The sequence below is a fragment of the Rhipicephalus sanguineus genome, chromosome 1 (genome assembly GCF_013339695.2).
Source record: "Rhipicephalus sanguineus isolate Rsan-2018 chromosome 1, BIME_Rsan_1.4, whole genome shotgun sequence".
NCBI classification, from domain to species: domain Eukaryota; kingdom Metazoa; phylum Arthropoda; class Arachnida; order Ixodida; family Ixodidae; genus Rhipicephalus; species Rhipicephalus sanguineus.
Window position 1 is genome coordinate 299,876,668 of NC_051176.1, and position 255,462 is coordinate 300,132,129.

Consider the following 255,462-nt stretch of genomic DNA (forward strand, 5'->3'; position numbering starts at 1 on the left):
GATAGATAAAAATAATTTACACGTGATGATAGACCCCAACCTACCATTTATTAATATTTCCACGTATGCTTATTTCTTTATCTTTATATGATCGGGCTTAACCCACAAAAAAAAAAAAACTGTTACCAGCACTCGGCGCAGGCTGCGCCGCAGTGCTTGGGACACTTCTCGATTGTACTGGACTATTCTGATAAATTAGCGCGCATTACGCGAGTAGTCGAGTTTATTGTAGAACTAACGCGAGCACCAGCGATAACGCTGGAATATTGCACGCGTTCCGTCGACGATCAGATTATCGACCACCGACGTCCATGCTCGCAGTTGTTATTGTACAGCGAGTGTTGCTTGTACTTTGAGTATCTCTTTTCCTGGGCAAACGTTCGCCCAATAAAAAAGTTTCATTCTCACCTTCTTGAGTTTTGTGTCCTTCGCCGTCAGAACCACGCGGCAATATTGAAAGCGGACTTCTCGCTCCGACGTTGTCATATTCATTGAGCGGCCGTGGTACGCCCGAGGGACAACGAGACGCCCGGAGCAGCGAGAAAGAACGCGCCCGAGACGCCAAACGCAAGCGACGAGATGACGGCGACGACGCTGCCGGCCGTGTCGCCGGTACCAGCTCGAGGTTTCGGAGAGGCTTCTTTTTCTGAAAAAACAGGGGGAGGGTAGGAGGAGGAGAGCGCTGAAAATGACGGCGCGATGCTTCTTGTATGTGACCAAAAAATCCGTAAACAGGTGGTGGGTGCTCGAGCCGACGTTTCGACAAGTGGACTTGTCTTCTTCAAGGCTGGAACTGTTCCAGCTTTGAAGAAGACAAGTCCACTTGTCGAAACGTCGGCTCGAGCACCCACCACCTGTTTACGGATTTTTTTCATCGCAGCTTCCATCTTCCACTTCCTGCCATTTTTTGTAAGTGACGCTGTGACACTTCCAGCGATGACGCCGTGCCGCGCCACACAGCTTCTCTGGTCGCCCAGCTTCACGGAGTGGAATGGCTCTGAATTAAAGAAAGAAACAAACAACACCGTAGTTTGAACCATGTGTTTTCGGAATTTTCGCAGGATTTTTCGCTGTTTTCTATCTTCTTGTAATGAATCCGATTCTGCTAGAACAATTGTATAGTCTTGGTTACACGGAATGAACCATATTTTACTGGTTTTCGATAAAAGTGGCATAGAAAATTCAAAAAGAGCTCCCTCACCAGTGCTGTCGCGGTACACGCGACTGCTGATTCGTTCACCACTCGCGAGATTACATACACCATCACGCGATGAAGGCGCCCGCGCCTCTTGCTTGTTGACGACAACCTTCGCTGAAGCTCGTCGCCGCTTGTAATATCGTCCAGGTACACGAAACAATTTCCTTTTATTGAGATAGCAAATATAAACATTCCAGGCGCATTTATGCCGTCGGCGTCAAGCTCCATACATAGCCCCAATCGGTAACACTGTCCCGCGCGTCGTATGTTCTATGTGTGAGTATGCTCTATGCGCGACTGACTCTCCTTATTATGCCTAAATGTGTGATGAGTGGCGAGCGCCTCAACAGTGGTCCATAAGAAATGGCACTCATACGAAAGTTTTGTGCCACTGGTTTAACCATTTTGTTTATTTCGAAAGCCCGCCCTTAAAGGCCAACTCCGGCGATTTTTCGAGGTCAACGGATCTCAACGAAATTCGCTGGGTTCGTTCCTTTGCACGTTTCCGTCATTTATGCCAAATTACAGGCTTGAGACATGCGCAGGTAGTTTGCAAATGAATTTTACAGATTGTCTGCAAACGCCCTCCTGGCTTCCCACAATTATTGGCAACATTGCGTCTGTGACGTCAGTATTGGGAAGGCGGCGGAAGTGACGCAGCCGAGGGCACCGCTAACTTCGGCGCTTCGGTCACTACAGCGAGCGTCTGCTGTGCACAACGCGACAGACAGCGTTGGTTTGGTCGGCGCTTCGCTGGTCGTCCCGGCTGTCACAGTTTTCATACTCCGCGCCGGCGTGACCGGCATGCCTTGCACGACTTCCGGTTCGTTCGTAACAACGTTTACGTCATACGTAGACAGTACATTCGGTTGGGTTTCGGTTTCGGTGTTGCGCTTTTTTGCTTATTTAAAATTATTCTCCAATTTGCCGAGTATTTCTGCTATCGGACCCGTAACAGGAGCGTCTCAGGAACATAAAAGCACCATTACTTTGACATGGCCAAAAAATCGCCGGAGTTGGCCTTTAAGCATAGTAATTCGTGGTATAAAAAATACACGAATTTGCTCCGTGTGTGAAGTCTAACAGTGAATGGTGGAACAGTCCGTGAATCCAGCGCTCAAGATCGGATGGTCGTGGCCAGGCGTAAGGCCTTTTGCATGGAGATGGCGAAGACGGCTTAAATGTAGGCAAGTCCACAGTCACAACCATTCTGTCTATTTGTCATGCTTGAAATCCATGCATAGAATGGATTGATGCGTCGAGCAAGGCATGTTATGTTACAAGCGTGGGCGCTTCAATAGGTGCAGTGAATGCTCTGCGATTTTACAGGCTCTTCAGGAGGCCATGAGGGGGGGGGGGGTATACGTTTCGCTGAATAATGATTGTCAGTGGAAGCACGTGGCACTTAACAATAGTTGGTTCGAAATTCCTAGAAGAAGGGCTTAAAGGGGTACTGACACCTTTTTTCGAAGGCGAGTTCACTCTGACATACAGAGACGGCTCTAAGCAAGTGTGAAGCTCAACAAATGCTAATGATATATTTTATTTTGATATTAAATTTTTCCGTGGCGCACCTACCGACATCGACACTAGCTTGACGTCAGGCTACAGTGCTAATGCTGGTGACTTCACGCAGCAGTCTGGCTATAGTTGTGATGACGTCGGGTTAGGGTGGCTAGGCTAGGCTAGGGTGACGTCGGTTAGGGTGGCTAGGCTAGGAATTAGGGTGACGTCGGGTTAGGGTGGCTAGGCTATAGGTTAGGGTGGCTAGCCACCCTAGTCGGGTACCAAGACTTTCAAGATGGCTGCTTGTGCGTCACCAAAACATTTAAAATGGCCGCTTGTGCGTCATCAACGGAGCCACGGTGCGCAGCGCCCGTGGAACCTTCACTATGCGAGCACGTGACGAGAAGCTCATACCGTGTTGTGACGTCAGGGTACAGTAGGAACCGAAACTAGCTTTCAAAAACATAACTGTAATTACTTTTTCAGGGAGTACTCGCCTTTAGCACTACCTTTTCTAGGCTCTTGAGGGCTTGGCTTTTCATTTTAGCAAAAAAAAAAACGACAACTGAAAATTTCCGTGTCAGTAGCCCTGTAACTCTCGGTGGTTTTCGTTGCGTATGTACCATACCGAATGGATTCAAGAGCCCCCTTAGAAACATTAATACCTGCTGGCTGGAGTGTATTGAACTTGTGAATAAGGTATGACTCTCTATATTTTCTGCCTCTTGGAGACCGGAAGTTTGACTGAAGTATGTAAAGTCTGAGATCGTCGAAGTTGTGACCTGCTACATTAAAATGTTGTGCTACTGCTTTGGGTAACGTCTTCGCCGTGTCCGCGTGATGCCCGTTTAATCTAACATTAACAGGGCTGTCCCGTTTCTCCAATGTACCGTTTTCGACAACATGAAAATTCGATCATGTAGATTACGTTTGAACTAGTGCAAGTAAAACTAGATTTTATATGATGGACGGAATCACTTCCGGTGCTTTTAACTATAACGTCATCGTGAAAGTGTTTACAAGTCTTACATCTTGGACTAGAACAAGGTGTTTATGTGGGCAGTAGAATGAGGGTTTACTTTTGCATGCACTAACACGTCCTTAATATTCTTAATGCGGCGATATACAACCTTTGGTATTTCGGGAAACGCTTTTGTAAGGCGCTCGTTGCTTGCCAGTATTGGATAATACTTATGGAGGATAATATTTATGTTTGGGAGCGCATTTGAGTATTTAGTTATAAATTCTGGCGGGTGGTTGGGCTGTGCTGCGGGGGCCCTTTGAGCTGGTGATGATTTCCTGTCTAGTTGACATGCTTCGTTGTAGACCTTGTTTAGGGCATCTTGCGGGTAATTTCTTTTGACTAATGTTTGCTTTAGGTTGCTTAAGTGGTGAACGTAGTCACCGTTGTCGCTACAGATCTTTGTTATACGTCTCGCCTTAACCTTACAAAAAATGTATTTAGGCAGTCTATAGACTGTCTAAAAATGGGTTTAGACAGTCTATAGACTGTCCAAACACATTTTTACAAGGACTGTCCTACAGACATCCCTTGTTTGCAGCGTCGCGGGTGATGACTAGTGTAATCTAGGTATTGCAGTCTGTCTGTTGGTTTTCTTTAAAGCGTCGTCTTTAATTTTCCTGTTTCAATAGATACCGCCGTGTCTAGGAAGTTAATTTCACTGAGAGAATGGTGCATGGCAAATTTGAGTGAAACTTGTTACAGTGGTCAATGACTGCGTTTTGTGCGCTTATGCCCTGTTCCCATATAATAAATATGTCGTCTATGTAGCGGAGATAGGTGGAAGGCTTTACTGGACGTGATTTCAACAGCTCTGATTCTAACTGTCCCATAAAAATGTTGGCGTATGATGGTGCAAAAGGGGTTCTCATACTAGTGCCGAATGTTTGCAGGTAGTAGGACGAATCAAATTCAAAATAATTTAGCGTCAGGACTAATTTCAGTAACGAGAGGTAAACTTGAGCATTATGTGTATGCTTGCTTTCTGTGAGTGATTTTGAGACCGCTTCAATCCCTTCAGTTCCAGCCTTGCAGAAGACAGGTCCACTTGTCGAAACGTCGGCTCAAGCACCCGCCCCCTGTTCACGGATTTTTTTCATCGCAACCTTCCATCTTCCCCTTCCTGCCGTTTTTTTGGATTTCCTCTTTGAAGAGAGTCATACGTGGCAAGGACTCTGCGAATGGAGTCACACATACTGTTTTTTTTCTTAGAGTGTACGGACAGGTTCGTATTTGATTCCAAAGCCACAAAAAAGCGACTGTATCATGCGCAACACATTTAGCTCTAAAGAATTTTTATTTAATTTTTCTCTCTCTGTTTTTCTTGTCTTTCCATCCCCAATGTCCCCCCGCAGAGTAGCAAGTCAGCGACTTGTTTACGCCGGCTAAATTATCTGCCTTTCGATGAAGAGTTCTCTCTCTCCTAATAACTGGGGTTTTGACGTCCCAAAACCACGATATAATTATCAGGGACGCCGTAGTGGAGGGCTCCGGAAATTTCGACCACCTGGGGTTGTTTAATGTGCACCTAAATGTGAGTACACGGGCCTCAAACATTCTCGCCTCCATCGAAAATGCAGCAGCCGCGGCCGGGATTCGATCCCGCGACCTTCGGGTCAGCAGTCGAGCGCCATAACCATAGACCGTGGCGGGGCTGGCGCGAAAAGCCATGTATAACTGCAAGTCGGAATCAACAATTGTCAATGGTTCACTATATATCTTTTCAGGAGACGTCTATATGGGTCAAATAGAATATTTTTGACCCGTTGAAAGTGAGGAAGTATACCTTCCTCTTCATTCTGCACAAGTTGCCTTAAACGATTACATGCGTCAAAGGTCAGCAAATAGAAAAGCTAAATCAATGTATACTTGCAGATAACTCCTTAAAATTCGTAAGTGCTTATCTGTGGCTAAAATATGTTGAGCCTAACGCGGGAAATGAAAGCCCCGAATTTTCACTTTGATGTCGTGCAAAAATAGCGGCGCGAAGGCCGTAAGGGGGTGTCTTGGATTTCGTGGTAACGTGTGACTGCAGTATTGAGAAACTCCGCAAAGGTTGCCAGATCGGGCCTTTCGATATAATTGTATGTGACGTGATCTTTGCTTATGAGGAATTAACTAGCCATGATGACATGCACCAAATATAATACGGCGTATCGCGTAGCGGTAGTGTAGGGAACGTTAAGGCGGTGGCATAACACATCTTTAGCGTCATTTCTGGCTTACCAACAGACAAAGAGTGACTGGGCCTGGATAATTCCAATCCTTGTAATGTTTAGCAATATTTAGTGATGTGGCAGTAGCTCGAGATTGAAATGAGCGATGGATTATAAGAATTGAATTGAACTAAAGGAGCCGCTTTAGCGGCGTTGCGCAAGTGTAAGCTGTCAAACTAGGTGACATCTAGAGTGTGGCTTTTAGGATAGCCGTATCCGTAGGTCCAATTCCGTATTTGTATGGATAACAATATCCGCAGCAAAAGAAAAAGTCGTTGGCCTCGCGTCATTTCAACACACTCGACTTCGCGCTATGAGAGAACGCGTAGGCGTATAGCGGACGATGTGGCACGCAGCTTCGTCGGAGGTGGCTTATGAGGCGAGGCTAGCTTTAGAAAGCTGAAATCATTTTTTTAGACATGCTATAATGCCACTAATTCTCTCTTCTCACCTCTCCTATAGCCTAGATACGGGATGATAAGGGTTCCTGTTTTAATTTATGCCTTTCTGCCACCGGTGACAGAACATATTCGCTGTGATGCGAAAGGTGGAGAGGGATTGCAACCGAGTGAAAATAAATGCGGGCCTCGAAACGCGCGCACCTCGACTCTCCTAAACATCCGTCGAGACTTGTGTGCAGTGCCTCCAAGACTTAGTCTTATGAAATACGGTTGTTGCTTTTCTTTCTTTTTTATCCGAGCATGGTCGTTTGCCGTCCCTCTGTGTATATTAGAATGCGAAATTGCCAAACGTGCGTTTCAGGCAAAGGAAGGTGTGCATGTAAGTCCTGCCAAATGGATAACAGGCGTCAAAATGCGGCAACGTGCAAACGCGCCACACACACACACACACGCGCACACACACACACACACACACACACACACACACACACACACACACACACACACACACACGCACGCACGCACACACACACACACACACACGCACGCACGCACGCACGCACGCACGCACGCAGGCACGCACACACACACACACACACACACACACACACACACACACACACCACACACACACACACACACACACACACACACACACACACATACACACACAGAAAAAAGGAAAGGGGAAAGAAAGGTTTCACAACACTAGAAACATCGAAGAGAGGCACTTCGCAAGATGCGTGTGTATCAGGCGAGCCATGAGGTTTCTCGAACGCACACGCTTTTGCCCGCACCAACGTTGCCTTCTCTCCTTGTTGCAACTTGCTAGGCAAAGTCTTGTTCGTGCCATCCTCAGCCACCGCCCTATAGCGGATGAGCCCAGCGCACGGCACAAGAGTCGCGCCGTCAAGTGCGAGCGAGTGCGATCGACGGCTGTCACAAGGCACGACGCAGCTCGCTCGCACGGTTAGGACAAATCACTGGGGAGCGGCGGGCTTCCGAGAAGGCCAATGTCTGCAAGTCGTGCGAATGTGTGATAACACTATACTGGTCAAAACATTCGGACGCAGTAAAGGGGAAAGGGCACACTTTAGTAGGCGCTGGAGATGCTCAGCTTGGTACATGAAGAGGTCGAAGGCCGATTTACGGCACATACATGCCGCGGCGAGAGGTCCTGAGCAAGGTCACCCCGTTCGCTGACCACTATGGAAGCCGTGTTTGCGCAAGTCCGCGCTTGCGTCCACAATGTCGCTGTACACCTGTATAGATGCAAGGGCAACGGGGCGTGTTGAAGTGGCAGCTATTAGCGCGCAAATTTCTCACTGGGCGACTACAATAAGTGCGCCTCGAGCGATATGCAAGTGGTCACCACCTCTGCGGGACGGATCCATGCGTATAGCCCTCTTCGTAAAGCCCGGGCGCGCATCGTACTGCTTCGGGCAATGTCGCGGGGCAGGGCCGTCATTTCGACAGGCACGACCGACGGCTGTCGGGCCTTCAGGGGCAGTAAAACTGATAGCTGGGCGAGTTGGTATGAATTCATGTTCGAAACTTTTTTTGCACGCACAAAAGACGAGGGCACAAAAAGAAGGTAAAAACGAGCGCTCGTTTGTACTTTCTTTCTGTGTCCTCGTCTTTTGTGCGCGCTAAAAAAGTTTCAAACATGCCTTCAGGGGCACTTCGCAATGCTGGCCGTTGACAAAAAATGAATGACTTCGGAGCCTGGTGCGAACGGCCGAAGCAGCCTTTTGCAAGCGTGCAGCTACATGAGTCGCCTCACCCATGAACCAACTCTCAGGATATGCAGTCTTAAAAAATAGTGGTATTTACTAACTTTGAGGCAGTAATGCTTGTCACTCCCTATGTAGGAACTGCAGGTAATAACTGCCAAGTTAGTAACTTTACTACCATGACACTTACTACTTTCAGATACCACCTACAAGGAAGTCGTAGCACAATGTTAGTATATTTACTACCGTGGCCGTCACCACCTTGTTACCTTGTTCATACGGTTACGAATACTAGTGAACTACAATTACCCGACAATAGGTTCACACCGATTTGTTTTATGTGGGCCGATGACATTTTCATATCAAGACGAAATTACTACAAAAGCAAAAGCTCAAATAAAAATAGTGAAACGCTACGGTAGGTTGGTTTACGGGGTTTAGCGTACCACAGCGACTCAAGCTATGAGAGACGCCGTAGTAGAAGCTGCATTGTCTTGTTACACTAATAAATAATCGCTTATTATTTCACGTGATTAGCCTCGTAAGTGCACACTACAAATACATCTTCACATAACTATACACAGTTGGATGAACGAGCTATGGACGAGCACACGCACGCAGGACATCAAGGCTTCTACTTGACATATACTAGAACGTGGACATGCTACATAGGCATAAGCTACATACATAGGCATAGCTACATAGGCTACATGTACTACAAAGCTACATAGGCATAGTCTTACTTTGTGGTAGCGCACGTTGTGCCGGTGAACAGTCATGAACTTAGACATATAATCGATGTTTTGGGCCCATATTCTCATATCTTACTACTCGCTCATACGTATGTCGTGACATGAAGAAGCACAAAACTGTTATCCCAACATAATCAAGAAAACTGTAGTTTGCCTAAAGTTTTTGTAATACTGTCACAATTACAGCATAACATACTACGGCCAGTAGAGGTAGCAGCGTTTACTAATAGCGCTCGTACTGTGTCCTTCTATTCTTGTGTTCCGTCTTGTTTGCGCTGATTTTTTGCAATATGCATCAATTCCAACTCGCCCACCTCTCTACCTTACTAATCCGTCACGTATGCAAGTGGTACTTTGCTAACCCTGCCACGTTGAGTAGTAATGACAACGTTTACTACCTCTCGTATATTTTTATAGTGGTAAAACGTTACTGACACGTAGTAAAGACGGGGGCAGTAAATGCTGCAGTTATTAACTATTCACTACCTTTATTTTAAGAGTATAGTACAATCAATCGACAAATCGAAAGAATTGCTGTCCTCCTGATGCCGGAATGGCTTGGGAAAGCCCCCCTAAGTATTTCAGTAGAACGACTTTCCTCGTCTCTTTTGCTGCCTGTTCGGGCACAAGGCCTCTCGAGCCACCGAAAGACGCGGGTTCGATACCGGTGCGATGTCAGTGCACGTTAAAGAACACCAGACGGTCGAAATTTCCCGAGCCCTCCCCTACGGCGTCTCTCTCACACACACAGACACAAACGTCTTACACAAAAATTGTTCGTAAGAGACAATTAGAGCCTATCTTGGTGCATGCTATCGTCATCGGTGAGGATCACTCATGAAAGATAAGCTTAGGAACTCGCGGCTCCTGCGTCTCAGCGGTATTGCGTTAGATAGGTAAGACGCCGTTCGAGTTGTGTTTGACGAACGAAGTGCTGTATGTTCGATATCGCTGCTCAGGTCCAGCCAGTGGATTAGCCGGGGGGTGGCACACCGGGCCCGTGCTCCCCCCCCCCCCCGAAATTTTTTTTGCCATGCGCACTGACCACAAATTGACAGTCTACCCCATCTGCCGGCCCGGCCCCTACTTCAAATCAAGGTGGTGCCCCCCCCCCCTCCGCCCCCCCCCCCAAAAAAAAATTCTGCCTGCGCCCCTGGGTCCAGCATCAATGGGCAGCATTTGCACCCCAAAACTTCAGGCACTGATGCGGCTCACTTTCATCGGCCACCAAACCAGAGAAGGCCTCGAGTTGTTACTGTCATCGCCGAGTGACCACGATTAACGCGGCGAGATACCAGGAAACCGTACAGTGTCAATGTTATTCGCACGAGGGCGACGCTCCGCACTTTCCCGCAGGCCGGCTTCCTGTAGTGACGTACGTTCGTGCATCAATGCAGCTGCGTCCATCCGCGGTAAGTGTGCTGAAACACTATAGCTCTGCGGAACGCATCAAAAGGAGTAGTTGCATCTAATGAAAATGGCTCATTGCAGTTATTTTTATATTTGCTATATATATATGTAAATGTCATGTTCAGCAAACCAAGTTTCGAATTTCCAATTGCGTGTTTCACACGTTGATAAGTAATCGCGAAGTTCGGCGCAACGTTCAACCTTGTCTTGCACGTGTCAACCTTTTCGAGCATTCGCTTGGCATAGCTGTGCCGAAACTTTCATCAAAATTTGACCAATTATGCTGAGCCGTTAAAGTGAAGCACGTTTTTTTTATCTTAGTTTTTATTTTTACCCGCGTAGAAATGTGTTTTGCCTGCGTTTCCAATAGGGAAATATGACAGGTACTCTGAACTGTATGCTTGCCGAGAGCAAGAGATAAACGAACATATTGCTGGGGATGCCTGCGAAAAAAAAAATTAAAACAAACGTGCCTTGATTTATTCGCTTAATAATTTGAAGTCTTGTTGCGCGTGCCGACGTATATAGCTACATAAACCGAAATACGTTCTGTCATTACCTAAAAAAAAACAATCACAAGGGATGTATCGTCCTGCTCGAGTTCGACTCACAGTGTCTGCAGCAGTACTTCAGCACTTCCACCTATTGCCATCGGTGGCATAATGCAAGTTTTAATGCTCTGCGTATTCACAAAGCTTTTCTTTCGAAAGTTCTCTTTGGCTGGTCACCTTCGGTAATGTCATGCCCAGTGTCTGGACTGGCTGAAATTTTCTCTTACGAACAATTCTATTATAAGAGAAAGGTGTTTTGAACGCTTAATTTGCAACGCACTTTATTCGTAAATGTTCGTAATTCGCCGAATGGTTGGCATTAAAACCACTGTATTCGACGGGCTTTAGATTTGTTCTCATGAACATCTTTTTTTTTATTTTATACATATACCTCGCAAGTTTCAGTGAAAAAAAAAAGAAGTATTTGTGAACACGGACCCTGGCCCGTATTTACAAAAACGTCTTACGCTAAAAATGTTCGTGAGAGAATAATGCAGCCAACCGTGAGAAGCCAGCCAGTCAGTGGAGAAGAGCATTGACGAAAGTGAAGTTTTGTGAATTCAGCCACCTCTTCTCTGCTAAGAATTGTCTTGACACGCGAAAGATTAGTACTGATATGCGTCGAATAGCAAACCAGTAATTAATTGAGTCAGGCAATATTTTCACAGAAATGTAATCGGACATGCGAGGTTGGCTAGGTTGCCATTATTACAGTTGCCATCCTCGTGTGTTTTTGTTGCCTTGATAAATCAATCAATCAATCAATCAATCAATCAATCAATCAATCAATCAATCAATCAATCAATCAATCAATCAATCAATCAATCAATCAATCAATCAATCAATCAATCAATCAATTAACGTGTCCGGGAACAAACGCAAGGTCTCTGTGCTGGCGCACGCACAAAAATTATTACTAAAATATGAAAAAAGAGCAAAAAAAGAAAAATGTTAAAACTAAAGGTCCTGACAACATGGCAGAGAATATTATAACAAAAGACGAGAACTATACAAGAACAATGATAAATACAAATCAAACACAACAAGGCCGGTAGGCTGAAAGACAAAGGAAACCAGGATTTGTACAAAGTGCGGCACTATGTGAAAAGAGCGCACAGTGTTTGGTGGAAAGGAATGACTGCGAGCTATGAAAAACATCCACATCAAACAAGTAGGCTTTATAAAGACTTCGTATTCAGTGGACGGAAGATGAAACGGTCTATGCTCTTAGGCTACCTTACGCGGAATTGGAACACTAATACAAGTGAGCAGTTCAGGGCAGGTTATGATACCACGAACAGCTTAAAAAGAAATATCAGATCAGTGCGGTTTCGTTGGCAATGAAGTGATGGCAATGACAATATTCCAACAGCGCGCGAACATTATCCAGAGTAATTTTTAGCGAAGCGATGGTTGCATATGCTGGCAATTCCGATGGTTGTATATGCAGACGCATATTCAAGGTGGGGGAGACATATTGCGGTGGACGATTTGTGGAAGGGCATAGGAAAACTGAATTCTCTCGATATTCTGCAAACAGAGCTGACAGACCCCGCACAGCAACACGTTTAGCATGAGTAGACAAATGTAAGGTGCTATCAAAGAAAACACCGAGATTGTTGATCTCACAAACCGTGCATAATGAGACAGAATTAACAGAATATGAAAATTACACGCTAGAACTTCTGCGAATGAAATTCGGGACTTTGGTCTTAGCAATATTCAGGGAGAGGTTATTGCTCTCGCACAATGCAGAAAAAAAAGAAAACAAATCTGACTGCGGCAAGCAACAATATCGAAGGAAAGGAGAATTCCTAATGGCGGAACAAACTTAAACAACAAAAATTAAAAAGAGGAGTGGGCCTAACACTGACCGCTTAGGGACCTAACTAGTTGCCTTGTACAAAGCAGACGTTTGGTCATATACTGCAACATAACATGATCTATCAAGAAGATAGCTTGCAGGAAATTCACAACTGAAGAGTCAACCGCAAAGTGAATAAGTTTAACCATAAGCAGTGAGTGGCTGTGGCTGACTACGTCAAAAGCCTTGCTAAGGTCACAGTAAATGGTGTCAACCTGCTCTCTCTGAAATACAGGCGAGGGAGATGTGCGTCATGAAACTAGCAAGCGTTCTAATAATTGACCGACCAGTGGGAAATCCGTGTTGATTAGGAATCAGTGAGCTTTTCACACCAAAAGAAAGTATGCTGTCAAGAGTCATCTCAAAGATCTTCGATGTGGCACAGAGAATAGAAATTGGGTGATAATATGAGGCATTATTTCACAGCCACACGAGGAGTTTTCACATGCTATGAAATGTGGAAGTGTTCAGACAGTTATTAAATGTCGTTGTCTAAATTGGGACAAATATACTGCCATAAGCTTTTAGTATAGTGGAGGGGATGCCTTCTGGGCCGCATGATAAGGAGTCAAGGACAGCTTCAAGCGCTTAACGCATTCGGGTTTTTCATCTAACGACACAGCACACGTAGGAACTGTCTTGAGGTGACTGATACATGTGCTTTAACCTGAGCACTTATAAGCGGTGAGAAATGGGTAGCGAAAGTGAAACTGACAGCGACAGCTTGAACTTCTATCCCACTTAAGTGCAATAGCGAAATGACTCTCCTTTTTTTTTTTTGCTAGAGCGTTTATAATAATAATAATAATAATAATAATAATAATAATAATAATAATAATAATAATAATAATAATAATAATAATAATAATAATAATAATAATATGGTTCGCTACTTGATTGATAGTCATCGCGCGAGAGAGACAAAGCTCGTCATTGTTGACGGAGTGGCCAGCAGGCGGTGCGTGGCCCTCTGCTCCCGGAGCTGGACCTCCAGGCTCAGTGTTTCCTCGCACGCCGAAAGTGAGGGAGTGGAGTCCCACAGGATGTCATTCAGGGTGACTCCACAGAGATGACAGTTGTGAGCAGATGTGCGGGTTGTTGTGGAATGAATGTGTTTCGTCGAGCCGCTTCGTCGAGCGAAGCGGCTTTCGTGCTGTCTGTCGCTTCAACGCGTAAAAATTACGGGCCGTCTCAGCACGCACAAAGTATCAGCACGTGCGAAGTATGGGCCGACAAAGTATGAGCCGTCTGCTGATCCCCTAGAGAGATATGGCCGCAGGCGACCACGCCCTGTAAGTTAATAAAGTTCGCCTTCCCTGGCGGAGGCACGCAGCCCCGTTATCTGGCTCCTTTCTCGAACATGCGCATTTTGCGCGACAAAAGACGCGCAGGGTCATTTACTTTCTGCTTGAGGAGCCATCGACGGCAGCCCTCGCACAGGGGACGATGTTATCGCGCGATGGAGATGGCCGGCGCGTTTCATCTCTGCTTCAGTCGCGTTCGTCCGTAGCGCTCGCGCTCTTCTACGCACGGGGCGATGTTATCGATTTGGACTTCATACGGAACATGACGGCGGCGGCATAAACCCGCTGTCCATATAATTGCTATCGCAATCAGAAGCAATTGGAACAACAGTGTATTTTTACCGCAACTACCGCTCTACTCTCAAATGGTGAGTTTTGCGAGATCGGCCCCTGCAGCCCAATTTAAGTTCAAGTTTATTCATTAACGATTACGGTTTTACATTTTTATTTTATTTATTTTTATATACTGCAGCTTCAATGAGGCTATTGCAGGAGTGGGAAAAGAAAAAAACAACAATAACAGCAAGTGAACATTCATGAACAGGCTTCCAGAATTCTTTGAGTGGTAAGCAACGCACACTTCCGGGAAACAAATTCCAGGCTTCTATACTGAAGGAAAAAAGCTATATTTGAACATGTCAGTGCGGGTGAAAAAAGTTGCAATGTTAAGGGCGTGGTCGCTCCGCGTAGATAAAGGTCTGGCGAACTTAAGATTACTGTCTAGAGTGTCGAGGCGGGGAGAATCGATTAGACTGTAAAGAAATTTCTGACATTCAACATGGCGACGCTTCGCAAGTGTAGTGAGACCTAGATGAGGAAGAAAATTCGACGGAGAAAACTCCCTGTGATATCTTTTGCATACACAACGCACAGCTCTTTCTTGAACGGATTCTAGTTTTTTAATATCACATTTCTTATGTGGGTTCCACACCACGCAACCGTATTCGAGAATGGGACGAATGAGAGCTTTGTAGGTAAGCAGTTTGGTTTTTTGAGGAGCAAGACGGTGCGTACGATATAAATAACCTAATCGCTTAAGGGCCTTGTTGCATGCGAGATCAATGTGTTTAGACCACGAGAAATTGTGTGTCATAAGGATACCTAGGTACTTGAATTCGAACACCCTGCACAAACTAACATTGTTAAAACCATAGTCAAAAGGCAAGGGGCATGAACGCCAGATAAATGACACAATGATGGTCTTGGAGAAGTTAATATTCATTTGCCAAGTGTTGGACCAGCTACAAAGGTGAGAGAAGGAATTGTTGAGAGTGGCATGATCCAGCGGAGATTTAACAGTATGATATAGGACGCAGTATTTTCACCGGGGTGTGCAAAGGGAGGTCATTAATATAAAGCATGAATAAGAGGGGGCCTAGCACAGAACAACCCTGGGGAACTCGTTATGAAACAGGCATCGAAGGCGAGTTAGTAGAGCTGAAGCACACATACTGTGAACGCTGCGAAAGAAAGTCGGATATCCAGCCAACCAAGGATACGTTCTTTAGTATAGCAAACAACTCGTGCAATAGTTTAGGATGTGAGACAGTGTCGAATGCCTTGGCGAAATCAATGAAAATGGTGTCAACCTGGTCACCTATGTCGAACGAGCTGCTGATGTCATGAACGAATTCTGTCAGTTGAGTAATAGTGCTAAGACCGCGTCTGAAACCGCGCTGGGAAGTGCTTAAGATTTTGTTCGTTTCAAGGAATTCCATGATATGTTTAAAGATAAAATGCTCTAGCATTTTACATGAATGCGCTGTTGAAGAGATTGGTCTATAATTGCTTAGTAATTGAGAATTACCCGATTTAAATAAGAGTTTAAATAATAGTGAATACAAAATTAGTACAACACAGGTAGCCCCAATGTGAAGAACTGTCACGGGGTGGGGCTCCCATACATGATCCGAATAGAAAATGCTATATACACATGAATCACTGGTTACGGTAACTACACAGACAATTTGAAAAAGTAAGTAACGGGGCGAAAACCCAGAAAATATAAAGCTGTTTAGTAAGACAAAAATGGCGAAGAAGACTTCTGCAATATACAAGCAATGTCAGGTAAAAAGCGTGCAAGCAATGTAAGATGTACTATAGTATACTGCGACATCAATTATTATTATCACAAAGCGGTGTTTCCTCGCTGTTTCTTCGTGAAGAGGAACGAACGCTATAGTGGGTCACCCTCTCCAGTGACATCTAATGGGTCTGTCTCTACTGCGCATGGCTCGTGGACGCCGCTCGCTCTCGGGGTCCGTGAATGATGTCCTCCATGCTTTCCTCACCCACCACGGTGGTCTCGTGGTTATGGTGCTTGACTGCGGGATCGAACCCCGGCCGCATTTTCGATGGAGGCGAAAACGTTTGAGGCCCGTGTGCTTAGATTTAGGGGCACGTTAAAGAACCCCAGGTGGTCGAAATTTCCGGAGCCCTCCACTACGGAGTCTCTCATAATCATATCGTGGTTTTGGGACGTTAAACCCCAACAATTATTATTATTATTATTATTATTATTATTATTATTATTATTATTATTATTATTATTATTATTATTATTATTATTATTATTATTATTATTATTATTATTATTATTGTTGCTTTCCTTGGCTTAACTGTCTGTTGGTTGCATAGGTCGTGTGCAACAAACATATCTGTGTGTGTGTGAAGGAGGGGGGGGGGGAAAGTGCTGTAGTAAGACTTTCGGGGAAGGGTATATCCTACATTCTTGACTTGTCCGTGAGTGCGAGCACATACATTATATTCGACTAGCCGCGCATTACACATGCGCCATGCAACACCAGTATTGCTGCCGAATTTTCGGTCCATACGCTTGCGAACATTTGCCACGGTAGCTCACGAAATCAAATTTGGCGAAACAAAGAGCAATACTTCGTGTAACCACCGCGTGAAGTAGGTTTCAGCTAAGTACTCCAGAGACTTTGCTTTAAGTTTTTTTTCAGACAAAGTACACATCAGCAGTTACAGAACTGCACTTCAGGGAAAACAGCGCACAGCGACTGGATACAGTAACGGGACATACAACGGCAGTGACTAGTAATTTAAAACACAGGACACAGTGAGAAGAAAACGACGCGACAGGCTGTCCTGCCGTTTTCTTATCATTGTGTCCTGTGTTCCCCGCTGGTTTTTTAACCATTTTGACCATGTACCAACTAGTCCAGTCCAACGCCTTGGTATCACTAGTAATTAGTTGTTATTGTAGTTGCATTGTTAACGTGATAGCGTTAAAGAGCTCGTTTCGCAAAAGTTCCGGCGTTGGTGTCAGCGTCGGCGTCGTTGTTAGTGAGCGCAAAATCAGCGTTGCCCGTGGCCGCAAAGTCGAGAAAGACGCAAATGAAATAAATAACAAAGATTATCGGTTCGCGTGAGAATCGAACCCAGGCTTTCTGCGTAGCAAGAAGTTGTTCAACCTCAGAGCCACGCCACTGCTTGAAACTGCTTCGGAAAAAAAAAAAACACTATATGAATACCATTTAGTGGGAGGAGTCTCGTTAACGCATGTAATATTGTGCGGGAGACCCGTATACAATCACGCTAGGCGTCAAAACGTGAATTGCGCAATGAGCGGGTGTTTTAAAGGCCCACCCATTACAACGCGCTCAGATATATTTAATCATCATCATCCCCAGCAAAAGCATCAACAAAGTGAGCAGCTGCGTAGGTTCGCGTGTTGCCTTGCGGGCGCGTAGTGGGCCCTTCTCTGATTCGCAAAAGGAAGAATTATGGCGTAGTGGCCACTGCGCAACAGTAATTGCAGTAGGCATTCTAGGATAGTTTGGAACGGCCAATGTTACGCGTACAGACGTTCGTTTCCTCGCGGCACGGCTGAGGCATCCACGGAGAGCTGGAGCTAGGCTATAGCACGCAGTTGAGAAGGCGATGCGCACGAGGCCCGATTACGCTATCGCGTTCTACTTTTGAGAAAACTGCTGTAGAGCCTTATGGTTTACCGCCGCCTTTACATATAAGAGGCGATTAACTTATCAATTGACCGACTGATTGAATAATTCTGAATTTTCGGCTTCGAATAGGATGCTGACAAATTGAACAACGCGAAAACAATTCCATTTGACAAGGGCACGCGAGTTCGGTTTAAGCACCCGTGTGTCATTCTTTCACCGCGTCAGGTGGACGATGAGGGCGATGATCACTACTGGTGGTATCCCCTTTACAACGGGGCGGTGACATACAGTCGCCTACCTTTCAATTAATTATGTCTTTTACTCGTATCGCCCTTCTACTCATAATAATAAATTCGAGAATAAACGAACTTTTAATGACAGTCAGTGCATATTCCCTCGCCGAGCGTTTGTGAGAGAGACTGGCAGTTCTACAAATCGAAGAAGCCGGTGGATCTAGTTGGATACATGATGTTCAGAACGATTGGGCTTGTTGGCTGCGTATGCCTGATAGACAGCACCACGAAAACAGAGGGGTCAGGGAAGGGAAGAAATCTAGTCTCCTCTCTTTCTTCTCCTTTTTTGTTCCGTTATCCTGCTAAAGCTTGTCTCGTATGGTGCACTTTATTTTGAGCCTTAAAGTGTAGTTGTTAGATTATCACGATAGAACTACAATAAATTGATATCTGAGCTTAATGCGAACTACCTCAACATTATTGACCAATAAACTTGTAGTTTCTTCCGAAGGCGAAGCATTGAAAGGGACTGCACGGTTTAGCGTGTCACCCGAAGGTCTCTCGGGGCTTGCGTAACAAGCAGCACTGCTAGGAGATTTGGGGGCGTCTCAAGTCGGTGATGCACAGCATGAGGCCGAGGAAAAACGGTCTACGTTTTGTCAGTGGCCAAAAGACTTGACATTTGGTGTCCATTCCCGTCGTGTATGCCCAGTGATGTGTTACGCACACGGCTTCTCAGCAAGAATGTGTTTGCGCACAACGGTAATGTCAGCAGCTGAAGCCAGAACACCGCCTTAGCTGTGGTGAGCCACTTGAGCACAGCTTACCAATTAGTCATCTCCTGATTTCGTCAGTCAAAATCACTTCAGTTCTACGTTAGCCTTCCAAACGCGTGCCACACATGCGCGTCGATACCCTGGCTGCGTCACAGCTACGGCTACAACGGCAACAACACAAACATGCGTTGCTATCAGAATATGCGGCCGAGTTTCTGGGGAATTACCGTGGGGCATATTCGCCGGTATGTCGTGTCGTGGCACGAGACATCGACGCGTGTCGCGTCGATGTCTCGTGCTACAGGTATACACAGCAACATTGCTGGTGGGGGTCATGCGTCCATTGTCTAGTGGGTAGTAAAATAAGTTTCCGGGGGTCATAGTATAGCAGTAGTTTGAAGCCCGGAAATACTCTTATTTCTGCAACCCATAAGGGATCGTGGCACAGCGTCGTTGGGGAGGGGAGGGGGAAAGAGAAGAGTGGAAAGGACACCTCGAGATACGAGCACCCACAACACCGATCGCCAGGTCGGGGTATCTTTTCCCATTAGAAAAAGCGGTAGGTGCCCGGCGGCACTGGAAATCGAACCCAGTGCCTCCCGCATTAGAGGCAAATGTTCTAAACACTTGACCATCGCTGCGGTTTTCCGGGGACAGTAGTAGATGGTGTGAGGATAGGAAAGACGCTTATTTCCACAACTCAAAAGGGAGCCCGGCGCAGCGTCGTTGGGGGTAGGGGAAAGGGGGATTTAAGACCTATAATATATATGACATGGTCTATAGTTAAAGATGGCACAGTTTGCCGAATATATAAGCGGCAATGGCTTTTTATAGGCAGACCGCAAGACATATGCGAGACTTTGAGAGACCTTGTGTAGAGGTTCCCGTATAATGCTTCGCTTTAAAACTTATGAGCCTTCTGAAGTTCCTCTGATACAGAATCCTTGCAGCCTTGAGTGATGAGACCTCCTTCTGCATGTTCAAAGTCGTGTGTATCGCCTTGCAAACAATCAATATTCTTTGATTTATTGACTGTGGTCTCATCGTAACCGTGTATTCGCGTTCAAATTTAGTTGAAACCAAGCAAAGGTTTGATTTTTGCACCAGAGTGTATTTTTGTGCCCCTGATTAGGCTTTTCACACATCAACTCACATAAGCAGCATTGGCGTCTATATATGTGTCGAAGAATGGCTGCATGCGTTTTCTGAGATTATTTTGTTGTATACAAGAGTCTTGGGAAACTTGCAGTAATAGTGAACGCGGCCGACGTATAGGGCGTCCTAGCTTACGTTAGCCAAGCTGCTATTTGTTGGATTATTTATTTAGTTTTAATTATGTCTTTTCTATTATCACAAGGAATTGGTACACGAAGAGTTGTTACGGAAGAGGAAAGATAACTGAACACCGTAGAGGTCTCATAACAGTTTATTGTATAGCAGTTTCTTCTCTTTGTTCCTTAAAAGTTGGCTAACGTGAGCACCACCTGGCTAATGTGCTCCCCACCGGACATACGTATCAACGTATAAGAAACAAACAAACAAAAGAACACACATGTAGTTTCCTTTCGCGGTAAGCACACCAGGGATAGATTTCAATAATCCGATGCATTGGGGTTGGACATCCCCGAAACAAAGAGCGCCGCTGGGCAAAACCATTGAATTTATCAGAAGCAACTCTCAACCTCAACCTTTCTTTTGTCCCCGGGGGATCGTCGGCGTGTCGCGTCGTCATTTTTACGTCATTGCCGGCGCCGTCGAGGCACCATGAAACAAAAAAAAAAAGAACGACGATCCATGGTGAATTGTGACGCATGGTAGTGGACGAAGTCCTTATGGAAAATAGATTTCTTTCCCATGGCAGCGGAAATTCATGACAACGGCATTCGCTGGCTCAAGGACTCCCGAAGAAAATAAGCAGTTGAAGACGGAATGAGTGAACGGAACCGCTTCTATGTAGAATTTACTTGCGCTCGCGTCGCGTAAGTGCGTGCTTACACGCTGCTGCTGTCCGACGGAATGAGTCGAATGTATAAAGAAAACGAAATAACAGAGAACGTGATTCGTGCAGTTGGAAGATAACCGTCACAAAAACAACAGAATCCGGTGGTATAGGGGAATCCGTCAACGGTGCACCACGAAGGCCGTCCGCGGAGCTGGCTCACTCACGACCTCTGCCACGCCTCGTCATTACAGTACGGCTGCATCCATTCATTCAGCCAAATGACACTTGTTTTGCTACCTTGCCTAAATGCGCTCTTGCAAGTGGAACCTACATCCGTTCGCACAGGCCAGCCGCGTGGAGGACTAGCCAAGCACCCACTGCCGAGTGTTAATGCTCGTTCCCTTCAAAAGCACATATCGTAATAAGCTGCGTTCGTCATTCGCGCTAAACGAGACTACTCGCCATTGAAAGTGAATGTGGCACGTTCGCTTACTTGCCAGTGTGCCGGGATGAGAACGGATGCGGGTGCCACAGATACGCAGTTTTGTGTGCATTTGGCGTGGCAATTATACCCCAAGTGACACTTATCGAAAGGAGCGCTGCTGTAGATATATTGAGCTGCAGAAAAAAAGCTTGTCGAGAGCATGGACTGGACATATGGAACTCAATCGAACAGTGAGCGTACTTCATGTGTACTAGGCCATCCGGCGCTCAAGGCGGAGCTAAGACTGGCATATAAAAGTAATTCGACGTTAGGTGTTTAATCCCAAGCACTACGCAGATACGTAAGTAATTTCAATAGCGTGGGTGGGAAGGAACAAAAGTGGAAAATTAGTGGACAATTGTTAGCTAGCCTTTTCAAGTCTTGAATGATTGCGTAGCGTGAAGAAGAGCAAAAGGATTAGGGATGCGCCAATATTCAGAAATTTTGAATCGTATAATGCTGTAGTGCGTAAGCTCTCATGTTTTATACCAATATTACGCCCGCAGCGAGCGAAAGGGAGAGAGAAATAGCATTTATTCTGGTAGCCGGCAGACTGGACTGAAGGAAAGGAAGGGGTGGGGGGGGCAACCTCGCCTAGATGGCGGCCAGGAGCCCTTGGGCTCGGGCGGCATCCTCGGGCTGCTGGACAACCAGGGGTTGGTCCTAAGGGGCCGTATACTGAGCAGCGCGCTGCTCCCGCTGCTTCCCATTCTGAATTTTTCGGCCCTGTCGGGACGCCTTTGGGCAGGCGCAAATAATGTGATCTAGGTCAGCCCTTCCTTCACAAAATTTACATTTGGCCGAATATTGTTCTGGATTATAGCGATTATACATCAGCAGCAGGCGTTGACATGAAGCCTCCTCCAAACCAATACGTATCCAACGCCCGCAAGGATTAATTTTTAACAGCAAAGCTGTTTATGCTGGCCATAGTTCGTCTGTTGGAAACAGAAATGGGCATCATCACTAACCGGCACACGCTCTCTACATCCTCTCCTTCATATTCGTCCTATTCTGCTTCGCTCCCGGAACACGTGCGCCGATTTCTACGGCGTGGCCTGCATTAACCCTGACGATGAGAGAACGAGTACAGAGAAAGAAAGAAAGAAAGAAAGAAAGAAAGGAAGAAAGAAAGAAAGAAAGAAAGAAAGAAAGAAAGAAAGAAAGAAAGAAAGAAAGAAAGAAAGAAAGAAATTCTTGGCGAAAAAAAAAATTCGTCACGAGGCGGGATTCGAACGCGCGTATATTTTGATCCGAAGGCGAGCGTCCCAACCGTTCGGCTATCCAGGCACGATAGAAAAGCATAGCATAAGTCTTTCGTTGATTCACATGGTTTTTACAAAATAAGAATGGTTTGTGGTGACGTGCATTCGTGTGATGCACATGTAAGAACGGTATTTCCTAAATAAAAATTTTCACTTGCTAGTAAGCGCTCCTTCCTGTGTTCTTCCTGAGTCTTCGTGCAAGTTGCGTTTTCATCATGAACCTTTACCAACACGTCCAACAGGCAGTTATCCTAAATAGCATAGCCTTGTATAATATATTGTAGCAAGGGGGTGGGAAAGGGAAGTGAGCGTGAGGATGGAGAGATGCGATGTTGAGAAGGAGGAGGGGAGAGAGTAAAGTGTAGCCCAGAAAGAATGAGAGAAGAAAATAGAGTGAGAGATGATATATATATATATATATATATATATATATATATATATATATATATATATATATATATATATATAAACGGAGAAGAACAAAACGGAAAGAAGAGAGAAAACGAAAGAAATAGAGGGCGAAATGCATAGAAAATTTGCAGTACTTAGCAAAACAGCAAAAGCCAGGACTGCACAGGTGCCCATCAGGTCCGCTGTCTTGTTAGCATTGCGCCTCCAGTGAAAGCTACGCTAATCTTTTTAAACATTTTTTTGCTGTTGAACCAATTTTATGTTTATTTGGGTGCAGTTGACATTTTGGCATATGCGATAGCTATTCGGCGAATATTCGTACATACGAGCAGCGGCTATTCGATTCGAGTAGCCGCTTTGTTCAATGCTATAATAGTACTTCCTTTGAAAATTCAGAAGATATAAGGATCACCGTAGCGAAACAACCTGTGCCAAATTCTCTCCTATTATATCCAACGACTCCAAGAGAAGTTGTAAGGGTGATCAGTAGTTTTAAGTGCAATGAATCTGCAGGATTTGACGGTATACTGGCATCTCCCATAAAATATGTATCGGACAACATATTTACAGTCCTAGCCCACATTATCAGTAGAATGTTCGAACTAGCCCGAGTCTGCCCAAATCACAAAGGTGGTGAAGACCATACTGTAAACAATTTCCGGCCTATATCAATACTACCGCCCTTTTCAAAACTTTTTGAGGTTGTTATAGGCTCATGATTGGAAGGATTTTTAAATAAGTATGCCATAATTAGTACGTCACAATATGGATTTCAAAAAAATAAATCATGTGAGGATGCACTCCTCAAAATGAAACATCTAATACTGCAAAATATTGAAAATCGTTTATACATCGTAGGTTTATTCCTGGACCTGCGTAAAGCGTATGCCAGTGTGAATCATGAAATACTGTTATCTAAACGTTGTAACAATGGGATACGCGGTACAACATTAGATCTCATGCGAAGCTACTTAACAGATCGTTTTAAGTATGTTTCATTTAATCAGGCGACTTCTCCACAACGTCCGTGTTATTTGTTTTTTTTTCTTTCCTATTTCTTTCCCCCCCTTTCTTCATTTCCTCTGTTTCCCCCTTCCCGAAGGAGCAGGCAGGCGTTGTGTCCCTTTAGGTGGCAGTTGTCAGCCTCTTCTACGTATTCAAACCAAATAATAATAATAATAATAATAATAATAATAATAATAATAATAATAATAATAATAATAATAATAATAATAATAATAATAATAATAATAATAGTAATAATAATAATAATAATAATAATAATAATAATAATAATAATAATAATAATAATAATGACCTCCCAAATAGTTCACCTTCACCGAACATAGTCATGCATGCAGATGACACTAATCTGTTCTTTTCAAATGCATCCCTACAACAAATTGAACAATAAATTAATGATTATTTGCATTTATTATATGACTGACTGAACTTAATAGACTTCCATTAAATGTTACCAAAACTAAGTATATAATATTTAAACCGATAAATAAGTGAGTGCCTAATAATATTACTGTTTTATTTCAAGGAAAGCAGATAGGACAAGTAACAACGCAAAAGTTTTTTGGGGGTATGGTTTCAAGAAAACCTCTCTTGGGACAACCATGTCAATAAATTCAGCAGTGGCCTTAGTCAAGTAGTAGGCTCTATGTATAAAATTAGTAGTCTTGTACCATTAACACTAAAGAAAGCAATGTACTACGCCACTCTTTACTCAAAACTTACTTATTGCACATTAATTTGGAGAACAACGACTGTAAAAAACTACGAGAAATTAACGAAATTACAAAAAAGCGTAATACGAATTTTCGAGAACTATCACGGTAGACAGCGAGACTTGCCCACACACAATCTTTCTGATAAACACTCATTAATCCGAGCAAATCAAGTTTACTATTATAGATTACTTTTGCACATAAAAAAAAGCACAACCTCCATGTTGTTAGCCCACCCACTTCTTCCCCTCGATATCAATTACGCCACCAAATGAGAATGCCACATCTCATGCGTACAGACTACGGACGTCATGGCCTCGAGTATCAAACAGCCTGGCTACTAAACATTGTTGAGCATGACGTTGATTTTTATGAACCCCGCTTTAAACTAAATATAAATATCATTCTGTTGAATTCTAGGATAACTTATCAATAAAATACATCTCACTAACTTTTTATGTACACCGTATATACATGTTTTTTTTTCTTTCTGGTTTGTGCTGCAATTTGAACGTTCATTATGTATGTAAGTTTATATTCATGAAGTATCTGTACGATATTCTACCTGCATTGCTTTATTTGCTTTGAAAATTATGTACATGCATGTCGAATTGTTTGGTTGCTCTATTGCTTTACTTACATCGAAAATCATGTAGTACATGCATGCCGAATGCGCATCGGAGTAAGAGCCTGTGTCAGGCAACATGGCCTTTTTAGCTCTTGCTCCTCTTTCTGTATCAGAAAGAAATACAGTAAACTTCAAACCTCAATAGCCGCTTCGATTGGGCGATTCAAACACCTCGAAAGAAGTGCAAAATTCATGCAACAGTACGGAAAACTCTTGCCGGGCAAGACATGTCAGAATATCTCTCTCACTTTCTGTCCCTACGGGCAATGTATAGGCATAAAACATGAGAACTTGCGTAATGCAGAAAATCGAACAATGTTGGTATGTGTTCATATTGATGTAAAAAAGCGCACTGACAGTCACGGAAAAGAAGGAGCGCTACTGTCATCTTTCCGTGTCTTTCAGTGCACCTTTCCAACACGAAGATTGGGTAGTGCAGCAGTCTACATCACTCGAGGAGACTGACTGAAACCGGCTATAAAACAATCGTTCGCACACTCTGAAGATTTCTATGGATGCGAATATTGTACGTATCAGTCCCTGGCGCTCTATTTGTGATTTTAATGCTCATATTATGAACATCAGTACTTTAACACCGTTTTATATTAAGTGCAATAATGAAGTTCAGTAAAGTTGAAAGTTGGGCGAGTTGGTGACAGTTCGCGTGAAGCAGCGCACGGAGACCAGACACAAAAACCAGGCCACCGTTGCAAGAATGACTGTTCAATATTCGCAACCTGTTTTCGATTTAGTCTCAAAGATCACTATTTGCCCACTCTTAAAAAGTACACACGTATACGCATAGAAAGACATCCAAGACAAGCGTGGCAGTACGTTCATCCGCACCAAGTACTAGCCCCGGAGGCATCATAAGAATTAGACTTCAGGGCGAATAAAAAAGGGTTGGAGCGCGCATGACAGATGTTTTCCTTATTACGTCTAGGCGGCGGCTTTCCGATATTCATAGCATGAAAACTATGCTGTCGCTGCATTCTACACGGACTAACTCGTGAGGTTAACGCGAGGAGGATAAGGTTAACACTAGGAGGATAAGAAAGAAATTTGAGAGGACTGAATGGATCGTGAAACAAGCGAGGAGAATGATAGATGTAAAAGACAGCCATCCCGTGATGTGGAGTGCACGGGTTGCCATTAAGAGAAATAAAAAAAATGAAGCTGGGTGGCTCATGACACGGATATTCCCAGCTAACTCTAGCTGAGTTTCAAATCAGCCGAGATTGCTGAATGCACTTGAAAATGCTGGATTTCTAACCTCAAACATAACACGGTCTCAACTAGTATCGATGATGCAGTCACTTTCATAGATTTCTTTTTTTTTTGTTGGACATTTTTTGTTGAACGCTTGTTGAACATGTTTGTTGAGCACTTCTGTTGAAATGTCGGACATTTTTTGTAGAACATTTTTCCTGTTGTTCAAAGTTACCGCAAACTGTAAGAAGTGTATACTGTAAGAATTGTGTTACTATGTTGTCAAATCACATTGTACGATAATCTATTCCTTCCTTACCTGTACTAATGACTGCGTACTTTACATTGTTTTGTAATTTTCTGCTTGATTGTGTAATTGATGTCGTTCACTGTAGATGCAATCCTGGTTTAAATACTGAATCACGTCACATATGTCATTTCCGCCACCTGCTGCCACCATATAGCACCAGGGGCTAAGGGCTTCTCAAGCTGCCTATAGCAGCTTTTATCTTAGCCCCTGCCATTGTGTAACGATGTTTACAATGGAAACAAATAAAGAAAGAAAGAAAGAAAGAAAATATGCCGATGCACTCTATGACGACGCGACCAAATGCCGACAATTGCATGGAGTAAGTCACACTATTTTTTGTGTTCTCCTTAATATATATATATATGAAGATCGGCCTGCGATCGAAACGTCGACAAATAAATAGTTCTTTAGAAGCGTATACCTTTTTCCCATTTGTTTTACGGCAACCGAAGACAGACTCTTCATAAGCTATATATATATATATATATATATATATATATATATATATATATATATATATATATATATATATATATATATATATAGGACTTTCGCAACGTTATATGCGCAACTTCGAGGGATGCCTGGATCTTCCTCGATCGGAGAATAGTGACGGACGAAAATTAGTAAACGATTCAGCTTCATGATTTCCTCGAATCGCCTACCATTCGCCAGTGAGCTTCTCTGCACTGCAGTTTCGAACCTAAGAAAAAATGCTATCTCTGCCAATAGAACCGCGGCGCGCCATCCCTTCACCAGTGAAATACAGCAGCGCTAGCTGGTTTCAGCTCGAACCGTAAGCACTTTTTTTCGGCTAATGTAAATATTACGCATATTAAGAGTTAAAGGTTCCTCATTACTACCTAGAACATTATGTTTGGCTGAGCAACGAGTCAGAATCCCTGACGAAACTTACCAGGACGTTCAAGTTTCTGACCTAAAACCAGTGACACCAACGTGTGTCTGAATGGGAAAGTCGACTATCTGAAACACTCGATAAGTGTTTGACGTCACGAAAATGATTAGGTGGTATTGGATGGAGCATTTATGCAAATTATCTGTGGGAGATACGGCTGAGGATGGAGCTGGCATTGTTTTCGTAGGTTGTAACCGACTATAGTGGCAGCACCTGTCACGGTTCAAGTGAAGACAATGTTTTAGCTGCATATGCAGCCTGGGCTTGTATTTTATCGCGATAGCAGAGTCGACACTCTTCACGTCATAAACGAAGAAAAATGCGCTTGTACACGCCGTTCGCTGGAACGTCACTACGCCGCCATTAGTAGGAAAAACTGTATTGCAGGAAAGCTAGCTTTACACTCGTGAAAAGTCTCACAGTACACGTCCTTCCACTTGGCAAAATTTACTGCACACGAATCATTCTCTGACTGAGAACCGGCGCGCAAGCGAGAGGTATCGAACTTTCGAGTGAAATGACATAGTACGAACTGTAAAATTTGTAACCCGTTTGTAATGCGAAACTACAAGGAAATCTACTGATTTCTCAGAAAGAAAACTTAACAGTCGACGACAATTTTGTCCGGATCGAGGGTTCGAATACGGGACCAATGCCTTTCCGGGCAGTCGCACCGGAAAGGTGTTTCCGCAATTGAAATTTCCGCGCTTGCCGCACATAATGAAGCGCGACATATGATGTTAAAAAGGATAAACATCGGAACAACAGATACAATGTCCGCACATGTACGCAGAAAAATAACGAATTTAAATGAGTCGGTATAGCGAGAACCACCAAAAAAAGAAAAAAAGTTTTGCGGAACAAAAGAAAAAAAAAAACCTGTATCTCGCAAGGCGACTTTGTCATTAGCGCTGAGGGTCAAGCGCCTGCTTCATTCCCAGCTCGTCTTGATGGTATAGACGCGGTACACGAGTATAATGAATGTAATTAAGCAAACCTTCTTTTTAATTTTTTATTATACCTTGTGGACGTGTCCTTTAGTATATGAAGACGGCATTCATCGAGTTAGACGAAAGCTTTTCTTGCGTAGATTTGGCGAATCAAAATTCAAAAACTTCCTCGGTGGCGTTCGACCCATAAAACCCCAGCATAGTACGCACCTCGTGTACGCGGGTACTGATTAAGACAGCTGTTCAGTGCTACCTGTTAATTTGAGGCATGCACCGCGAATTTGATGAAGAACGCAGTTCATGAATCATTTCCCACCCTTCTATGCTGGAGTAAAAATGTTTTCGACCGTCAAGCCGATCTCACTTCGTATTGGAGAATGTGTAAACGGGATATTTCTTATCGTAAAATCACACGCGATGATTCTAAAAGAACGGTCAAGGTCAGCATAGAAACCCGCCAAGTTTCCGCATTGGCGGCAACTTTGATCAAAACAGGAGACAGCCAGCCTTTGACACGATTTCTAGAGATTGTGCGACTATATATCGAGGCAAAGCTTTTATATCTGCAGTGCGTTCAGCTAAAGCACTAGTGCCGTTTCCAACCCCCGAGCCTGGCGTCGGAGAGCGGTTTGACCTCGTTCGCGCTCGACCGCCGAGAAAGTGTTTCAAGCGCCGCAGCACTGATTTGATCTGGGTGACACGACCCTTGTGGAGACCCCTTTTTCGCCGCGAGCTACGCGGAATGCCCCGTTTAGGAGGCGCCCCTTTAGACACCAGCGACAAACGCTGCCGTTTGTCGCGAGTGTCAGCGCGAAAAAAAAAAAAAAACAGTCAACTCAGCCAGCTATTCTCCCCAGGTGGCTAGTCAGAGAGTCACAACGTTTTTGGTGCAGCTAGCCAAGATAAAGGACTCTATGGATGACTTGGGTATTCCCCTGGAATGACCAAGGGGCGGGTTGGACGGCACGCGCAGGTCGTCTCATGGAATGGGGGGGACGGACAGACAACCGCGCATTACGAGTGGCGCTGTTCCGGTGGTTGCGGACTTTCGCAGCTGCGTCGTGCTCGCCAGAGTCCGTCGTCGTTGGCGCAGCGTCGGTGCACCAGATAACCTGCCGCAGCACGACTGCGGCAGCGCATCTGCGGAGAGGCCTAACGAGCCCCTCCTCCCCGACCGCTGTCGTCATTTGGAAGCGCATCTGTTCCCCTTCCTGCCTATGCCTGGCCGCGAGCCGTGCAGCAGCCAGTCGGCCGCAGACGGTCCGCCGACGACGCGAGCCCATGCCACGACCTGCCGCCGCCCTCGCGGGCGCCTTCTCGGGACTCCTGGTCCTGCTGCTGATGCACGCCCTCGCGGACACCGCGACCGGAGCGATCTCCTTGTCCAAGGCCGAGGTCGACGAGGTGAGCACTGCTCTCGCTGTGGCGTCACACGCTCGCTCCGTTTTCTCACTCCTCGCTTTCCATCACACCGGTACGCGAAGACCACGTGCCGCGATCTTGCCGTTGGAAAGGAGGAGGGTGACCGCCACAAAACCGGTACCGCTGCCAGATACCAACCTAACACTTAACGCAGTTTTTGCGAACGTTCGACTGACTCTTGTACGCAAAAGTGTTTGGTGTTCGGTGTTCAGTATAAACACCTCTGTTCGCTTGCAGTCCGGATATTTGCGATTCCCATTTTCTATAGTTGTATACGCGCGCCCGCTGAGCTGTTTTACCGAAGAACCTTGCGGTTCAGCGTACAGATTGCAAACGTTTTTGCTCAGAATGAACTGATGATATATGTTGTTTATTGGCGCAAGGGCCATTTGATGGCCAAAGAGCGCCAGAACATGATAACGAAATGATCATAATGAACTCACAAAGGTCAACGAAAGCATTTCTACATGCTCAAAATAAGTTCGAAGTAGATCCTACGTATGTCTCGAATCAAACAACGTTCAAATCATTCAGAAGTGATCCTGCTTGACTAGTAAGATTTACTTCTATGAACTTCTCGCAGCATATGGCGTTCAACACGCGTTAAATTTTTTCCGCGAAACAGAAACCCGGCGCCACAAATTATTACGGGGCCAAAACTTGCATAATCCTATCATCCCCGTTATCCTATCCCCGTTAAGGAAAGGAGCCGGTGAAGGTAAATATATTGATAATACAGCAAGGTAACGCATGGTTGCAGTGTGAGTGGTAACAATCAGTGCATAGAGGACGACTCGGCCGCTGTCACTGCAGTGACAGCTGACAAGTCGTTTTTTTCTGAACTGTGCTGGCTGATGTCTCTGCAAAACATGTTGCAATTGGCACAGCTAAATTGAGTTGACCGTAGTTGTTCGCGAGACCTTCGGATAGTGCCTGCAGCTCTCTTCTACAGAGAAAACAGCTTCAGGTGCAACAACCCAAAGTACCAATTTTTTGTATAACTGTCTTCTTTATCTTGTTAACTATGAATAATGGTTCCATTCCATTGCCTATCACTTCCTTTTAAGAAGAGAGTGAAATCCAATTGTAATGATAAAAACATTACTGGCCCCTTCACGACATGACATTGATTGATGTAGCCAAATGAACATTCCTGATGCGATAAGTACGTTGCATAGCAGGCATAGCTACGTATTTATGCAGCAATGAAGAGCCCACACGGACAAACAGCTGTCTGTTGACGTGCGTTGTCCTGCAAGTGACACTGTTTAAAGCGCACGTGGATCGTAACACACGAACTCACTCGAAGACGCAAGTTTTGAGAAGGGAGCATTGAACTTCATTTCGACAGAGTATAGGACGTCGGTAGAAGGAGCAGCAGACCTTGCCGACGTTGCTGCCGTCCTTTCCAGGCAGCGAATGCGCTACACTGCAGGAGTAGCACATCGTATACACGGTCTCCCATACGATGTCCACTGCTGGTGTAATATTAAGCAGCGCAGCTAACCCGACGCTGTTCTGCACTTGAAGTAACTGTAATCTAAGAGTCCCTAATAAATAAAACTGGCGTTAAAGCTGGCTTTCTTTTTTCTGAATATGAAATAGCCGCCTGTTAAAGAACGCAGTGACATCCTCTGCTAGCTTCACGCAAGACCATTCTACTACGGTACTCTGCCCCTTTGTCAGCAAGAATGTGTCAGTGTTCGGGGGACGCAGTGAGAAAATCACAAATGCAGTTTTGTGTACAAAAAAAAAAAAAACACCTAGAGGCAGCGGCCAGAGTAACGTGTCAGGGTAATACTTTCTCTGGAGCGCATTTGCCCAGACAAACCGTTTCTTCTACTGCTATTATAACGCCTTTTCCTGTGACAAATTAAGCGACACGACACTTCTGAAAGATGTCCCATGCAGTCTAAGGAGCTCGCGCCTTTCGTATAGACACAAGGTGCGCTCATAACACCACCACCGACGTGAGCGAACACTGCTCGTTGGACAAAGCCCAACACGGACGAGATTAGGACCGCGGCTTTCGCTTCCACATTGATGCAGCTGTGCGGGCAGAACAGCTGCCACGCCGAGCGGCGAAATCGCTCTATCCGAGGAATTTACGGCGACGCACACATACCAGAGCATCACGACAACGGCCAGCGGCACGCGGATCGAGCTCGGGGTCAGAGAGCAAGTGACGTCACAATTAGAGTTTGCCACCTTGCTTGAGGAGAGGTGCAGGGCCGCTGGGCACGTCGCGATGTCTCTCCCATAGCTGGAAAAGGTATTCACTATTCGCTCTGATCATTATGACGATCTTTGCTTATCTCGACCAGATAATGCTTTCATCTACGCGGCGCTTCGGAATGGCGGAAGTTCTCTACTGTTCTTGTTGAACGAATATATTGGCATTTCGTTATGATGGGCTAAGACGATCGTCTCCGGATGTTCGCTGCATCGTGCCTCATCCTGTTACGAATATTTCCTCAGGCATATTTTTGTCTAGCAGGCAGCTTGCAATAACCTCGTGTTATCGTGCACATTTTCGCTTCTTTTTTTGTTGTGTTTCTCATTCTTTTTTTCTTCACTTCTTCCCCCATTCCGTGATCATATTTTGAGGACTTTAGTAGCGCACCACCCAATGTCGATATATGAGGGCACGGAATGAATTAGGCAGGAAATAAGGACGATTTGAGGAGCACACGGAAACAACTTGAAAGAGGGCAATCATTTATTCTGTAAATGTGGACCTGGACGCATCGCAGGCTTACGGGCAGGAGCATGTTCGCAGCTGTCATAATTGGGCCGTCTACGGTGGACTCAAATGGGAAAGCGAATTCTGGGTCATGCCTATTGCAGCAGTCATGTAATATCTATGGCGTAATAAAGCGTGCATGGAATACAGATGATTCATTTGTTTACGGACACAATGGGCAAGTAGTCATTAGCGACGAGCAGAGTTGAATTAACAAGATGATCTCAGAGGAGCAGCACCATAACAAAAAACGAATATCTCAGCTAGTTAGTGGCTTAGAGATGCTTTTGTGCAATTTCTGTGTTGTAAAGTGGAACTAAGCATACCTCAACTTGCGAAGCAAAAGTGACTCCGCGTGCCTACTCTAATGCTGTCAACGTAATGCATGCAGGTTGGTTTTTCCGTTCTGGCTCACATGTGCGCCGCGACGTCACGCAGCAAAGCACAAAATAGTATGAGAGGAAGAGGGCGATGGTGGAACAAGCAGTGTTCAATTCTCGTATGGCGCGCTCGTATTGGTGTTGTGTAACATTGTCGTCACTGACTCACAGTGTGTCCCTCGCTTACTTGTGTCTCACGGTGGTGAATAATCAATCAATCAATCAATCAATCAATCAATCAATCAATCAATCAATCAATCAATCAATCAATCAATCAATCAATCAATCAATCAATCAATCAATCAATCAATTTGTCATTTTTGCATTTGTCAATAAGAAATAAATATCCTGATTTTGATATTCAGCGCTTGTTATTCGATTAGACAGTTGGTAGAACACTAGAATTTTCGAAGAGCTTCGGAAACTCGAAACAGAATACAGTGGAAATGCACAATGTCTTAGCACAGTACACGCTGTACAAAACCGGATTTGCGTGTTGTTAACCTTCATATTTTTCTCTCCCCTCCTCTCATCAAGAGATGTCTCATTACACAAAACGTTGAGTGACTACCTTTTGCGGTCATAGTTGTTTTGCCGCTGTAATTTACCATTACAATAAATTAGTTCTGTATATGTTTTACGTTTGCCGCAACTTCTAAGAAACGCAAAGTTCAGCGGTATTGGAAGGCCGCATTTGCTGTACCACGAACGGCTGAAAACTGTCCGGCTGTTATAGCGAATACGGATCCTGTAACTCAACTCATTTGCCATCGTGAAAGTCATTAGCCATTGGCTAGCCTCCTTCGCTAATAATATGTCCATCACTAGACGACTGGCTTGCTCTTTCGAATAGTTTAATGTCATAGCATTCGTGCCAACTACGGGCCATGATGCTATTACATTAGGAGGACAAACAGAGTGCGTATACATCAACTTGTGCCCTCGATAGTCACCTCTTGACATCTGTCAGTGGAACAGACGAAAAAAAGTTGGATTCAAGCAGAATTAATTACACGGGCCCGTAATAATAACAGTAACCAAAGAGCAAAAAGTAAATCCCCCCTGTGCAGTTGTTGAGACTATACTTTCCAAAGCAGAAAAATGGGCCATAATTCTTTCGGAGGTTGTACGACTACACATAAATATATAAAAAATGCTTGCAGTCAGAGGGCGAACACGTGAATCTTCTCTAACTGATTTTCGCTATAAAAGAGCACGTCTGGCACTGACTGGCATTTTCGAACAATTCTAGAATTGCTCCTACAACATGGAGAAATTTAGCTGAGCACTGTTCAAAATGCCTACATTTTTTTATAGGACAAAAGAAAGCAAGAGAAGCATTATTTTTTCATGATTGAGAAGTTTGGTCGCACGTGTGTTCTGCTCTGTTCTGTTTTAACTTGCTTGCTGTGGAGAGCTTGATGTTTCTGTCACCTCGGCTACTCCATTTCTACAAGTTCTGCAGCGAAAAAAGAAAAAAAAGTGGTCACGCAAAATAAAAAAATGAACGAGTAAAGTAGAAAAAAAACATATAGCAAACTGAAACGAGTTAAAAAAATAACATGCAGGAGTTCACATTGCAAAAAACGCGTTCACACGCCCATATTTCTAGTTCTGTCCACAGTATATGGACTAACACACCTTTCCGTATACCATCAGCACATAGCTGTTCACCACAAGCGCCTATTTAGTTCACTATTAGTTTGGACCGATGAGCTGTAAAGTTCCAAAAAGAAAGGTTTCGCACAGTCTTGGGCCACGTCTTTAGGTTCCACGAATCATGCAATTGCAGCGTTTTGATGCCTATTGTTTTACCTTCACACTATGAGCTTCGTTACTTCCATGTGCAAGACGACATCCGTGTTCGTCAGTTTTCATCTGCACAAGCGCCATCTTGGCAGCGCAACCTGACAAACAGGCAAAAATTCCTTACGCTAGATTATTCCTTTATTACCAAACACAATTTACTGCCAACTGACAAAACGCGAAATAATAGTATCTGAAGTTCTCCGTCCCAAAACCACGACATGATTATGAAAGACGCCGTAGTGGAGGGCTCCGGAAATTTCGACCAGCTGGGGTTGCACCTAAATCTAAGTACATGGGCCTCAGTTATTTTCGCCTTCATCGAAATGCGACCGCCGCGGCCGGGATCGAACCCGTGGCTTTCAGTTCAGCAGCCGAGCACCGCGCAACCATTGAGCCACCGCGGCGAAATAGAACAGCATTGAAGCATAAGCGCTTCATTATTTCGGCCCTGATTATTGTTTTGTTTAATTATTTTACTTTCTCTAGTTTATTTCTCAAGACTTTATTTTCTCCATAACTTCAACCGTGTGCAGGAATAAGCACTTGTACAAATAGAGACTGGTCTTTAGCAGGAGACCCATGAGAAACGCACCTTAGCATTAAAAATAAGAAGAAATAATGGCGTGCTCTCCCCGTATATCAACAAAAAATAATTTATATAAATAAAGGTGAAAACACCAAGTCCGTAAAGAACAATGTCTAACAGTGTCGAGCCAGGCACAAGACTATATTTTAGGGGATCTACAGTGGCTGAAAAGACATGACAGTAGCCGCACGTCCATTTGCTTCGCCTATTTAGCGCCAATCGAATTTCGGGCTTTTATTTTGCGATTTAATATGTTTCAGAGCAATCATTTCATCAGCAAAGGTTATCCGTCCAGTCGGTTTCATAGAGTCTTTTCCACTGCTCTATCCCTCCCTCCTGCGGGTTGCGCAGAACCGAAAAAAAAAACGACTAATTTTACGAGTAATTTATTAGAGAATTTTTTCTTAACGCACTGCGGTACGCCCTGTCTGCTTTGTCAGTCACGGTTTTATATTTGCGGAGCTCACTATGAATGTCCATTAGCGCCTACGGCCTATATATTCGCCAGAACCTAGACAATATTCGTTAACACTGTCTGGGATTGTACGCGATAATAAACTTTAATTCAAGTACGTTTTATTAGATTGTCGTGCACTGGTATGGACAAGTAAACCCTTCTGCAGCGCCTCTCGATGACGTCCTCGGTGCCACCAACCGAGCGAAAGCGCATTGGCCCATCGCGGCAGGTGTGGCAACCATGATGCGCACTCATGCGATGCATTTTTCCTTTCATTCGACGCGCCGGTGAACGTGCTCTGCTCTGACGCTTAGAAAACCTAAAACACACACGAGCGCCACATTCGCTTTAGTGCTGTTTGCCCGATATGAAAGTTTTTTCCCTGCTACCACAGTTCTCGTACGTGTAGCTTTTTTTTTTTTTGTGCGCTGTAGTCCTCCCGCCTCCCCGCTTAAAAAAAAAAAAAAGAAACGGTTGTCGTGTGTGTCGTGCTCGTTAGCTTTGTGTTACGAATTTGTCCATTACGAATAACGCATTACATTGCATAAGCAAGACCTTTGGAACCTTCGCTAACATTTATGTGTACAGTGGAGAGTAGTTTAGTTGAGCTCACGCGCACTGAGCGTATTTCCAAACTTCCTTTTTTTCTTTTTTCAGTTTCAGCGTGACGTATGGCCGCGTTCAGAGCCAAATCCAAATGATTCAGCTAAAATCGGTGATCTAATCAATAGTATGATTGCATTTTGAGGTTTCCGTCATTGGCACCCCGAATAAATGTACCCGCGAACCATTGCAGGGGAGAACAGGAGTCTGGTTACGTCGAGCAGACCAAGCGAGTGAACGAAAGCCTATGCAACTCTAGAAACAATGTACAACCTCAGGGGCTAATTCACAAAACATAATGCCATTGAAGCAGCCTTCTATTCCAACTGAAATATTACATTTCGCTTCTAAATTGTATAGTCACAGACAGGGTGTTCCTAGATAGCACGCTTGCTGACAAGAAACTTGTCAATTTTGTTCGCCAGCAGGTCACCTTGAACATTAGTTACACTGCGCTCAATTATGCTCCGCAATCGGCATGCACGCTTTGTATAAATTTATTGGAAATAAATTTCATTACTACTTTTGCATACGAAAGCTTTATGTATATTTGCGCTAGAATCGTTACTTGATTTCTGTTTCGCACATACACAGGTTCCAAAATAACTCGGAAAATATCAGTTTATAATAATAATAATAATAATAATAATAATAATAATAATAATAATAATAATAATAATAATAATAATAATAATAATAATAATAATAATAATAATAATAATAATAACAATAATAATAATAATAATAATAATAATAATAATAATAATAATAATAATAATATTATTATTATTATTATTATTATTATTATTATTATTATTATTATTATTATTATTATTATTATTATTATTATTATTATTATTAGCGAGTCCAGAAAAAATTCCTAAGCATTTACAACCATCGTTTCGCTAGAAATGACTCTGGATCTCGTTCTAACGCTGCTGGATTATTATCATTGCCATCACTTTGCTGCCGACGAAATCGCGCTGATCTGTTATTTCTTTACAAGCTTGTGCATGGTATCATATCCTGCCCTGCACTGCTCAACTGTCTTAATTTCCGAATTCCACGTAAGCTGACCAGAGAGAATAGACCTTTTCATGTAACCGCCTGCCTCTGTGAACATTCGACCATTGGCAGGATACAACGTCTTTACAATGCTTACTTTTTGGAGCTCGATGTTTTTCACAGCTCCCAGTCGTTGTTCTGCTCCGAGCTTTGCACTGTACTTACATAGCCTTGTACACTGTTGATATTTTTTTTTCTGCCTGCGCATAGTTGTATATGTGCAATTTTGTAACGTTTTTTATCCCTGATATTTTATTATGAATGTTTCCTTTGTTTCTCTTGTTTTTTTTTGTTTTTGTTTTTTCGTGCGCCAGTACAAAGACCTTACGGTTGTTCCTGGGCACATTAAATAAACGTTTGATTGGTTGATTATTATTATTATTATTATTGTTTACATCACGCATATACAGATTATGGAGGCTTGAAGAAAAAGCTGTCATCACGACAGCTTGACAAGGCCGCAGGCCCCCGCATTGGCAACATCACATAGCGGCCAGGAAATCATAAAGATTAACATGTAAATGCACACACATTAAGTATTATACAAAAAAATAATCAAAATTTAGGTCATCGCGTTACAACAGCCAGAAACACAAACTGCAAGCATTGAAATTCCAAGACACCACAGAAAGTTTAAAGTGACAGTTTCCAAGCGGAAAGTATAACACATTAACATTAAGTCACAGAAAGCTTCGACTCCAAACAGAAAGCACGCATAGAAAGAGCACTGCAATTGAAATAAGCAAATTAAAAGTTAGTGAAACAATTTCTTAGTTTTTAACAACGAAAAAAGTCACGAAGTTTCTGTAATGAAATGTTCTCGGGCTCAATGTTTTCCTTGTGCAATGTATTTAACAGTGTTGGTAGCCGATTTTTTAACATTTGTAAACACCATACGTAGTTCTCCGTGTGTCAATCTCTCCACAGTTCGTGCATTATATGTGGTAGAGCTTTGCCTTAGGTTTGCTAATTGGTGCAAGAAACAAATGTTACTCTTGATCTCTTGCTCACATTGCTTGCACAGGCAATAATCATGAATTTTTGTAGCAGGTAATACATTATACGCTTGAAATAAAGGTTCAGAGGGGCAGCACATGGGGACATTAGCAATAGCATGTAGAAACCTTTTTACAGCAGAGCTGTTATGGTCGAGGTTTGCCGTGTGTCGTAGACAGAAAATTATCATCATCATGAACTGGCACGCGCTCAATCACTGCCCAATGACAGATGGTGTTTGCCGCCCGTGTTTGGTGCTTCCGCAACCAATGCTCCGCCAATTGAGCTACGGCGGACTAACACTCCCAGGTTTAAATGCACATATATACCGAATAAAGTGGACGGGACGATGACCACCGCCGTATAGCTCAATTGGTAGAGCATCGGACGCGTTATACGAAGGTTGCAGGTTCGGTTCCTGCCGGCGCCAAGTTACTTTCTTCACATTTACAGCATAATTACTACAAATAACATCCGCTATACCTTTCTTGGTTTTATTTCCTGTTAATTCTCATTAATGTTGAGCCTGATAAAGAACGAGCCCTTAACATTCCCCTTCTTTCGATCATTGTAATAAACGCTATTTAAATCCTTACTTATCGTCGCTTGGCCAGCGTTATTCAAAATATGGTTATTAAAAGTATTGGCTAAGGCTTTACCTGACAGCTCGGTGCCACTGTATCTTATTTCACGTACCGACTCATTCTTAACGTTATAGTTTAACAGCAAGTGTAGGTTCCTGCATAGAGTATTTCTGCACTGAGGAGATGCGGTAAATAAATGATTAAAGTACTGTTTTCGAGCTCGTTTCAGTTCTTTGTCTAAGCGATTATGATAAGTTATAAATTTCTTCAATGCATCTAGACCTTTGTTTTTGACGAACTTACCGAACGTCGTATTTTTCTCCTGTATTTTTGCTGCTAGATCGGGGGTTATCGATGACTTACGAATTTTTGTGTGCTTTTTCCTCAATACAAAAGGAAAACAGTCGGCATGTATGCGTTTAAGGAAATCATGTATTTCTTGGTATGCTGCGCAGGCATCTGCCTTTTTATACACACTGTCCCATGAAGCTACAGAATTTTTTTCTTGAAACGAAGAAAGGTTTTGCGTCGTCACACGCTGCATTAAATTTACAGACGAATTTTTATTTGTGTTCACCTTCTTGCTACTGCACACGAATATTGGCAATTGACCACTCAGCTGGGCCATAATAACTCTTGCTTTGAGTCTCTCCCGCGTTATATTTGTCACAGAAATATCGATCGACGTTGAGGTATCTAGTCTCACCATTGTTGGAACATCAATGACATTTTCAAGGCCATTTGTCCTCAACAGAAGATACAGTTTAAATTTTGAGGATTCATTATTTCACATGTTTTCGTTTACATCACCACCGAAAGTGACATGAAAATTATAAACCCTTACAAATACAAACAAATGACACAAATTATCCAAAAAGGGCATCACCATTCCACATGGCGGTCGATGATCAACCGCAAGTACTCTAAATATAAATATATAATAATGCAATACAACGAAGGAAGTTTAAATGTTTTTATTGTGTTCTATTGTCTCTCCTCATTTTAACTGTGTTTAGTGCTACACTTATACACTCGATCGGTCGAGTAAAATCCACTTCAACCGTCATAGTTTCCTTAGTTTCACATATGGATGACGCAGTAAACTGTGTTGAAAATGGTGATATAACCAAATGTACACCGTGTGTGCACCCTTTTTGGTGCGTGCTATCACTCGGAAAGCTCCGCAGGCGAAATTTGGTCGCGCTTACATTGCAGAAGTATAAATACAACTGAGTCGGGTTACGTCTAACAGACTTGTACGAAAATAGGAGTGGTTTCACAAATGAAGCAAGATCATTATTCTATGGTGGTGAACGCTGCAGCACAAGACTGCGTAGTTTTCGCTGATACCAGCAAATTTTTTTTTGCCCTTCCACCAGACGTTCTATATATTTTACCTAACAGCCATATGCTTGTGCAGGGGCGGTTGGCGGTATACAATAAAATGGAGACGTAAGTCATTCGATGTGACTTCGGTGATCCTTCTAACGTTGAGAGCGAGCCGCTTGGTTCTATGAATTGGTAAGCCGCTCTTTGCGTAGATCACTTTCTTTTCTTTTTGTTTACGAAAAGCTTGGCACAGCGAAGCACGGGCCCGTCGCTGCTCGCTGCATGGGCAACCTATTTCTCTATATTTCTCTATAGAGCTGGGCGGCCTTCTTTGTTTCTCTGTAGTTTTCTCCCTCTCATTCTTTTTCTCTCTGTTTTTCTGGCTCTTTTGTCTCTGTTTATTTCTATTTCTTTCTTTCTCTTTCTTTGTCTCACTCTCTCTCTCTATTTATCGCTTGCTTCCTCTTTCTTTATATCTTTTTTTCTCTCCCTCTGTTTCTCTCTCTCTCTCATTCTTTCTATGCTACGCTTTACTCTCTCCTCCTTTTCCTCCTCCTCGCCCTCACTTCCCTATACAAGGCTTACTCCGTGTTCTGTTAGCGCGCCTGGATAGCCGAGTGGTTAAGACGCTCGCCTTCGGATCGTGGGTATGCGGGTTCGAATCCCGCCACCTCATGAGGAATTTCTTTTCAAGATTTTCTCTATCTTTATACCTCTCTCCCTCTCGCCCTCACATCTCTCCTTCGCTTTGTGCTTCCCCCTTGCTACACGCCGGACAAATCCGCCTACGTGTTCTGGCAGCGAAGAAGAGGACGAAGAGAGCGCGTGCCGGTTCATGATGATGATGGTGATTTTGGGTCACGACACATTTACGCCGAGCTAGAACAGCTTCGCTGATAAAACGTAGAAACGCCCTGTTGAAAGTAAATTATGCAGGAACTGTCAGGGAGACCTTGTATCTGACACTGCAACACAGTTTTTGTTGTCACAATTCCCTCATGCTTTCTGAGAAGGTTTAGCCGGGGAGCGTCATGCCGGGCCAACTAAAGCTCACTTAATTATGCCACAGTTTGTACCTACACCGTTATAGCAGCCCATAAATGAACGTACTGCAGCCGCAACTTAATCTTTATGGAACAATTGCATCCGGTGTCATTCGAGATATGCTTAAAGCACTAGGCAATAATAAAACTGAAATGTCTGGAGCCATGAGAACGGGGCGGCCGGACACACATCAGCCAACCCGAGTTTGCAATGTTCGCGCTGAAGTATCTCTTCGAGCGTGAAAAGGCATTCTAGGCAAAATCCAGGATGATTTCGAGCGTAGATGGTTGCTTTGTCCAACGGTCCATGACAGCATGAAAAAAGTTCTGGGGGGAGGGGGGTTGAAGCCCCTTAAGCCAACCCCCCCCTCCCCCCCCCCCCGGTCTGCACTCCTGCACAAAAGATATCCCACGCTAAGCGAAATTGCAGTGTAATTAAGGCGAAAGCCTTATATGTCTCATGAGTCGACAAAGTTGGCGTCGACAGGAATGGTCAAAGAAAAAAAAAACAGCTGAGTAATAAAAGTGTGGCTCGAGGCGCGCGAGCTGCGCGCTTACTTCGTGTTTGCGAAAGCGTGAAGTCTCGGCAATAAAGAAACGCCAGGAGGTCTTCAAGAAAAACAGTTGAAAAATTGATTCATCTGCGAACTTGCGCATGTGTCTTAGGTTGAAGACTTGACACATTCATTCTAACGTGTCATCGTAGCGTGCAGATCAAGTGGCGATGTCACAAATATACTTTGAAAATACTCCCAACCAATACACTTTCATGAATGCTCAAGCTTTCGCCTTAAGTCGCGTTAGTTAAGGGACCCCAGAGATTTTCTTGCTCATATACAACCAAGCTTCTAGGAACCTTCGCAATCACATACGTTCGGTGACATACCGACAACGTCGGAACACCGACAGGTAACCAGCCATTTGAAGCTTTCGTGGTCTTTCACGTAATGTGTGTGCTTTCTGAAAAGGTCAGTCAACCGTGATCAACCACGTGAGAGTGAAATACGGTAACGAGCCACCAGTGCCGCCACGAGCAACTATGCGAGGGGCCCGGACGGTCACGGTCAAGAGAGCATCGTGACGTCATAAAAAGGCAGTGCTTGCACCACTGATTAGCCCGCATCTGGTGCATCAGCTCAATGAGGTTACTCCCACGAACTGATTGAAAAAGGCGTCAAATATGAACACGGGTTTCAATTTATGTATCTTTTCAGCTCCTCGAAATCGTGCAGAGCGCTTAAGTTTTGGTAATTGCCGCTCAGCGGAAGGTAACCGCCATTCATAAGTGCAATCATATTCATAACCACAATCACCGTTACGTCAGTTTGCTGCATAATCGCGGAAGACGTATTCCGAGGAAACCTTGCACATTGAGCGCCTTATATTCTTTTCACCGTGGTTGGCTCTAATTCTGATATACAAAAAGGGCTGTTTGCTGTAGAAATACATCCTAAGTGTGCTTCATTCTGAAGCTTAACTTGACGGCACAATACCGTGCGCGCAAGACTTGCACCAAGCACAACGGACGGGACGTGATACGTAAAACACTATACTCACAACGCGTCGAGTCTTAAAGACACGGGCAGTAATTCGATTCATCTACGGCATGCCACTGGACATAAGCATGCCGCGCACGAAACTGGACTGCTCCACTGTTCGATGCCAATGAAAAATGGGCGGCCGGAAGCCTACGCGACCAGCGAAAGCAGGCATGAATCGAAACAACGAACGCACACAAAAGAACTTACGCGACCAGCATGCAAAGCAAGGCTAGTCGTTTCTGGACTGGTTCGTTACAGGGAAGACCGACAATAACTCCGAAATCAAGGACGCACCACACTGGATTGCATACATCACATTACACCGCAATTCAACGCCTCCTAGCCATCTGCAGTTGCCAAGAAATGTGCCATTAGGTAGTTTTGTTAATTTGTGCTCGCCGACATTACAAGGTGCCAGCTGCTTCGCTCTCTCTCTCTCCACATGACCCGCTGGACTTGCCGCACTCCGCTGTTGGCGGTGGCGGGTAACAACGCCTGTAATTTCATTGAGAGTTAGCAGCCACGGCCGTACTGGTGGTCTACGGGGCTAATAATAGGAGATGCGCTTCAGGCCCTCGTTAACGCTTCTCGTCTTCGTCCAGTTTTAAGTCTGAACGCTCTGTCAGAACGCCGTGAGCAAAGATGCACCAACAAAGCCTGTATTTACACAAATATTGTTAATGCTTGTTGGCGGGCTAGTTGGTTTTGAAGCTATGTAACGAAAAACAGCGCGTGAAGACGGAGGGGGGCACACACACAAGTGCTCACTCACAACTCATTTTATTTCCAGCAGTGCATGAAATATATTACACAAGAAAGTAAATAAGTGTTCGACAACCAGTGCACTTATCGTCCGCTCGTTACAAGTGCTAGCTCATCTAGCTGTATACATTCAGCGCTCGTGTGTGTGTGCTCCCCTCCATCCCTGTCTTCTCCCGCTGTTTTTCGTTGCACTGCTACGAAAAGGTTCTTACGTCACACATTCGCAGGAGCTGATTCCATCTGGTCGTGCTGCTGGGTAGATCATTAAAGGAGGTCGTCAACGAATGACAAACAACACAAGTGAAATGCCTTGTGTACTTGGCCGCAATAGTTTGCAAGCTTTCTAGTCGGCCCGCACGCTTTTTACAATTTTGATATCTCGGCGAGCCATTTGTTATGCATATCGTTGGCTCTGTATAGGTAAGTCCCATAAAAAAGTTGGCGAAGCTTGCACTAAGCCGCGCAAGGCTTGAAAAAGCGAAACTGGACGATTCTGAAGTCTACTCTGGTTGCTTCTAGGTTGTTTCTAGGCCTTAGCTAGGTGATGCAGGTTGTTTCTAGGTTGCTTCTAGGTCGTTGCTAGGCTTTAGCTAGGTGATGCTAGGTTAATTCTCCGTTGATTCTCAGCGAAGAGAGGTTGGAGTTAAACCACAGGCAGTCCCAGACACGACACGGATGTCCAAACTCCAGAGACAGAACCTCGTGCTGAAACCAAGTGTTCGGAGCTCTCATAGATCTGCGGTTGTTGGCGTAGGCCTTTCATCTCTTCGGGGTCTTCTCACAGCCGCCGTTGCCTTCCTCGTTCCCTAGAATTCTCACGTTGTACGTACTCGAGGTCTTCGGCTCACCACCGTCGCTTCGCAGCCATTTGTTGGGCTAACTGTTGCCTTCTTCATTTTTAGTGGGACCAGTGGTGAGTAATGGGACTTACCCAATTTCTGTGGCACATACCAGTTTATGATGAGGATAGTTTCGTGGTACACGATGATACGAAACTATTTGCTAAAGAGCTTCGCTCTTAAAAGTATTTTCACAAAGGTCGGCTCGGTGTAGATCCGTTACGAGGCGTTTGCATGCAACTGTAACTGAGTATGCATTCACCTGCTTTTATATACCACATGACCGCAATTTCACGGCCAAATATTGGTTCATTTGCTTCCTGCCCAGGTAACATACAAACATAAAATCAGAAAGTTTGCTGCAACTGCAGCATGAGTGGTGGGGCAATCCGGAATAATTTCAACCACTTGAGGTTCTTTAACGTGCGCCTACCTAAATCTAATTACACGTATGTTTCTGCATTTCGCCCCCACATATAATAATAACATCTGGGGTTTAACGTCCCACAACCACGGTATGATTATGAGGGACGCCGTAGTGGAGGGCTCCGGAAATTTCGACCACATGGGGTTCTTTAACGTGCACCTAAATCTAAGTACACGGACCTCAAGCGTTTTCGCCTCCATTGGAAATGCGGCCGCCGCGGCCGGGATTCGATCCCGCCACTTTCGGGTCAGCAGTCGAGCGCCATAACCCCTAGACCACCATGACGGGGCCATTTCGCCCCCATCAAAATGTGACCACTGTGGCCTGGAATAATAATAATTGTTGGGATTTTACGTCTCAAAAACAGGATATGATTATAAAACACGCCGTAGTCAAGATCTCCTGAATTTTCGACCGCATGATGTTCTTTAACGTGCACTTAAATCTAAGCACACGGGCCTCTAGCATTTTGACTCCATCGAAGTGCGGCCACCGCCGCCGGGATTCGATCCCGCTATCTGTGGGTCAGCGATCGAGCTCCACAACCACTAGACCTGTGTCGGAATCGAACGTATGTTTCTTCTTTAGCATAGTAGCAAAGCCACCGTGGCAGGTGAGGCGAATATATTGAAGTATGCTTTCCAAAAAATTCTTGAATAAATTACGAATTGACTAACAAGAATATGCGATGCTTACATGAAGTAACTGATACAAGTATGCGCAGGTCCCATATATTTGGATAATTGTCGGTACTTACAAAGTAAAAGTATCTGTAGATTTTTGGCCAATGAAAGCAACATATCGATGTGATACAGTGTATGCATATGTATACAGTAAGGTTTGCTCCCTTTAACGCAGATGCGCTCTTCTTTGTCTCATTCGCTTTTGTTTTACACTGCACGGGAGCACCCGATGTATAGGTTGTTTCTTTGAGACGGCGCCACACAAACACAAGCGCCGTTCATCAATAAACCCAATTCATGCGTTATTCTGTGGCACCACTTGAAAGAAATGAGCACTGACGCCCAAATGCCGGCTCGACTATCGACTGAGTGTGCGTTTGGCTCGGCCATCATGCAGTCAAGAAAAAAGACAGCGCGATCGCTGGAGCGCCGCAAAGACTGTTGCGCAAAAAGGGCGCGGTAGACCAGAACGCAGTTTCACCCTCGAATATGATCAGCTGACAATATGGACCGTGGTGAAAAGAAAAGGCGGGGGTGGCCAAGCCCTCTTGATCGACGGTCCACGTGACCATCCAAGCGAGTTAGCCGCTTCTCTCCCCGCAAGGTCAGACCGTCTAACGTATAGAGGAAATTACGAAGATGTTCTATGGTGCGATAATACGACCGCACTCTGCCTGAAGCTTTTATCGCGATGCCATGAGTGCCGCGTTTTACCTTCGACAGCTCCACGCGTCGGGACGGGAACTAAAATCTTTGGAGCAGAGCCCAAGTGGAAACTGGTTAACGCGTTGCCGGTGACATTTCGAACGGTCTCCATTTTTCTTTGCAACACACTATTGTGGCAGAGTGTCATGCTGTGCTCTGTTGGACTCTGATCCTCGGGTGCGCAAGGGCTTAGTTTCTGCCACCAATTTCTACTGCCTACTCACTTTAGATCATGCCGAAAAAAGAAGAAGGAGAAAAAAAAGGCAGCACTGTGGAGCACCTAGTTTTAAGCGAGCCTGCCTTTATAATAAAAACGTTACAGCGCAAAGACTTACGCCCCCCCCCCCCCCCCCCCCCCCACGCTCCCTCTCAAAGCTATAATCTTGAATAAATAGCGTTCCTTGGCTAAATAACGTTCTTATTTACAAAATCTTTGCGTATATACTATGGCTGGGTGGCAAAACAGAGAAGGCACTGTTGTTACGCTGGTGACTTGTAGAGTTGGAAGAACAAAACACAGCTGGCATAATATCCATCACGGCTTGCGGCACAAAGGCGCGTTAAGCACTTGATGTGACAGGGTCAACTACAACAAAGCGCCTACCTGAACTTCCAAAGAAAGGTCAGCGTTGTTGCCACGCTCCGGAGCGAAAAAAAAATACAGGCTTAAAACATCGCCAGGAGTGTCACACCAGCTGCCTCATTCACTCGCTCGTATATCCCTAGTGAGCGATCGTTCGCCGGCGAAAATCCTTCCCTGTCGCTCACCCTACAAGCAGGAACGGAGTCGCCAATCCTATCAAGAACATTTTGCAAGAGGCACGCATAAATGTTGGCTAGCTCAAGTTACGGTTATTATGTGCAGGTGCCAAACTACTGCAAAAATAAATGTGAAAATAAGGTTGCCATGAACAAATATTTAGGAAACTAACGCAAACTTAGCTGAACTTAAGGCTTCTTCTTTGCTTGCAATTTTAAGCAGAGCTTCTGGAAGTTCCTGTGTGACAAAAAAAGAGAGATAAAATACTTAGCCGGAGGTAGTTCCGGTCCATCCCCCACTCATGGAAGGAGCAAATACGCTACATTCGTTGGGATACTGAAACGCCGCTGTATTGGAAACAAATTGGAACAAAACCGACCCGGCCTCGCGTTTATAGACATTTTTCCGTGCTAGCTACTGCTTATTTTTGTCCCTGTATGCGTTATCTGTTAACTTTCCAATTTTCTTTCCTCTTTCTTTTCTCTTATCTTCCTTTCCTCTATTCCCCTTCCCGAAGGAGTAGACAGGCGTTGTGCCCCTCGAGGCGGCAGTTGCCAGCTTGCTCCCTCCCTATTTCCTCTGTGCATATAAAGAAATAATAATAATAATAATAGTAGTGGTAGTAGTAGCAGCAGTATAGTAGTTCTCGTTACGGTTATATGAACTAAGTCTGCTCCCTAACGGTACTTTGACAGTAGCTTTGTCAGCGATTACAACTTGCGTTTCGATCGGAGGGACTAATGCTAGCGTCACTGAAATGCGCACAAGTACGGCAGTCTAGCAATAAAGAGTGTCATTAATGCGAAGCTCTGAATTTCTATTCTACTCAAGCCACTATAGCCATCGCCGGCATCGTAGAAATCCTCTACAGAGACTCGCAGCCGAGAACCCTAACAGGCGTGCTTCAATTGCCGGCGTTTTGGTGCCAGAGACCGTGGCGACGACGCTGTTCTCGTGACTTTCATCGGAAGCTTTCCCAAAAAGACCCTTCGATATTTGCAAGCAAGTTGAAGCAACCGAAGCATCCAGAAGGCCTCAGCTAATTGCCAATTCCCAAAAGGGCCAGACGATGTCCTTTGTTCAACGCGCCATGCGGCACTTATTTGTAGAGGTGCCGTTTCCTTTGGAGCGTCTCATCGCTGGGACAATGCGTCTTCTCTTCCATGTTCCTGCTGAGGGCGACTCGCGTTCTGTTGCGCGTACCTTCCCCCTCGAAGGCAAACATGTTCGCCGACGGTTTAAGTGTTTTGCTATGACATAACAGGTAACTATGTGAGATACCCGTATTCGCTCACCTTTGAGCACTCTTTAATTCAATAGCCATATATGCTCTAATACATCGCGTGAAATAAAAATAAACCCTTTGTTGTTGCTTCTGTCTCACATCTATGAACTAATTGAAACGCAATATACAAAAATACCCTAACGAGCGCCGCATAACGGTAAACCATATGTCGTGGGGTTTAATTCAGTTGAGGTCAACCACTTTTTTTTTTCAGATCTTTGATACTAGTCACGTGAAACACCTGTTATAACACAAAGCTACCGGCAGCATAGCCGCTCAATCGACGCAGCCGTCCTGCTCAGCGTAAAATAAAAATATGGGGTGAATGCCCGACACGTGTGACAGAACAACTGCAACGTCTCCAAGGCGCCAAGCGCAGCTATATTATACCCACTCGTTTACGTGCGGAACATGAAAAATATTGGGGGACGCTTAAGCTTCGCCTTCAAGAGTTGAACGCGATAGCGATATCCGGCCCCATCCTCATCGTGCTCTGTTTCGCTTGTCATGACGTTCAGTCGCCCGGTCTCACACACACACTCGACATACCTATAGTAAAGGTAAAGGTTTCCGCCCTCTTCAACAGCACTTTTATGGCAACAGTGTACCCACTACGTGTGTGTAAGAGAATGCGCGCACTAATGTGTGTGCCCTTTGTAATGGGTGGCATGCTTTAAACCAGCAGCAATTACGCCCGCGATACTTTTTCGAAGTTGTCATGTACCCACTACGTTTTCGTAAGGGAATACGCGCAGTAATGTGTGTGCCTCTTGTAATGGGTGGCGGGCTTTAAACCACCAACTCGTTATGCAGTTCGCATGGTGTGACGCCCGATGGCAATATACGCTTGTACCCCGTTTTACTGCGATATTACATCTCGCACTGTGACACCTGTACACAGGACGCGTATGTCTGTGAAGCATTAAAGTTAATTTCAGTGCAATTCCAAGCAAGGGAGTGGCTCTGTGGTAGAACACCTGCTTGCCATGCAGACGGCCTGGGTTCACTCGAACCTAAGATTTTTTTATTATTTCTTTTATACAAGATGATTTTTCGCTCACAACCAACGACGCCGACACCGACACCGGAATTTCCGCGGAACGAGCTCTTTAACGCTATCGCGTTAAAACAGCGAAAACGGTGGTTGCCGGACTGAAGAAAAGTGGTCAAAGTGGCCTATGCTCCTGTATACTGAATGATTGGCGAGGAATTGAAGCATCAGATTGGAACAGCTGATTGCTGTAATGAGTAATGTAATGAATTTCTTCAATCGAGTAATTTGAAGAAAATTACTTATCATTTTCTCAATTACTATGGCTAAAAGTTAGCCCGTCCGTTTCTGTTATGGCACAAGAAATCGACCAAACAAGGAACGAAAAAGAACAAAGACAAGTTAATCGGAGTGTGGGAACAAAGGTCTCTGAGATTTCAGTGTGCATGTGCTGTATGTACTACCCATTAGTGCACGACTGATCTAGCCCAGTTTGTTAAATTTGAAAAGTATAATAGTAACGTAATGTCATTACTTGCGGCCAGCTGTAATTTGTAATGTAATTTATTTACATTCTTAAAAATAGAAAAGTAACTAATAACGTAACTTAATTACTTTTTAGGAGTAATTATGCAATCTCTCGCTCAAACTGAACACCGGGTTACCGAAACACAGGCAAAGAAAGCCACCGAGTTCATTCAAAACATGAAAACTGCGCTCGTCGTTAAGCCTGTGACAGCGGCTGACGCACAAAGTGGCTATGGCAATGACGTCATAGACTCGTTGGCACCAGCTGTTTCCCGCACTGCAGTTTCCGGCATCGCAGTCGGCAGAGCCCGAATGACAACTGCAGCAACTTCCGCTGCACTCTTTCACGCCTGTTGTGGACATGCAGCTGCAGCTTTTCGGGGCGTTATGTTTGCTGCGCGACTGCACCACTCTAAACCGAGCGCAATGCCCCCTACCCTCGAACGCATTCTGTATACCGCCAGGTCCTCTGCTTGAGCTCTGCCTTGTCTTGTCCGGAAATTAAGATTCTCGCATAAGCGACAGAAGTGCGAGGCTCAATTCACGAAGCTCATTCTTCGTAACAGCTGTTTGGCTGTTACGAAGGAACACCCTCTAGATAACTGATTTTACTTCTCATAAGCGAAATATACGGACGGTGCACTTACTGATACTAAATCATCTCGCTGCCTTTCGGAAACCCCTGCTATCATTCGGGGAGATTTCTCTGTGTTACGATAAACAATACAATTGTTATCAAAATACGGCGCGCAATCAAATTCATGACAGTGAATTGCCAAGTATCCATTTGCACGTTTCGGCAGCGATTATCATGATAGGAGATATTGATCGATAGTAGATTGATAGTAGCAAGCAAGGAAGAAAACAAAAAGGGGCGGAAGGCAGGGAGGTTCACCAGAAAAGCGTCCGGTTAGCGACCCTACCCTGGGGGAGTGGGAAATGGGTAGTAGAAGCCCCAGAAATGCAACGAGATGATTTAGTATGTGTGAGCACACCTTCTATTTCGCTTACGTGAAAGGAAATTAGTTATTGTGAAATTCGCTAGATAGCAGGGGACGTGAAGAATACTCACGAAGGTAATTTCAAACAGAATAAGAGACACACTTGACTTTAATCAACCCAGAGAGCAAGCGCTAGCGAGAGGAAGGGGTACTCTACGATGGATCGACTTCATGCGATCGATCAAATAAATGAGAAATCTGCTGAATACAACAAACACCTTTACATGGCTCGCATAGACTACGAATTTCGGTTCCGCAGATATACAAGCAGTTTTGGAGGCAGTGCGTCGTCAAGGAGTACTTGAAACATACGTGAATACCGGATCTCACACCTATATCCTACTTCTCCTTAAAAAAAGCAGAAAAATCCCTATCGAAAAAAGGGGGTCAGGCAAGGGGATACGATCGCTCCGTTGTTATTCACTGCATGTTAAGAAGAGGTACATTAACGACTAGATTAAGAAGAAATAGTAAAAAGATTAACGGAAATTATTTCAGCAACTGGCATGGTGCTCTTCAGCAATTATGGCGACTAGTTGCAAAAAATAATTGAAGGTCTAAACCGAGAAGTCGTTAGAGTTAAGGGTGAATATGCACAAGACAAACATAATGCTCGATAGCTTGGCGAAATAAAAAGAATTCGCGATTAGCAACCAGCCCCTAGAAACTGAACAAAAATATGTATATCTAGGTCGATTACTGGCAGGGGAGCCTATACTCAAGAAGAGGAAATTCACCGAGCAATAAGGATGCGCTGGACGGTAGGTGTTCTCATGACCGCCAATTTACCGCTGTCGCTAAACTGGAAAGCGTACAATCATTGCATTTTGTCAGTATTAACATGCGGGGCTTAAATTTGTAGAAAAATAAACTCGCGAAGAGGTTAAGAACTAGAAAGCGGGCGATGGAACAAAAAATGATATGCGTAACGTTACGAGATAGACAGTCAATAGAGTGGGTTAGAGAACGGACGGGGTAGCCGTCATCCTAGTTGGCGTTAGGAGAAAAAGATGGATACGTGCAGGTCACGTAATGAGCACAGATAAAAATGGGATAAAACAATAGTCAGAGCGACGGAATGGGTACCAAGAGACGTGGTCGAGGTCGGCAGAGGATGGAATTTAAAAATTTGCAGGCATAACATAGAATAGGCTGACAACGATGATGAGCAAGATAGAAAAGGTCGAGTAGTGATACCGGCTTGGCACGAGGCGCCCTTTCTTTTTAAATGTTCCTTCTTTCCTTCATGTTATCTATGTGTGCAAACGCTTTCTGCAATAACTTTTCGATTGAAATAATCGCTCAACTCGCAATGTCCACTGCCTAGAGCTGTGACTTTAGGCTAGCTGTCGCTCTGCTGAGCCCACCACCCCCGCGCTGAGCAGCATACACTGGAGATTGCACGGCGGTTTCAGGAGGAGAACGTCCCATTGTGGTAATTTCACCCAGACAAGAGGGAGCAGCCTGAAGTTGTCGTCCCTTATACACTTCGTAATCTCAAAAGCAACATTCCCTCCAGCATGATGGGCTTCAGTAACACTGAAACATGTGGCTGAGGATGTACAGTACGGTCCATTGTTAAAGGGAACACTCCAATGAGCACCTTTCATTTTGCTGGCCCTCCAACAGCAAGTGGACAGGGAAACATTGTTCATGCACTGCACGAGTCTGTCAAAAAGAGGCAGAACTGTCAACCACCAGTAGTTTTATGCAAATCTAAGCCACTATGTTTTTGCAAGGGAGCGAAATCCAAACATGCCCTGCACGCAAGTGTTCCCTTTAACAGTGGACCCGTTTGTACTCAAGGATTCAAACTAGACATCAACTTTTTTAGTATAGCGACTGGTATTCGCAATTGCTCGAGATAACCACGTCATACCCCGACGAATGTAGCCTCTAAAGGTAGTGCTGGCTCTGATCTACGCGTTCGAGTCGAAATTACGCCAGTATGACCCGAAATGAAGACAGTGGAGACGAAAGTATGTGCGTTACTTAGCCCTAAATTGTCTTGTTTGAATCCGTGAGTACTGTACGTAGGATAAAATCAGTGTCACCGATTTTGGCGCGGTACCGTGTCGCCGTGGGTTATTCTGTGATCAGCTCAGCAATGCCATCAATCGTGCGCTCCTTCATGTTTCGCGTTACGCGCAGTGGATTCATGTGACCATGTGACAACTCAGTAAGACTACGTCACTTATAGGCAATCGTAGCCTTTCGACAAGCTTACTGCATGCTTATAATAATAATAATAATAATAATAATAATAATAATAATAATAATAATAATAATAATAATAATAATAATAATAATAATAATAATAATAATAATAATAATATCTGGGGTTTAACGTCCCAAAACCAAGATATGATTATCAGAGACGCCGTAGTGAATGAAGGGCTCCGGAAATTTTGACCATTACTGCATGCTTGCCAGGTACGCATGTTTTTGTTTTGTTTGTTTGAAAATAAGCGCTCAGACGAAAAAAGCTACAGCTATTTTTAAATTCGTGTCATTGCGGAAGCAACCGCAGGGACAGCACAACTGCTCCAACGTCAAACACTTCAATGCATGTACCCGTCATTACCGATACGTACGGAAACGTAAACACGGTTCACTGCTCGCATGTTGAGAGGCCAGGCCGATAACCGGCCAACGTGACAAACAGTGCGCTTCTTCGAAATGGCCGTGCGACGCAGCAGTCCCACTTTGTTATGCAACAGGTGTCTGACACGGCACGGCCGGCTAAGCTGATTTCCCCGCTTCAAGAAAGGAATTGCTGCTGCTAAGCACGTTCAGAGATACCTTCGTACTCTCTCTCTCTCTCTCTCTCTCAGTTCTTCTACTCGTTTTAACAGCACAATATTACAACACTGCGAACTATCATTCTGATGCGTAACAACGAGTACGTGCACGAATTCCGGCTCTCACTATAAAGTGCGTCTCTGTGAAAGCATTCCTTCAGCGCAAAAGGCCATCGCTGTGCACTTGTCAAACGCCTATGCGTCACTACTCTACCATCTACCTATAGTGGCTACCTGTGCATGCGTACTCTAGGTAAAGCGCGCACGCGCTTTTCGACAAGTCGATTTTCTATGTGTGTAGTTGTGCAGGCATAGCGTCGGACTTATTCCCGAAAACAAGGTGATCGAGGTGGTTAAGTCTTTCGGGACCGTGTAAAAAAAGAGGCAATCCGGAAGGGTGTCAAACGTTTTTTTATTATTATTAAATCACGTCATAGCGCTATATCTCTGTTACGTACATCAAAATGAAGCTAATGAAATGGTCTTTCACACAGATTGAAATATTACACATAAAGATTATAAATAGTAGTAATAAAAAATGTCCTTTTGAGCACTTGCTGAAAGGACAACATAAAAAAGTTGGAATGAACATAGATACTTAAGCAAAAATACTACATTAAAATAAAACTGGAATATATACAAAACATGGCTCATTACCTCTTTTCTTAATGTGAAAAGTTTGGTACACATATCTACAACACTTTTTTGGTGTGCCTCAAAACAAGTGCAATGCTCATGCCCAATGGCGCTTGTGCCACTCGACGAGACCGTTCCGCGCAGTAGTAAAACACAAATGCACTTTACAGGTACTGCAAAAAACATTTGTTTTCAGCTCGGTTTTCTTTTGCTCATAATGCAGCTTGCAATTCTTGCGCCTGTCTACACTTTCTGGCTTGTGGAGCGCGTGACTCGCGGATGGGGGTGGAGCTTTGCGTCGTCAAGATTGAGAAGCTAATAAATGAGCTCTTCTCTAAAAGCTTGTCGAGACTCTGTCAAACATAAATAAAACAATGTAAACAAATAGCAAGCCTCTTTGGCTACTCGCGAGAAAAGCGAATGTGAAACTACGCTCACCTATGAGTACTAGCTGAAGTCCCAGGTCGGTCCTCGTCCGAATCGCTCTTCGAAATAAAATCCGAGCTGTCAAAGTTATCTCTGGACTCTTTGCTGCTCGACTGATAATCTGCAGTCGAAGCAGCGGAATAACGTGATTCACGTCGGTTTCTTTGGGCGGCCTGACGCGAGCCCGACGCCATGGTCTGCTACGTTCGCTGCCACTGCTACACTCATATCTATTTCTCATGTATCGCCGCTTTCCGGAAAAACGTCAAACTATGCCGAAACCGAAAGTCAAGTGGTAAAACTACACGCTAGATAGCAATACATGTAAAAAAGCGCGAAAATTTGAGCTTGGCAGCGCACGGAAAGCCGTCGACCATTATATATGATCGATGATCCAATGGGACGGTCCCGAAAGAGTTAAAATACCATAACTATTTACATATGGTAATCGCAAATCTAAAGTAACTGTCAGCATGGAAAAAAATGATAAAATAGCGCTTTTCAAATAACATTATATCACCTTTTCTTTCTCTCTTTTAATGGATATTTGCAATAAAGCATGTTCAGCATGTTCTATATCAAGGCCTGCGTTGTGCATCAATTCAACGTCAGCTCAAGGTATTTTTTTATCCCAGGAATTTGGTTTCCAAATCATTGCAAACGTAGTTCACTTATTGGGGCTGTTTTGAGACCTATATACCCCAACGACGACATTCGACTGTGCAGTCATAACAGTGTTTACATTACACAGTGAGCATGAAGCTCAATTAACACGCCCGGGTAGAGGACGCTGTGGAACGCAACACAGCGGCACTGTGTGTTCCGGAAGCCAGCCCCCCCACCTCCCCCTTCACCTCCCTAACGATCGAAAGAAAAATATGGAGGATGAAGCTGTTCAATCACAAAAGCTTAACACACGTATATATATATATATATATATATATATATATATATATATATATATATATATATATATATATATATATATATATATATTCCGTCCGTGCAGGACGGAAATGTAACACAGGAATGAATGTACAGGAAGATCAGAATCGGGAGAGGAGTGGTGACACAATGGGATAGTGAACTGCTCTCCGACATCGCACTCGATCGCGGCTCCTGACAAGTGCGCAAGCAAACACACATACATAAACGCACACAATACTGTGAGTTTGCTACGACACTACATAAAAGCGTGCTTTACGTTAACTGTGCATTGTGTTTCGTGAAGGACATGCATGCGAGCGAGGGCTAGACATGCGTAGCAAATTCGTTGGCCGCGCCAACTGTGCTACAGGTCTTCATATCAAACTTTGAGCGCAAATAGACGACGCAGGACGAAGGGAAACACACGGCGCAAGCGCTCACTCACAACTGAAACTTTACTAGACGAAAGAAAATACATACATACATACATACATACATACATACATACATACATACATACAAACATACATGCATGCATGCATACATACATACATACGTACATACATACATACATACATACATACATACATACATACATGCATACATACATACATACATACATACATACATACATACATACATACATACATACATACATACATGCATACGTACGTACGTACATACATACATACATACATACATACATACATACATACATACATACATACATACATGCATGCATACATACATACATACATACATACATGCATGCATACATACATACATACATACATACATACATACATACATGCATGCATGCATACATACATACATACATACATACATACATACATACATACATACATACATACATACATACATGCATACATACATACATACATACATACATACATACATACATACATACATACATACATACATACATACATACATACATACATACATACATGCATGCATACGTACGTACGTACATACATACATACATACATACATACATACATGCATGCATACATACATACATACATACATACATACATACATACATACATACATACATACATACATGCATGCATGCATACATACATACGTACATACATACATACATACATACATACATACATACATGCATGCATACATACATACATACATACATACATACATACATATAAAAATGCGATACCAAATAGCCCACCTAGCTATCATGTTTTCTGCTACAGGTCTTATTGAATTTGCTGTCCAGCGCATAGCGGGGAACTTCGAACGCCATTCTGGTTTTCTGCAATGGGATAGACTTCTCATGCTCGCACGCTTGCACGACGAAAAAGCCAAAGCGGAAACGGTGACGGACCTTGACCGTTAGAACTACAACTATTTTGATTATTACGTCATTCCAAATTGCATCAAAACAAAATGCGCAACAAAGAGAATTAAAGATGAACATTTCTAATAATAATACTAATAGTAATAATTGGGGTTTCACGTCCCAAAACCACGAGAGACGCCGTAGTGGGGCTCTCCGGAAATGGCGACCACCTGTTCTCTATCGTGCACCTAAATCAAGGCACACGGGTGCTCTTTGAATTTCGCCCCCATCGAAATGCGGCCACCGTAGCCGGGAATCGAACCCGCGCTATTGAGCTTAGAAAAAGATTAACATTTGGTAGTCTGGTTGGGAAATGATCTAAAAGTAAACGTGGTTAGACGCTAACCAAAGATTCATTTTAAAGAACCAGCGTTTCGGACGAATAAACTCAACTCTGACGCATTCTGTCATGCGCTTAGGTGAGTTTGTTCAGTCACCGTTCCCTGACATCTCAGCCTCGGCTCACGAAACGTGACTGCATGCTTGATGCACGTGTGTCCAGACGGCCTTAGGTGAGTCGCACAGCTCGTTACGAAGGTGTAAATCACACGTGGAAAACAAATACCTACCCATATTTGCGCAGTACGTATTCCTTTAAATACATTAGTGACTGATTGAATGAAAGCTGCTGCACTCGACAGGTGCAGTTGCTAATAAGTATGGCTAAGCTGTAAACAAGGCACCGCAGTGCCCGAGTTCAGAAGAGAAATCAATGCAATAAACGCCGTAGTGAATTTAGTACCTTCAGCTCGGTTGTGTACACGCGAACACAAGGCATAACGGCACGCAGCAGCAAGTCAGATGTTGTGTTTTGAGATAACAAGCGCTGGAGAAATAGCAGAAGACATACAAGAAAGCGGTGGGGCAGAGAGCGGGCTAACTTGCCCTATCTCTCACAATGGCGGCTCGCGTCACTTTTCTACCAGCAAAGCCCCTAATATAGAATGCAGGTCGCTTCTTCAGACGGGATTCACATAAAAAGACAGTTTTTGATACGCCGACAATATTCCCAGGCTCCTACAGGACATTGCCCGGAGCCTGCAGACGAGTAGCTTGGGATTCAAAAGGTGCGCGTACACAGTGCACATGGTGAACAGTCGTAACAGACAACTACGCGCAATAATCAGGGCTTTTTTCTTTTTTCGTGTATCCCCATGCGTGTGCCACACCCATTTTCAATTGACAAATAAATGTCGTCAGGGCTCATGAAATCTTCATGGGAAGCCGAGACATTAAAAGAAAGAAAACACGACACACACGAATGGACAGGCAGGCGCTAAGCTTCCAACCGTGTATCGAAATACTAAACCTGCGTCCAGTCTGTGCAGAGAGTGTTCTTTCTTGTCTGTTCTCAGTGAAATAAAAGCCGTAAAGCCACTTCATGATAATGGCATTATAGTGCCTATTTCGCTTCATCATCTGTTTTTTTTCATTGCCTACTAGCCCATAATTACTTGAAACTCACTGCAGCATGACTGTGTGTCCTTTATGAGACGCTTCACTCCATATAAAATCATAATGCGAATGAACAGACGTCCATGCGCCCTTGTAGCTCGGTTTCATATAATTATGAAGTAGCTGCACAACGCCGGCCGAAAATAGTCTGTGGGCTTTTTAACCAACTTGCGTGTCGCTTCTCATGTTTACACTCGTTCTGATGCAGTGTGCAAGGTCTGCTGTGTAATCCCACAGCGCTGGCTAACGCCGCTATTAAGTGTTACATTAGCTGCAGCAGAAAATATGACCGACCCAGCTACCAACTGATGTCCTCTGTACGGACAATAAACGTAAAACAAGGTGGGTTATCTAGAGCTGAATGTTAGTACTTCAGATCTACTTAATAAGCCAGGAACAAAAAAAAATGCCTTGAATGCACAGTGAGTGCTACGATGCGGCGCGTACAGTTAGATGGGCCTTTGCGACATGACTGTCTTCGAGTATCGATGCATTCCCGTCGTGAAACGCAGATGTTTGCCGAGAGGCGGCGCTCGTGGCGAGTTCCATGTCTACAGTTCCATGTCGTACAGTCGCGCTCAATATGACTTGCAACACGGGAGCGCGTGGCCTCACGAGTTTAATGAGTGCGCATTCCTTCCGCTAGCCCTTATTTGTACAACTGAACGCTCTTCTCTCACTGGAGGATGTCCCCAAATAAGAAAAAAAAAACATTTAGTTACAGAAATGAAGCAAGTCGAAGCCATGCGCAATCTTTGAACTCGTGAGGCCACGCGCTCCCTTGTTGCAAGTCATATTGAGCGCGACTGTACATTCGAAGTGGTCTTTTTGTAAGCACTCGCCTGCGCAGAGGTGTAGCAAGATAGCCATTAATGCTCGAACAGTCCCAACCATAGCGGTTTCTACAGCACACGTACAGCGGAGGTTTAGCTAACGAAAACTGCTATTGCTTGCCACTTCTCCCATGCGTCGGGTGTTGAAGGTTCAAGACAGAATTATCGGCAAACAACTGGCGAGGTATTTTTCCTCAGTAACGCACAACCTCATTTTATTCATCTACTAAATGGCTAACGGGACACGCAGTCTTGGCAGAAATGTAGCATCGCGCTCATTTATTGACTGCTTACGGAGTGATTTAGTAGGGTTCCCTTAATTATTGACGATTCCATTCATTTACACGACGTATAACAATTGTGGTCTCATTCCTGCTGTCCTAAGAGAGCGAGCGACATTAGAATCATTGCCACTTACAAAGTTGGCCGCTGTACTTACCTACTGCATACGGGTACGTCCGCGGTCGTCGTGGCACGGAGCCAAATAGCGCGCATTCCGTGTCGTGAGGACCACGGACACCCCCGCTCTTGATTGCGATTCCGTCCGCGCAGCGGGTGCCCTAGGCGTTTAAGGTTTCCTTAGAACCGTTATCGGGGTGACGTTAATTAACTGTACTTGTTGTACGTATGCCGAGTACCGTACGCATGCATTAAGGGCAGTCTCTGATCTTGAGCAGACTCGATGCAATCTCGACGCTTCCGTTTCGCGCAAAGAACGTCGACGTAGCGACGTGAGACGCATACAAATCGGGCCAGGCGAGATTTCTCACTACGATCGGTGTACTTCCTGCATTCGGATTTTTCAGCACGCTAACCGAACGGCGGCGGCCAAATGGTGTTGCTGTAACACTCGTCGCAATCAAATACTGATTTGCTTACACGAACGGATAAAACTACTAAGCTAAGCTATGGAGCGCTAATTCCAAGAAAAAATGGAGAGGAACATGACGTCCACATTCAGCATTAAGCACTATTTTCGGGAGTAGATCGTGGTGCCCGCTGATGTGGTATGTATACCTTTATAGCAAGCGGCCACGAATTCGCTCGAACTCATATTTGTTGCGCTGCCTCGTGTTGCTTCGTCTCCTTTTTTTGTTTTGTTTTTTTTTTAGTAATGCTGCAAGGACTATTCTACGAATAAAATCAGCGTATGTGACACACACAAACACGCGCGCGCGCGTGTGAACAAACCGAGCTGGAAAGTGAACGGTCAGCAGCGTAGCAAACGACGAAGATGGGGGAAAAAAAAGGAAGAGATTAATATGCAACGCATATCTTAAAATCTATATGCGAAGCGAAGATTTAGTGAAGTGCGTGATTGAAGCAATGCGACCACGGTGTGAGAATAATTTTTCTTACACCGTGAATGCGAGTGGTACGATTGCGCTTATTTTCACCCTATATAACGTGTGACCTCATGGAGTCCGTATGTGCATTCGCACAGCACCCGTGGCAAGTTTGTCATGCATCGTCTATGGTTATACCCACTCCATTCGCACTCTACAGGCAAAATGAGAACGTCAAACCAAGCTGACGCGCACTCGTCCGCGCAGCGATGTCACGAGGGCGAATGAGATGCTTGTCGAGCCAAGAATGGCGAGGAGAATGCAGCACGACGCATACATCTAAATACACTGCCGTATACCTGGACTAACTAGGCCGCTGATAGAGACGTTTCGGCCCTATATAGGCGAAAAGCTAAACGTCGTCGTGCACGGAGTCTTCTCTTTCTCCGGACCCACTAAACTGTGTATATATATATATATATATATATATATATATATATATATATATATATATATATATATATATATATATATATATATATATATATATATATATAGATAGATAGATAGATAGATAGATAGATAGATAGATAGATAGATAGATAGATAGATAGATAGATAGATAGATAGATAGATAGATAGATAGATAGATAGATAGATAGATAGATAGATACCGCAGACAGTTCGGCTTGTTTTTCAGCCTGTCGGAATTGTTTGAGGTAGTGAGCAAAAAATAGCGCCTCCGTGTGGAAGAAGACTGCTATTTTTCGATCAATAATCTAATCGAATAGTGTGATGGATGGATGGATGAAAAACTTTATTATGGTCCTTTAGGGAGATGTCTCGCAAAATTAATGCTAGCCTCTGCATGTAACCGAACTGCGAATGTGAAGTCGCCATATCTACCGCAGGCGATTTCACGTCCAAATAAAAAGTTAACATTTACACCGTTTAGCGAAAGGAAACCGCAGGCGATTCTTGGAACTACATGATAACTCAATGGTTCACACCTGCTCGAAGCTGCAACAGTGCTTCCTAATTATGACTTTTTTGTTTTGTTTTCTGTTTTGCAGTTCTTGAAGCAATACAAAGACGACGAACGTAAGTGATACGTTACTCGGCATTCCTTCATATCGTGTGAACATTTACAGAAGCTTGCAAGTCCCTGCAAGCAGTTGCTGTTGTTCTTAAGTCGCTGAAGGCACCTGGCGACACCATGAGTGTTCCCGCCAGTGAGACCTTTTTAAAGCAAGTGGCTTTAAAGCTCCATTTCGTTCTTGCCTCAAGAATACGATATAACCGATCGATATTACAATAATAGACCTCCAGACGTTTTTTGGGTAGATTGCCAGAAGATTTTATTCCAAGGCTTTATTCCAAGGAAACAAGCTGGCGCCGAAGAAGAGTGTGCCAAGCAATCAATGACTTTGATGGTTTTATATGGATGAGTAAGATTATGTCCGAATGAACGTGTTTTTTGATGAGAGATCAATTCTAAGTCCCCGTCAGACTGGGTTCAGGGCTGGCTGCTCAACCTGGAATTCCCAGATTGATTTAGAAAACTGCAATTAGCATGACGCCATAACCAATGTGCGGCTCTGGTGACTTTAGATGTCCTTAAAGAATACGATACTGTAGAACACTGTATTTTGATGCATGGTCGGATTCCCTCGGTTTCACGGGATACATAGTATCGTAGGTTCGCAAATTCCTGGTGTACAGAAAGTTTTATCGTTTTAAAGGTGGCGTTTCTTCTGCTTACACTCAAACGGGAGGAGTACCTCAAGGCTCATTTCTTTCCCCGGTGCTATTTAATGTAGTAATGATCACTATTCCCCGTCACCAAGGAATAGCCTACGCTTATGTGGACGATATCGCGCTTTTTTTTTTTTTTACAACTGCAGACAATATTCTACCCGTGTACGGACGGCTGCATGTTTACCAAAATACGTCGGAGAACTGGCTCAATAAGCATGATCTTTTTTTACTTAATCCAAGTAAATGTGCCCTCCTCCTTTTCTCGTTACAACAGCCAGTGCACATCTCATTGTGTTGTCATCTCGGAGACATACCGCATGTGCTATGTCTTACAGATATTCATGTAACAGCGTGAAAAAGTGGAAAGGACGACAGAGTGTAAAGGGCGCTCTTTACATACACTCTGTCTCTGTCGTGGTCCTTTCCATTTTTTTTCGCGCTGTTACATGAGTTACAATGAACGAAATAGCCTAGCAGGCAATCGCATTAGATACCACAGTTTATGATGCATGGCGACCACACATCGATTTCATAGCCGAAAAGGTGCACGTGCCATCGGCATTTTGCCTCAGCTAAGCAATCAGCGTATAGCTATGCGAAGAGAAATATTCGTAATGGTATATCGCAAGTCCGTTAGTCCTGTTTCAGAATTTGGCTGTAGACTTTTTTTCTAATGTTCCAGCAACTGTCACTCAAATGACAAATCTCGCTAGTTTCATGACGTAGATCTCCACGTCTGTAGAGGGCAGGTTGGCACCGCTGCTGCCACGTGAGGGCCTTCGGGCACATTCAAATTGCATGTTGCTGCCTTTCGCCCGGAGGACCTCCAGAAAATATGTTGAAAAAAAAAATAAAAACACCCTGATACTGATTCAATGTGACCTTAACAACGCTTTTGACGTAGTCGGTCACATGGTTAAACTTATGCACTTTGGCGTTGACTCTTCACTTCTCAATCTCTTCCACATGCAGCTATGTTTTTGATCGATCATGTTATGTTACCGTATATGAAGAAACGTCATTTTTGTACAAGGCAACTAGTGGGCTATCTCATGGGTCAGTAAGAGGTCCACTCTTCTTTTTAATTTTTGTTAACGATGCTTCTTGTGCCATTCCGAATTCTGTTGGGAGCTCGGTTTAACAGAGGCGAGAAGTGCGCATGTTGACGGCTAGACAGACGAGAGCGGAGTGGCGCTCATTCGCAAGTAAAAACAGGTCTTGCCGTGGTCGCTACACTTCTGTATGCCGACGACACCAAGCTTTCTAGGAAATTGATACTGTTCATGTCTGCTGCATTCTGCACTCAGATTTATGTTCTTTTTAATGGTGCAATAACAATAACCTCTGCTTGAATACCTTTAAGACCAAGGACATTACCTTCATTGGCAAAATATACAGCAACCATATCATTTTCATACTCTGTTAGTTCTGCGTCGTTATGTAAGCTTCGCCAGATCTCGGTGATAGCACCGTACTCTTTTCTGTTCACACTGAGCGCGTAATTATGGGGGGTCTTCATTACCTCGCCTATGTTTGCAGAATATCTAGAGAATTCGATTCTCCAGCACCTATATCCGCAATATGTCTTCCCCAACTCGAATATGGGTCTGGGATCTCGAATGACATTTTTAAATACTCCAGGGACACCACTGATCGGGTCCCGAAATAAATCCTAAGCATATACAATCACCGCTTCTCTGGAAACGACTCTGGATCTTGTTCGCTCCCCGTTCGATTATTTCCATTGTCATTATTTCCCTGCAGATCAAAAATCGCTGACCTGCTATTTCTTTTCAAGCATTTTCAGGGGTACAAAACCGCCCAGAACTGCTCAGTTGCATCGTTTTTCGAATTCCACGTAAGATAACCAGAGAGCATAGGCCTGATCGTGTATCTGCCTGCCTCTGTCAACACTCAACCGTCCACACAATACAGCATCCACAATGCTTATCTTCTTCATCTCTAAGCTTTCATAAGCCATAGTCGTTTTCTTTTCTCGAGCTCTGCACTCTTCGAAGATTTCAGCTCACCTTGTACTTTGTGGTATGTGAACATCCTCTACCGTCGTTGCCCTTCTCAATCTCCCGTGTTCCGTTCATGTATTATATGTCCTCTCGTTCTCACTATTATTTGTTCTTACATTTTCTTTCGTTTTTGTTCGTATTTTCTCCTGTAGATGGTCATTTTATTGTTTATTATTTAATGTTTTACTTGATCCATTATTATTATTATTATTATTATTATTATTATTATTATTATTATTATTATTATTATTATTATTATTATTATTATTATTATTATTATTATTATTATTATTATCAAAGATCTTCGAACTGGCTCTTCACAAAATATTGTCTTTTAGTGTGAAAAACTCACTGATTCCAAATCAACATGGTTTTCTTGCTGGCCGCTCAACTACCACAAATCTTGCTAGTTTCATGACGCAGATCTCCACACCTATTTCTCAGAGAGGACAGGTTGACGTAATCTACTGTGACCTGAGCAAGGCTTTTGACGTAGTCAGCCACACACTGATTATGGTTAAACTTGCGAACTTTGACGTTGACTTGTCGATTGTGAATCTCTTGCACAGCTATCTGCTCAATAGATCTTGTTATGTTGCCGTAAATGGCCAAACCTCTTCTTTGTATAAAGTGACTAGTGGGGTCCCTCAAGGGTCGGTATTAGGCCCACTCCTATTTTTAATTTACGTTAATGATGTTTCTTTTGCCATTCGTAATTCTTCTTTCCTCTTGTATGCCGATGACATCAAGATATTTAAGGAAATTCATTCAGTTAACGACTGTCGCTTGTTGCAGTCAGATTTGTGTTCTTTTTCCGAATGGTGCAACGGCAATAACCTTTCTCTAAATACCTCAAAGACAAAATTCATGTCTATCACTCGCAAAACATCTAGCGTGTCATTTCAATACTTTGTCAATTCTGTGCCGTTATGCAAGGTTTATGAAATCAGTGATCTTGGTGTTGTTGTTGACAGCGCGTTAAACTTTTCTTCTCACGTTAAGCGTGCTGCTATGCGGGGCCTTCGTTCTCTCGGATGTGTTTGTAGAATATCTCGAGAATTCAGGTCTCCCATGGCCCTACACAAATTGTACACGGCAATATGTCTTCCGCAACTTGAGTATGCGTCCGTGATATGGAATGGCATTGCTCAATCCAGCGGTAACACCATTGAACGAGTCCAGAAAAAATTCCTCAGCATATATAACCATCGCTTTGCTAAAAATGACTCTGGATCTCGTTCAAATACTGCTGAGTCATTATCACTGCCATCACTTCACTGCCGACGAAATCGTTCTGATCTCTTATTTCTCTTCAAGCTAGTCCACGGTTTCATATCCTGCCCTGTACTTCTCAATTGTGTTAATTTTCGAATTCCGCGTAAGTTAACCAGAGAGAACAGACCGTTTCATGTACCCGCCTGCTTCTTCCAACACTCTACCGTTCACAGAATACAAAGTCTTTATAATATTAATTTTCTTGATCTTGACGTTTTTCATAGTCCACAATCACTGTTTTTATCCGAGCTTTGCACTGTTTTGACATAGTATGGCACAGTGTACATAGTCTTCTCTTCTCCGTCTTTCCGCATAGTTGTGTATGTGCAATCTAATTTTTTATTCCCCTTCAATATTTCTCATATTGTCTTATTTTACTCCTCCTCTTTAGTGTTCATTTCTCTTTGTCTACGTGTTTTTGCTCTTTTTATTTCTGAAGACTGTCTGTATTGTATTGTTTATTTTTATTGATTTTATTTTTGCGTGCGCCTGCACAAAGACCTCACGGTTGTTCCTGGGCACGTTAAATAAATGATTGATTATTGATTATTATTATTATTATTATTATTATTATTATTAGTGTTGTTGAATTACGCAGTTCCTTACGTTGCCACAAAGAGCTATGTACCGCGAAAGAAATTAAATAGCACTTGCAGAGCACAACGAGAACTTGGCACTGCCGCATACAAGCGCGTATCATACACAGCCATTGCCATTGCAATGTCAAACCTTGCCAGTGTACCGCGACGTTGACTGTTGGAAATAATTGCGTCTGAAAGCTGCCACAAGAATTGCGAAAACATGGAGACAGCTCATTAAGAATTTATTGTAGCGCACGACCAACCTGTGACCTTATAAACAGTGAAAATGGCACCATCTAAATTTTCTGTAAGAATGAAATATTATGTTAGCCTGAAAAATGCGCTCGATGCTGACGTAGATCTGTGCAACACTTGCTCTTTACTAAAAGCAAAAAGACAGTCGAATATGGTGCATCGGTATTGTCACAGCTGCAGCTGCTTTGTCTACATAGCGTTGGTTGCACGCAGCGCGGTCGAGAGTGAATTATTGCCTTCGAGGAAGCCAAACAGGAAAGCAATGCCCTATCCTTCATAATTTCCATTGGAAAGGTACTTCGTCCGCTTGACATCAACAGATGTTCCTCTACATTCGTTTACAGTTAAAAATACTGTATATTCGAATCAGTAGACGTTTATCTATAGCTCCTAAGTTCAGTGTAACTTACTGATTTTTATTGCATCAGCCACCGATGAGCTGGACGTCCAAATGCTCATTTAGAGGTACTACATCATTAAATTTAATCTTACATAAAACGCTTATTAGGAGTAAAACTGAGTACGCTTCATCCATCTGTGATCCCAATTCCGAAACCCTTATCTAATCACTTGAACTAATTCAAAACTACGCCGCGCGTTTCATTTCTAGCAATTATAGCCGCACATCAAGCGCAAGGCCCATGCAAAACTTGGTCCACCCTGAGCCCGACGTAAGGGCTTCCGCCGCTTGCTTTGTATCATAAATTGCATTTCCAGAATTCCGAGATAACCTTATCACATCTCCAACCTACATTTCACCTCGCACGATCATAGCCATAAGGTCGGAAGAATTCAATGCTACACCTGTCACGAATCATTTATTTCATTTCATTTTCATATATTTACCACTTCGCAGAGCATGGGAAGAAAAGCTTCGCTCTAGGCTTCCCAACCTGTTACAGTACGGCATAACGCAGTGGCAGTACAGACATTTCGTGAAAAAAAAAAAAAAAACATTCAGCCCATGCAGTCCTCAAATGGTGAAACAAAAAAATCACTCATATTACTACAACAAGGCCACTCCGCGTTTGAAATTGCAGATATGAGCCTCACGACAAAAAAAAAAAAAAGCTCGAAGCTCAGGCCTACAACATACATCAATATTGCCGCGCGCTTCTTTTTGTCATTTTTATGTAACCAGTCCGTTGCACGCGTAGCCGCCGCCTTGCGCAAGCCGTGCCCTTATGTCAGGGAACCTTCCAGATTATCTTAGTATCTTCTTATAGGCTTGAGCGCGCAAACGCGAACAGTTGAGATTATTCGCGAACTAACGCGGCCACCAGCGATAAGGCTCGAATGTTCGATGCCGCATGTATAAATGACGACGCGCCTTACCGCAGAGCAGTTTATCGACGGCCGACGCTCTGTTCGCCGCTATCAGTGCACAGTGTGTATTGCTGTAGTTTTACTTTCCGTTTCCGAGCCACAAGTTCGGCCAAATAAAGAGTTTTATCTTCGACACGCCGACTGCTGCCTTCGTCGTCGTCCCGACCCCTTGACACTATAAACACCATTTCGTGCTAAAACATTTAAAACAGAGGGTAGAGTAATTCTTAGCATTTGGTCACCGTAATTCGTGCGTGATGCTTTTACCCTGAAATTTTCCGTAAGCCGAAAAGGGTACACGGAAACGCATTCGGCTAGTTCTGCTATTTCGTTAAGCATTGATATATTATTTTTTATGCCCCATTTACATCGAAGAACTAGGCGTAATTTATACATACTAGACCTTTGGAGTAGTAGCACTTTGGAAGAGCTGTGCAGAAGGATGATCTTTGGGTAAGTCGTAAATAAGTCGTAAAACTTTATTTTGCAGAACATAGACCTTTTTTTTTTCAATTTGTGAGCGTTATAGTGCCCAATACAAGCTGGCTATAATTCACCGGTGACATAAACAGTGGTTTGAAAAGCAACAATTTGATTTTAGTAGGAAAGGCATAATTATTACGGTATAAAAGACCAGTAAAGCGTGAGGCAGCTAAGCATACGTGATTCACATGGACATCACACAGCAACTTTTTAGTAAACCAGACGCTAATGGTTTTGAAAGCTGGCACAATTTCTACGTTTTCGGATCCATAACTGAAAGATTGAGAGCACAGTGCAGTTTTACCTTTAGGACGAAAAATCATCGCTTTTGTTTAAGTCGCATTAATTTGTAAAGAATTTGAGTTTGACCAACGCTCGAGAACGCCAAGCGTTTTGTTAGCATTCCTCAGTAATTCGTTTGCATCTTCACCGCTAAAGAAAACACAGGTGTCATCGGCGTATATAACAAAAAATGCCTCGGAGTGAATTTGGACAATATTATTAATATATAAGTTAAACGGAAACGGCCCCAGGACACTTCCCTGTGGTACTCCTGACGTAAGACGCAGTGTTTGCGATGTGTGCCCATTGACATTAACACACTGGCGTATATGAGACAAATAAGATCTTATTAGTTCAAGAGCATGCCCTCTAATTCCATAACTTTGCAGCTTGGCGTGAAATATTTCATGGTTTAGGCTATCGAAAGCTTTCTTGGAGTCGACAAAAAGGGCTCATATTAAGTGTTTTTCCTCAAGCGTTTTAAGGGCAAATTCTTCTTGGCCGAGTAGTGCCGTTTTCACAGGACCTCTCCGAAATGGGACACCTTCCTGGCGCAGTTGTTGCTATCAAAGACAAGTCAAAGTTTTGTTCAGCCATATCAGATATCATCGCTCCCGAATTCTATTAACTAATGACTTTCGCTGTGTTGTTATTTATTTATGTATTTTTTTACCCCCTCCCCTCTGCGGTACATTGGCCTTGAGGGTACAATAAAACAAACAAATAAATAAAAGTGAAACAAGAAAATCGTCACCTCAGAGTTATAGTGAATAAGGCCGGACGTACAAAAAAACGCCAGGCCTGCGCTGAAATCGCAGCACAGTCACAGCGAAAGCTGGAAGAGCGGCGTTTCTAGAGCCCGTTGTAAGCTCTCTTGGGGCTACAATAGAAGTACACTAGAATGGTACCCACTACGCCATAAATCACAATTTTTGTGAAGTTGGGAAGCACCTACTGAGACATTATTCGTCATTCTGCGGAGAAGCGAGGCACCAGCTACAAGGAATTATGTGTACTTTATTGACGCGACGACGGATGACGATGAAGAATTATGGCTGAGCCTCTGTAATGGGTTGGAAGCTTTAAAGGAACCACCAGTTATGCAGTTTGAATTGGATGACGCCCGGTCGCTATTTCCCTCTCCCGTCATGCTATATAACATATGTTGATGTGGGAGAGACGGGGGGGGGGGGGGCGAAGACCTTTACTGAGACCCCGAGGAAATGGATCATGCGCTTATGGGCTTCCTTGGCAACCAATACAAGTGCACTTGCGAGGAACCCACTACGCTATAAATCATTGTAATTTTACTGAGACCCCGAGGAAATGGATCATGCGCTTATGGGCTTCCTTGGCAACCAATACAAGTGCACTTGCGAGGAACCCACTACGCTCTAAATCATGGTAATTTTACTGAGACCCCGAGGAAATGGATCATGCGCTTATGGGCTTCCTTGGCAACCAATACAAGTGCACTTGCGAGGAACCCACTACGCTCTAAATCATGGTAATTTTACTGAGACCCCGAGGAAATGGATTATGCGCTTATGGGCTTCCTTGGCAACCAATACAAGTGCACTTGCGAGGAACCCACTTCGCTATAAATCATTGTAGTTTTTGAGAAGTAGGGCAGCAGGCACTGTGCCATTTTTCGTCATTCTACGGAGAGCCGTGGTACCTGCTAAACACATGTGAGGCATGATGCGCACTTTGTTGATGCCGTGCCTGATGACGACGAAGACTTAAGGCAGAACCCTTTGTAATGGGTTGGAAGCATTCAACAACCTACTCGTTGCGCAATTCGCATTGTGCGACGCCTGCTTAGAGAATTCGCGTTGTGCGACGCTTGGTGCTTATTTTACTCTTCTACCACGCTATATTGCATATGCTAATGTGGTTCCTTCCCGAAATGAAGCCTGTATAGGACCTTTTTGCAAAGCAGTGTCAAGCACAAGAAGAAGAAGCCGTATCGAACGGCTGTGCTCGGAAATGCTCTCTGCTGGGAACAGCGTATCGGCTTCAGGCCGAGGATCATCAACCCCGTTTCTTGACGAAGATTCAAGCTACAAAGTCGTCCTGCCTCGTCTACCAACCGGTAACGATGTTTTGAATTCCGTTTTCCTTCATGCCGACTTGAGCGGTAGACCGTATCGTGCCCCAGACTTCCGTGACGCGCTGCTCGAAGTGGTGACCACTGCAGATATCATAGGTGTGGGACAATATCAAATGAGCCACGTATGGATGGTTACGTGTGCAAGCAGCGCGGCGAAACAAACTTGTCACCCGTGGTGAGCTCCGTGTAAAAGGGCGGAAGTGCATGGTGATAGACCCGGAGACCAAGAACATTGAGCTAAAGCTTCTATGGCTTCCACCTCATCTTGAATCACGGCGTGTGGAAGAGGCGTTCCAAGCTTACGGTGTGGTGAAGTCCGTTGACAGAGAGGTGTGGAGGTGTGCTGGTATGGAGCACTGGATGACAACAAATAGGGATGTTTCCTTGGAGCTCAAGGACACCATCACTGTGAGCTCAATACCGCATATTATGTCTATCTACGGTCACCAGTGCCTAGTACTTATTCCCGGTAGGCCTCCACTGTGTCTTCGTTGCAAGCGAGTGGGGCATGTCCGTCGACAATGCAAAACACCGAGGTGCATGCAGTGCCATCGATTCGGTCATTCGTCGGATGCTTGCGTGTCGACTTACGCCAGCAAGCTTCGTTCTGGCCAATCTAGCGAAGAAGAGCCGCATCTGGACCATCTCATGGATGCTACGGAGGTAGTTGATGCGACAGGAGAAGCAACCAGAGAAGCAGTAGGGGTCCATGGAAGCCATGCCCAGCAGCCACAATAACACTGCTAAAGACATCAGCGAAGACATCAGCGATGAGATTACTGCAGGGGAACACTCCCAGGAAGAACTTAAAGAAAAGCCTCCTGATGACGAGGGAGAAGAAGAGGCAATGGATAGCAGCCAGACCAGGAAACGTCCGGTACCGCTCAGCGACGAAGCAAGAACAAGTGCGTCAGACGCAACAGAGCAAATGTCCTCTTGTGGCCCACGTGTCGTCTCGTTTGGGGACCGAGGGTCGCGCCGCCTATGCCAGCGTCCTCAAGAAAGTGCTGCTAAAAAGTGCAAAGGAGGTAAAGCCACAGGTTGCCCTGTGGCTAAAGGCGACCAACAAAAGCTTTAAGTGAGCAAAATGGCTACCGCACTTACCTTCCCTACGTGTGTAGCGACACTCAACGTACGTGGCTTGAGAAATGTTAGGCGTCAGTGGCAGTTACGCCACGTGCTTGAGCAGTATAACATTGACGTTGCTGCAGTGCAAGAGACTAAGATTTCGTCTGCTAATGATGCCGACCTTGCACTCGAAATTTTACGAGATTATTATGTATACATAAGCCAAGCACGTGGTGCTTCCGCTGGATGTTTTTTATTAGTAAGAAAGCGGTTAAATCACACTTTAATGTCGCTACATGTTGATGGGGAAGGCCGCCTTATTTGTTGTGACCTCTCTTTTCATTCCCAAAATTGGAGGTTTGTCTGTGTCTATGCTCCCTCAAAAGTAAACGAGAGGAAGGCTTTTTTCCTCTCCTTAGCTTCGCTGCTGAACACTAACAGAAATTTGATAGTGTTGGGAGACTTTAATTGTGTTTGTGACTCTAGAGATCATTCATATATAACGAATCGTTATGATGCAAGTGCGGCTTTACTGCAGCAATTACTGAATGACCACAATCTAATAGATGTGGGAGCACATGCGCCCTCCTCGGTAAAGTTCACGCACTTTCAGGGTGTCTCACACGCTAGACTAGACCGTGTGTATGTATCTATAAACCTATGGTCTCACATTCATAACTATGCTGTAAAGCCCATATTTTTTACAGACCATTGCTTAGTAGCCGTTTCATGGGGTCCCCAAAAATTTCGTAAGGTTCCTCCAAACTGGGAACTATGGAAGCTTAACGTACAGCTCTTGCGTGAGGAATGTTTCGAAAAAATAGTCAACGAATTGCTACGTGAGGTAACACAATGTCGACAGCTGCCAATTTTTGCTCAGTGGGAAATGTTCAAAGAGAAAGTTAAGTATGAGGCAATTGGTATTTCAAGCGAGTTGACCCAAAGAAAAACTGCTGAAAAACGTTATCTTTATGATTTACTTCATAAGCTCCATGCATTTGAAAGTCAAGAGCCGGGATTGTACGTTGATGAGATAAATTCGGTTCGAGCACAGATACAAAAACATGATGCAGAAGTATATAGAGGAGCAATGGTTCGTTCACGTGTTACTCGTTTCACTGATGAGGAACCCACAAAAAGCGCTCTTGGGGATGAAAAGCGGTATGCACTTTCTAAACAGATATTGCAAATTGAATCGCGTGGTTCTATTTGCACAGAGACATGTCAAATAAGAGCCGCATTCGAAGAGTATTATAAAAAACTATTTACCGCGGCTGAGCTTCGGGATGATTATGAAGAAAAAGCTGACCACTTTATTGCGCTTGTGCCACCCTTACAAGAGGACGACAGACTTAGTGTTGATGGGCCCATCACTAGGGAAGAAATAAGGTTTGCAATAAGCATGTTGCAGAAAAACAAAACTCCTGGCCCAGATGGCCTTAGTGCGGAATTTTACATAAAATTTCAAGAACTTCTGGTTCCTTTTCTTGAGCAACTTTTTAAGGAGGCTTATGAACGTGGTGAGCTTCCTCCTTCTTTCTATCAGGGCCACACAACATTAATACCAAAAAGTACTGACACTGAAGCGTTAAAGAGAGTTAACGGATATAGGCCTATATCATTATGTAACGTTGATTACAAAATATTTGCGAAATTGCTGACAAATCGCCTGCAGACAGTGATCACTAGATGCGTAGGTGACCACCAAACATGTGGAATTCGAGGCCGCTCTATACAAACAAATATCCATATAGCGCGGTCAGTCCTTGAATGTATCGATGGTAGTATGGACCAAGTAGCCCTTCTTCAAATAGACCTCGCTAAAGCCTTTGATAAGGTACAGCATGCTTTCCTGTTCAGGCTCCTAAAACATCTGCAGTTGGGTGACGTACTGTACAATGGTATTTCACTCTGTTATAAAAAGTGCACTACAAGGCTCATTGTAAACCGCACACTTTCGGATATAATAGAGTTAAATTCATCCGTACGTCAGGGGTGTCTGCTCTCGCCTTTGCTCTTTGCAATATACCTGGAACCACTATGTTTAAGTGTGCTTCTAAATTCTAGCATTAGAGGATACCGATATGAGGCTGAGGAAATTAAAGTTCTAGCTTATGCCGACGACATCGCCTTCTTTTGCATCGATAAACCTAGTGTTCAAGAAGCAGTAAACACTACGTTACGCTTCTGTGAAATCGCTGGAGCCAGTATAAATTTTGATAAAAGCAGACGGTTCTGGCTGGGAATGTGGGCTCAAACTCCCTCAGTGTTCTCAAATATCCATTGGAATGCGACTGCTATGCGGTATCTTGGTGTGCCTCTTGATAACTATCGTAACAGCGGCCCACATTGGACGTCCGCGATAACTAATATCCGTCGAAAGGTGTCAACATGGCACGGACGAGACCTTTCCATTTTTTCAAGAGCTAAAGCGTGCAATGTATTTCTTGCATCAAAGCTTGTCTATGTTTTGCAGGTATTGCACTGCTCTCGTGTGCACATTCAAGCGTTTCACAGGATATTTGCTTGTTTTATTTGGGGCTCTTCATGGGAACCTATGAGAAGAGACAACCTTTTTCTTCCACTTGAGAAGGGCGGCCTCAGTCTGGTGCATTTGTTTGTGCGACAGTTGGTGTTGCGATTTTTTTATATTAAAGACGTCTGTCACCCATTTCTGTTGGCAGTTCTTCGAAACCGTCTGAGTTATCATCTTCCTTTTCTTTATGTCACGACAAATGTTGCCAAGGAATCGCAGTTGTCGGGATTCTTAAAAGAAATTGTTGATACTGTCAACTTTTTGAAAACCAGATTTACATTAGAGTATTTATATAATATAGACAGAACAACGCTAACCGCTGCACTTGTGAATAGCCTTTTCCCAGAACCTGTATACCGACTGCCATATTTGCTTTTGCCTGGCCATGATGTATTATTCCGTGTACGTAGGATGTGCATATCGCCAGCAGCGAAAACGTTTTTCTTTAAACTGCACACATCCACTCTACCAGTGAAGAAATGGCTCAATGAAAAAGCAATATATGTGCCCTGGACTGTAAATTGTCGACTCTGTGACCAACCTGAGACGATAGAGCATTGTTTTATCCATTGTCGTGACGCATTTTATTTCTGGGACATTCTAAAGAGAACAATCAGAAAAGACCTTCCAATCACAGCTCATGGTATTCGGTTCCTTCCTTTCAAAAAAAGCCCCACCAATAATACACCGTATGATTTATTTATGTTATTAGGACTTTATGCGCTATGGAAAAGTCGCATGATCGACAGGCACGCCGAGCCACCACGATCGACGAGGTCTGTCTTCCGAGAAGAAGCTGCTCAAGTGCGCAGTGTTGTTGAGACTTTTAAGGTAATTCTAATGTGACGAAGTATGTAGTGTGTGGTTCACAGCAATAACGGGTCATATTTCCATGAATTAAAGAAAAAAAAAAAGCACCGGCATGGCTCAGAGGTTGAATACTGGGCTCCCACGCAGAGGGCCCAGGTTCGAACCTCGTTCCATCCTGGAATTTTTTTCTTATTTAGTTTTTTTTTTTCTTATTTCGAGCGATACTGGTTACGGACACCGGCGGCGGCGGCGGCTGCGGCGGCGGCGGCGGCGGACAACTACGGCGCCAAAAACGGCCGGTGAAATGATCTCATAACAGCCTTCGCTGTAAAAAACCACCAGGCCTGCACGCAACACGCAGCACAGTCACATTCATTCATTCACAAAACTTTATTGAGAGTCCTGAAGCCCGGTCTCTTCAGACCGAGGCGGGCCGCGTCCACGTCGGCACCGTTAGGCCGAGGCTTAGGGCGCCATCGTGAACACTCTGGACAGCCCGTAGTTGATCTTGATACGAACAGCTGGAGATCATCTTCTGCCAGTGAAGCCATTTTTCTTCGGGGCAATTGATACAAGTACACTTGCATGGCACCCACTACGCCATAAATCAGCATAATTTTTGCGAAGTAGGGAAGCACCCATTACGCCATTATTCGTTATTCTGCGGAGAAGCGAGGTACCCGTTACAGATCTGTAAAACATTATGTGCACTTTGTTGATACTGTGGCTGATGACGACGAAGAATTATGACTGAGCACTTTGTAGTGGGAGGGAAGCTTTAAACCACACACCCGTTATGCAATTCGCATTGTGTGACACCTGGCTGTTATTTTACTCTTCTATCACACTGTATTACGCATGTTAACGCGATTCCTTGGCCGACATGACGCCTGTATACGGTCTTTTTGCGAATGAGTTTCAAGCACCAGCGTGGCTCTGCAGTAGGATACTCGACTGCCACGCAGAGGGCCCGGGTTCACATCTCATCCGATACTGGATATTTTTTTCCCATTTCGCGCGATAGCGGTTACGGACACCGGCGGCTGCTGACAACTACGGCACCAAAAAGATGGCTGATCCCTCCGTCATAGGAATCTTTATAACACGAAAGTGAAACCTATCGTCACAGAAGTAGTTTATTGTTTATAGTGCGCTGGTATATGAGAGCTTGTACAATGTCTACTGTTGTTTGGCAGATATACCAACGCTTTATGGTGGACGCATCGCACTCACGTTGACGCCTAGTGGCACATCGTACCGACGACTAACGCCCATGATCATGATTTAACCCTTGCGGTAGCTGAAGTTCTTAACGTATGCGTGGACACCGCATATGGTGATTCCCGCGCAAAGATGGCATCAGCAAGCACATAATAAACACTGATACTCGATATGCACTCCTTCACAGCGTCGTGAAGTGCGAAGAGAAACGCTACGCACGTCGTGTCTTCCCTCTATCCTGGCCGTTAATTCTCACAGGGCGAGCGGGGAACGCGGTGCGACAGCCAGGCGAGCGTCGGAGAGCTATTTTTCGATATGGATGAATGCTATGAGCGAGGCTTGGGCTAAAGCCGCCTCCTCACGTTGTGTTCAAGCGTTGAAGAAATTAAACTTGTATTGGAAACGCGCCGAATGGGACGGTCGTAGCAAGGGCGCGTTTTTTTTTCTTCGAGCCTGGTGGCACAGCTGTCACCGCTCCGTTATAAAGGGGACGCTCATAGCATCCATCCATCCAACCATCCATCCATCCAAGAGCACTGCGAGAGGAAAGCGTGAAAGATAAAAGGCGCGGTCATGTAGCCTCTGCAATATGTTAGGCGATAGCTCAGTAGGCTAAACGCCCGCCAGCCACCGTCGAGGACCCAAGAGGTCATGGGTTCTACTCCCGTCAACGGAAGTTTTTCTTATAGTTTTTTTTTCTTTGCCATCTGATGGCATTCATTTTGCTGACGTACTTCCGTGACGGAAATACGTCATGAAAGTCTTGGTGTACCCCGGCATAAAACACTTTTGTGTTAAAACGGCTAATCATAATAACATCTGGGGTTTAACGTCCCAAAACCACGGTATGATTATGAGAGGCGCCGTAGTGGAGGGCTCCGGAAATTTCGGCCACCTGGGGTTCTTTAACGTGCCCCTAAATCTAAGTACACGTGCTTCAAGCATTTTCGCCTCCATCTAAAATGCAGCCGCCGCGGCCGGGATTCGATCCCGCGACCTTCGGGTCAGCAGTCGAGCGCCATAACCGTAGCGGGGCGCACCAAAAACGGCTGTTGTTGCGATCTCATAACAGCTTTCGCTGTAAAAGAAATGAGCAAAGGAAGACGTCGACACTAGTATTCAGGGACGTAGTCAGAAACTTTTTCGGTAAGGGGGAAGGGGTTCAACCATACTTTGTGTATGTTCGTGCGTGCGTTCGTATGTGTGGGTATATATATACACATGCAAAGTGAAAAATTTCGAGGGGGAGTTTGAACCCCCCAATTCCCTCCTCGCTGGCTACGCCAGTGTCATTCTCCATTGCGTCATGCACGCTTTGTAACGCATGTGCAGTCTACCATTCTCATCTCATCGTTTGCTCTGTTATTACAAATTTCACCATGATACGCTAAGTGAAGGAAACCAACAATGACAGCGTTACCGCAGCGCCGTGTGCTTGTGATTCCCTGAAGGCTACGCACGTACACGATCACATGGATGCGAAGGCGAGACAGTATACTGCAATACTGCATGCATCGTTTTGTTTTGTGCTGCCTCCGAATTCAACTCTAAATTCCTAATTTACACTTGATTATGTGCCTCTTTAGCGCTACTTCATTTCATCAGCACGCAATAAGTGAAAATGATAGAATATTGGGCTACTTGGGGATGCATAACTGAGTAATGTAAAGCGCAATAGACAGGACAACATGAGGCGAGACAGGTGGGACAACTGCGAATGCTGATTGGGAAATATTCGCTTCAGCAAGACAGTCGCGCATGCGCTCAAGACATTGCGAAAACCGCAACAACAAAAAAAGAAAAGGGGGGGGGGTGTCAGGCGTTCTTTCTTGGGGGGTCTTGGGCGCATGCGCGTGTTGTCTTGCCGAAACGAATCTTTTCCAATAAACATTCACAGTTGCCTCCCTTATTTTGTTCTGTCTATTGCGCTTCACATTGCTCAATTACGTAATTCGTGCGGATAGCAGCATTTTTCATGTCTAAAGGTAAAAAATATGTTATTTGGTAAATGCAAAGAGTCTAAAATCGTGGTGGAATACGCTGACCGGGCCGTATACGCACACAGCTTCGAGTCTATGCACGAGTACGCCCACAAACACAATCATGAGCCAACTAAGACCTAGAGCCACCCGTGAGTTAGGGCCTGAGTCAGTCGAAGTTAATCCCACTGTGTCTGCCCCGCATTCAGGAATGTCGCTCCACTCCATACTTCAACTCGCCCTGAGAATGTCGATGGCAGCGGTGACCCTGGCCAAAAGTGGTCTCTGCGCTTCATCGGCACTCAGCGACAATACTTGAGACAGACAGACAACGAACTTTATTGGATCCTGAGGAATTGCTGATAGGACTCCCTAATGGGAGGCCGTTGTATCCGCTGGCCGCGTCCACGAAGAGGACAGAACGCCGTGACGCTCCGCCCTTTCCTGGCCCCTCTGGATAGCCTGGGCTTGCTTTCGGAGTGCCGTGCTTCTGATGGCCTCCTCCCATTCGGCTTCGCTGGAGAGAAGATTTTTAGGCAACGCGGGACATCGCCAGAGCATGTGAGCCATGAAACAAAAGGTTTCACTGCAGTCGGGGCAACCAGGGTCAACGTCCGAGTACGTCTTACTGAGAATCCCCGCGACGGGAAAGACCCCATGTGCAACATTCTCAGAGTAGCTGACTGAGCTCTGCTCAGCTTCGAGTGAGGAAGAGGATAGACTCTCCTGCCAAGTTGGTAATGCTTAGTGACTTCATTAAATGTCAGAAGTGGCTCGTTCTGCTGAGTCCCTTCCTGTCCCTCCGGAGCCTCCAGACCGTCGAGGCGCGTGAGTTCTCGTGCACGATCGTGGACCAGCTCGTTGAGGTTTGGGAAGCCCTCTAGAACGTTCTTCACCATGTGTGCGGGGAACCAAGTGATAAAATGAGAGCCGGGACAAGCCCTCTTCTCTAGAATGGAGGCCGCCTCTCGAGCGAGGTTGCCCGATTCGAAAGCTCCGATTGCCGCCCTCGAGACGGTGTAAAGGGGTAATCAGACGGGGGAGAAATGCTCGGGGGAAAGGGGGGGATCGCGGATCACGTGACCGCGACGTCACGGATTAGCGAGTGGGCGTGACCCCCCCGCCTCCTCGGGGGAGACGGGGACCTTTTCCCCGTAAGGACAAACAATCCCCAGGCGGTGGGGGATATGGCGGAATTTCGGGCTCTTGTTTGGCCACATTGTTGCACTTGCTCCTGCAGAGAGCGGCAGCGGGTGTACAGTCTGCAGCTGCATGGTCGTCTGCAGCTCGTCGTCAGCAGTTCGTCAAACGGGTGGTGCAAGCCACCAGAGTAGTCCAGTAACACTGGTCTCCCCCTCCGTTCGCCTCGTCCGTGTGAGTGGGGGGCACTTGTGGAGACTTCTCCTCGAGAGCTGACGTCACTAGGCTCCGCCTTTATCCCCCGAGAATTGGTCCCCCGTCTGAATACCCCTTTCTCCTGTTCCCGTACTGCGCTGCATCGACAAAGACGGCGGAGTCCATTTCATCTTTAACTTCCCTCAAGATGGCTCGTGCACGGGCTTCACGTCTACAGTCGTTATACTGCGGATGTACGTTTAGCGGGAACTGCCCCACCATGTAGGTCGCCTCGTTTCCTGACTAAGTGTTGTCCGCCGTTCCTCCATGATTCTAGAAGCCATGCCAACCTCGTCAAGGATTCTCCTGCCGGCCTTTGTCAACGATAGCCTAACCACCTGGGCAGTGACCTACGCCTCTATTATCTCGTCTATGTTACTGTGCATCCCGAGTTGATCTAGCCTGTCGGAGCTCGTGAAAATCGGCAAGCCTAGCACTTTCTTGATGCTCTTGCGCATGAGCGTATTTAACTTCCTTTTCTCTGTATTGGTCCATATTAGAGCTGACGCCACATAGTTAATATGGCTCATGAGAAACGTGTGGTACATCCTAAGGAGGTTGCCCTCACTTAACCCTTTCTTTCGGTTGGGCACCCTAGCGATTAACCTGAGAAGTGCAGCGTTTTTTTGTTTTTGTTTTTTTCACTCGAGGGGCGACTCTGTGCTCATCTCGGTGAGACGGAGGAAGAATTTGGGGTCGAGGATTATTTGAGGATACGGGGGCAGTGTGAGCCTGACGATGTGGGTCCCCTCAAGTATGAACCTGAAGCGGGGCGACTCGAGGCGAGTCGCCCCGTGTGCGTGAGTTAGTGAACATCTTAAAAACAGCGCAGCAACACAAGGGCAAAGGGAGACACAACGGGACGAGCGCTGAATCCTAAGCAGCTCGCTCAATTGTCTGTTTAACTTAACTTTGAGTTAGTGAAGCTGCACTTTGGTGTGTCTAAGTGAGCCAGTCGCAACAACGTGATGTTTCAAGTCAAGGAAAGCACAAGGAATATCAGCGAGTTTAATAGAAATATCTCAGCAATAGCAGAAAGAGAGAGAGAGAGAGAGAGATTGAAGTGGATGGATGGAAGCTCAGCTTGCGCAGTTAGCCCGAAGCACATGTGAATCCCATTATTTCTTTAGTCCACCAGACTTCACACGAGGCTGAGTACCCGGAGCTGAGTCCCCGTTCTGTGAGTCAGCGCAAGTTGGTCCGAGCCCGTGAGCCCTTCAATCTGAGTGAACCAGTCTCAAACAGAATGTGAGCAGATAAATGTAAGAAGAAAGGCGAACGATTACTTTACACAGAGTACGGAGCAACCAGACAAAAGTTCTGTGAGTCACCAGACCTAAAGCGATCAGACCAGCTAGAGCCATCACGGCTTTGTGTGAGGATAAAAAGTGAAATGTTCCAGCATCTTGTTTGTAGACTAAGTCTGATTGTGAGAGTGTGTAGAAGAGCGAACATCTCTGTGCATTAAAACGCTGCCCAATAGATAAACGACTATCTCGACAGAACCGTAGACAGCGCACACCGCACCGTCAGACATTCTTTAAGAGGGCTTCCGAGTTCCGCGATTGCCGACGTCGCAACGTGAGAAATACTAAATCAGATTATCTGAGCCTAGGTGGGCTTCGAGCTGAAGATACTATTTTGTGAGCCTGAGCGAACTCCGTTAGTTTTGTCAACCTATATGCTCGACCTGTGGCTCGGGAGTGCCATGACATGGGAATTACAACCATGGACTGGTGGCGCTGTTTGCTGGTTCTCGAAGGGGATAAAAACTGAACAAGTTGGCATTGGTTCATGCTTTCAGTGGAGCTGTTGTTATTAATCATGCTATGTCATCAAGGCATGCGGCCACAGCTCGGCCTGTTTAGAAAACGTTCAAGGAAGTTCAACGCTCCATAATAAGCTACCTCTCTGACGGTCATACATGAACTATGAAGTTTGTATAGTGACAAAGGAGCTTCCGACTAACATGACAGCTAAACACAAAGCGCTACTAGGATAGTTCGACTGTTCGAGACACTCGTAGCCTTTGCGCCATAAAACCATAATAACAATAACAACAATGTTCGAGACACTCGCCCACAGCTTCGGAAACGCAATGCCTAGTTTTTTTCACCGTTCGTTGTTTGGCTTTCGCACTGACTTAGCTAGCATGTCCAACCACTACAGAGCGACAAAATTAGGGCTTAAAACTTACAGCGTCCGTGCTGCGACCGCAAGCCGATTGCCGATTATCAAACTTGGTTGCTCATTGTACACAGCGTCAATGCAAGCCACTGTTTAACAAGACGCATAAAAAAAAAGGTTTAAAAAATGGGCGGCTGTACTTGTTTTTCTTTTCTTTTGCTCATAATGATTTTTTTCTTTGCGCACGTGTCGTTTGCAATAAACCTCAGTTGAGAGTCAGCGCTCTCCGTGTGTGCTTCTTCAAGTGTTTCGTCCTGTATTCCGCGCTGTGCAATTCCATACGTTGTGAATCAAGACCTACTAGCCCGACTTTCCGCTTTGTTGTCGCTAACCAAAGACTCAGTACTTTCGAGATTTTTGTACACAGGTTGCTTGTTCAAAATGACAATACTCAAAGAAGCCCCACTATATTCACTGTTCTGAATGCAGGTAAAGTTTGCCCGAGCGCCGGCACGGAGCAGCATCGCTCCAGGAGAGTGGTCGGAGGGCGCGACGCTGGTGAGCCTATCCCATTCATGGTACGCACAGAAACCATTTTCTCTTTCAGATCTGTGTTTCGTTCATGTGCCGAACGGATTTTCCTACAAAACAGAAAGTTAGTCATAAATATTTATGCTGAATAACCTGAAAATGGTCGCTCATTTACGATAACTATTCCCGATTACTGATAATAGCTGTTTGAGAAACACAGTCGAATGCCTTCGATACATACATAAAAGCAGCAACTAGATAGTGAACGAGACGATAGCGAAGGTATTTTCTATTGACTAAATGTTCTCGTAAAAAGGTGTTGAATGCAATGACTGCATCCGTGCAAATGAAACTCTCGCGCATACACGCAGGCCAGCCTGCAGAAGAACGTGACCGGGTTGTCCAAGCCGTTCCCGTTCTGCGGCGCCAGCATGCTGACCGAGAAGCACCTCGTCACCGCAGCTCACTGCCTCAAAAAGTGAGTGCTCGACTCTCCACCAATCAGCACCACAGAAGGAGACTCCAACAACACGGCACCACTGGTACTCATTCCCCGTTCAGGGACCCTGCATGCTGGTGTGCAACTGCGGTATACCGCTGAACTGAGCTGTGCTTCCCCGATAATTATGTGCGTGCCGTGACGTCAAGTTGCATATTGTAAAGGAACACGCTGCACAAAAGGTCTGCGACGTTCTTTTGCATTGCAGTTGCTTTAGTTAGTCGCACGACGTAAAGATGCAAGGATCTGTTGCTATGCATTATGTATTCGCTTTACACGCGTCTAAAAACGCAGTACTATGACCCCTCAGCAAAACAACTGACCAAGCTATATACGAAAGTCCACACCGTCATTAGCTGTCGGCTTTTAACGCGGCTGCCTGAAGGCTGCCGGCTGCGAAGGCATACTTCTGAGGGCAAATACGAAATTCGCAACAGCATCTATTGGTCAATCACGACCTTGTTTCAGTAGCACGTGCGTTTATAAATTTTACGGCAGTGGCGGATTCATTTCGCACAGCAAGAGCAACAAGCTTTCGAACCTTTATCCGGCCTAATGTATCGAAGGAATACAGAAAATAGTGCACACTCCGCTATACGAGGCTGCTGACGACTCGCGCTGTTTCTGAAAGACTCGAACAGGGTAGGCCGACCACGCTCGCGGCGCGTCAGCGGAGTCCCTCAGCTAACGTTACACGTCACCCGCCACGGTGGTCTGGTGATTATGGTGCTCGACTGCTGATCTGAAGATCGCGGGATCGAATCCCGGCCGCAGCGGCCGCATTTTCGATGAAGGCGAAAATGCTTGAGGCCCCGTTTGCTTAGATGTAGGTGCACGTTAAAGAGCCCCAGGTGGTCCGGAGCCCTGCACTTCGGCGTCCCTCATAATTATATAGCGGCTTTGGGACGTACATTAAACCCAACAATTATTATTGAAGTTACACGTGAGAGGGCGTCATTCACAAATTCAAAATCTATTTACCATCCGCAATGAAGCCAGGCGGGAGCTATTTCCAGGCACCGACAAAAAAGAGTACGGTAAGGGTATTTTATTTTATCTATGTGACCTACCCTTTTGGCCTAATTTATGTTCTCTCGTGACTGTGCCAGCCTCAGTCGCCAGTCCGCTCACAACAGATTACTCTTCAACGACACACTTACTGGGTAAAATACGTATTCAGCTGTACGTTTGCCAGCTAAATGTGCTTGCTAGCTGAATGTGTCTATCTAAAGTTCACGAAAGTGGCAGTTTGGTTGCGGTAGTGATCCATAAAAACAGCTAAGAAAAGCGCAAACAGGACAATGACACTAAAGACGCATGCAGCCGCAACACATGAAAAACTTTTGAACGCGGGGTGTCGCTGGAGCCGACGGTGCCTATTTTCTTAGCTTCGTACCCTCTCCCCAACCAAAACAGGTGCCGAATTGGCTGAGTCCCGAAAGGGACTTTCTTCTCTCCCCCCCCCCCCCCTGCGGATTATCGCCCGGCCCGTCTGTCTTTTTATGAGCATCTGCGCATGCTTGTTTGACACACCCCTTTCTTGGGGCTACGTTCTTTCAGACAATAAACCAGTTGGTAGTTTGCGCTCGTTGCCTTATGTCCTGTACGTTTTCGTTTGTGTCTGTGTTCTTCACTAAGCGCACTTTTGAACATGAATAGAAGGGCAACCATCGCTGAATGATGGTTCGTGCAAAAGCTAAGCAGCAATCCGCGATATAGTTTTCCCAAATTTACTGAATCACGCAGCAGTAATTGAATTTGATGACATATTTCCAAAGAATGCTAAACTACTACCGATTAGATATTTAAACGTTTGTTGGAAGACCACCTTAAAAGTCTACAAATAAATTCCGATAGCCACGGATGCTTCCGTTAGTGATGAGAAGGCAGGAGTTGGCATTTATTCAACCGCAATAAAGTGGTTGTTTTCACTTTGAATGCCCGACTTTACACCAATATTCAAGGCAGAATTAATGGCAATTATTCTAGCATTGCGAAAACTCCCAACATATATTTCTTCAATAGTTATATCGAATGACTCATTGTTCGTATGCGCTGGTTTGACAGTACTAAAGTAATCGAGCTGCCTAACAGAACTTTACAGACATATGCCCAATCATGTAATTCTTGTCGGTTTGGTTTGGGTGTAGGTCACATTGAATTAAAATTAAATGAAACGGCGGGCACACTGGCGGCAGCATCAATTAAAGGCCCTGTTTTGAAAGTACTTAAGACCCTCTTCCAATAACACTATCGCACGATTTCAAAAATATTGCATTTAACAGGAGCATGCCAAACCTTCTGTTCTCAGCGACGCAGATTTTCAGCACCTTAGGTTTCCGTGGTACAGCACATGGTGTCAGGGGTGTAGGCAGATATTTTTTTCGGGGGGGGGGGGGGGGGACACCTCCTTGACCTGAATGGGGGCCGGGCAGGAAAGCGTGGTCTAGTGTGACTTTGTGCTCTGTATCATATGAGAAAAAAAATTCCGGGGGGGGGGGGGGGCACGGGCCCGGTGTCCCCCCTGGCTACGCCACTGCATGGTGTTGCGCAAGGCAATTTGAAGTTACCTCAACTAAACTGCGATGCAGAATACCATAACTAAGTTTTTATTTGCACAGACCTGACTTCGTTCCTTCCCCTCAATGTTATGTAATTAAGCAAATTGTAGAGCCCTTTTTCACATAATGTCCACAAATGTTACATAAACCCAGCGACAATGCCTTTATATCAGCATTTTCAACTCAAGAAGAGGCTTAATGAAAATAAGAACAGACAAGGACTGGTGATCGAAGAACACGCACACAGCGCTGTGCTGTGTTCTTCGCCTGTTCTTACATTCATATTATGTGCTTCCAACGTGCCCAAGTTTCCACCCTTCATTATAAGAAGAGGATGCGACGCTGACAGAAGTCCGATGTCTAAACGAAAGAGCGACCGATCTGCTCCCACTGATATCGGTCGGGATACGATTAGACTGTGCACGAGAAGTTCTCGGAAGAAACGGGACACACGCATCACAAACCATGGTTCGCACTATACGACACCTCGCCTATGCGGCGCTCCACTATGAAACAAAGGTCTCGTTCCCTTATCGTAGCCTGCGCAAAAGGTTTCATTCGGATGAACGGGCGGCCCTTAACCAGAAGCAGCCCAAAGCAACCACAGACTGAAGCAGAGGATGTGGTAGCGAATTTTAATGAGATAAAGGACTTGTGACGCTTGCGGGCATACGGCACGAAGCCAATAAAGCCTCAGGTATTTATGGCAGCCGTGTGGCTATACAGAGGCGAAAGAGAATCATGCAGAGCTCGGTATAGTTTAAGAGATGGCAAGTGTTCTTTCTTTCGTCATCTTTTTATGGAAAGGCTACGACCGTAAGGCACCAGTCGTATTTGCAATTGAACTCTACGGTGAGACGGAAACACTTTGCGGCTAATAAAGCGACCTCGAAAAAGTAATTAACTTTTTTGTTAAGTAACGTTGTTTATTGTCAACTTGAGCGCACTTGTTCATGTAGAAAAGTTGTAGGGCCTCACAATTTAAGTCATCTCCATGTTTAGAAATCCAAAAAATCGCACCTAATCTGAGATAATCATCATCGAACGTCAAAGCCCCGATTCAAGGAAAATCAAAACAGAGCGCGCCGGGCGCACTGCTACGTCAGACCGCAACTTCTTATGACGAATGAGTAACGAAATTTGAATGAAGACACCTGGAAAAACGGAAAGTCGTGCGAAGTATACAAGTAGACCGCTTAATCTTTGCGTGTGATGTGCGGTGGTTATCTGTTTTCTATTAAAGTATAAATCGCACAAAACAGTCTGTGTCCTGTCGCGCTGTCTCAAGAAAAAAGCCGGCAGATCCCACGCATTGTGGGAATCGATGTAATGCGAAGCAGCCAGCAAAGAGCTGCATACATCGTCTTGTATGTCACTAAGGAAAATGCGTGTCATGGTTTTCATGTTACCTCCTATTATTTATGTTCGTCTCACAGTCACGTCGCGCAATACCAATTCCGGGGTAGATCAAGCTAGCGAAACGGCCGCCAACGCACCATGAGCGGGGCACGTAAGTCATGCTGTACATGACATGCGTGTCATGATTTTCATGTTAACTCGTGTTTTTATGTTCGTCACACAGTCACGTCGCGCAATACCAATTCCGGGGTAGATCAAGCTAGCGAAACGGCCGCCAACGCACCATGAGCGGGGCACGTAAGTCATGCTGTACATGACATGCGTGTCATGATTTTCATGTTAACTCGTGTTTTTATGTTCGTCACACAGTCACGTCGCGCAATACCAATTTCGGGGTAGATCAAGCTAGCGAAACGGCCGCCAGCGCCCCAAGAGCGTGGCACGCAAGTCATGCTGTACATGACATGCGTGTCATGATTTTCATGTTATGACTTGTCATTTATGTTCCTCACACAGTCACGTCGCAAGATACCAATTTTGGTGTATATAAAGCTAGCGAAACGGCCGCCAGCGCCCCATGAGCGTGGCACGTATGTCATGCTGTACATGACATGCGTGTCATGATTTTCATGTTAACTCGTGTCATTTATGTTCGTTACACATTCACGTCGCAAGAGACCAATTTTGGTATATATAAAGCTAGCGAAACGGCCGCCAGCGCACCATGAGCGTGGCACGTAAGTCATGCTGTACATGACATCCGTGTCATGATTTTCATGTTATGACTTGTCATTTATGTTCGTCACACAGTCACGGCGCAAGATACAAATTTTGGTGTATATAAAGCTAGCGAAACGGCCGCCAGCGCCCCATGAGCGTGGCACGTAAGTCATGCTGTACATGACATGCGTGTCATGATTTTCATGTTAACTCGTGTCATTTATGTTCGTCACACAGTCACGTCGCAAGATACCAATTTTGGTGTATATAACGCTAGCGAAACGGCCGCCAGCGCCCCATGAGCGTGGTACGTAAGTCATGCTGTACATGACATCCGTGTCATGATTTTCATGTTATGACTTGTCATTTATGTTCATCACACAGTCACGTCGGAAGATACAAATTTTGGTGTATATAAAGCTAGCGAAACGGCCGCCAGCGCCCCATGAGCGTGGCACGTATGTCATGCTGTACATGACATGCGTGTCATGATTTTCATGTTAACTCGTGTCATTTATGTTCGTTACACATTCACGTCGCAAGAGACCAATTTTGGTGTATATAAAGCTAGCGAAACGGCCGCCAGCGCACCATGAGCGTGGCACGTAAGTCATGCTGTACATGACATCCGTGTCATGATTTTCATGTTATGACTTGTCATTTATGTTCGTCACACAGTCACGGCGCAAGATACAAATTTTGGTGTATATAAAGCTAGCGAAACGGCCGCCAGCGCCCCATGAGCGTGGCACGTAAGTCATGCTGTACATGACATGCGTGTCATGATTTTCATGTTATGACTTGTCATTTATGTTCGTCACACAGTCACGTCGCAAGATACCAATTTTGGTGTATATAAAGCTAGCGAAACGGCCGCCAGCGCCCCATGAGCGTGGCACGTAAGTCATGCTGTACATGACATGCGTGTCATGATTTTCATGTTAACTCGTGTCATTTATGTTCGTCACACAGTCACGTCGCAAGATACCAATTTTGGTGTATACAAAGCTAGCGAAACGGCCGCCAGCGCACCATGAGCGTGGCATGTAAATCATGCTGTACATGACATGCGTGTCATGATTTTCATGTTATGACTTGTCATTTATGTTCGTCATACAGTCATGTTACGCCATACCAATTTTGGTGTACATTCGGTTAATCAAGCGACCAGGAGAGCACAAAGTCGTAGGCGGCTAGATAGATAGATAGATAGATAGATAGATAGATACGCTCAAAGTCGCAGAAGTTCGCTAAGAAATGCTTTGCATTTAAAAGCACCGCAATGGCTGCCCCCGAGTTTTACACTGTATAACTGTACACAGCGGCAGAAAAGGCGGCTCTTTCGCGCCCATCGCGAAAGAAACCGACAAGCAAACATCACACGCGATCCGCTGGTTCCCGCGAGATGACTTTGTGTGACACGCCTTCACTCAAACTTTGCCACATATCGTCACGGGACATTTCACTCTGACGTAACAGAGCGGCCGCCTTTTCTGATTGATACGCAAACGTACCAATTGTTGTTTTGTTATGGCAGTAATACCATACGAAATATAACCGAATTATGCTTTCTATGTAGGCGACCTAGAAGAGCTTGCATGCGAGCTTGTTGATATATATCTATCGTGAAGCGCCCGTCCTCACGTGTTTTTATTCTCGTTCTCAAGCAGCGCTGTTTTTCTTCATGGTATATGTAGGTATTTGCTTCTCATATATATTTTACTGTGGCAAGCCTATATTATCTAGCTGCCACTGAAAGACGTCAAAATCATTGGAGTATGTGCGGCACTACTTTCCGAAGTGCCCGTTTAACGTTTAAACTACTTCTCTATGTTTCCAGGTTGCCTTTGCATTGGCAGTATTACTCACCTAATAGATGCGAACGAATTTAAAGAAGGTCACCTAGTCTTATCAAACAATAAGTACTTGAAGACAACAGAATTGAGCGACCGCCTGTGAAACGCTGCACTGTGTGTGTGTGTTGTGAAATGTGTGTGTGTGTGTGTCTCTCTCTCTCTTGCTCCCTCATTCCCCTCCGTGTAGGGTAGCAAACTGGACGTAGTCTAGTTAACCTCCCTGCCTTTCTTATATTCCTTCTCTCTCACACACGCACAATCACAATTACAACGTAAGCTAGAGCAAAAAAAATGCCCCCACCTCCCCGAAGGGAATCGTGAGGAAATGCGAATGCATTTCTTGCGCCGAGAGAGGGTACCGTTGCCGTCAGACATTCGCCTTCACCGACTTCTGCCATCGCCTTGAGAGGCGCCCAGCCAGCGAACGGTCGAGAGTGAGGCGCGAGCGGACGGGAGAGTGGGGCGCAGGGAGGAGAGAGAGCGAACGGCGAGAGAAGGAGCGGCGAAGCACTGCACCTACCCTCTCCTACACTCTCTCGCACCACATGCTCCGGTTGCTAGCGGCGAGGATAAGCGCGCGCGCCCGCAGCTGTTGCTATGGGAGAGGGCGCCGCGGACAACGCCGGATGCCTTACATAGCCCGACTAAGAAATGCATTCGCATTTAAAATTGATTTCTTTAGAACCTTCTGGTATCATCCGCACAGCTCTTTTTTTACTAGATAATCCCCACTGTTAGCAGGCCTTTTCACAGGAGAGAAAAAAGCGCCGCCATGCTGGGCTGCGCACGGGACTACAAAGGCTGACGTCACAGCCTCGGCAGTGCATTTTTGGGGGGTCACACCCATTTAGCGCAACCCAGAGACGCTTATGCCGGCCCCCAGGGAGCCGTCTGTGAAACGGTGAGCGTAGCCGGAGGGTAGGCGACGCTCCTACCCCGCAGCGCGCAAAGACGCTGTGGCCGGGTTCATCGACTCTCCTACACGAAACAGAAAAACAGAATTTCATAACTCTATGCAGAAAAGGCACCCAATGCAGATACAAACGTTGGTTTATTAACCCAGTCACGGAATGCGGGCCAAAAGATAATTCCAGCAACACCGATTGAGTTTACGCGTGTAGGCTAGCACACAAAGGGGTCAACGCATGCGCAGGGACGAGAAGTCTCCTGCAAAGGCAGGGGGAGGCTCACTCGTTGCATGGCCTGCGAGCATCTACTGCATCTGCCGCGGTAACCGAGGCCCAGCCAGCAGAGAGCTCGGGTTCGAGGGCTGTGACGAGCGGCCAGTGATGCCAACCTAGGTCAACGTTTTACCCCTAAAATTTCCCCCGAAAATACGCTAGATTCAATGAAAAATACCTAGATTGACATTTTAATGTCATCATTTAAGTGAATTCATCATTAAAAAAGTATAAAGATAGGTCGCCGTGTGGCCCAATTAATTTGCATCCTATTAGAAGTATAACGCATCATATTAACAGCCACTGAAGGTCTTTTCTGCATTTCCTGTGGAGTAATTGCACATAAAGGGCTTGCAGATGCAGCGAGTCGCTACAACGACAGACAAATTCGTCCAATTCACTGTGCCTACTCATTGAAGGCACAGACGTGATCATTTGGATCAATCGCAAGTCTGTAGCCCTCCTTTCTTGTACTTGCAGCCTGCGAGGTGGTGGTCAATTTCTAATTTTTCACATCTGCAATCAGCGTTGCGTGATGTCAGTAGATATACAGAACCTTCTCTTTCTTTCTTTCTTTCTTTCTTTCTTTCTTTCTTTCTTTCTTTCTTTCTTTCTTTCTTTCTTTCTTTCTTTCTTTCTTTCTTTCTTTCTTTCTTTCTTTCTTTCTTTCTTTCTTTCTTTCTTTCTTTTGACGGCTGATAGCCATTCTGTGTACTTTCGATCAGCTTCCCATGTGACCAAATGTTTTTGTCGCTTTTTTCGTTCTTATGAAAACGGCGCGACGGAAAGTCTGAAAAAAAAAAACATGGCTGATCCCTCTGTCACAGGAATCGGTATAACACGAAAGTGAATTGTGTCTTCACAGACGTAGTTGAGCGTTTGTTGTGCATTGTTTCGGCACAAGGGCGAAGGAATGAATGCTATAACAACAAATTGTAATGTCACTCGAAGAACGGCAAGCAGCTCAAAACTCGCAACGCGCTGCTCGAGCAGGAAGGACGCACGAAAAGAATACACACAGGATGAGCGCGAACTAACAACTGTCACAGCTCCACAGTTAAAGCGTGCTGCTCAAACACAAAGGAGGACGCACGCAACGAACGCACAAATATACATAGGATGAGCGCGAACTAACTGTCACTGTTGTAACTTATTTGTGTGTGAGCAGCGCGCTCCTTTCGCAAAAGCGGCCGCTGCAGTGAGCAAAGTGACCTTCGTGCTCTCTGTAACTTCAACGAAAACTTGCGGTGAGAGCACAAGACGTACAAACAACACCCCATCACGAGATAAGCGCGCGCGCACGAGCGACCACGCCATGTGGAAGCGCGCGCGCATCGCAACGCGCGGGGCGACGACCTTTAAAGCGCTCCCTTCTTTACTCCCTTCGAGCTCTTCGCGCCATCTCGCTAGTGTTAACGAAAACACGCTGCAGTGCCACCGATCTCGGAGTACCGCCAGTGGTAAATGGTGTATATAAATAGCTCACCGTTAGTATGCTGAAGAACGTGCCGTTTGTGGTCGAGTCGGTTCACGCCGCGCGCTGCGGAGCGAGGGATCGTAGGTTCGGCGACGGAACTTTTTCTTCTAGTTTTTTTTTCTTCGCCATCTGTTAGTGTATATTTTACAACGTCATATTCGTGACGGAACTACGTCAGTGGAGCCGTGGTGGACCCCGGCATAAAACACTTTCGTGTTTAAAAAAAAACAAACAGTTTTTTTTTTGTCTCTTTTGTCACGACCTTTTCGTAATAATGAATCCGTACCAACTGGCCTAATTTTCAGCCGCACTTCGACTTTCTTTCTCTCTCTCTCAAATTCTCGTGGTCCCGAAGTTACAGACATAGAGGCTTAGCGTGGTGAAGGCACGCGGCGATTGTGAACTTGGCACGTTTTCATGTGCCCTACAAGACAAAATTTATCTTTGGAAAGAAGGTGACTTTTAAGGGATAGTTTTTGTTTGTTAGGCACAATATTAATGCGACCTAACAGACAATAATGTCAAGGAAAGCAAAGGGGGTGTTATTTGTAGTAATTAGAACATGAATATGAAGAAAGTAAAGTGGACGAAAATATAACTTGCCGCCGGCAGGGAACGAACCTGCGACCTTCGAATAACGCGTCCGATGCTCTACCACTGAGCTACGGCAGCGGTCGGCGCTGACTAACACTCCTAGGTTTAAATCCATATATATATATATATATATATATATATATATATATATATATATATATATATATATATATATATATATATATATATATATATATATATACCCCATAAAGTGGACGGGAGGATGACCGCTGAAAATCGTGATTGAAAAATCGTGATTACGCAGTAATGCCTCTCATTAGGCCGCGTAATGCAACATTTCCAGAGTCTTGCAAAAATCCCTAGATTGAATAAAAAGACGCCAAATCCCTGAGAGATGTAGAAAATCCCTAGGGTTGGCATCACTGCGAGCGGCCGATAAGGGTTCGTCTCGATGACGTCTGCTAGCGCGGCGTGTGGCGCCCCGCCATCTCACCGCCAGGAGGAAGAAGCATGGCCGTCATGGCTTGCGCGGGAAGCGTATACATGAAACAAAGCCCGGCGCCGTGGGCATGGTCACATGCTGTTCCCGGCGATCGAGCGGCTCGGGGCCGGCACCACGCGCCAGCTGGGCGATGAGGCGCAAACGGGAGGCGCTCTCAATCGACACAGAGTATAGCATAAGGTGCTTATTCTTAGCGCTGCGACAAGGCGTCTGCGTTAAGACCGCTTGTCACAGCGCTGAGAAGCGCGCGATGTATCATAAAGCGGCCGCGTGCTTGGGCGCCTTTTATTTTCTGTGACGCGTCATTTAAATTTTCGACACGACTTGCCTGATTGGTCAGTATATTTACGGTGCGCGACTGTGACTAGCGCTGGCAAAACCGGGCGTTTTTGACGTCCTCTCACAGCGCTAAGCAACTCCAATCTATATGCACTATATATATAGGCAGCGAAGCTTGTTCGTTAAAGTGATTGCGTGCGCGCAGAGCATCGCTGTATTTTTTCGCCGGCGAGCGGCCGCCTATCCAACATTCCAATTATTCTGTCAACGCCTATACGTTATCTCTATCATCGTGATATTATGTCACTGACGATATTGCCTGCATTAAAAATCTTAGCACATTTTCCTACCGTCGTTGTCATCACCCGTCTCAGTCGCCATGTTCCGCTGTTCACAGCCACCGGTACACACTTGTTCGCGTGTGCTTTTCTGCGAAGTAAGAAAACAAAAAGCACTATACTAATTACAGTTATATAATCAATACATATTAGTCATCTGTGGCAAACAATTATGCACAGGCACGTAGTACGTCCTTTCTACATGCTTCTATTCAGAGCACCTGTATATAATTTTCATACTATGCCATCAGCAAGCGAATCATATTCTCGTCCTCAAACTGTGAATGGCTCAGTCCTAAAATTGTGTCGCTGTTGTAGATGCTACGATTACATATAGACACACACACACACTTAACTTTGATTTCTGTTCAACGCAGTAAAACGGCGTCCATGCTGTCGGTGAACGTGGGCGACTACAACCTGTCATCGAGCGACGACGCCCAAAATATAGTGCGTAACGTGCTGAGCTTCATACAGCACGAGGAATACATCATTTCTACGTACGACAACGACATAGCCCTGCTTACTCTCGTGGAGCCGATCCCGTGGGAGTCTCTCACTACGGTAGCCCTCCCTCCGGTCAACTCGGATCTGGCTCAAGACACCACGGTCTGCGTCATGGGCTGGGGAAGGCTCCAGTACGGTACGTCGCGCAAACACTGCATCGAACTTTTCTAAAGCCCGTAGTTCAATTGGAGATAACATCTCTAATCACAAGCTTACTGCACTGAGGAGATCAGACGGGGATTTCTCTCAACGGGGAGTGCCTCATACGAACGGTCAAAAGCCAGCTCAAAACCTGCTCGCTGTGCAGCCGTAGAGAGCGTGAGCCTACTGACCACTTCAGACGAGCCTGCAGTGTCTGTATCTGCGTCACTTTCTCTGAGCGCGATATATGGAGCAGATCGACGATGCGGCAAGCAATAGGCGGCGCTGACGATCCCCAATGCCTCGTGTTACTAATAGGTAAAACGAGTTTAGTAGCGAAAATAAACTTAGGCTATCCAGCACCAGCCACAGCATGACCTAGATAGTGTTACTGTATAGGCGATCTATGGGAGGAGCATACAGTATCAGTCCAGCAAAAGTGTTTGCCATGACGGTAGTGTGGGCAAACAGAAACTATGCAGCGACGTTCACACACGCTCGATAATGCTGGCGTGCAACTTTCGGTTTGGTTGCAGTTCGATCGAGACTCCACGGGTCTGAACCACAGAACGTGCGACACTTTCGCTTTTTGCCCTTACAACTTTCTATTTTAACACGAAACGCTTCTATGCCGGGGTCCACCAAGACTTCACTGACGTATTTCGGTCACGGATATGACGTTCATAAAATGCACACTAACGGATGACAAAGAAAAACTAGAAGAAAAACTTCCGTCGCGGGGAACCGAACCAAGACCTCTCGGCCCGCGACGATAGGTACCCGGCGCCCTACCCACTGCGCCATCGATGAACATGCACCAGGCTCCACAAACACGCCTTATATCTCTCACACGTTCTCTCTCGCACGGCGCTCTTGGTTGGCGGGGCGAGGCGGGGCGGTGCCGCAGTCTGGGGGCGTTGAAGTGAAGTACTGTGTCATGACACTAACGAGCGCCGAGAGGGAGTGATTCGGTGACGACGCAGTTAGGGCGCCTTGATGCCAGCGATGGACGCTGGCCGCCTAGCATCTAGGAGGCGCCCTAGACGCAGTTACGTTGTTCGCCTTTCGCTTCGGGTTAGCGTGTGACGGCTCGTTGTCGGAATAATGCAGCTTCCACATGCACCAAAGGTGTTTCTCCGCCGCCTACTGCTTCGAGTGCGATAGCACCGACAGATAAACCTGCTGTGATAAGCGCCACAGAAATGCAACGACGTCGACGGACGAATGTCGCACCTTCGTGGAGCAAGACAGACGCCAACGGGGAGCGGAACGCCATCGCGCGTTCACGGCTCAAGCTATAAACCTCTGCCTCCCGCGTTGCGGAAGCACAGTGTGGCAGTGTATGCATAAGCACAGGCGTAGGTTGCCCTATTAGTGGGGAGCGCACATATGTCGTTTCTCTCCTCAATTGAAGCCGCTTTGAAGGAGTGCATATTGAGTGCCAGTGTTTAGTATGTGCTTGTTGACGCCATCTTTACGCGGGATTCACCATATGCTGCGTTCAGGTATATGTTAACAACTTCAGCTACCACAAGAGTTAAATCATGATCATGGGCGGTAGTTGTCGGGATGGACATGTGCCACTAGGCGTCAACGTGGGTGCAGCCACATCAAACGGTGCTATGGTTGCCAAACACCAATAGACATTGTACAAGCTATCATATATCAGTGCACAATAAACAATAAACTACTTCTGTGAAGACACGTTTCACTTTCGTATTATACCGATTTCTATGACGGAGGGATCAGGCATGTTTTGTTTTGTTTTTTCAATAGAAATTTTGCAGACACTGAGCCGCCTATAGTTTGCAGAAAACATGCAGTTTGCAGACTTTCTCCCTGCTCCCTATCACTTCCCTGCGACCAATTGAAACACATATCTCTGCATATATTATGCAAAAGCCTTACCGTAATCAGAAAAGCCGCGATTAGAGTAAATCGCTTTGTTTTCCAGTTTCCTCACCTGGGAGGTCATCCTATAGCACTTTAAGCGCAATATCTACGCTTAATTAACGTGATTGCGTGTGGACGGTGTCAAACACGCAAACGTTGCATTGTAAGGTAGATTTCCTTTCCTAGCGTTTTACGGGGCAGTTAGTGTGATACGGCGCTGCGCGCACGTAAATAGTGTGGTTGCTGCATTAAACATTCAGTGTTAAGTGACGCTCGACCTTCCTGTGTTTTGTCTTTTTTTTTTGTCCCTGTCTGTTTGCGCTGCGTTCAGGTAGGGTCAACTTCGGGCCATCGAAAGAATCGAGGAGCTGACTGCAAGGCACTGTCTGGTAGCCATTCCTCACTAAGCCAAACTGACTGAACAAAGTCGTCTCCTCTTTCTCCCCAATTAGCAGAAACAAGTCACTATATTTATTAGAATTTATCGATCGCCATTTTTGCTTCAATATGCGTTTTGCTTGTTTTCACCACATATATTTCTCTTTTTTTATTTTTTATTTTTTTGCTTTTTGCTTTCAAGAGCCTTTTTATGTTCTCCGCTGCGGTGTCCCGAATGTTCGACTGAATGTCCAAGCTGTGCTACTCCTCCAAACCAAAAAGAAGTCGCTCAAGGCGGCTTGGGGTAGAAGCCAGCGTCTTGGTTCTCGCATTCTAAAACTTTCTACTGCGGAGTTGCGCAAAGGTTCGCCATATTGTGAACAGATATTATGCGGTAAAGCCGCCTCTCGTTAGCGCAGGACAGTTGAAGGCATGAAATATCGTGGCATGACCAAGGATGGCATGCATGTATGACATGAATGCCAATACATGTAAACATGAATAATACGCATGCGCATATGAATGACAAGAAATTGACAACATAACGTTAAATAACATAACGTTCAATTACCCTTTATGTACGTTCGTGGGCGGGCTTGCATGTGTGCGTGTATATATACACATGCAAAATTGAAAATTTTCGGGGGGGGGGGCCTGGCTACGCCAGTAGAATGTTTAATAAAATTAGTCAGGACGCTCACATTTATGTCTAAAACCAACGACGCAAACATGTATCCAAGGCTGGCCAACGATACTTTGCAATTGTATATATCATGATAAGATACAACTTACAAGGTATTCGGTAAACATGTATTTGAGATACAGATACAAGACGCTATCACAATTATTGTAACCGATACAATACTTTCCGTGGGTATCTTAAGATATTTCGGTACAACTGCAGTAAAAAAAAAATTGCATTACAGATCTTTATAATGTAGAAACAAACGCGTGTACACTGAAATGTTTGCTTGGAATTTTTTAGACTCCGACCAACGTTGTTTCATACGAATTAAATGTCTGTCAGTATCTGAAATGCTTGTATTTAGTACTCAGAGTACAATATTATCACTCCCAAACAATTTACTGAGGTTGCTGTAGCTGCTTACCATGAAAGCTCTTTGTAAACTCCGCCGGCAGCGGTTTTTGCTTGTCGCTGTTGTGACCGATGGGAGACGCTGCTCTGCTCGCCGACCAACTAGCGGGTCGCCATCTGATAGCAGGAACATCAACAAGAAGCCTCCGCACGATGGCTCAAATAACACTCAAATATCACCGTTCACGCCATGCCACATCCCCGGACAGGTTTACAGCAGCAACAACGCTGGTAGCGACATCTTTTTTTCTTTTTTTTTTTTGTGGCACTTCGTGAATGCAGGTAGCGCATAAAGCTGCAGTGCCCTTTGATATTCTGCTCATCCGCTGGCGTAAAAAGTCCGTTAGCGACGTATTCATTAACGTGCACTCCTTTTACGATTCTAAATCTGCAAGCATTTCTACGTCGATTCAACGAGAAAAGTGTCCGTCCCACGCAAGATGATCATCGCTATAGAGAAATAACCTATAAAAAGCCGGCAGATCCACGCATTGTGGGAATCGATGTAATGCGAAGCAGCCAGCAAAGAGCTGCATGCATCGTCTTGTATGTCATTGAGGAAAATGCGTGTCATGGTTTTCATGTTAACTCCTATTATTTATGTTCGTCACACAGTAACGTCGCGCAATACCAACTTCGGGGTAGATCAAGCTAGAGAAACGGCCGCCAGCGCACCTTGAGCGTGGCACGTAAGTCATACTGTACATGACATGTGTGTCATTACTTTCATGTTAACTCGTGTTATTTATGTTGGTCACACAGTCACGTCGCAAGATACAAATTTCGGTGTATATCAAGCTAGCGAAACGGCCGCCAGCGCACCATGAGCGTGGCACGTACGTCATGCTGTACATGACATGCGTGTCATGATTTTCATGTTAACTCGTGTTATTTATGTTCGTCACACGGCCACGTCGCAAGATACCAATTTTGATGTATATCAAGCTAGCGAAACGGCCGCCAGCGCCCCATGAGCGTGGCACGTAAGTCATGCTGTACATGATATGCGTGTCATGATTTTCATATTAACTCCTGTTATTTATGTTCGTCACACAGTCACGTCCCAAGATACCAATTTTGGTGTATATCAAGCTAGCGAAACGGCCGCCAGCGCACCATGAGCGTGGCACGTAAGTCATGCTGTGCATGACATGCGTGTCATGATTTTCATGTTAACTCGTGTTATTATGTTCATCATGCAGTCACGTCGCGCAATACCAATTTCGGGGTAGATCAAGCTAGCGAAACGGCCGCCAGCGCCCCATGAGCGTGGCCGTAAGTCATGCTGTACATGACATGCGTGTTATGATTTTCATGTTAACTCGTGTTATTTATGTTCCTTACACAGTCACGTCACAAGATACCAATTTTGGTGTATAGAAATCTAGCGAAACGGCCGCCAGCGCCCCATGAGCGTGGCACGTAAGTCATGCTGTGCATGACATGCGTGTCATGATTTTCATGTTAACTCGTGTAATTAATGTTCCTTACACAGTCACGTCACAAGATACCAATTTTGGTGTATAGAAATCTAGCGAAACGGCCGCCAGCGCCCCATGAGCGTGGCACGTAAGTCATGCTGTACATGACATGCGTGTCATGATTTTCATGTTAACTCGTGTTTTTATGTACGTCGCACAGTCACGTCGCGCAATACCAGTTTCGGGGTAGATCAAGCTAGCGAAACGGCCGCCAGCGCTCCATGAGCGTGGCACGTAAGTCATGCTGTACATGACATGCGTGTCATAATTTTCATGTTAACTCGTGTTATTTATGTTCCTTACACAGTCACGTCACAAGATACCAATTTTGGTGTATAGAAATCTAGCGAAACGGCCGCCAGCGCCCCATGAGCGTGGCACGTAAGTCATGCTGTGCATGACATGCGTGTCATGATTTTCATGTTAACTCGTGTAATTAATGTTCCTTACACAGTCACGTCACAAGATACCAATTTTGGTGTATAGAAATCTAGCGAAACGGCCGCCAACGCACCATGAGCGGGGCACGTAAGTCATGCTGTACATGACATGCGTGTCATGATTTTCATGTTAACTCGTGTAATTAATGTTCCTTACACAGTCACGTCACAAGATACCAATTTTGGTGTATAGAAATCTAGCGAAACGGCCGCCAGCGCCCCATGAGCGTGGCACGTAAGTCATGCTGTACATGACATGCGTGTCATGATTTTCATGTTAACTCGTGTTATTATGTTCATCATGCAGTCACGTCGCGCAATACCAATTTCGGGGTAGATCAAGCTAGCGAAACGGCCGCCAGCGCCCCATGAGCGTGGCCGTAAGTCATGCTGTACATGACATGCGTGTTATGATTTTCATGTTAACTCGTGTTATTTATGTTCCTTACACAGTCACGTCACAAGATACCAATTTTGGTGTATAGAAATCTAGCGAACGGCCGCCAGCGCCCCATGAGCGTGGCACGTAAGTCATGCTGTGCATGACATGCGTGTCATGATTTTCATGTTAACTCGTGTAATTAATGTTCCTTACACAGTCACGTCACAAGATACCAATTTTGGTGTATAGAAATCTAGCGAAACGGCCGCCAACGCACCATGAGCGGGGCACGTAAGTCATGCTGTACATGACATGCGTGTCATGATTTTCATGTTAACTCGTGTTTTTATGTACGTCGCACAGTCACGTCGCGCAATACCAGTTTCGGGGTAGATCAAGCTAGCGAAACGGCCGCCAGCGCTCCATGAGCGTGGCACGTAAGTCATGCTGTACATGACATGCGTGTCATAATTTTCATGTTAACTCGTGTTATTTATGTTCCTTACACAGTCACGTCACAAGATACCAATTTTGGTGTATAGAAATCTAGCGAAACGGCCGCCAGCGCCCCATGAGCGTGGCACGTAAGTCATGCTGTGCATGACATGCGTGTCATGATTTTCATGTTAACTCGTGTAATTAATGTTCCTTACACAGTCACGTCACAAGATACCAATTTTGGTGTATAGAAATCTAGCGAAACGGCCGCCAGCGCCCCATGAGCGTGGCACGTAAGTCATGCTGTGCATGACATGCGTGTCATGATTTTCATGTTAACTCGTGTAATTAATGTTCCTTACACAGTCACGTCACAAGATACCAATTTTGGTGTATAGAAATCTAGCGAAACGGCCGCCAGCGCCCCATGAGCGTGGCACGTAAGTCATGCTGTACATGACATGCGTGTCATGATTTTCATGTTAACTCGTGTTATTATGTTCATCATGCAGTCACGTCGCGCAATACCAATTTCGGGGTAGATCAAGCTAGCGAAACGGCCGCCAGCGCCCCATGAGCGTGGCCGTAAGTCATGCTGTACATGACATGCGTGTTATGATTTTCATGTTAACTCGTGTTATTTATGTTCCTTACACAGTCACGTCACAAGATACCAATTTTGGTGTATAGAAATCTAGCGAAACGGCCGCCAGCGCCCCATGAGCGTGGCACGTAAGTCATGCTGTGCATGACATGCGTGTCATGATTTTCATGTTAACTCGTGTAATTAATGTTCCTTACACAGTCACGTCACAAGATACCAATTTTGGTGTATAGAAATCTAGCGAAACGGCCGCCAACGCACCATGAGCGTGGCACGTAAGTCATGCTGTGCATGACATGCGTGTCATGATTTTCATGTTAACTCGTGTAATTAATGTTCCTTACACAGTCACGTCACAAGATACCAATTTTGGTGTATAGAAATCTAGCGAAACGGCCGCCAGCGCCCCATGAGCGTGGCACGTAAGTCATGCTGTACATGACATGCGTGTCATGATTTTCATGTTAACTCGTGTAATTGATGTTCGTTACACAGTCACGTCACAAGATACCAATTTTGGTGTATATCAAGCTTGCGAAACGGCCGGCAGCGCACCATGAGCGTGGCATGTAAATCATGCTGTACATGACATGCGTGTCATGATTTTCTTCTTATGACTTGTCATTTATGTTCGTCACACAGTCATGTTACGTCATACCAATTTTGGTGCACATTCGAATAACCAAGCGACCAGGAGAGCACAAAGTCGTAGGCGGCTAGATAGATAGATAGATAGCAGGGGCGTAGCCAAGGGGGTGGTTGGGGGGGTTCAAACCCCCACCCCCGAAATTTTTCGATTTTGCTTGCGTATATAGGCACGCACACATACAAACGCACGCACGAACATACATAAAGTATGGTTGAACCCCCCCGAAAAAAATTTCTGGCTACGCCCCTGATAGATAGATAGATAGATAGATAGATAGATAGATAGATAGATAGATAGATAGATAGATAGATAGATAGATAGATAGATAGATAGATAGATAGATAGATAGATAGATAGATAGATAGATACGCTCAAAGTCGCAGAAGTTCGCTAAGAAATGCTTCGCATTTAAAAATACACTAATTTTCTTGGCGGTGCTATGTTTCGAACCCACAGGCGCCCGCGCTCCGAAAGCGAGTGTCTCAGCCACTGCAGGGCTACACATCCGCGTTCGCAAAATGTGGATATATATGAACCACGTAGATGCCTTCTGCCCACGGTGCAAAACAAGCGTAAACGGAGAACACTTTCTATGAAACCTTCGTTAAATTTAGTGTTGGCAGAATAAAAGCCTTCTCTAGGACACCATGTACAGCCGACATTGAAGATTGTAGACACATAAAAATTTAGACTGTGCGAAAATTGAATTCCAACCTCGCGTTTATGTAGCAGCGGGATGCGCCTTTTGAGGGGCCGACGCTGACGAATGTCATAGAAACAAGATGCCGGCCGAAAACAACGTTCTACAGGCAAGGCCTACAATAAAGCCCTATACGCTTACGTATCAACTCCCAAAAGAGATTGTGCGTGGATTTCTTCTTTTCCTGCGAGAAAGATTGTGTAACCCAGAAAAGTTTCATACGTATTGTAGTGACACAAAGCGTCGCAGGATACCGTTGCTACTTACACGACTGCCACCCATAGATCCGATTACCCGGTGATTCATAACAGTAAGAAATTTTAGGCTGAGCTAAAGAAAGATTATATCGAAGTTAAATAGAAAGGCCGTTTCGTAAACACTATCGCAGTGAATGCGTAGAAACACGGTATACAGGCGGCACCACTAATAGCTGGGACATTTTAACATATTGTCCACTCGCCTGTTAAGGTCGCAAATTATAAGGTCGGATAATCGGAAATTCAGTGCATGTGCTCTTGGGGACGCTCATGAGAAAAACAGGGCATTTCGTTTGTTTCTATAGTCCCCTTACTAACATAACATATTTTGGGTGCTGGCTAGCCAGGTTCTAAAGCTGGGGCAATGTCCCGCGCCGTAAGCGTAACCTTAGTTCCAGAGGCGACCGCTACAGGCGCAGCTCGCGCGAAAGAGAAGTCTTCTTCCTCTTGTTCTTCGAGCGCCTTGATGATGACATTAACGCAGGCAAAACCACATATAGCACAGCCAACTGCCGCATGCGTACGCTCGTGCGAAAGAGAAGTCTTCTTCCTCTTGTTATAAAGCATAGCCAACTGTAGCATGCGGCGCTCGCTCCACTCCGGCAGTGCGCTTCGATACTAATAACATGAACGAAGAAGACAAGGCGGCGGAGCGGAGGGCTCGCAAGACAAGCATGCGGGCTCGCCGCCAAGACCCTGCGGTGAGAGCTCGCGAGGCCGCAGAGAGACGTCAGCGTCGTGCGGACCCCGAGATACAAGCCCGAGAAGCCAAAGCAGCGCGGAAGCGGCGGCAAGAGAACCTCGAAGAGGTACGGGAGCGGGATGCAGCGGCCAAGCGCCGAAAGCGGTCGCTACCTGAAGTTGGTGGCGCCGACGCGCGCTTCAAGCGCGATTTCCTCGACCACACGGTCGGCCACAGCTGCAAGGTCTGTGACCGCTTGTGGTTCGACAATACCCTGACCGCAATTGCTACTATAACAACGTGTGACGTCTTTATGCGACAGTAGATGAATTTTATGGAGCATTCACGGTTTACCCGATTATCTCCGAGCCAGCTCCTCAATCATCATTCACTTCGTGGATATGGCGTGATTTTTTCTCATAATTTCCATTACTATAATAAAAACTCACCATCGCTATTTTACAAAATCGTAAATTGATTTTTTACTGTATACTCCAGGCATGCCAAGATTGTTTTATTTTTGTCCGGAACGTCACCTTGACATTACAGGAAACTCAAATATGTAAATATATCAATGAGGCAGACAGTTTAAGAATAAGAATAAAACAAAATCTATTATAGCAGCATGTTACAAAAGACATATTGCAGTAAACGCACAGGTGAAAAAAAAAAACAATGAAGAGAGCTGGGAAATGTACGGGATGCAAAAATGTAGACAGCTAAGAAAGCATTTGTGCTAGCAAATAAATTATGATTTAAGAAGCTCTTCGAATAAACATGACGCAGTACACCAAAGCATACTCTGTTAGGTAAATTATTGTTCTATGATATTTAGCATCAGTGCCTGTTGGAGATAGTTGTTAGTCTTATTCGCATGTAAAGCAGTCTCATCGCATATAAGTCAAACTTACATCTACAAGATCCTTACCAATCGCTGATGTGGGAAGCAGATGCGCAGACTTGTTTCTTTGTGACGGTGGGAGCGCCGCCACGTGACTCTGTTCCGCCTGTAGGAACGCGCAGACCTCATCGTCTCCCCTCGCTCTAGGGCTCTGGCGTAAAGATAAAAGAATCTCACTGCTCTAGCTTTATTCAGGTTGCTTAGTGACAGCAGTATCAGCTTGAGAAGCGGAGTTCAGCCAAAGTTTATACTTGACAGCAGTATTACGTACCACAAGATACACGATGCATGTATCAGAAATACAGATACTGATACACGTGTTGTCGGACGCATCATGATATAAATACAAGATGCCCAAATAGTATCTAACATAGTATCTCAGATACATGTGTCTTCGATGCTGCCAAGCACTACGTGTATCTATATATGACAAAATTCGACTGTCTTAAACAATCAGAAGTGCTTGACTTCACGAAAATGAGCGAGAGCATCTATGTAAATTCTTTTTGCGTGGGAAGGCGATATGACTGTAGGTGGAGTTTATATTTATTATTAGGTTGTAAGGGATGCATAAGATATATGAATGTGACTTGCAATTTGACATGCCACTCCTTCTTGCACGCCATGACAAGCAATGCTAAGCGCTGCATACTGACGCGTGATGTATGCATGACATGCAGCCCATGCATGCATGTGCAATATACCAGTGCGTATACCACGAACATTTTGAGTGTAATAGTACGAAACGCGTAGACTCGCTTCCCTGTAGCAATTCGGACGCGACTGTGCTCGACGAATGACATTGGAGCGGCTCGTGGAAAAAAAAAAAAAAAAGATATTCGTAACTCTGGCTCCCTTTGGGATGCAGCAACTCTGATAGCGCCATGCGGCAAGAACTATCTGGAAGCGGAATGCGAAATACTTTACCACGACTAAAAATTAATCTCGCACTGTGGGGTCTACAACCCAGATGACATTTCGGTGCTGTTTCAAGAAACCGCGTATAGTCGAAATTAATCCGAAACGTTCCGCAAGGGCGTCACAGACGCTCATTCTCCTTGCGGTTGGAGCTACCACGAGTCGCTGAATGAACGCCCGAATGTTCTCTTCGCGTGCTCTGCTCGAGCGCCTGGATGACGGCTCGCCACAAAACTTCGTTCACGCTGACGAAGAGAGTCGATCGTGGTACATGGAGAAATAAAGGCAATAATTATTTCTCTTTTGTTTGCTCCTGCTCAGCGAAACAACGTAATAATAATAATAATAATAATAATAATAATAATAATAATAATAATAATAATAATAATAATAATAATAATAATAATAATAATAATAATAATGATGATGATGTCACGCCAGAGCTCAGAAGACAACATAAGGGTTGACATCGATGTGCCTGCGTCCCTCATAATCATATCGTGATTTTGGGACGTAAAACCCCAGCAATGATTATTATTGGTGCGCCGAAAATTAAGCGAATACGTTTGTTCATTGTACAGCCATCAAGCAAGATAACGTCTGTGAAAAACCTGCCGACAGTGTTGCTCTGCATTTCTTTCGTGACCATTACATTCCATCCCCGGAATGAGACTGTCGGTGCAGGTTTCACATAGTTCGGAGTGTCCCTTGCAGAGGGCGCCAAGCCGACCACCCTGCAGAAGCTGTGCATGCCCTCAGTCAACAGGACCGAGTGCCAGCGGCCACTTACGCACAAAGTGAACGAGAACATGATTTGCGCCGGCGGCCGGGAGGGCCAGGATGCATGCGTGGTGAGTGCCCAGCGATTACACATGGTAACCACGGCTTTCTGGGAAAAAAGATTGTTTCGCCCAAAGCAGGGAAATAGTTTGCACAACTCCTGTACTGCACTGCCGCTGTGAACGTCTTCACTCGAGCGTTTCATTTTGTACAACACAGTCGCCGGAGTGAACTACACGCGAAGCCTTGTGGGCTTCTTGGCATCCTTCAGTGTCAATACTAGGTTAACCCTGACCGCGGCAACTGCATTAAGATAACAACGAAATGCAAAAGCGCTATCACGACGCGCGTGAACGCAAGCGCACTTCTTTATTAACTGTTATCGCATCTAGCTTTACTCATGCATGACGTAAGAAAATCTTACCGTCATGACGCTGTGATAATGCCGGTGACGTCATATACAATATTTAAGACCAACTTAATTTTTTTTATTATCAAAATTAAAATGTTTTCCTACCTCAACATGCATAATGTAATATTCTCGCGTAAATGTGGCAGAATTGATACAACTTGTGTTGAAGCACTGTTTTAACGAGGCTATTAACTAGAAATACGTTAAAGATAGGCGCTATAATAAGGCGGACAAAACTGGTGGGAATTAAGTACATAAACTTCCCACCGTGCTGTACGTTGTATACAACGCAAGAGTCCTCCCGAGCAAGACGTTCGCGATGCCGGTGACTGTGCAGCTCCTCTATCGAACACATTATGCACCGCTCTGAATTATATCTTCCGATGCATCAACAGCTAGTATTTTTATCAAGATTCTAGCTACGATACATCGATTTTACGTCCGCTGTAAGCTACAATGCACCGCATTTGTTCGCTCTTTAGTTGATCTAAAGTTATGTTTATGAAATCGTGACATTTGCTTTTAATGCATGATTACTATAGATCTGGTCATTGTGCTGATAATAATTGTTGGTGTTTAACGTCCCAAAATCACGATATGATCTCGTCGTAGTGGAGGGCTCCGGAAATTTCGACCACTTTGGGTTCCTTAACGTGCACCTAAATCTAACTACACGGGCCTCAAGCATTTTCGCCTCCATCGAAAATGCGGCAGCCGCGGCCGGGATTCGATCCCGCGACCTTCGGGTCAGCAGTCGAGCACAGCTCACCAGACTACCGCGGCGGGTGTGAACGTTGTGCTTGAAGTCTTCAAGTTTATCGATTTCGAGCTTTGTTTGAAAATAATAACATCATAAATATATCGCTTTAAACAAAAATAGAGTTTATTTTTCCTAAATACAGCAAGTTCATTCGGTTTGGTTCGGCGGTTACCTAATGACAGCACTTCGATTCGAATATGCATAACACATTTAGGAAATTGCAGGAGACGCCTAGCTAAAACTTTAGGTATGATTGACACTTGTCACGCGCTGTCTGTGCACGAAGAATGACGCGTGTTGTGTACTATACGTGTGTGTGTTTTTTGTGCGTCTTTCTTGGTGTTCAGACAGCGCGTCACAAGTGTCAACTATGCACTACCAACTGGCCCCTACTCTGGCCCTTCTAGCTTTAAGTATCAATCAAACGCCTTTGGAGCAATCTTTCGACGCACACGTATACATTCTCCCCACGCGGTTTAAATGTACGGGAGGATTGCCATCGATACCCTCTCAGTACATTCGACATGTCAAACTACCGACGAAGTGTTCTGCGCACCCCCGTAAGGTTTGCGCTTCCCGTTAGGACTTGTCACCCTGGTTCAACGCATATGTATGTCGCGCACCGAGCCGTAGTGTTGCCGCCATTAACGAAATGTCGTTTTCAACTGCGGCTAGCGAAGCAACCATGGCGCATAACGTATTTATTCGCAAGATACCTTGCGTTATTTTCGAGCGGGCAGTGAGCGTCGTTTTGAAGCTGCTCTAAATGTGCTCTGGTAAGACGACGATGCGCCCTACCAGGAACGCCATTCTAGCCGCGAGAGGACGCCAGGAAATGGCGACTCCGCCTTGCAGTTTTCGCTTGCCGTGACGCCATACATTTTAACGGCGTCTCCTAGAGCGTACGCAATCGTCTGCCGGTAAAAATAGATTGTGCTGTGTTCCAGAGAGCGCATGACAAGTTTCGGTAACTAATTAAGGTCTCTTCGATATGGCTGCCCTTTCCGCACGAGTTTCGTTCCAGTACTGCGCAAGTGCAATATAATTCAGAGTCAGTTCGGAAGGTTCAAGTGTTGTGCCTCATGCACTGGCGCTGCAGGTTAAGGTATTTCGAAAATGAGTGGGGAAATGCAGGCCTTGTTGTCCAACACCTTTGACGCACGGTCTCCACGGTGGCTCGGTGGTTACGCGTGGTTACGCGTGGTCTCCACGGTGGCTCGGTGGTATCGCGGCTGCGGCGACCGCAGCCGCGATCCAGCCCGCGTCTTTCCCCGTGTACTGTGCGATGCTAGTGCACGATTAAGGAAAACCAGGTGGTCGAAGTTATCCGGAGCCCTGCGCTACAGCGTACCTCATATATATATATCATGTCGCTTTGGGACGTTAAACACATAAACCAACCAGCCAACCTTTTACGCATCGTGTAGTGAAACCTGCAATGGTGACAGTATGTCCTAGGGCGCGTATGTCGTCGCTATATAATAATAATAATAATAATAATAATAATAATAATAATAATAATAATAATAATAATAATAATAATAATAATAATAATAATAATAATAATAATAATAGGGTCTTCCAGGTCAAACGTCCCAGACATTGCGCTCGACCCTCTCAGATATTGTTTTAAAAAATTGTGGGCCATCATTTTAGCGCACTATTTGCTATCCTACAGTATTTTTGCAAGAACATTTTTTTTTTTCTGTCCTTACGAGTGACTAGCGTATTGCCGAGGTGGGCGTAACATAGGCTGCTGAAAATATCCCTCAAAAATACAATAATAAATGGAGTGCCTTACGTCTCTGCTGGTTACTAGAAAAGGAAGGGCGCTTTCTTATTCGCTCCCACTGGCGTCCGTTACTTTTGGCGTTTTTCACTGATCGATATGGAGGGAGTTCGCGCGTTCCGCTGGTCGTTTCAGAGCAACTCGCTCCGCGCCGGATTGCTCTCACTTGCTCCGCCGCCAAGTCGCGGATTCGGGCGGAGATAAGACGAACAGCATACTTCACTTTCGCCATTCTGCTAGCAACCTTGGTCGAGCTTTTCAGCGGCAACCGAGGTTGCCATGGAAACGTACACAGCGGAAGCATGAATAGTTTCCGGAACCGGATAACGTGACGTGTGCATAAAAACCTCCGGTGTAACCTCACGCGAAACATTCCCGTGTTCCGCTGGTAGATTTGGCTTCGTGCAATCCGAGTGCTCGCTTCAGGATTTCGGCGGCCGCTTCAAATCTCACAGTGAAAAACGCAAAAAAAAAAGCTCGCAATATGCTTTGTCGTGGAGCAATACGGCAATTATGCGCGCATTTTGACAATCTTTGAGAAATTTTTCGAAGTTTATGTACACAATATAATTGCATCAAATGACTGGATAGTTGTCAGTAAACGTGTAAAAAAAGTATCGAGGTCGATTACCGTGTAGTTTTGAAGACAAGGTGCAAACAAAGAAAAAAAATGTGTTAAATGACTGATATTGAGACACATGCAGATTGGTGATGCGTTCTAAGTAAAAATGCCTGCTTACACTCATTTGGAAGGGTAAACAAAGGAGAATCGTTTGTGAAAAGTTTATTGGGAGTGATTTTTGTTCTCAGCGAGAACAAAATTTTGACGTCGCGCATCCGCCGCGTCCCTGCAGACACTGGCCGGTAAGTGCGCTTCACTGCGCCGCTCACCTCCAACGGGAGGATGTGGCGGCCACGCGATTGGTCGCATGCTGCTTTGCGTTTTTTCACGTTCTCACACGCATTCGCCAGCTTTCCGCAGTGCTGCCGACCGCGATTTGGATGGTTCGTTTAGAGATATGCTGTTATAGTTTAATAAAAGTACCTATACACTGGGGATATAGTTCTCGTTCTTTCTTTTTAATTTGGAGCTAGCTAAAGCATGACTCTCGCTAATCGTGCCTAGGAGCTGACTGCTGCTTCTGTATATTACGCTCAGCTCTTCAGCAGAGGTGAAAATTTTCCGGGCATCGCGTTCCCGACAGATCGAGCCGCTCGTCGTCTTTCAGCCGCATCCCTTGAAAGGACATAACATATGCATTGCGTATGTTGATAATAATAATAATATCAGCAGGTTTAACGTCCCAAAACCACGATATGATTATGAGAGACGCCGTAGTGGAGGGCTCCGGAAATTTCGACCACCTGTGGTTCTTTAACGTGCACCTAAATCTAAGTACACGGGCCTCAAACATTTTCGCCTCCATCGAAAATGCAGCCGCCGCGGCCGGGATTCGATCCCGCGACCTTCGGATCAGCAGTCGAGCGCCATAACCACTAGACCACCGCGGCGGGGCATTTGGTATGTTGAGTGAACTGCTTCCTTGTCATACTTTTCACGGAGAGCGTGTACAAACGAAAGTGTAAACGGTAAATATCTAAAAGGACGGTGCCGCTTTGCGATTACTGAACTGAAGTCATCGCATGCAGCGTGGATGGCGAGAGAGCGGGAAACCACGTGGGGATAACTCTTCGACCTCTCAGGAAGCTTCTAGCTTGAAACGGGGGCCAGAGGCTTATCCGAGGATGGCCCATTTGATGGAAGAATATGTCGAAGTGGGCGCGCCTGTGCTGCTGCACCTGATGCTTCCACCTGAGGAGGTGAGCAGGCCCGTAGCCAGGGGGGGGGGGGGGCGACATTTTGGTAAAGTAGGTATTCTTACCAAAAATAAATAATGAAAATAGGTGTTTTTCTCAAATAGTCAAGGTTTTCAGCAAGTGCCCCCCCCCCCCCCCCCAAAAAAAAAGGGACCGAACCTGCGACCTTCGAATAACGCGTCCGATGCTCTAGAGCATCGGACGCGTTATTCGAAGGTCGCAGGTTCGGTCCCTGCCCGCGGCAAGCTATCTTTTCGTCCGCTTTTCTTTCTTCACAATTACCTTACATTTACTACTAAAACATCCCCTATACTTTCCTTGGCATTATTGTCTGTTAGTTCTCATTAATATTCCTAGTGTTTGTTACGTACTTTTATTATACTATAAAAGTATATTTCTAAACGAACCATCTGAAGCGCTGTTGGCAGCGCTGTGGGAAGCAGGCGAATGCGTGTCAAAACTTGAAGAAACGCAAAGCAGCATACGATCTTACTACCTGCGTGGTCGCCTCATGTTTCCATTGCCCCAAGGAAGTGCGCGGCGCAGTGAAGCGTGCATACGGGCCGGTGCCCAGGGACGCGGCGGATGCTCACCATAAAACATGTTTTTCTCGCTTAAAACAAACATCACTCCGATTAAACTTTCTCAAGTCAATCTCCTTTGTTTACCCTTCCAAATTAGTGCAAGCATACATTTTCACTTGGATCGCGTCACCAATCTGCATGAGCATGAACATCAGTCACTTGACACTGTATTCTATGTTTGCGCCTCCTTCGAAACTAATCGGTCATCGACCTCCATACTTTTTTGACACATTTAATGATAACTATTTAGCCATGTGATATAATTAGATTGTGTTTATGGACTTTGCAAATTAAAAAAAAATTCAAAAAGGGCGAAGAATTGCCGTTTTGCTTCACCACATAGCATATCGCGAGTCAAAGTAATGGACGCCAATGGGAGAGAATAAGACAGCGCCATTCCTTTTGTAGCAACCAGTCGAGATGTAAGGCACTCCGTTTAGTATATTTTGTGTTTTTGAGGGATTTCTTCAGCAGCTACGTGCTTCGCCCACCTCGGCAATATTCAGATCGCCCGTAAAGACAGAAAAAAAATATTATTGCGAAAGAGTGCAAATTGCGCTAAAATGATTGCCCGCAATTTTTTAGAACAGAAACTCAGAGGGTCGAGCGCAATGTCTAGGACGTTTGGCATGAAATTCAATAATAATGTGCACGCCAGAGCTCGAAACGCAACATACAGGTTGACATTGACGCGCCGAAAATTAAGCCAATACATTTGTTCACTGAATATACCAAATCAGCTCTGTGGAAGCCCGCCGAACTGATTTACCCTCTTTTGGAGAGTCACCGGAGAGCCTCTCCAGGAGAGAGTTAATGTGTATGTGTATCTTTAAGGGGAGTCATATCTGTGGCAAGTGAGGACTCTCCAAAAAGAGTAACAGGTAACCTTTCTTTATTAGAGTAGTGCAGGCTTGTCGGGAGAATATTATCAGCAGATGTGCATGTAGCAAAAGGAGGGCTACTTTTCGTTACCGCTAGTAGTCGATATCCGGATAGTGCCACATCGTGAGAACAGAACAATGGGCGCTGATCCTGGTTTTGCACCATTCCAAGAAAAACACTTGCGACGGAAAGCAATTTAAAGCTGTCACAAGACATTACTAACGTCTGCTCAAAGCTATTCAGAAATCGAACTTGTAAAAAAAAAATCAATTAATTACGGGGTCTTGAGCGGCAACATCACGATGCAATTATATGACATCACGTCAGGGGAATAGCCAAGGGAGGGGGGGGGGGGTCAAATCCCCCCCCCCCGAAAATTTTCAATTTTGCTTGCGTATATATACACGCACACAAAACGCACGCACGAACATACATAATGGGTGATTGAACACCCCCCCCCCCCCCCCAGCGAAAAAAATTTCTGGCTACGCCCCTGCATCACGTAGTGGGGTAATCCGGGTTAATAGGTAGTTTTAGAATAAGGTACGGGGAGATAGCGTTCGTTGGGTACGATACACTATTTTCTTCACGTAACGTGGGCACCATAGGCGTGCGCAGGGTTCTCCATTAGGGGGGGCCAAGTCTCATTAAAAAGATACAAGCTCCGCCATGGATTCAAAAATGAAAATAAAGCGAAGAAGGGCTTCTCACAACGGCCTGCCATAGGTCTCCGGCTTTCCGAGGGTAAAGGTGGGAAGTAAACAGTAGGAAAACAGTAAACATCGTGGGTCCTCGGTCACCATTATCGTCGAAAAGATAACTTGCCACCGGCAGGGACCGAACCTGCGACCTTCGAATAACGCGTCCGATGCTCTACCACTGAGCTACGGCGGCGGTAATCTCCCCGTCCACTTTATAGGGTATATATGTGGATTAAACTTAGGAGTGTTAGTCAGCGCCAATCGCAGCCATGGCGGCGAGTGTGGAACACTCTTTTTTCTGCCTCTTTGGCGTCACGTAGCACGTGACACCTAGCACGTATAAAGTGGACGGGGAGATGACCGCCGCCGTAGCTCAGTGGTAGAGCACCGGACGCGTTATTCGAAGGTCGCAGGTTCGATCCCTGCCGGCGGCAAGTTATCTTTCCGACCAGTTTACTTTCTTCACATTTATGTTCTAATTACTACAAATAACACCCCTATACTTTCCTTGGCATTGCTGTCTGTTAGTTCTCATTACTAATTTATACCGAGGTTCTTTAACATGAGTCGAACGCACGATATATTACGCGAGTTTTTGCATTTCACCCCAATCTAAATGCAGCCGCCGCGGCCGGTATTTGATAGCGTGCCCGTGCCACCGAACTTCTACGTAACGTTGTAATTACAGCTACAATATTGTTTGTAATCAAAGCGGGATCTGTAAGTTACGTGCGCACAGCCACTCGTGTTACACCATGTCGTTTGCTACCGAGACTTGCACGACGCCTGCCCTTTCAAGGTATACACAGAGTGTGCAGTAGAATCGAACTCGCACAAAAACTTCCCTTGCATGAAATGAAATAAAAGAGCCGAGCATTTGGTTAAGGCGATGCACAGAAAAAAAAAAAAAAGAGGCCAGGAATGTTGCACTTCTTGAACTAGTGCAGAAGGTGCAGACAAATCGAGGTACTTCTTGATTAAGGCAATGTGGCCGAAATGTGAAAAGATACTTCGAAATCCGTGGTGTCACACTGACGTATTGGCGTTGGCGTTTCGGCGCGAAATTAAAGAAAGAGTACTGTGCCCTTCACTTTATCTTCTAAAATGAAACAATAACAATACACTTACTGAAGAATAATACATCAGTCTAAACAACGGTGTAAGAACGTGGTCCCTATAAGAGTCCCTATTTAGGGTCCCTATAAGACTCCATTTCAACTTGAGACATATACCGACAGAGCAAGGACGCGGTACGCGAGAGAGAGAACATTGCAAATGAGATGTTGATGGGAAGCGTGTAAAGATTATTTGTATTTTTTTTTTTTTGGCTCCGCTGGCTACACCAAGCACTGGATATATTCTAGTGCATCTTATAACTCTACTAAGGAAGCTCTACATCGGATTAACCTTCAAAGATGAGTCGGGAAAGTTTGTATTCTTTCACCACACATGTTTAACTTATACACGGAATATGTACAATGTTCGGCACTTGACACACAGTACTCGCAGCGCGTGGCTGCTGGCGGTGAGGGTTACGGTGAGGGCGAGAGCGTTCGTGATGCATGGTGACTACATCCGGTAGACAGCCGTTCAGCCTGTGGTTTTTGGTGGCGCCGGCGGAGTGCTGCTTGCCATGGCTTTGAAACACTGCGCTCACGTTACAGTGTTCTAGCTCACGTGCCGCGCCCTGCGAAGCGGTCGGAGCTGGATAGGCGTGCGTTACGAGGGGTTGCAGCGCTCCGCCGGCGCCACCGTGAATAATAATAATAATAATAATAATAATAATAATAATAATAATAATAATAATAATAATAATAATATAATAATAATAATAATATCTGGGGTTTAACGTCCCAAAACCACGATATGATTATGAGGGACGCCGTAGTGAAGGGCTCCGGAAATTTCGACCACCTGGGGTCCTTTAGCGTGCACCTAAATCTAAGTACACAGGCCACAAACATTTTCGCCTCTATCGACAATACAGCCGCGAGGCCGGGATTCGATCCCGCGACCTTCGGGAACCACAGAACGAACGTCTGTTTACCGGATGCAGTCACCGTGCGTGATGGCTTCTCTCGCCCTCACCGTCACCCTCGCCGCCAGCAGCCATGCGCTCCGAGTATCGTGTTTCAGTCGCCGAGCTATGTACTCAAAAACTGCGACCTCGAAAACTGTTATATAGGAAATAAAATTGGGGGAACAAATGTAACCAACTTAGAATATGCAGGCGATAACACATTAATAGCAGGAAGCACACGAGACTTAAAAACATTATACTAAAGGCAAAACAAGAAAGCGACAAGGCTGGTCTTTTTGTAAACGCAAAAAAAAAAAATAATAACACTGAAGTTATGACAACAGGTGAAGCGTAGAGCGTCCAGCAGGGGCGTAGCCAAGGGGGGGGGGGGGTTCAACCCCCCCCCGAAATTTTTCAGTTTTGCTTGCGTATATATACACGCACACATACAAACGTACGCACGAACATACACAAAGTATGGTTTAACCCCCCCTCCCGAAAAAAATTTCTGGCTACGCCCCTGGCGTCCAGGTAAATAACGACGTATTATATGTCGTAGAACACTACGATCCAGAATATACTAGGATGGCAGCTCTACAAAACAAATACAGGCTCGAGGAATAACATTAGGAAAGAGAGAACTTTCAAAGATTATGAAAAACAAAGACTAAATGATAAACATCCTATCTATCCCGTGGGCGCGAGTCATGAACCTTGCGCAAATATGAAATGCTAGAATCTTTCGAGCTGGTGAAGAATTCGAAGAATCTCATGGCCTGCCAGACTAACACATGTACTGTTCAGAAGAGAGGTCCAACGTGTATGTTCTTTCGAAGCAAACGTAATGAAACTATGAAGCTTTATTTTCCATGGTCATGTCATGCGAGCCAATGAAGAGAAAATTAATGTTAGTGAAAGTGGAAGGTAAGAGAAAACCAGGTCGCCCATGCACAAGATGGTATTTTGGGGGCCACAGAGAAACATCTGGATGAGCTTAAAGAACTTGTATTGTGTAGTTCTTTCTAGTGTTCATATACTCATGCATGGTGTCAACGGGAATCACCAGCAACTCAATGTTACTTAACAAGCCTGGTTGCTACTGGCGTATGTGTGTGTGCGCGTGTGTGTAGATATGTGTAGATAAGGAAGGTAAACGTACGTACGGCTAAAATCAGTCAGGTTGCATCATGCGGTGAACAGCATAAGTTCGCATGCGCATACCTGACTCGTAATTACGAGTCCAGGTGGGGTGAAAACGTCTACAACCTTCGTCTTAAACGATCACTGCTTACAAGTCTAGCTAAGCCGAGGTCTGCGTGTGTGCCAATAACGTAGCCGTAATGGGCAAATATGCAATGAGCACTGCATCCAGGTATCTACATAGTTTTTTTTATGGGTATCCACAAGGGGTGTAACGTGAAAATACCTTGAAACGCTCGCAATTTGCGCCTGCTGGTCTCCAGCGGTTGTGCAACGGTCGTACACATGTAAGTAGCACTGCACTAATTCATTTGAGGAGCGTATAAACGAAAAGTGGAAAAAAAAAGGAAGTGTTTTCGCGACACTCCTGGTATATAAACTTCTGAGTGTTCGTTACATTCACAAGCCAATGCGTTGAAACTCTTGTTGGCAGGGTGACTCCGGAGGCCCCCTGATGGTGCAAGTGGAAAACTACGATGCGATCTGCGGAATCGTGTCTTTCGGAAAGAAATGTGCCCTCAAGGACGTGTACGGCGTTTATACGCGGGTCGGCCTCTTCGTTCCCTGGCTGTACGCGAATACTCGAGACGCCAAGTGCAAGCCGTACGTCAGCGACGGAGAAAACTACCCCGACCTCAACGATGGCACCACCAAGCCTGCTCTGCCGGAGCCGGTCCCTGACAACCACATCTAGACCGCGTCTCACAGCGTCTCGTATAAGCGATTTGCAGAGTTTACTTGAAAAGTGCGTTTATGGTAAGTGTCCTGGCACTCATATGTGCAGCAGCTTTTCTCTTGCACTGCACAACTACAGTACAGCTGTAGCTTGTTGCGAAAAACAAAAACAAAAAAAAAACAGTGGAGTGAGCGTAGTGGTACCCTAAAAAATGCTGTGGAATTATACCTCTGCGCGAAGTTTGAGCGCTCAAGGCACTGCATAAGACGCACTTTTCAGGATAAATACGGCAGCTTTTGCAAAGCCCGTGCACGTATGAGAAGCTGCTCTTGGGGGTTCACTCACACCTGCGGTTTAAAACGTGTGGTTCAGCCCGAGTGGCGCGGACACACCGTAACAAATGGACGTGCAGCTTGCGTGTCCTCTTTCGGCTAGTGAGAACGCCGCTTTGAGTGTCCCCCTTCCCTTTCCAAGGTAAATTCTGGTGATGTGTCTGGATATGTTTACGAACGCGGCAGCTTGATTTGTTTAGGGAGGCGATTATGACCACAGCAATGTGCACAAGCGCATGAACATTTTCTTTACCAGCGTAAACGTTATTGAGTGCACACCAAGCTTACGACAGAAGCTTATTGGTATTTCCAATACAGCCAATCAATGACGACGCGTGCCGAAACAGGAAAGAACAAAATTTTCCAGTGCGATTGCGCTAATTCACTTTTTAGTGCAGCCGGAACATGTAGCTGCGTGCCGAGAACGCAGCAGACGCCACGCACTCCGAGGTTCTCTTGCCAAAGCTTTTGCAAAGAATTGCGAGAGAAAGCAGTGAAGCTGTTGGCTTCACCATCGTTGCCAGCGTTAGAATGGCTTCGTTTTCGCCCTCAACTGGCGGCGAATGTGGCACGTTGGCGCCCCGTCCAATTGCCGAACGGTCTCTCCCGCGTTTAAAAAGTTTCAACAACGCGTCCGAATGACAAGGCAGAACCGATGTCGCTCAAAATTAATGCGTGCCAAAGATAACGGTGATAATGTGTAAGAGAAACTCGTTCTTTTAATACACATCTCACATCTAGTCAACTAAATGGCCCCGGCTGTATTCCACAGCGACCGGTACGGGGCAGTCGTTGAGGGCTGGTGCATGCTTACGCGACACCGAATGCTCCTTGCAAAATACCTATTTACTCCACTACAAATGTTCGAGTTTTCTTATATTGTTGTACCTTATAAATGCATGACGATTTACTCGAGAACCATTTGCTACTGTCGTGAAACACAAATGTATATGTCAAAATATAGTGAGCATCGAATTAAGAAAAAAATGAAACATACTTTTATTCTCTTCTCTATCCCTCTCCAGCTGAACAAAGAGTGTGCAGAATGTTTTTTTTTTTTTTTTTTAGGCGCATGACAACCTTGCGAATAGTTTAGAAGCGTGTAGGACGTGATTATTGTGAAAAGGAAATGGACAGGATTTTGTGGAACTGGCTGTGCAATGCCCGCGAAATCGCGAGCGAATTTTCAACTTGCAAAGGGCACACAAATACACCGGCTTTCTCCTCAATTGATGTGGTGCGCTTAAACTGACCGATTTTCGCCGCACGACCTCACTCCGTGCTCTGGATATCGCGGCTGTTCCTTTGCCGTGCAGCTGCAATAAAATCGGGCTGCTCCTGGCACACCCAAGATAGGCGGAAGCGCGAATGAGTGCGCCAGCATGCACCCGGCATCGTGTGCTAACAGGAGCAACTGAGGAAATGGGCCAATATAGGCGCACGCATACGCCGTGCCTTGAAATAGCAGCTTTAGGATCTAGGCTAGCACCGCGGTGACAGAGTATTTGCCGGTGTTACAGAGCAACACATACCGTTTAGATCTCAAGCACAAATATGTCAGTTGTGCCGTTCAGTAAACATAGAACTAATCGCCAACACATGGGACGAAGAAAGAATTTCCCGACGCGAAAACTGTAATGACGTAACACCGGGAATAGGGGTGCTATCTTGGAGACTTGTGCCGCCTTATTTGGTTGAGCTCCACATAACTCGGACCTCGTTTTTTTGTTTGTCGAGCCGGCAACAATGACTATAGCAGATACCCAGGTGGTAACTCGGCAGTCCGTGCTGCCTTGCTATATAACACTCGTCGAGAACCGGGGCATTACGATTATTCAGGACATTATTTTCTTGTCACGCCATTTCATATGCGACCAAATAACCCTGAGGCTAATACTGCAGTAAATTCTCAATATACCCAGTGCCCGCCTCGTCGCCGTTCACCTTGGAATAGTACTGAGGCACGAAGGACGCGAAATGTACAATAAGATTAAAAATATATCTTGAGAACTCCGTGCAGTGTAGCGAAGTCTAGGGCTCGTGTGATCCATCCAGTACCAACAGCCGGTAGCACGTTCCAAGAAAGAAAAAGAAAAAAAAAGGAAAGAAAGAGGATTATTCGTTTACTGTGCGCCACCGATCCCCCCGTGAAGCTTTCGCTCAGTAGAGAGGACAGTGGAGGCGAGCATTTGCAGACCTCTAGCCTGATTGGCGACCACAAGTGACCCGTAGATTTATTTACACTGCAGGTGATGTGGAGTGGCTGTTTGCTGCAAAGCAAGTACTGCATACCACGGCTACTCGCTCAAAATATACAATAGTAAACACTCTACAAGAACCGCTGAGCAGCTACACAAGTGCGGGACTGTTGCAATGCGAGTGTGTGGCACAGCTAAATAGTGCACGTTCTGAAGACTATGCCGAGTTGAATTGTGATCGTGTAGCGCAATACCACAACGTGGACGCGAGAAAGAACGACATGAGTGCCACGTGTCTGTCGTTCCATCTAGTGTCCCGGTCTTTTGTGCTGCAAGGAACAAAAAAAAAAAAAAAAAAAAAAACTACGAGGGAGCGTACGCGATTCCACCAGCCTCGGCAAGCCAACCTCCTCTGACGACGCCCACCCCACACTCCGGGGCCCACAGTTTAAGAAACTATAAGCCAGGGCCCATGTGTGCGGTGCCTCTTGGGAAGGTTGAAAGCCGGCCAAATCTACCGATTGCCTTTCACGTCACTAGGGCTTATTTCTGCCACAAATTTTTTGACTTGGCTTCAAGATTGCCACGTGATGCTCCCTCCTAGTCTTTTTACTTCCGCTATGGTTGTAATACTGGACACTATAGGGCTGCCACTGGAAGCGCTGGAGCCGCTGTCATTTTGATGCAGTAAGTTGGACCACGTGACACCGCCTAGCAACGCTCGCACGACTTGTGACAGAGGAGGCACTGCTTGTGAGCAGTTTTCTCGCGTGATTCAAGCGCCATACTTTTGAATTTTTGCCCAGGAGCTTTCGTCCCAAGCTCCGAAGCTCTTAGGTGTGCAGCCGATACCCGAACGCGCACTTGTTTTGACCGGTTCGTGTAGTTGTAAAAAGAAAGAAAAAAAAAAAACACTGAGATGAGCTAGAAATATAACTGCCTTAAGTTTTATTTCACCTACTTTAACACATTGTTGCAGCTCCATGGTTCCTGTTTTAATACTCGCCATCCAAAAACAGAAAACTGCACTGAATCTAATTTTCTGCGTGACTATGTGCTGAGAAACGTCAATAATGCACGATTTCCCGCCGCAATATTTTGGGAGTGATCAATTTGCGACTAAGAATTAAATAGGAAAACACTGGAAGCTTACGCAACAAATTTGACTATGCAGGTATGAAACCTATAAAATTAAGAGGCAAATATATCGTGCCCTGAGCGAAGCAAAGTAACGAATCAGCGAAGACTCTACTGGCAATATGCACTTGAATGTTGAGTGGATACTTTATCATGCTAGCTAAACGCTGAACCAAATACGTTGCGATACTGCCCGCAAGTACTTGCCACAGCGACAGTTGCGTGATTCCTTCCTGTACGGTACAAAACTAAAATAGCTCAAACAAATTCTCAAGCTTGAAATCGGCGAGGGAAATGATTACACCAAATAAAGGATGAGTGCTGTGGTATGAACAAATCACTCGTTCCGCGTCTTTCGATCTTCTCGCACTGCCGTCGTTTTCTGTGAAGATTTGAAGTATCAAGCTATTCCCGCATTTTAATTTGTCATTGTTGTAGGTGAAGTTGAGTAGAAAAGCCACCGGATCGCTCAGCGAACGCTCGCATTCTGGAGAAAAACATAGCACGTCTTCCATCAGTTCCCGCTTGCAGCAGTTTGATATGAAAGCGCAAAACGAAGATTAACCGCAAGATTCGATCACAGCGTGTAAAAGAACATAATCAAACACTTCCTCCCGTATGAACAATCTATAACAGGCCGCGATTCCGCGCCCGTACGTTGCCAAGCGATGCTGCGGACGCCGCTGTAGCAGACACTCCACACGTGATCCAACCTACTACGTCACTTGGGCGCTGACGGTAGCACCCTGTTAGAGTTACCGTACATGCTCCCATAGCATGTACAGTAACTCTCAGGGGCGTAGCCAGGGGGGGGGGGGTTGAAACCCCCCCGACATTTTTCGATTTCCCCGGAAAAAGATTTCTGGCTACGCTTCTGGTAACTCTACAAGGTGTACTCGCCCTAATTGCTAACAAGCCCACACAGTGAGCCCACGGCCAGCCTAGTCGACCGTGTCTTCAATAAACTATCTTTGGTAATCGAAAATGGCCAAAGACCTGCAACTACCATGTAGTGTCATGTGATGTTTACATCTCCTGTTACTGTTACACTGAAAGGCTCATTAATGGTCAATTATAGATTCCAAAATTGTTGCAGTTATTTGTGTTGTACATTACTAGTGTGAAGTGTGCCTAGGAATGTAGTGACATGGAGAAGTCCTCATTTAACATTGTTGACACTGTCAAATTACACCTGGTGTGACAAACTAATTTCAGAGCATGCAAAACCCATGCAGAGAGTCTATCAAGTGCTGTCACGTGCAAATTCTATGCAATGTAACCACAGAAGGGCCAGTAAAATAAGAGTTATACAGGATAAACGAACGACTAGCTCACTTTTTCGTTCAGTGCCACATGTGTGCTTACCATATTGATTTTAAGCAACCATCAATTTCTGCAGATTAACAGTTAAGTCCTTGCTATTCCCTTAAAGACAAATAATGAAACTCTTATTTTACTGGTACTAACACAGTCTTCATGTTAGATCATTTATGAATTCCACGAGAAAAAAAAGCTATGTTTTTGTCATGCCAAAGAATTTACTGTCCCAAAACAAAATGTGCTATAAGAGTTATAGACAGTACACCTGCTCCTGTACTTAAGTGTATTAGTCCCCTACAGATTAGCACCAAATGTAACTGCACTGAAGAAGTAGCTGTAAAATATGTGGACAATAAATATATTTTTGTTTGTTAAAATAGCATTGATTATTAAGCATCAAAAATACTTTGTTTTAAATACGAACAGCACTGTGAAGTAAAAAGCTCACTTGCTGCTTATTGGCAAACAAAAAAAAGATGCCCCATACATTTGGGCCAGCAGACCAAGTAAGATTAATTGTTGGGGTTTAACGTACCAAAACCACGATATGATTATGAGGGACGTCGTAGTGGAGGGCTCCAGAAATTTCGACCACCTGGGGTTCTTATTGTACACCTAAATATAAGTACACGGGCCTCAAGCATTTTCGCCTCCATCGAAAATGCGGCCAGGATTCGATCCCACGACCTTCAGCCAAGTAAGATGGACTGATTTATCAAGCACTTGTAATAATATATCGGGCTACACCACAACAGCAGACTTAATCAAACAATTGGACACATACAATAAGGGCAATAAAAATGTTGAAACACATTTCCCACAATTATCACCAATGGTTTTTAGTTATCGTCAAGTTTAAGAAGGAAAGAAATTTTAAATGTACATCATGCGGGCAAGTATAACATATTAGGGCAGAAGATTTTGCTTGTTTTCTTGATAAGAGCTTAAATTTTGCTGCCCAGAATATTTTCTTCCCTTAATTGCTAGCTCAGTGTGCCTCTGTTCAGACTGAACAGAACACGTGCCTAGTGAATGAAGAGCGTGATGAACCATTTAGTCTTTCAGTGCATCAGGCTGATGACAGCTACAGCCTTTAAGACAACAGGCACCAAAATTTTTATTTCTCATGTACCAATAATGATGTGTGATGTGTGTTCCCCATCAGGGGGGGGGGGGGGGCAAAGGTTCATTGCAGCCCCCCCCCCTACTAAGTCAGTGCATGGGGCAGATTTTGCGCACCCCCCCCCCCCCTCTTAGGTGACAAGAAGGGTCAATCAACGGGGAAGATTTTGCGACCCCCTCTCAGGTGATTAGGGGGGGCGGCTGCCACCCACTAATCCTTAGTTTAGCTGTCACCTTAGTTTAGCTGTTTAGTTTAGCACAAGAACCTTAGTTTAGCTGTCAATTTAGCATAGGGGCCTAACACGCAGAGAGATCCACAAAACACGCAGACGTCCACCGCTAAACAACCTATTCAATTTTTTTCAACAGCTTTCCTAAGGCGATGCCATGAAAATCACCCAATGGATGAGTTGTAAAAACCTGCAAGGCAGCTTTCCTGTACAACAGAAATTCATGTGCAATGGCAGTGCATCTTGTCCTCGCTACACTTGCTACGTGCAGTGTAGCGCTTCGTGTGTTTGGCCATGGCCTGGCTGGAGGGGAGACGCAACGAGCGCTCTCATTCACGTCCGTCGCGTCTCCACTCTACTCAGGCCATGGCTAAACACACGAAACACCACACTGCTCATAACAAGTGTAGCGGGGATGGGATGCACCGCCACTGTGCATGAATTTCTTTGGTGCAGGAAAGCTGCCTTGTAGGTTTTACAACTCGTCTACAGGACATGACAGCGATAGGAAGACTCTGGATACTAGTGGTATCCAGGGTGCACGGGAGAACTGTTTTGCACAACATTAACTGTGGTAGTAGACATTACTTGAAATGATGCCCAATCACATTACACACCCCAACCAATGAAAACATGCAAAAGCATTTGGCATCTGTCTGCAAGAGTGCACTGCATTGCAGCCTTTAATCACTGCAGAGTTACCTGGATTTTCGTTTGAGCCAGCACAACAGTGTGCACAGCAAGTTGGGGAAATGAAAATAATATTTTTGATGGAAAATAAAGCACTCACACAAATATTTTCACCTTGAGTGAAGAAAATATTCAAATTTCCTGTTTGCTGCACAAGATAAATGTGAGCACTACCAAACTACAAAGCCACCAAAATAGAAATATAATACATGGCTTAGAACATTGAGAAGCTTTTGGCTCCCACCACTGTCAATTAGCAAATATAATGCAACAAATGTCCAGCAAGTGATTCCATCATGTTCAATTGAAGTTCTAATCCATTAGATGCATGCGACATTCATTAAAGAACATTACAGGCAAAGGACAAGGTATTTTTTCCCCAAGTCTTCATTAGGTTGTGTGTAACAAAGAACGGGGTGGGACCCCTTGATATATTCTTCTTTTGTAAATTACTATAAGAGTAGCACATTTGCACACACACAGTTCATTTATGTTATTGATCAATGACACTGCATTCATAGTTACTGTAGGCTGTAGGTGCAATGAGAATCTGGAAAAGCTCCAATAAATGCACTGTGCACAAAATGTATGACCAGCCTTGCATCTAGTCTAGAGTCAACAAGGTTTGCAGTTGGTGCATTACGGACCCTTGTTTTTGGTATAGTGCACCAAATTACGAGCAGTTCACCTTATTTTGAAAATATATACAACTTAATCAGATGCTAATGACTTAGTGTTCCAAGGTGTACAATGGCCATCTCTAACAAGCAAAGAAATAAACTGATTCTTTTCTTCAACAACTAAAAAAGTTAACTGCTCTTTGCTTGTGCAACCTGCACCATCTACAAAGGGATCTGGCTAATGCAGTAATAAAAACTGTAGTCTTGGCTTATAACAAATATACTGTTAAAATTTTGCACAAACAAGGATTGTGGTTTGCACATGACCACTTTGTACAATGATGTCAGGTGGCATGCCAATACATAATTGGCATTTTGTACTGGTATTACATCCTATGCAAAGCAGTTCAGTATAGTGCAAAGCCTGTGACATAGTTCACAAATAGGAAGTAAAATAGCAGTCAACAGACCGAGCTTGCCATTTAGAGACCTGCAGAAAGGACAGGTATGGTTAAACCTTTGAGGTGTTGTGTTGCCTGCACCACAGCAAGTTAGCTCCAGCCGGGAAGCATACTTCATGTTAAGTGCATTCACTGAATTACACAAAATTTACTTATGCACTTGTACCACTACGTTTCATGTGGCTCTTGCAGTTAACTCTCATTTAGCTCTTCATTTGTTAACTTTATGAGGAGAGCACACTTCCCACTTGACAGCTCAGTTTACTTGGTAACAACCTGTGGTTGTTACCAAGTAAATATTGTTGCACTTTCAAGACGTGCTCATTATAAGAAACCATTTACATGCACTAAGTGGATCAGATGACAACTGCAGTGCTCAGGATAAACAAATCTCCAAAGGGTTTGAGACAACTTAGTGCTAATAAGTGCACCAATACATGAAAACACACAACAGCATCCAATCAACTGCCAGGCATGAGTAAAAGTGTGTGTGACCACAAGGGTTTAATACCAGCTATGAAAATTTTAATTCTGCACAGCCTTCATTTCTGCTGCAAGCACATAATTGAAAAAAAAAAAAACTAGCAGCAGCACACAGCACCGTTTCACAAAATGAAATGTATTTACAGCATTAAAAGAGCTGCCACTTTCAATTCTCAAAGCTCGCACAAGAACACTTCTTACAGACAATCATCATCATCATCATCATGTAATTTGTACAAACAGCAAGGCCATCACATGTTACTCAAGAGCAACTAATGTGACAAAAATTCCACATGCTACAGAAGCAATGTGCTCCATGCTCTCACCTCCAGAGAAGCACAGATGATTACAAGATCAAGCAAGCGATGAGCAAAATTAAAAAAAAAAGCATACGAAAAAAAAATACTAATCAAACTTAAGTTAGCTTCAAGCCAATCACATAGCAAAAAAATATAGCAGATTGAGTTTAGGTAGAGCAGGACGTAATTACATTTTTGTAAAATTCACAGCTATAACCATGCGTTGCTTTTTCATTGCCTACCATTAATTTATGCTTTTGTATAAGATAACAATGGTTTATAACAATGACAGTACTTCGAGATAGTTATTTACAAGATAAAAAGCCCTGTGGCTGCATGGCTTGCTTAATCGTGATTAAAGTGTTACTGCTTCACAGCTAGTTATATACAACATGCGATAAAAAATGATTCTTTCTTGCAGTATTCTACATTAACAAGCTTTGTTCATGCTCTCTGCTGCTTTCAGGAAATGCACTGCTCACTAAAACACAAGCAAATTTTCACACAAAAATCTGCTTTAAAGATAAGTAAAGCGACACTCAAATCATATGCTCGTGGTGACTTCTTTTTCTTGCATTTTTGACTTCAATAAGAAAAAAGAAAGACTGCCCGCTAAAACATTTTTAAAAAGTCACCAAATTTTTAGATATATTGCACCACATCTGTCTACATTTTTATCTCTTGGGACTTATGAACAGCTTAAGACAAATGTGTTCGTAGCTCCGAGCCATGATCTGATAATGGAAGTAACACGAGTTTCTCAGAGTTAATAGAGCTGAGATATGCTAGTAAAAAAGAAAACTTTAAACATCACTACAAGATGATAAAAGTTCAGTATAGATAACAAAAAATATGTCTGCACAATGCATAAACAATCAAATGCAGGGGTGAGAAACTAGGCTTCAATGTGAAACTGATAATCCAACAAAGCTTCACTGCATGCACTTTGCAAAAGGTCCTCTAGGCTTCCGCTTGGAGATGAACAAATGCTGTAGAGGCTAAGTTTCACTGGGACGTGACCACCCAGCTAGCAGGCACCCACTGTGGTTCAGCTTCGACCGATTTCACAGCTGCCATCAGCTGGTAGAAGGCACGAGGAAGGTCCTCGTTCACAATGGTCAAATCAAACATGTGGCCATACAGGAAGTCCATTTTGTGGCCTAAATAAACTATGTCATGGAATTCATCGTCCTGAAAAAGACAAAAGACATTTGATCCAGTCGGGCCGATCTAAACAATCCATGAAGAGGCTGCTAGAAACAGGCATACAATGACAGATTGATCTCACAAAGCTCCAGTGTTAAATTCTTTCAAGATTTTAATTATACAATGTCTCTTGCCTATAAGAAAGCAGGATACTCCCACAAGTTTGGGATGCTTGCGATGCAAATTTGTGATGCACCGGAAGTGTGCAAGCATGTCCAAAGAAAAAAATATTTAATAGAAAATGTTCAATGTCGGGATGCATGCTGACGTAGCTTCTTGCCCCTTTGTCATTATTCCCTGCGTAGCTTCCAGCACACTCACTAGTAGGGGTGTGCGAATAGTGATGACACCGAATCAAATATGAATACTAATCGAATACTCTTCGAATAGTTTTTGAATTAAGACAACCATTTTCAAAACACTCTTAAAACTCAAGAAGGGGAAACTGACAACCACCCATTTGTAGCATGAAGCAACAAGGAAATCCATATGGATTTCTCAGAAAGAAAGCTTCTTAGTTGCTGGCGGAAGGGTTCTGAACCCTTCCACAGAACTACTCTGTAATAATAAGTCTTACAATTAGAACTCCACAACATTTTGTTGGAACCAAACATTTCCAAACTTTCACCAAAGTAAGAGACTCAAAATACCACAACTACGAAAACTACGGTAAGCTCATATACACTAACAACCAGGGCCTGTGAAATATTTTTGTTCTTGTAGGTTGAAATGCAGCGGTGACTACAGTAATGAGGGTGATACTTGGTTGCCTGCTTTTAAATAAAACTGAGACGTAACGACTAAACAATTTTGAAGCAAACACCACGAAATCAGCTAAAGATGTAATGAAACGGATAAACCTGTTATCACAACATGGGCCTCGACGCCAAAAGAATGTAAACAGTGTTGAAAGCTGAAGAGCAATTTACGCGAACACAACACTTGCGTCTTTTATTCATGAAGCTGAACACAATCATAGCCTTCCCTCCCATGCTGCTGCAGCACAGTGAAAACTGAGTAAGAGTGGAGTTTTCAGAAAAATCGCCTTCATCTGGTAATAAATATAGCGTCGGTAGTCCCCTAAACGCTTGAGCTGCATGCACATTGGTAATTTAGTGATTAAAAGAACAAAAATTACCTTTTGCTTTTCCAAAGTTTCGTTCTTTTGGGGTTCTCCCGTCGGTGCTGATTATTTGAAAACTATTCAAAAAATATTTGGCATTTCGAATATGTACTATTCAAAATTTTTGAATATTTGCACACCCCTACTCACTAGGACAAAAGAGGAGAAAAAGTGCTCACAGTGCACAACAAATCCCTGTAACTCAACTCGTACTTAATGGATTCGGAAAAGTTTCGCAGAAAGCAACTTGTGAAGCAAAAACCTTTGATAGTGAGGTCACTCGATGATTATCTGCAAAAGTGTAGCAGGACCTCTTTAATTAAAAGGACCCTAAAATGGTTTTCACAATTTTGTATACATGCATTGAGCCGGTAAAGCATGTTTTAAGGATTAGTATTTGCAGAGTGATTTAAGCTCTCTATGTCAAGTGTGTAATTTATTACAAGACATTAAGCAAGTGAATCTCAACAGGTCACAGCGGTGCAGCCGAACGAATTTTCAACATTTCGCTTCCATACTACGTAGCATTGTCCTATGATAAGTAACACCGGTGACCGATCTGTTTAGATATGTCCAGTCTAGGTCACTGAACCTCCAGTGCACAGCGAGCATCATCTGCCTGTGTTACAATATGCTCAGTGTTGATGCGAGCTGCGCGACAGTGTTTACCTCGAGGCTCCTTGCTGCAAATCTAGCAATTGGTGGCTTGAAAAGCTGCGAGATCGTGTAAGGCAACCGGCGAGCAAAGTGGCTTCAGCTCATTGGCACAGTGAGCGTCGCGCTCTAACTATCCAATGAACGCCCTGATCCACGCGTCTTTGGCAGTAACTTCACCCCTGAAGACAACGTTGCCCAAGCTTATGCTTATTGTGCTTATTGGTGATCGTTCTCAACTACTTTTTGTTGTCCACATACTTCTTGGCGTTTGTAGATTGTCAGCGTACAGAGGAGAATAAAATAAGAACGGCTGGCAGTGTTGCGGCACCTGGAAGAGCAGATCTCAACCACCCTGCACACTTCGTCTCTGTTGCCCAATGACATGCTGGGCAGGGCACACGGCCAGTGTTGACTGCAGAGGACACGGAGAGGGTAGTGCAGTTCAACCCATCGAGTGTGCTACCATCACCAGTGATGGCTGCGTATTTGATTAGTTAAGGAGAAAAGGCAGTGCTGAGAAGGAAGGTGACATAATTGCCCGTAGCTGTCTTGGGCGCCACTTAATTTATGGTGCGAATGATTTGATGATGCTGTAGCCTAAACACTGACGCCAATTTCAAAAACCGTTTCAGGGTCCCTTCGAGTGCTTGCTCTTTTCATAAGCAAATATGCATGTCTGTCCCTGAGTATGTCAGTCTTCAATACCACTGCACGTGCACCCAGCATGGACCAACCATAGAACCAAACAAATTCAAAATACACTGCTTCGAGGCTTTTAAGGGTGTTTCAGGCTTAAGGGTAAAGTGGAAGCCAGCAAGTCTGCCAAGACGCTGTTGTTGGACGCCATGCCTCAGCGAAGTGTGCGACATACTCTGGTGTCCTGTGACAAGACATTACTGTTGTTGGGCCTGATTTTGCCACATTGTTCATATGCTCTTTCTTTATACTAATTTATATTACATATGCTGTGGACACAATACACATTGCATAGCAGCCAAACACATTACCAATATGTGCGATAATGATGACCATCATCCTCAGTCTACCCTGTCCACCGCAGAACAAAAGCCCCTCCCAATAATCTCCAATTTGCCCTATCCTGTGCGGGCTATATCGATTTTACTCCTGAGAACACCTTGACTTCGTCGCACCACCTAACTAGCTGCTGTCCTCAGCTGCGTTTCCCATTCCTTGGTATCGATCAGTTGTCTGTCCTACACATTACACAGCCCCCCACTTTTTTTTTTTTTTTTTGCTAAATGTGAAATAGATAATCTGCTACCCCTGCTTGTTGTCAGATCCATTCTGCTGTCTTCCGACCTCTTGATCTTACGCCCGTCGTATTATCGCACACTGCATGGTCCTTATCTTTTTTCCAGAGTTTCTTTCTTATCCTCCAAGTTTCAGACTCATATGTCAGTACGGGCAATACACAATTATTGTACAGACTTCACTTTATGGAGAGTGGTAAACTGCCTGTCAAGATTTAAAAATGTCTGCAGTATGCCACTCAAGCCTCCCTTATTCTTTGGTGAACTTCATTTGCGTGAGTAGGCTCCCCTGTAAGTAAGCGACCTATAGTCGGGTGCAACTTTAGAAGACAGGAGAGGCCCCGCCCAGATGACCGAAGCGCAGCAGCCAATTGCCTCTGCGACTAAAGAAATAGTTTTCCGTCGGCGGGGTCACTGGCCGTCCGGCTCATGTCACCTGAAGTGCACGCCTATTGGTGGAGGCTCGTGTGTGAGGGAAAAATGCTGCTGCCTTCTAAAGTTGTACCCGACTATAGATATTCATACTCTTGCACAGATTCTAAAGGCTTGTTGCTAATTTTGAACTCTTGTCCTTTCACCTGGTTGTTGAGCATTATCTTCATCTTCATCAGCATATTCATTAATAGCCCTACTTTAATAATTTCTCTGTTTATGTCTTCATTTACTTCTTGCAATTCATTGCCATTATTGCTGAAGAGCACAATGCCATCTGTAAAATGTACACTGCCGAGATATTCTCCATGAATCTTTATTCCTATTTATTCCCAATTTGGTCATTTGAATACTTTTTCTACACATGGAGTGTACAACACTTGAGAAATCTTATCTCCTTGCCTGACCCCTTTTCTGAATGCATTTCCTTTGCTTTTCTAGAGGAGAACAAGGTAGATGTTTGTAGATGTTCACTATGGTACTTACATATGTTTCAAGTACTACTCGATGATGCAATGCTTCGAAGAGTGCTGGTAACTCTACTGAGTTGAATGCCTATGAATACCTATGCATGTCTATGAAAGCTGTATAAAGCATCTTGTTATACTCTGATGATTTCTCAATTACCTGATTAACCATATGGCTGCACATTGCAGAGTACCCCTTTCTGAAGCCAACTTGCTATTTAAGTTGAATAAAGTGTTTCTCTTATAAGCACTAAGTGGAAGCCTGCGAGTCTGATGAGACACTGTTGCTGGACGGCCTCAGCAAAGTGTGCAACATATTCTGGTGTCCTGTGACAAAAGCATTAACTGGTGTTATGCCAGATTTTGTCACACTGTTCATATGTTGCTTCGTCATACTAATTTATATTACAGTGCCACATAACATATGCTGTGGACAAAATACACATTGTAGCACCTTACTAAGAATCTATGGAATAAAGTCAAGAATTTCACAGAATCTTGTCTGGTTTGGAGGAGGCATTGTAAAAAGTGGAAATGGAATGCCAACCATGAATATACATACACATACAAAGAAGTTTTGGTTCCACATGGGAACTGAAACGTCTTTGTATGTTTTCTTTAATTTGTGGTTGGCATTCATTTCAGCTTTTTACACCCACAGAATAAAGAAAAATATACTCTAGGATGGCTGTTCATTTTTTGTTAATGTCCACAAAATGTCCCAGTGTGGGTAGGACTCAAAAAAGAAGGAGCAAGGGGAGAGGAGGAGGGCACTACGAAGTAGTTTTGTCCCACCAACGAAAAGATCTCTGCACAGCTAAGCGAAGTATGCTATACAGAGTGCGGCAATTCAAGCGTTTCCAGCTAAATAACTACTGATTAAGTGCACAAATCGTAAGCACTGTTTGCTTGTTCCTAACATTCTTTGTCCTCCTAACAAAGAACTCTTCATAATGTGCAGTTGTAATCACAGAGGCTGCTGATATTGCAAACATAAAAGGATTGGCAGTGAAAAGGGCTGTTCATTATTTTAATAAACAATTTGAAATGTACTCAATATTCACTTTCAATTTGCTTCTGGCACTATAATAAATTAGCGTTCGATCTCATTTAAAAATTTGTTTAATCACTGCCACATACATTTCTTTAATGGACAAAAGTTTGCCCATTACAGTGTATCTTGAATCCATCGTCACAGTTATCCACTCAGCCATCATGGAACCAACCTTACAGCTGCAATGCACAATGTGGTAGACAAATGGAGAGGAAAAAAGCCTTATTAGCAGTAGCACTGAACAATGAAAACACCATCATCAACGAAAGAACTAAGTAAGAAAGCACAAATATCAGGATGTTGACCTCTGCATATAATCAATTGAAAGACATGATTTACTGTTAATCAGTACAAGCTTATCAAGATAAATACATATACTGACATTAAGGAGAGGTTTGTCTTAGAAAAAAATCCTTGCAAAGGCAACAAGGAAAAGTTTTAAATTTAAAAAGAAATTATAGCTGTAGCACAATGCCACAGTGCCAACAATGCATTTCACAGATGACATTTCAGAACAAAGTAAAATATTTTGTGATATCTGTGCCTATCAAATTGCTGAACTTGCACAAAAGAGGTCAACAATGAGGAAGCTTATGCCATGCTTCCAGAAGTGGCTTGGATTCTTAGATGAGTCAGCAAAGACTCGCTGACCATTCCTCAGCCACACAACCAACGAATAGCTAGCAGAGCAGACATTGTATGCGTTCTTTCTTGTCAACTTTTCAAGTAGCATGAAAGGCTTCAGTACAAGCAGCTAAAAATAAATTCCATTTCTCCCACAGACTAAAATGAAAAAAAAACTCATTAGTACTGAAATGCTACTTCTGATGAAAGAAATAAATCTCAGATACGCACCGTAAACCCTCGTGAGCAGTTTTCATCAAATGTAGAACGTGCGCAGGCCTTATTTCTTGTTTCTTTCAGAATTTCGATGCTTGGAGGCTTGATAAATATAACAAATGGCTTAAGCTCTGCTGTTCTGAGCATTTTCAGTGCCTGAAATGTAGAGCTGTTTAGTATTCTAAAAAAAAAAAAAAATCTGGCTGCATAAGTTCCACGTTAACAGGTTCTATATTATATAGCTGCATAAATGACAAAAGGCCAACACTAATATTGCTATTCATGCATTCATAGTGAGTCAAGAACTATGCAGAAAAACAGGATATTGAAAAAGCACCACTGCGCAATAGGATGTACAATACACAAGCTAATGAATCAAGTCACAAGAGTAAACAACAGAGAAAACCTAATGAACTGGCAAAGGTCGCGTTACTTGGCCACAATTTAGCACCACCTGAAGCTTCACATTTTTCCCCAATTTCTTGAGACATACAATTTCACGCATTCAAACCGTTAGGAACCACAATTTTTAGTACATGATATCTAGTCCCTTTGCTATTTTTTGTGCGCATATTTACACGTCTACAATGGCTCCAAGTTCAATACACACCACAGCTTTGAAAAGCAACTTTAAGAGCACAGCAAATGCTGCCATGTGCATAAGTGGCTTGCACTCCGCGCTTTCCAAGCTACTGTGGGCTAAGTATGCTACTTTGCTTCTTAGAGAAAAATTAAAATTTTGAATGCGGAAGTAGCGGCAATTATATATTTATCTTTTTTCTGCCTCTGAAAATGGCTTTAAATGTTGCTGCCACTGGTTATAAAGAAGGCATTTCATTACTCTGCTATTACCCTACATGTATGTTGGAACGTGGAATTGCATATCTACTGCTTGGGAACTAACAAATGCCCACTTCTGGAGAACCTCACTTACTGGAAATGGTGGTAACTTTGCTCAATCCAAAAAAAAAAACTCAATAACCAATGAAGAAATCAATGCACAAAATTTATGCAAGAATGAACTATTCTAGGCCGTCAAAAGTATTCAAGACAAACAGTTCTAAGCCAAACATTCAGGCATTCACCTACAACCTTGGCACATCAATGTCAATAAAAGCTTACAGGACAATTATACAGTTGCATTCATACCTGCGGATGTGGATTCAGCACGCATGTGTAGCCAAGGTCAACAATGGCTCGAACAGTGTCAAGGCTGGTCCCATAAAGGTTGCCCCTGTACTCCCCATGCTCAACGAAGCGGCCCTGTCGAATCTTTTCCTCCATTTCAGACCGGCTCACAAAGTAGTAATCTCGACCATCAACCTCCCAGGGCTTCACAGGACGACTTGTATCTTGCACAGCAAACAGAAGAAACTACCATTGAAGTCCATTAGCTTGTAGAACACTCTATATACAGGGCCCCCAATTCAAAGTTAAACTATTCACAATTTAAACAAAAAGGCCATGCTAGTAGCTATGCAAGTGCTGCTTCTGCACAGGTGGTTTTGGGATTTTTGGCAGATAATTTTGCACATATGTACGGTCACTAAAATACTAATTAATCCTTTTGCTACCATATACTGAGCACAGATGGGCCTGCTGTGCAGATTATTTTTGTGGCATAGGGGTGCTATGCAAACTACATTCTATTATAAGTAGTGCGTTACAGTAGTAAATGATAAAGAAACGTCAACAAATAGGGTTTTCATATCAACTGAAGCGGCACTTTTCAGTTATGAAACCAAAGTGAAAATCCAACGATTAGTTTTTGTATGAAAAACATTGAAACATTCAGGCATGCACACGGCTATCATCTGGGCCCCTTATGCCTTTACAAGACTTCTCCAAGGGAGCCAGTGTCATCACTTGAGTCCTGTGACTGATGTTGCTATCGAAAAAAATATTGAAAATCTTGTCATCCAACAGTATGCGTTAACCACCTCTTGTTCACATCCTTTCATCTTGTTCACATCCCTTCAGGAGTGAAAAGAGTATGGAGGCATGCTACAAATATCAAGCAAGAATATTGAAAAATCGAAACGCCACTGTGGTGGACAAGTACAACATATACTGCCGATTGCATCACTACAAATATGTTTTTTAACAACCGCACTTCCCACCCGGCAAACCAGCCGCTTTGGTAATACGGCCCTGTTGCACCCAGTGGTTTTCTGGCATTGGTAGCTACTGCGTTTGATATTTCTGAACATTTTTTCATTGCAATTATGGTATATGTTTATGTTAGGTACTTGAAGAAAAGCATATTCAAAGACAACTTCATCTTGTATGATACTCCTATAGCTCTTGTGATTCAAGATATTCATAATCAAATTTTACACTCCAAACACTAATTTCACATTCAGAGACAGGAGTCTCGACACAATGATAAACCCCCACCCCCCATCATGTGAGGCTGTTAGCCATTTAACAGAGCGTAGCCATATGGAGCGTAGCCATGAAACGGAAGCTGTCAGCCAATAAACGGGTCATAGCTGTTGTCAGCTATGACTGGCTTCCTATGAGGAATCTTTTATACTTTATCTGAATTAATTGTGGCATTTCACACGCCACAACTACAATATTACAGGGTTATTGACGGGGACTCAATAACCCTCAATCACCCCCCTGTCCCTTGAAATCTTGATGGAGGGGGGTGTTTTACCAAAAATAAATATAATAAAAATATGTGTTTTCTCAAATAGTTAGGGCCTTCAGCAAATTTATATTTAATATAAACTTATGCCTCATTTACAAAAAAGAAAGAAAGAAACAGAGAAAAGCAAGTCATTATTTGTTAACTGCTCTTACTTTTTCATGTAAATTATTTTCAAAGTGCATAAACCCCCTTTGCAAGTAGCATTTGCTGAGCTGCAATAGCCTTTTCCTAATATTAGTGATGAACTTTAAAGGCCCTGTATAAGCACAGAATAAAACTGTCTTCAAACAAACTAACTCTAGATAAACAAAAAACTTCCTCAAAATTTTGCTATTTAATTTGAATTGCACCCAGTGCTACATTGTCAGCTTAGCACCAGTATTCATTCTTCATTGCTGGATTTTAAATACATACTATTGGTGTGGCAATAAAATAATGCTTAGTCATGGCATCAAAAGCAAAGACTGTAGACATTCTGTTAGTCGGGCTGTTTAAAAGTTAGAGTTCACGTACAGTACAAAGATTTTATATAAAAGTTCAATCATCAGCTTGACTAATAAAGAAGAGCAAAAGAAAACATTTTTAGAACACACAGTGAAGCAATTACAAAAGCTGAAAAACATTTATCAAGTTTTGAAACTGCTAAACACAGATGCACACAATTACTTTACTCAGTGGTGAAACAGCCATTTTACCTTTTTGCACAGACCTTGTCTCAGGCAAAAAACTGAATTGGCACAGCAATAACTTTTCATACTGATTCAAACACACATCTATACACCATTTTCGGGACGCGCTCAAGCGCCGCCATTTTGGACTGATAACGTTGCAGTTTTGTATCCGTATCAAATAAACAGTGCTACGGTGAACTGGCACCCACGAAAACGTTTGGGCCGGTACATTCAACGTTTGATGACCATGATCATTTCATATTATGACGTAAAAAACCGCAAAACAATTGCTTATCAGCCCAAGATGGCGGCGCCCATGAACCGAAAATAAAATTGTGTATACACCATATAGTCTAAATATTAACTGAAATACTAATCGACAAGTATGCCAAAGCCTGCTCTTCCATATTAATTTGGCATTCCAAATAAAATTTCACTGGCTATTTTAATGAATTTTAAATACAATGCATTTACATGTGCACATATTGCAGTATAAAGCTACTTCTATGATTTAAGCTTGCAAGAGGCAATACAACACTTCCAATAAAGTGAGCAAAGTAACCTCAATAAAGATTGCACAACAATGACACACTGAATTAAAATCAAGACACCCAGAGGTTTCATAATGGGCAACAACCCTCGTACATAACTGTGCACTGGATGATGTGACAGCTGTTTAAATCACAGCCACAGATGGGAACTGCTCTGCCAATTATACACACTAACAGCAAACTGTCATGGTTCAAGGGTTACGTTTTCCAGCAATCCCCTGCCCCAATTTTGCCACTAAACCGGTGAAACAGCAAGCCTCTCTGCTGCCAGCGCAAAAAAAAAAAAAGTTTCGTGATCAACTCAAATGCGCACCTGCGGAAAAGACGTGCTTCACTGCAACACAGTGGTGACACGCGAGCAGCATGTCACCTGCTTTTCGCAGTGTCAGCAGAGAGGAGCAGGTGAGTTGTGACAGCCGCAAATTGCCAGAGCAACCGCCAATCGGAGGTTCGCATACATCGCGAATTCCATCAGGCCGTCCTTTATTATTTCTTAATTTTCCCAGAAAGAATGGGTAAATCATGGCGCACTGACGTTGCGAGAAACATGCGACATGCTGCCCGTGTGTCACTGCTGTGCTGCAGTGACACACGCAGTGCCCGCAGGCGCCCATTTCAATTGACCACAAGACTGCTTTTTTTCTTTTCTTTTTCTTTTTTTTTTTTGTGCGCTGGCAGCAGAGAGGCTGGGGTGCTTCATCTGTCACTCGTTAGTATTACTAAAGTGCATTGCCTTGTGGCTCCCAAGGGCCGTCGTTTCCGCGGATTAGCGGCGAAATCGGGATCGAGAATTAGCAGATGGCACCTAAAGTTTTTGAATTAACCGGGCTGGTACTGATCGCCGCTTCAAATTATCCACTCAAGTTTACATTGCAAAATACGGGACCGCAAAAATCCTTCAAACTAAGCGGGATTTCGAAATAATCGAGTTTGAATTAATGAGTTTTTACCATATATTGAGGTTTGGATGAAAAGAACCTCCTGCATAATAAATTTGTCTTCACTTAACTTCATTTCGTAGTGTACTGTTGCATATGACGACTTTGCGGAAAGCACTACCATATTCAACGAGTTGTTCGACGTGCTGCTTCTCGTGAGCCACATCAAAAGTATAACTTTTCTTTGCTCAACATGGCCATCACCGAAAACGAATTTGCACTATATTTCTAGCCTGAGATTTCATTCTATTTATAGAAAAACAGAGCCTGAATGGCTTCAGAATAAATACATATTTAATTACAAAGTAATTAAGAATGATTACTATAACGCACATACTGTATTCTGACGTTATTTATGTTGCAATATAATATCGAGTGCCTTGAAATAACATTGTATCAATTTGACACATCTACAGAAAGTTTTTCATAGGTGGTGTCTGAAGGGGTTAAAGGAGTGAACAGGTGGACTTGTGGCCTCAAAATCGCCCACGCCAACGCAAGTGCTCGAACACAAGCGTCTTTGCTTTCATCTTCTATGTGCAAATCTTGTAGTGAATGCTTACGCATTGGAGGTGACGTGTGCATCATAGCTGCCAGAAATGCCCGACTCGAAATGAAACGTTAATGTGTGTTGAAAACGAGAAGTTGTTTGACAATCTGAAATTTAAACTTAACATACTTGTTAACTATAACTATTAAGCAAGTGTTTACTCCAACTGGAAACTTTAGTCCATGTAGTTGTTAACGCATTGCTATCACTATCAATGTTTGACAAACTTTTTTACCCACCTGCTGCTTTTCGCTTAAGCTGGCCTGAATTCACAAATCCTCAGTTTTATGTAGTAGTTCAGGTGTGATTAGAGGAGCTAGCTGTATATGTAGCATTTCGTCTTAATTGGAGCAGCTTTCTGGCTATGCCCCTTATTCTTCCACTCTTTTTTTTTTTTGTGCCCTGCTACAATCTATGAAAAAATCCGTAAACAGGGGGTAGGTGCTCGAGCCAACGTTTCGACTTTCGACGTGTCGAAACGTTGGCTCGAGCACCCACTCCCTGTTTACGGATTTTTCCATCGTAGCTTCCATCTTCCACTTCCTGCCGTTTTTTGGATCTGCTACAATCTAGTGATAAAGTTTGCCAATGAGGCACTTTGGGCACATTGATAATCCATTTTGAAGAGAACTAAATGCGCACAGAAAACATGGATGAAAAGAGGCCTGCATATACACACACACAGGTGCTGTGTGTGTGTATATGGACACATATACCGCATTTTCTGGTGTATAAGATGCGCCTTTTTTCCTATATTTTCGCTGGTGCGTCTTATACAATGGTGCATCTTATGTACACAAAAAGTCATGTGATTCTGTGACACCAATATGCCCATATTTCAATAATAATATTTGGGGTTTAACGTCCCCAAACCTCGATATGATTATGAGAGACGTCATAGTGGAGGGCTCCGGAAATTTCGAACACCTGGGGTTCTTCAACGTGCACCTAAATCTAACTACACGAGCCTCAAATTCGCCTCCATCGAAAATGCAGCCGCCAAAGCCAGGATTCGATACCGCGACCTTCGGGTCACCAGTCGAGCACCATAACCACTAGACCACCGTGGCGGGGCTATGTCCATATTTCATTCGCCAGTACAATAACTGAGTACGAGAGCAATCGTAAAAAGACATCTAATCTTGTTATAACAATGAAGTGGGTGTGGTCTTAGATGTCAGCTACTTGCTGTTCATGCAGGGTGGCGAACACAGAGATTACGACCGCAATAAAAGCCACCACCGTCACGCGCACTATTGTACTGTTCAAATTTTTTGTTCTTAAACGAAGAATAAACCCACAAAACTGAGGCAGTAAATAAAAAAAAGGGCACCACAACGTTTCATTGTAACGTTGTAGCGCCCACAATACCAGTACAAAAATGAAAGTACCACTTTGTTATCATCATCATCATCAGTCTCCATGTGAGACGCTGCAGTCCAGAAGTAGTCACAGCTTCCAGCTTTCGATCGCCATTTACGTTTTGTATGAGTGTGTGTGTAGGTGTTAACCCCGAGGCACGATCATTGTTTATATGTTCCTGCCAAGCCTCATAATGCCGTAGAGGCCACGTCAATGATGTCTTCAAGGTGCTTACAACGCCGCTAAAAGAGTTACTAAAATAGGCCGACAACAGCAACCGAGCAATGCTGCCAACCAAGGCAGAAGAAATTTTGACAGTGTGCCAAAGGATGTGGCTTCGAATCCAGTAGAATAAATGTTGGTTTTCTGCGCCTGAGGACAGCGTTATTTAAAGGTTTTATACTGCTGCTTACAGATATTGAGTGCCATGCGTAACTACGCATTTCGCAATGAATGTACTCTGCGTGCGTCGTCGTGTTTTATCATGTTGACAAAGTGTCTATACGGAGGTGCATCTTATATATATAGACAGATGTGTCTCATACGGAGGTGCATCTTATATATATTTTTTCCCGCGAAAATCGTAAAAAGTAGGGAGTGCGTCTTATACAAAGGTTTGACCTATACACTGGAAAATACAGTATATAAAAAAAGGCACACATACACAGACACAAATGCTGTGTGTGCATATGCGTGCCTTTTTTCGTGCATGCTCTTCGTGCGCTTTTAGTTCTCTTCAAAACAAGCTAGTGGTTGAGTACATGTATTACATGGTATCTCTAAAGTGCACTGTCTATGCTAAACAATTCGTGACCTAGCATTATCCACAGCTGCTTTTTGATTCACCAACCTCCTTGAGCAAGCATGAATACAGACCTGCACTATACAAGGCACAAGCAGGACCCCGCAGTGGAAGAACATTGGGACTTCGGCAAAAAAAAAAAAAAAAAAGCAACAGAAGAACGAGAGCAAATGGCAGACATCGGCTAGACCTGTTGCTGCGACTGCTAATTCACCTCCACGACGATAATGGCAAGCATCGTATTTTGATCTCTGCTTTAGTAGCAAGGATGCAAGCGGCAGAGAATGTCACTTTGGAGCAGGAAGGTGAAAAGGACCACTTCAGATATCATTTGGCACAACTGGCACTGCTTTTCCACCACTGCTTCGCTACGACAAGCTAAAGAGAGGCTCTGTGCTCACTCACAAGGAATTGTAGTTTTAAATTTGTCAGGATCACTTGCAACAAGTCTTCGCTTCAGTTCATTGCGGCCAACACCTGGAGGACCTGGAGAAAAAAAAATCACTTGAAAAACTTCGCTGTCACATCAGCACAAAGCAGAAAGCAATTTCTTTTAAGGGAACTCGCAAATTGTGAACAGTGCATGTTTTGTGCAGTACGGTACAGTATATAACAATGTTAAGTAGAGCTGTGCGAATAGCAAAATTTTGGGTGCGAAGCGAATTCGAATATTGAAGTGTGAGTGCGAATCGAATCGAATATTTCTCGAATATTTCTAGAATACTTTTCGAATACTTTGAAGCGAAATTGCAGAAAAAGAAGTTAGAGAGGATTCCTAAGCATATTCTTATGAGATAGCAACATGAAAGTGTTTCTTTTCGCTAGGTTGATGAAGCACTGGCAGGGTGGTGTTTCATAGTTCTCTTATCAAGAATGAGGCAATGTAGAGGCCGACTTCTATTTATGTACATGATTTGGTGCAACCTAAGTGTTGCCGACAACACTTTACACGTGACAGGCAAACATGCCATTCTGTGGAACTTCTGTGGAAGCTCAACTGACGTGGCAGGCAAGGGTGAGCTCCCTTCAAGTGCGGAATTCCAAATCTGACTCGTAGACGTCGATGTATAAGAACATCTGAAATTTTGGATGCTAAAAAGCTTCGGCGTCTGTTTTTTCAGACTTCCTGCCCAAACTTCAAGTCCAAAACGGCATTAATTGAGCCCCCAACTCTGCCACATCTTTCATCTCCATGTTGGAACCAGCGTTTTCTTGAGTTAATACATTTGCGACCGTAGCGACGCTTGAAAGGCAGCTTTGCCGCAATATGGGGGTGTGATGAGGTGAAGCATATTGAAAATCTAGGGACCAGTTCCAATCGGACGTTGACTGTGTCTTGGCAAAGTTCGACCGTAACGGAGCTTGAAAGGCAGCTTTGCCGCAATACCGGGGTGTAATGAGGTGAAGCAGATTGAAAACCTGAAGGGGTCACTTTCAATCGGACGTTGACTGTATTTGTTTTTGGGAAGTTCGAATAGTAAAATTCCAGTGCGAATCAAATCGAATAACAAACACTATTCGAAAAATATTCGAAATTTCGAATATTCGCACACCCCCAATGCTAAGGCAACTGTGGGGAATGTTGAAATATGATTAAGTATTAAGCACTTACTACTACAGACTTCTAAAAGGGTCCATGAAACTGCTTTTTGCATTTGTGTAAGCACTTAGGCTACCACATTATCAAATCATTCACACCATAATTTAAGTGAAGCACCACTTTATATCAATGCAGCTGACGGCCATTAGATGTTACCCTCCTCCTTAGCAGTGTTTTTTTTTCCTCAACTTCGTAGAGCAGTCGGGTTCACTACAGATCAGTGATTGAGGCTAAGCTCTGCTTCCCGAAGCCGTCTGCCAGCGTGTGTTGGAGCTCTATGCCACCAGGTCCCGCAAAAATCCCTGCAGCTTCTCAGAACTTCCTTCTCAGGAAAGCTGATAACCTTTAAGTACAAAGAAGTTGGCGGAAAAACTAAAACTCTCCGACAATGATCACTAAGAAGAGTATATACGGGAATTATGACTAGTTTTCCAGCATGCACCGACTGCCACAAATGCATGGATCCTGGCATCGATTGCATACCGAGAGCCTGATGCTCACTGTACCAATGTGCTGCAACTACTGCACTTGCCAGTTTGGCCTATGGCCAAACTGGCAAGTGCCAGTTTATTAGTAATATTAGCCACGATGTCAGTGGGACAGCCAGCCAGATCTGTCGCCTGTATGTCATTGCTTATCCATGTAATGTGCCATGTGCAGGGGTGGCTAGAAACTCTATTGACAGCATTGCTGCTCAGCACTAACGATGCACATATTTAATATAAAAAATTACACACTTCTTTAATCAGGGTGCTTAAATTGGCATGCTAATGATCTAAAGGATTTGTGCTACCAGCAGGCCCGAAGCAGGGGGGGGGGGGGCTAGTGACCTCCCCTGATGGAAGGGGCTGTGTTACCAAAATAATGAAAATAGGCGTATTTCTAAAATAGTCAAGGCCTTCAGCAAGCAGGTTACAAAAAAAAAAATAATACAAACACACGCACACACGCATGCACACTACATAATTTGTTCCTTCTGCTGAGGGAATTCACTACGCAAGGATTCCGAGCTGGTTTGGTTGGTTAACATGGTGAAACAGTGCAGACGACAGGACGGGCAAACAGACAAGACAGCCTTTGAGCGTGTAGCAGCAAAAAGACAACAGCATTCACATTTGTGCACAGGTGCCATTCCTTCAATTTGCAGTTTGTCACATCGGCTCAAGAACACTGGCAGAATAGGCGCATGAGTGAGTTTTCCACTTCTAACCAGTTTTTGGCCTCTTTGTGCAAGCAGGTGAATGCAGGAAAAGTGAAAAGCTATTGATGCAATAATAAGTGCAAGAACCATTTCACAAAGTGTACAAAAAAATATGTTTACAACATCCCACTAAAATATGGTAAATCTTATAGAGGACATACTGGAAAGTGCATCAATGACAGATTGTGCAAGCACGCAAATTTATTAAAAGGAACAACAGATAGCAGCAACATGACTATCCACCGCAGCACTTGTGGTTGTTGGCTAGTCTTTGATGATGTATATACGCATCGTGAAGCAGTGTGATTAATGTGCACATTAAATTTCTGAAGCGGAACTAAGATTTTATAACTTTTGTCATGTCACGGGGCCTACTGAATAAATGCCGTGAAAATTAATGCTAACCAAAGTTGAAAGTAAGAGAAAACCAGATCGCCCCTGCACGACACTGTTAGAAGGTATTCTTCAGGCCACAGGAAAACGTCTAGGTGAGCTTAAAGAACTCTTATTAAATATATCTCGCTCGCATCCATACATTCCTGGTGTAACCAGGAGACGTCAGCAACACTATGGCGCCAGCAACAAAACATTAGGTTCTTATTGTGATAGCAATTATATGAAGGGTGTGTCCAGATAAGAACGAACTTGAGGTCCTGGTCACCATTCCACATTTTCATTAAATTTACTGTAGGTACAGGTATTAGAACCAAAACAATGAGTTTGAAGTTAGTTTCGTGAAAAAAAAGGAAACTTTGTTCACCTAAAAATATATACAAATTTTGGTCGCAAAAGAAAAACACTTTTCCACCAATTTCGCAATTTCTGGACTTTGAGCGCACCTAGTGAAAAAACGGTATAACTTCTTGGTCACAAAATTTATTCCCATAAAAGAAAAAGTAAAATACAATCTGATGAGTATTTCTCTTGGCTGTAGAAGGACTTTCGAAGCAAAAATCACAAATGTGGTAAACGGCACAAAATACCTGTATTTCAGGAATTTATTGCTCCAAACAAGTTAAAATGAGGATCATAAAACTCGGTACATATTGACTTCGATATTTGCACTTTCATTTAAAATAATTTTTGTGGTTTTCACACTCACCACTATACTTCAAAATGGTACTGAAATGTATGTGGCTTACCGAAAACACTGAAGCATGAAAATCGTTTTCTCAATAAGGCCATTTTTAATTTTTTATTTAAATAGTTCAAATAAACTGTTCAAGTTGTTCAAAATAATTGTATGCGACATAATCACAAAGCAGATGTTCAAAAACAACAAATGCGTAGCCAGGTTGCATGGTGCAGCCAGCTATGTCTTGCGATCAGCAGCTTGGCAAACTTGAGTAGACGACCTACAGCAGCGGCAGCTGCGGCCCACGGGAGGTCACATTACATCAGTGGCACTTACATTACATCGGTAGCTTGCATCAGCTTGAACAACAGATAGTTAAAAAATCCAGGTAGAGCATTTTGAAACAGCTTCAATTAGCTAACAAGTGATCTGCCATGTCACCTGGCTAGCAAGGTCCATGGAAGTCCATGGAACTCCATGGAAGGACTGGTAAGCATAATGGTGCTCCTGGAAATGATGATACACTATGCACCAGTAAGTACTGTAAGTAGTGGGCCAGTAAGTAGCAGGCTCAGTACGAAGCAACTGGCTCAAGACACAGTATTTGAAGCAGTGTGGGTATAGTATGCCAGGTGACACTTCACATAAACACAGGAGAAAAAACAAGCAGATGAACTTCAATAGAAACTGGAAGTGAGATGAGCTACTTGTTTGGTGTTTTTCAAGAGAGACACGTTGATTTTCATTTACAGAAAACAAAATGAACAATAGAAGTATTACTGAGGATGTTTCCACGATAATAAAATGGACCAATGCCCGTCCGTGTCAGTCCCGCCTGCTGCATAGTTTGACGAGGGAAGAGCACGGGATTTTTTACTGTCAGATATTTGGCTCAGACATTCACAGGAGCCTTGACAACACGCTGGCAGTGTTCTCTGGCGATGTTCAGAAAAGTGTCGCAACGCTCCTTTAAAAACTGCAAGTCTCCACATTAAGCCACACTAAGCATCTGAAGATCTTTTTCTGTGCCCTAATGCAAGCTCTGCTTTGGCTGTAAACAAGTAGTATGTACTTCTGGAGCAGGCTGGCAAAGCTGCACAGCTGTTCGTTGTGTACCTTCATTACCTAGAGCCTTTAAAGGGGCCTTGAACCACTTCTCAGTTTTGGTGAGAAACATTCTTTAGAAAGATGACTAGGTTTTGGATCTCTCAGTCAAATTTCTCGGTTATACACAGCATGTGGTGTCGATCTCTCCTCATATTCCTCCTTTTCAAAGAGAGGCCTGCTCATGGTAGTGGTTCAGTTGCCACTCCCTGCCAGATGTCAAAGCACACTCCCATACAGGGCTGCCATAGGCCAATAGATCACATAAAGAAGGCAGGATGTCTGGATCAAAGCACCTTTTTGTTTTACTGCTCATCATCATCGTCATCATTCTCAGCCTCCACTGCAGGATGATGGCCTCTCCCAATGATCTCCAATTTACCCTGTCCTGTGCGAGCCGATTCCATAGCACAGTGCGCCCGAACTGTTAATCTTGGTTGTAATCGCATTGCCGCAATAGAATCTCAATGAAAATAAAGTTTTCTTAGTGCTTTGCAACGCCAGAAAACTGCGGTCTCTTGGATGCTGAAAAGTGGCCAAAGGCCGTGGGCTGACTTGCGCCGTAGCATTCCATGGGGTGCGCTCGAGCGAAGTTTTAGCACTCTAAAGAGCACTTCTAGCACTGAAACGCGCCATCTGGCTTAAGACAAACGGTCCAAATGCATGCAAGGGTCATTGAATTTTGTTCCTAGACATTTGTCAATGGCGTGGACGTGACGGTGCACGAACGCCAAAACTCTAACCATAGAATTAGCAGTTTCATCGACAATGGGGCGCCGAAAAACTCTTGTTTTGCCAATTTCATGGCTGCATGCCTCGGGAAAAAAAAGATCACCCAGCGATCACGCAAAGCCCCTATTGCAAAACTGGTCAGTTTTTATGATTGCGCTGTGTACCCACAATGAGCGGTTAATCGTTTTTTGAGCATAACAAACCCAACCTCAGACTCGAGTCACGGCATTCACGGCGCTTTCGAGCATGAAACTTTCAGTGTTTCGTAATGGCTGGCTCGAGTGGTTCAAGCAACAACACGGCATGACCTCAAAGTCTAACGTTGGCAAAAACGAAGCCGTGAACCGTGACAATGTAGGCATATGGCACCAACATTGGCTCCAAGCTTTACCTGAAAAGTATGAAGACAAAGATACCTACAACCTAGATGAGGCTGCATTTTTCTACAAGATGCTACCGAATCACACGTTCACTACCGCTGGTGGATCCTCATCCAGAGGAAAACAGAGCTCAGAGCGTGCCACGGTGCTGTTTGATGCCAATTCAACAGGCAAGGACAAGCTTCCCTTGTTGACAATGGGGAAGGCGGAGAAGCCGCAGTGCTTCTGAAATGCAACTATTCCCAAGGAACGCATCTACAGAAGTAACAAGCGAGCAAGAATGACTGCTGCTATTTTTGAAGACTACGTGCGCCTTATGGATAGACTGTTCGACGCAAAGAATCGGAAAGTGCTTTTCATAACTGACAATTGTCCGAACCATGGAAAGATCGACAACCTCAAGGCGATTGCTTTGCAATTTTTGCCTGCAAACACAACCACAGTACTGCAACGAATGAATCAGCGCACCATTGAGACCACCTTGAAGCTGTACCACAAGGCTCTTTTGCAGCACATGCTCACAGCGTACATTGTTGTACCTTTTGCTCACCAGCAAAAGGTACAACAATGATTTGCTTGGTGCGATCTATTTGCTGAACTTTTCATGGAAAGAACCCACACCTTTGAAGGTTGCCAACTGCTTTGCGCACGCCGGCTTTTTCCGCGCCACTGTCAGCAACCCTCATGATGACCCGCATGATGATGACTGGACTTGCAGCGATCTATACAAGGCTGTACATGAAATTGCTAGCCAAGAGTTAGAAGGCGACTTCGAGACGTTTGCGTTGGCTGCTGCTCCCGTGGTCGCCCCAGTGACAGATGCGAAGATAAGCGACACTGTTGGTGGCCCCGATGAGAACGAAGAGCCGGTGGATGAAGAGCCATGTGAACTGCCAACTATGGTGTATACGCAGGAGTACCTACGCCGGCTGGCCTCATGCAATGCTTGCAATGGCCTAATGCAATGCTAGGTCGAATTGGAGCAGGGGTTGCCCACACCCGACAAGAACTTGAAACAGCCAAAGCACACTGCCTTTTTTGCACCTGAATAAAGTTCTGCTACACTGAATACATTACGTTTTGACTTCCTCACAGTTGTGACGCAATTAAAGCTCGACTGCTTCAGATTTTCTCGAGCAGCCGCTTATACCAAAATATCGCTCATAACTCATTTTTTTGCCATCCTGATGACTTTGTTATAATGAGGGATTTCTGTACTTTCCACTTCAATGACAGTGGCAGATTTCTTGACATTATCTCGGAGTGCCTGCTGAAAGTGATAATGTACACAAGTGATAACAAATTAAGCAAGAATGAGACATAAAACAAAAAATGCAAAGCAGTCGCATCATGAAAAGAGACTGAACATAGTAATGCCTAGCAACGCTTTCCGACACACACACGCATGCACACATACACACGTACAAAGAACGGCAAATATTTCTATGGACACTCTCCTTATGCAAGTTCAAGAAAATGCATCGAGTCACGTACAGTCTGCAACTCAACCTGCAACATCTAAAGATGTAATTAGAGGCTAATAAGCTAACACATTCATTACTCCATTCCACCTCTACTAACATCACTGATGAAATCAATCCAGTACTCAGAATTTCATATTAGTTAAATAACTCCCGTTTGCTCCTGCATCAATTTCTACTGTCCCTCCAGCACTTGGTCACACACATAGTACAACAAAAAAAGCTACGACAAAAAGTAGTACGTAGTGCTAAGGAACAATTCACAGAGCCAATTTATAACAAAGAAAAAGGCATCATGAAAAAATAGTTATTCATAAGCACTGAAATAATTTTTTTTTAATGTACCCACCAATCAGCACAATGGGACGATGAAGTCCAGGCCTTGGATAAAGCTTGGCAACCTCTTCATAAGTTGAAATAAGCTCTCGATCAAAGTCTGAAAAGAAAACCACAATTGTAGTTTTCACCACTGTACATATATTCAAGGACAAGCCAAGCACATCAAGGCAGTTCTGATGACATCCTACTATAATGGCCACATAATAGCTGTCTCAGCAAATTAGTTATTTTGTAGGCTTGTGCAAATATTCGAGCAGTTCGAATGTTTGAACAAATAATACAGTGTTAGAATTCGTTTCGCAACGAATTTAAATTATTCTAAATTTCGAAGCATTCGAAATGAATGAATAGACATATAAACTACACTGAACACCCTGTAAAGGTGGTTTCTCCGTAGGGCAGGAGTGCTATGCCGTGAAAACACCTATCCAGGGGAAATCCGCACATCCGCGAAGTCCCACTTCAAGGTTAAATGAGCAAATTACGCTCACATCAATTCATCATTTTTTAAGTTTAAATGCTTGTTGTACCGGCTTATATGCTCTAATTATAGTAAAGTTTGAAACGTAACGTATTTTACATGTCACTTGCATTCTACCGAAAGTCAAATCCTGCTACTATTCAAAATTGCTTTCACTTCCCTTTGAACCAAAAAGAATGACATTTGCACATGCCTTGTTCCAATTTTAAAAAATATTGTACAGGTTAGTTGGGTCATGACAAATATGCTCATTTTTCTTTATAATATGTCATATATACTATTCGAATTCGATTAGAAATTATTCAACCAAATCACCATTTGCTTCGAATTCGCTTTGAACCCAAAATTTACTACTCGCACAAGCCTATTATTTTGAATACAGACAAACCTTGGTATACCTGATTAACCTCCATTAAACAAAGTCTACAATATAATGAATTAGTTCCACATCCTAGCTCCATTAGAAAGCATGCCTTTTCTTTCTTTGACTTTAAGAAGTAACTTTGTGCCACAGTTGTGATTTAACAAAATCTCTCAGGACAATCACCACCTACTCCTGCTATGCACATGAAAAATCAGTAAACCACCGGCTGAGAGCAAACCAATCTTTTATAGGCGACCTTCTGCCTAGAAACGGTGCCGGCAGATGGCAAAAAAGCACCGTCAAATGAATGAAGTGGAATGCGCCACCTAGCTATCGCATTTCATCATGTCAAATGTAACCTTCGACTCATAGCATAGGCGATGCCATACTGTGCCACAAAAAATATTCTGCATTTCAGTTGCGGAGGCAGGCGTACCAATGATTCTGGCTTTGACACGATGCCTACACAACTAAGCATTGAAAATAGCAGCAAAAACACTTGTGTGGATGCAATGAAACACACTGCCATGCTATCACTTTTTCTAGCATCAATGACTCTCTTGAACTCTCACTATGGCAACTCCATGCTGTGCCTTCTGGTTGCCAAAAAAAAAAAGATTACAACTTCGACATGATGCCTAGATGGATATGCACTATAAATGCACAGAGGCGTGAAGGCAGCCCCTGAAAAATGCACAAATACAACTTATCGCCCACAATCCTATTGTAATAAGCATCTTCAACTATCTGCTCGGGAGCATGTGTGGTGTAGTGCCATTGCAACCTGTGCAGCGTGCTTTTGATAGGCAACAACCCAAATACACTGCGCCACCATTCACTGCCACCTGCTTATATGGGACCACTTCAAGTGTGTGTTTCCTGTGGAAATGAAAGCAGCATCACCATCCCTGTGTTGGCCGAACAAAATATGTGCCGTATCTGTGTACAGTCAAGTGCACAAATACTACTACTACGGCAAACCTCACTGCACAAGCACTCCCACAGCAAATGCTTACATATGGTGCAGCAAAAGTACCGGGACGGTGTGAGTGTAGTAACACACCTGCATGCACAAAAACCTCTCAGGACAACAACAACCACGAGGCAGCAGGTAACATGTTTCAGTGGAGCTGGCTTTCACTCAGTAGCAGATCACTGTACAAATGCGCACATATGTACAGGAGAAAGCCAGTTGGATTGTACACTCTGCTGCAATGGTTCCCTGTCATGGTTTTGAAATGCTCCTTGGTACAGTCGAGCCCGACTATATCGAACCCGTTTATATCAAATTATCCCGTATATCGAACAATTTCTAAACACGGTAAATTTACATTGAGAATATATAGCAAAAGTTACTGTTACATCGAACGAAAATAGCAACGACAACCGATATATCAAACTCCATGTGCCTCAAAAGTGCCCCAGCAAGTTGGCTTTCCCTCGCGGTTGCGGGGAAAACTGCCGGCGCCACCCTAGAAAAAGTGGTTTAGACCCGGTTGTGCACGGGCGAACACCCCCCTGCAAGAAATGATCCTGGCCCGCTCGCAGCGCTTACAGCCAATCAGAGGCCGCCGTGCTTTCTCCGAGGTACAGAGGCGGTAGAAGTGAGCGCCATTTTTTCTTTCTTTATGCTTGTGTGCCTGCCGCTGCCTGTTTTCCTCGAGTCCTCATTCAGCGTGGTCGGTGCTGGTGGTGTTGCCTGTTGGTGCTCTGTGAACCTTCGTGTCGGCAGGGAGCTTAAGATCGACTTGCTCGGAGCTCTTTCTATGTTGAGTAGATCGTGGGCAGATGTCACGAAGGAGACGATCCAGAACTGCTTTAGGCGTGCCGGCTTCCGCATGCCTGGTGATGACACCCCAAATTCCGATGACAGCACTGAAAACACCGCAGGTGTTTCCGCCGAAGTTTGGAGCGAGCTGGCAGAGTTCCCGGGAGCTATCGACGGATCGACATTCGACGATCGTCAGTGCGGACGATGATGTCGCCATCATGGGTGAGCTACAAGATGAGGACTACGTTGCAGACGTCGTGCCGACCACGAGCCAAAGCGACAACAATAAGGAAATTGACGATGGCCCATTGCCTACATCCTCCGAAGTGATTAGTGCACTTGCGTTGGTCCGGCGCTATTGCGTGAATGTGGAAGGTTGCAGCCTCAGCTGCTCCGACTTGTTGGACAACGTGGAGGCGTGTGTGCTGTCGCAGGCAGCGAAGTCATTGACACAGAAGAAAATCCAGGACTATTTTGTTCCAAAGTAGGGCACGCAAGTAAGCCACCATATTAATAAAGTACTTTTCTTATTATGTGCCTTTGTGTCAAAATCCTATAGCGGGCCTATATCGAATTATGCCATATATCGAACTAATAAACGTTTTTTGGAGAGTTCGATATACCCGGGTTCGACTGTATATCCATTGTGGGCTATAGAGCAAGAATTTTTTCTGCACTTTCGAGTTTTTTCTTGGCTCCCGTGGTAAGCATTCATGCTACACAACTATCTTCTTCAGCTGCCAAACTTCAGTACGCTTCCTAATGAGATTCAGGACTATTCTAGAAACATGTGAGGCTATTTTTACTGTTGAAACACAAGAAGCACTATTTGAGTTCATGAAATACTGACTGTTTCTGTTGCAAGTATGAATTCATTATATTGAGGTTTGACTGTTGTAGTTTTGCAACAGTCAACCAGACTACGCCTACCTTCATTGTCAGAGACATCATACATGACCTTCTTGGCTCTCCGAGCCTTCAGCTCTTTGCGCATTGGTGAGTAGCAGCCTGCTGACAGGCCCTCATCATCGTCATCCTGATTCATCACTCGCAATGATGCAAAACGCCTGAAATTGAAGTACAATTAGATCCAAAGCGCTCTTGTCCATCATGCGACAGTTCACAGACATAAAAAAGGATGCAGGCATGAATAGTCATATATAGCTAAAAGGCCGCAGGAAGTGAAAAAAAAACTATACATTTCAAATGAACATATCACGTAGCCTAAACACAACAGCCAAGGGCAGATAACGTTAAACCTTCATATAGTTAAGATAGGCTATACACAGGTTTGTCAAATTTATGCACCTCCTTTTCAGAGGTCATATTTCACATACTTTCTTGTAACACCATAAATACGCTATTAATATTCTCCATGAAGGCTTCACTAAGATAAATTTTGGCCAGCTTAATGTACCAATATGTTTTACTGTATACCATTGCTTTTTTATCATCCACCACTCATAATCAGTTCATCCCAATGACAACATAGGTAAAGCGCAACTCAAGCCACTGACCAATCGTCCTTCAAGAACAACAACAATCGAGAAGACATAGTGCTATAAAAGCATACCATCTCAAGCCCTAGCATGCCGTCCAAAACCGTGCTGCTATAGATTCATCCATCCCACCTATCATTACCAAGCTAGCGTATCATCATTGAAAGCAGAATCCGGCTTCACTAATCTCTGTCTTCGCCATCGCATTGCCACGCTGTCTTTATTCCACAAATTCTTTTACAGTGATCTTGGCCATCCACCTTACATTGTTCACCTTACCCGCATACCTCATCGTGGCGGACACGAACTACACGTGTCACGCCCACGTGCTCGCACCGTCACGTTTTCCTCTTCATTTTCCCCCCCGAGTAGCATTAGATTGGAATGGCCTTTCCCACAACATTGCAGCCATTACTATTCCATCAACCTTCTTGGACAATGTAACCAATTTTATTTCGGAATGAATTTCACCTGGCTGTACTGTAAACCCACCCCTTATGTAATACCCCCTTGAGGGGTCTTTAAGGAAATAAAGTGATGTGATGCCCAAGAAACCACTACTTTCCACACTTTTCTGGCTAAACCGTTATAGGTCCCATAACAAGAAAACCATATCTATTTGCTTGAGCTCACTCAAAACAATCCACACAGATTCATGTTTTCAAAATAAAATCATACCAGTAGCATAACATCCATGAAAGACCATCTATCCCTTTCGTATTTTGCATCTCGTAGAAGCATGTTTGACCTTATTTCATGAATATTATAATCCTTCTCTTATTATAGCTTCATCTCTCAGCCTATTTATTACCTGTCGTGTCGCATTGATCATCATAAAGTCAGAAATCAAGCTTGCAACACTAGAACTTTGAGTCAGCCCTTTTTTCCCCTAATCACTGCAGCAATAAAATCACCATCCAATGACAATGTTGCCACAGTCATTAACAAACCTTAACAAACTTCCTAAAGGCATTTGCTGATGCCGTACAATTAAATTTGCCACCAAATTCCTTTGTTTACATTATTTGTCATAGTTTCAAATTAATGAGTAGGTCATTAGCTGACAATGATAAAACAGGAATTCTGTTTACTGTACTTGTTGTACTCCTAAAGTATATAAGGCAAGACATTACATACGTGAAGTATAATTAGAGATTACTAACGTAATTAACTTTATTACTTGTACTTAATTTGTATGCCTCCCATTTTTAAACACACCTTTTGTTTGAACGTGCGTGTGTGTGTGTACGTGATATATATAATATACATATACATACCTCCCAGTGACAAAAGTTAACAGGACATGAGTTCCATGTAGTGATGCAGAACTATCGATGGTACTATCGATACTATCGATAGCTGAGTCACTATCGAACTATCGATGGTGAAAAATACTATCGATAGCGCTATCGATAGTAAAAAATTCGATGGTACTATCGATAGTATAAAATCAACAGCGCAGACTCACTGCAGAATAAACTTGGTTCCCCGCGCGTGGTACACAGTGGAGCCGGAGGAGGAGGATAAAGGGCAAGAAAATTGACATGCTTGTGTTCTTCACCAGAGTGCTTTGCTGACACATAATCATAAAGTCAAACTGTTGAGCTGTAGCGGAATGGGAGCCTTTACATGTGGCGGGACTGCGCGGCTTCAAATTGATATTGCATTTTATGATTTCAAAATAAAAAAGTTAATTGTAAGGTGTAACTGGTTGGTTTTGGATACGAATTTATTGATCGATATATTTCACCATTTACACTGCGGAAATAGTTAATTTCTCTGCCAAAAATTGCTCATAAATTAAGTGAACCTGGTAGTAAGCTATCGCAAATATTTTGGCAATATGGCCGGCCAGCAACCGCATCATTATTCACACCAGTGTCGATAGTATTGTCACGTGGTTGTGACGGTCAAGAATGCTGCAGCAAGACTGGGAAATACGGAGCTCTTTATTTGGGCGAACTTGTGCCCAGAAAATCAAAACTCCAAATAAAAGCGATACATGCTGCGGGGGTATACTCGTCAGCCGTTGAGTTCTCTCATCATCGGTGGAACGCGTCGTCCTTTATACATCAGTCATCAAACCTTCCAGCGTTAGCGCTGGTGCTCGCGTAAGCTCTCGAATAAACTTGACTATTCACGTCCGGTGCGTAATCTTAACAGAATGATATCAAACAATTCTGAAGCTTCTCAAACGTTACGGCGCGGTCTGCGTCAGACGTTGCCAACAGTCTTTGTGGGTGAAACCCTAATACGTCAAAACAAAGCAGTAAACACGCGTGGCAGATAGCGCTCTAGTAATATTAACGATGGTACTAGCGATTGCACTATTGATAGTTTGTCGATAGTAGCACTATCGATAGTTTGTTTACACTATCGATAGTTTCGAAAAAACTATCGATACTATCGATAGTCAATTTACCGATAGTTCTGCATCACTAGTTCCATGACAAATGTAAATTTCTGCTCCGCTATGCACTATGCTTCTAATTTGAAATGTAGGTCGTTTCAGCTGCCATTATATGCTGGTTCCAAGGGCCAGAGGCAATACCGCAAGAAAGTACAATAATTATGTGGGTCCAAAGAATGAGTCAGCAACTCAATAATGCCACCTTACTCCCAGAACACATGCTGCTACCTGTAAGTGTCGGGAGTCATCACGGCTTTGGCGTGCTTGCACCACAGTTCCAATTTCTCCACACATGCTGAAGCCGACGCTCGCAGACAGTAAACGACTTCAATGTAGTGTCGAGAGTCATCACGGCTTCGGCGTGCTTACGAGCGCCATCTCTGATGCTTGACAGAAACAGCGAACGGCCTTGAAGATGCCCTATGGTTGCCATGCGCCGGACGGTATGTGGACAGAGCGACGCTTATAGGCTCAGGTCTCAGGTGGCACGGGCTTCAAGTATCCAAGAGGCGCGTGACCTACCCGGGGGCATTGGATGCTCGACTCGCACTGCGGTACAACGCATATAGGGCGCCGCCCAGTCATGCAGCGTTAGAGCTTTGAATAAACCAGTTTTACAATTCAACTCTACAGCGCATCACTATAGAACATGGTGTCAGAAGAGGGATGGGAATGCACCTCGGAGAGGTTATGGTGAAAGGTACAGCGTTTGGCTTTAGTCTGATGGTGAAAGAATGCTCTCTGAGTACCCCTTTGTTGAGCATGGTGTAGTCCACGCAGAGCCTGATGCCACCACTTTTTTTTGGGTATGAAGACTATTGGCAAGCACCAAGGAGGCGGAGCTTGGACTTTTGTTATCACTCCCTGATTTTCCGGCTTCTTTAGCTCAGCCTCAACAGCGTCGTGCAGTGGGATGGTGCTTGTAAGCACGCCGAAGCCGTGATGACTCCCGACACTACACTATCTGTATGTCAGCCCCATGGCATTTCATTAACACATATATTTGGCTTTCTGCACATAGACAAGAGCTATTTAAACACATGAGCTCTCCCACGCCTGAAAGGGGTGGCCGACGTTAAGCTCTTGTCTACCGCAAATATTTATGCAAACCTCGATGTACAACCTTTACTTAACATCTCCAGCTTTTCATTAAAACATTCCTCTCTCTCTATTTGCACAAACGTTTATTCTTTGCAGAAGGTTCTGGAGCATCAAATTTCAGAAAAAAAAAAGCCATCAAACTCAACACATTTTCACATTAATTTAAGTTCACTGTGTACCCAATGCTGCCGCCACAATGCAACACTGAATTCTAGATGAGCAATGAGGCCACAAGACCATCATTCTTTTTATGTGTGTGTGATTTCTGCACTCTGAAAATTTCATGCACACAGGTGCAAAAGCTCAATCTCATCAGCAGTGAGAAAAGGTCATTTGTGAGCACTTCCAACATACCTCTCTTGGAGGCTCTGTGCAGGTATAAGTCCTGCACGAGCTGACCGCTGACCCTCCCAGCGTGCCTGCCACCAATTTGGGTCATCTTGGCTAACCAAGTGCAAAACTTGGCCCCGCCAAAATTGCAGGCCAGCTTCCTTGCATGGAATCAATGGGTCTGCAGCCGGATCGTAGTCAAACAATGCCCGGACACGTACTCTGCTCTCACGACCAACAGAAGCTTCCTCTGCTGGCACCAGTTTCAGAGTGATGGTCCCTGCCTGGCTCTGCTGCTGCATTAAAGTACAGCCACCACTTGCTGATCAGCTGCCTGTTTACTTTATTGACTTTAACATTTCAAAGTAACACAAGGGCTAGAAGGAAGCAGTAGGCATCCCGGCCAAGCAATGTGGAGCGTAGTTCACTACTCCACGTGACAATGCAAAAATGGTGCTATGGTTAGTAGTACAGTACTGAGCGGGATGTAGTCTGCTATATGTGGCAGACTGCATGCAACAAGAAGAGGAGTGAAGCACACAAAGTAGAATACTTGTGTGCCTGCAATAATTAGCTCGTGCAGTAGAGAGTTACAGGGCTCTGTTTTTCTGTGTTTGGAAACTGCCAAAGGAGCTTCTGCAAAGAAACGATGAGTGGCACAATAGTGGAAGTTTTATCACCTCAATATTAATATCTTGACAGAGGCAAGATAGCGTATTCATCAGAGAAGGCCAGCACGAGCACTTACTTTTTTGCTCAGAAACATGTCAGGTTTTAGGCCTTTAAAGACACTGGTGTTTTAAAAAATATTTTTTTGATTTTTATCATTTATAAATGAAATTTTCAGGCAAAGTATATATCGTAGCCTACTAAAAGCAGATATGCAATTAATTTTTTTTCTTACGTGAAGTACCAACATTTCTGCAATTTTGTCATTTACTATGCTAGAAAAATTTATAGGGGCATATTCTAAGACAATGAGAGATCTCAACTAGACCATCACTCTAATTTTAGCTCTGTTAGTATAAAAGTTATTGCCATGTGTAATGTGGTCGTTGGAAACCCCAGAATTTTTGGCAGTTGTATTGCCAAATAAACTTTTTCATATAAAATGTAATTTATTAGTCTTATTGTGTGCAGCTACTCATAAGCTTTCAATTGCAACAATAATCACTGAAATCTGGCTACTGCAATAAAAGATAACGTAGGCAACAGCACAGCACATAGGAGAAAAGTGCCTCTTTTTTCAGGGGTCGTTTGCGACTGAGAACGGTCGTGAAGCTGACCCTAGAGCACAATAACAAAAATAAGTACTCATCAGAATGCTTTATTATTGCAGCAATAGATTCTCTTGGATGTCTAGATAGTGAAAAAAAATGTGTCAGAAAGTCTACCTTCTTGGCAATATTTTGGTCCAGAAGACCAGTGCCTGAACCAGCATTGTTCATGGAGCTGGAAGACCCCCACCTTTTTTGGAAATGGGAATTGACCCATCATATAGTTGACATTTTAGATGTGAAACGGGCATCACTATTGTGTATGAACAACTTTTCTAAGAACAGTTCATTTGGCATGATGTAATATGAGCGTCAATGGAGAGAGGCCAATCGGAGATGCTATAGCACACTAATGATGACTTCAGGCCCATTAATATATGTAGATGATGCTCAAGAAAATAAAAACGAAATGATTGAGACTGTGATTATCCACCGTAATAGACAACAAGCACTACTGAAAATGCTCATGCTAAAAGCCTGCACAATGTTTGATGACCAGCAATTTTCCCGTGCCTACTTGCGCGTTTATGTATTGCTCCACGATCATAGTGTTAGGCAGTGGAAGCTTCAACGACTGCTCACACATTGTCCATTCATCCACAGTACATCTGCACATTGTATCCTTACAATGTTTTTTTTTTTTTTTTGAAGTTTGAAGTTTTCTTACTTTCTGATACAGAAAGAGGAGTAAGAGCTAAAGGCCATATTGCCTGACAGAGGCTCTTTATCCTATGCGCATTCGGCATGCATGTACACGTTTTCGAAGCGAGTACAAACAATGAAGCAACCAGAGAAATAAAAAATGCATGTGCATAATTATCACTGCAAATAAAGCAATACAGGTACATCATACATGAAAACCACTTCATGATACTTCATGAAAAAACAACCATATCATACAAACACTTCAAGAACATATAGATATAAGCATTAAATTGTGAACTTTCAAATTTCAATTCAAACTGGGAAAAAAAACATGTGTATGCGGTGTACATAAAAAAAGATTAGCGAGATATATTTTATTGATAAATTATCGTGGAATGTAACAGGAAGTTTTTTACAAATTGTTTAAAGCGGGGGGCATGAAAATCTATGTGATTCTCAACAATGTTTAATAGCCGGGGTACTTGATACTCTAGGTCCCGACAACCGTAGTTAGTTCGCATGAGTGGTGGTATTCTCATTTGGTGGCGTAATTGATATCGAGGGGAAGAAATGGGTAGGTTACTAACATGGAGCCTGTGCTTTTTTACGTGCAAAAGTAAGCTATAATAGTAAATTTGATTTGCTCTGATTAATGAGTGTTTATCAAAAAGATTGTGTGTGGGTAAGTCTTGCAGTCTACCATGATAGTTTTGAAAACTTCGTATTACCTTTTTTTTTGTAGTTTTATTAATTTGTCGTAGTTTTTTGCGGTTGTTGTTCCCCATATTAATGCACAATGAGTAAAAGAGGGTGTGATACATTGCTTTCTTTAGTGTTAGTGGTATAAGACTACTAATTTTTTACATAGAGAATGAAAGAAATGAAAGAAAGTAACACCACTTCCCCAGTAGAGCAGCCATGCAGAAAATGCATGTGTAAAGGTACAGCCATACTAGCGGCAAAAGCACGTCTGGCGCGCAGCACCACGGCATGTTGTGCGTGCCAAAGGCAGGAGAAATCAAGAGTTTTACAGCGTATCACACAAAATGGGTCTAGACCCAATTTTGCTGCAAGTACTACGAGGGCGAATGACCAACCAGGAGCTACTAATGTGACGTTGTGGAGTCATGTTGACTGGGCCACCACTTCTATGCACAGAGTTTTTCAATCAAGACTGCCTGCTGCGCAACCAAAGCATGACTGACCAAACAGAAACCAACTTACGCTCTCAGTGTTGCTTGCACGATTAGAGAGCGCAAGAGATCTTTTCGCACTGCCGTGTGGCGAGATGCTTGCCACAGTGGCCTTCATGGTAAGGCGTTGATGCGCGACAACTTGCCGTGTGTCAGCGCCATTTCTCCCACTAGGGTGGCTTTACCATTCATGTAATAACATGGTTGTAATATACACTTACACCTGCCAGAAAGGTGAGTCGACTTTTCTTATAAAATAGCCAAAATTTTGCCAGCCACAGCAGCAAAGGCAGTAAATGTTTTTTTACGAAGTTTCAGATAATGTGAAGTTTCAGATAATGTGAAAGACGTTAAGACAATAGGTTAAGCTCAAGCCTGAGTGCCCAAAACAATTATACCATGCTTACATGCATATTTTGCCCTTAGAGCTCACTTGGACTCAGACTCATGAAAATTTTCCTCAACCGGGCTCACTCGGACTCAGACTCACCGAAATTTTTCTCAGCCAGCCTCACTTGGACTCAAGCTCACGAAATTATTACTTATTCGAACTCACTCAGACTCACGGCTCTATCTGAGTGAGTCGACTCATGAGTCCATTAGCGTATATAATTGACTTAACCAACCATGGTGCCAATGCTCTTTCACACCAATATCTGGCATAATCGGTGCTCTACTTGGCGCCTTTTGATCTCGTACCTTCAAATATGAGTTATCAGTGGTTGCAATCCAGTAAGGACATTTTTATTGAAAGAGATGACTCACATGAGATATTTTTATCAAGAACTTCCCTCGAAAGAGAGTGCGGGGGAAGGAAAGTCACGGCACCACCTCCCCCCCCCCCCCACCCCCACCTCTGTAACCTGTAACTCGTCCTTCTTATCAATAAATATTGAACTGCCGTATGAACTCTAGGGCTTTGAAGCATATGTGTGAGTCGACGGGAGTATAAACGTGAGCCAATGTAAGGCTGATACTAATGCTGAAATGGTGTAGATAGAACGATAAGTCGGGAAAAAGGTGTAGAGCTCACTCAGACTCACTCAAGAAATATATTTTGCGCTTAGGGCTCACTCGGACTCAGACAAACTAAAGATTTTCTCAACCGGACTCACTTGGACTCAAACTCACCAACATATTACTCAGCCAGACTCACTCACACTCAGACTCATGGCTCAATCTGAGTCTGAGTGAGTTTGCGGACCTATGCTTACATGTAAAGATTCTTACATGTATGTTCAAATACTGGCCCCAGCAGTCGTATTTCGATGGGTGTGGCATGAATAATAATATAATTTCTAAATCTAAAATTTTACGTGCCAAAGCCATGATATGATTATGAGGGATGCCGTAGTGGGGACTGGGGATTAATTTTGACCACCTGGGGTTCTTTAACATGAGCCTCAATAAGAACATGGGTGTTCTTGCACTTTGGCCCCACCAAAATGCGACCGCCGCCAGTAATCCAACCCCCTTGCTCAAGTTTAGCAGCATGACACCTTGCCTACTGTTACGAATGGGGTTTGCGTGTCGATGAAAGCCGGGAGGCTGGCGAGCCGATGATGCCGAAGATAGGACTTTAGCATATGAGCAGGACAAGGAGGTGAAACGCTTACAAAAACAGTAACAATGTTTATAGCATGTATAGCAGGTATAGCAGGTTATAGCAGTACAGAGCCTGCCAGCTCCACCAAATCGTCTCCTTTTAACAACGGACCAGCCTTGTCTTAAATAAGGCACCAGTCCATTGTGATGGGGACCCTCCTTTTGGCCCTAGGTGTTGAGCAGCTTTTCCATCGCAGGTGTTGAGCAGCCTTTACACTGCAGGTGTTGAGCAGCCTTTCCATCGTCCTCAGGAATGCTGCTTTCCTGCTTTCAGTAGCTGGGTAGCTTGACTGGCGTCTCCCGGATCACAGACAAAGCATGCAGGGGTTGATCGCTGCTTCCAGGTCGCAGGTGCTGGCCCTTTTCTTGGTGGACGCCGTGGACTTCCAACGAAGTGCAGGTGTTTATTCGCTTCCCCGGTCAGGTGCTCTGGCACAACACTACTAAGCTACCACAGCAAGTGCATGTTAACTATGTCAGCCTTGCACCACCTGCTGATCTGTGCTGCGGTGGACGACATCGTGCACAGAGACTGCTTCAAGCTCTGTGTCCACCTCATATGTCACCAGGATGGTTCCCGCATTTTCCACAGGGGCAATTATAATAAATAATGAAGAAGATGTAGAAGAGGAGAGCACAGGTGCAATTAGTGTTGCCTGTGCAGTGCAGGCAATAATTCAACTTGAAGGAATACAAAACAGGACTGCCATGTTTCTCCTTGGAAAATATGACAGAAAACTAAACCTGACATAGGCTAAACTTACTCGCCAGTGGCTGGACCCACATACTCGCAGAAGAAACCTGCATTTGAAATTCTTGTATAGCATTTATCATTCCCAAACTGGTATTAACCGAGAGAACTATATGGAACTACTTTCTCATATATCCCAAACAAAAGATCCCCCTTTGGAAGTCAAGGAACTTGTTTTTAAAAGCGACCTTTTGCGGTATTCTTTTGTTCACACAATGCACACCTAGAATCATCTTCCACCTGATGTCACACAAATTACATTTGCTGATGTCTTTTACCATACTTTGAATGCATAAATACCTACTATAAACTTTTGTAATGCTAAGGACATCATTGGCAAAAGCCTATGCTCTGTGGGGCACTCTTAATTCCCTTGATTTCCTTTAATGTACTGACTTTTGGTACCATTTGTGTTCACGACACCGCTGGAACACGATGGCTGACACTGAATTTTTCAACCAATGAGCATATAAGGCTCTCGCCTTAATAAAAAATTCATCAAGACCTTAAATATGGAATAAAAAGAACTGACCCTGGAGGGCTGCATTTGGAGAAAAAGTTCAACCCTCAAAAGGCTAATACAGTATGCAGGAGTAAAACATGGGCATAAAACAGAACAGGTAAGCAATGCAATTCTGTTCAAGAAAACTGTTCTCACCAAAATGCTGACGACATCATGTGGTGCCTTGCCTTTCAGACTAACTCCATTCACTTCATGGACTTCATCACCAACATGAATAAGACCTGCACAGCAAGGGTCATTCTATAAGTAATGATGGCAGTAAGGCATGAAAAGCCGCTTTTAGCAAGTTTTTAAGCGCACTGATGCCACTGCAAGGGCTGATGTGGAGGTGCAGTGGGAGACCAATTGGTCAGTAGACATGCATGTTGTGCATATAGAGAGAAATGAAAGTTCATAATTGTGGAACTCTGGAACAGTAATGGCTGGACTTCTGTGAAAAATTTCCTTCTTTCATGGTGTATTGAATGGTAAATTAAACCTATGAGGGTCTCAACCATACATATAAAACCATAATCGAACATTTCACAAATGGTTATTTTCAAAAGAGAACACAGCCTGACATCACTCAGTACGTGCTGATATTCCTCGTGATTAAAAAAATATATATTACTGTGCAGCTACCCCTCACCTTCAGCTACAATTGATTTTTTGCTTAGTCCTACAGGTGCTGGACTTGTGCTATAGTGACTGCCACCATAGTGACCCATGCAATGGACCAAAGCAGCCAAAGATGCCGAGTCATGTCACAGAGGGTGAAGACCCTCTGTGACATGAATTCACTTCGAATTTGAATTCACTTTAATTCTGAACACGTTGCAACACGTTTTCAATGTGATTTCTCACCACTTCTGTCAGCAGCTCCTCCGTGCATAATCCTTGCAATAGTGATTGCTTTAGCAATTTCATTGTACTTAATGGTGGCACCCTGCACATAAAAGAGAACAATAAAGTTTAGGTTACAGCTGCGAGCAACCAGGGGGAAATTAAACAAGCACTTTTCATGCATGCAATATTGCTGGACTGCAAGAAAAACGCAATATTGTTCGGACTGGCAGATTACTTTTTAAATTCTCTAATTTGGGGAGAGGGGGGGAGGGGTCTCACTAGTAGAACTTTAGAAAAGAAATGCAGCACGTTTATTCATAAAATTTCGCACCAACCTGATCATAGCACTTGCGATATAGACATTACCATAGGCACGCCTACAGCGGTGGCAGGGCGCTGCACCCCCCCCCTCCTCCCATTCATGTAAGGGGGGATGCCAACAAGTCTGCCCCATGTCTATTACTCAGTCAGAACTGTCTCGTCATAGTTGAAAGTGCAGGATTATGGCCATGCAAGTTTTTGACGATAATGGCGACCGGGGACCCCTGATGCTGCATTCCAAGAACTGTTTACTTCTTACCTTAATCCCCGTAAAGCCGTCGTCAGATTTTTGTGATCATTGTGACGCTTGTTTTCTTTTGGACTTGTCCAATAGGGGAGAGAGGGGGGGGGAGGCTGCAGTGATTATTTGGCCCTCTTTAATGGAGAACCCTGCCTACACCTATGAACACCACCATCACAGGCATGCTGAATATGGTGCATATCCTCCCTTTTGGATGTGCAATAGAATCTCTCCTGTGTTCCTGCTCTTATATACAAGCTGACAAAACTATTTTTAATAAAAAGCAAATGCTGAAATCAACACTGGCTTCTTTGGTAAACAAGCACAAGTTTAATATGTGCTCTGTCAATCCATCGCAGCAATATGGGACTAATACTACCTTCAAACACACAAATTTAGTTCCCAGGTCGAGGAAGTGCTTCAATGCAAAATTGCATCAAAAGAGGCCTGAAGGAGAACATTTGTTTAGCAGCCCCCTTCGGCATGTGTGCCCACAGCCTTCATAACAAGAATAAAGGAATTAAATCTTCTATCCCTATGACTATGCAATAGCTTCAACCCTGGAAGAAGAAGCTTAGTTGGCATCTCCTCTGGGCTATAGTAGGAAAAAGGGTACTTGGAGCTTACTAGTGGCTCGTTGCTTTTCACAAGCTGGACTATCTTTATGGTCTCTTCATCTTCTTCAGCTTCATAGATTGCTTCTGTGAGCGACGGCAGAAAGTCCTTTTTTGCTATAATATCATGGGCCTCAAGCAAAGCCTGGTAAATAGACAGCAATCACAAATATGGCAACCAATCTGCATGAGCCAAAAATACATCAGTGATCAACGCAAGAAAGCCATTAATACCACACATGAATTACAAAGTCGTAACACAATTACTGCCTGTGAGACTGCTGCTGACAGATTAGATGAGTGCATAAAGACTAAGGGAGCTTGAATATTTCAGGTTTCAAATGCAGCTCAAATAGTCTTTGCTATCCAATTCGTGTACCATCCAACGACTCACTATTTAATATCGTCGAATATTTGGTTCTGTTTGAATACAGGGAAAAAGAATGATTGGAAACTCAGAAGGAAAGGACTGACAGAATGATTCTGCTGCAATCATGGATGCTGCAGAAAGGCATCAATTTCTAACATATAGAGCATTAAACTTCACTGCAGTAATGCTGAGGCATTCAATAGCATATAAACCATGTTTGGGCAATTTTTCCTGCAGCAACAACGAGCAATGCAACAGATGCAACTCCCGCTCAAGCTTGTTGTCACTAATGAAATCGCGAATCAAGACAGCTGCAAACAAGAAGGCGGCGCATCATGTTTGGTCATTTGCTTCAGTTGGCAAACAATGCTTTTCATTAATGGTGGACTTGCACTTTCAAGTACAATTTGTCCATGAATACAGTACTATGGCAGACAATGTGCACTACCTTTGTGCCCGTCACTCAATTTGATTTTCGGAACCACACCATGTACACTGCAACAAAAACACAGAGCCTGGTATGACAAACCACATGGAGTCTCATGTTTGTATTTGCTGAAGCACCCAATCAATAGAGTGCTGGAAATTTTTCTTTCAACAGAGAATACAACTAGATGGTGGTGGTACATCCCACACAAATAGCAACAGTGTCATATTTTCTCTCAAGCTACAGCAACAACTGGTACATGAAACACGCCCAGCTGTGCTTGCCAAGGAGAATATGTTCTCCAAGGTCACACACAGAGGAAGAACAAAAATGTAAAAAAAAGGTATTCGGCCAGCCAGTGTCCCACTGGCTAGTGGCTTTAGATGATACCAAGCGATGGACAGCAATCTCTATATTTCCAGAGCAAAGTGATCGAAGAAGTGAAACAAGCGATCTGGTCATGTGCGTAATTACTCAAATGAGGTTTCAGCTTTAGGCCCCCACGAATTTCCTGTTTTAATTTATGAATTCCTTTATTTTGGGAATCTCACCACAATTAAATCTCCTCTGCTGACATGCAGTGTAGTGTTACACTTGGCTACCTCAGCAAGCGCAACTCTGTTCTCATTTTGTTATAGTGTCCTTATGGTGCCTCAGATAACTGTAAGCAGAATTCTTTTTACGGTGGATGGTATAGAAAATACTGCCCGCTGTTCCAATTTACCACCAACCACTCCAGGTCCTAGTTAAGGCCAGCATGGCATGAAACATCTGATAATGTAACTCTTTTTTACCGGATGGACTCTTCACAAGTAGATATTTCATTTTGCGTAGAAATAAGGAAATATTAGGCACTGAATATATGAAGGTTGTTTTTCACAAATACTATTCATACTCAATTCAATTTAAACATTTCGTCATTTGAAAATTCCTATTAAGTAGCATCTACACTGTCACAGCACAATAAACACAGTTAGAGTAGTGAAATAACAAAGTAGTGAAATAACAACGCAGTAAATAATCTTGATTTTAAAGCATTCCACATCGTCAACACATCACCCAAAGCTAACACTGTCGCACCATCTGCTACATTTAGATCAAACCACTTTTACGGCTTGGTATTGCCCGAGTAGAACTAACAGTATCAAAGCAAACAAATTATCTTTATAACATCAAAATACACCCAATGCTTTGTCTTTCACATAAGATCACACAAAGCAATGGCTGATTTCAACACTTACTTCTTGATGTAGGAGCAGTGAGAAAAGTAGCAACCGCAAGTGGATCAAAGCATATGGTCGCATCTGTATGGGCACTGTCATGTGGCTAAGCAATTAAGGCTACTAGACGTAATGCACGTAATATAATTAAAGTTATACGAGATACATGCTAAGCACGTCTAATGTATCATGTATTGCTGTAACCTAGCACATAGTTAAAAAGCTTAAAGCTTTAACTCCTGACAATAACCAAGCAATTGCGTCTCTAGCTATACTGCGCTGCACCAGGATATGGCTTTCATACACCCAATGGCTTCAGCATTGCAGCAAGTTACTTGTGAAATGAAGTATAATATATCCTGTAAGGTTTGCAGCAGAAGCCTTATTTTATTGCGATAGCAATTATATGGACACTCTCGGCTGTTTTTTTGCCGTCAACGTCGCCGTCATGTCCCGTATAGACGATTTTCCGCAGCTGCTTTGTTCAATCAAAACTAGATGGCGCCACCGCACCGTGGCCGTCCCCTTACTGTGGCCGTTTCCATGGCCATCCCCCTGCCGTGGCCTTTGGCAGCGCTGCTCAATGTCTCCATCCGCGTCGCGTCATCTCCTCGGCGTTCCCATAGTGTCTGTGCGCACGCGAGTAAAAACGAGCAGACGGCAGCGCCGGAAAAGTAAACATGGTGGCACCTGTGGATGCAATTTTCTTCCGCCTCGAATTTATCACGTCGTCGTCCTGCGCTGTGTGGCCCGTAAGTTCAAAACCTACGCATTTATTTGCTTTATATTCGCGTCCTGAAGCTTCAATAGCAATGTACTCGTCGGTATTTTGCAGTGTTTCCAAAATTCATTCTCATATTGTTGGAGACAAGGCTTAGCAGGTATGGCTAAATAAACACAGCTGATCGCAATAATAAAGACAAAGCATACCCGACGCTTTTTCTCCAGTGCGAGCTGACACAAAGCGATGGCCGATTTTGCCATTTATTTATTGCTGTGAGGACAGTGGGCGAGTAGCAAGCGAGAGTTCGAATTGAAGCGGGCTGTCGCGTCTGCATCGTTGCTGCCATGTTGGCTTGTAACCCCCGCTACTGGTGGTTGCTAATACAAAAATTAAAGGCATACACCATAAATACGAAGCAGATGAAACATATCGCTTATCGTTGTGGCGTGGTACGTACCAAACAAACGCAAATGTCTCAACGTTTTCAACTTTGAGGCGATTACATGTAGAACTATGTTTTGCTGTGCAAGCAGCTGACTTGCTTACACCCTGCTGCAACCAGCTTGTGTGTTACGGCCACGGCCGCTTCACTGGCCCAATGCGTTGGCTGGAGCAATGCCTCCTTGGCTGGAGCAAATGGCTGGGGGAAGGCCAGTTAGGATCACGTGACCAAACATGGCAGCGCCCGTGCACCGCTGCGGAAAATCGTCTATACTATGTCTAAGTATGTATGTATGTATGTATATATATATATATATGTAGAAGCCACAAAGAAAAATAGTTCAGAAAAATACTTGCCGAAGTGCGGATTCGAATGGGCGACCCCTCGCTACGCAGCGCGGAGCGTTAGACGGCTTGGCCGTAAACCATACGTCCCTCAGCATCCTAACGGCGAGCTACTTATATACACCATGCGTGTTTTCTTGGTCACCAGCGAGATGGCACGAAGGGCATGCTTTAAAGGCCGTTGCCCTGCTTGTTGCGATGCGCATGCATCTCCTACCACGCCAGATGCACTTTGCCCTACAGGGCGTGGTCACCTGTGCACGCGCTTATCTCATGAGGGGGGTGGTTTGTATGTCTTGTGCTTTCACCGCAATGTGCATGCTGAAGTTACAGAGCATACAAAGGTCACTTCGCTCGCTGCAGCGGCCACGTTTGCGAAAGGAGCGCGCTGTTCAAACAGAAAGAAGTACCGTATTTACTCGAATCTAACGCGCACCTTTTTTCCGGAAAAACGAGTCCAAAAATCGCATGCGCGTTAGAATCGAGTACCGAAAAAAAAAAAAAAAAGCTCGGTTATCGTATTGCCATCGACATTTCAAAATGGCCGCCTCCTACGCGTCTTGGCCATTTCTGCCATTTTTTCAGTTTGTACGTGTGCTGAGGAGATTGTCATCCCGTTCTGCGTTCGCATCGACGGCATGGAAGTGCCGACTCCAAATACTCGACGAGTGTACCACAATGCCGCATTTAAAAGAATAGTTATTACACGTGAAGAGAGACGGACGGAAATCGGGCCGCATCGCGGTCGTTCGGATATAGTTCGGAGTTCCCGAAACGTGCGTGCGAGACTGGCGCAAACAGAAGCAGAAGATTTTTTACAGCAAAGCTTCACGAAAAGGTTTCAGTGGACCAAAGCAGCACCGGTTTCCCGAAATCGAAGAGTGTTGACAGCGACAACGAGCTGTCCGACAGCGACGAGGACTGATCCATTACGCGACTCGTATCGCCGCCGTAGTGGTGACAGTTTTAGCGGCAAGGCCCGCTTTTTGACTTTGTATTTTACTTTTTTGAAATTTCAGTTCTTTAAAACCCAAATACTTGTTCTTCTGAATGTGCGAAGTTTGACTCCTACGGACTTTTTTTGTTCTTTTCTTTCACGAAAAACGGGTGCGCGTTACAATCGATTTATTACTTTTTTTTTTTTTTTGGTCACGGAAAACGGGTGCGCGTTACAATCGAGGGCGCGGTAGAATCGAGTAAATACGGTAACAACTGTGACAGTTGTTAGTTTGCCCTTGTCCTGTGTATACCTGTGCGTTTGTTTCATGCGCTGTTCTTTATGTTTAAGCAGCGCGCTTTAAATGTCGAGCTGTGACACTTGATAGCTCGCACTTGTCCTATGTGTGCTCTTTTTGTGCGTCCTTTGTGCTTGAGCGACGCGCTAGAAATTTCGAGCTGCTTTCTGTTCTTAGCATTACATTCCAATTTATTGCTATCGCATTCATTGCTTCACCGTTGCGATGAAACTGACTTATTTTTATTTTACTTCTTGCAGACTGAATGCATTACTCAAAGCTTAAAAATTTAGTTGCCTGTACAAAGATGCGAACTTGGAGCCATGAGCACTGAAGCCTGATATTCTACCTCTACTATACACTACCTACTTTCACAAAAGAGGCCTAAATTAACCACTCTTAGCATAATACTTCATTAGCCATAAGCCCCAATATATCTCTGCATTCATTATTATAACTACACAAACAAATCTGTGCACCCTGTTTATCAGTAATTGCAAACACAGTGATGCTACCGAGGACTTCTGATTTGGAGCAATTTTTGGAGCAGCAAAATAAATTCCGTTTTGGAGCACTTTGGAGCAGCAAAATTTTCATCTTGGAGCACTTTGGAGCAGATAATTTTGCATCTGGGAGCACTTTGGAGCAGCGAATCTTACATCCTGGAGTGCAATACAGAAGCATATTGCATTAACATTCAAGCACCTGAGTATTATTATGGGGCTCTTATGAAGGCTAGAAATATTTCGATTCATTGCAAATCTCATGGAAAAAATCATCTCAGGAGCATAGGCGTGCGCACAGGGGGGGCGCCCCCCCCCCTAATCACTAAGAGGGGGGGGCGCAAAATCTGCCCCATACATTGACCCTTGCGATAGGAATTATATGGACACTCTCGGCTGATTTTTGCCATCGCCGTTGCCGTAATTTTCCGTATAAAGTCCAAATTAATAACATCACCACGCGCATTCTAGCCGCGGGTAAAAGCTCGCGAGTGCTGGCGACGAACGCGGCTGAAGTGGAGATTAAACTACCCGGCCGGCCGTCTCCGCCGAACGGACAGCGCATGAGATAACATCTTCCCGCGAGCGGGCCTGCCGTCGATTGCTCATCAAACAGAGAGAAACGCCCCGCCCGTCTTTCGTAAGGAGCATGAAGGGACGCCAGGGGAGCGGAAGGGGGGGGGGGACCGCATCTTTCGAAGGGCGCAGTCGCTTGCACGCGTGCTATCTCGAGGCATCAGGAGACGGCTCGTAAACTTGCTGTGCTCTAAACGCTTACTTCGCGTTTAGAGAACTCAGAGCAAGAAAACGCTTCAGTTCCTGGAGGGGTCATATTCCCTTAAACCAGCGTTTTGTTGAGTTAAGCGAGATCGGATCCAAAAGAGTTAGCTGCTAGTCTTACTTGGTTTGACAATACAATTTTTTGGTATCACATTCATTGCTTCGCTCTTAAGCGAAACTGAATTTTTTTAACCGTTAGCTATTGACCCCCGAAAGCGAGGGGCAGACGTGTAACATGGCGTAGCCGCTTCACTGTGGGCCGTCAGCGACGGGCCCGCTACTAGGGTTGCCACCTTTTACCGAAAAAAAAAACCGGCCCTTCGACGGGGGGGGGGGGGGGGGGGGGGGGGGAGGGTTAACAGGAGATCAAAATGTTGAACAATAGACGCTATGTCAATTCTTCGGCATGCAGGGACATTTAATGTAACATTGCTTTTATTGAGCCAAATAAACCCAATGCACAAACAAAACCAGCACACAGTGGGCAGGAGCCAGCTCTCGTAGTCGGGTTGAGATCTCATCTCCACTCTTTCCGGAACGTGCATTGACGTATTTTTCGCTTTTTCAAAGGCGGAGAGTCCGTGCTCATGATGCAAGCAAAGGAAGCACGTAACTAACTACTGATACTAATTTTCGCTATGTTCCAACGATCGATGGCAGGAGAGGGAAGGCAATGTCCCCGTAGAGCGGTTGGTGTTTCCTTTTGTCTGCTGAATGTGCCAGGATTCGAGGAGGAGCCGCCGGCAAGGGTTCCTTTCTTTTGCCAGAATCACCGCGTCGTCGGGACGGATATGGTGGTCAAACCTCTCGCAGTGCTCTGCTACTGCGCTCCGTTCTCGGTTCAATTGACGGATGTTAATCTTGTGCTGCCGCATTCTTTCGTGGAAGTTCTTGGTTTCCCCAATGTAGGAAGCGGGGCAGTCGGCTCACGCGATCCGGTACATGGGCGTCGGCAGGATTTTGTCTTGGGGGGTGCAAATCAGTGTTGCATTGCTGCTGAGGGAGGAGGAGCGTTGGTGTAGCTCACTGACCTCAGTGGTGTAGCTCGGCTCGGGTGTAGCTGGTGTGGCTTGAGGGGGCAAGTGCTCCTTTTGCATGCACCCCCCTGCCGACGCCCATGATTCGGTACACGACACCCTGAGCTTTTTCCGCTGGTGCGCGATCTTTGGGCCGAGGGATGAAGCTGCTGATGGTGGTGGATGGCTTGTGGGCGACGTCGGCGGGCTATTGCTTCTCTGGCACCGGCGATGTAGGGGATCGACACGCGGTGTCATTGCGGCGACGCAAGTGTCACGTTTCCCCCGTCTTTTCTTTCCACCTGCGCAGTCAGTCCCCGACCACGCAGGTGGAATTCCTCAGTCAACACGTGCGGTCAACACGAAGAAGAGTAAAAAAAAAAAAAAACTCGGGATACGATGAGCAAAAAACCGGCCAATGACGGCCGGTCTTAGGTGCGAACCGGCGACCGGCCCCTTGTCTAAAAAACCGGCCCGGCCGGTCCAAAACCGGGCAGGTGGCAACCCTACCCGCTACTGACAGCTGCGCATTTGCGGCTGCTCTGACCAGGAGATATGATTTTACTAATGAGATGACATTTTAAAAAAAGCAAGCAAAAAATTCGAATTGGAACCCTAGCACGTGAGCTCGAAAGGGCAGGGCCTTTTAGGGGGTATTTACCGCAGAGTGATTACAAACTCGGACGTGCTGGCGGAAGGAATTACGAAAAAGCTGTTCTGGATGAAGATCCATGGATAAAGTACATATGAGGAAAAGTGTCAACGCGTTTCCACCGTTCCCGTGCTCTTCCATAAACGCGAAGCGAGAAAAATTCGATATTGTCCCATATATCTACTGCGAGCGATCCCAGATTTCATTCCGCGATGTCCGGAAACAGAAGTGACATTTTAGCGACACTCATGTAGTTATTACTGAACATTGCTTTCATTGCGTGCCGTGCGACGCTTGAAACGAGCTATCAGCAGCGTTTCTGGAACAGACGACGTCCGCCGATGAATCGCCGTCGCACTTTCTCGCTACCGATAGGCCTAGACATCACGAGCCTCTGCGGAGAGCGCGTTTTGCTGTCGAGCCGACTTGCAGAACAGAAGCTGCGTCGGCACCGTGCATGGCCTCGTGGCTTACTCGGAACGCACGTGCGAGCGCTATTTATTCAGCGGAATAATTCCTGGTCCATGATTGCGACTTTATTGGCAGCCCCAAGATCGAGCTGCACATGTTCTGACGCGCCGGCGGTGCGATTGCCGGTGATAGACGCCCCCAAACCAGAGACTTTGGCGCAGTTTGGCGCAAATTTCGTCGATGTTATCAGGATGGCGCAGTAAATACAATTTGGCGCACTTTGGCGCAGTTGGCGCAGGAGTGGAATCGCTGCAAACATCATGCACAGAGAATTCAGGAAGAGAAAAAAATCAGCTCATACCTTGACATGTGGGGAAGATATCAAAATACAGAGCTCCTTAGCCTCTGGCTCCATATTTTTTTGGAGGGCATGTAACACCTGTCAAATATGATGTCCAGCATCATACAGATATCCCAACAAATATTTAATTAATGTTTAGCATACCATGAAACAACTGCTAGTACCTTTTCGGCAGTGAGTGATGCATCGCAGCTTGAAGGAGCAATTCCTCTGTTGCTGAAGCTGACAATCTTTGTATGTATCTGCCATGACAAAAAAATATTGGAACAACAATTAAGAGACTACAATTGTAGGTAACAAATTAATACACAAAAACGGACACAAAAGACAAAAAAATTGTAAACCCATCAGCTTACTTTCAGTACAGGGTTTCAAATAGGGTGAGAGAAACACTTGACATTAAGCAACCCAGATAGCAAGCTGGCTTCAGGAAGGGGTACACTACAACGGATCACAGCCATGTAACTGACGAGGTAATTGAGAAATCTAACGGGTAGATCAAACCTCTTTAAATCTGCCCAATTACACAACTGAAACCAAACCGCCAAAGAGTGCAACTTCCATACCTTTCATCAATTGTCAATTTGAGATTTCCTAAAAGCGGCCTCTAGTACAATAAGGTGTTGCGCTGGGCCAGTTGGTGCAACATATTGTAGATTGTATGAGTGGAAACAGCAGTAATAGAAGGAAAGAACTTGAGGACAGGCGCTCAACTTACAACTGCAGTTTATTGGAAATTTTTCTCACACGAGAGCACAGAATCGCGCATGTGCAACCACCTTATCACCAGAAAGACAAGGCCAACAGGAAGGTTACTTATCCGAACTGATATGTGCCGCGCTTCAACTATTTAGAAAACCTATTTCTTTATTATTCAGCGCTACCGAAGCAACACTGATGCACGTGGTTGAGTTTGCTTTAATCAGTCCAGCTTCTGTCATCTCCATGGCCAGTCGGTGTTTTGATTTAGAAAGAACATTAGTGCTCGCAAACTACGGATTGCACCCGCAATCTTTGTAGTGCAGAGACAGGTGCGTGCCACCTGTGAGAACCTTCAATGACGATGCATGTTCTCCGAGTCTGTCATTTAGACATTGGCCCGTCTGGCCGATGTACACTTTTCCACAGCTCAACGGAATTCTGTACACGACCTCCCCGGTACAGGGGACAAATTTCATGGCATGTTTTTTTGTGCAACCTTTCTTGTTCATCTTTCCCTTCCCATGATTTTTAATTATGGAGCACAACTTGGCCAGTTTGCAGGGGGCTGTGAGCACGACGTCAACCCTGTGCATGCGACCAATCTTCTTCAGCTTGTGCAACACAGAATGCACATACGGCATGACAACAATTTTTTGTTTTCCTTTTTTCCCCTGCAAACTGTACAATCATTGTACAATCATTGCATATTGCCAGTACCAACATATGGGCGTGAAAGCTTGGAAGTAAAAGACAAACATGAGAAAAAGTTAAGGACCACTCAACGTGCCATGAAATGGAAAATAGTGGATGTTACATTAAGAGATAGGAAGAGAGGAGCATGGATCCATGGTTCGTATAGGCTTTGAAGGTCAAAATTGAAGGGTTTCCAAGGACTTTTAAGTCCCTGTCAAAGGTTTTTCAAGGACGCAGAGCAGCACCGCAAGTAGGAATTTCTTGGTGCAAAAATGTTCCAAAACACTATGGATAGTTTTATTGCATCAGAAATAAAAATTAGATTAGAAATTTCCAGTCTTGATCATATGGAGTTCCTAATATGCACAAAACTTTGCAACATTAATGCAGCTGCTTGGACATCTATTGTATTAGCTAGGTAATGTTCTTCAGTTCTTCTGTTTTACTTTTTTCAGTCCTTGGCAAACTGCTCGGTTTTGCTATGAAGGTGATTCCATATGAACTGCTTGCAGACTGTTTTTTTTTCCCATGCTAACAATTTCGTCGCTGAATACTTTTTTGAATAAGCTTCTCCTGTCTGAGCTTTGATACAGATTGAATTGAATATGAATTGGATTTACGCCAGCATGGCGAGCTGCCCAGTGAATATTCACTGTTTATGTACAGTCTGCCTCAGCACACAAAAAAGAGCAACAAAACACTGCAATGGAACCAATCACTAAGTGTCAGCAGCAGGGTCAGCAGCTTCAACTGAAACTGCTTACTTTTAGTATCTGGCTTGCACACGTTTTTTATTTCTGTTCGGCTTCATGAGGACAGTGGATATTTCTTATCTGCTGATTACACTGCTAGCCACTCACACAACAGAGGAGAAAAAAAGTACCATGTAGGAGTAGAGCTGGAGGTGGTGTCTAGTCGCGAGGAGGTAAATTGAAAGAACGCGGGAGAAGGCAGACCCACAGGTGGGAAAATGAAACGAATGATAAGGCGTGGCTTCGGCGAAGGCCGGGTAATCACGAGAGGGGAACCATCATTGAGTGCCAATATGTGTGCCTGGCTGCGGTGTGGTTTCATTACAGTGTACCAGAGGAGGTAATGTGCTCTCTGCCCTATGCTACACAGGTGGCGCTCTGAAGCCGCTCATGTGGCCGGTACTGGGAGCCGCTAGGGGCGCTGCTGCCGTTTCCTCTTGATGTTTCGCGCGCTCCTATCCTTCTTCCGCTGCCGCTCTCTTGCTGTACACGTGCTAAACGAGGCGGCAAGTCGATTGGTTTTTGGTGATATTGAGAGGTTCAGTGGTCTGCATCAACAACCGTGGTTATTCATTTTCCGCCGACGTGCTCATGCTAAGGTATGCTAAGCAAGTACCGTATTTACTCGAATCTAAGCCGATGTTTTTTTTTTTTTTTTTTCGAAAAAACGATGTGCGAAAGTTGGGGAGGGGGGCGGTCGGCTTAGAATCGGGGCTGGCCTAGATTCGAGCAAATACGGTATGCCTACTAGCGGCACAATCACTGTATCGCGCCTGGGTGCCAAACTGGTTATAGCCGTGTGAAGGGCGCGCTGAAGGAGTGTCTTTTCAATGTCCGTCAAGACTAAGAAAGAAGAATACAGCAGTAAGGAACCTGCACAGCGAGGATAAGAAGCCTGACGAAACGTGTGCAGTGTGCGAATTGCATTTTTAGCTGCATTATGTAACCAGGGACTACATTCATATAATTGATGGCAAAGAGGTAGAATTCCTCGTGGTGGACCAACGCTGTCGGCAAACGCTGTTCCGACGATCCTTCCGAATCACCCCGCATACCTTAGCAAAAGGACTCCCAAACCCTGCAGCAAAAGAATTAAGCGACAAGAAGGTGACCAAACGACCAGCAGCAACAAAAGTTGATTAATTTTGTTTTCCATTGTTTTCCGGTACTTTACTGCAATTCGACATCATGCGAAGAAAGGACTGTGGTGTCGGAAAAAGTTGGCATGTTTTTCTGCAACAAGCCTCACGATGCCCACTCCAACGCGTATATCAGGTGGAGATTTGTTGAACAACATTGTTTGAGTTCCCAGGAAGAAGCAGAAAGCCTGCTCGAAAAATTACAGATGCCTTCTCAGCAGATACGTTCTTGTGATGTAAATGTTGCTGTTGAAAGAAAAGTTGACATTATGTACTGCCACACCATTTTCGAACAGAAATTTGTAATATTTCTGGAATCGGTTCTTAGAGTGTTTTTGCGTTTGATGGATGTCTTGTGTGTAATCTTTACGCCAATGCTGTTCATAAAAAAATTAAACTGCAGAAAGTAAAAATCAGATTTGAAAATCTGATTTAGCAATGCGCCCTCACAAGAAAGCAATGTGATGCGCCCTCACAAGAAAGTTTTGCTCGGGTGCATCCATTTTCATTTTAACAGCTGCAATTGCGCTTGTTTGAAATTTCAAGGTAGTAGTTTTCCACAAATAAAACGGATTTTGTGGATGCCTTTTATTACCTTTCTGATAACGTGCACTTTCACGTGCATGTGAAGCGTTTTCTTATGCGAAAAGCACACCGTCTTTCGTAACTTGACTGGTGAGTTCCGTCGACTTCGGCCACCGCCAACGCTTGGCAGGCGTCGAGCATGCGTTCAAGGCGCATGCAACGTTCGAAAATGCCTGATAGAGCTATGCGTAAACAGGCGCAAACATCGCGCTGCGCCAAGCTATAAGCTGATTAATTTGTTGTCAAGCCATCACTTAACGGCGGCTCTCGGGGAGGCAGCAGACATCTCTCCAGCTAGCACTGCGATCATAGCGGCAGCGTGTTTCTTTTGTATTTCTTAACGAGAAAAGCGAATGCGCTTGGACTGAATTCAGACAGTATAGATAGCAAGCACTTGTTTATAATTACACAGTCCGCTAAAATAACCCGCAAAGCCCGCCTAGCGTAGCCGGGAAACTTGTAAAACCGCATAACCTTTCAAGAGGAAATGCTAGTGGCGCCATCACTCGGAGGCAACATGAGGTGCCTCAGGCGGCGCATGTGTCTGAGCCCACTACCCCTATTCTAGTACACTGTAGTTTCATGCTCCGCGCAAGAAGTAGAACACGTGCATTCCCACCAATGCATTGCTTCGAATATGGAGAGTTTGCCATACGAGCATTTATCTACCATAGAAAGCAGGCCACATAGTCAATATTAGACCGCATTTTTAAAGAAATTCAAGGGTTTTTAAGGAAAGAAAATAATTCCAGGACTTTCAAGGGCCTTGGAAATGTAATTTTCAATTTCAATGGCTTTTAAGGTTTTCAAGGACCTGAATGCACCCTGGGATCAGAGAACCAACAGGAGTGGCAGATATACTTGTTGCCATTAAGAAAAAGATATGAACCTGGGCAGGTCACACAATGGGTAAGACAGATGAATGATGGTCAGTGAGAGCAAAAAATAGATACCAAGGGATGAGAGGTGCATCCGACGGTGGCAGGGAGTTAGGTCAGGTGATGAAATTAAGAAATCTGCAGGCATAAAATGGAATCAGCTCATGTAAGATGGGGTAAATTGGAGATCATTGGGAAAGGCTTTCTTCCGGCAGTAGACAAACAATAGGCTGATGATGAAGATGATAAAACGTAAGCACAATACAGTCAACTGTCATTATAACAAGGTTACATCTGACACAAAAACAGCTTTATAATCCATATTCATAACAATACTAATGGCAAGACTTTCCATTTCCTCCGTTATTTGTCTGTGTTTGTTATATTGAGGTGTTACTGTACATTATTTTTAATGGACTAAACTGAAGCTTAAAATTGGCTAACGCACCCATGAATGAAAAACGGTAATTTGCATATACCGAGGAAGGATACAGCAAGCATAGTTTGAGAACAAAAACTTCCAAGAACTTTTAGACCAAGTGCTCCAAAACATTAAAACCGTGCATAAATGTTAGCAAACACGTACATGGACCAAGGCTTGGAGGGCTTTGTTTTGGAGCAGAGCAGCAAGGAAGGCACGGTCGTCATCACCACTGTGAGCTTTATGGCACACCTGCTCCAGGGAAGCCAGAAGCCTTTGCAGGGCTGGAAAGAGCCAACAAACAGCCTGGAAATCTGCCTTTAAGGGCACAGGGTAAGGCGAAATTTGAAAAAAAAAAAAAGATCACTTTTTTCTTTCTTTGCAATTTGGGAAATGTGAACCTTTCTGCCTATTTTCCACGTTTTTGCTTTTCTTAAAAAGTATTTTTTGTGGCTGAAAACCAGTTTTTCCGGAAGCAAGTGGCGAGTGAACACACATCCCAGGACAAGCCCCTCGTGTGCACACCGTGCTTACGGTCCATTTAAAAAAAAAAAATGTGTACGAAAGCCAAAACGCTTGTCTGGAGTGACCTATGTATAAGCAACTGTCAGGTAACTTCTAGACAGTCCGAAGACACTGTGCGCCTTTTTATTAGCACTTGCTCTCCAGAGCACGTCTATTCGAACACTTTCAGCTCCTAGCTTCATCACACCTTGTGTCTGTTGTGCCTGTCGATAAGTTGAGATGCTAAGGGTAAAGAAGGTCTTCAGCAAGTATAAATTTAGTGTCAACCAATACAGCTCCCTTGTAAATGCGAATAAATGCCAGTGACGTACTGAGGTGCTGAACGCTGAACCAGCAAGCTCTTCATCGTTGAACCTCTCAGCCTTTTCAGTGACCTTCGAGGCGAATCACGTTCAAGGTGACAACGGGTATGATCTAATGAACATGAATATTGTTTGTGATGCAATTAGACCGAATTGCACATGCAAACTGCGCGCTGTAAGTGTTGAGCTAATGGGAATTGCGTTCCAGAGTCCTTGCTGTCTTTGTTTAAGCTTCAGTCTTAAGGATCGCGACATTGGATGTTGTTCTTTCATTTAATGATAGCAGTATCGCACAAGCCAAAATTCTGAAATAATTAGGATTGAAGCTTGCCCAAAATACAGTCAATTTGCTGGAAAAAGTTGACCACAGTCGACAATACATTGCGGAGAGAGCTGCAGGACAGCTCACAAAAGAAGCAAGGCAAGCAAGAAGACGGGCTCGAAAGTGACACGGCAATCATGACCAAGCTTGTAGCTACTAAATGAAATAGTTGAACGGTGTTTGTAGCAAAATATGTTTGCTTTTCAGCTGTTTTCTAACTTTAAACTCGATCATCTCAAAACCACGTTTTTTTATCACTTTGGTACCGTTATTTTCTATGTATTCCAAGATAACCAGTTGATTATTTTTTCTTGTATTCTACATAAATGCATACAACTATTGAAGCAGAAGTGAAGTTATACACTTTACAGTTTTTGTTCCAAATTTTCAAAGATGAAAATTAGCTCAAAATTTAGGTCTTAGTGGTAAAAAATTCACAAAAATTCTTATCTTGGTCACATTTAAATAAATCTGCTTCAGTTAAAAGAACGAAAAATTTGAGAAAAAAATTATATATGAATTATGTGGATACCTCTTTTAGTCACTGAGAAAATGGTACCTCAAAATGGTCAAAAATGCATGTGACGTATAGGGCTTACCCTGTACACTTAGGCTGCTTATTAGGGCTAGCGATTGCGCACAAGTTCTTTAAAGGGAATGCTTAGTCTTTCAGGAATAATTTTTACAGGTTGAACATTTGCCTTGCTATAACACCTGTGATATTTCAACTATTTCTGGCTTCCATATCACATGTGCTGGCTGCCTTTGGGAAGCTTTTTTATGTACATGTAATGCCTCTTCCTACTTTCCTCCACATGTCTTCACATTGAATGAATGCACACATATCTTTTACAAAACAAGCACAAACTGTATGGTCCCATAGCCAAAGGCTAGTGCGGGTCCCATTGAAGTATACATAACTGAAACTGTAATATTTATAAATAAAATAAATAGAAGTAAACAACTCAAATGTGATACTATTTTCATACAAGAAGTAATGTTTTTCTGCTAACAATAGTCGCTTGAATTCTCCATGCATTCGCTGATCAGCCTCCACAACAATGTCAATCTTGCAGTAGGCACCGCAATTCCTCACAGATTCTTTTTTACAGCCCCACACGCTATCTGTCACCACCACCCTCTCTGTTCCTTCCACTCTCTCAGCTGTGTGGCTCACTCAAGCTACCAGCGCTGCAGTACCTAGCAGTCTTCACGAGTAGCACTGAAAGGTCACACCAGCGAGACCCTGAAATGGGAGGGTCTTGGCAGCCACCTCAGTACACAAATAAAGTGTTTTCTTCTCTCTCTGAGCAAGTTCCAAAAACTCTCTGAGCAGGTTCCAAAATTATTACTAGAGACCAAATAATAACTACCTCTGTTCCTTTGTGTCACAGGCATCCCCCCCCTTCCCCCTTTGGTGTATGAGGGCAAATTATGGGTTAACACGTTCAGTACATTGTGGGTCACCAGTGGGTCACGACCTGTGCTCCTCCTACGCAGCAGCAAAGTTACCAGCATTTATCTGCTTGCTGACTTGATAACTTCGAGACTTGAATGCAGAGGATTTTAGTTGCATGAGCTTATAAACAGCCAGAAAAATATTTTTCTCTCGTTAAATGCTATGACCCATTGGTGTCCCACGACGCACTCAATGAAAATATCTTTATGCTGTGTACGATGTGACCCACCTGTGGAACAAATAGGTTTACACAAGTGCTGGAGTCCCCTACTCCCAAAGCTAAATCGCAGTTGAATAATTGGATGGAAGCCAGTGTTAAAGAAATGAAAGTATTTGTTGCAATACTGATTTGTAATGGTCTTGTCCATATTGCTACTCCAGGTCACCATGGGGCAAAAAGTGACCTGTGTGGCGTTGAAATCATTGGTCAAAATTTGAGCAGTAACCGCATTTTCCTGCTTTTGAGATTCTCGCATTTTGCAAACAATGAACTGCTTGCAGTCGTGGGATCGTGTATTTAAGGTCCGGCCTCTGGTAGAGAAATTGAGCCGAAATTTTGTCACTGTGCTTGAGCCAGGAAAGGTTGAGATGGATGAAACAATGGTGCCATGGTGTGGCCTACTTTCATACAGACAGTATATTTGAGGAAAAGTCCACAAGTATGAAGTCAAGCTCTTTAAGGCATGTGCAAAGGATGGTTACATGCTAAAGTCGATGTATATGCCAGAAAGTATAATCAACATGTTTGAAAATCATGCAAAATTACAAGGGAGTTGGATGCACGCTGTATGCAGACAACTTCAATTATGAGCCTATTAATTGCCCTTCAACTCTTCAAGGAAGACACTTTTATTTGTGGCAGAGTTCGTTCAACAAGGAAAGGACTGCGAAACGATGTCACCTAAGCGAAAGCTGTGAAAGGCAGTGCGACCAGGCTTCAGTCCAAAGATGGAGTGAAAGTACTGAAGTGGATGGACAGGAGGGCCTGATGCTCATATCTGTCGGCAAACATGAAGCAACGTTGCTGGACAGTGGGAAGAAAACAAGGGAGAGCACACCAATCACAAAAACTCAGGCCGTGCTCAACTACAACGCAGCAAAAAGAACGTATGGACTATATATTGACCAAATGCAGTCGTACTACAGCTGCCTTAGAAAAGGACTCAAGTGGTACAGAAAGGTAGCCATTCAGTTGCTTGCTGGAAGTGCCATCATAAATTCGTAGAACATTCAAAGCATGCATGAATAAAACTCTTGTCAATCATAGAATTTCAAGAAGAACTGGCTCATTCACTGTTTGGCCCTCTTCAAGACAACATCAAAGAAACTCGTGGCAGACAGCTCGTCCGCACACCAAAAAAAAAAAAAAACCTGGTGTGTCGGCATGCAGCACTTGACGACGCAACACTTGCTGCTATGTGGCCATCAGGAAACTCAAAAGACGCTAGGGTAAGAGGGAAAAAAGTGACCCCTTTCTGTGGAGAATGCCCTGGCCAGCCATTCATGAATTTGTTGTGCTTTCATTATAAGCACAAGTAACCTGAGAAGCAAGCTAGCTTCAGCTGTAATATGTGTAGAATTTAAACTTAACATGGTAAATGTTCCTACTAAATTTTAATGTTTATCTAATAAATATTTCTATCACAGTAACTACAGTGGAACCTCGTTAATGCGTACCTGCCGGGAACGCCGCGTAACTACGCACTAAACGGTAGTACGCATTAACCACCAAGTAAAGATTTGCGTCTCCTCGCGTACGCTATCGCCGCCAGCAAAGAAATAAATACAGTGCCACAGCAAATATTGCCTAAAGTACCCATTGCAAAGCCTTTTCTTTCTTTTTGCCAAAGTGGAGAAAAGATTCTGGTACTCTCGCACGACCGTCCGATAGTTCCGATAGCGCGCGGTGGCGACGCCAAGCAGCATTTCGGAACTATTACAGGGTCCGGTATACGCAGTGACCAACAAACGGCAGAACGGACAGTGTCAGCTTTCCGCGATATATGTGCATGCGTCTGTACCGCTATCTCCTCATAAACGAAAACTGACGCAGTTCCAGTGAAACGCGGTACGGCTGCGTGGAGCCGATCGTCTCCTGCTAGTTGCGTGCAGCGCGTCGCCTTCTCGGCTCACGCCGTCACTTCCAGGCCGCTTGCTGTACCGCACGCGCGCATTTGTCGTGGGAGTGTTCTTCGTACCCACTTCGCTCCAGACCGCGCACAGATGCGGCGAGTAGCTTGTAACGCGGCGATGACGAACTTCCTGCAAGCGATGCGCACTCCGCGACGCTGTAGCGGTCCTGGCAGCGGACGGCAGCGCGTTTGGGTGGTCGCCCAATAAAAGCGTGCAGTATGGTTACAACAGCGCTACGCTTGCTGTATACGTGTGCGTTTAACGTGATAGCGTCAATGCAAAGAGGTTTCTCGTCGCCCGCGACCAACAACGTTCAACTCCGCAACAGCGAGCTGCTTTCTTTTCTACAAAGCGGCGCGCACTTGAACACGGCCCCGCGCAACGAGGCGGCAGCGATCGGCGGCCCAGCGCGTTCAGGTTGTCGCCTATTAAAAGCGTGCAGTAGGCTTAAAGTGGTGCTGCGCCGCACGCGTGCCCGAGCAGACATCTGAAGATACTTATTGTGATAAGGTTGTCGGCGATAAGTCATGCTGGCGCGTTCGTCGGTGGCCGCCGCCTCACCTTCGTTCTTTCCCGCTTGCCCGCAAAGGCATCGCCGCAATCGCGCGGAAGTCGGAATCAGTGATCGACCGATCTACGCACTTCTCGAAAAGACTGAAAAACCTTTGGCGGCACATTGCGGCGTCGGGAAGTTCAGCGGCGCAGTAAAATTTTATGGCACAAAACGTTATCGCGGTACGCAGGGTACGCACTAACCGGTAGGCGTAGGACGAAGTACTACGGCTTAAGCGGTCAGCGAATGCATTGGGATCTATGAGACTCGGTCGGGGATTCGTCGCAACTACGTTTTAACCGTTAGTACGCTTAAAGCGGGTACGTATTAACGAGGTTTGACTGTAACTTCTTGTGTTTTCTGGTGGCAAGCACTTGGTAGTTCAACATATGTTCACATGAAAAAGGCAGAAAATAGCTTTGCACCTTTCAAATAAATGTGCCAAATTCCAGTTGCAAAGGTGGCAGTGCCATCTCATTGGAGGATGAGAAAGAGGCATAGCTGCATGACCCACCTGTGGGTCACAGCACACTTGGGGGATATACTTTTACGTGCGGATATACATGTGGATATACTTACGTGCAAATATGCTTATACGTATAGTACTTTTACGTGCTGAGTGACCCACTGGTAGGTCACTACGCATGTAAAACAAGACCTAAAAAAAGTGTGCCAAAGTGAATGTGTTAAAAAGTATTACCGCCATTTGCACCTTTTAATTTTTTTGAGTACATGTGATTCTTTTTTGGGTGCTAATTGGTGGAGAATGTTGATAATAGCAATGCACCTGGCAATGTGATTTAGCAAATAAATGCTCTAGTTGTCAACTTTAGTTGAGTTTTTAAGGGCTTCTTCAATAACAGCCTACACTGGCTGGCAGAAGTACCAGAGAAAAAGATTATGAAAAGCCTCCATCTTCAGCTGTGAACATGCAACTCAGCGTTACACTGCAGGCGGGTTCTGAGAAGGAAAAGCACAGAATTTTGAGAAACATGGCATGCAAAGACTTGACTGACTGAAGCATGCAAAGTCCACTGGAAGTACTGTTGACTGCAGCTACATGGTCCCAATTTTTCCATCACCTTCACTCCGGTGATAGCATACACACACAAGGAGGCTGAAATGAACTCTGTGATACTTGCAATACACTGCAAAACCTCTTGCACACATAGTTGCATTTTTGCAACATAGCAACTTTTTCCCTCAAACAGCAGATTATCCTTATATACTAAAGCCTTTGCAGGGCAAAACCGACACAGACAAATAAGAGAGGACAAGACACCACAGGTGTTATAAAGCCCCCTCAGTGACTTGTCCACTTTTATTTTTGTCCATGGCATTATTTCTGCAATGGCTTCAATATGTATCAACCGACTTGCACAAGATTTACTGTGATACCATTTTCATATAATTAGGCTGCTCAGTGTCCACATAAAAGCATGGAGACAACTAAATATACCCACTTTGCTCTGGTCTCCACTGTGCTCAGAAATTAATTTTCAACTGCAAAAACTTAAATCAATGATGACACTTGTGAGTATTTTTATGTGGGTTTAGCTTTTTCTGCTGCAGTATAAATGGCAACTAATGATGGCACAATATTGAAGTATGTTGCCTAAATGCTACAACGTTCAGAGAAAGATCCAAATGTTACAAGCTGTTATTTCTGGTGCTGTTTAATGCTATGATGCAAATATATACAGAATTTCCCCGTTATCAAACGCCAGTCTTTAAATAAATCTAAGACATCCTATGCGGATGAAACCAATTGTATGCCATTAGCAGCAACCTAAAAAAGCATCCAGTATTCTCGAATTCTTTCTAATTTATTTTGTATGAGTTTGTATCTAATTTTTAGGTTTAGTTACTGCAAAAATGTCAACATTAGGTGGTTTAGTGACTACAAAAACAAGCATTTCAATTGTTTGGCACTGGCTAAATTCTGCACATCTCTTTTTGCACAGAATAAAGAAACCCTGCGAAACAAAAATATAATGTGACTGTGCCCACTGGTGCTGCGACGGATGTGCGAAGTACATCTAGCCTTTAGTGCATCACCCCGTAGAGGGTGTCACATATGAGCTGGTCCTCATGAGCGCGGCATGCGCTGATTATATATACACACTAACACGGCCACATATCATTAACAAGTGCACAAGCAGCTCTCACTGTGACAATGCAAAAAGCTACCAAATGATTTAGTTGGCTTCTGCATTCTTGTGATTTCTTTGCAGTAGCATGTCCGCATATGCATGCGATTTTTCTATCGGGAACCGTGTGTGCCATACTCTACAGACCTCGAGGGCTGGTACGGTGGCGCTATTGCTCTTGCCCTCGGTCAGGCCAGCGGCGCACTGTTAGGATTGTCGCCTACGGGACCGTCTGCATGTTTCAAGGCGGCGGCGACAGTTGCGGAGACTGCTGTTCCCCAAGAACGGCAACCGTAGGTCTTTATTTTTTGTCTACGTATACAAATACGCTGTGCTAACTTATGTTTATTTATGTTTTGCTTCCTGCCTGAAAAACCTCTCAAACTAAAGCCGTTTAAAGCTGTAGCCAAAAAACCAGCATGCAGCGACTCTTTTTAAAATAAGCATTCCACAAAACTTTGTCCCCTTTTCGCCTCAAGCCATTCGAGAAAGACAGACAACCCTCAGCTGCTTGCACCACACAGCTGCTTGCACCACACACAGCTGCTTGCACCAGAAACAAGTTCTGTTCCGTCCCTTGGACACCACTCAGGGAACAGTAGACCCCCCCCCACACACACACAAACACACTCACAATGCGCACACACACGCACACAGGCGCGCGCGCGCACACATTTTTTACAGACAGTGAGACTGCAAGCGCCCATCAGTTCGTCACTGGTTGTTGTCTGCTAGGAAAGTGCATCGCCAGCCCACGTGTGAACGTGAGGACAAGAAGCGACGATCGTGTGTTGTTCTGCGGTTTCCGTAGGATTGAAAAACGTGTTTCAAAAGGAGTTGTTTATCGCTTGGTAAGAAGTGCATGCGAGTGGTCAGTGTGTGGTCTGAAAGAAGAATTGATGCGCGCGATGAAATCTTCCAACATTATTGGGAAATGCATAGTGCAATTGAAAACCATGGACTACTACATATGAGTGGAGGTGAGCGTTTCATTTTTCAATGCTCTAAGTGTGCTGAGCCATAATGAACTCTTTTCATTCCCAACGAAGAGGACGCTGCAAATGCATGTCTGATTCCGCACCGGCTACCCCTGCTCGCCGTTCTGGCTGGCAAGAAATCACGCGTGAGAGCAGAAGGCGCAGACAGGCACATTCCCCCTCTAGGTGGCTGTTGTCAGCCTGCTGTCTTCCTATTTCTTTGTGACCTTGTAAGTTTGTGTATACATTTAAAATAAATAATAAAAGGTGAAAAAAGAAAGCTCAAGAGAAAGAGGATACTTGTGGACGGAATTCGAGGCGTTGCTTATGCGCCGGACAGCTGCAGTAGAGTTGTCTTTCAATTTCGTCCGACTTCTGTGGTAAGCGGCAGAATTTTAAAGCTAGTTGCTTCCAAATGGTGTTCCTACAGCTGTTGTGCAAGCCATACACGCAGAAGTACGAAAAAGTATGGAACTTTTACGCCGTTTTTACGTCCTTTCGGCAAGGAGTCATGCTTTTCTACCGTGACTGCGCGCCCGGGAGCAACAAACTACAATCCCAACTTTCCTGCCGCGGGTGTCTGGTGGCGCTGCCTGTTTGGTTCAAAGCTGCAGCGCACTAGGCCTATAGAACCAGTCGAAATGCGATGTCTTGTCCGAAGCAATGTGCTAGAGACAATATGTTTATCATGAAAGAAGGTAAGGCGTGCAGACATGGACACAAAAGCAGTGGTGTATCAACTCGTTTGCGAGTGGGGGGGGGGGGGTGCAAAAAATAAATATTCATTAGTAAAAGCTTTTATTGGCGGGTTTAGTTTAGTACAAACCTACTTCACTTTTCTACATAATCATCGCTAACTTCTAAGCACTTTTCGTAACGCTGCACCAGTTTCTTTAGTCGCTCTGCATAGAAGTTCGCCGCCTGGGAATTCTTTGCTGTTTGAGTTGGTCGGTAAGCATTTTGGTACCCACCTTGCAGATACTTTGTGATATCCGAGTTCTTCATTTACAATCGTGCAAATTGTAGTGCGGCCGACAAAAAGAAATTCATCCGACAGACCACTAACTCGCACTTGTCAATCTAATCGCTATTCCCAGTCTACTTGTTGAAAAGTTTCATTGGTCTGGATTCTCGGCCATGCCACTCCACTCTTCGTTGTGCACATTTGTGCGATCTTTTGTGAGGCCTCGACACAATTTTCTGACCTTTACTTCACTCATCACTTCAGGTACATAAACTAGGCACAACTCCCCACACATTTGAGAAGCTGATGATCGTTTTGCCTGCAAAAATTTAATTACAGGTCGCACTTCGAAATAGGCGGGAGCAACGATTTTTGCAGACATTAACGCTCGCATTCCCCTAAAAGCACACGACTACCGAGTCAGAACAATAACTTTAGTACCTTCGCGAAGAATTAACAGTTGGCGCTGCGCAAATAGATCTTTATTCTGACGTGTAAATAAACAAACAGCCCTTACTTTTTGAATACCCCTCGTGTGCATATATATATATATATATATATATATATATATATATATATAGTAGTGGGAAAAGAATCACGCGGACCCCGATAGAATAAGGAATGAAGAAAGAAACTACGACTTTCGTTGGTTTGGCACTGTATATTTTCACTAACGTTTCGTCTGGTGGACCAGACTTTGTCAAAGTCTGGTCCACCAGACGAAACGTTAGTGAAAATATACAGTGCCAAACCAACGAAAGTCGTAGTTTCTTTCTTCATTCCTTATATATATATATATATATATATACAGGGTGTCCCAGCTATCTTTAGCCAAGGGTTAAAAAATACAATATTAGAGGCAGGCGAGTGAAATTACTTGCAAATTGCTGACAGCCACCTTGCGCACTACAGACAATTTTTTGCTTTGTAATTAACTAATTTGTTAATTAGGACGATTTAACTAATTTGCTAAATATTGACTTTAGGCAAGAAATCCTGCTTGCAAATTTCGAGAGCGTCCTCAAAAACCCCAACTGCATTATTTGCGATAAAGAAAGTCTCACGTATACCATTTTTTCCAAGCTGTAAAGAAAGCCCGCGAAATACAAAAAGAACCACGTGACTAGCGCGCTCGCGCGCCGCGAGGATGCTGCCCTCAGCCGTGGTTTGAGCGAACGAAATCGGCTGCGGCCGCGACTCGGCTTCTCCGTTGCAGCGGTAGGCCGATAAGTTAAAGGTGGTTTCTTGGCCCGCGCTCGCTACAACTTGCACCGTCACACGCGCAGCTGGCTGGCAACGGGCCAAGAAACCACCGCCCACTTATAGGCCTACCGCTGCAACGGAGCCGGCAAGTCCCGGCCGCAGGTGATTTCGTTCGCTCAAACCTCGGCTGAGGGCAGCATTCTCGCGGCGCGTGAGCGCGCTGGTCACGTGGTTCTTTTTGTATTTCGCGGGCTTTGTTTGCAGCTTGGAAAAAATGGTATACGTGAGACTTTCTTTATCGCAAATAATGCAGTTGGGGTTTTTGAGGAAGCTCTCGAACTTTGCAAGCAGGATTTCTTGCCTAAAGTCAATATTTAGCAAATTAGTTAAATCTTTCTAATTAACAAATTAATTCATTACAAAACAAAAAAAATGTCTGTAGCGCGCAAGGTGGTTGTCAGCATTTTGCAACTGATTTCACTCGCCTGCCTCTAATATTGTATTTTTTAACCCTTGGCTAAAGATAGCTGGGACACCCGGTATATATATATATATATATATTATATATATATATATATATATATATATATATATATATATATATATATATAGAGAGAGAGAGAGAGAGAGAGAGAGAATTAACGTTTGCTCTCAATTTGAAGCGATTTTTTCTGTACAAAGAGATACTTTGCTTTTCAATACTGTTGTCTGCAATCAAGGAAGAAGCTGCACAAACAGATTGTGCAGGCCAGGACAACACAGCAGTATTTAATTACATTATGAAAAAATTAGTCAATTTTAAAAAGTATACAGACATTTAACCTGTTCTTCATCTGAACATTCCATCTGCAAACTTCACAGTCTCAGTTTTGCATTGTAAATGCGATAAGCATGAAGAACCTGCTATGACTCTAGTACCTTAAATTCTCACTTATTAAATAAAACATGTGGCTGACAAAGCAAGGTACTTCACAGAAGTCTTCGGAAGAAGCAGAGTACCAATTTTTTTACTGTAAGAGATCAAGTCTTTCTGAAGAAGAAGATCAAGTTCAGTCGATTAATTTTTATGGAAACCACAGTGAGCTGGTTATGTATATAGGATCATTAATGACTACAAATTTATATACCATGTGTCGTTCCTTGCACTCCTACTTTTCCAAGCTTGGGCGGAAGGGGGGGGGGGAGCGGTGAAGTAGTCCTTTACTCCTTCCCTCTGGCCCCTCCAAGTAACCTCAAACTGTGCAAGCTCCAACTGTGCAAGCTCCAACTGTGCAAGCTCCAACTGTGTAAGCTCCAACTGTGTAAGCTCCAACTGTGTAAGCTCAAGTTCTCTTTGAAAAAATGTGGCTGATTATAACGTTAAACTACCCTGCATTGTTTCCTTCCGTATAGGTCGTTAGTTGTTAATTGGCTGAAATTTTCTGGGTCATACTCACAGCACTTGCTCGTAACATGACTCAACAAATGACACCTAAGTGATCCACTGCGTAATGACCACTTACGCACGACTACATAAAAAAAAGCAGAATAAGCTATTTTCAATACAGCATATTTTTGGTCATTGGTTCTTTACTATTCGTTAAAAATTTTCGGTGTCCCATAAAATCACCTCCTTGTTATGAGACGTCAGAAGTCTGCGAAAACTCGTGGCGCTAAAATGAAGTGTGCACAATAAACAGCGCATTACTGTGCTGAACAATAACTAAACTTTTTTGGAATAGCCAGACAGTTTCTCATTCTGAATGTAATTCAAAAGGGCTGCCCGCCAATCACATTGGCAGCAGCTACTTATAGCCGCTGGCGAGATGGATTCATATGCGTATAATAGATACTTTCAGTCGTAGTATAATGATGTTGAGCTCTTTTTGCGTGTATAAAACTCTCTGTGAACTCATCCTTGCTGAAAGGGAGGTAGAGAGAGAAATAAACATTATTAGGAAAAGACACAATCTTTTGCAGGTGGGTAGTCTTCTTAGTCCAGTAGTCCAGAAAACCATGGACACTGATTATTCCCCTGGTCAGGTAGATCAGGTTACGGGGCAAACTTGAAAGCTAGGCTTATAAACACGCTCGAGTCCCCTGCCTTATTTATCGCCTTGTTACAAGCCGCCGCGATCACTGCAGGCTATGATAAGCTAGGTGAAGCAGGTTAATCTGAGACTAAAGCGGAAACCTTTTTTAGCTCTCCAGGCTTGGCACAACTAAAATACTCGACACTTCTGCACACTCATCCACTCATAGCAACTTGGATATGAAGCAGCGGTGATGCTATTCATTTTCAAAGAAACTAAATTTCCTGAAACGGGAAGAGCATTTGATCGGGCTATAAAATGTTTACTGGCTCCCACCCGTATTTGTATTGCCAATTACATAAATTTCAGGCCAGGCAAAACAAAATAAAATCATGACACATTGCTTTAATGTTATAGACCCCCTGCTGAGCAGTAGCGTCCTCTGCAATGATCGAGTGCATGGCACGAAAGCATCGCATAGGGAGCCCGCACCACAGAGGGCCTACAGTGCGTGGTCATGAGGCACTGAGGACAGTTGTCCCAGCAGAATCGTAGGACAAATTTTATTACATAATTACGTCATTGCTGCATTCAAGTAAAACTTTGCCTCACTTGTTAGTTTACCAGTCTGCAGCCGACAATGACCACTGTCAAAAGTGGGGGGCCCCGCCCCCTAACTTTTCTCAGTGGGGCGGCTAGTGCCCCCTTTGCCCCCTTGGTTGATACGCCTATGCACAAGAGGAGGGAACAAGACAACACAAACGCTTACTACCAAGTGAAAGGGCCCAATGCAGTGGAAAAGAATTTAGTTAGTTATGTTGGGTTTAGTGGCGCAAAAGCAACTAAGGCTATGCTGCGCCAGCCACATGGTGAAAAGAAAAAAGGAGAGAAAAAAGAGCAAAAGAAGACGTCGCTACTAGTTAGCTCGGCATACATTGTGCTGTGAAAGTCTGATTGAAAAACTATTTTCTCTGAGGGAGTAAATCCGTCAGTCAGGGAAAATTGTGCTTCGTCGTCCAAGTGATTTTTCCTTTACAGTGGTCATGACTATGAATGCGCGGTTAACGATGACTAATGGAATAAAATGAATAATATTGTGCGGCTGTAGAGAGACCTAAAAACATTCGCGTAATGAGTAGACACAAAAACTTATTTGCACTTGTGCAGGCATGGCAGCGCCAGCTGTCAACCAGACACACAATGGGGTTTACGAGAGAAAACTGTTCAGGCATTTTATTTCTCCTTTATGTAAGTTAATCGAAGGCTGGCTCATGCATGCACTTCTATTGCTATCGATATGCCAGTCCTCAACCCCCCATTAGACACATTCATTCATTCCTGTGCCTCTACAAAACTGTACGTTCATAGAATTTTGGCGTGCGTTTACTCTCAACAAACTAAAGAAAGGTTAGACGGTGAGCCTACGGTCAACGACCTCTTATGCTCCATAAGTTTCTGATTAACACAACGGCTTATCTGCCCTATGTAGAAGCGGCTACAGCTATAAGAAACTTTATATAGCACACAAGTACGGCAACCTGTAAATTCGTTGGTGTGTTTTACGAAACAAATGTCAGTCCGCCTTTCATCTATTAAATATCTTATATTAATATTACATATCGGCGCATGTCTTACCTAGCTTAAAGGGGCCCTGCAACACTTTTCCAAGTAATCATTGGATGGCTTCATTAAAAGAGCCTATTGCTTCACGAATCAGAATCCGTCAAGTACGAGCGGAGTTACAGGGATTTGTTGCCCGCTTCAAGCGCTTTCTCTCTCCTTTCGTATCAACAAGCGCGCTGAAAGCTACGCAGGGAGGGAGGGATGACAAGGGGGCAAGAAGATGCGTCTGTTCATCAGCATACGTTATGACCTTGAGCATGTTTTCTTTTTTTTTTTCTTAGAATGCACAGCTTACTTTCAGTGTGACCACAAGCACGTGCGCGCCACAAGGCAGCATCCCGCAGCGGCCGCGGTAACTATGCAGCTCACAATGCTCAAATCAGCCAATGGCCATGGACTTTGGGTTTATGGCACAGTCATTTGGGTTTATGGCATCATTTGTCGAGAGGAGAGGGAACGATTTCTAGCTGACTGACAATAAATTGTAATTTCCAAGCCGCATGTTGTGCTATAATGTTTGGCTCGCGTTTTCTCAGGAGCCTCAACTACCGATCAGCAGCGTTTTCTGACAATGCTAAAAAAGTGTTGCAGGGCCCCTTTAATGGCAGCCATAAAGATAACATTAACGGCGTATCTACATCCCACATTCTTTAGCGCCGCAGGAAGCCAAGTTGGTGGTTTGAGATAATCAATATCATTAATTTGTACAATATCAGCGCATCTCTCAAGCTTGTTGTTTTGGATGAATGATGGAAGTGTGCAAGTGACAGTGCCCAGCAAATTTCACTGAGCTCCACTGAACTCGGAAAATCACCGAAGTTGGCTCCACACATCATTGCTTCGTGGAAAATTTAAGATATAAACCCTTGTTTAAGAAGAAAAACAGCGCTTGTTTCACACATGATGAAACACAGTCTACCATGTTAGAAAAACTGGGTGTGCAAACATGGACACAAGAGAGAAGTCAAGACATCACAAAGGGTCTGTTGTGTCCATGTTTGCACGCCCAGTCTCTAACATGAACATGAATACCTACCAACTAGCTCAGCTCTGTTATTCTACAGACTTCCAATCAGCAATGCTGTCTTGATGTTCTGAACAGTTGTTTGTCCCGTGAACCCCCCCCCCCCATTCACATTTTTCTATTTAACATTTCAAACCACCAGATTTATGTCTCCTCCATTCAGCGTCATTACTAGACAATGAAGATATTACTACCTCAGCTATTACTACCTCAGATATTACTACCTAATAACTACCTCAGCCACAAGTATAAATTTGTGGCAAGTATGAAACAAACAGTTGGTTTCTGGCTATTACATTTTTTAAATTCCAGAACTCTCTTCACAAGATCTTGTCAGTAATTACACAGCTTTAAAAAAAAGCCTAAGAACTTTCTAATGACTACCTACACTTCTTAACACTTGACAGTGTGTATCTTTATTGCTAAATTTTGTTTTATGTTTTCTAGTTATAATTCTGCTATTATGTAGACCACATGCAGCTGTTTGGCCTTTAATCTAGATTTTTGTATTCACAGTGTAGTCAACTTACAACAATACCAGATATTATGATATATCGCTTATAACGTCAAGCTAGCTTGATTATAACAGATTATAACATCAAACTAGCTTGATGCTAAGGATCCAGATGTTTTTTCATGATGTATCTTTTGGCAAATAAAATTCAATTCAATTATGATCACATTCTTCAGAGTTCTCAATTTTTCCACTGTCCCCCTATAAAAGCAAACCATATACAACGATACAATTATAAGCGACGTATCGAATACAACGACAGAACTCTCGCCGCCTGGAAAGTGTCTTGTGCAAAAATTTGTCTAAAAGATTGATAAAAATAAAATACTTCAAAGAGAATGACGTGAAAACTCTAAGTACCACAAACAGTAGAGACATCTGTGAGGGAGCACTGCATGCGACGTCACGCAGCCATCATCACAATTTCTGACAGGAAGAGGGGATGAGCTCCCTTTGTTGCAGCCGCACTATCCACAAAACGCCTGGCAGCAGTTTTTAACACAAGTTTCCGCATGTGTATTCGTTAAAGAAGGTGCCAATTAAGCGCAAGGCGAGATCTCTTGAGGTAAAGCAGCAAATTCATAGGGATTCACAGCAGAGTCTCAAGGTTGAAAGCCTCGCGAAAAAAATATGGGCTTTCACAGTCAACTATTTCAACGATCCTCAAGGCTGGCGATGTCCTCAAGAATTATAAATTTTTTACAATTTCCAACTTTCTTCAGTATGCTTAAATAATTTTATAGTCATTTATGTAGCCCGCATAAAGAGTTCAGTGTTCTTTACTATAACTTGCATTGTTCAACCTGATACACTTATTGTGAGAAACTGTAGGCCTACATGCACAGAGGTACGTGTGGGTATGATCTTTCTTTCTTTCCTTCCCAGTCCAGTATAACTATAGTCTGTTATGACAATTGAATTTTCCTGTCTTGTCAATATCATTATAAGTGGACTGCACTCTATTAGTTGCTCTTGATACTTAACCTTTTCTCCCAGTAGTAATTTTTTGTCTGCATTAGTTCTATATTCACCGCTTCAATATTATGTAACGTTTAATTTCTATTTCTACCATCTCATTTATACTGTGTTCATATATATGTCAAGAAGTCTCTATTCAGTTGATGACTGCAAGAGCTTCTTTATATTGTGTTGTAATTCTATCATTCTGGACTCGTAAAATACTTATGCTGATTAAACTATTTGACTTAAGGTTTCGGGCCGTGAAGCAGTATCAGCAAAGAAAAGCATCATGAGGAAATTTCTATCCAAACTCAATGTCAACTGAATAGTTCAGCACATGTGAACATACCTTGGTCACTATGTGTTCCATTGTACTTGCCTCCTACAGCCATTCCCTTTGGTGGCAGCAAGTCATCATTACTGAAAAACAAAAACGAAAGAACATAGGGACACAGCACTTTCCTACAACCACATACAACTACAAACAGGCAGTGATAGCCAGCCACGATCAGGACGTGTGTTTTTTTCCTTGGTTATTTGTACTCATTGTTGGCAAGAATAATAATGAAGCAAAACATTCAACAGGGTGTTCGATGACGACAGTACCTGCGACCCCAACAGCTAAAGCAAAGGAGACAAGACGGCATCTTGAGAGAAATAACAGGAACAGCTGACAGCTGTCAGTTACAGCCAGCTGACATGAACATACTCTGCTGTGGCCCACGAAATGAAGGCGAATGAGGCAAACCAAAAGAGCCACCAGCTGCATTTAGTGGATGCACACCCCACTGGCAGATTGCCAAGGCTAAGTCAGTCTTACCCCAAGGCTATAACAGCGCCAGGGAAATCTCAACAGGGAGATTCTTATTTTGTTGCTCTGGTCAACTGGTGAGAAGCTGGTGTTGACAGTAAGGCTCACAAACAGGAATCAACCAGCGGCTCACTCTTAACAGTCTCAGAATGTAAAAGACGAGGTGAAAACATTGGTGTACAAATACTAGGCACATGGCACGTCGACGTTTCCCCCCAATATAAAACACGAACAATAAAATGCGGTGATAGCCAAGAGGCAGCAAAGCGTACGCCTATTTATTGCATCAAAGACGCAAATGCTGCAGTATGAACGGGTGGAGTGCAAAATAAGCAAGCACTTCTTACTGAGCGCTTTAATGCACAAAACCAGATCCAATGCTGTCCGGATAACACAAGAGTCAATGAAATCGTCTCTGTTTCACCTGAAACATCTCACCTTAAAAAAACGTTTCTCGCCAGCGCAACTAGCTGCAAGTGGGCGTCATCGCGTCACGTCACTGCAAAGAAATCCAAACGAAATACGGCGCAGTCAATCGAGGTTGGTGCGATGCAACAAGCGCGTCCGTTCTCTGCGCTGCATGTGACAAGTTCTGTCAGCGTGCACAGCTCATATGACCGAGCAATCATTTATGTTCCGCATATGCTCCTTTCAACACTACTACAAGGTTTAACGAGCTATATTTCTGGGGTTTTTTTTTCTTTTCCTTTTTTCGCTTACATCACGGTTCTAGATATTGCATAATAAATCCTGCGTAAAAATTCATGCCACCTTTAATTGCTGTCAACGGCTGCAAACAACTAAGCTGCGTAGGCTGCGTAATCAAATTAGTGGAACACGCTTCCAAAAGCGCGAACTGCTGAATTGGAATAACGATGAGCAAGAGCACCCCTATGCTAACTGTGCTAAAACACTGTGTACTATCCCATTCTAGAGCACTTTAACTGCTCGGACAAGGAGCCAACGTGATCAAACTTATAAAACTTCAAGTCAGCAGCAATTGACCCACCTGTACTTCCTCTTAACAAAACCATCGCGCGTTACAGAAAACGGCGCCCGTCGACGACGCCAAAAAGGAGGGAGTGGGAACAGTTGTCAACACACGTAAGTACGCAGCTTCAAAACAAAACTGAATGGGTAGACTGGCAGGCCTGGCGGTTCTAGAAAGCGCACCAAGCGCCGTCTAAGGTCTCAAGCATAGAGTGGCGCCAAGTGCCAAGTGTACGAAGCACGGTGCGAAAAGTGGCACTAGTTGCAAATCTCGACGCTGAGTGGTACGGCGGTCGTAAAAACCACTGAGAGCGCAAATTTCAAATGAGAAAACACGCACTTGATTCTGGCGAACAGTCTGAGCAAGGGGGCTTAAAGTCAGGGGGGCCCGGCCCGGACCCCCTCCATTTTTCAAGAAGGGGTTCAGCCCCACCTCAGCTGTTCAACTGTAGCACTGCAGCACCAATTCAACAAGCGCTGGAGTTGATTTTTTTTGGCAGTAGTGCCTTGTACGAGGAAATTTTAACTCTCCAATTTTCTGAATAATGATTTAATCGCGAATATTCGGTTGATGTGGCGCGAGCAAAACAGGAAAACAGGTATTGTCATACTGCTGCATGCATTTCCTCGAGACACTGCACATGACGGGTAACCACCCTGCTTGACTTAGCTTCTTGGCACAGCATACTGTTTCACGAGGCACCTGAGCATGAAGCTACATGCTCGTGAATTAGGGAAAATTCACCTTGGTCTCGTTAGGTTACCAATCAATTTTCATTCGTTTAGTTGTGCATTATGAGTTCGATGTAATACCAAAGACAAATGCTTTTTGCCTACTTTTTTAGCTAAGTATCTATAGGCCTGAAAATAAAACAAATTTTCGTGCCTGAGGCCTGAGCTTCTCAATGCAAGGAGTAAATATAATGTTCCGCGTTGCAGCTTGAGTTATTTGCTTCGAGCTCACATATCTCTAACCCATAACGTCCGTAACAAGAATTGCGTAACAAGAACGTTTTGTATTCTACTGCTACAGTCATAATCAGGAATCAAACCCCTAACTTTAGGCTTGATCAGCTTGTTTAGCCTACCGTAAGATCCCCAGAAATGTCCCACCCCCAAAAGATAATTAACCTACCCCTTTTTTTGGCCCCACCTCTTTTTTTTGGCAGGATTTTGTAGTTTTCCAAAAAATCGATAGATAACTCACCCACGACATAACATCATCCCTTCAGTGACAATGTCTGAAAAAACGAGGTTAGCTTGCGTGGGTGATAGCTGAAGAATGGGCACTAGCTAAATTCACCAACTGTGATAACAGATCACATGCAGGATCTATAAAATAAAATGTGCTAGGTAGTTCCTGTCATTTTGTCATGAAGCAAAAATGGAAGGATGCAGCAGAGCTTCACCGTGGAGATTGTCCGATGGCATTGAAAGGCCGGTACGACCCCAATTTTGGTTGGATCAAAAGCAAGACAGACAGTGTAACTCTGCTTTTGCAACTCTGCCACACATCGAATATCATGCCGTGAATACAGGAGGTTGTTGACCTTTTGCTTGACAATGAGAGCGACTGTTCGTTCGACAGTTTTGACTACGAATATTCAGAATTCAGTGCTAATATATGCATGCTCATGCTTTGGCTGCTACACGTTTCTCAACTTTTTTTTACTATTCCGATTTTTTTTTTGGTCCTACACATTGTTCATTGCTGTCATTCTAAGTGGGCTGCTCATCAAGCTACTTATTGCAATAGCTGTGACTGCTCCTTCCTTTCATTGAAAGATAAATAAAGCATTAAATTGAATCGAATTAACTTGTTTTTACTGCACACTGAAAGCTAGCCCACCTCACATTTTTAGTTGATTTTCCTTCCATTTTAGATGGGCCATTTCTCGGAATTTTACGGTAGGAGCAACAGAAGTTCTATAGCCCACCCCAACAAGTGGTCTCTTGACATAGCCATTCTCATATGTGCGGCCATTTCAACACTTTATTAAAGACCATGCAAGTATAGTGCATTGTCTAATCAGGTTAAAGTTTGCTAAGAAATTTTGCACCACTAGGACATTATAGGAAATATAATACTGCCAATTTTTCCTTATGTCTTCCTAATGATCGGAAGATTGGAAAGGTAGTTCCTTTGCATGATTGAAAATTTGGTTGAAGCGTTCTGAAAAAATACAGACTAGAAGAAGCAGACTAGGACACAGTCTGTGTTTTTTTGGTGCTCTTCAACCAAATTTTCAAACATGAACGTTAACCAACTGGCCCAACTTGCCACCTTTGCATGAGTCTGGCAACAAAGCTACACTTCACAGCTGACCTACCAGTTTATTTCTATTATGAGCATTCCCTGTAATATCATGGAACATGTCATCTATTTCCACCTTGTAATTCTTCAATCATTGCTAGCATGCACTCCCCAATACATTTTCATATGAGACACAGCTTCTTCACCCAAACATCATTATATTCTTGACTGGAGTTCTATGACTATATCCTTTGATTTTTTCTAAAGCCTTTCATAAAGTTTCACACCAGTTGTTTACTGTAGAAGCTTGGGCGTGTTGGTAAAACATTGGAAGGAACACAACGGATAAAGGAGGGCTACACACACACGTGTGTGTGTTGCCCTTCTTTGTCCCAGTCTTCTATAGCACTGCGTTCCTTCCACACCAGTTACTTTTAACAGCGGATACTGTTTAAGCTAGGAGAATCCCCGTTAGTCGCAAACAAAAATTGTCATCATCATGAACCAGCATGGGCTCACTTTGTCCTCCTCTTCCTCTTTTTCATCTTCTGCAATTGCTCCCACAACATATGCACCAATTTGTCGGGCATGGGATGCAATAACTCACGTAACACTGGTCACGTGACATGTTCATGCCAAAATCACGTAACACTATAGTCACACGGCACGTTCCCACCAATATCAAGTTAACACTAGTCACATGACATGTTCCTGCCAAACCGATGTCGTCTAAGCGGGGCAGGGACACGGGCTTGGAATGGCAGCTTCTTCCTCGGGAGTCTGAACGTTAGCTCCGCTGTTGGTTCTAGCCTTGCACCACTAGTGACTCTGATGCTTCTATTCTTCGATCTTATATTAAGAGTTTTGGAAAGGCGTGAATTATGGAACATGAAATGTATGATTAACAAGTGTCAACATATGCACGTTTCATGACGTAGAGCCAAAACAGCCACCTACAAAATACTCCTCTTGAACCTGTGACTTCATACAAACGCCTTGGTTAACATGAGTTCTAATCTTTCTTGGAAACTGCCCATGCATTGAAACTAACAATGCTATAGCCATATGTTAGCCTACCTGCATCAAAATTTCACCGCTTTTCTAGCTCAGAAATATTACCTTTTTATAAAGCTCTCGTTCCATTCTAAATTGGAATATGCGGCACCAGTCTGGGACCCTGACATTGATTCACTTGCATCTGAACTTGAATCTGTCCAAAACTGAGCATAGAGTTTCAACTTTGAAGCCAGCACTGTAGTGCCAGCATTACCACCATAAAAGGCACCCCCATCATCACCACTACTGTCAAACCTCTTCAAGTAATCCTTTTGTCTTTTCCACAAGATTTCCTGTATGAATTCAGTGCACACTGGTCATCATCACAACGTAGGCATTCTCACATACAAATATTGTTTTAGTTCATTTGTTCCTAGGACCTCTGAACATTGCAACCACCTACCCTGGGATGTAGGCAGTTGATGTTAGACACTTTGTTACTTTTAAAACTGGCACATGAAATCGCATTTGTTTTCTTGAGTTGTACTTCGCACCTTTATGCACCTTTGCTGCATTTATTGTTGCTGTGTTTTCAATTCTTGTTTTTCCAATGTAAACATGCTAGTATTTGTTCTGTTATTTCTCTATGTATAATGTAATCAGACTAGCCCCTGTAATGCTTTCGAGCCCTGAGGGTAAATAAATAAATTGCAGTGAAGAAGATTAGCCATTATGAAAAGTAGAGACCCTGTTTTAAATAAATAAATAAATAAACAAACAAACAAACAAATAAATAAATAAATAAATAAATATGTACTTCTTATGAATGAATTAATGACTTTAAGGCACTTCAAATGCAGCTACAGCCAAGAGAGCACAGTAAATGATCAGAATATGACATCAAAGCACAGATGCGACATTAAATGCAAAAAAAAAATATTTTATTTCTGTCAATGAATTACAGCAATTAAGGAGTAATAGCATGACAAGATTTTCAAAACAACAGGAAGAGCACACAAAAGAGCCTCATGCAGTTCACGATAAACGTTGCAAAAACTTAAAGAACTAGCTATTAACAACTCTGTTTGCAACAAATAGAAAGTGCACACTTAGCACTGGCAAAAGCAGAAGATGAGAATAAACACACAACAACATAGTCACTGACAATACAAACAAGAGCTGGGAAAGTCCCAAAATGTGCAGCCTTTTAGGCCATTATGAGCGACAAAATTTCACAAATGGGAAATGGAGGAAAAATCATTTGGAAGGCCACTGCTAGCTTGCTTTGTGTTGAAATTTCATTTATTTACTTTGTACTCTGCTGTTTCATAACACCATTTGAAAAACAAGCAGCACACATTAAATTATTTGTGCACAAACTGGTAAATAACTGCCTGTGCGGAAATGCTGAAATGAGCATATGAGTAATGAGGTAGAGATAAGTAGTTATTGTTGGCGTAAACAAAACAATGTGAAATATTAAAAAATGTGCACATTGGCAAAGCGTATATTTTGTGTCAGGTCAGAAAAAAAAAGTTACAAAAATGGCTTTAAGTATTGACTGCCCAAGAAAAAAAGGCAATGTCACCATGATTAGAGATGAAAAGTGACAAAATGTCACCTAACATTTTTCTAAAACTCTGAGTTTAAATAATATCTGATAACATAAATAGTGACATATTATTAACATATTGCTGAGCAAGCAATCTTGATAAATATGAGTAGTGCGTGGTGAAACAGTGTCTGTGCATATCACAGCTAAATAGTCATTGGTAATAAATTATCTTCTGGAAGTAAGCCAACAGACTAGACTGAAATAACCTCAAATCAGTGCTTCAAGATCTTCAAGATCTGTCTATTTTAGTGTTTTTGTGCAACATGATAGTCGATTCGAGTAAGAGCTGATAGTACAAATCTGATTATGACCGTATCGTCACTGTACACATAAACATCACAGCTGGTCAAAAAGGTTGAGGCCTTCAATTTGCACGCAAGTTCCCTGCCCGTCTGTCCACCCATGGTTGTAGACGATCCCCCAGTGCAGCAATGGCAGCATTCCACTCTCCAATGCACCGTTGCATCGCCTCCTCATCGTTCGGTGGACCGGGGAGTTCAGTGGCCATGACCACACTTGGAACTTCAAGGGTGCCCTCTGTCAGCTGCAGGAGTAATGTGACATTACGTTTTCAGAGTTGTGGGTGTGATAATGACTAAACAGGGATTTAATAAGTGCTCATTGTAACAGAAATTCATGAATAGCATCCTCTTTCATTTTTATTTTAGAGTTCATTTGTCTACCAAATATTACCCTTCCCACATGGCCTTTCGTATGTGTGTTATGTAATCTATGCTCATGCTATAGTGTAGTATACACTCGAGGAATGTGAACAGATAAGTTTCGTTTACAACATGAAGCAGCAATTTTCAGTACAAAGCGTCAACAGCCCCTGATAGAGCCCTTTTTGATGGAAGAGAAGCACTGCACATTAAACTACCACCTGCTGTTGCTTTCTTTTAAGATGAACGCTTCAAGGGCCTCATCAGATGCTGGCCGTGAAAAATGCGGCGTGTGGTACAAAACTCCACGTGACCTCGCACACTATGAGAAATAAAAAGAAGTGTTCGAGCCGAAATCATACCCAGGCACTCTGCATGGCAGTTCTAGCACAAAACCATGCCAGCGCTTGAAAATTATTCAGAAAAACACCCTATACTGGTGTCATGTCAGTCGAGGAGTCATGTGATATTTCATGGCAGAAGCGTACAACTGCACCAGGCGTAACAACCGGGTGGTTTAAACCTGCCCACCAATTACAAAGGCCTCAGCCATGATTAATCATCATCAGCAGCCGCAGCCACAGCATCAACACGGTGTGCAGCTACGTAGGAACACACAATTGCCTTACAGATGTGCAGTGGGTACTTCGCTACTTCGCAAAATGAGAATTATGGCACAGTGAGAACTTTGAGTGAAAGCTTGACTGTGGACGTATATGATGATAATAAAAGCAAATTGAGCTAGTATTGAGTGAATTGTAGGCATTCTGTATGGGTTTCATCTTCAAGTCGTCTTAGGCTAATGCATAAGGAACCCTGTAAGTTTTTTCGTTTTGTTCTGAAAACTTTAAGCTGGTGAGATGGATTATGGTCTCCTGGGTCCAGCAACATCTGACACGATAAATGCACATTTTACATAATCTACAGCAGAAGCAAGTAAGTGCAGTGGCCAGTGTACTGCTTCGAGGCACATGGGTGTTGGAACACATGATCTAGTGTTGTACAAATATCAACTATGAATAAAGAAATCTAACCAGCCTGAAGTGAACTCGTAATGCTATTAAGAACATTTGCAACCCTGTCCAGCCCATATGGGCTACTGCGGCCACTGACAAATAGCTTTCTTATTAACCCTTTCAGGCCCAGTGATTCCAATTGGAATCATCAATTTTCTAGGTCACTCAGCAAGCACCTGGTAAAGATAAAGCATTGGTCTTTTTCAAGAGCGCATATTTAGCATCTGCTCTACATATGGTGCCAACCTGGTACATACAACAAAGCGAGGTCACGTCTGAACAAAGAAATTACAGAAGCGGTCATGCTGGTCGCGCATTTCGCTGAGGCAGCTTCTTCTTTCACCATGCAGAGATAGGGCACTTATTTTAGTTTTGCGTCGAAAATGGGAATGTTGGCTATTGGGCATTATGCTATCCCATCTAAATAACTGTTTGAGTAATGAGTTAAGTAAAAATAATGGAAATATTATTAAATAATAATTATTAATTAAAATTTCGACATTAATTACTCTTCATTGAAAAGTGAGAGCAAAGAGTTTTTTTTTTTCATTTTTTAATTACCATGATCATGCACATCTGAAAATTTAAAAACTGGTTGCTTACATTTAAAATAATTAATTTTGGACTGAAAGGGTTAAGCTACACCCTCCGACAGGGGAATCGCCAGCTTTGGCAATATAGCCTCCTGTTAAACAAAAGCTGTGCACTCATATAAAGCACTGCAAAGCTTCATGCAACAAAGAGATATTTGGCATGATAAACAGCAAGAGATTGTGGCTTATGCACCAGTCACCATTCTTTCAAGGCAAAAACTCATGCTGTATAGACCTTTTCATGGGAAAGGAGAAACACCTCCTTTCTGGGCTGTGGCATGGGAGTACAAAGCCTGACATCACTGCCTCGGCAGTGCATTTTTGGGGGGGGTCACGCTTATTTACCACAGCCGAGAGGAGATTATGGCGGCGCCCAGGGAGCCTTCTGTGAAAAGGTCTATAGTAACTGCAAAGGAATCACTTGTAGGAAACAAACATGAATTTAAGCGCTTTCGTCTGTGTGTCTTCCTCTTGTCCGTGTCTACTAGCGCTACCCTTCCAAGTATGAATTTCCAACTCGCCCAAGAAACAGCACTCCTATGAATTTAAGGTCTGCAGCAGTATTCAGCTCGTGCTTTTTCCAAGCACTGGCTCCAATGGGTGGCTGGCTTACTTATAAAATGCAGCTTCCATATGACAGTGATGCATGCAGTGTTTGCATGTTCCTGTAAGTTCAGTGAAAATGATACTAACATGTTTAGTACAATTAAGCCTTACTGTGCATGACATCCTGAACTTTGGTGAATTGTTGGTCAACGATAAGCGCAACCAATGCTGCACCCCCAAAGGCATAAATAATGCTGATATCTTTATTGAAACAAATGTGATGTAAAACACAAACACTTAAAGTACTGACATGAATTTTAGAAATTTTCGTATTGTGGCTCTAAATAAAAACCCTGGTGTCTAGAACCCCAAAAAGAGTATTGTGGTGCATCGGAATGCATTGAATATATTTTTATTCTGCTATTTAAAAAAAAGCACTTTCGGTGTTGATATAGATCGAGGCGGTTTCATAGTGATGTGTTCACAGTCTGACGTAGGCCTAAGTCACGCGCGGTCAGCAACTCGTGACGACCTTGCAGCAGCATTTGTTGTATGCTGTGGGTTGCACATGTAAACAACGGAGAGTGATTTGTCGTCCAGCAACTCCCACAGCAATTTCACCCACATACAGGAGGCAGAGTTCGCAAACCCTGTGACCTTCAGTCATCATGATAATGTCTATTGTGGTGGGGCTGACTTGCACATGCTCAGTGACAAAAACTTCAATATATGAAAATAAAATACTTTATACGTGTTTCATGGGTCCAGGCCGTGGACAGTGTTAACAGTGCATGCCAAGGAAATGAAAAATGTCCCTTTTGTCATATAATGCCATATAAAGCACTGCAAAGCTTTTTACATGCATGCAACAAAGAGATATTTGGCATGATAAACAGCAAGACGTTGCTGCTTATGCAGCAATGCAGCAAACACGTATAAAACACCGCCTCCAAAATCATGTCAGTATTCCTTTAAACACAAAAAGTTCGTCATTGCTGTACAAGTCCATACAAATGTTACGGAGTATCTTTCCATGGCTGTTAAATGAACAGAGCACAGAAGGCATAACTGTAACAAAAACAAGTCATTTAACTTGTCTAGTTGTTTCTTTTCTGTCATTTATTAAGCAAGCTCTGCTTTAATTTTATGTAGTTCGATTTATTTTACCTTTGTTCCATTGTTCATGTTCTTGAATTTTAAAAGACGCCCTTAACACATTTCAAGCACCTGTTTTTCATTCACAGGATGTGCAGCTAGCTCTCTCTCCCACATCCTCAATGGGGGAGGATGAGGCAGAGGACAATAGGCTCGTTTTTTTTTTTTTTTTTTTCACGGAATACCCCCTTCCTGAGTTGATTCGCCCAATTTGTCATGGCGGCCTCCGCCCCCCCGCCCCCCCGTTTTTCTAGTTGCCTCTCCTCCTTTGTTTGGATTGGAGGAGAGCGCTACGGAAATCAATTCCTTGAAGACAAGTCCACTTGTCGAAACGTCGGCTCGAGCACCCACCCCTGTTTACGTTTTTTTTTTTTTCATTTGATGATAGCAGGGGCGTAGCCAGAAAATTTTTTCGGGGGGGGGGGGGGGGGGGTTCAACCATACTTCGCGTATGTTCGTGCGTGCGTTTGTATGTGTGCGCGTATATATACGCAAGCAAAATTGAAAAATTTCGGGGGGGGTTTGAACCCCCCCCCCCCTTGGCTACGCCCCTGCATGATAGGTCATTTAAAGCTCTACACATTGTGAAAACAGTTGTCCCACATTTCTTATATATGCGAAATTGCGCCGCGGTGCACTGCGGCAATTAAAAGTCGTTGAAGCCTTGAAGATCAATTTCATCGAAGCTATACGCCCTTACGTGATCACCGTCACTTTATTTCGGCAATGAAATGATATACGGGATTCCATGCGCTCATCTCGCTTGGATTTTGATGACGGGCCCGCTACATTCATTCCGTACACACCAGCACGGGAAGCAATTATGCGAGAAGTTTTCACGTGCTAATCAACGAAACGTAACCGTTCGACAACATTACGCCAACGCGTATGATAGCCAGAAGGTTCGCATGAACTCCGGTTTCCGCAGCAAACAATTTGTACGGGGGCCACGTTTACCCCAGGGGCGTAGACAAGGGGGGGGTTGGGGGGGTTCAAACCCCCCCCCGAAATTTTTCAGTTTTGCTTGCATATATATGCACGCACACATACAAACGCACGCACGAACATACATAAAGTATGGTTGAACCCCCCCCGAAAAAAATTTCTGGCTACGCCCCTGGTTTACCCCACAAATTCTCCAAAGCGGGGCACGGTCCTGAACTATTCCCATTTACTACGACCAGGGGCGTAGCCAAGGGGGGGGTTGGGGGGGTTCAAACCCCCCCCGAAATTTTTCAATTTTGCTTGCGTATATACACACACACATACAAACGCACGCACGAACATACATAAAGTATTGTTGAACCCCCCCCGAAAAAAATTTCTGGCTACGCCCCTGACTACGACATACGTCAACTCCACAATACAACGTAAACAGTGCACAATGCCGCCATACACCGCAACGCGACGTATGGCGGCATTTACACCGGCGAGATTGGCGACCGCGGAGCTACAAACGGCGACCACGAGGTCGACGAGGTGCCCTTCATCACACATGCGATTACCCGATTACTTGCACTACACCAACTGCACGTGTTTACGTCTGTTCTGTTGCCACGGGCACGTAAAATAGCCTTATGGGTATTCCGACGTCACCCTCATGCGCCGCTGATTGGTTCAGCAGCTTTGAGCATGGAGGAATGGCTTTGAGCAGCGCTGCTTTGAGACACCAGTCGCGGAGCCCGCGGCATATGATCCCGAGGATAGGGTGCCTAGATGCGCGTTTTGTCAGCTTTAGGGTGACGACATCTGCGGCGTCTACTGCGGCGCGGCTGCCACATTTGAGCCCACGTCGTCTTATCGGCGTCTCACCGCGCTACGGCGGCTGCGCTGAGAGGCGTGAGACGCAGGGCAAAAAATGGCGTCGCAGCGGCATCAGCCCCTTCAAAGAATGGCAACACCCTTTACGGGAGGGCGCACACATCGAGGCACGCTACCGAGGATCGGTCTATGAGCGACTTGCAAAGGCCAGTGGAGCCCTGGACTGAGGACCCCACCCACTTGCCCAGAAACGTTATATAAGCAATAAATGTTTTTTACTACTACTTCACCAAAGCAACAAAGTGACCATTCGCGACTGCCGCGCGACCCCTGGCAGTCGCCGGTGAGAACCTTGGTGAGAATGCGACCTATGCGTTTGGTTGGCTTGGTAATGGCGAACGCATGACTGGAAGACAAGAGATGACGTCACGTGTAACGGCCACGCTCATTCAAAACAATGTTCAGCAGTTACGAATAGCGAGAGTTGGAATTGAAAAATAATCAGTGACGAGACAATCTGCAATTCAAATTTCGAATAATTGTACACCCACACTTAAACCAATGGTTCCATTTGCCGATAGAGAACGCGTGTTATCACACATTATTACAAGAAAACTCTGCACTGTACCTGTATCCCTAGCTTCAACAAGCAAGAGTGAAACACCGCCTGAAGGTTTCCAGGTGGCGCGTCCAGCCTGAGCATCGGTGCTCGATCCACTGACTCGCTCAAAGCACCCAGCAAGCTGTTCATCAGACGTGGCTCCATGGCATGCATCATCACAAGTGGAAGCCCAGGCCACATGACCACGAACGACTCCAGGTGATCATGCGACTGGCCCGCCAGGTCTCGAACGAGAAAACAGGCGAAGATGGTGCCGTCGTTAATGTCGCTTTCCATCGTCACATGGAAGCCGTCATGCTGCATCAGCGTGGCCATGCGTGACAACCACTCGTCAAAGCGGACAATAACCGACGCTTTCCGGAAGCGAACGGCAAACCATGGCTGGATACTTATCCGCGACATTAACCAGCAGTACAGCCAAGCAACACAGTGCAAACGTCTCTCGGTTGTCATATCATTTAAAGTGCGGATGATCTCGCTCACTGCATGGCTACCTTCCATGTTCTGCAGATCCGTCAGCGAAGGAATCGCGTAGTCGTCTAGGGAGTGTAGTTGACTCGGAGGAACCAGCTCAAGCTTCGACTTCAAAAGCGTCAAGTCGTTCTGGGTCATTGTTACCTAGATGTGCTACAGAGGGCTTGGTTTCATCGATTTTTTTTCCTGTTTTAGGAGCACGTTCGTTACGCCTAACCGTTGGAACCGGCATACGTGGCCACAAAAGAAAGGGAATGTCGATGATGATAGCGTGACCAGAAGCCCTCATAATTTACTACTAAATATAAAGGTATGCGTCTGTCTCTTGAAACTGCAGAAAATAATTTTGTGCTACCGACTAGTTCTTTCATCATTGACTGTGCGATTAAACATAATATAGAAGTAAAAATGAACAGTGCCAGAGGCCCAGCTTTCCTCCCGGGTGGGTGGAAGCCGAATCAGTGTAGTGATCAAAATTCGAACACGCAAGGTTCATTCCGGCAATAAACCTAAATGTCCGACTTAGGCTCTCTACGTGAAGTGTGGAACTTGTTGGGTTTTAAACTTGCACATCGCTGCAAGTAGCAGCGTGTCGCCACGCTTGAGAGATCCCAAACAGAGGTCCAGGGGAAGATAGAGGCTTGAAGTGATGAACCATCGGTGAACAGGGAAAGTCCCTGGAGGCAATGTTTCGACTAGGGGACTGTTTTCGTCAGGGCGAAGACAAAGATGGGCCACTTAGCTCCTCTGACGCCGTCCCTCCCGCTCTTAGGGGCCCAGTGCGCGGCTCCTCTTGGGTAAGATCAGCCCCCTGCAGCAGACACAACCAGCCAGCCGACCAACACCATGGAGGAAGGAAAAACACCAGGAAGGAACCTTACGTTACAATCCGAAGAAATATGAAGGAGAAATGGGCCCCTCTATATGTCCGGCCCTCGTGGTCCGACCACTCCATGCATATGCGTGTGTGTTTGTATGAGCACGTGTATATATATATATATATACACACACAAATGTTTTTGTGGAGGGCGATCACTACCCCCCCCCCTTTTCCCATGTAATTTCCCTGTGTGTGCTCCTGCAGGAGTATGTGCAGGGACACCACGATGATGTAGAGTTACTGTATATTATAGTGAACTAGTTCACTATACTGTATATGTTCCCCTTGCATGGAGTCGATGATGATATGAGCGTCCCCTAGAGAGGCGGTCACCTGTGAGCCACCAAGTTCAATCTTTAATGCAGCCTAATGCCTCGCATACGTGAACTGAATATTTTTTAACAGCGTAACTGTTTAGGGTCGACGTTGAACCGTTCCGTTCGTGCGCAAAAACTCGGCGCAGTTTGGTGAGGGCTAAGAGGAGAGAGAGAGGAGGCATAGGAGGGGAGGGAGATCAAGCGAGGCGAGCGAAGGGGTACGGAACACCGCCGGTCTAGAGTTACTGTATATGCTGTAGCATATACAGTAACTCTACGCCGGTCTGAAGGCGCGCGCTCGCTCCAGCGAGGAGCAGAGACGCAGGTGATGTGGGCGGAGCCAAGGAGGAGGGGAGCCTATGAGAAGCGCGCTCCCGATACAGGAGTTCGGAGAGCGGCGAAGATGAGAGGGGGAGAGCGCGGGCCGAGCGACAGTTGGGCGGAGCCAAGGAGAGAGAGACGACGGCGCAGTAGTGGCGCAGTGGCGCGGCGCTTTCCGGGGAGCGATAGCTTGTGCATTGACGTCACTGTGGCTGCCATCCTTGCGAACCAACTGGTTGAGACGCATGGTGAACGCTTGCTCGAACGCGCGGAGCAAGAAACGGTGACATGAGGTTAGTTCCGGTGCCCCCTCCAATCCTTTGTGTTCCCCCTTGGCGCAGCTGGCCAACAGAAGAAATCGGGGAGAGCACACCAGCGCAGAGAACCTATCTGTGACGTCACATGCAAGCTATGTATAGATAGCGTGCGGGACATACGATAACTGAAGGGGAAACGCTTTACCACGGCCGCTACATAAAAAAAAAAAAAACAGGTGCGGCCTGCTGCGTGGCGCCGAAACGGCGTCTGGGGCCTAGTTCTCCTTGCGCCTGCTCTGGCGCCACCACACCGGTACAGCTGTTCACGGAGAAGCACCTCAACAGTCGCGTTCGTACGCGCGACACTTACTCCAATCAGGCCGTAGATAACGCGTTTTAAATGCGGAGCAGTCGCACCTGCGGCGCCGGCGGCGCCGTCCACACCCCCACTGCGCATGCTCGGCTCGTCTCGTGCCGGCAGCAAGCCTCTCCCTCCCTCCTCCCCCTCGAACGCGGGCGGTGTGTATATAAGCGGCGGAGCGCGCGTTCTGAATTCAGTCAAGGGCGTCTTGGCTTTCGCTTGACTTGACGCTTTGCTTGACTCGAGTAGATGCGATGGAAGCAACAGCACCTTCAATCAGCGTCCCACCACTCGTTGAAGGCAACGTTACCCCACCCTCACTATCGTCGGCGTCAACAACAGCAAGCAACGCAGAAGACAAGGCTGCGAAGAGACGAGCATACGACGCTGAACGCAAGCGTTTGAAGCGAGCTGCGGACCCGGAACTTCGTGCACGCTGGAGCCGTTCAAGTCGTTCTTGGTGTGCGCATCGTGTAACAATTAAGCATTCCCAAACCATACCCAATTACGCAACATTCACGCGATACCCCCACCACTCTGCGACGCATTTACTCGAGTTCCCCCCGTCGGAAGATGCGGGCGATTTTTTATAGTCGCATATTACAGGCTGAATCGTTATTAGGAGGGCCGATTACCTCACATATGTGAACAGTTTGCCCAAGGAGTACCAATGTTTTGTAGAGTGGGCCTCAATACTCTTCATGAATGCTGCCCGTTTGACTCACCTGAAATGAAAAGTGTCACTGAATCACTGGTCCCGTTAATGGGCTGGCGGTCGCCGGGCAGATTCCAAGGGCTGACGTATCGGCCCACCAAAATGCACCACGTTAAGCGCGAACAGTTTAAATGTGTGTCCCTTTAGTGCGCCAACGTACGCCGGTTGTGGTCCGAAGACCGAATTAGAGCCAAGAGTTGATAACAAAAACAAAATGTATTCTCAGTTAAGGCAGTACAAGCATCACACAAACGTGCACACTCGGCAGGTATCAATTACAACTCACAACACCACTTAGACGGTCTTTAAAACAACGGGAACAAACTTACCGAGCTACAAATGCACTCTCATCCATTCAAAACTATCCAAGAACACTTAACGCCTTGAACATTCACCAAACGTGTGCAGCCCACAATTCTTCCAACGTTTCTCGAATATTTCTCTTCCAGGAAACACTCAAACGACCTCCAGCTCTGATCACCGTCATTCGGCGACACTCTTCAAAACAGTGCTCCCACGGCGTCATCACTCGATTCTCCAATATCGACTGACCCCACTACACCACTCACTCGAACCACATAACTCTTCGTCGACTTCATCACCCTGTCCTGCCCTCCGTCGTCTCTCGTTTGGATCCTTCCCATTTTCGCGAACATTCCAAGTGATTGTTCGGCACGTAGCACAGCGACAGCTAGGGGAAAGGGATTCGTCTCGCCGGTTCGTCTGCGGAAACGGTCGATTCCACTTCGATTTCTTGAATTCTCCCGATCGCGAGACAGACGGTACGATTTTCCATGCGATGTGCCGGCCGACGAGGCGGTGGGGGAGAGGGAATGGTGGCTGTCCGATGCTATGAAAGGTCACCATTCCGGTTTCCCCACCGCCGCGTCGGACGTCGCATCGCATGGAAAATCGTACCATCTGTCTCGGCCTGTCACGACGGCGTCTTCGGTGGAGAGGGTGAGGGCACGCCCTGGGCACCTTTTTATGCTTGTTCTTTTTTTCTTTTTTTTTTTCCGTTGCGCGCGCCCGTTGGAGGGAACAATCGGGCGGTGACTTGATGCTGTCTTCAAGGAGCACTGACAAAAAGAATTTTGCACCTTGTTTTTTTTTTTGTTGCAATAGATAGCTTATGATCCACTTATCACGGCTGCGAACCTCGTTTGCGCGAGTGCACGACGGTTATTTATTTAGAGCGCCCAGTCGCAGTTTCCGTTTCAAAGAGCACCGAGCTATACTACATCCGGAGTATCCGGAGGAAGGGTAAACACAGCTGGCCACGTGACCACGCAAAATTGTGACGTAGGCGACGCGCGAGAGCGGCTGCGGCGGGCGCCGCACTCTACGCCAGTTCGTCTGACGCGGGACGCTTCGAGCTGCTTGCTTTTTGATCCGCGTTTTTCACGCTAGAAGTGCGGACGTCGTCCGTGTCGTTGCCAGGCATGATTCGAGCAATCAATAGAGCGTTTTAGTCTGTCCGGCATTAAAAAAGGCGTCGCGTAAAACCAAATAAAGTGTCCCCAATGTGGCGCTAGGTCAAGTGGCGCCACCTATGGAGGATTAGAAACAACTAACAAACGCGTAATCTATGTCCTCCGAGCATTCGGAAGCGCCCATTCCGACTCGTTAACCCTAAAGCATCGATTATTTGACTATGGCTCTCGAAAACGGCGCTGAATCGGGACGAATACATTGCTGTCGAAGCTTAAGGACATGAATCTAAAGCAAATGGACGCATCAGTTCGGAGCTTACACGCTACAGAGCGCACGGCGGCCACTTGATAGATTCGAAGTGGACGACAACCGCTTTTGGCAGTGCGGCCATGTTTTTCGGAGGCGCGAATGCCTCGCCGGAGAAGCTTGCCGTGCACGTTGGACCATAGTCTCACGGCCACCTGGATCGGGGCGCGCGGCGGTGTTGCTCCGGCCGTCCCATTCGGCGCGCGCCCCTTTGAAAAGTTGTAATTGAGGTAGTTCAGACGCGCGCCGCGACGCGGCGCTCTCCTCCTACCCCCTTGTAGAGTTACTGTATATGCTACAGTAACTCTACAAGCATATACAGTAACTCTAACCCCCTTGCGAATGATGCCGCGCTGACCGCGCCGTAGACAGCCGCAGATGTGTTTGGAAAAATGCACACTGGACATCGTGCACGTGGTGACTGGAATCAAGGTACGTATGTAATGTTAATCGGGCTTTACACAGTGAGTGTTGTTCTCTGTAGCATGTTACAATCGAGATAGAGCCAAGCAGCGTACTTAAGAGACTTCGTGTGGCGCGGCGCGTTCATGTGCCATGACCACGGCCGCTACATAAGTGCCATGACACATATATTGTGCCGAGTACGTGATTTTCCGTGCTTCTCATTCTTTGTTTTGGCAATCGTTTCTCCCACGGCCGCCTGGACCGGCGCGCGCCATGCTTCTTTCTAAAGGAAATACATTTTGTCGTCGTCGGCACTGCATAGCTATCTTCTGCGGTCGAGCATCACGTTGCTGGAAAACAATTGCGGTAATGATAATGCTGTAGTCGTTTTCTCCTTGCCGATGATAGGCAACATTTTGATATGGGCACGTCTCTTTGCATTCTGAAGTTCCCACGATACGACAGTGATGTGAATGCGACGTTCTTATTTAAGCGCAGGCCGCATGTAGGCGAATTTGAACGCGAAAGCGATGAGTGACGCTTGTCGCCTGCGAATTAGCTAAGGGTCGGTCGCGCAATGGCCACTTTCTCTCGTTTTGGTATCGAATTGTCGTTTTAACGCGACAGCATGAAAGAGCCCGTTTCCCAAGCAACACTTTATCCTTGGCAAAATGTCGGCCTGACGTCGCTGGCCAACTGCACTGTCGTTGGCTCAACCTTGGCAACCAATGTAGGGCCGGTCTTGGGGATTGACATTGCCCTCATGTGGGCCTGCGTCGGCACCCGATGTAGGCCCGTCCACCGTGGCCGACGATGCCGAGTGCATGCCGCTCGCGGGTTGACCAAGGCCCGACGTTACATAAGCGTCGATTTACCGACGGCCGTAGGTCGGTTGCGGACGTTTCTCGCTAGTATTGCTCTGCTTTTTTTTTTCTTATTTTTTGTGCGTGTTCTAACAAAACGCATCAATTGTTTTTCTGGTGTGTTGGTGCGTGTCGTATTTAATGTGAACGGGCAGTTTATAGAGGTGTTTAACTCTATCTGAATTAATTACAGGCAGAGTGCACATGTAAGACGGAAATAAACGCCTCTAACGGTCTGCACTAAATAACGTGTTAATACGTAACACACAATAAAAGAAAGACGTGAATATAAGTTTTCTCTCTTTAGATGTTTCACATTGTCATACCACATTGACTTCAGGCAAGTAATTTGTTTTTTAGTCTGCGTTCCACGAGGTTACGCCTGTTAGCTGTAGCTGCGACTTTTTCACAATAAAAAAAGACGTCAATATACGTTTTCTCTCTTTAGATGTTTCACATTGTCATACCACATTGACTTCAGGCAAGTAATTTGTTTTTAGTCTGCGTACCACGAGGTTACGCCTGTTAGCTGTAGCTGCGAGTTTTTCACTCGCTTGCCTCATTTACCGTGTTTTTCAGAAACGTGCCGTACGGCTGCGTGCCTTACTGTAAGTCAACACCAAGAAAGATTACGTTGCCTCGACGCCAAAGTGGCATTCCTTCCAGCAGGTAAAGCTCGCGCACTCAAGGCCGCAGCATCCCAAGGGAAATCCGCCAACCTCCTTTAAGCAGCGGAACCAACCTTCGGATCGTTTCCCCTATTCTGGAAGCACTCAGAAAAAAAGGGGTTTTTAATAAATCTCGTGCTTTCCTTCGCATGTATACTTTTTACTGATATGCTGCACTTAAGAACACCGAAACAATTTTCTTGAAATGTGACTCGCGGGTGTTTTCGCTTCGGTCACCATCATCACGACAAGGACTGGCGCACACACACAAAAAAAATAAAGAATATAGCGATAGCCGCCATTCATCCTTTTTTGTGCTTTTTGTGAGGGTGGGGGAAGTGCTATGCTAACTCACGGTTACTCTACAGCGATATCTTGAAGGCGCCGCAAACCTTCCCGCATAGAGCGCAAAGGAATGGAGGGGTAGTAGGCGCGCGCCGCGGTGCGGCGAAAGGAGCGGTCACGCCCCTTTCTGCAATTACGCCTCCTCCGTCCGAATGGGACGGCCGGAGCAACACCGCCGCGCGCCCCGATCCAGGTGGCCGTGATAGTCTAACCATAGTTTCCTAAAATTAACTAGAGGGAACTCTGGCGCTGCGGGATTTGCCTATTCTTCGTACTTGCGGGCTTCGAACGCACTTGTGGCTTTGTTTATTGCTGTATTTTGGTTTTCTTTAGGATAAAATATTGGATCATTTTGAACTTCGTTAAAGGCGTGAAGTACTTTTGCTGAACTTCGTTTTGCGAAAAAGCGGATGCAGGCGACGCGCAGCCAAACGGAGCCGAAAGAACGAAGTTTAGGCAAATCCGTGTCTAGCCACCATACATGGGGAGAGTATTTCGGCCGCGCGTTAAAAAAGTCACGTGGTACACAGAGCTGCTCCGCGCGCGGCGGTCGCGGTTGCCTAGACGACGAAGACGCGGCCGCGGCGGCACTCCGACCGTCGTTGGGTTCTGCGGCAGTGCCATGTTTCCTTTGGTATTACAAAGTATTCAGTGGGCATTGCGATGAAGCAGTGACTGCATGAGCTGCACGTCACAGCGCACAAATGCAACATTCAAGGGTAAAATTTAGCACAGCTTCACTGACTTGGCGTCGCGAAGACTGATGAAACTGCGGAGCTGGTGCCTTTCCTTGGCTTTGGGGTGCGTTTTTTACTAAGTACTATTTTAGCTGTCGATACAGCGATGATAATATGACGCCGCTAAACGGTCCGTGAGCTCCTGCTTTGGCCACTCGCAAGTCAGGATCGGATTCCCTTCGTTGCTGGGCGGCCGACGTCTCTCTTCCCGACGAGTTTTGTCGTGCAGTTGCGGCGACACGCCTCTCTCACTCGAAACTCGGGGTCGGCCCGTCATCGTTGGGCCCATATGCTCTAGCGAATTCCCACCATATTTCCCGCCGCGCCGCTTCTTCTCCCGAAGACAGAACCTTGTTCGTACTCGCCATACTCGTCGCCGAACGTCGTAATGCTCTGCGCCGACGTTCACTCAGAATTTATACTTGCAGCAACAACGAATTGAAACAATGTTAGTGCTGTTAAATCAAGGTGTGCGGCCTAGAGGTAGGGGGCACTCTTGTAAGCTCAGTGCGAGCAGTCCGGCCGCATTAGAATTAACACCACAATTAAAGCACGATATGCAACACGTACGAACTGACGGTCGGATGTCAACAAGCATGCACGCTAGTAATAAACAAAGATAATGATGTGCGTATATCCTGGCCTCTCCTAACTCCATCGCACAGTAGTCAGGGAACACCAAGCCCAGCTTTTTACTCTGCCGAAATAACATAACACTACCGCAGAAGGGGAGCGCATACTATCGATACGATGGCCGGAGCCACCGCGTCTACGCGTCTCCGTCTCGCCGGTCTCGCCACGGCCACCTGGATCGGGGCGCGCGGCGGTGTTGCTCCGGCCGTCCCATTCGGACGGAGGAGGCGTAATTGCAGAAAGGGGCGTGACCGCTCCTTTCGCCGCACCGCGGCGCGCGCCTACTACCCCTCCATTCCTTTGCGCTCTATGCGGGAAGGTTTGCGGCGCCTTGAAGATATCGCTGTAGAGTAACCGTGAGTTAGCATAGCACTTCCCCCACCCTCACAAAAAGCACATAAAAGGATGAATGGCGGCTATCGCTATATTCTTTATTTTTTTTGTGTGTGTGTGCGCGCCAGTCCTTGTCGTGATGATGGTGACCGAAGCGAAAACACCCGCGAGTAACATTTCAAGAAAATTGTTTTGGTGTTCTTAAGTGCAGCATATCAGTAAAAAGTATACATGCGAAGGAAAGCACGAGATTTATTAAAAACCTCTTTTTTTCTGAGTGCTTTCAGAATAGGGGAAACGATCCGAAGGTTGGTTCCTTAAAGGAGGTTGGCGGATTTCCCTTGGGATGCTGCGGCCTTGAGTGCGCGAGCTTTACCTGCTGGAAGGAATGCCACTTTGGCGTCGAGGCAACGTAATATTTCTTGGTGTTGACTTACAGTAAGGCAGGCAGCAGTACGGCACGTTTCTGAAAAACACGGTAAATGAGGCAAGCGAGTGAAAAACTCGCAGCTACAGCTAAGAGGCGTAACCTCGTGGTACGCAGACTAAAAACAAATTACTTGCTTGAAGTCAATGTGGTATGACAATGTGAAACATCTAAAGAGAGAAAACGTATATTCACGTCTTTTTTTATTGTGAAAAAGTCGCAGCTACAGCTAACAGGCGTAACCTCGTGGAACGCAGACTAAAAAACAAATTACTTGCCTGAAGTCAATGTGGTATGACAATGTGAAACATCTAAAGAGAGAAAACGTATATTCACGTCTTTTTTTATTGTGAAAAAGTCGCAGCTACAGCTAACAGGCGTAACCTCGTGGAACGCAGACTAAAAAACAAATTACTTGCCTGAAGTCAATGTGGTATGACAATGTGAAACATCTAAAGAGAGAAAACTTATATTTACGTCTTTCTTTTATTGTGTGTTACGTATTAACACGTTAATTAGTGCAGACCGTTAGAGGCGTTTATTTCCGTCTTACATGTGCACTCTGCCCGTAATTAATTCAGATAGAGTTAAACGCCTCTATAAACTGCCCGTTCACATTAAATACGACACGCACCAACACACCAGAAAAACAATTGATGCGTTTTGTTAGAACACGCACAAAAAATAAGAAAAAAAAAAGCAGAGCAATACTAGCGAGAAACGTCCGCAACCGACCTACGGCCGTCGGTAAATCGACGCTTATGTAACGTCGGGCCTTGGTCAACCCGCGAGCGGCATGCACTCGGCATCGTCGGCCACAGTGGACGGGCCTACATCGGGTGCCGACGCAGGCCCACATGAGGCCAATGTCAATCCCCAAGACCGGCCCTACATTGGTTGCCAAGGTTCAGCCAACGACAGTGCAGTTGGCCAGCGACGTCAGGCCGACATTTTGCCAAGGATAAAATGTTGCTTGGGAAACGGGCTCTTTCATGCTGTCGCGTTAAAACGACAATTCGATACCAAAGCGAGAGAAAGTGGCCATTGCGCGACCGACCCTTAGCTAATTCGCAGGCGACAAGCGTCACTCATCGCTTCCGCGTTCAAATTCGCCTACATGCGGCCTGCGCTTAAATAAGAACGTCGCATTCACATCACTGTCGTATCGTGGGAACTTCAGAATGCAAAGAGACGTGCCCATATCAAAATGTTGCCTATCATCGGCAAGGAGAAAACGACTACAGCATTATCATTACCGCAATTCTTTTCCAGCAACGTGATGCTCTTAAGACAGCGCTCGACCGCAGAAGATAGCTATGCAGTGCCGACGACGACAAAATGTATTTCCTTTAGAAAGAAGCATGGCGCGCGCCGGTCCAGGCGGCCGTGGGAGAAACGATTGCCAAAACAAAGAATGAGAAGCACGGGAAATCACGTACTCGGCACAATATATGTGTCATGGCACTTATGTAGCGGCCGTGGTCATGGCACATGAACGCGCCGCGCCACGCGAAGTCTCTTAAGCACGCTGCTTGGCTCTATCTCGATTGTAACATGCTACAGAGAACAACACTCACTGTGTAAAGCCCGATTAACATTACATAATAGCGTACCTTGATTCCAGTCACCACGTGCACGATGTCCAGTGTGCATTTTTCCAAACACATCTGCGGCTGTCTACGGCGCGGTCAGCGCGGCATCATTCGCAAGGGGGTAGGAGGAGAGCGCCGCGTCGCGGCGCGCGTCTGAACTACCTCAATTACAACTTTTCAAAGGGGCGCGCGCCGAATGGGACGGCCGGAGCAACACCGCCGCGCGCCCCGATCCAGGTGGCCGTGGTCTCGCTCGCCTGGCAACGGCCAGACCCCGCCAGAGGGCCGCACTTTTTTAACGCGCGGCCGAAATACTCTCCCTTGGTGCCCAGCACTAGGGGAGAGTATTTCGGCCGCGCGTTAAAAAAGTGCGGCCCTCTGGCGGGGTCTGGCCGTTGCCAGGCGAGCGAGACCGGCGAGACGGAGACGCGTAGACGCGGTGGCTCCGGCCATCGTATCGATAGTATGCGCTCCCCTTCTGCGGTAGTGTTATGTTATTTCGGCAGAGTAAAAGCTGGGCTTGGTGTTCCCTGACTACTGTGCGATGGAGTTAGGAGAGGCCAGGATATACGCACATCATTATCTTTGTTTATTACTAGCGTGCATGCTTGTTGACATCCGACCGTCAGTTCGTACGTGTTGCATATCGTGCTTTAATTGTGGTGTTAATTCTAATGCGGCCGGACTGCTCGCACTGAGCTTACAAGAGTGCCCCCTACCTCTAGGCCGCACACCTTGATTTAACAGCACTAACATTGTTTCAATTCGTTGTTGCTGCAAGTATAAATTCTGAGTGAACAAAGCAGTACAAAAGCGTGCACTGTCGGCGCAGAGCATTACGACGTTCGGCGACGAGTATGGCGAGTACGAACAAGGTTCTGTCTTCGGGAGAAGAAGCGGCGCGGCGGGAAATATGGTGGGAATTCGCTAGAGCATATGGGCCCAACGATGACGGGCCGACCCCGAGTTTCGAGTGAGAGAGGCGTGTCGCCGCAACTGCACGACAAAACTCGTCGGGAAGAGAGACGTCGGCCGCCCAGCAACGAAGGGAATCCGATCCTGACTTGCGAGTGGCCAAAGCAGGAGCTCACGGACCGTTTAGCGGCGTCATATTATCATCGCTGTATCGACAGCTAAAATAGTACTTAGTAAAAAACGCACCCCAAAGCCAAGGAAAGGCACCAGCTCCGCAGTTTCATCAGTCTTCGCGACGCCAAGTCAGTGAAGCTGTGCTAAATTTTACCCTTGAATGTTGCATTTGTGCGCTGTGACGTGCAGCTCATGCAGTCACTGCTTCATCGCAATGCCCACTGAATACTTTGTAATACCAAAGGAAACATGGCACTGCCGCAGAACCCAACGACGGTCGGAGTGCCGCCGCGGCCGCGTCTTCGTCGTCTAGGCAACCGCGACCGCCGCGCGCGGAGCAGCTCTGTGTACCACGTGACTTTTTTAACGCGCGGCCGAAATACTCTCCCCCATACATGCGTTGCAGCTCCCATAGACACTAGCGCCAGAGTTCCCTCTAATAAGTATTGTACGAAACTCTATGCGTTGGACAGCTCTCGCGCGTGTGGCGATGGCCGATGTTCTGCGGAACCACGCCGTTGCGACAGGCTTGCCGCTAGCGTGAGCGGGCCATAACATCTGCCAAATGGCACGACGAGCGAACAGCGGAGGGGGCACAATACCGAAAAGATTTTCAAGCGCGTCTTGGCACAGGCGAGACGTCATCAAGTACTTAAAGCCCAAGGTTTTCGTGACATAGTGCAGGATAGAAAGTGTGCTGGTAAGAGTAACGCGGAGTCCTTCGGCAGTTGATTCGCTCAAGAACCCACCCTGCTTAGGTACAGCTTTTTCCCAGGTTGCTAAGAACTCCAAAAAGCATTTGATGCTTGATACTTCTTTACTGTCTGGTCTTAAACCTCGCTTTGAGTATCTTGATGTCATGGCATCGATGAGGTCTCTCATCATAGCGACAAACGCAGAAGTAGCCTTGGTACAGCCAGTGCCATAGCAGTGTTCCACTTGGCTGTTGTAGACATACAGGCCCCTTAAAACTTCATCACTGAAGAAAGTGAATGCCAAGTTGACCCGCATTTTTTCGAAGCCATTAGGCTGGCAAACAGCCATGGTGACGTGCGGCATTGCCCTGAGTGTCACTGAACTTGAAGTGTCGCATTTGCAGGCCTCCTTTACATATTCGTTGCTAACTCTACCATCTGGTGTCAAAAGCCCTTTGGAAGAAACCGCGTTACGGACACATTTCACCAGGTGGGAGAAATGTGGCCTGGGAGCGTGCGAGGAATCGCACGCTCCCAGGCCTTGCGCCGTTCATCGTCGACGGGAACAGAGAAGAGAGACGCTTTCTTCCCTTGTTTGCGGGCCGAAGTATACCCCGTATTGCATCCAGGTGCAAAGCAGTGTCTTTGCTGTTTACACATCACTTTGGCATGGTCACATCGGTACGTACCGATCCCGAACAAGTTCAAATCGGCACACCGCAGACGTTTCGAGAACACGTGCAAGCGTGCAAGCGACGAAACGTACGGCTTGCGTACGGCGCCAGCGGTCGGCGGGTGCTCTCGACAGACCTGGATGGATGGATGGATGGATGCTATGAGCGTCCCCTTTATAATGGGGCGGTGACATGTCTGCCACCATGCTCGAAGAAAAAAGAAAAACTTCCTTGTTTCATGCTGGCCTAATACCTTGTCTACATTGATTAAATCTTTCTTGTTATACCAAAAAAATTATAAATTCACGGTGTATCTCTCTGCCTCTTAAGGCAGAATGACCTTATCCCCCCCCCCCCCCCCCCCATTATTTATTTTTGTACTTTATCTCTACTCTTCTGCCACCAATACTCTAACCGTCTCTTACTCATTTCTATCGCGGACGTGTTCAGCTTTCCATTGTTGTCCCTAAAACCCAAGGCTTCCTGTAGACTCGTGCCCACAAGTATACCTGGGTGAATATCGCCACATTCAATCAGTACATGTTCCATCGTTTCCTTAGTTCCCCCGCCAGCATGTACAGTGTTCATCTTCGTTACTGAATCTCGCTTTATAACTTCGCGTTCTAAGGCAGCCCGACCTTGCTTCAAACAGTAAAGCGCTTCCCCTTGAATTATCATAAAACCTTTCCCTCCTTATTTCGTTTTTTCCCTTTCGGTAGTTACTCAGAGCCGGCTTCTTTTCCATCGCTGTCATCCAATAAGTCCTCTCCGCCTCCCTGACCTTCCGCTTAATGCTCCCTGTTGCCATATCGCCCGCACTGCTAGCCGTATATTTACTGGTGAGCCTCCTAGTTCTCTTTCTCCACTGCGTGTCAACGCAGTGGAGAAGTACTGGCGTGCGCGCCACCCCGCGGCGGGATGAAATACCAGCACACCTCCTTTCCAGGCGCGGCAGAGACGATGCTAGAGTGTACTATGCTGACACCTCTCCTTCTAGCCACCATAGCATTTATGCGCAGCCACGGGCAGGGTTGCCAGGTTTGGCTACTTTGCGCCAATTTGGCTACTTTTTTAGGCCGGTGGCGGCAGAAAAGTGTGTTGGCTACTTGGCTACTTTTTGGCTAGTTTCTTATTGCCTCAATTTGAGCCAAATTATCAATATCTTGTGACGTCGCAGCCGCTGGCGTTAGAGTATGCGGTGTCAAAACATGGTGATCAAGGCGTGTTACAAGCTCCCGAAACTGAATTTGGCGCTTGCATTACACAAAAGAAAAGTCTTATGCATATGCATAAGTAAGTGGCTGGGACTTGGGAGAAAACTGTTGCATGGCGTCTCATTTCGCAGACCACCTATTGCTTAACGCGACTTTAAACTAATTGAAAGTGAACAGGACAACCGAAAGCGCTCCGCATCCAAGGTGCTATGCACTTGTCGACATTAGAAATCGGATATCTGACGAACAGCTTGTGTCGTTTCTAAGAATTAGGGGCGGACTGCTTTTCGAGAATATTAATTACTCGAACTTCGTCATCACGCGAGAAACGATTGCCGAAGTGAGTACAATTTATGCTTCAATCACGGAAATTGATTTTGAACACACTTATGCAGCACTCATTTTTACGGTTGGTGGTAGTTCTAGCCCTTTTAAGAAAAGACACGCAAGGCGCGCGAAGAGGACGTCATTTCTGCAACAGCGTAAGAAACTTCATCATCCGGCACGAAATTTTTGCTAAAGTCAACAATTTATGCTTTATTCTCAGAAATTATGATTTTGAAGGGTTTCTGGTGTACTTCCTTACGTTTCCGCCAAAAGGCTACTGAATTTAGTCATTTGAATAACAAGGTCGCAGTCGTTTTCACACACGTGTGGCTACTTTTGGCTACTTTTACTGCCCTTGGCTCAAGTTGGCTACTTTCTGGCTAGTTTTTCCGATTTATTGGCTATTTTTTGTCTTTTCGACCTGGCAACCCTGGCCACGGGGTGTCTGCGCAGTTCGGGGTTCCCTATTTAACTGATGCTCTACGTTCAATAAAAACAGTTGGTAGTGTGCGCTCGATCTGTTGAAGTGTTCCTTCTTTGTGTTGTCCTTTTCTAGTTTAGCGCAAATTTTCCTGCACAGAGGAAATAGGGAGGGAACAGGCTGACAACTGCCACCTAAAGGGGCACAACGTCTGCCTGCTCATTTGGGAAAGACTGCCTTAGACCATGCAATGCATAACGTTCGCGTATGCTCGAAGGCCGGACTTAGACGTTTTAATGAACGGGCCCGAGTCCGGCCCGGCCCGCAGCGTCAAGCCCGAGCCCAGCCCGGGCCCGCCGGAAAACGCTTCGGACGGCCCGGCCCGGGCCCGTGCAGTGCTCTAGTGGAGATATCCACCCAGGTGTACGTTTCGGGCACGAGCCTACATGAAGCCTTGGGTTTTAGGGGCAACAATGGAAAGCTGAACACACCCGCGATTGAAATAAGTAAGAGGCGGTTAGAGTATTGGTTGCAGATAACTAGAGAGAAGGGACGAAAATAATGCCTCAAACATTTTCGCCTCCATCGAAAATGCAGCCGCCGCTGCCGGGATAAGGGACAAAAATAAATAGGGGGAAAAGCAATGACATTCTGCCGTAAGGGGCAGAGAACTGGGCTGTGAATTTGTTTTTTTCTCTCTATAATAAGATTCATTTAAAGGGACCGACAACTGATTTTTCTCGATCCATTTTTTTTTACGGCGCCACAGAAAGCTCACGTTTCGCAGTGTTTGTAGCTGCAGTAGTTAATCCCAAAAAGCACGTAGTTATTTTACAAGCAGTATTTTTCGATCTGAAAGGCTCTAAACACGGATGTACCATTCCTCCAGCAACGCTGAGAACTGATAGCGATGCCGCCAGCCCTTCTCGCGATTTGTGAAAGCTAGCGTTGTTTTGCTTTCGTAGGAGTTCCTGTAACTATATGCTTAACCCCCTTTATTTATAGCGTTACAACTATTTTTGAAAATAACAAGCTGATACAATGAGATGATGTGGCATTATACACCTTCTCTGTATCTGTACCGCGTTGTGTGCGCATGCGTCCAAGGTTGCCTGCGCCTGTGTCATGGGTGGATTGCAAGGAGTTAAAAAAAATTGCTGGAGTGGCAATTATTGCTCAAGAGTGAAGCCGTGCCCACCAAAAGATGGCGGCTGTGACCGCCATCTTAGTAGGGGCACGATAAACCATCGGCGTTTCAACGAATGGAAAGGGCGCGTTTTCATCGCACGCCAGACGAATTTAATGTGTCAACTTTTACGAGTCAGATACTGCTCCAAGTGTGTATATGTCGTATTTGTGTTACTATAGTTTTCGTTAGTAAGCCTCGAAGCCATCGCTAATTTTATTGGAGATGAAGTCGCCAATACTCCTATCGACGGGCTACTTTCGTCGGCAAAAACGATCTTTTATTTTATATTTAACGTATTGTTTGCACTAACAGATCAACCACCAGAAATGAGCGTGTTTACGAGATCTTTGGTGGGCAAAAGCTGGCTTCACTTTGGCTGGCAAGGCGTTGCGAGAGATTCCACTTCATAATTTTTTAAAATCTCCTTGGTGGATTGTCCCGGCGTCGTTATATACTCTCTCGATGCACGAACCAAGCCAAGTCATCGAAAACGTCACTACGCATATGCGCGGCCGAGCCGAGTAGCAGCGCGCGTCATTACTGAGACGAAGTTTACGTAGCAAAACTATGTCGTTCCAAAATCTTAGCGACCTGGACACTGCGTGCACGGTTGCATGAGCACGCTGAAAAGTTGCTCAAGACGCGCTGACGAGCATGGGATCATTACGTCACGCGAAGGCAGCGCCACTTTAATGCATATGCTAACGCAGGCCTATATGTACATTTTTATGGAGTAATACTTTTTAATATAAAGAAACGAACAATATTTCAATACTAACAAAAGGATCGTCGACCGCGTACAGCAATCAACGGTCAAGTGGCCGGGTTCATCGGATCATTCATGTTTTTGCCGCCAGAGGCGCCACAGGTCATTTTTCGCGACTTTCAATTAAGAAATAAAAATATAAATCCATATCTCACGAAAAAAACAGGGTTGGTTTGAGTCAATGCGACGGACAATCTTTCCATCAGTGGAGTCATCTCATTTCATGTTCGGGGCAGTTGTCGGTCCCTTTAATGATAGTAGACGAGGCATTACGCCAACTTAAGAAAAAAGCACCATCTCCCACTAAAGGGAACCATGTGGGGATGCGAAGCAGCGCAAGGGGCAACATAAAGTTGACGCGCTGCAACGCGTACGTGTGTTCAGGCCTTAAAGGGGTATTCAGACGGGGGAGGAATGCTCGGGGGAGACGGGGGGGTTGCGTATCACGCGACCGCGACGTCACGGATTAGCGAGTGGGCGTGACCCCCCCGCGCCTCCTCGGAGGAGACGGGGACGTTTTCCCCGAAAGGACAAACGATCCCCATGCGGTGGGGGATGTGGCGGAATTTCGGGCTCTTGTTTGGCCACATTGTTGCACTTGCTCCTGCAGAGAGCGGCAGTGGGTGTCCAGTCTGCAGCTGGATGGTCGTCTGCAGCTCGTCAAACGGGTGGTGCCAACACCTCCTAGACAGCTGTTGGTGGTGCAAGCCACCAGAGTAGTCTAGTAACACTGGTCTCCCCCTCCGTTTGCCTCGTCCATGTGAGTAGGGGGCATTTGTGGAGACTTCTCCTCGCGAGCTGACGTCACTAGGCTCCGCCTTTACCCCCCGAGCATTTCTCCCCCGTCTGAATACCCCTTAAGGGGGTGAGGCGACAGCGTCTTACGTGCACACTGGCGGGAAGCATGCCGCGGCGGCGTCCCGCCCGTCGGCGCCTCCGCGCGGCAAGCAGCAACACGCTGTCCACATTGCCGGCGCGAGAATCACGAGACAAGAGCGGACATGTCGAGGAGCGCGCACCCGCCGGCTTGCTGCCGGACTGTACTGCCGGCTCGCGATTTCTGCCAGAAAGACGGAGAGGAGTTGAGCGGGTGAGGAGAACAATGTGTGGTTGCTATGACGACAGCCCGCGTGAGAAGGAAGAGGAGGTAAAGCAGGCGCTGATTGGTGGTTTGCTTGCGCGGCAGCCGGCGGTAGCGGCGAAAATAGGTCCCCGAGCGATCGAGTCGGCGGGAGAAAGATTTTGACGCTCCGCGGGAGAAAGAGAGAAAAGCGGCATCGAGCGAGCGGTGAGCGGCGGGCGGGAGAGTTCCGCGCCGCCAGTGTGTTCGTACCCTTACACAAGCCCGAACGCGCTAGCGCGTGCCAGCCCACATGGTTTTGTCTGCGTTACGCCAAGCTAGGACAGCATAGGGGGCAGCCCGGGCCCCTAAAGTGCTCTGCACGTATCATCACCAAGGCGGTCGAAGAACAAGAGGACGAAGACTTCTCCTTAATTTGCGCGAGCGCGCTCAGATGGCTATGCTAGGTGGTAGAAAGCGGACGGTCGCCAATGGAACTACGGACACAGCCCCGAGCAAAAACTGCTTGGCATCTAAAAAAAGAAGCTATTTCTTATTTTGTCGAGGTTGGTCGGGCACATGTCACCTCCCCGTTATAAAGGGTACGCTCATAGCATCCATCCATCCATCCTGGTAAATTTTTGTCTCACTTCTGCCTGACCGGCGGGTCGACCGGGTCGACTGTACACTCTCTTGGCAGGTCCGCTTTCGCCACGTTTCGCTCGTGGCTGCGTTCTCACGCGAGCCCACGAAATTCGTTGCTGTATATGCTTATCTTGGCAATGAACCATTGCGTGCGAAAGCTCCCGCGCCGAGATACGCATACGGCAACGCATAGGTGGACGCTCGGCCGGGACCGAGCTGTGTGGACGCGGGTAGATCGGCTCCTACTTTCAAGAATGCTTTCGTGTGGAATCTGCGGATTTTTCGCCGAAATTTTAGTCACATCTTGTGTCTAAGGTTTCAAGGAACAAGCGGATACCAACTTTGTGCCGGTAGGTGGACATTAAGCAATTTTTGCGACATTTTACTCGGACCACGCCGCCGGAGGATTTCAGCCTAACCAAGGACGCGATTGCCGCCGATGCGCCGGCTCGGCGCCAACGTGACTCAACGCACTGCGCGTCCGTGGAGCGGCCACTGAGGATGGAATACCAAGTAGAGGGAGAGGACATCTCTCCAGAAGATTGCACGGAATATTTAGGATGGAAAGCAGCAGAAATGAGACGCTCAAGGAATAAGGTAGCCGCGGTTGGCGTTTCCGGGGCCAAGGGCTCGACCAAAGCTGGCGTTGAGGGAGACGCCCGAGCCAGTCGTAGTGGATATGACACCAAGAACAGGATCGTAAAAGCGGGGCGCATGCCACCGCTGCCCAAGGACTTTAGCAAAATTGTGATACGACCACGAGGAGGACTAGACATCTCCAGAATTGGCGCTGGAGCCGTGGCTGACGCAATAGTATTGGCGGCCGGCGTCGAAGAGGAGGAGTCCATGCAGGACATCATTTGTCCCAATTTGCAGCAGAACATCATGGTGGCAAGCACCCCGGACCAAGATAGAGCTTCAAGATACCTCAAGGTCAAGAATATCGACATTGGCGGCAAAGTGTTTGAGGTTAGCGCGTACGCCACGGCACCCCACGACACGTGTAAAGGAGTGATTCGTGGGATCCCCATAAGCGACACCCAGGACATTCTGAACCGAAAGATTGTGAACGCGAACAACCCGCTGGCACTGCAGGCCAAGAGGATCAAGGACACTGGGACAATCATTATAGCGTTCGAAGGACACAAAGTACCGAGGTTCGTGAGATATGGTCCTTCGCTTTTACAGTGCTCCCTTTACCGCAAACACGTCGACATTTGTTACGTCTGTGGGAAGCTGGGACATCGAGCTGACGTCTGTCCAAACCCAGGTGAAACCATCTGCAGAGGTTGTGAGATCAAGAACCCAGATGAGCAGCACCAGTGCGATCCAACATGCAAGCTGTGTGGCGGTCACCACCCCACAGCAGACAAGGAGTGCAAGAACAGGTTCTTAGTGCCATACGTCGTCAGACGCAGACGATGGGAAAGATCGCGAGCAGCCGCACAAGCACGTGACGAATCAATGACATCGAGTCCAGACCTCAAGGACGAGCAGCAGTTCCCAGGCATCGGGACCCAAAGCATCCAGAGTACACAAGGACAGGATGGGCACCCCCACTGCAGGGGGCGCTCCCGCTCCAGAAAAGGTTCCAGATCGAGGGACCGCTCCCAATCACGGGGGCGCCCCCGAGGCCGCCCTCTGGGGAAGCAGCAACCTGGAAGCCGCCCGAGTGGCCAGATGCCCGGCGTCCAGTTCGAGATCACGGATTCAAACCCGGCGAGGACGCATGCAGACGCAACGAAAGGCAGCTGGGCTGAGCGAGCGCACAACGGAGTGGCAGAGGTGATGACAGGTAAGCTGCCAGAGCATGATAGAATCGCACAGCTAGAGCAGGAAAACGCGAGGCTTGCAAAATCGAATGAGAGGTTATTAGCAGAGTTAAAAGAAATCAAAAGTCTTCTCACTACGCTAACGAGCACGAAGTCTTCACAGCAGACGCCGAAGCCAGTTGACGTCCCTGTAGCTGAAAACGTGGGGGACTCGAGAGCACCAAAAAAGAGGGCAGTAACGGTAGAACATGCGGAGGCCAAGCAAACGACCATGTCAGAGATGAAAGGCGTCCTAGGCACGCTCAGCAAAGTAGTAGCAAATCTTAGCGAGCAGATGGGCAAGCTACAATCAAGCGTCGCGACACTAGAAGAGCATATGAATGTACGCATCACAACAGTCGAAGCCTACCTGCATAACACAGTAGTACCTCCACATGCCTCAAACTCACCTCTCCGGCCACCAACACTGGTGATAACAAACCCGTCGCCGGGTACAGCACCAGGCTCTGCCAGTCTCTGTAACCATGATGGCGGCGCTAAATGAGGCATTCTGTATCTGGCAATGGAACTGTAGAGGTTACCTTAAAAAGAAGGCAACTCTACAGCAGTATATCAGGAATAGTAAAGAAAAGCCTCATATCGTACTGTTACAGGAAACCCTTTCATCGCAAGCAGTGCTGCCCGGATTCCGGCCTGTAATTGGGAACCCCGAAGGGAGGGGAGTATGCACTCTCATATGCAACAAACTAACGCACGTTACACACGACCTCAAGATAGACACGGGCAAGTTAGAACACGTCATGGTAGAGATCGTGCCGGGTACCAGCAATCGCCAGAGCATTTTTATACTTAACATTTATAGCAGTCCAAAGGAACAGAAGCAAGGGTTCAAGACGGTTCTAAAGAAAGCTGTCAGTATCGCCGGGAACTGTCCACTCGTCATAGCTGGTGACTTCAACGCCCCTCACCATACATGGGGCTACAAATACAACACTGGCAAAGGAAATAGACTTTGGCAAATCACCAGTGAACTGGATCTCACCCTAATCACCGATCCGAGCCTCCCAACTAGGATTGGTACATCCTCCTGCAGGGACTCCACCCCCGACCTTACTTTTGTAAAGAACATCACGAAGCCGCAGTGGGTGAACCTCGCTGTAGACCTCGGGAGTGACCACTGCATTCTTGCCACCACCTTCCCCGCGGAGCGTAAGAAGCAGAGAGAATTCCACTACACAGACTGGGATAAGTTCAGAAAGTTAAGGACGGAAAGGGAACAAGACGACCACAGACCAAGCTTAGAGCAGTGGGTCAAGCAGATTAAAGAGGACATCCAATCTGTCTCCTCGACCATTATCACGGATCTTCAGGTTGAGAGAATGGATAGCCGTCTCGCTCATCTTCTTGAGGCAAAGCAAGCGCTGTTGAACCGATGGAAGGGTCAGCGACTGAACCGAAGGTTGAGGAAGAAGATTGCTGAGGTAAACAGATCAGTAGAGGAACATTGTTGCACACTATCTAAGCAGCAATGGGACGAAATCTGTAACTCAGTTGACGGTCAGATGCGCAACGGCAAGACATGGAATATGTTAAAACACCTCCTCAACGAAAACAACACCAAAACGAATCAAAGGCATGTCATCGCTAGAATCTTGCATGAAGAGATAGGGGCCTCTACGGAAAAGCAAGTCGTACAGCGGTTGGTGCATAAGTACCTCCCAACCAAAACAGGATTGGCACCACCAAGCGGAGAGTACCAGGGTAAGCCCAATCCAAGTCTGGAAGGCGACTTTAACGTCGAGGAGATACGAAGAGCCTTGTATGATCTTAACGGTAGATCCGCCCCCGGCCCGGACGGTATATCAAACAAGGCACTTCGTAACCTCGATGACGATTCAATTGAGACACTAAAGGATATGGTCAATGAGGCATGGAGAAACGGCAAAGTGCCGGAGCAGTGGAAGCTGGCCAACACGGTTCTTATTCCAAAGCCAGGGAAGCCCCCTAGCTTAGACAACCTGAGGCCAATATCATTGACATCATGTATCGGCAAGGTTGCGGAACATGCCATACTGCACAGGCTAAACAAGTACTTGGAAGATAATGACATCTATCCACACAATATGGTTGGATTCAGGGCAGGGCTATCCACACAAGACGCAATGAAGCTTATCAAACACCAGATCATCGACAACAAAACCAGAGACGTGAGGGCCATTCTGGGCCTGGATCTAGAAAGAGCGTTCGATAACATCTACCACTCGTTCATACTCGAAGCGATTTCCAAGCTCAGTCTTGGGAAAGTCTTCCATGACTACGTGCGGTCCTTTCTAACAGATCGAAAAGCAGTGATGAAGGTTGCACATATCGAGACCGCAGAAATTGAACTAGGAGCAAGGGGCACGCCACAAGGTGCAGTGATTTCCCCAATGCTGTTCAACCTTGCCATGATTGAGCTGTCGAAGAGATTATCGAGAATCGAGGGGTTGAAGCACAGCATCTACGCGGATGATATCACCATCTGGTGCACAGGAGGAAGCGAGGGGCAGATTGAGAGCGCCATGCAAGAGGCGATTGACATCACAGAGGGATACCTTCGACCTTCCGGGCTCAGGTGCTCCACGAGCAAGTCAGAACTACTACTGTATCGGACTACACGTCGAGGCCCAAATCCCAGGGGATGGAAACCATTGAACGAGATAGACATCCACCTACGTACAAGTAACGGGGATGCCATCCCGAGGGTCGATGCCATCAAAGTCCTAGGCATGACGATCGAGTCTAACGGTGCTAACAAATCAAATCAAATCAAATCAAATCAAATCAAATCTTTATTTCCACCGTGTACTTTACAGATGGAGGACAACGGAAAAAAAGCTGCCTATAGGCGGCTTGACTAGTCCGTAGCCCGTAGCCCTAACAGAAAGACTATTGCCAAGCTAACCTGGAAAACCGACAGCGCGGTGCGCCTTATACGCAGAGTGGCCAACAAAAGACATGGGCTCATGGAAGACAACCTCATCAGGTTGATGCATGCGTTCGTCCTTAGTCACTTCACGTATGAGGCAGCAATGCACAACTGGTCGAGAGCAGAGTCCGAGAAACTTAATGCACTCCTCAGGAAGGTTACCAAGAGGGTCCTGGGCATACCCATACACACCAGCACTGAACGTCTTCTAGAGCTTGGCATTCACAACACTCTCGAAGAAATAGCAGAGGCCCAAGAGAGAGCGCATTTAGCGAGGCTATCTACAACAAGGTCGGGAAGGAAGATCCTGCAGGAGCTGGACCAGAACCCAATGGCGATTAAACTGAAGTACAACGATATTCCCGAAAAGATCAGGGAAAACATCACGGTATCTCCTATACCACGAAACATGCATCCGGAGCACAACATTGCAAGAAGAATAGCGAGGGCCAGGACCATACTCTGTCAGGTCTCAAACGAGCAAAGAAGGGTCGCCTTTGTCGACGCGGCTTCCCACGTCAATCGGAAAGCTTTTGCGGCCGTGGTGGTCGATCGGGCTGGCCAAGTCATCAACTCAGTGACGGTCAGGACGAAGGACCCAATCGTTGCGGAACAAGTTGCCATTGCGTTAGCACTGACGATGGAGGATATCGAAGTCATCTACAGTGATTCAAGCGTAGCACTACGGGCCTTCGCAAATGGTACTGTCTCGGGAGAAACGCTACGAATACTACAAGGCAAGGAAATCACGCATCACCTGCTCAGTTGGTTCCCGGCTCACCTTGGTCAAATCAAGGACTCCCCTCCCAATCTCAATGAAGCAGCACACGAGGCGGCGCGAGACCTCTCCAACCGCGCCTCCCCGGGCATGCGTTCTAATGGTGAAGGGGATAACTGGGAAATTCCCACAACGTATAACGAGCTCACTAAGCACTTTTATCTATCCCGGAGGATTTTCCCTCTACCTCACAAAAATCTCACTAGGCCCCAAGCACTTACATTAAGGCTTTTGCAAACCAAGACGTACCCCACCTTGAAAATGTTAAACATTGTTTACCCTGAACTATACCCAAGTAATCTCTGCCCATATTGTGGGGATATAGCTACCCTAGACCACATGCTCTGGCAGTGTACCAAATTCGCTCATTTACCTAACATCACCTCTGCCAGATGGGAGGCGGCAATCCGCAGCCCGTCCTTGGCAGAACAACTCTGGGCTGTCCACCAAGCCCGCGAGGCGGCTGAGGGGCTCGGCCTCTCGGTCCCCACGTGGGAGCGGCCCGCGACACATTGATCTGTGTTTTGGAGGACCAAATAAAAGTTTATCCAATCCAATCCAACGCATAGGTACGGGGGGCTGGGGGGCTCCCCCCCCCCCCCCGGGACGGTTTCATGGGGGCAGAGCCCCCCCCCCCCCATTTCTGGCGCCGAAGATTTGTGAAGACCTTGGCTTAGGTCCCCGTCCACTGACAACGAACTGTTGGCCGTCTTCTCTGGTAGGTATTTCACAGGGGGCTGTTCATGCCCGACACAATCAGTCGGGGAATGTTTTCGCATAGACTTGCTCTCCAATAAAAAAATGGTAATTTCCCAGGTGTCTAAAAATAGGTACACTTCGACATGCCTGCCCATAAAAGTTGCCGAGAAAAGATGGTACGCACTTTTTATTTATCAGCAAAGGGTTTTACTACCAGTTCGGTGACCTAAAAGCAACTCAAATGCTCGTCCAGAAAACAACCTTCGACGGAAAAATTCGTAACCCAGCTTCGCACTAGGTCTAGTGGTAGCAAATGGCATTTTCTACCACCTGATAATAATTTTTGGCTTTCTTAAATTGTATATTCACTGGCATAATTAACGCTCCATGTGCCAGCATTAGCCCATCCTCTCCTGCTTGGTGCATGTTTTAACAAAGTAAGTAAAGCATATCAATAAAAAAATTCGGCAGATCCCACGCATTGTCAGACTCGATTTTATAATATATGCGATGCAGTGAGCGAGTAGCAGCCTATACGACCTTTTTCGCTTTGAGCCAGGCATTACGAAGTCGAACGATGTTTTTATGTGAATTGAAAAATAAATCTAGAGTCTCCGACTAGATATCTTAATAATGATATAGCGGCGTCGACGCCTAAGAGACTAAAACTGCATGAAATTCTTTAATTTGGAAGTCGCTCTCTCTCTCTCCCTATATATATATATATATATATATATATATATATATATATATATATATATATATATATATATATATATACGTGTGTGTGTATGTGTGTGTGTGTGTGTGTGTGTGTGTGGAGAGAGAGTGAGGGAGAAATGTAGAAGAGCCAGTGCGGCCCCCGCCCCCTCCGGAAAAATGAAAACTCTCCGCCTATGCGGCAACGAATTTTGTGGGCGCGCGCGAGAACGCAACCACGAGCGAAACGAGCCGAAAACGGACCTGCCATGTGAGTGTACAGTCGACCCGCCGGTCAGGCAGAAGGGAAACAGAAATTTAGCAGTGAAATCGACCCGCGCTTCATCTATCGTTAGCTGCGGCGAAAACATACCGTCTCCAACGCTTGGCGGCGCTGGCGTCAGTCGAAGCCGGTCGAGGCCACACGGCGGAGCGTTCGAGTTAACCGTGCGTACGGCTGTACGTGGCCAGTTGTACCCAATGCCAGGCGCACAAATCAGTCATGACAGCTTCAGCTGGACTTCAACAGCCCGTGACACCTCCCAGTTATACATTTGAGCAAGTTGGCCAAACCAATGTCACTGTTAAAAGCAAAAAGCAAAACCAATGTCAATGTTAAAGAGTGCATTGATGCAAATGGTGATTGCTTTTCAAAATACTCCAGGCATGTCAGTAGAGAACCTTTTACCGCTTTTAGGATTTTACCTTCAGACCACTTTTATCAAGTTTGACGACTAGATTTATCTTCAAAAGAAAGTATCTGCATTGGTTCATGTATTGCGCCTGTGTTGTGCCATATTTTTTTATCATCCATCGACCGCGAAATGATGTTTTTACATCACCATTTTAATCGTACTAACAGTGACAAGGTCCTTAAAGTTTTTCGTTACGTGGACGACTTTTTAATTCTTTTTAAGAAGCGCTCAACCTCGTATGAGAATGCGCTAAAGAATGTTCTTGAAGACTTTAAAAAGCATGGGAAAGGACTAACGTTTACTTTTGAACGCCCACATGAAGGTACGCTTCTGTTTTTAGACCTACAGTTGAAGTTCAACGAATTCCACGTGTGCTGGGCGTATTCCAAGCGTGCACAGAAAGAGCTCCTTCCATACAAATCCGCGCATTCTAAGACGATAAAGAGAGGCACCGCAACACTCTGTTCAGAATCTGCGCTTCGGAAGTTGTGCTTTCACAATGTGCAAGATAGTTATAATCAACAATTGGGGAGGCTTTTTTCAGCCGGCTTCCAGCTGGGTCGGTCGTCGTGTCTGTTTCCGAGACGCTTCTTAGAGGGACCGACAACTGGCCAGAACGTGTGATTAGATCCCGGTAGAAATGAAAAGACCGTCAAATATAGTGACAGATTCCAGCATCCTTTTCGCATGGTGAGTAGGATTGATATTTTTAAATCGTGTTTACAGTAACAAAAAACCGGTATGTCGCGTAGCCTAGCGGTAGAGCCTTGTAGCTGGATTCTGAAGTCGATTACTTTGCTGTACGTAGTCACGTACAGTTGATGCTGTCATGCGCGCCATTGGTCCTGAAAATTTGAGTCTGTATATTATTATACATCACCGCTATATTTTGTGCTGCTTACGAGATAAAAGGAGTTGCAGAGTGAGAAGCGGCGCTGCCTTTGCGGTAACCAGTGGAACATGTCGAGCAGCGGCGCATGCACGCGAAGTGCACGCATGCGCTGCAAACCGCCGCCCTCAAACACGAACCGCTCTCGCACTCACTGTTTACAGCATGCGTTGTCACTTCTGTATAGGACTTCATATTCGCCACAGATAGAAAAATTCTGATTACCAATGTTTCACGGCGTTTTCCTCGTTATACCATTCCGTGATTAGACACTGACCGGTAAGCTTTCCGTTTCGCAAAGAAAATAGGCACCATAAAAATTGGTTGTCGAAGCACGGCGACTCAAAAGATGCCGTGAATTTCCTGGTGGACAGGCAGAGGCCGGTAGTGGTTCCGTACATGCACAAGGTCACACATAGCCTGAAAAAAAGTGGCTGGTCGGTTCTAAAGTCCCTAGATTTTTCCCTGTTCTTCTTAAGTAGCGACAACTGCCTCCTCTCCCAACCCCCTCTCACACGCAGTCGGCGTCGGCCGCCATGTTCTTCCTAAACTCTGAGGACGGGGAAGCCGCGTAAAGAGTGCCGGACCGCTAACGGCCGCTGAGTGCCGACAGCGTTAGCCATTCACGACTGTTAACGGCCGCATAAGTGCAGACAATCAAATACGATCCCAAAGGGGGCTTAATACCGCACTCTTGGGGCTCAACGCGCAACTTAACCGAGTCCGTCCGCAACTTTCTTTGGCGACAGCTGCTACGTTGTATCGCGCCGGGCTGTAAAAGGTGGCGATTTCTGAGCAATATATTTACACTATAGTGGCCATGTGCCACCCTGTGTTTCGCATATGGCAGAGACGTGTGTTCCGCCGCCTCGAATATTAGAGCAACGCATGTATTGCGCTAGCACGTTTTAGAAGACCCGAGTCTTCGCATGCAATTTACGCCCAAAAATATTAGCACTTTTAAATGCATGCTCTTCACAGCGAAGACGTGAACACCATTTACTTACTTTTCTTACCCTACGGCTCACAGCGGCTGAAAAGATCGTCGTAAAACAACGTGATCAGCTATCTGCGCGTATTTAGGATGCTTTCAGCCATCACTCGAATCTGGAAGCTTCCTAAATAGTATAGATCAGTGGTCCTCAAATTGGGGACCGCGAAGCCATTTTTGGGGGTCCGCGAAACCCATCCTCTAAAAAAAAAAAAACGCGTTTTTTGGAGGCACACATCTCGTGACAGCGGCCCCTTCTAATTTCCGTGTTTCACCGTATAACACCTTTGCCTTGCGGCGGGTCAGAAACGCAAATGATTCCAATACACCAGGCAATTCTTTAATACCGCTAATGTGTAGACAAAGCCTAAGCCACTAGACCTTTTTTCCTGCACGGCGAGCTGTGAAAGCACCGCGAAGGATAGACCGCGGTGCTGTGAAATGAACGTCGCCCGAAGAGTCAGTCCCGCTATTTATTATGCCGTAATGGATAGAGGTGAACACTGTATTAGTTTCGGCCACATGGTATCCTTTGACGTGCGCGGATAAAGTAGAGCACAGTTTTTTTATATTAATCCCACTGAGCTTCTCCGGCAGTCTGGCCAGAATCTAGCACGAGCCTTAGCGAAACATAGGCATCTATGTGCTGAAGGTGGAAAATATGCTTCGCGCTAATACTTTTCAAAAGGCGGTCGCAATAGATATGCATAATCAACGATCTTAAATGTGTCAAAACACGGGAATGCGAACGGCCGAAACAGAACGCTGTCTCACGTGGTTTAGAAGAAAAGTGATACGTTTGTCTTTCAACAGTTCTGTGGACCAGAAAACAGGCAACATTACCTCGCACAGCTTGCTCGACTTAGTCGGCTTGAAGTTCTTCCGTCCTATTCTGTGCAACCACGCTTTACGCCTTGTCTTGTCGTGCTTTCCAAGAGGCACAGAAAAGAGAGCCAACCCTTTTCCCGACTGGGTGGAGCACCCGAAGGCGCAACAAGCAGGCATTTACGAGAATGCTCGTGTCGACCGTAGCAAATCCTATGCACAGGCAGAAGACAGTGAGAAGAAGCATGCGCAATCCCCCGCGCTGCAGCGTGTATGCGCCTGCGAGGTCCACGACTCTACCGACTCTACTGCACGGAGCGAACGGGTGAACCAGCATTAGGAAGAACATGGCTACCGGAAGCCGTTTTTAACCGGAAACGAGCAGCACCCAATCACATACGCCGACGGCGCATCAATGGTTTTCGCTACTTAAGAAAAGCAGGGAAAAATCTAGGGACTTTAGTTCATCTTCCTTCACAGTGGTTGAAGCTCAGCTAGCTGCCTCGCGTCTTAATCGGCGGGTGATTCTCCAGCGGCACGGAGGACTTGACTCTAACATTCTCAGGAAGCAGTGCTATGGCCGTATAATCTTTTTTTTCGCACGCCGCAAACGTTTGTTCACGAAAGTACACGGCTGCTACTGTAAGCATGCCATATCAAAACAACCATCATATGATTCGTAGTCCACGCCGCAGAACATCGATAGCGTGTACGGCTTCATTTCGGAGTGCATGTGGACCATTATTCATCTTTAACATGACAGAATGAGACTTACCTCGAGGTATACGTCCTACACGGTGTAATCGCGACTTGGGAAATGCATTTCGCTTTGAGTCGGGCGTGGTTGTCGTCGATCGTCTGCTCTTCACCGTTAACGTGATTGACGAGCCTTTCTCATTTTATCAAGTTCGCTTTTCGGAAGTGCCAGTCAAGCTTGAAAATCCTTTTGAAGCCGCACTGCAAGCGGTACATTGCGAGTCGCCGAAAGTGCACCGCGAGAGCTCTGCACGTGCACAGAAGCGAGCAGCAACGCGGTGGAGAGAAGGGAAAACGCGCGCTGCGAACACCCCAGTTTCTGTTTTTCTGCCAGAGGTGACGCTACCTGTCAAGAGCAGCAGCGCCGCTAAGCGTTGCTTGGGAAGCCTATATAGACTGGGTGGTCAGTGAACGGTTGTGCAGCGCGAGCGGTCGGTTTTTCCAATCAAGACGCTGCCTCGCGACGCTGCCTGCGTCGGCGCCGCTGCGCCGCGAGGCAAGATAGAGGGGGGGGGGACCGTAGGAGAGGAAAGAGGGGGAAGCGTAGGAGAGGAGAGGGCGATACATATCACGTACTGTCGCAGCGCATTGTCTTTAGGGAGCCTTCATGTGTGCACGCCCCCTCCGTTTTTAAGACTGGTTATGGGAGAGGGTGAGGGGTATGGGAGAGGGGAAGCGGATAGGGGAGAGGGGTAGAGGACATGGGGAATGGTGAGGGGGAGTGGAGAGGAGGTGTGTGGAGAGGGTATGCGCATGCGCAGTAAGGGTGGTCACGCCGCACACCACCACCACCACCACCGGACAGATACTGCCGTTTACTGCCGGCTGCCGGGAGATACGCCGGACAACGGAGACGTGACAAGGTTAGACTAAGAGGAGCTACGCCCCTAAAAATACTTGCTGCTGGGCTGTTTTCGTCGCCGTTATTTTACACACACAAGAAAAAAATCACAGCATCTCCCGCAAAGGGGACCATGAGGCGATGCGAAGCAGTGTTTGGGCATGTAGAGCCCGCGTTTCAGAGGTGTAGTGGTGAGGGGGAAAGGGGAGAGGGGAAGTGGAGAGGGGGAATGGAGAGGGAGAGGGGAAAGGGGAAGGTAGAGGTGATGTGGAGAGGGGGAGGAGAAAAGGGAAGGGGGAGGAGAGAGGGGATGGGAGGGGAGAGGAGGAGTGGAGAGGGGGTGAGAAAGGGAAATGAGAGGGGGAAAGGGAAGAGGAGAGGTGATGTGGAGAGGGAAAGGGGAGAGAGGGAGTGGAGAGGGGAAGTGGAGAAGGTTTGCGCATGCGCAGTAAGGGTGGTCACGCCACACACCACCACCACTACCACCGGATTGAACTCCGCCATAAGATGCTTCACATCTAAAAAACAGGTGTCCGCTATCCGCGTTAAGCTACGGAGCGATGCACTTGCAGCGAACGAGACGGCTGTCGCGGTTCCTGTTGGTCGCAGTGCATCGGCGGCCGCACGTTGGTTCAATCTGTCTCGTATCGGCGCTCAGGGGCGTAGCCAGGGGAGGGGGTTGGGGGGTCCAACCCCCCCCCCCCCCGAAATTTTCCAGTTTTGCTTGCGTATATGTACACGCGCACATACAAACGCACGCACAAACATACATAAAGTATGGTTGAACCCCCCCGAAAAAAAATTTCTGGATACGCCCCTGTCGGCGCTTGCCTTCTCGCTAGACGTTTGACAGCGGTGGTCGAATGGTGCAAAAGAGACAATTTAAACTTATTCATTCCAGCAGCTTTTATTTTCTGTGAAACATATTCTTTGCTTCCCCGGTGGCCGGTGCGAGCTCTTAGAACTCGCCACGACGACCGGTGTGGCAGTGCGAGTTCGCTACGCCGCCGGCTTGGTACCGACGACGTGCCCCGCCACGGTGGTCTAGTGGTTATGGCGCTCGACTACTGACCCGAAGGTCGCGGGATCGAATCCCGGCCGCGGCGGCTGCATTTTCGATGGAGGCGAAAATGTTTGAGGCCCGTGTACCTAGATTTAGGCGCACGTTAAAGAACCCCAGGTGGTCGAAATTTCCGGAGTCCTCCACTACGGCGTCTCTCATAATCATATCGTGGTTTTGGGACGTTAAACCCCAGATATTATTATTATTATATATGGTACCGACGACGTAGCGAAGCCTTCTTACCGCTTAGAAGTTGCAGCCGGGAAACATCGGTGACACTTTGAGAAGCAATCGTTGCCCGTGGTCGGGGCGAACGCGTCGCTGGCACAGCTCTCACACCGGCCGCCGGCCGGCTTGATGCCGACGACGTAACGAAGCCTACTTCTCACTGCTTCGAAGTTTTAGCCGGTGAAACTCCGGAAACAACCGCTGACGATCGCAACAGCTTACTTTTGTTACCGATTAAATTATTCTTCGCACTTCCTCGTAACTGGGCACGTGGAAGCGAGGTATCCGTGGCGTGTCGCAGGCTTGCACTCGTGTGCATGGGCACTGCCGCTCGACGGGAGAATAAACACGGCACAGCCAGCTCGATGTGTTCGCGGTCGGATGCTGGCACGAGTTGAACTTGTCTCTGTTCAGAACGGTTCAGCGGAGAAAATAGCCCTATACAAAGTCTACACAAAGCACTAATCGGCAGTTGTTGCAAGACATCGGTGCATTGGAGCTTCACACGCGGTAAACATACGCGGACACGCATACACACACACGCACGCACGTCGCTGCCAAAAGTGGTTTTTGGAGCTCCCATGGGGAGTTTATGAACGTGAGCAGATACTCCGTGGGGAGTATAATAAGGTCATGTCGTTTATATGCTCCCTCACTTCGCAACGGGAGCATAAATACATCTGCCGTCTTTACTCCATCATATATGACGGAGTAAATGATGCGGGCGTGGGAGTTTTCGGGAAACACCCATCTGGGCTACATCTGTTCCTTGTTATGTGTCCTGTCTAAGTTGCGTTACGTACGATGGTTTGTATACATGTAGAGATAAACACACACACACACACACACACACACACACACACACACACACACACACACACACAATGCAGAATAAAACACCACATCAACCGACTGCTCGCGCTGCGCAAGCGTACACTGGCCACTCGGTATATATATATGTGCCGCATCTTGACCTGCCATATAGTGCCGGTAGGAGACCTATGTTTAGCGTGCTTGAACAATAACAATAAAGATTCACAGCGTACGCGTAAACTTTTGGCGGCAAGTCGCCATGAGTCACACCGACCTTTTAATATAAAGCCGCCTAATCTCACATTTTTGATTATCCAATTATTCGCTGGCACTCCGTCGTGTTGGCCGCGCCCGCGTTAGCAGTGCTGATGCACAAGCCCGCAAAATATACCTAGGCACACACAAACCACGGCCACTCAATAATTTTTTCATTGAGCAGCGGTGCACAAACACAGTAGCAGCACATATCCAGGAACGCGCCAGCTTAGAAGAAGAGCGTCGCCGCGCCTGTATGCCGGCTTCTTACTGACGGCGTCGCTAGGCCTTTTCGAGGAGCACGGCTATGCGATTAACGACAGCTGGCGATCACAGAATGCATCTCCTGTGCATTTTTCGTCGTCGTTATTTTAGACACAAATTAAAAAAATGTCGCCCGCATCTTCCTACGAGGGGAAATTGAGTAATTGGGTCGCAGAGTGGTGGTGGGGGTATCGCGTGAACGTTGCGTAATTGGGTTTCGCAGAAGCTGCCCGAGTGATGGATCCGCTGCGCGACGTTTCCGAACGGTTGCTGCTTCTCGAGCACGACGTTCAGGATCCACAGCCCGTCGTTGCCGTTTCGCAGCTGCTTCTCGTTCCCCGATTGAAGGATCCGCAGCCCGTCGTTGCCTTCTCGCAGCAGCTTTTCGTGCACGAAGTTCCGGGTCCGCAGCTCGCTTCAAACGCTTGCGTTCAGCGTCGTATGCTCGTCTCTTCGCAGCCTTGTCTTCTGCGTTGCTTGCTGTTGTTGACGCCGACGACGGTGAGGGTGGGGTAACGTTGCCTTCAACGAGTGGTGGGACGCTGATTGAAGGTACTGTTGCTTCCATCGCATCTACTCGAGTCAAGCAAAGCGTCAAGTCAAGCGAAAGCCAAGTAAATACGCCCTTGACTGAATTCCGAACGCGCGCTGCGCCGCTTATATACACACCGCCCGCGTTCGATCGAGAGGAGGGAGGGAGGGAGGGAGAGGAGAGGCCTGCTGCCGGCACGAGACGAGCCGAGCATGCGAGGGAGGGAGAGGAGAGGCTTGCTGCCGGCACAAGACGAGACGAGCATGCGCAGTGGGGGTGTGGACGGCGGCCGACGCCGCAGGTGCGACTAAGAAATGCTCCGCATTTAAAATACGTGTCCTCTATTCGCGGCGTCTTACAGAGCGATGCACTTATAACGAACGAGACGGCTCGCAGGTTTTCACCGGTTTTCACCGTGCTCGTACTCGCAGTGCGCCGGCGGCCGCGCGTTGGTTCCGTCTGCCTCGTATCGGGGCTCGCCTTCGCGCTAGATGTTTCACAGCGGTAGCCGCGTGGAGCGAAATACAGTTCGGGTTGACCAGTGGCGTAGGCAGAAATTTTTTCCCGGGGGGGCTGACAAATATATATATATATATATATATATATATATATATATATATATATATATATATATATATATATATATATATATATATATATGTGTGTGTGTGTGTATGTGTGTGTGTGTGTGTGTGTGTTTGTGTGGATAAGCTGAGCCAAATTACCGCGCATTTCGCTGAAAGCGCTCTATCTTTGCATGCCAGGCATTGCCACCGAACGCGAACGTTTGAACCAATATGGCGTCCACAAAAGCAGTGTCTCCACCCTGTTCCGGAGAAGCACATCGAGACGCCCTAGTTTGATTGGGGTCGTCGCTCGCGCGTCCTGACTTATTTTGCCGACAGGTGTACAGTCCAATGGCGTAGTGGCTGACCGGGCTACAGCGCCCCCCCGCCCTCGAAATTTTTTCATACTGTCGTGTACCGCCGAGCAAAAGAGCCACCTGCGCCTGAAGTCATCCTGGACTTTTTCTAGAATTGCTCTCCATGGTCGAAAAGACATTTTGGTGCGAACATTGTTGATTTGACTGGCTGTCATCACTGCGTTCATGGCGGCCCTGTAACTGGCTGCGCAGTGCATGACCGTCAAAAATTCCCTGCAAACTGAGGCGTAGCGCCGTGGATCGCCATTTTGTGACTCGGCGACACGCTGATTAACGGGCTCTGCTCTCCCACGCTGAACCACTGTATTGTTCACTAGACGGAAGTTCACTAGACGGTATTGTGAATACAGTGTTGCGGCGGGGACGACTTGAACATGAAAGGATCATATCGAACTAGCGGAGGGCCCAAATGGGAATGGTCATATTTGACATCTGGCCAGGGACGTTTCGTTCTCTTGCCCCTGTACGGACAGCGGGGAGTCGTCTTCGACAGACTTATTCGTCTTTTTACCAAACACACCTCACGCGCGGACAAAAAGTACAGTAATTCACAGTAAGCCCATTTCGTTGCTCTGAAGGACAACTTGCAGAAAAGTTGCGTCGATAGCACATGTGACCGCACTATGTTCCTTAGGTGGTTCGTGGCCTCCGCGATTAGCTCCGCAATTAGTTTCTCAAATGAGTGCCACAAAAAAAAAAGAAAGTGAGAGAAAAGAAAAAAAAAGAGGCGCTGCTCTTTAAATCAGCGGGAGAGAAAACATTAAATGCCCCCACCTCCCCGAAGGGAATCGTGAGGAAATGCGAATGCATTTCTTGCGGCGAGAGTACACGGCGCAGTAATTTTAATGGCGTAAATTAATGACGAGACGAGGATTTGTACCGTAACCATTTATTTACACATTCATCAGCACCTGTTTGTGTTGTCATTGTACCTGACGGCCATAATCTCAGCCTTGTGGTCGCCGTTGGCGTTTCACAGCGGCGTCTCGAGCACACATTTCGAGAGGCGCCCAGCCAGCGGACGGGAGAGTGGGGCGCAGGGAGGAGAGAGAGAGAACGGCGAGAGAAGGAGCGGCGAAGCACTGCACCCAATGCCACCTAGAAGAGCGGTGCGGAGCCGGCGCGCGCCCGCGCAAACCGCGGTGAGGAGGCGGAGCGCGCGCAGTCACGTGGGGTGTGACGTCGCTGCGCCGTTGCTACAGACGCTCCTCTCCTTTCCTCGCGCCGTTGCTATGGGACGGCGGATTCAGGGTCGCTTATAAAGTGCATTCGCACTTAAAAAAAAACCACACTGTTGTAGTTGGGGCTTTTGTTGACGGCGCCCACCGTGCAGACTACAATGCGTCACACTATTTACAAAGAAAATGACACTGCCGGAATTCACACGTCGGCGCTAGCAACTTGATGTTTTGGTCACGATTGTTGACGCAGCGCAGGTTTAATGAATGTGGCTCAGTTTGATTGAAACAGATGAAGCATCTGGCTCATTTTTGATTAGAAACTGCCTTTTTGAGTTCACATTACAATCAGGAATTTCCCCATTTTGATTCCAACTGTTTTAGAAGTTAAATATACTTAGGCACGCTTTACGCTCCCGTGAAATTCGGCACAGTTTCGCTTTGTGCATTTGGCTCTTTATGAAAAAAAAAAACAAAAAAAAAACGCCACATATCTTCGGAACTATTTGCTGCGACCACGCTTCTTCATAGCTTGCGATATCCTCTATAGAGAGCATGTAAATCACAACGCGTTCCGCGTGGCTGCAGAAAATTACAAAAACACGTGGCAGCAGTGATGAACTAAAAAAAGCTGAGTGACAGCTCAAAATAACAGCGTGTTCATCAATGAGTAAGAAGCTCCCTGCTTCTCTGTGCTCTAAGTGTGAGCTCTTCGAACTACGATAAAAAATTAGGGGACCCTTAAGCTGCGCCTTTAAGAGTTGAACGCAATAGCGAAATCCGGCCCCTAGTGCGCACTTCAACCACTAAGTGCATACTTATTAATGTGTATTGTTACACACACACACGCACACACGCGCGCGAATTTTACAGGCTTTCGATCTAAAGCAAGAGTCGCATGGCCTCCAAGATATACGCCGCGCGCCGGCCCTCTCGGATGCCATGAAAAGTCGAGACATATTTCTCACAATGCCTCACAGATGGCAGCACATTATCTAGCGTTTGCTGCGTTTGCTTGATATGTTTTCCTCTAGATGGACATAGTTGTCTATTCTTAGAGCTGTTTGAAAGTTCGTGTGTGTATTTAGCGGCGATGGCTGCACTATCCCGGCGTTTCTCGACGTAGTTTGATGGCCTCGCGAATGCACCTACCGTATGGGCTCGTTTTCGTCGTGACACCTGCCGAACAAAATGCGTAGACTCCTTTCACTACATGACATTTATGTAGTGTTTTTGTCCGAAGCAGCTGCAAGCAACATCGTGGCTTTGTGGTAAGACACCTGCTTGCCACGCCGAACGGCCCGGGTTCGATCCTCATTGGAACCAAAGATTTTATCGTTCATTTTATTTCCTACTTTCTCGATTTTTCGCTCACGGATGATTTTTCGCTCACAACCAACGGTGCCGACGCCGACAGCGGAATTTCTGCGACACGAGCTCTCTAACGCTACCGCGTTAAAACAAGCAGAACGCCTGGGCTTTACCTCCAAGAGTAGAACACGATAACCTGATCGGGTCTAGTTGGCATCGCCTTCTCCATAATTAGCCTCAACGTGCCGTAAGGAAAAGAAAGCCTGTGCGCGTAACATTGAACACATTTTTGCCACGAAGAACGCGCTGATTTTTCGCACACTATACCAACGACGCTTACGTAGACACCGACACCGGAATTTCTGCGAAAGGAGCTTTTAACACCAGCGCGTTAAGCGAAAAGTTCGGCTGCTCTGCTTTGTCTGTGAAGCGAGCCGCGTACACTTCCCCGCCACCATGCCCCCGTCGAATTGAGCGCGTCACGGATTGAAGAAAGAAAGCGATGCCTAGCGCAAATGTAATCACCTGCTGGTCCGCTGCAAGCGAGTAAAAAGATATGGCTGCGCCTAGCGCAAATGTAATCACCTGCTGGTCCGCTGCAAGCGAGTAAAAAGATATGGCTGCCAAATTGAAACACAGAGTTAATATACTATTAACTCTATGAATTTAAAGGACGCGCATGCGCACTCTCCACGTTAGATGGCGCGGCGATGCAGTTTTTTTAGTTTTGTTTTATCAACACTCTAAAAAAAAAAAAACGAGTATTTGGGGAGTATTTCTGCCATACAACGATAATCGTCATCTGGCTTGCTCGCGTTTCCTTTCTTGAAAACCCGGCTCTCGCCACTTTCCTATCAAGAAAGCTATGTCACGCTGATAACGCGCGCGCCGTTCGTGACCGGGAAGTGCCGGGACCGCGGTGATAACGCGAGGAATGTACGCGCGGTGGATGACGATTATTGTTGTGTAGCAGAAATACTCCCCAAATACTCGACTTTTTCCTATAGAGTGAACGATAATCGTCATCTGGCTTGCTCGCGTTTCCTTTCTTGAAAACCCGGCTCTCGTCACTTTCCTATCAAGAATGCTGTGTCACACTGATAACGCGCGCGCCGTTCGTGACCGGAAAGTGCCGGGACCGCGGTGATAACGCGAGGAAAGTACGCGAGGTGGATGACGATTATCGTTGTGTAGCAAAAGTACTCGCCAAATACTCGATTTTTTCTTAGAGTGTAGGCAGCATTGTAACAGAGTTGCGCATAGGTCCGCCATCTTGCCCGCCGAGGCGTCCACGTCTTGCAGGAAAGCCACCCCTTTGGAATGTAGGAGCCGACGAGACGCGGCCCAGCGGCTCCGTGTGCTTTCTCGCTCGTTCATAACGCGTCGCTGGAGCAATGACTTTCGCTTCGAAGAAAAAAAAAAAGAAGAACTCGAAAAAATAATGAATTTAGATGAAACGGGTGCTATAACCTGTTCGATGGCAGTCCCTATCGGAAGTAATATTTTTGTTTTAAACAGCAAACGGGAAAACTTCGACAGGCACGATTCTGGACAAATTAAGTTCAGCAAATCGCTCGTTTCTCGTGTTTTTGACGCAGCGCTTTAGCAGATTAAGTAGGTGGCTCGAGAAAACAAGTACTAGAATTAGCACTTTGTGTTTTACAAATAACGTAAGCAAACGAGAATTTTACGCATATCTAGGTAGCTGTGGCATAAACACTCGTTAAGGCTTCGAACTTTAATGCTGCACAGTGGTCGGACTAAATTATTCTGTTTTAATAGGCCTGTGAGGTGAATATTCACACAATCACTGGCGCACAATTTTATCGTTCTGTCCCGCTCGATTTTTGTCAACGGCTAGCCAGCTGTTGGCAGTGGGCGAAAAGTAATGCATATCCTGTTGTCGCCTACTCTAGTAGCAAAAATATTGGTTCGTGCAGTGGGGAGCGCAGCACCCTGTCATCGTCGCAACTTCGCAGCACTGAGTCACGGCGCTGCTCCGCACAGGCACCACAAAAACTGACGTTCACTAAAAACGCACAACACAAAGACACCAGCAAAACACCAACGAAACACATTCCGCACTGAGCCAGATCGGCTCGCCGGACTGCTTGGGACAGCGGCGGCGGTGGCGCGGCGGTCACCAGCTCCCGCACGGTCGTAAATTCGGCTTTCCCTCAAAAGGACGCTTTTTGCGCACGTGAGAGCGCTTGGCGAATGGGGGCGCGAGCGGCGAGTTCTATCAAAGGCGCAACTCTACTACCTAAAGGTAGCATATACAGTAACTCTAGTTTTATCTGATTGCGGTCGTCGCTCGCACGTCCCGACTTATTTTGCCGACGGGTGTACTTTACTACAGCAGACATTGTTTTCTGTGAAACAAAAGCCATGCAACGCTTGTTTCACCTACTCCGGCCACGCACTCACACCGGCCGCTGGCCGGCTCAGTGCAGTTGTAACCAGTCACTCTCCAAGAAGCAACCACGGATAGCCACGGACGATCACACCAGCTTGATATTGTTGCCGCTGGGAGTGTTCTTTGTAGCTCTTCGCGATTCGGCACGGAAGCGAGGTATCCGCGGCGTCCAGGCTCGGAGGCTTGCGCTCGTCCGCACACGGCCGCTCGATGATAGAAGCACGTGAAATCCGGCCCGCTGTGCGTAGCCGGACGCCGACGCGAGTTGAACTTTGAACTTGCCATCACCGCAACCAGACATACAGCGCAAGCTTCTTACACTCGCCTGTATCCAGGGCCACTAGACAACATACGCCAACGATCTGCGAAAATCTGCAATACGTACGGCTAAAGTCCCTAGATTTTGAAAGAACAGGGGAAAATCTAGGGACTTTACGCACGGCTTTCCAGCAGTTTTTTTTTTTCTTCGAGCAAGCCCTTTCGTTTACAGACTGCTTTTCTCGCTCGTTGTGCTTCTACAGCTGCAGTTCCAGTGAAAGTGCGTAGGCTGAGGGTCAACCATGAGGCGCGACAATGCCATACCAGCTTTGAAAAAAAAGAAAAGAAAGGAAAAACATTGGTGGTGTTCGCATACCTTCACTGGAACTCATCGGCGGACAAAAGCTCACCCTCATCGGCGGACAAAAGCCGCCGAAGCAGGGAGAGCGGAGGGAGCTTGAGGTCACATGGTATAAACTCTCAAACGGTGGTTAAAAATCACGTGACAGAAAACTCCCCACGTAGTAAAATTCGATTGTGACATCCTTTGACTACGTTCCTCAGAGGTGGTGGTAAAAGTATGTCATGTACCACCTTTTACTCCAACATGGGGTAGTAATTCTAGGAGCGAGAGAGTTTTCAGAGGTAGTGAGCCGCAGAAACCCCAGTCTCGGCTAACTTTTGCTTACAGTGTAACCTGTAAATGTGAGGACTAAATGTTAGTCCACTGAGATGACCTTTGGGGACTAACAGTTGCCCGGAAAGGTGTAAATGTCAGGACTAAATGTTAGTCCATTGGGGTGATCTGTGGGGACCAACAGTTGACCGGTAAGATCTAAATGTGAGGACTAAATGTTAGTCCATTGGGGTGATCTGTGAGGACTAACAGTTCGCTGCATGGGGGCTAACTGTTAGACCCGGTGCCGTTAGTCCTTTAGGGATTAATGGTTGTGGCAGCCCCATTAGTCCCCAAAGGGACGAACCACACACCCTTTTACACCGTTTTGCCTTAGAGTGTACACTCGTGTGATCACATGCCAATCTGGTACATGTGAAGTTAACGAATCACCCGCGAGAGCACGAAGACTGTATCATGTAAATCATGACGTACATGACATGAGTTTCTTGGTATGACCCGTCAGTCGTGTTCGTCATACACTCATGTCATGCCATGCCGATTTTGTTACGTATCGCCTACCTGTGAGATGGATTTCTCACCCTCTTCCATTGCTCCATGGGAAATAAAGCTTCATTCATTCATTCATTCATTCATTCATTCATTCATTCATTCATTCATTCAATGGCGTAGCCAGAAACATTTTTTCGGGGGGGGGGGGGGGAGGGGTGTTCAACCACTCTTTATGCAGTTCATGCGTGTATTTGTATACAGAAGCTAAATAGAAAATTTTCGGGAGGGTTTTGAACCCTCCCCCCTCCCAACACCCAAGTTAATGAAGCGCCCGCTGCAGCATTATCATGTAAATCATGTCGTACTTGTCGTTCCCTGCCAGCGGCAAGTCATCTTTTCGTCCACTTTTCTTTCTTCACATTTACATCATAATTACTACAAAGAACTTCCCCTATACTTTCCCTGGCTTTCCTGTCTGTAAGTTCCAATTATTACTGTGTCTACCAAAGAACAACGAGCCCTTAAAACGCCCCTTCTTTCCTTCATTCATAGCGAGGGTCTCGTTCTGGCAGACTGGATGCCTTAGGTAGTATGCTAGGGATTATTGGGCAGCTGCCAGCTCGTAAAACGATAACGTGCTTCGTGACGCCAGCAGGGAGAAAAAGAGTGTTCCACACTCGCCGTCATGGCTACTAGCGGCGCTGACTAACATTCCTACGTTTAATGCACATATATACCCCATATGGTGGATGAGAGGATGACCGCCGCCGTAGCTCAGTGGTAGAGCATCAGGCGCGTTATTCAAAGGTCGCAGGTTGGGTCCCTGCCGGCGGCAAGTCATCTTTTCGTCCACTTTACTTTCTTCACATTTACATCATAATTACTACAAAGAACTTTCCCTATACTTTCCTTGGCTTTCCTTTCTGTTAGTTCCAATTAATGTATGTAGACCATGACATACATGGCATGCACGCCATGACTTTTATGTCAAATAAGTTTTTTTTAATTGGCGTAAAATTAGAATTTTTTGTCAATTAAAAAATTTTGAAATAAAAAAAGCCATTGTAATCTTATTAAAAGTCATTCAGATTATTCTCAGAAGACTGCAGAATGATAATGTAAAGGAACACGTTGCATCATATTTATTAGAACAAAATTACAAATTTTCAAACATTGTATTTCGAGAGCGTGGTCGCTACTGCGCAAAGGGCATCTCTTGTGACAAGGCAATTCTATAACACGCTTTCTTCACTGAATTTCGCTAAATAACAATAATGAGGCACTTCCGGTGAGTGGAAAATGTTTTGTAAAGAAATCCACCGTTTTAATGAAATGCATTTGCGTAGTTTGAGACATCACTTCAGTCGTCGTACACATATCCATCCGTCTGCTTTCTTTGTCTTTAGGGGCGAAGCACATGGGGTCTCGGCGTGTCGGCATGCATCGTGCATCGTCGACTGCTGTCGCAGCGTGCATCGTCGTTTGCTCTTGGGACGGTCCATTGCTTAAGCGGTCCATTGCTACACGGCGACCGCCTCAGCGCTCGCCGTGTAGCGAGAGAGAGCGAACGGCGCGCGTTGACTATGGAAACGCTCTTTCTGCGATGAACGCTGAACTACAAGCTCGCAAGGAACGAGAACGCGCCCTCGCCCGCGAGAGACAACGCAGACGCAGGCAGCGTCTGCTAGAGAGTTTCTTGATTGAAAAAACCGACTGCTAGCGCTGCACAAGCGTTCATCGGCACTGGATCTTGACCTGCAATGTAGTGCCGGTGGGAGATTTCTCTTGCGCGTATTTGAACAATAAAGATTTGCAGAGCACACGTTAACTAAAAGCGGACTGCTGGTTTCTGTGTATAATCTTTCTTCTGTCTCTCATTGCTCATTAGCAATGATTTTGCTGTGGGAAACACCGGCGCACACTGCATGCTTCGCCCCTCCACAGGTTTCACGTTAGTGAAGCTGAAACACGCTTCCCTACATGCCTCGCCCCTCCCCAATTCCTTTTTTCAGTAAACGTGCTAATATAAAAGCAATGAAGCTTCATATAAAGCCGCGCAGCTCAGTCGATGATGCGCTGTTATAAAGTAACAAACCGCAAACGGCGACATTGGCGAACGGCGAGCACTGTGCAACCTGAGCACCACCGCCACGCATGCTTTGCCCGGCTCTGCCATTCTATAACCCAGAATGCTGGGACGTAGATTGTGTCGGTCACATGATACATTTTTCCTCGCTTGTTGCTGTCCGACCCGCTCTCTGGATGCGCACCGTGCATGGCAGGTCGAGTGGTCCGAGCTCCACGCCTTTCGTGTAAATGAAGTAATAGCGTGCGTTGCGCATGCGGTACAACGCATGGCGGTGTAATACAAATACAAACGGCGGTGCAATGCAGAGAGAGAGAGAGAGAGAGAGAGAGAGAGAGACTCTTTATTAGAAAAACAGATATTTTTGCCGGCGCCAGTATACCGTTGGCATGCTACTCTGTGTTGGGATGGGGAATGGGATTGACAGACTAAAGAAGAGAGGGGAGGAAATAATAATAAAAAGAAAGATTATAAAAAAATAAAATGCGCAAGAGAACCTGATAGAAACATTTACAACGAGGGTGTCAGGTAAGTTAAGGCTTTGCTATGTGAAATAGCCAACCATTAAAGCTTTCCGACTGGGCCAATTTCTGACAGATAATTAAACAGTGACTAAAACCCGTCGCTGCTTTGAAGGGCCGGGCACTGGGCCTAATATGTTGTGTAATGTTAACTGATCGTGGCAGATCATGTCCATTTGTCGCTCAAACAATTCTCTCTCGTCGCGGTACGCGGAACATTCCAGTAATATGTGCTCCACTATCTCTATGCTGTCACAGTCATCACAGCAGGGACTAGTGGTGCGCCCTATGCGGTACAAATAACTGTTCGTGTATGCCACGTTCAGTCGAAAACGATGGTACAGCGTCTCAAGTTGGCGAAGAAGTGTTGGGGAAATTTTCACTCTCACTTCTTGGCATCGCATGCAGTTATCTTGGTGGAGCGGCAGATTCCAGAGGCGGTCTTTTTCTTGACAGGCATATTTTTTTTCGACGTTCGAGGCGTCGACTTTAGTAAAAAATATTCTTCTGAAATTCCGGTAGTGTAGTCCTTTTCGGGCTGCTTCATCCGCTTTTTCGTTTCCTGAAATACCAGCATGGCCAGGTATTCATTGGAACTTAATGTAATCTCCTGCAATCTTAGGCTTGTGATGAAGATAGGCGATATCAGATGCAACACTTTGGTGATCTCCGTGCTTGTACACCTGTTTCACATACTTTGTAGGGCTGCTTTAGAATCTGTAAATATATCCCATGTTTTTGGCCTGGGGGCTTTCCCGGTTTTGGGATTAAAATGGTGTTAGCGGTCTTCCATTCGCGAAGAACTTCACCGTTCTTCCACATCTCATTAATTAGTTGTGTTAAGTACTCTAAGGAGTCGTCATCCAAATAGCGGAGCATCTTGTTTGTTATCCTGTCGGGACCGGGGGCAGATCTTCCGTTGAGGTCGTATAAAGCCACCCTCACATCTGCTATTGTGAATTCAGCATCTAAAATGGGGTTGCTTGGACCCGCATAGCCTAATCGAGAAGGGGGCGGCTGCTGTGTGTTCTCGACGGATAGGTACCTATTCACTAGCTGCTCAATAGCTTCTGACTTAGATGAATCATTTTGTGCCACGTGCAGAATTTTCCTCAACGTGTTGCGCTGATTCGATTTCGTTTTGGTTTTGTCTAGTAGATGCTTGAGTAGATTCCAGGTTCCCTCTTTTCTCTTTCGGCCATCTATGGAGTTGCAAACCTCATCCCACTGTTCCTTGGATAGGGTTTTGCAGTGCTCTTCTATCGCTTGATTGATTTCGGCAATTTTCTTTCGCAGCCTACGGTTGAGTCTGGCCCTTCTACCGGTTAAGTAGGGACTGTTTAGCTTCTATGAGGTGCGCTAGTCGGCTGTCCATCTTCTCGATAGGGAGATCCGTGAGCACCTCTTTAGTTGCGGTGTCAAGCCCCGCCACGGTGGTCTAGTGGTTATGACGCTCGACTGCTGACCCGAAGGTCGCGGGATCAAATCCCGGCCGCGGCGGCTGCATTTTCGATGGAGGCGAAAATGTTTGAGGCCCGTGTACTTAGATTTAGGTGCACGTTAAAGAACCCCAGGTGGACGAAATTTCCGGAGCCCTCCACTACGGCGTCTCTCATAATCATATCGTGGTTTTGGGACGTTAAACACCAGATATTAGTTGCGGTGTTAACATCCTCCCTTAGCTGTGCAGTCCATTGTTCCAGGTTCACTTCTCCAACCACCCTTTCCTTTCTGACTTTACGGAATTCGTCCCAGTCTATGACCTGAAATTTGCGTAGTCTCTTCTGCCGAATTCGTGAGTCGATCCTTAATATATTATGGTCACTACCAAAGTCTTGGTTCAAGTTAGTCCAGGTGGGTTCCGTAGCGTTGTGTACAAAGGTGAGGTCCGGAGTTGTCTCGACATGTCGATGAGCCGCATCTAGTGGGGAATGCTGGGTCTGTGATGAGCATTAACTCTAGGTCTGTCGCTTCGCGCCATAGGCTTTCCCCTTTGTTGGTATTGTAGTGGTAAGCCCATGCGTGATGGGGAGCGTTGAAGTCTCCGGCAACGATTAGCGGAGAGTCTCGAGCTAGTTTGACAGCTTTGGTAAGTAGGGACTTGAATCTTTGCTTCATATCCTTAGGACTGCTGTAGACATTGAGAATAAAGATGCTTTCCTGACTGCCCATTGAAGAGTTTGGAATGATTTCCGTCATGATGTATTCAATTTTGCTACCTGTCACCTTTAGATCGTGGCTGATGTGCGTAGCCCTGTTAGTAACTATAGGGTTGCGATACCTCTCCCCCCATCGTTACTCTTTATTTCCGAGTGATACCCGGGCAAAGCGACGCTGGGGGTAAGCGTTTCTTGGAGTAAGATGACATGCGGTTTCTCAGGGTGTGATCGAATATATTGTTGCAGGGGCGCCTTTTTATGTTGGTAACCCTTACAGTTCCATTGCCACATTTTAATATGTACTAGTTTGTGCAGCCATCGTGCTTGGGCTGAGGTGTATTATTTAGTTTAGTAAGACTGTGAGACCTCGTGCGTTGAACGAGAGGTTCAGGAGCCGTGGGGGAGAGAGCTCGGACCACCGTATCGTTGAGATATGCTTCAATCCTGAGGAATCTCTGGTTAGTGCGCTCTTCCATGGCTGAAATACCTGACTGGAATTGTGTCAGCCTTTCGTTAATCTGCTTCACGCTCTCGCTGAGTGCTGTGAGCATTTCTTTGACTTCAGATTTCGCCCTGGTATGCGCTTGTTCACGTGGAGTTATGGCTCGCTTCTTAGGCGCGGGTTTCTCCTTATCCCCCTCATCATTGGTAACGTCCATGGGTCGTGGGACTTCCGATTGCTTGCTATTGCTGCTAGCTGAGGGTGGCTGATTTCTTACGGCTATCTGAGAGCTTCTTATAATTTCTGCCATTTCCGTAATGAGCTTCTCTATCATGGTTCTTAGCTTATCATTTTCTCTTTCTAGTTGCGCTATCCTATCACTTTCTATTTTGGTATGCTGATGCTCTGGCGTTCGCTCGCGCGTTACCTGCTTTCCCTGCGCTCCTCCTCGGACTCGGTCGGCCCAGGTTGACTGCCGTTGACGATCTTCGTCCCTGGGGTGTGAAGGTCCTCCAGGCGATTCAAAGCACAGCTGCGCCCCGCTGGTGAAGGAGCATCCCCGAGCTCTGGATTGGTTTCTAGATCTTGAATGGCCTCTGGTTCTGGAGCGATTCTTGAAACGGGAGCGTCCCCTGGATCGAGGGCGCCTTTCCATCGCTGGTTCCGCGTTGCTGGGCGTGCTGCCAATTTGTTGTAGTCTTGCTTCCTCGTTGGCCCGTTCTCGTCTTCTCCTTCTGACCACGTATGGTATCTGGAAACGTTGCCTGCAGTCTTTGTCGGCCGTCATGTGGGGTCCTCCGCATAGACCACATTTCGGTGAGCATTGATGTGACTCCTCTGGCTTGGGTGTACCGCAACC

At 45.3% G+C, this 255,462-nt stretch overlaps 3 protein-coding genes and 2 non-coding genes across 6 annotated transcripts; 2 read left to right on the plus strand and 3 right to left on the minus strand.

The window, feature by feature from the left end:
- Positions 1–29,758: 29,758 nt before the first annotated feature.
- Positions 29,759–121,687, plus strand: LOC119379359 (coagulation factor IX-like). The gene is made up of 7 exons (XM_037648667.2): positions 29,759–30,149; positions 62,106–62,133; positions 82,755–82,843; positions 83,168–83,274; positions 94,501–94,766; positions 106,305–106,441; positions 116,970–121,687. Exons 1-7 carry the CDS (start codon positions 30,027–30,029, stop codon positions 117,228–117,230), a joined length of 1,011 nt encoding a protein of 336 aa, XP_037504595.1. The 5' UTR covers positions 29,759–30,026; the 3' UTR covers positions 117,231–121,687.
- Positions 110,771–110,843, minus strand: Trnas-gcu (transfer RNA serine (anticodon GCU)). Its single transcript has one exon. It is a non-coding gene; the product is annotated as a tRNA-Ser (tRNA).
- On the plus strand, positions 113,679–113,750 carry Trnat-cgu (transfer RNA threonine (anticodon CGU)). Its single transcript has one exon. It is a non-coding gene; the product is annotated as a tRNA-Thr (tRNA).
- Positions 121,688–127,082: 5,395 nt separating the features above from the next.
- LOC119379360 (MAGUK p55 subfamily member 7) lies at positions 127,083–196,902 on the minus strand. Of its 2 annotated transcripts, none has more exons than XM_037648668.2 (16): positions 196,744–196,902; positions 196,173–196,233; positions 195,273–195,343; positions 178,368–178,486; positions 173,197–173,274; positions 173,033–173,110; positions 164,561–164,692; positions 163,390–163,471; positions 162,682–162,767; positions 156,577–156,848; positions 152,143–152,279; positions 148,607–148,693; positions 141,090–141,170; positions 134,304–134,506; positions 133,170–133,310; positions 127,083–127,295 (listed from the first exon to the last, which is right to left on the minus strand). In XM_037648668.2, the coding sequence occupies exons 3-16, from the start codon at positions 195,313–195,315 to the stop codon at positions 127,110–127,112; spliced, it is 1,725 nt and encodes a 574-aa protein (XP_037504596.1). In that variant the 5' UTR covers positions 195,316–195,343; positions 196,173–196,233; positions 196,744–196,902; the 3' UTR covers positions 127,083–127,109. The 2 variants fall into 2 exon arrangements, with proteins under 2 accessions (XP_037504596.1, XP_037504598.1); XM_037648670.2 differs by lacking the exon at positions 127,083–127,295 and adding an exon at positions 132,323–132,493.
- Positions 196,903–200,930: 4,028 nt separating this feature from the next.
- Positions 200,931–208,652, minus strand: LOC119388358 (uncharacterized). The gene is made up of 2 exons (XM_037656068.2): positions 207,951–208,652; positions 200,931–202,133 (listed from the first exon to the last, which is right to left on the minus strand). The coding sequence occupies exons 1-2, from the start codon at positions 208,554–208,556 to the stop codon at positions 201,954–201,956; spliced, it is 786 nt and encodes a 261-aa protein (XP_037511996.1). The 5' UTR covers positions 208,557–208,652; the 3' UTR covers positions 200,931–201,953.
- Between the last annotated feature and the right edge of the window lie 46,810 nt (positions 208,653–255,462).

What these genes read in the sequence shown, in the direction of transcription:
- LOC119379359 (XM_037648667.2), top strand. Translation starts at nt 30,027, where the DNA reads ATGCCACGACCTGCCGCCGCCCTCGCGGGCGCCTTCTCGGGACTCCTG. An exon ending in CCAAGGCCGAGGTCGACGAG is followed by an intron (nt 30,150 to 62,105) that starts GTGAGCACTGCT and finishes TCTGTTTTGCAG; the next exon opens with TTCTTGAAGCAATACAAAGA. An exon ending in GCAGCTCACTGCCTCAAAAA is followed by an intron (nt 83,275 to 94,500) that starts GTGAGTGCTCGA and finishes TGTTCAACGCAG; the next exon opens with TAAAACGGCGTCCATGCTGT.
- LOC119379360 (XM_037648668.2), bottom strand. Translation starts at nt 195,315, where the DNA reads ATGGCTGTAGGAGGCAAGTACAATGGAACACATAGTGACCAAG. An exon ending in TATCTTCCCCACATGTCAAG is followed by an intron (nt 164,693 to 173,032) that starts GTATGAGCTGAT and finishes TCTATTTACCAG; the next exon opens with GCTTTGCTTGAGGCCCATGA. An exon ending in TGAAAAGCAACGAGCCACTA is followed by an intron (nt 163,472 to 164,560) that starts GTAAGCTCCAAG and finishes TTTTATGTGCAG; the next exon opens with GGTGCCACCATTAAGTACAA.
- LOC119388358 (XM_037656068.2), bottom strand. Translation starts at nt 208,556, where the DNA reads ATGACCCAGAACGACTTGACGCTTTTGAAGTCGAAGCTTGAGCTGGTT. An exon ending in TGTTGAAGCTAGGGATACAG is followed by an intron (nt 202,134 to 207,950) that starts GTACAGTGCAGA and finishes TTACTCCTGCAG; the next exon opens with CTGACAGAGGGCACCCTTGA.